Source organism: Argiope bruennichi, chromosome 3 (genome assembly GCF_947563725.1).
Source record: "Argiope bruennichi chromosome 3, qqArgBrue1.1, whole genome shotgun sequence".
NCBI lineage: Eukaryota > Metazoa > Arthropoda > Arachnida > Araneae > Araneidae > Argiope > Argiope bruennichi.
Genome location: NC_079153.1, coordinates 36452508 through 36669201, shown reverse-complemented (window position 1 = coordinate 36669201; position 216694 = coordinate 36452508). Strand labels below are relative to the sequence as shown.

Sequence of the window (216694 nt, the reverse complement as noted above, 5' to 3'; positions counted from 1 at the left end):
TATTTATTACATTTAAAATCAAATTAATAGAATCTAGAAAGGGCCATTTAATGCGTGTCTCTGTAGTAGCTGTTACCTTATCGAATTGTTTATTACATTTTAAATAAATTCCAAAAGTGCTACTTAACGCTTGTCTCTGTAGTAGCTGTCGCCTTATTGAATTATTTCGTGCATTTTAAATCAAATTAATAGAATTTGGAAAGTCCTACTTAATGTTTTTCTCTATGATATCGAATAATTTCGTATATACATTGTATGTACGAAATTTCGTAATCTTCGATGATTAAAAGAAATGGTAACAAATGCTTTTTAGGGTTGAACTAAAATTGACAGGATTGCCACATTTAACAAGAAATTGTCAAAAAGAAGGGAAAAAATTAACTTCTAAGCCAGGAATTTATTTTGAAGTTTGACCTTAAAAAATGATGACTGCGGGGAATTACAAAGACTATGAAATATCCATAATAGTCGAAATTTCTTCTAAACTGCTGCTTTTTAAATTCAATTTTCAAAACATTTCTCTCATTTCTGTAAATGGCATAAATGATGTTTCATCTTTTATATAAAATTAAATCTTGAACACAACGGACTGATGCGCATTAGAAGAGAAATTGTAGTCATTAATCAGAAAAAAAAATCTCTCTCTTTTTTTCTAAAGGTTACACAACTGTATTTTTTTAGAGTAATGAAACGAAATTATATATCATTGGAAAAACGATTTGACCAATAATGACTGTTTGTTTATATACATTCTATAAAAATATATAACCGAACAGCCAATGAAAAGGCAGAAGGACTTTTCTTTCAATTGAACTAATGAGTCTTAAGAGAAGTAATGTTCTGTAATCTTATTTCGGTTTGTTTTTGCTACTGTTGTCGTGTTTTGGAGCTAAAAAGAGAGTATTTTTCAATATGATATATGATTGCCATTAGGTTGTTTGGTACGCTTCCTGTTTTATGTATTTATTTATTCATTTGAAACCAAAGAAATGGCGCAAAGAGTTAACCGTTCTCTGAGAAGCCGATGTAAAATTCTACTGTTACGAAGAAATAAGAAGAAATATTGTTGGAAATATTGTTGGAAACCAAACAAAAGATTCTATAATGGGACAATGCATTGTGTGGATGGACCATTCGACGCAGAAACCACAGGTATTCTGTTTAAATGCTATTATTTCCCAAGAAAACAAACAAAAATCTCCAAAACGAAGGTCGGAAAGATTAAAAGCGACTAAAACCCATGTTTTCTGGAACAATAGAACAGTATTATTCACAATGATGGTATCAAAATATTCCTTAATGGTTATATTTTTCATCGCGTGTCCTTTTATACCATTTGATAACTTTAGGGTAGAAAGGCAGGGAGGTACGGATATTATGTCTGATAATATAGCCATTAAAATATTTCAAGAGAAATATTGAAGAATATTTGCATTTTGACTGCTTTAAACCGGTCTAAAACTCCCAATTAGTTTAATCTTTTGTAGTTGTATGTTAGCAATAGGTGATAGCAAAATTTGTATGATTGATGAGAATATAAATGTTCAAAAATACAGGAATCAATTGTAATATTTCCTAACATGGTGATGATAGAAGGAAATGTAAGTAATATGGAAATTCATGGATATATGTATGAGAAGAAAACTTTTGAGGTTATCATAATTCCTAATATTGAAATAACATAGGAAAGAATAGTTCTTACTCAAGTTGGGAATGAATAGTATCGATTAACCAGCAGGAGTGGCCTCTAATTGCGAAATATTAATCTTTTACGTGAGTGAATTTAGCATTTTTACTGAATCTATCGTGTCAACCTTGGCTAGTTATTTGGCGATTTAATCCCTAGCATGCGGTTAATAGTATCCAGGAATCGAATTTATGTTTTAGATGCGTCTTTTCCAATCGATTGAGATAAAAATTTGACACGGAATTACACTTGTAGTCACACAGTCACATGCCAAAATAAATATATTTAAATAATTCCATTTTTGAGTAATCGCGTTTGCATGTTTCTAAAAGTATAGAGGGGTGGCGAACCTTTATGGATGAATGCATCAGTTTTTCTAAAGAAATGTTTAATGAGGTACAGACGTGCCGTCAAATAATTTTGACTTGTGATTATTGGGAAAATAATAATACTAACAACTCAAAAGTCTTCATTTACTATGAAAAAATACATTTTGCACTATATAGTAGTAAAGGTTTTAGTTATACGTGTAATTCAAATTAAAGTAACATTAGTGTGACTTCTTTTGTTGCAGATTATATGATAAATAACTTATATTACTATTGCAAGATGTTACTTTTGGCAGAATGCATGCTGAATTGGAGTCATCTGCCAAACGGTTCTAAGGGAGTCTTTAGTGTTATTCATCTTGAAAATAATGACTCACAGGCATAGGTAGATGAAAATATAGTTAAAATAGCATGAGCATGTGTTTCCAAAATTTCGTTCTTGGCATTTTTAATTATATTGCTTGCTAATCTTTTTGTTTGAATCAAATCCACCTTTTTCCTTGTTTAAGTAAATTTTTAAATCCATATTAAACTAGACTTGAAATCAATCAGTTGTATTTCAATTTGCAACTAACTGAATTGGACTTTCAGTTTAACAAATGAAATCACATCAGGGTACATAATAAACTTGATCGTTTCCGATAATTCTTTGAACTGAGAAAATCAGGCTGAAAATTCCTTGATTGACGAATTAATTACGGAAATAAATTCTTCAATAACTTTTTCTTTGTCTGGTTTCTCATATACATCTAAATCTTTGATTTTTTTTTTTCAAATTTAGAAAGTGCTTCTAGTATTTAGTAATATCGTTCCTAAAACATGCAATCCAGCGTCAAAAGCGCGAATGCGTTCCATCACGACAATAATTGTTTTATTTGTGTCTTGAAGCTTTACGTTTAATTTATTGAAATGTTGGCATATGTCTGTAAAAAAAAAAAAAAAAAAAAAAAAAAAAAAAAAAAAAAAAAACCATCAATTTTGAGAGCCACATAACATCCAACAACTGTGGATACTGTTCAATGCCCCCCCCCCACACACACACACACATTTTGCAAAAACAGTCTGATTTCTTCCAAGCAGTCGACAAATCTTTGAAGTATGTTCCCGCTGCTCAACCATCGGACATTAGTAAGCCATTATCTATCGAGTTTGACTTCATCCAACAAAACCCTCAAATTTTCGCTTATTTAAAGCCTGCGACGATATGAGCTTGACTATTTTTGAGCTTAACTAACGCCATTACATTATCAAGAGATGTTAAACCACTCTTAGAACACAAGGCTTGTTGGTGAATAATGCAGTGGAGTTCAAGAATCGAATGTCCTACGTCTGTTTGAAATAAACTAATGAAACCATTTTTTTGACCACTATATTTGGAGCACCATCAGTTGCTGAAACAATTCTTTTCAAACCAATTTCTTTCTCAGCAAGCGAATTTTTTTACTGCTGTACAAATATCTGGGCCCTTTTTTAAATGGAATGGAAACACTCGCGTTTATTTGTAATACTTCATAGTGAACTTTGTTATTTTGAACTAAAATGCAAACCGTTTTGATCGGCAGCGTGCCCAAAATATTGTGTCCCGTGCCATCAATGGCACATTTGCCAATGGTTCGCCATTGGCAAAGACTGAGGTATAGACTGAGAAACGGTCAATTCCTTATTGGATTTGGCTCACAATTTGATAGGTGTACAGACTATAGATGTTAATTCTTCGTACCGAATTTTATCCATCTGGCTCTATTCATTTTGTAGTTTTCGTGTTAACTTACATTCGAACAGCCGGACAGGCAGGCTTCCTTTGAACAGATTATGCCAAATTGCATTTTCCTCCCTCAAAGTATTTTTGAGTTATCGTATTCAAAGTTAGACAGAGTAATAAAATACTAAAAATGTATTTTTCGAGCTGAGGGAGGTCTAAAACGTGGAGATTCGTCAAAATGTCGAGTTCGAATTTTTTGACGATTACTATACTTTCTTTATACTAAAATTACGAGAAAGTAAAAAAAAAAAAAAAAAAAAAAACCTAATAAGTCAGAAATATTTCAATAAAAAAACTCGGTTAAAAAGATTTCAATCCTGTTATTATAATAATTACCGAGTCAAGAAAAAGAAATTTTGTTTAATTCACATAAAAGTATTGCAATGTTGCAATTAAGATTAAAAGTTACCTCAGCCGGAAAATGAAGAAATAAAGTAGATAAATGTGTAAAGGCCTCATAACTTCTAGGGGCCTCAAGGCCTCAATATTATTTTGGCAGTGTTTTCAGGGTAGTTTTTACTTTTATTTGATTTGCAAAAGCCATATATTCGAACATATTCAAATCAAAATAAATTAGCATTTAAATTTCAGGACTCTATTCTCAGAATTTTTTCTGTGTTTTCAAATTTTCTTTTTTCAATTAGTTGATTGATTCACCAACTAACTTTTATTTGAGTTTATTTTATTGACAAACTTTTTATTTGAGTATTTAGGATTTTGTTAAAATTTTTTGTTTAAAATTACTTTTAAATTTAATTTTTTAATTTTTAAATGATGCATACTTCATTTAGTTTTTTTATTTGATCTACAGTTAAATATTGTGTTATTTCAATTTGCCATAATATGTCTTATTTAAGAATTGCTCATATGGATATTAATTTCAAATCAATAAAGTACCTGGTTCTAAAAATTTGGAAGAGAAGGGGGCGGGGACTTATATTCCCAAACGAAAGGGCTTGATTGAAATCTGTAGTGGACCCGTAGGCAATGTCAGTTTCGGAATGGGGCCTAACGTCCAAAACCAGCTATTTTTTTATTGCTTCAGTTCAATTTCATAATTAACTTATACCTAACTGAAAGAATAAGTTATTTTATTGTTGATTATCTTACCTTCAAAAAAGTTAATTTCAAAATATAAAGCATAATTTTTTAAAATTTAAAATTGTTTCTGGGTGTGATAAACAATTACAAAACGTTTTTTGATAATATATAAATGTACTATGCAAAATTGCTAATACGATCGTCTGATAATAATGCAGTCAACTAATTTTTTTTAAAAAAAATGGATCCTTCTAATTTGTAAGTGAACTTGAAAATATGAAGAGAAATTCCAAAAATAATTTGCAGGAATTTACATCTTGCTTAGTTTTTATTTGAATAAGTAGGCGGCCTTTGTAATTTAAATGAAAACATCAAAGTATCTTAAAAAACGCAAAAAGAAATTCTTAAGAAATATCAGGGTTCTGAAAGGCGTGGACCCCTTAGACAAATGCCTTCTTAGCCTATTTGATTATACAGCTTTTCTAAGGGCCTCTCAAACAGCTTAATCCGACTCTGGAAGTTACCCAATTTAGTATTAACTGCTATTAGATTATTTTTATATTTTAGTTTCTCTGCATATTTAATTTATCTGCCATAAATCAACTATCTATAAAAAAGTTGCTGCATCACATTTTTGGGGAAATTTCTTTCCCACTGATATGCAATTTTATTCTATTAAAAACACACCTTCTTATGAGCCATTAGATTCAGAAAATACAGGTATACTCTTTCCAAAAGATATTCATAACTTTGGACATAAGTGTATGTCATTTTCGCTCTAAAAATTTTCTTTAATCTCAGCTTCAGTTAGGTGAGAGATCATTTTTTACACATGAAATGCAAATCATTGTTTATAATTTTTATAATATTATTATCATAATGTTTTCACATTTACAGACTATTTGCAAATGCGCCATTCGTGACGTTACATGTGATGTGTATGATAACATGACGTAAAAATCGTTCGAAACAATAGCAAGGACAGAATTTGAAAACATTTTTAATTAATTTGCAAGCTTGGTAACTGTAATCATTAAAGAAGAGAATTTTTTTAATTAACTAAAAATTGAAAGGTTATTTAACATTTTCTCATCATAAGTTAGAGGAACAATATTGTCAAAAACTAATTATTACATCACTTTAAAATTCAATAATAATAATAATAAGCTTCTTAAAAATACCAATTTTTTGGGGGGAATTTTTTTATTTTTTTATTTTATAAATGTCTCAAAACTTATCATGCAAATAGCTAATGCAATAAAATATTTATCATACATTCGCTAAACCGCTCCTTAGTTTGTTTAATTGTGCAATCCGATTTCAAAACATAACTTTTAATTTAATAATTAATTTTTAATACTTATTTGCATGCTTCTGTTTCAAACTTAATTGCAGTATCTCGCCTTTTGCATTATTTTGATGTAATTTTATGAATTTGTAATCTAAATCTAGAGTCTCCGATAAAATAAAATAGCAATTTTTTGATTTATACCTTTTAATTCTGCTATATTTCGGATAAAGGTTCGATTCCTTTTAATTTATTTTGCTTGCGTAATGCTGTATCGCTTCGATATTTTATTTTCTAAATAATAATAATAGACAATTGTATTTAAGATAATTGTTTAAAAATTATTTTCGGTTTAATTTAGCAATTGATGTCACTTTTTGAATTTGTAAATTCGAATCAGATTTGGCGAAATAGTATTAAAAAAACTCAGACCATAAAATAAATAGTTCGTTGATGATACATTATAATGATGTTTTAAATTAAACGTTCTAATTTCTTTTCATTTATTTTGCTTACCAGCGCTATTTCGCCTCGACATTTTATTTCGTAAGTAACAATAACAGTTAATCACATTTTCACATTATTTTTTGGTAATGGTTCGTTTTTCATGCATCCAATTGATATTTTATAATTTCCATTTTAAAGGTATTTTTTGTTAAGAGATTCATTACTCACTTATTTCGAAATTCGGATGTTAAAATTTATTTCGTACTTTTTGTTTTCATCTCTCGTACAATCCTTTCATCTCTTATTAACATAATTATTTTTATTAGCTATTCTTATTTATGAATTGTAACTTGTGTGTTACAACATGTATAAAGTTAATATCATTCTTACTACTCTAGAGGGAAGACACCGTAATATATGACATGTAGTTATTTCTTGGGTAATAAATGCTCTCTAGAGGGTTTTTCAAAATTTTCATAAATTTTTTAATTAAAAATCAACTGATGTGTTAACGATTTTCGTCAATAACTTCGAAGCATATTATTGCAAAAGAAATCATTTTTACCTGATTTTAAAATACAGAATTTTTTTTAACAATATCAGTTTTACTTCCATAAGGGCTTTTTCTAATTTTAATAAAATTTTAAAGCATCAAAATATATTTGTCAGTAATTCTTTCATTACTATAGTTATTGCTTTTTAAACACGTGGGAGATGCAAAGATATTAAATAATATGTTTTGTACGTGTACGTTTTCGCTGCTACAAAATTAAGGGTATATTTTAAAAACAAAATAAAAATAAGCAAATGTAGTCTAAAACATTTTCATGTAAGGATATTTTGGATTAGAGGTTCGAATTCTCCTTTATTATTATTATTATTTATTCATTTATTAGTATTATAAACACAGTCGAAAAAATTGTCTTTTACTTTTCTTTCTAGCAATTTTCACTAGCATGGAAAAACTACAAATTAGTCATTCGTAATATTAGTAACTTTGCTGGAATTCGATGCATCTAAATAAAATTATTTCAATATGAATTTTATGCATATCACTAATTTTTTTTCTGTGGAATCAAATGCAGACTGAGAAAAAAAGCAGAATAACATAAAAACAGTTGGAAAAAAGTAAACGCAGTTGTGCATTCAAATAAACAAAAATTCGGAACTAGAAAAATAATTAGATTAATAAAAATAAATAAATAAAAAATAAAAATATTGTGAATCATAAAAAAAAAATACTTTGCTACTCTAAGAAAATAGCATGAAAAATAATTCGCTCATTTCTGTTAATTTGAAACCGTTGAGTAGATTTTTTTGAAATGATATTTTTTTTAAAAATTGAAAGAAAAATACAAGATATTGCCAAAATGGTGAAGCAAAGTTAAGTCGTATAAAGTATAAAAACAATTTAATTTAAATTTACGCGAGCAGCTGAGAAAAAAAGGAAATTAAAGATAAATAAATAATCTGAGTTTAAAAAAGATTTTGAAGATAAATCGCAAGCAAAAAAACGAGGTCTTAAAAAAATATATTTAAAAAAAGTAGTTTTCTTATTTTTTTTTCGGGGGGGGGGGTTGTGTGTGTATATGCGTGTTCCACTATACACGCTTTCTTTTTCTATGTTTGACTTTATTCTTATGTGTGCTGATATTTATTTTTTAATTAAAAAAAGAATATATATGGCATTTCAGAACTTTGCACATGTACACAGTTTCATCTTTTCGAAAATAATTTATGGTCTACAAAATCCTTTACTTCATGATGCATGCAATTATAACTATACATATATAATACATATTTAATATAAATTATTAAATTTTATTAACTTTTTTGTAAGTTACAGCATCATCTTAAAAACTTTTGAAAAAATAAAGAGAGGGAAAATATATATTTACTTCAACAGAATTTACGCTGTTTATAATTGAATTAGTGTTCCGCTATCAATTATCTTCTGAAGATTTAACAAAATCTCTAATATGAACAGTTAAAAATTGGAGCGCTTTGGAATTTGCAATTTCAAATAAATGAAAATTCTAGAATTTACTGTATAGGTAAAATTTCTATCTTTGAGTCAAAATTAATTTATAAAAACTATTGCATGTAATTAGATGCTTTTGAATTTCTGATGTTTTAAAGTTTTTTGAAGCACCTATAAAAAATTTTTTCCGAAAAAAAAATCCTTTTTTTACTTAATGGTATTATTCTTATTTGATAAAATTGATACCTACATTAAATAAACATTCAAATAAATACATTCAAATTGCGACTATTTGGGAGAAAGCATATAATAATATTGACTCTATGCATCTCTGTAAATTACATTAGAGGTCGCAGATTTTTCAAGTAGCTGATTAATATGTGCTTAACTAGAAACGCATTTTTTAAAAATTATATTTCGGTTAAATAAAAAAATGGAGATTTTTCCTCAATAACTTCGGAGCAAATTATCACACAAATAATTTTTATATCACTTCAAAATTTAAAAAAACAAAAACAGTTGAATTTATTTCCAAAGATACCAACTGTACTAACCATATACTCCATACAAATTTCTTCAGTTAATTTTAATAAAATTTCAAGGATTGTAATAATCACACCAGTATTGTAATAATCATAAAGAATGTTTTAACAACTCTAATGCAATTATACAAAAATAAAATAAGCATTAGATTTTTTTAAAATTAATAAATGCTTAAGCATATTTCGAAACATTCTATGCCTTTTTTTTTAATATGTTAATATTTTTACGTAAGCATTCTTTCTGTAAATTGTGTTATATAAAATTCATTATGCATAAAATGAAACGGCTGATACAATCAATCTAAACAAAGTCAAGAAACAACCCTAAAACATTATCATGTTGCGATAAATATTTCGAACTAGAGATTCGAATCTCTTATATTTTTCCTTTTCGAATTTCTTAAAAACTTCTTTGGCAGTCTTTTACAAATTTTTACGCCATTGAGAAAAGGTACTTTTTTTTATGACCTTTTATCAATCAATCAATCATTCTTCAAGATGCATTTTTCCTCTATTCCACGAAATAAAAAGTTGTTTGATATATTCTCAAAGTACTTCCGAATTTATTTTACGAACAAAATGTCTATTTATACAACGAGGTTTAAAAGAATATCCTTTTTGAATGGGAGCGGGAAATTTGGCGCCTTTCATAATATTTGGCGACACGATCGACTGCGGGAGCTGAACTATTGCGTAAGCCTGCCCAGCGAGTTGAAGTCTTTTGAAGAGTTAGGATCCGTAGGAGGAAGTCATCTGTCAGGTGTTGATCCCGGTCGTCCCCGCCAGAATGCTCTGCTGAAACTTGTGTTGGAGTAGTGCAGCTTTTATTTCAGTGTTGATCAAATCCACGTGGAAGACCGGTTCTTGTTCGAAAAGGCTCGGCATATGAATCGGTTAGCGAAAGCTGTTGAATAGAAAAGTGAAATTTTAGTTCTAGAGAAAACAATAGTTATGAGTAGACCTGGTGAGTTAAAATAATATTTATTACCTTTTATTTATTTTTAGTGAAGACATGAGTATTCTATTTATAAGTTTCAATTGATTTTTCGTGTTATTTTAGGCAATTCAGTTAAAAAAATATGTAAAATATCAGAAAATGAATGAAAATTTAGTATTATGGTTTGTAACATTTTCATTTTATTTTCTATGCTTATGTGATCGTCTTACTTTAATATGTGTTTCCTGAAAACTTGCGACTTTTAATTAAAGATTTATGATGATAAATTTACTTGAATGAATGGATCATTTTCTATTTTATCATTTCTTTTATTTTAAAATACATCTTAATAAAATAAATATGCAGATTGATTTAAATAATAAAACTAAACCAAGTTAATTTTCTAGATTTGAGAAAACCTAATATTAGTATAATATATAGCTAATATTAGCTGTATTTTCGCATTAATAACAGACCATTGTTTAACTGTGACAATAATTTTAAAATCATTTGAATAATTCGTATTGCAATTCTGGAAGGAAATAAACGTTTAAGAGCGAATTTTCTAGATATCAGGAAATCTAATATTAGTAAAATTGCCCTACTTTAACATTAATAACGGACCATTGTTTAAATGTAAGTGACAATGATTTTAAAATCAATTGAGTTATTCAGATTACAATACTGGAAGAGAGCCAAAAAATTGTGATTATGTTGTTCGAGTTGTCTGTTGAAGAGAAAAAAAAAATCGTTTGCAATAAAAATGTGTAATGTGATTCGCTGCATGATTTACTACGTTAGTATGCATTGGAAACAAATACTGACTGATATCTACTGTCAAATACTGACTTAATATAATCTTATAGAAACGCAAATAAAACACAGAAAAAATTAAATTTCTGTTAAATGGTACGTTTTTCTAAAATTGAAATGGATCATAATCGAAAAAAATTGTCAGTGGAAATTTAATTTTCAATGCTTTTTGTTCTTGAATAACATCAAACGATTTGATCAAAAACATTTTTTTTTCTAAAAATTTAAATAAAAGAATCATATTAGATTCCTACTAATAATACAGGAAATTTAGATTTAATAATTTAGATTTACTTTTAAAACAAATTACACACAAAAAGGTAATTATATTTTAAAAATATATTGCATCGATTACCATAAAGTGGGTTTGATATGATATTTAAGAAATTAACAATCGAATTGCACATTTTGAAGAACATCAACAAAATATTTCTTTTTATTTTATGGCAACATCCATTTATGAAACTCCTGATTTTTGTCATGAATTTAAATTAAATCAATATTTGAAAAGTAAATGGCCGCTGTGCATACAGTTTCCCTAAAGAATGCTGATACTATGTATATAAATATCTATTATATATCTTATAATAAATAATGATATTCTACGATTCTGAAATCTCCGTCAATAATTCGTTTGTTTTTATATCAAAAACTGTTGCTTTAATAACTGAGTAAACACAGGAAATAAAACGTTGTTTTTAACGTTTTTCCTCCAAGAAAGAGTTTGTTTACGAATATTGAGCATCTGATCAAACTCGACTTATGATTTTGCAGTTTGAAATACGATCTTTTAACTAGAGATTTGCTAGGCATATTGTTCTAAAGAAACCTAATAGATGGAATTGAAAAATAAAGATTCAAAATACAAATTATTTTAATTTAGTGGACGGAATTAGTCAAATATTTTGAATTTAAATGTAAATCCATTAAATTTTTTATTTGGTTCACATAATAATAATTTAGCGTGAAAATTAAAAATATTTTGTAATGAAGAATCCAAATTAGAAATAAATATCAAAAGAAAAAACTGAATTTTTTAATATTTATTAATTTGGATAAATTAGAAATAAAAATTTCATTTGTGTTTTAGAGCGCTTTCATTTGTGCATTAGAGCGCTCTAAATACAATGTATCTTTCTTTTAATAGTTTTCGATTGAGGAAATATTTACTTTTAAGTAATATTAATGCTATAAAAGAAATATGCTTATAAAAAGAAATATATGCTGGACAAAAATTTAACTCCCAACAATGCATTCAAACTTTTCTGAAAACGAAACTTTACAAAATGTGCACTTTAGGTTTGCAGGAAGATCTCCGTTTCTCAAAATAACCGCACTTAACACACAAAATAGATCTTCCCAAATTCTTCTGATCTGCACAGAAATGTAGGAAGCGTATGTATTTGCGCGCGAGTAAGCCTCGGTGCTCCTAAAAAGCGTTTCCTCTCTCACCCACTTCCGTTCCGGATGCACAAAGAAAGAACCATCTGCAAGTATCGATCAAAAAAATCGATATTATTCCCGCGTGACGTAGTATTTCGGTATAACCACGCTTACGTTTACTCCGGTTCTCGTACTACTGCCCCATTGTGCACACCCACGTGGTCGTCTACTGGAAAACCGGCGAGACGGCAATTAGATACCTAACTCATTATTCTTGCCAGACTTCTCCCCCCCCCTTTTTATTATTACTCATACCAGTTCTGGTGAAGAATATGTTTAGGCTTCGTGTTGGAGTAACGGAATTTGAGATAATTGTGTTTTAAAATCTGATATTTATATTTTTTGGGGAAATTTTAACTAGTTTGGTCTACTAGTTAGAAGAAGCTAGTTTTAGTGCATTTGAGGTCAGATGCAAATACCGATAAATTTGTCGTTTTTCCAGTTTTTATAAAGGTGCTCTGAAATGCTTGATGACTCGATGTACTATCGCCGTCCGTTTTTGTAAGGTTATATCATTTATTAAAAAAAATCATTCTAAATTACTGAAATTTTGTGATTTTTCTTTTGTTAGTGTTCTCAGTTTTAAGTGATGCTAGTAAAAAAATGTTGATGCTAAATATGATTTAAAGTATTTCTATTATTTAGAACTGAAACCAATACCATTTCTAATAATTAAAGTTAATAAATTCATTTATTATTTTTCTATCGTCCATTAATGAATAAAATATAAACCATTCATCAGGAAATAAACAATGGTTACTTTAGTCCCTTGAAATTTGTTCGAAATGAATACAGAGACATCAAAAATAATTCATATAGGTAAAATGTAAATTGCCTATTATTCGGGGAAAAAATTACATTTATAGTTATCAAAACAATGCTTACAGAACCGCAAGTCACTGAGTTTGAAATATACTTTCTTGAAAACTGAGCTAAAAATATTCTTGTTTGTGCTTGGTTTATTTCCCCCCCCCCCTTCGTCTAAAGGCACTAAAAACATACACAGAAATCCATTTAAAATAAATACGGATTATAATAATTATAAAATAAAATTCCTTAATTTTAAATCTTAGCTTAATTTTTTTTTTTGTATACCAGTATTTAAAATATTTTGTCGTGCATTTTGTGTCAGAATTATAAAAGTAAAGTATGTCCTAAAAGAAAATATATACAGTTTTCTAAGTAGATTTCTTTTGTTAAAGCCGAGCGTGCCTTTTTTTAATATGATGTATTTGGGATTTCGATTATTGTCAAAAAAAAAAAAAAAATCTAAACCAAGAAAAATATAGTGCACAAAAAATTTTTTCAGAGTATATTTATCAGTAATTTTTCTTTTACTTAAATTTAATATTTTTTTTATACGCATATCATTCGAACTTAAAAATTCGTAAATTGTCGACTCTGGTTTACGTGGAGATTTATCAAATCATATTTAATATCATGACTTTATATGCTTTAAATGCGTTTACATGATATTAATAAGTGTCATAAAACCAGTAAGTTGTAATTGGTTGCAATTCAAAATCGCTAGCAATGGATTTTGCGAATCTTTAAGTTTGTTGCATGATATTTCGCCTCTAAGTATCAAGAATTAAGGCGTGTTAATAATTAAACCCCAGGAATTTCCATGCACTGATATGGAAAAAGTAACATTTCTGCCACGCCTGTAAAATTACTCTCATATATATTGTGCTTCTTCCACGAACATTAATTACATTCATCGCCAGCAACCCTTGTTCTTGACATTAATCAAAAATGAATCGATACAGTGTCTTGTCTCTTTTTTACTCAAGATAGATGGCAAGTTCTCAGAACTGGGTGGAGTACAGGACAGTAGCTTGTGAAGATGAAAGTCTTTAATTAGTGTCGCCAAAAACTGAATATTCATGATGTTAGGATTGCTTTGCAATTATATTCTTGTGGGGAAATCGATGTAGAAGTTCTGCGTCTAATTTTCTTTTATTCTAAAGGAAAGAGAAGAAATACTAATTGCCTTTTTAACAAGGAACAAAATAATCAAAAGGAAAATAGATCTAACAAGGAACAAGATGGAATGAAAATTGTTTTGTCGACGAAATGGAGTGTTTGTAAGTACTTGGTCGAAGAAATGCAAATTTGTTGATAATTAGTATCATAATATATTGATTGAAATGGGATTTTTGGCAACTGAGGCCTTTATCTCTTAATGCCAAAAGAGTTCATTCAATAGATGTTAGAAAAAACTTCAGAGATTGGAGAAGAATCTGGAGTTACTGCTTATTAGAAACAGCGTTTTGAATAAACGTTTTGAATGACAAACAAGATTGAAGATCAATATTAAGTTTTGCACAAAGATTAGACCTATGAATTGCGCATTTCGAAGATATAATGTGTAAACTTTCTATTATAATTTTTTGTAAACATTACGTTTTATTCGCTTTGTGATTAGTAGATAGTGAATCGCCTGATCCATGGCATTTGAGGTTTGTTTTGTCAGTAATGTTGGAAATATTAAATGAAAAATATTATTGCGTCATTTTTTGTGATATTCGAGTTTTGATTTTTGTGAACCCGGCACAAGCTAAGAATCCGTTCAGGAGGATACGCCGGAAAACAAACCTCATTCCTTCCTTATTACGTCATAATAAGTAATTATATAGCATTTGACGATGAAATGGTGACAAAAAAAAGAAAAGCTTTAATTAACAGCAAATGCGTTTAAAATAATATTTGTTAATTCTACTTTTAGACACACCGTTTGTTAGTTAATGAATAGTTTTCCGTTTGTTTACATTTTTGGGTAACAAATTTTTCGTCTTTCGGTTAAGCAACTGTCTGAATACCTAAACAATGTACCCTTATGTCTTTGCGCTACATTGTTTTTTTAAAGAGTAATAGGGCGTCCAGCGAAGGTTCTTAGTTTGTGATTAGAAGGACTGAACGCTACATTTTGCATGTTAAGTTGTTTACAGGGCACAAAAAAAGCACAAATGTTCCTATACCATATTGCTACTGATTCAAAAAATGATGCAGATGGTTCATTTGTATTCAAAAGGTTGTAGTTTCCAATAAGACTACTTTCGACATGACCGTCAATGAGTTTTGACAAATTTATTTAATTAGATGATCAATATATTAGTATTAATTTTAAGAAAATATATTAGTAGTAGTATTAACAAAAATTTTATTTAATCTAAACTTTTTAATTTTGTTTTAATTCTTCATTCCTGCTGGGAAAAAAAGTTAAAATTATGACGAGATTTCTACTAAATTAACTAGTGTTATTTTTAAATTTTTTTTTTATTTGGAATTGATTTGGAATTGAGTTTTTTGCTCATGACATTTTAACAACAGTTTGTTTCCATTTACTGTTGTTGTCTGGGGAGAGGGAATCAATCCCTCTGAAAACCCCACTAATCTGAGGACATGCATGATTCAAGGACAGCATCAGGGTTGGCGAGCGAAAGAGAGCAGGGGGCGAAGCCCCCTACTAATAAAAAATTCCATCTAAAAATACCTATGTATAGCCTTATATTGCGTCTGTGTGCTTTCGAAATGGTTAAGCTTCGCGCATTTCCATCCAGATGTTAATTATAAAATTAAATAACGCAATAGTTATAGTTAGAAGATCTGGCATCATCAACTGTATTAATTTTTTCGTTTGGTATCTCCGAAATTCGAAGCAGCTTCTTTCAAATGAAAGTTCTTCTCTAAGTTTTTGTTTAGATTTAATCTCTGATTTTTATAATATCTAAGTATTGCATCTAATTTTTTTTTTATAAATGTTTCATTCCTTTAATGAAAGCATGACGATTTTAACTCGAGAAGAAATTTTTGTTATATTTAATTGAATATTTCTTATTATTGTAGCTGAAACTTTTTGTATATTTTTCATGTTACAATTTACTGAAATTAACCTTTTGCACTCGGAAAAGTAATTCGATGCATAATTATCATTATCACCTATTACAAATCACGTATTACATTATATCACCTATTACAACGACTTGCTTATTGCTTCGAAAAATAAAAATATATTTAATTGTTTTAAATGAATTTTTTTTGAAAAATTAATCTATATCTTCTTATCACTGTCTAAGTTTTTAAACAATCAAAATTATAAAATAAATAAAACGTCATAATGATGCACCGTCTTGAATGTGCCTGAGATGAGACATTCGAGTGTAAAGGGTTAAAATCGATTAATACATTCAAAAATGAGTTAAAAATCTAAATATATACAAGGATGCAATATTGTTTTTAAATATTCTAATAAAGTCGCTGTGCTGTTTTTTCACCAGTAACATTATGTTTTTGCATGCATCTAGAAAACTACCTGCTTTCTTAAGCTTCAAACTATAGCTTGCAGAGCATCTTAAATTCTTACAACTAAAATAATACTCCAAGCAATTTAGAATTCCATCGGCTTGTTTATTCTTTCAACATAACAGCGTATCTTACAAACATTGCCAGATTCCAGAAGGTTTACAATTGATCATCAGCTATTATACAAAAAAATTAACGAAATAATATTAACAAAATATGTTTATCAAAGAAAAAATCGTTTGCTTTTACTTTTTAATAATATTTTAACAAAATAAAAATAGTAGCAGTTATAAAATAACTGTAAAGGAATCGTCTGCTAAATGTCTATTAACAGATTTATATTATGATATTTACCGAACAATATTATATAGATATAATAGATATTATGCGTTTCCCTCTAAAGTTCGATTCAAATATGTTTGTACATGCATTTTTTAAAGAAAAACACATATATGGATTAAAATAAGATACTTAAAATAAAGCTAATAGCATATTATTTTCTATAAAGGATTTTACTCTAAATGCTTACAAAGACGTCTTAAATTCATTTATTAATTTTTTATTCATTGATTTAATTGCAGTTTTATCAATACAAAATTTTGATATTTGGGTTCTCGCTCGCATCAAAAACATTTCAGTCTTCACAGAATGAAAGTCAAGAATTAAGTTTCGAAATTCTAAAATAAAACTGAACGGACAATGGTGTTGATACTATTTAGTGCCTTGAATTTTAATACGACCAGATAACTGTCAAATATATCATGAAATTGAAAATGGTTCGGTAGAAGACATTGAGTATCAAAATTCCTCAACGGTTCAACGTTCCTGAAGAATTTTTCAATCTAGCGATGATTCCGATAGACTAATTGCGCTTCAATGCTAAGCTGGCCCTTTCTATTTTTTTCAGTTGACAGAAGACGAGCTAGAGCGTATAAACCAATAGAGCGAATAACGACAATTTGGGACAATGTCAGTTTATCGTACAATCATGAACTACTCTAAAAGAAAGTTCGAAATCTGCTTTTTTTCCTCCTAATATATCTGCTATGTAGGCATTAATGAAAAGAAAAGTATTATAATAAATAAAAGATTTTAATTTTAATTTTGCATTCTTTTTCAAAAAAAATTGTTCTTTATATATAGGCGTTCATGAAATGAAAGGAAAAATTTTTTATAATAAACAAGAGATACACATTTTGTTTTTCATTTTGCATTCATTTTCAAAAAAAAAAAAAAAAACTTTTTTATAAGAAAGCTGTTGCTATTGAATAATAAAAAATGCTGAAAAATATATATTCAAAAATGTCAGAATTGTAAATATTTATTTCGAAATTTAATCCTTTGTCTGAAATATATATTGATTTTTAATAAGAATATTTATTAAAATTAATAATTTAAATATTTATAAACAATTAGTTGAAGTCCTGGAATAAGTTCTAAAGACTGATTTACTATATTTTTTTGAATAAATGCAGAATGTTAAGCGAATATAATTTGAATGTGATTAAAATATTTTATAAAATAAAAATATCTTATAAGAAAAAAAATACATTTTTTGATGATTTTTAAATACTTCTAAACAATTTCTTAGTTGATTATATTTCTTGAATTTTATTCAATGACAAAGTAGAACGAAACCAATGAAAATCAAAAATATGCCCCTTTCTGCTACATAGAATTTTGATAAAATAATCCACTAATATATTTTTATAAAATAACTGACTAAATACTGAAGAATGTGAAATCGATTTTCTTAATCTTATGAAATGAATATTTTGCATTTATTTCGATTGTAAATATTTAGTTGTATTGTGATATAATGAAATCTTTAACAAAAAAGAAAAACCGTTTTTTTTATTAATGATGAGTTTACTTACAACACAAGATAAAAATAAAATCTGTTGCAATCAGTCTGCTGCAATCTGTTGTTTATTTAATGAAACTCTTATAATGAATTTTTGGTATCAGAATGTACGAAATTTATCGTTTGGATAAATGTACATATCAGTCTTTCTACCATATAAAAACGACGTGACCAAAAACAAAAGAATAATAATGCATCAAGCGAAAGGATGTTTATATAACGGTTATTAATTGCAATTGTTTTGATTTAAGATTATAAGTATCCGGCAGTTCTGAGATTTTTTTTATGAGCTGTTGATAGTTTATTCGGAAAGTTTTGTTCATACCTCAGGAATTAGGATCAGGCCCCAAAATAAACTTGGAAGATGCTCATTTTTCTTGGAAATTATTTCCTGAAAAGAATTGCCTTATTTTTCTCTTAAGTTATTTAAAAATGAAAGGTATAAATGTGTGTCACGAGTGAGTGCAATAGTCGGGAGATAATTTGTTGTGAAAACTGAGTCACTCACTCTAGAAATGTTTTCTCTACTTTTCCAAATTGCTTCTTTTTATTTGTTTGCCGTGGTATTTATAGGCGTAAAAAAAAAAAAAAAACATTATGAGAACTGTTCCATCGGATCGTTTATTACGTTAATCATTATTTCATTTAATTCTTAGGCAAGTCATAAAACAGTTTTCGTACCGTGATAATGACCAGTAAAGGTAAGATATGTAATTTTCTAGAATAAAGGACTCGAGTCAAATGATTTGGTTTCCTTTTCAGAGCATTTCTTTTGATAATCTGGCCCACATTTACATTTCGAAGTAATGAACAAAGAATATTTTAAGCAAACTTTTTTTTTATCTGGATCTGTGATAAGAGGAAGGAGCCGCGGCGGCCTGGTTATAAGGTATCGGCTTCGGAATCGGGAGTTTTTCTGGTTCGAAACCAGATTCCACCGAAGAACCGTTGTGTAAGCGGGTCTGGTGCACGTTAAATCCGGCGGGGCCAAATCCCCTCCCGCTGGTGTAGTGCAGAAGGAGAGGGAGTGTGGAGAGAGGGTGCCAGCTCAGGTGTCGTCCTCGTTATCTGACCACGTTTGAAAATTACGAGATCGGTCCTAAATCCCTAATGCTGATTTAAAACGGGACGTTAATATAACTAAACAAAACAAAACAAAACTATGGTCAGAGGATTGCTGATTCTAATCTTGTTTTGATACAAATTGACCATACAGGGTTATAAAAAAAATCATTCATTTTCTGAAAGCTATGTATTTAAAACTATTACTCGAACGAATATGAGTAATAAATGAAAATAACAAAAAAACTCGCCAAGTTTTCTGTGCAATCTACTAATGTTGTACGTGCATCCTCTGGGCATGTATGCCTCTGTATGTATGCATGTATGTATGTGTGTGTGTATATATATATATATATATATATATATATATATATATATATATATATATATAATATAATATAAAATTTAATGTTGGATTGAAGTTTTAGCGCGCATAATCGAATATAGATCAATATATAGAATTATGAGTTTTATGACCAACTTATCGTAATACAGCTTCAAAATTGTTGATAATTTATCTAATTAAGCATTGTAAATTTAGAAATATGGAGTGGAACTGACTTATAATATAATGTTTTGGGGATGAATGTAAGTGAATAATATCTTTACTGCTATGTCTTAGATATATAATTTTTGATGATCAATATAAATATTTTAATGATATATATTTATTTAATTGCTATTGATTTCGCAAGGATTGTAATTGAAAATACTGTGACAATTCTAACGTGTGTAAAATATTCATTGCAATTCTTTATTTTCTATATTCTTTTTCGTTGCATGTAATTAAGTTTTTGCCAAACTGAAGTAGAACAATAGCATTCTAATTTATCATGGTTCAAGCCGTTCCAGATTAGAATAAATTAGACCGGAAGCTTTACGAAGTGGTGATATGTTTGAGAGGTTACTGATACAACGTTACATTCGTACAATAAAAATAGCAGCTTCTGAGAATTTTGTAGCAGAAAATTGTACGTAGATAATATCTATCATAAATTCTTAATATTTTGATTTGTTGATATTTTTAAAAAATTTAAGCATCATATTACGGTACAAAATCGATTTTCGGGCAAAATTCAGATTTTTTTTTTATTGTTTTGGTTGCTTATTTTATTTGCCTTTCTGAATATATTTACTTTAGTTTCTATGTTGATTAAATCAATATATTGATTATTTTTATTAGAAATCGAAAACCTGAAGTGAGTATTTAAATAACCGAAAGTTGACATTTAAAGAAACAGAATCCTGTCAAAAATTCTTTCGTTTTATCTGATAAAATTTCATTATAAAAATACATATATATTTTGTTTCTTATGCATTTATCTGCAAACAAAAAAATTATTCCGATCATATATTTTTTGAAATATTATAATATAATTATTATATGATTTATATTTAAATATTTTAAATAATATAATTATTATATTATTTATATTTAAATATTTTAAATAATATAATTATTATATTATTTATATTTAAATATTATAAATATAATTTTTATATTATTTATATTTAAATATTATAAGTCGTTTTTTTCCGAGCGCCGATCAATCATAAAAAATAAAGACAAAAGAGTAGAGAACAAAATGATTTTATTAGCAGGAGTTATGTACAAACAAGCTTACTTTTCGACCTATCCGCCGTGAAAATTAAGGGATTAATCATGTTCATTAATCTAGAGGCCTGACCTCTAAGCCAGTTCAATTCAGGGAAGGGATAAAAAACCACTCGGCTCTGAAGTCGCGTTTTTGATAAACAGGACAAAGGAGCAAATCTCTCGGTAACAGGAGATTTTGTTCATCGAAGTTAAGTGGTTTGAAAGAAACAGAAACGTGTTGGGATTCGGGACAAAGAGTTAGAATTCTGTTTTAAATGTTGTTCCTTTTAAAATAAATTTAATTATAATAAAATAAAAAGAATACTAATCTGGAATGATTAGAAATCATAAAATATTTTAAATTTCATTAAAAAAATTTTTTTTTTAATATTTGCATCCTATTTTGAAGTTTGAGGAAGGAATGCCTACAATCTATGATTCAGTAAGAATGATATTTGAAATAATACCACTCTCTACAACTTCACAAGTCACAATCTGAAGACGTTCAATCCTTCACAAATTCATATGCATATATATGCATATAAATATATGCATATAAAGGTTAATGATATATGAATATATATGCATATAAAGGTTAAGCTTGTTGTCTTAACCTTTTCTAGGGCTGTGGGAAGTATGCTTCCCACCAAATTTATCAATCTTTGTATGAAATTATGTAGATTGGCATAAGTTTTGACAATTTTTTTTAGTATGTCAGAAACTTAGATGCTTCAGTTCTTTATCTCAGACAAAATGATGTGTCTTGATTTGTTACTTATTAATTAACCAAACTAATTAATTAAATTAAATGTATCTAATAAGCTAAATGAATCCCTTTTCTTATTCTAATTTCAAGCCTAAAAATATTTAAACATATGACTACAAAAAAAATGGCCCTTTAAAGGGTTAAATGGCATAGATGTAACTTCAAACACAAAATTATGACTCCCATTTAACACTTTCGCTTTTCATAAGATGCGAAGAATTGTGAAATTAACATAGTGGGTGAATTAGAAATATTCAGTAGGCTTTTATTTTAATTTAGAATTCTAGCAACTACAACTTTAAAACATTAAGTGCGGCACTTTCGTTAAATTAAACATTTTAAAACATGTCACATTATGAATGCACGTAAATAAGCATCCTTTAGAATATGCTTTCGATGCTTTTTAAGAATTTGCAGACAATAAAGTACATTCGTTAATAGAAATGCATGTACATGTGTTTACGCCGAAAAACTTGAATGTCTCTAGATATTACTGTGCTTGATTAAGTTCAAACGATATGCATATGAAGTACACTCGGTGTATGTTTAGCTGTTTGTATGCTTTTAGACCCAACAGCTGAATAAGCAGTTTCCTGAATTGCATTATCGTTATGATTTTTCGACCAATACTTTTAATGTCTAATTCTTGGAATCATATTATTTTCGCATTCATATTTCATTAGTTCTGAGTGCACTAAAAAATAGATATTTGTATGCTTTTTAAAATCTTTTATGTTGCGGACATTTTAAAAATATGATGGTATATTGTAATGAATAGTTGTTTTCTTTTCATTTTTAGAATAAATAAATGTGTATTGAAAAGGGGAGATGGTTGTAATTTAACGCATTCGTACCCTTTGCATTAGTGATCAGCGAAACACATCACTGACATTTTTAATGTATTAGGTATTATAAATTTATATTAAACAAATAATTTTATTGCAACAAAAGGGTAATTTTGATTGATTTCCCATAGAAACGCATGTTTTGGTTACTGGATTATTCTTTAATTGATTACTTCAGCCCAGTGTATAAAATAACAAAATCTGGCTCGATTCGTTTTCATTGGCTATTACTATATCTGTTTATTGATTGTTTTATAAAAATGTTTGATTACTGAATTCATTTTTCTATATATTAGTCCGATTTTCATCATTTTGTAAACAACAATTATTATATTAATAATTATATAATCATCTTAATAAATGAAATGAGCAAAGGTTCGCATAGTCATAATTTGTATTGGCCACTACTGTAGCATAGAAGAGTTTTGTTTAAAGAGCATATCAATTCAGTAATCACAGATGGAATGTTTTTCTTTGACTTGTTCATAATTACACGTTTTATATTTATATTTATTTTGTCATCAATGCTATGTCTTCTCATATAGTTTAGTATGTTATTCATAATAACTATTATACCGGGCGTTTTTCAGGATTAAAATAGTTTATACATGACCAACAAATCATGTAGTATTTTTTTAACGTAAAAACTACTTTTGTATAAAATATTTTAATATATAAAATCCTTTTATCATCTAAAATCTTTATCATCTTTTATCGTCTGCTTATAATTAAAATTAAAATTAGAATACGAGTCGAACTAAACTATTCTTAAAAACTGATAGTTAATCATAATTGTCCATAAGTTATTAGTATTTTTTATATCAGTATTTCGCCGGCGTCCTGGCATAGGGGGTAGAGCGTCTTCCCCGTGACCTGGGCGTCCTGGGTTCGAGTCCCGGTTCGGGCATGGTTGTTCTTCATCTGTTCTATCTGTGAGATGTGTGAATGTGTCCCCACTGTAAACAGGGGATATGCAAGCGAATGTGTTGCGTGAGTAGCCAAGACGTACTCTTGGCCCTAGTTGGCGCTACAAAAACAAGAGTCGCTCCCTTGTCTTAAAATCGCTGATTTTGTCAGCTAGCTTGTCTATGGCAAGTGCCATTACAAACAACAACAATATCAATATTTCAGATTTTATTGACGAATTCTGATAAAACGAAATGCTGTCTTTGTTTGAGGGACTCACTTAAATTTAGTTTCAAGCATGATTAAATCGCTTCTTTAAAATCACGTAAAAAGTATTACCAAAAGATATATTGGAATAAATGTGAAGATATAGTAGTAGAGTAATTCGAAATTTCTACTTAATTTGTCTTTTTTTATACTTCAATTTCTACTTAATTGAGTATGTCTTTCATTTTATTGAATAATTAAATATTAAATTAAAAAATGACAGTATTCTTCCTTTCGTCTTATACAATAAGCGTGCAAAATTTAGCTAAATTCGGTAGTATTGTTTAGAAGGAAATGAACACACACATATATATATATATATATATCTTTATTTATATTATATCTTTATTACAATTGCAATCTTTATTTATATTAAAATCGGCGTTGTAAACCAGAGAACATTAATCCATAATTTTCGCTAAGCAGGACTTAGCATCGTATTTAATCTTGGAAAACTATTCATCAATTGCTGCTATCTAATATACGATAGCTAACACTTCTTCGAACCATTCTGATAATGAAGGAAAATGTCTTTTTTTTCCCTTCATTTTAATATTCTATTTAAATCAGATCTGAGAAAGTTGTGGGTTTGTCAACTCTTATTGCCAAGGACTTTTATATATATATATATATATATATATATATATAAAATGCATATACTAGTGCCGGTAACTAGTCAATAAGCCAAGCTGAATGTATTAATACTTTCATGTTCTTACGATGCATGCAATTTCTTCTCTGTCGCTGGAATTTTTTTGCAAAATTTTTTATTAAATTGCAAATGAAAAAAAACCATTACAGTGTAATAAACCTAATTGCTTTTTATGATACAAAACTTGTAAATAAATATAATTTATTGAATATATTAAAAATATTAAATAATTCTTGTTTAATTATGATGTATTATTAAACTTCTCTTAAAAATAGTTCCATTTTAACAAAATTATCAATCATTTAATGCTTTATTTTAAGTAACAAAACAGCCTACTAAATGCAATGCAATTTTGCAGTATTTACGTATGAAATTTGTGTGTGGGGAGGGGGAGGGTCGCCTTTGATGCGGAAAGCATCCATGATATCTTCTTTTACGAAGTCGAAGAATTTAATGCTTTAAATTTCCAGGAAATCTCTGAATTGAATCGTGATGACGATAAGTCGATATTGTAAGATTTTCAAAATTCTGTACGGTGTCTGTGCATGTTTTCACATGTTTTTAAAAATTTTATACGAGATGCAGTGTGACACTCTGAAAGCAACTGACGTGTGAATAATTCTTAACATACTTTCACTGGCAAGTAACGAAAGGCTTACCAGTAGATGATGTCACCGGCAACTAACGATCGCTTTGCCAATAGCAACTGTTTGGTACAATGAGGTGTGAAAATATTAAGAACACCTTGAGATAGAATGTTCATTGGTGTAAAGCAGCAAATAATTATCAGAAAATATTAAACAAGAATTCTTTTTAAATGATTTTGGGTTTGAATTAAATGTTTTGTTGGAATAGATCCGAGTTTTATTTAAAAACCAAAATGTATTCATTAATTGTTTTGCAAAAAAAAAAAAAAAAAACCCTTAAAATACTGACAAATGAATGGGATAACGTAATTGTCTGACAGCAATTTTCGGCGCTTAATTTTAAGTTTAATATGAATCACTGTAATTAACTGGGACGTAACATTTATTAAAAGAAATTGAGTATATCTATTATAACCTTAATTGTTTGGGATAAAATTGTTTCAGTAACTGAAAAATTTAATGATTTTATTTGAAAATAATGTACCGAAAATATGTGATTTTTTTAAAAAAAAATTTTAATGTATATGAACGAACCAGATTAGTGACTCGACAGTTTTATTTCGCGTCCATTCACTCGTAAATAGAGTGGGGGGGGGGACTTCACAAGTAAGCATTTTGTTTAACTTTCTTCTGTACCTGTTCACCTTGAAATTTCTTTTTCACAGACAAAAGACATCGAGATCTGTCCCCCCCCCGACATCGCTCGAATGAGTTCAGTGCTCTTATCATTGGTTATAATTCACAAGTTTTGAAACGCTTTCTCGTACGAACTAAGCATTTTAATAAGTTTCTGATAATAAAATTAATAATAATTTAGAGGAAGAATTAAAAAATTTGCTGAGTGTTTCTGCGATTTTTTTCCGTTCATTTGTTTATTTAATTTTAGAAATTTCTAATTTCTTTCTTATTTCAACCACCCTCAATCAAACCTTTACAATATTTAAAGGTCCCGTGATTGAAAATTTGATAATTTGCATTGTTCTGTTTTAAATATTTTTCATTTTGTACCATAGTGCATTAACATTTCGTAGGTTAACAAGCAATACTTTAATTTTTTTCAAAAGAGAGGGAAAAAAAAAAACACCCAAATTTTTAAAAATATATAACCCAATTACATACCTTTCTGATTTTGTTTCATATCTAGTCTGAACATAATTTTGCATATTTTTAATAGATGGGGAAAATCCATTCTCCACTGTACATTTGTGCTAATTTTTGCAACTATTGGTAAAAACATTTGGCCTATAGAGCACCTAGAAACACAAATATTCATTCTGCATTGATAATAAGATGAATGTGAAATGTCTTGACGCTCTACAAATCAGACTATTCGACCTGCAGCTACCAAATTGGTGTATATATATATATCTTGGAGGGTGGGAAAATGCACTTCGGAGCGATCTTTGTGAAATTTTGAGTATGCCAGAATTCATTTAATCACTTTTTAAATTTTAATTTTTTTTCGCTATATCTTTCGAAAATATTATTTTGTAAAAATTTTTACACCGTTTCAAAGTTTTGTCTTTTTTTTATACCAATTTAATAATTGTGAGAATTTTTTTTTCTCCAATTTAAAAAAAAATATTTTCTTGCCTAGTTTCCAACAAAATATTACTATCCTGAAATTCATTCCGTTTGCATTGTTTCATCAAATATTTAACCGCCTGATTTTTTTTCCATTGATTGAGAGCTAAAGAAGTATGTTGTTTAATAATTATACAAGACGTAATTTTCTATACGAGTAGAAAAAAGTGAAATTACAATTCCAAGAAAGTTAAACGATATGTTATAAATCGGACAATTAAGTTTTTAATGCCAGTATAATTAATAATAAAGAAAGAGATATGCTTATTTTTTATTGCAATAAATTTTACGATGATGTATTTTATTTACGATAATTTATTTTTAAACAATATCTCCCTTATTTGTTTCAAATTTAACAGCTCTATTATCCCATTCAAAAAATCTTATTAATGTTTCATATATATAATGTAATAAATACTAAATATCACAAATATTAAATTCAAGCAATTAACAAAAATATATTTTGGTATTTGTTGTGTTATCTTTCATCTATATGTAATTTCTTAGCAAATGTTCTGATTTATTTACATTTCTTCCTTGTTCTCTTAGCCCATATCTGCATGTCTTTGCATTTTTTTTTTTTTTTTTTTTGGTCACTGAGCTTGACCTTGAAGACTAAAGAAAATAAAGTATAAATTCCAGGAGAAACGCCTTGCCCAACCTCCTTGTCACAAATGTTCTTTCTGACATCACTTTCCAACCCAGATCTAATTTACAGAACCCATTAATTATCGCCCTCAATGAATATCGTTTTAATTTCCTGATAATCTGTGTTATTTAGGACTCACTCGAAGACGGCTTTAATTGTGACAAATTGTAACGGGATGTTTGTGAAGGAGGATTGCTTAAGTGGTTGATGGCGTGGATCTTGGCCAACTTTTGCTTTTCCCCAGACTCCTTTGTTGTTGTTTTTGTTGTTCTTGGTTCATACATCTTTCCCAAATGTCGGTTTCTGGCAACGGTCTCGTGGCATTCAGCGGTCACGAGAGTGCACACTATTTATATATTCCTGATGACGCAAGAGACTTCCCTTAGGAAATTTGTGCAATTTTATACGGTGGCCAGCTTAATGAATAATTTAACACATGCGTCTGGCCATGTAGACTCAAGAAATGTTGCGTTGAAAGGTCGAGGAAAGGTCATAATGTAATTAAAAAGTGGATATAATTTATTTGTTTTTCATAAGAATTATAAGGTTTTAATATCCGGAGATACTGTTTTTCGGTTCTAGAAGATTCTTGTATTTAATAATATAAGTTCGAGAGATTTTTATATCATTCTCATGATGAATCTGCTTTATCGTCGAGATTTTCTTCAGTCACATAATCTTGTACAATTTATGTGAACATTATATTCATTTCAAAAAAATTCAAATAATAGCCACAAATTGAAAAATATTTTTTAAAAAAATCAATGATTTTTTTTTTCTTTAACATGCTTATGTATGCCACTCTATGCTTAGAATATCATTTTTTTACCAATTCCTGAGCAAAAAGGCATTAAAATACGATGAATGTTTTGTAATACCTACATGTATATATTTTGATAGTTTTCAATCTGTCAGAATCGATTTATGATAATCATAAAAAAAGACATTACGGTGATAATGATTTCTTTACTGACATTAAACCAAAGAAATTATCATCAAAATATCTTCACATTGCTTGTAAAGAAACGGGTTGATAGTTCCATTGGTTTATTTCCGAAAGTACCGCAGCTTAAGACTGCTAGACCAGGAAGCGAGGGGTCCATTTAGCGGTCAAATCAAATTAAAAACTTATTTATTGTAGAACTAGGGAAAATAAGGTTTTGTAAAAAATATAAATACTCTCTATGAATTATAAAATATTAGAATAATATTTACACTTTATAAAATATGATTGATCTCATTCTTATATTTCATTACAGTCACTCGGTTGTTAGAATATTTATTTAACACTTGGACCTTTAGTTGAATAACAATACTTACTAACATAAATACCAAGCAGTTGTAAGTCATAATAAATAAATAAACACTAATTAATTTCTACAATGTTAGTAAAATAATGATTTATTTTAAAATCTTTTTCAAAATGTAAAAAATGTGTTGAAATGCAAAGATAAGCTAACCACTTTATTAAATGAGGGCCCTCATAATCTGCTTAGGGACACAATTCTTAAATCCAGTAATAGATAATTCCAATGACAGAAATAATCAATAATAATACAAACTTAGATGTAGTTAAGGAACTTAAGGGAGTGTAAATTATGTTTTACTAAAAGTTTTCTCAGCTGATTTCGTTTCATTTATTAACTATATGAATGTAAATACATTTGCTTTCATGAAAAACTTTTTATAGATGCTGTTAATGATATCGCTTTTGCGATCTTCATGGGAATATAATTGTTTAAAATTCAAAATTTTCAGTCTAATTGTAGATAAAAAAAATGTTCATTTTAAATAGAGGATAAAAAGATGTCAAAATTTAAATGTTGACATAAATCAGTTTTCAAAATTTTGAAGACGAAAAGATCATTGAATATGATGCAATATTTTAAACATAAAACAATAATATAAATATCAGTTTATATAAAACTAATAGGAAATGGAATACAATATCAGAAAACAATAAATTTAAGCAAAAAAAAATTGTTTGTGTTAAAAAAAATAAATGCTTTTGGTTGGAAAAACATAAGTTTTCTCAAAACAATTGTTTTAAAAATTTTACTCGATTATTCTACTTTTGTAGGAAAAGAAATTGAACGACGAAGAAATTTCAAACCATTAAAAATCTTAATTCAATCAAATATTTCTAACATTCTTTATATCTTTTAGCATTATGATAATCAATATTAGAAATATTCAAATCATACCATGTAATGAATAAATGAAAAAAAAAATCTATTTGAATTTCGAAATGGTGCTTCAAGGTTACTTGTGGAATGTTTTGTCTAATACTTTATAATTTTATATTTCTGCATCCTATAGTAGCAGAATGATGTATCATAATCTCCTGAGACTTCCCGCCAATTTTTTTTTCTTACGAGTTCCTAATTTACATAAATTTACAAACTTAAAGATGACTTTTATAATCAAGCCGTTTATTTTCAAATATTTGTGATATTTCTGTCTTTTCGAAGGACTCCAGAACTTGACTTCTGAAGACACTACTGGTTTTATTTTCCTTTTGTTCTGATCTCAAAAGTTTTCGACTTCAAAATGGCATCACGGCTTCAACTTTGTTATTTTACTGGTTTGTGAATTGTTTATGGTCCTACTTCGTATGTACTAGAATATATTTTGAACGCCAAGTAGTTTGTGTTTAGGAATCGCCAATTCTTACCAGTTTTGAATACATATACTTCTCAGTACTTTATCAGCGAATGGGTAATTTTGTAATAAGAATCTCTTCTGAAAAATAACCAATTAACTTCGGAAAAGTCCTGATTTGGAAAAGTCTTTTGAAATATGTGTTACCTTAATGTACTGAATAAAGTTATTAATAAAACAAGATAATTAATCGTTAGTAAGATTACTGAACTTATAACAACCTCCAGGATTTTTTTTTTCACCCTCCTACGCGAAAGATGCTTAGAGAATGTATTGTAATTGTCGAAAAATTCGACCTTCAGTTTTTGATAGATTTTTTTATTGTTGATAGGCAGTGACTGATTTTTCACTATTCAGCAGTTCTGGTCGCTGGTCTGAAGGGAAGGGGGAGGGGGATTAGCAGGTGATTGAAAGAATATTTTAGTTTGTTACCAAATGAATCAATTAGTAAAACATACAAAATTTACAAATTATGAGATAAAAAATAATAGTAACATTGTCAATGAGTCAAGTTCCTATATGCATAATTTAATTTACTTTATTATTATTCATTACCTATAATTATATAAAAAAATATCGATTTATATACAATATTTATAAACAATGAGTTCCTTGCACGAACCTCGGTGATCTGGTTATGAAATCTTGGCTTTGGGGCTTGAAGGTTCCAGGTTTGAGACCCGATTCCAGCGAACAGCCGCCGTGTAAGAGGGTATAGTGTGCATTAAATTCGTCAGGGAAACAATTCTACCGCTGATATGGTACAGATGTTATGAGAGGGATGCCAACTCTGATTTCATCTTTGACGTCTGATTGTATTTCAAAATTAAGAGATCTGTCCCAGATAGGCTTTGTGTTGCTTTAAAAATGGAACGTTAATATAACTAACCTAACCTAACCTAACCTAACCTAACTTAAACTGAGTATCTTGTTACATAACATTGCGAGCAAATATGACTATAAAACATTGCGATAAAATAGAAAATGAAACCAGTGTAAATATTTAACATGTTGATTTAGTTAAAAATATGCTGAAATATGAAATTAAATCGGTCTTATTAAAAGAGAAACCGAATAATGTACATTGCCTAGGTCCACAAAATGTCTAAATTCGAACATTTATATTCTTAATAGCGCTATTATATCATGGGACTAGTCTCCATTATAATGGACTAATATATATATATATATATATATATATATATATATATATATATATATATATAACAAATTTTAAGACTATTAAAATAGCCCGGCTTTAATGTTTGGCAGTTTGGCGGAGTCATGGATATGAAGTTATTTATGTAAGTATATGAATCATGGATATGAAGTATGTTTTATGTAAATGATTTAGATGAAATTAAATAGAGCCAATATCTCCGGCGAAACAGCTGATGGCGAAAGACGACTATTAACAAAGATATGTTTTATTGGTTTAAGATATAAAATAACGATTGAAAATTTAATGAAAATATCAGAAATTGATTTTTGTTTACGAAAAATATTGGAAATGCTTCGTGAAATGCGTCTTACAAAACAGAACGCAATTTTCTTTTACGCAAGACTTGAAAATGAAAGCTTAATCGATCAAATGATTGTTTATTTCCAATATGGTTGAGCTAAGCACACATGAACTGATGGCGCTTTGCCAGTTTAAAAGCCTCTAACGGTTTATTTAACAATTTTTAAAGGCCTTGATATTTTTTTTTTAATCTAAGTAAATTCTGAATCTGTGAACACGTATTTAGATTTACTATCCTTTCAAGTATTTAGAGAGGCTGATTTTGATTATATATCTTAAACTATCTTATTTCTTTAAAGCCAATCCTTTAAAGTGATAAATGATTCACATCATGGAAAAAAATGATTAGTAATGAATTAGAATTTTCTTTCTAATTTTGTATTAAAATACAGAGTGATACTTCAAGGAAAGTTTTTTTTTATTTTAATCTTAATTCAGTTTTGCATCTGATTCTGGGCCGCCGCCAGTAATTCTAGAGTAGTAGAAAGCCAGGTAAGCTGTAATTATGGTTTTTGATATTCTTACGTGGACAGGATTTTGGAAAATCTAAGAACTGGTTAGAGCTGGAATTTAGGCTATTCATTTGGCGTCTTGCAGCTTGTAGTTGATGGTTACGTTATAGTTTCAAAGGATAAGATAGAATTATTTTCTGTGCTATTCCAAATAAGCGTTTTACCAAAGTTTTAAGATGTGTTTATTACTGGTCATACTTATTGCATAATATGAATTAAAAAAAATCGTTAAAAATGCTTTATAAAGCAAATCGTTAGACCTATAGCTAATAAATTCGGCACATTTTTTTCTTTTTGTAATGTATGTGCTCCCTACGAAGTTTTACTACTTTTTCCAGCAGTTTACCTCCATTTTTAATTAACAAAAATTAATAATTTCACCTTAATATTTCCAGAAGATCGTATACAAAATCTATTTTTACCTCACTTAAAAAATTTTTTTTTTTTTTTCAATGGTACTATTTCTCCAAAATTTGTATCTGAATACATTTATAAAAATTAAAATACAACGGCTGATGCAAAAGATTTTTAGTATTCATTTGAATGAAATTGATTGAAATGCTCAATACTCGGTTTAGCCGGGAAGTAACTTTAAGTCGCCAAAAAAAAAAAAAAATCAAATTCCATTTTGAAAATGATTTTTAAAACTTTCTTGCGTAATTTTAATTCTAATTTAATGAAAGTATTTGATATTTGATCCAATTTTATGAATTTGTTAAGTTGATTTTGGAACGACATCAAAAGAATATTACAAAAACGCATTACTTATTTTATCGTCTGATAAAATAAATAATGCTTATTATTTTCTCGTAAACGAAGTATAGAGAAAGTATAGTAATCGTCAAGGACTTCGAACGAGACATTTTGACGAATTTCCTAGTTTCTAGATCTCCTTGATTTCGAAAAACACATTTTTGGAAAAATGTCTGTCTGCCTGTGACAAAGATAGCTCAGAAACGCTTTCAACTAAATGGATGAAATTTGGTTCACGGTCTTTTCACCTAATTTCCAGATTTCTATCAAGTTTTGAGCAAAGTCTTTTCATAGGAAGTCTGTCTATCCGAATATAAGTTAATATGATAATTATAAAACTGAGAGAGCTAGATAGATTAGATTTGGTGCACAGATTTAACATCTATTGTATAGACACCTGTCAAATTTTGAACCAAATCTAATTAAAGGTTCACTATCTATTGGTTTATACATTCAGAAACATGTAAACGCGATAATTCAAAAACCCACTGACTTAAATATGTCAAATTTGGCATGCGATTTTTGACTTCAAGTGCAGTTTTGTTTGAATCGGTCTAAATATTTTAAACCATGAATTCTATTTTTGGTTACTATTAACACATGCGAGAGATTAATTGCCAAAACACTCACCGAGAATGACGCAATAGATTCAGTAAAAATACTAAATTCACACCAAAAAATATTTCGTAACTTCTGTACCCAAATGCCATGTAAGACGTATTTCTCTAGCATAACAAGTTTATTAGATAATATGGCAGAAGGTTTTCGCGAGACCTCTCCCGCTAGTTTGATACAGTGATTTAAGTAGACATTCTTTCTGTAGATATCTTAATGTAAAATTGTTAAGAGCAGAAAATTACAGCTTGATTCAGTCAAGACAGACGAACCAAACCTGAAACATTATTATGCTTTGATATTTTGAATTAGAAGTTCAATTTTTAACTGTCTTTCTTATATGCATGTGTTCGTTACAAATTTTGCGGTCAATTTTGAACTAACTTCTCTATGAGTTAAAAGACTCGAAACAGTCAACATTGTTCAGAACTGGATGACACTGAAATATTAACTCACTTTCTTGCCTGTTCGATATAAATTTTGTCATCGAGAAATTAGTTTAATATTGATTGCAAAATTTCACACGCGCAAGATTAAAAGGCAGAAAATAATTATTTAATAATAAATTTTCATATGCCACTTTATTAAAAAAAAACACAATTAATTCACAATCATTAATTCTCACGATAATCTGTGTGCAATTAGGAATCTGTATGCCATTATAAATCTGGATGTGGCTACAATTATTTTATATTGTAGTTATATTTTCTTATATCGAATTTGTCTTTTCCAGGCAGATTTTTAAAAAAAAATCAAAATACCGTATGTCAAAAACTGCACACATTAAAGCGTACGAAATCCTGATATTACAGCTGGAACAACAAACACAATTTTAGTTTTTATAACATATAATAATAGCGTAACATATGTCAATCATTTTAGAACAGATATCGATTTGACATACGACATTTTGATACAATTGTGACGATATATATGACGAAAATCTTAATATGGTTAATAGTTTTCAAGTCGTCGGTATGTAAATGTTATCAGATCATATACATCGTTAATGAGACTTCTTAATGGTCGTCACTTTTATCTTTGTTTTAAAAAATTTAATGAAATGAATCTTTTATTTCTCAGTTCCTAATCCATTGACCCTTTTTTTTTTCATTGAATGACGTATTTTCCTTAACCTTAATATAAGATTAATTCAGTCTCTTAAATTCGAGATGTGGCGGCAGCCAAAGTTGCGATCTGATAAGTCGATAATACTATCTATCGTCTAAGTATTAAAGGAAGCTTTATTTTTTCTGAAAAAGTGAATGATAAAGCCCGATATAAATTTTAAGTGAAGCTTACGATAGATTGATTAGTCAGAAACTCTTTGGTCTGTGACATCAGTGATACTTCTCCTCATTACATTACGCTAAAATTAGTCATAGTGCATAGTACAATTTTCTTCTGATAAAATGTTTTTATAATGTGATTGCATAATTACTTCGGCCATTCATTGATAAATACATTCAAAGTCAACGGATAAATTCTTACACTTTTCATCTAATCAATTTTTTAAAGGAATGTTAAAGACCTAATACCACTACTGTCGAAAAAATTTAAAATTTTTTTAACATACTTAAGGACGACTGATAAAGAGTTCTGAAACAGCAAATTTTCTCTAACTTTTCAAATGATAAATAAATTTTGAATGAAATCTATAAATAAAAAACGCTAACGTACGTGGCACAGAAATCGTTCTTATTACTTATTACAGAATGGCAGCATTAAAATGTAAACATATGATAAATGACAGTTTCAGCAGATTGCTTTTTGATTGATTGATTGAGGGGGTTAAGGGATTTTTAGCAACAAAGGCTGTCATCCCAGCGTTCAACAATATGTCCAGTTAATAAATGTCAAAAAATTTCAAGTATTGAAGGAAAATATGGAGAGACCGTTTATCTGCAAATTCTTTGCTCGTGAGTTTAAAATTACAGGTTGAAAGAGAGTTGAGGCCCAACTTCGACCAGAGGCAACGACTGATGCTTGAATATTTTCGACAGTGCAGTAAGATATGATCCAAATTATTCAAAGAGTGGCATGTTTCGCAATTTGGTTAATTCGACAGGTTAAAACGATGTAGAAGGCCAGGAGTGATTAGTGTTTTGGTAAAAATTCTAGCGCAAATGATGTCTTCTCTTCTATTTCTTGTCCATTTAGCAATATTTTTTTATGTCTGGAATTTTTCCAAGAATTTCATTATATTTGCTCTGCCTATAGCTGTCTGTTGTTATTCTTTTTGAGATTTGTTTGATGCGTGAGGTGATGTCTTTCGATGCGATCCATTTAATGCATGGGCTGATTTCTGTTACTGATTTTGCGATCAAGTCCGCTTTTTCATTCCATAATATTGTCGAATGCCCTGGGATTCATAGAAAAGTAATATGTTGATTAATCTGAGATTTTTCCACAATTTTATGAATTATGGATGGCTATTTATATGAAATTTTTTTAAGTGCTATAAGAACTATCTGTAAAGACTATCTGCTTTATTTGGCGTTTTTACATCTGCACTTAATACAGCTATTCGGTAATTAAAATTATTATATTGCAAATACTGCTCGCCGTGTCAAACACTTCATTCAGTCAGAAGATGCAAAGGAAATTAAGAAATAAAACTTTCATCAAAATGTTGAATAATCGGAAGTGAACTTAGGTGTAACCCTCACTATGAATACTCGCTATGACTTGCCTATTGGAAACAGATGACTTCCAAAACTATTCATTTCCCAAAAATTGTTTTCATACATGTTCTTAATTATTTTAAATATGTATTTTTTTTTTTTTTGCTGAATAAAAATTTTTTTTTCCAGAGTTAAATTTTATATTGTTGGAATAAGGAATTATTTTTCATTTCAAAAAATAAAGATCATTTAAGAAAATAAGTATGGAAGGGTTTAAAAATTCGTATATTTTAATCTTTAATATTATTTAAAAAATATATATTTCCGTTTCCAGCTGGCATTTACAAATATCTTGAAATTTTAACTCCTACCTCTCGATTATGAAAGTTAGAGACTTGTAGAAGAAACATTGATTAAAAATTTCATAGATGTATGTTTCCGATTCGTATTTCATATTCTATCGTATAACCTGGTGTAATGTAATACTTCATTTAAGAAAAGAATAAAATCTGTAGACGAATGAGCATTCGAAACAAAGAATTTAAAATTAGATGGCACCATGCAGCAACAGATTGCCATTGCAACCGATGCCAACTTGTTTGTATTATTTTTATTGGATTTAAGAATAAAATTTCAATTGTTGTTTGTATTACTCATTCATCTGTTGTTAGGTACCATATAAATTATCTTGTCCTGTAGTTGGCATCAAAACTTACCTTTTCGCAGTAGACTCGTTCTTTAGCTCTCATAGCAGCTCCAGCAAACTTTTGAAACAATTGTTTCACAAGCACATGTTAAACTGTATTGCATTTAGCTCATTCATCAGTGTTCGTTTTGCAATGATTTATGCAAAAGTGGATTTTTATGATGAATTAAAACTTTGTTAGATTTCGTAAATGAATGTGATTGATTATTAACATTGTGGATTCATGTTTTTTCTAGTTAATATTGTGAAGATTTTCATAAAATTATGATTACTTTTTTTTAATTCTGTCTTTTTGTTAATGTTTCATTGTAATTTTCAGGGATAGTATGCATATTTTGATAGCCTTCTCAAGCACCGATCAGAGATACAGAAAATTAGTATAAGTCAATAAATTTCCTTTGCAAATTTTACTGATATAAGAACAAAAAATGTTCATGTTTATAAGTGAATGCAAGAAAAATATTTATTCACTGACAATTTTCTGCTATGAAAGTCGTGTATAAAAAAAAATTGTTCTCGCATTTTATAATCATCCTTTACAGAAGATAGACAATTTTCACACATTTGGCTACCTTTTCTGGTATTTACTTTCTTTTACACGTAGTATAGAGAAAGTATAGTAATCGTCAAAAAATTCGAACTCGAGATTTTGACGAATCTCCACATTTTAGACCACCCTGAGTTCGAAAAACAGTTTTAGAAAATATCCGTCTGTGTGTTTGTGACAAAGAAAAATCAAAAACGCTTTGAGCTAGATGTATGAAATGTGGATACGGTTTTCATGCCAAATTTTAGATTTCTAACATATTTTGGGAAAATCCGCTCAGAGGAAGTATGTTTACACGAATGCTCGAATATAATTTAACACGATAACTACAAAACATAGAAAGCAAGATAGATAAAATTCAATAAACAAAATTAACATCTAAATTAACATGTCGGTCTGTACGTTCAGAAACATGTAAACGTGATAACTCAAAGCCACAATAATTTAAATACATCAAATTTGCTATCGAATTTTGTGACTACAAATGTAGTATTGTATCAAATTTTTGTTACAATCAGTTGGGAAAAACACGTCTAAAACGCAAATTTGATTTTCGAATACTTTTAATTACATACCATGGATTAATCGCCAAATAACTCGCCAAAGATAACACGGTAGATTCCGTAAAAATGCTAAATTCATTTCATAACTATTACACGCCAATTTTATGCAAGGCATGTTCTCTGGGATAACACCTTTATTAGAGTATATGCGAGAAAGGTTTTGAGGAGACCACTGTTGCTGCTTTAACTGAAAATCAGAATTTCTCGGCTTTTCCGTTAATATTTGTTCAGCTCAACTATTTAACCCATTTGTATTATTGGTGCATATACGCGAGGAATTCACTGTTCAATGGTATAGTAGTGAAAGCTTATAAGCCAGTTAACAGCTACGCTACCCGGGCAATTGCTTTTGTATCTTGGTCATGTTACTGGGCTGCGAACCACAAGGTCCCAGGTTCTATCCTCACTCATACCAATACGCTACATTGGTGACCTCGGACGATGAAACTTCAACCTTCGTACAGCTGTTGTGGCACCATCTACCCGCCACCAAAGTCGCCAAACTCACTTGACGCAGCAACAGCATCATCAACTACTCACTCACCCACACACGCTCGCCATAACGCTTGGCGCTACTCAAATGGGTACAGACGCATTAGAATCAACAGCTAATACATCACCACTCAACAGCCATATCGTTCGTCTCACCTCCGACTCACTGGTGGTGAAAGCTTATAACCCAGTTAACAGCTACGCTACCCGGGCAATTGCTTTTGTATCTTGGTCATGTTACTGGGCTGCGAACCACTAGGTCCCAGGTTCTATCCTCGCGCATCACAATTTGCTACAGTATTTACTGCTGCTTGAATGTCATTATTGCCAACAAAATGCATAATTTGAGCAACAAAACGCATAAACACCGAACACATGTAGGCATTATACTATAATCAATATAAATTACGTACGTAAATTATATATTTATAAATTGTGAACAAAGAATTCGTTATTTCACTGTGATATTTTTGAAAATTAAGTATACATTGCGAGATACTTTATTTCGTACAATAAAGCAAATATTTGTTGACAAGAATTAATTTTCTATTTCTTCCACATGATGCGAATGGGTACAAAGTTTTGCGTGTGTTTGTGGCGAACATTTTAAAATTTTTAACTGTAAATTTTCATTTATAGATTCCTGTTCTAAAAAATAGTTTTAAAGCTTAAAAAAAATGAAAAGTATTCTAAAGAATTCTACCATAGCTAGCATCTTTTGAAAACTGATGCTGGTTGTGAAAATTTCCAATTAAATTGAGGAAAGTGTGAGGAAAAATAAAACGTTTATTTCCTTCCTTGTGATATTGTAGTACTAATCGATCATTAGTGAATGATGCAATTTTTTATTTATATTTCCTTATTTTGAATCAGAATTTTTGATATATTATAATGAAAACAGAGGAATAACACCATATAAAACTGGATTTATATTTTGTGTATCAGAACTGTTTATTGTTCATAAAAAACGTAATTCGTGCCCTACTAATAAACACAATAATAAGTTGCAAATTATAAATTAATAATCAACTCTCATTGCTTATGTAATGATGGAGTAAAAATGGATGATTGCTGCAATAGGGAAAAATCAATACCTCGGTGATTAAGTAATTGCTTCGACTTTTCATTGTATACATTTCAAACAAGTATTCACAATATACCTGTTCATTTTTAATTCATGCCTAGGTTTTATGTCTGATATGTAATGTCATACACAGGGTGTATTACATTATATATCAGATCCACTCAGATATCAGTTTCTTATTGTGACCCAATAGCTAATTTCTCAACTTTTAGAGATAGACAAGTAGTTCCAGTTGGAAAAATGACGGAAAAAATTTATATGGTTTCAGTCAATAAATGCATTTCTGGAGAGTTACGAATTCTAACTTTTTATGCGGTTTCTTGGCCCTATTGTATAATTGTCGATATTCCAAACCATACAATAAAAAAAAATCCATTATTTTATAATTAAAATTGATCGAATTATACCAATTTAACTTAAATTTTTTATACAATTCTTATTTAAGTTTTTAAAACACACCATTGCAAAATCTCAATTTGTAAACGATTCCTTAAGAACTCTCTCGATGCTCCAAATTTATCTGTAAAATTCAGTGTAAATAGCGAATTTCTGTTTTAAAAGTCAGTTTTAATCGAAGGACAATGCATTTTTTTTTAAATATTACAGTGTCAAGAATATTTAACATAATATGACTGATAGAACTGGTAGACGTATATAAAGTTAGAATTTCTAGTTTTTTCAGCCTTTTAGTTTATTGACCTTTAGTTTATTGACTTTTCAGCCTTTTAGTTTGACCACATAAAATAATAAAATATAGAAAAGTAAAGCATTTTCCTACTAGAACTAGATGCTTATTTCTAATGGTTTAAAAATTAACTACTGGAGGCATTTATTAACTTGGGCCACATCAGATGATAATATAAAATGTAGAAAAAAAATTACAGCATTTTCCTACTAGAACTAAATGCCTATTTCTAATGGTTTAAAAATTAACTACTGGAGACATTAATAGTAGTCACTCTGTATAATAACTCTATATATATGAGAAAGATTATACGTCCAAGAATGAATTTAATTTTTTTTCCCACCTTCATACCTAAACGTTCGTTTTGATTGATACAAAAATTAATGCAACTATATTCTGCGAGTGTTTTTCTTCCAATAATTGGAATGCAATTTGGAGAAATGTTATAAGCAAAAGAAGTACGTTCTGATTTACAATAAGTACAAATTTAATATGCATTCTCTTTTTAAATTATAGAATTTTCAACCAGAGTATTATCGAGCACAGCGATCTTCAGATTTTATACTAAAAGCATAGAACCGCTGTGTTCTGGTGGTGAGGTTTGGGTTTCGAGACTGGGGAGTTTCAATTATATTGAAGAGCTACTGTGTGAACCAGAATGATGTACATTAAATCCATTGAAGTCAAATGATTGGAGGAATGGGAATTGTGGTTGGAGCATTGGAATGGAAATGAAATTTAGAGAGGGGGTGATGGTTCAGGTATCACACTCTTTATCTGATCACGGTTCAAAATTACGAGTTTCATCTCAAAATAGCTATCACGTTGCTTCCAAACGAGGCGTAAAAATACCTAAATATAGTTAGAGCTGCTCTATGTTAAAAAAATTTTTTTTATGAATGTCAACATCCCATTTTATTGGGAACAATCGATATCCTTTTAACCATTTTATACTTTCAGTAAAAAAAATTAATGCTACGTTAAATTCTTATAGAGTCCAAGTTCCCGAATATTTTAATAATATCGAAATATATATCCCGAATAATATCGAAAATACTTTAATTTTTTTCTATATTTTATTGGACTACTAGATATATGTCATATACTGGTAATATTTATGGATAATAATTTTTATATATGTCATCATGTGGTGATATTTATGGATAATAATTTTTATATATGTCATCATGTGGTGATATTTATGGATAATAATTTTTATATATGTCATCATGTGGTGATATTTATGGATAATAATTTTTATATATGTCATCATGTGGTGATATTTATGGATAATAATTTTTATATATGTCATCATGTGGTGATATTTATGGATAATAATTTTTTAGACTTCAAATATTTTTGAAATGAAGTTGCTGAGAAATAATGTGTTCCTTCAATGTAAAATATTTGCGGCTATTAGGTGAGCTTCAAAACATTCTTCCATTTAAAATTATGTGATGGAGATATAAAAAACAATAACATCTCCAGTCCCGTTTGGCATACTTCCGCGATCTATTTTTAGTACTCTCCTTTCAGTAGCTAGCATAATGCTAGACATCAATATTTTTCCCAGGTTGAAAGTTTCTGTTATTTTAGAAAATGCTTTTACGTTTGTAGTTTGTAACAGTCGTCACTTTTCTCTTTTAGCGCATTTATCTCGCGTTTTAAAATACGCAAACGTTAATAACATTTTTTTTAAAGCGAATAACTTTCACTTCTGAAAATATGTTTATTTTATTGTAAAAACAATCGTATGCAGTAGTTTCTTTTGAAACACTTTGACGCAGAAGATGGCGTTGAAAGTTTCAATGAAGCTGCATTGAAGTTATCTATAATTGATAGAATAATTGCGTAAAATCTTTTAAGATGTCTAAAATAGCGTAGTGCCTGAGATTAGACTGTGTAAACTTTTTCTCCAACCCCTGTGCCCCCTAAGATAAAAAAAAAAAAAAAAAAAATCTCTGAATGGCAATTAAATGACATTAACGGTTACGGTTATAGGTACAGAAACTCGGAATTTTCAAATGGCAAGGCCACTTTTTTCATCGCAAAATACTAATCGCATACGAAACCCCAAAAGAGTTTTGGAAGGGTACGTGTATCACAAAAAATGAGCAAGTTATGAGTGCACAAAGAACATGTCTATGAACGCCCTGTGGGCCTAGTGGTAAAATCATGACTTCGGAACAAGAAGGTTTCAAATTTGAGACCCCACATCACCGAGAAGACTCTCTTACTGTTGTCTGGTGCTCGTTAAATTCATTAGAGCCAAACGTCCTCTCGCTGATTGTGGTGAAGAAGTTAGGAGAGGAGGAATGCCAGTTCAGGTATCGTCCTCGTCATCTGACCGCAGTTTAGAATGTCAAGATCTGTCCTCAAAATACCTTTAGTGCTGCTTTAAAACGGTATGTTAATATAACTAAACTGAATTATGAATGTCCCTCACTCTAAAAGTACATGAGAAAAGTAGCATATGACAGAGGTAGCATACCAATCACAGAAAGCCGTTCACCAGATATTCAGCTTAGAACACCGATAAGAAGTGGGGTGAGAATATTGATGCACTGGGCAGACATTAATACTTTATTGGACTCTAAACGTTACTATGTGATGGGACATTGCAGAAAGAATTGTTCCCAGCTCGTACTTCTTTCAGGAAGCGACACAAACTTGGTTTGCAACATGCTCTACGACAGCTTCTCACTATCCAGTTACTGCATAATTTCTTAATGCCATTTTTTGAGGGGGCGAAAAGTTCACTGAGCTAGGTTTTTTTTTTTTTTACGTGTGTGACCTACACGTTTTTTGAGATACGCGTACTATTCCAAAGCTCTTTAGGTATTTGCAAATGCTGAGCAGATAATAGCAGAAATTATGCGACAAGATAAAAAGAGAGAATTTTCATTCTAAAATTCCGAGTTTCTGTACTCATAACGGTAACCATTAAAGTTCTTTGTTGTCGTTCACGCATACTCAGAATTCCGAGTTCATATCTCTGAATAACTAACTATATCTGGAATCTCATCTCTTTCGGTTGAATATACTGACCTCTAGAGGTCCATGTATTGGCTAAGTATTTTTATGACCATCTGTATTTCAAAAAATTCTCTTATGCTAATACGCTGTATTAAGCTTTGTTTGCATATTTAATCGTTCCTTAGAATTTGTCAACGAATCAGAGTATACTGGTTATCGTTGTTTTAAATTTTATTATTTTATTTGAAAATCTCAAAAGATAGAATTAAAAGCATATGATCATTTACTTATATTGAATTCGGGATTTTTTTTAATTGTAATAAATTTTTTTCCTGCCATTAAAACTTATGTTATTGATTTCAACTCAGCGTTTTAGTTTTTCGCATAAAAGGTATGCAAAGTAGACAGCATTGTATTTATCAAAAAATTTAATTACCTGATTCTGATGAAATCAATTTTCACATTGACATTCGAAACCCTCCTCCTGCCCCCCCCCCCAAAAAAAAGAACATTTCGGAAATTACATCTTTCAGTCTGTTCATTGTATATGAATATAATAACATTAAAACAAGACGAGCTAATTAATAAGATTTTATAATGTGGTCTTTACATTTTTGTTGTGGATTTGTATCAGATATTGAACATATCTATCAAAATGTAGACTGCACCATAACTGCCTATACAAATGAAACTTGGTGTATTGTTTTTACATCAGAATTGAAATCTGTATCAAATCTTTTAACGGAAGTACTATTTCAAAGTGGATATATAATTATTTTCATTATACTACAAAGCTAAACTCAAAACGTGTCATATTGTAGAACTCAAGAATGTGAATTGACGATTACTTTTATTGCAAAATGCGTCTTACAAAATATGATTCCATTGTAAAAAAAACAAATTTAAAAATATCGTGTTTCGATAATAGTTTTCTCAAAGCTCATAAGGTTTAAAAATATATATATCTTTCGGTTACAAATCGCGTAGGATTAGTCACATATTTTTATGCTCTATGTCTTTTTAGATGGCATTATATTTTTTATAGCGGGTCTTAGAAACGTTGTGATGTTGTAAAAGCAGGGACATTGTTTTGAACTTATGTAATGTGTTAAATAACTTTAGATCTTTTTGATAGATGCTATAATAGACTCGACTGATTTTTTCCAACCATTATCTAACATATTTTTCTGAACTCCCCCTCTCCTCCTTTTACTTTCAGTTTTTACCTTCGCATTTATTTACTTTTTCTAGACGTATAAAAATGTATTTAAGACATGATCTGGTCAAAACAACTGTCAATAGAGCTAAATACAAAATTATTTCGAAATGAAATATTGATTCCGGTAAGATTTTAAAGAATCTGTTGTTAAAGATGTAATTATCAGATTATATCTATGGATACATATTTACTTTTATAATTATAAGATTATATCATGCCTCGCTCTAGGAGCACCTCTCGCAATGAGTGAATCGCATAAAGAGCAAAACAAAATGCAAAAAAGTGACTCGCATAACGAGAAAAACAAAATGTAAAAAAGTGAATCGCATAAAGAGCAAAACAAAATGCAAAAAAGTGAATCGCATAAAGAGCAAAACAAAATGCAAAAAAGTGAATCGCATAAAGAGCAAAACAAAATGCAAAAAAGTGAATCGCATAACGAGCAAAACAAAATGCAAAAAAGTGACTCGCATAACGAGAAAAACAAAATGTAAAAAAAGTGACTCGCATAACGAGAAAAACAAAATGTAAAAAAAGTGACTCGCATAACGAGAAAAACAAAATGTAAAAAAAGTGACTCGCATAACGAGAAAAACAAAATGTAAAAAAAGTGAATCCCTTAACGAGCGATGTTTTGGAGAACGAGTGACAGAAGACACATTTGTTGTATTGACCTGTATTAGTCTGTGTTGAGCGCTTGTTTGAAGAGAACCCTTATATCTGCATGAAAAAAGTTTTGGTCGGATAGCGTTGTCGAACGCGTTTACGATAGGTTGAGAAAGTGCTTGTGAAACCTTAATGGACAGTATTGCAATTCTGGTTAAAATTATAGAGCAAAAGGGGAGATAGCAAAGACATCGATTAGTTGTTGAAAAAATTATAATCAGAATTATCGTAGTACTTATGAAGCTCTATTCTTTGTCCTGAAAGCTATGGAAAAAATTTGATCAGGAAAAGAAAAAAATAATAAACTCAAGAATGGAACAACCTTTCAAAGAAATAAGGGAGATGCAGAAAGCATGGGAAAGAAACTATTACATGTTGAGAAACATCACCCGAATAAGGCAATAGCTATGCGCACAATTTCATTTAACGATAATGCTGCGTCTAATATTCGCCAAATTTTGAAGCGCAGCCAACGACAAATGTAACTTTCTTATAAATAAAAATTACTCTTTTTTTTGTGTTTAAAAAAAAAGGGAAAAAAAGCATACATTATAAATAATAAATTACATTAACGTAAATATGTTTCAGTGTATCTTTTTTTTTTTTCGTAATAGACCTATTTATATGGGTTCTTATTGAAAAAAAAATTGATTCGCTTAGCAAGTGTTTCGCATTAGAGCAAGATTAGAGAACGAATTATGCTCGTTAATTAAGGTTCCCTGTGTATCTTCCTGTTGTTTTTTTTCCCCCCTACCTTTTTTTTCTTTTGCGAATCGTTACTTTATTATATACTTAGACAATAAAACATTTTTTTTAAAAATAAAAGTTGGCATCCCCTAAATGATAGGAATACGAAAAGAGGAAGCAAACTCTTCAAGGTCACGGCTAGTTCATAAAAAGAACCTCCTCATCCCACCTAACTTTCGAATGTTGTGACTCATTAAATAGTGTCTTGAAATTTGGACGTCTTCCATTTTGAATGTTTTAATCGATAGGGTCAAATCAACGATTTTGGTCACGCAACTAAGAATTAATTATAATTTAGAATCATGATAATTAAGACATCTGGAAAATGTTTAGTTTAGGAAGTAGAGGTTCTTAGAAGCCAAAAACTCAATCAATAAATTTGATAGAGTTCTTCCATCAAAATCTACTCGTCGTCGTCAATTTTGGTTACAAAAGGACATCAAATTTTATTTATATAAATCGTTGCATAATTTAATTATCTCGTTCGCATGCATACGAATAAATCGGCTGGCATATGACCATGTCTTTGAAGCATTTAAACCAAAATTTGTATACATCTGCATTATTGATTAAATTATTCAAAATTTCATCCAGCTAACTCTGTTTTTTTTTTTTTTTAATTATTGTGTTTCTTTGCGCACAAGCAGATTTTCCTTCAATGGATTTCGACTGAAATATAATAAAAATTTACAAATTTGGTATTAGTCATACATCAAATTTCATTCCCTTTAGTGCAGAACATTTTTGAGTTACAGAGTTCACAGACAGAGTGAAATTTGCATTTTAGACTGAAGTAAGTCAAGATTATTCAAAATCTCTGGATCTAATTTTTTAACGGTTGCAAAATTTTCGCTGCATAATTTCGTATACGAGAATGTAAAAACATTAGCATGTAGGAGAAAATATGCATATTTTCACCTTTTCACTTCACAAAGATGATTATACAGTACAATGCGCAATTTTTTACTGCTATACCGGGTATTCACAATTAAAGGTATTTCGACATTTCAGAATTCTTTGAGGGCCGGGATAGCCTGGTTGGTTGGGCGTTGGATTCGCGTCCCTTGGGTTGCGAATTCAAACCCCTCCGGCCGAAGACTCTCCGTGTGTGCGGTGGCTGGCGCATGTATAAATATGTCGTGGTCACAAAATCATGTAATACCACCAAATAAGTCCGGTAATACCAAAGTAATACCACCGGGGGTACTGGATCAGGAGTGACCGTTCTCTGATTCAGGTCTGAATGAAGTGAATGAAGTCCGCCCTGTAAAAAAGGGTTGTGACGTGTGTGTAGCTAAGTCGAACTCTTGGCCCTAGATGGCGCTACTGAAAAGCAAGAGACGCACCCTTGGCTTAAAATCACTGACTTCTAAAGTCTGTGGGCTTTATGACAAGTGCCATTAGAAACAAAAACAAAATTCCTTAAAAATAAATTCAGAAAATTGCTCTTTAGCTGGTAAAGTGAAAAAAAAAATCGAGCATTATTTATGGCTTATACATATGCATTTTACTAATACATGTACATATATACATCTTCTTTCAGATTTACACTGAAGTGCTGTCACAAAAAAATTAAACGAATGAGATTGACTTTCCACCAAAAAAAAAATTCTTATTATTTAACACTTGCATCTCGAAATTTTCTCCAAGCTTTATTTCATAGTTAATATTGAAAGTCCATAGTAAGACCTTAGCAACTGCTATTCAGCTGAGAATGTTATGAAGTTGACATCTTTTAGAGCGAAAATAGGGATCTCCGTCGTGTCATTCCATCTTACTCATCGATTGATTCAAGCAGGCCGACTTTTGGCACGTGTTTGACAGTGGATCTTGGCATTGGACCAAAACTGAATTTGCCATGATTGCCAGTCCCTAAAAAGTGAAGAAAGAAATTTCTGTTAAATCGTTTTGTGCTCATTTATAGTTCAATGACTTCATAATTGCCGTCCCTTTCGTGTAAAGTGTCTTTACTATTTTATTAACTTTTTTTAGGGCAGCTTTAATTTTTTCAGTAAAAAGTTAATTCGTAAAATATCAAATGAATATTGTCGTATTTTTACTACTATTATTAATAAATTACTTTCATTGTTATAATAATATTTAATGCAAGAGCCAAAATTTTGAAGAGGAAAGATTTGCATAAAGAAATTTTTTTAAAAAAATGTTCCAGATTTATTGTAAAATAATTTAAATTAACATGATTAAGGTATCCGACTAGGTTAAAAACCGGAATTTGGATAAAAATTCGCATTTTCGTTTATTATTATTATTTTGCATAAAGAAATAGGTACGTTTCTGTTTCCAATGATATATTTATTTTATCTTTGTTAGTTAGAAGCCAAGTCACAGCAAACTATTGATATGTAAAGCATGCTTATTTATAAGCATTTAAAAGCTTTAAATGCATTTTTGGAAGAACGAGTTTTTTCATAATTCTACTGTACAATTAGCGTCGTATCTCAAAACATAATCAAGATATCTTAATGAAATTTATAATTAATGCTCGTTATGTTATGCAGAATCTAATGAAGTATGAACTTGATGTTCAATACTTTAGAAGTGGTTTTATGATTCTTTAATGTAAATATTGTTGAAAAAGTTCCAAAATTTCATAGATGGATAGTAAATTCATATATTACACTACACACAAAAATTTTATTTTTGAATATATTTCATAAATAGTGGTTCATTACACTCTAACATGTAACATATGTAACGTTGCAAAAAAAAAAAAAAAAAAAAATGGAAAATTGTAACAATTTTTTTTTTCTGGAAATCTTAGTTTTTGAAAATAAATGCTGAAATTTACATCAAAATAGAGCTTTCCTTCAAACGTTGTGTACATATTTAAATAGTTTCACTTTCGTTCATCATTTTATCCTTATATTAATAGAGGCCGCGGTGGCCTGGTGGTAAGGTCTCGGCTTGTGAGCCATAGGGTTTCAGGTTCGAGACACAATTCCACCGAAGAACCGTCGTGTAAGGGGGTCTGTTGCACGTTAAATCCGTCATGCCAAACGTCCTCCCGCTGGTGTGGTGTGGCGTGGAGAAGGGGGTGCCAGCTCAGGTGTCGTCCTCGTCATCTGACCGCGGTTCAAAATTACGAGGTCCGTCCCAAAATAGCCCTAGTGTTGCTTTACAACAGGACGTTAATATAACTAAACTAAACTAAACCTTATATTAATAAAAAAAAAACATCAAATAAACGTTAAAAGAAATTTTTGAAAAATTCTCTCCAAACTTACTTGGATACCTTAACATTTAAATAAACGCATATACGCAATAATTTGTAATACTTATGAATACTTATAACTTCAAATTGAAATATGAATAGTTTTCGGTTATCCTTTGTTAATATCATACAGAAATATTATGGCTACAGATGGATGTTCTCGGATAATGAATAATCATCTTTTAACAAAAAATAAGAATTAAATATGGAAGGAATGTGATTACCAATGTCTGGTGAATAAATGATAACTTCATCCTTTAGTTACGTGTGCGTTTTCTCAGTTCAGCGTCGATATTGCTTGGTATCTATTTCTATTAAACAATGGGCTGCTCGTATTTTTGCCAATCAAAGCAAGTTTTATATCCTTACAAAACAAGCAGCAGGTGCCAGATGACAGACTTCTTTTAGCAAAAAAAAAAAAAAAAAAAATGATTGGTAGCGTCCTAATGATTTGAAGTTCAATATCAAAACATCATATTGTTGCTGTTGTTTTATTTTTTTAAATATTTTTTTTTAATTACAAGTTGTCATTTTTTTTTCACTTGCCCTTCAACTTCTCTAACCCTATATTAAGTATTGAAGGGCGATGTAGCACGCTCTGAACATGTGATCTTGCTATTATGAAACAGGAGACCTTAACACTAAAATCATTGATTAATGCCTCCTTCTATCAAGTTCATTTCTGTTCAAGGATGCTATAAACTATGACCCACGGGAAATGGTCAAACCCACACACATTCTTGAAAACACAACCAGGTTTTTGAACTGCCTCTGTAGGTGTGCTTATGCGGTTCTGAATGTATAGAAATTGACCTTCGAGAAGAGTGTTTTAATTTTCACCCATGGATCAAGTTTACAAGCGGACTTATATAAGCATTCGATATTGTAAAGAAACGAATACGTAATTTAAGGGTATAGGGGAAAAGTATAAATGTAGATGTTCTACAATAAATTGATTAATCGGTTATTATTCATGCTAACTGCGGCTATAATTAATAACTGATTAATATCGTGTGTGTGTGTGTGTGTGTGTGTGTGTGTGTGTGTGTGTGTGTGTGTGTGTGGTGATATCTAACATCCAAATAATTTTCTAAATTTAAACCATCGCATCGAATTTAAAACACTATTTTCATATACAAAGTGAAAAAAATAAAACATTAATTTACTCTATTTAAAAAAAAAATTTTTTTTAAGAAAAAATAAGCCGATTAGTAGTTGTTTTTCAGATAGCAGCCTTGAAAATAAGATGAAAATTCAAATAATTAATAACTGATTTAAATCATGTATTTTCGATGCTTGAAAGTATAGAAGAAAGTTTTTTTTTATATTAATTATTAAAAATGCAGAACGACTTTTATTGCAATCGTATCTGATTCAAACTTTTCAACAAGAGATGAAACATATTAATCGAATTAGTGCGTTACATAATCCATGTCATATAAACTAAAGCAAATTAATTAGATAAGTTGGATGCTAATGAGGCTCGAAAATCTGATTGATTAGTCCTTAGTATGTCAACACATGTCAGTAGTAATCCCTCCCCACTATTTTTGAAGTTCTGTTATCATTTCTCTTTTAAATAGGAATCGTGAAAATTAAAGGGGGAAATAAGGGTTAAGAGTAAAATATATATACTGAATCATCAAAATCTGATAAAAAATTTCAGAATGATATCATAGCTTTGTTCAGAATTTTTTTTATTAATTTCTAAAACGTATATAATTTTAAATATTTTGAAATTACTTCAATAAAATTCAGAGACGCCAATAGGTGTTCCTCATTTTATCTGTAATATAAAAACTTAATTCAAACTCTGGAGATTCGATTACTAGAATATATAATATATATATATATATATATATATATATATATATATATATATAATATAAAATGAAGTTTGCTGTCTCAAATTTCAAGTTACGTGAGAATATTGTTTAAGTCACGTGATATCATTCGACAGAGAAACATCATGTTCTCGCATGTCAATAAGAATTTTGCAATCTTCAACATTTAGAAGAGCAATGGTTTTTGACCATCTCAAAATCAATCGAGTCCTAAAATTTTTTCTCGAGGCCGGAATTTTTTCGAAAAACCAGTTTACACGTAAAGCAATCACGTGACTATCAGATTACGCATGTGTCGATATTTAGAAAACAATGGCTTTTTTTTCCATCTCAAAATCGTTCGAGTTCCAAAATTTTTTTTGCCGCCTAAAAATATATATATAACTTTTTATACTCCCCTCGCTGTATCACTTGCTTCTTCGGGAAATAAATTCTTGCGGCACTATCCATATTGGGCAGACAGGAGAATCGGGTACAAGACGATAAATCGCCAATCGGTACCTCAAAATCGATAAATCGCCAGTTTTCTGCCCGTGCATTTTGGGTTTCAAAAACATCATGTTCTCACATAATAAAAAGTACATAGGCTTGCGCATCTGGAAGGGATGAAGATTTGATTAAATTTCTTTAGGAATTTAATTTAACACTATTATTCTAAAGCATTAAAAGAAAATTGTAAAAACTATTGTATAAAACTATATTTTATTAAACCAAACTTATTCTGGTTTATGGCAAATAACACCAATTAAAAACTGGAAAAACTGATTTATTTAATTTTAATCAAATTGGTTACATACGATGAAATACTTATAATATAATGTACGTGAGAGTTTCCCCCTTAAAGATTTTTCCGATTATTTTTATTTCTGTAAAAACATGAATTTGAAAATATCCTTATTTGTTGTCGTGTTGTGACTTATGGCATTTTACAAGCCCGCTAACAGTTATCTGTCAGCGAATCATTATTTGTTTTTAAAATAAGATGCAATATTAAAGTTAATAAAATTGGCAACGTAATGCTTAGTTTAGTCTAAGAAATTTAGATGCAACTGATTCTTTACTTATGTTTGCTGATGTAAACATAGCAGAGCCAGCTATGTAAATAGTGCATTGATTAAGTAACATGAAAATTCAATATTTGCTTTCTGTTGCTTCGGTTTTGAAAAAAAGTGTTTGTGAAAATTGAAAATACTATAGCTTGTAACAGTTTTCAAAGCCGTTTCTATTTTCTATTTTACTTTTAAAAGAGGATACTATTTTAAATATAAGGACGTCTGGTATGTTTAAACTTATATGTATATTTATACTTAATAAGCAATAGATATCCGTATATGCAAGTTTGTTGACGCATATGGGGAAAAAAGAAATCAATCGGCAAGTTTGTTAACTTGCATAAAAGGGGAAAAAAATCAATCGGCAAGTTTGTTGACTTGTATATATGGGTAAAAAATCAATCGGCAAGTTTGTTGACTTGCATAAAAGGGGGAAAAAAATATCAATCGGCAAGTTTGTTGACTTGCATAAAAGGGAAAAAAAAAAAAAAATATCAATCGGCAAGTTTATTGACTTGTATATATGGGGGGGGGGGAATCAATCGGCAAGTTTGACGACTTGCACTAACAATAATAATAATCAGTGTATGTATTAGAATACGCGCATATTTTTTCTTTTTAAATAAGAGGTTGAAGTTCTTTTAAACAATATTTTAGAATTAAGAGCTACTGATAATCGAGAATTTACTGTACTTAAAATGTAACAAGGATCGCGTATCATAACAATTCTTGAAGACTGCATGGTGCCAATGCCATATACGGAAGAATAAAAATATATTTAATATGAACACTCTACAGACTCTCATTTTGCACATAAATAAAAGCATTTATTAAAAATAACTTAATATATTTTTAATGTAAAAAATTATATTTGTATAAAATATTGTAATAGAAAATCTAGTCATTATCTTAACAACTCTTATAATTTCTCAATAAATTGAAACTCGTAGCAAACGAATTTTAAAAATTGCAAAAACCGATTTATCGTCTAATTTAACTACGATTTTTAAAGAATTAATTAAATTAAATTTGCGGGTTGTAATTCGAAAGCACATAAAATTATTTAAAATATATTTAACATTTTGTCGGTAAAGAATAGCAGAACTAAAGAATATCACTTTTGTGTATTAAAACGTAGTTTTTTTAATCATAACTAAAAAAATTATTTACTTTTTTATTATTACAAAACCGTTTCTAAAACCTTTCTCATTCTTAAAAGCAATTTGTTATCAAAATTTTAAAGAAAATCTGTGTAACAGTTTAAATTAAATCAGCATATTGTTTCATTATGTTTATAAAAATATTATTTCTTCAACATATATTCTCTCCAATTTTTTATAAGATAAAAAATAAAAATTAGAATTTTTATTTCTGCTAATTTAGAAATTTATATCAATTGTCTTAAAAATTATTTTTCTATTCTGTAATTATCGAATGCATGGTGAGCTGACAGAGCTGAGATACTGATTAGCTCTATGGGTGAGCTGAAGAAGCAGATAATTGTTGCATTTTGTGTTTATATTATTTTTTTCTTACTTTAAAATTCTGATTCATATATGCATTTGAAGGTTAGAAAAGATTATATGCCAATGAAAAAGGTATAATTAATGATAATAAGGTTAATTTTAAATAGATCGTTGTGACATATTTAGACAGGTTTTTAACCTCACCTTTCAGGGTATCAGTTAGCAAATTAAAAAAAAAAAGATTAATAGAAATTGAAGATGAGGATGATTATGTAACAACAGGTGGTTGGTTTAAGTTTCTCCTTACCATAGCACAAGCTGGACTGATAAAAAATATTATGTTCGACTGTTACATGGGCCCGGCAGCTGCTTCGTCCAAATAAGGTCACGTAATCCATCCGGGTCATTCATAAACTACAATGAATCATCGTCAGTGTTGAATAATTTGGAAGTTATTTTGACAGTTAGAAACAGATGCATTTCATGATAAATGATGCATTTCTTATTTAGAGAACAATCCAAGACGAAGAAAACATGAAGAAAAGCTACAAATTGAGCAAAATTTCTCTGAATTGCTGTAATCAGTGTTTCTTTAGCCACGGAAATGCTGTTTACAAATTATTTATTTCTTGTAATGATGCGTGTGTTGCCAACTCAGTAAAAATTTCATGAAAAAAGAGATATTATTGTACTGATTTGGGATTTGACATGCCTGGAATTTTTGTTTTTGTTTCATAGTAAAATTTTAGAGAAGCATTCCATATTTTTAACATTAATGGAAGAAAGCTAGGAGTTTCATAATGAAAATATTTTAAGAACATTTAATCTGATATCTTTTTATCATCGGTGAATGAAGACAGTTACAAAAAGACCAGAAATACTGTGGTGTAAAAGACATTCGAAATAGAATTATATTATTTTATCTAGAATTATTCTATCATAATTTAATATGTGTGTGTGAATGTACGTGTTATGCCACGCAAAATTCATAATTAACTGTTACTCCTGAGTATGCTAATTATTTCTCGCAAACGATTTTGATTTGTACAATGAAAACTCATTTTTATTGTTATGGGTACTAATCTGAGTGTGCTGATTAGAGATTTGCCAGATAGGTGAATGTATTGTTACAAGCTTAAGCATTGTTGTGATGCTATAGGCTGTTTATCGTTCTTGCTTTTAATCGCATTTATTATCTTATTTTGAGCTGATTTTTAACGATGCATATCCTAACTTTATAACTTTAAATTAGCAACATGTTTTTGAAGATTTTCTCATCAATTAAAAGTTACCACGGCTGTTTTAGCATCTGCATTAATGATTAATGAACATGAATTGGGAAATTTTCTTGTCAACTAGGATAAATTTAATATTTTTAATGTAAAACACATATTTAATGTGATAATTGTATCATTATTTGCTACATAATAATATCTTAAAACTCTTAATATGATTCTTTTTAGAGCAATAGAATCGAACACTAAAACTATTCAAACTCGGACGTTTTGACTCTAAATTTGAAATTGGTTTTTATTATTTTAAATGTATGTCTCTGACTTAGGTATGTAAATTGTTACAAGTACTATATTTGGTATTTCAAAATTTTATAAATAAGCGAAAATGTTAATTTTTGAATATATATCTTTGTTTGTGCTCTTTCTTCTTTTCAGGAAGATAAGCGTGCGTGTGCGTTCAATTTTTTAACTAAAATTATTCGAAGGAAAACAATCAAGGTTTATTAAATAAAAGTTTAAGGGAATGAATTCAAAATTTTCTGACTCAATTCTGTTTCAAAACTTCTAATTTCCTTTCTAAATAAAACGAATCAGAATAAGAAAAATTGTTAAAACATTTTTCTTTCTCTCTCTGAGGAGGTTAAAACAAAAGCCGTTTGTAAATCAGACGATAATTTTCTACGCAGATCTGCCAGCCGTAAAATATGAAAATATCTTTATCTTTTATTGTTTTTCTAGGCGTTTTGGGTCGTTTTCGATCCGGTTCAGCGGTTAACGACGAAGAAGAGGTAAACTTGAAGAGTCCAGTGGAAGATGGAGGCAAAATTCAGAAAGTTCTGGCCGAACAGGAAGATGGCAACAAGCTCAAGAGGGAAGTCGGCCTTTTCAGTGCCGTCCTGCTCATTGTTGGCTGCATGATAGGTACACTCTTTTAAACTTCCTTTAAAATCAAAGAATTGAAAAAAGCAACCTTTTTGCAGAGGTAGTAACATCTTTCGTGGTAAATTCATTTTAAAATAACATACGTATGTTCGTAGAGCTTATTTTTGAAAACATTCTATAATTATCATATTTTTATAACATTCTATAATTATCATATTTTTATGACTTTTGTTTGTCTAATATTCTACAAGAATATTTATTTTAAATCCATGTTCTTTCAGAATAAATATTTTTCTCAAAAAAAACTATTTTAACAAAGAAGCTTTAGGAGTTAAAGATTATTTCAATATATTATGCTCTAATGCTAAAAAAAATTCTGGTTTTAATATTATTGCTGGACCTCACACAAAAAGAGAATATTTTTAAATCATTTTGTCAAAATTCTTTTACGTAAAGGAATTTTTCATTTGTATTAGTGGCTGATTTCTAAATAGTTAAATTTTTAAATAAACCAATAATTATCGTGGTGGGCCGTTGGACTGAAGGAATGGGGTTGGGTGTAAATAGATCAATTGAAAAATGTTTATAGCTGTCAAATAACTTTTTAATAAATATTAGTTTTGGGATTATTAAATATTAGGATTGCACTTATTTCACGTATTATTAAAATCATTAATTGAAGTATAAGTAATTTTTATTATATATTACAATATTAATTATTCATTAAATAATTATTTTATATTTAACTAAACAAGGTTTGTAAAAGCTCATTTTTTTTAAAGTTTCAAATAGCGTATAACCTTGTTTCTTGATAATCTTTCATAATAATTAAATGCTTATATTTGTAAACAAGAAAATCATTAACTAATAATTATAGTGAAGTTTTCAAAAATTATATTACTTCAGTAATTTTTTACACAATTTATATATATGAAAAAGTAAATATAAGCATTTCACAAAATTAGTAAAATAAATTATTATCATTTTGACTAAGTTAAAAATGCATCGCAAAATATCTAATTCCGCCATTGACCAGTATTTTATGAATTGGTATTGCAAGCATTGTTAAAAAGCTTTATTAAAAGCCCTGATTTCTTTTTTTATTTTAGGTTCTGGCATTTTTATATCACCCAAAGGTGTTCTTCGGTTTTCCGGTTCAGTGGCAGCTAGTTTATTAGTATGGACGTTATGCGGCGTTGTTGCCTTAATGGGTAAGTGATAAAACAGTTAATGTTCATGTTTGCAGATTATTATTTTTTTTTTTATGTTGAGGATAACGTCTACTAACGATTGAAATATGAAACGTACATACTTGTGACTGAGATTGCTATTTTTACTACACAGATTTTAAAGCAGAATATATTCATGTTAGGTTTTATATTTCCCCCTTCAAACAGTGTAATTTATCTGATCAATTTATTTGTTTTTTGGTGGACATTTGTAACAATGGTTTTAAAGTTGTTTTTATGCCGATTGAACTATATGATCCTCTTTGAATTAAATTATTCGATAGTAAAACGCTATGATAATTTTTCTCCTGGCACATTTTATATTAACTGTCCATTGTTTCGATAGGGTACGCGAATTCAAAGGTCCCAATCCCCTGATCATTTACAGAATGTTGAAAAAAGTGGATTTGCAACATAGAACTTGGATATTATAAGTAAATAAAAGGATCGATTAATAAATACATCAATAGATTGTACACCAAAAAAATTAAGGGAAAAACTAATTAATAATTGAATACAATAGAATTTATAGCTTACTAATTACTATCAGCAATTTCAATTCACGACGGAAGAGCTCAAAATGAGAAAAGGAGTGATGGATGCTAAAGTTCATTCATTTAGTTCTATCCGTGGACTACCTAAGGATGAATGGTCTCTGTCCTGGGGAGTTTCCATTTTTTTCACGTGCTTCGTGTCTTGTTTAATATTTAATAATGTTAACTGAGATACCATCGATGGCCAGATACAGATTAAAGGCTTTTTAGGGGGTAAAAACCTCATTCGTTTTCAATTAAATTATATCTAATACATCAACTAATACAAAATATGATAATACTTTATCTAATATATTATTGAATCCAAAAATATTAGGTTTATAGAAATTAGTTGACCGTCCTGCTTCGCAACGTTATGAACATGTGTTATGTTTTTAATTATATATATTTCATCCTTAACCATTACTGCATTTTATCCCATGTAATGGTGCACATGCCACTTAAGAATGCCCGCTTTCTCCTATGCTAACGATATCAGCAAATATTTTCCTTTTCTCTTCACACCCTCATGTGAGTGCCAAGCACAGACCACCGGCATGTCATCATAAGTATCTTTATTGAAGAAGCGATATCCGTAGTTGGAATCGTAATCTATGAGTATTAGCAATCAGTCTCTGCCTAAGTACTAGAACCGATACACGGTACACCGTTTCATTCTGATGTAACCACACAAGGCAACTCCGCCCCGCCTAATTAAAGGTATGCGGATTAAATTTGAATGACCGCAACAGTATTGGCGGTAACTAAGGTTGAATCCTAAGGGCCATCACCGGCCACGGTACAACCCTTCGCGTGGGAAGCACGCCCCGTCATCGGTAGAATGTAGCCGACCCCGACCTTTTCTGTACCCACTCAGGTGGCGAGAACCAACCACCATGCCGGAAGTTTCTCATTCATGTAAAAAGGAACGGTCCTGGTATATCGGGTGCAGTCAAACCTATACATTTTATAGCAAAATCTGATATCAATACCAACCTTAATGTGCACAAGGCGAGCTAACACCCAGCTTACTATATCGAAAGGACCGTACACTTCACGTTTCAAGCTAGTACCAATTATGCATCAGCTGTTATGAAATGGTTGCTATGATATAATAACGGACTTCTGCATTACAAACTATTATTACTAGTCAATACTTCTTTTTTCAAACTGAATTATGCTAATAAAATTTATTATATTTCTTTTCAGGTGCCTTATGTTACGCAGAGCTTGGCACAGCAATTCCCGTATCTGGTGCCGAATATTCCTATTTTCTTCGTATTTATGGTCCGAAAGGACGATTCGGGCCCATTCCAGCCTTTTTATACTTGTGGATGTGTTCACTCATCATCAAAACATCAGCCGTGGCCATCATGTTACTGACATTTGCTGAATATATCGTCGAACCCATGTTCCCGGCTTGCGCAGCTCCTGGTGCAATCAAGAAACTGGTTGCTCTCATCGGCATTTGTAAGTATAATGAACTTTGTGAGACCTTGGATATTGACCACGTGGTGATATCAAGTGGTTGTGGAAGTTTGAAAGAAATATTGTTAAAATGTGCATATTCAATGACGGGATTTCAAATTAGGTAGCTTTGAGCTAAGACGGGGGGAGGGAGGGGGGCATAAACCGATCGATTATTATGGATTCCGCATTACTAAATGAATTAATTTATGAAAAATCCAATTTTTAAGAATTATTAAATATTTGGATAATATTTAATCGTGAAAAAGGATTCGATTCCTGTCTGCTTCATTATTTTCACTTTGTTATTACAATATTTCTGAACAGCGAGCTTTAATTAACGTTGGGTACAGCATTTGAATAACATTGGGTACCAGCGTAGATATCATGCAGTCATGAGCATAATATATAATAACATATACATTTTGACGAAGTCATTAAAATAAAAATAAATACAAAAATTATATATATAAGTTTTGATACCTCACCTCGCTGTTTCGCGTTCATTCCAATTTTCTACTCTGTTTCTTCGGTCGATAACTTCTTACGACCCTACCCTTTATTGGCCAGACAGGAGAATCGGGTACATGGCAGACATTCACGCCAAATTGTAATTTTTTGTTAGCGATAAGTCGCCAAATGCGACAATCTTCTTTATCATTTCCTAATTATCATAAAAGCGGAAAATTGATGTCTCGAAAGTGATATATTGATAATTTTCTGTCTGTGCATTTTGAGACTTCTGTTCGCACATTTCTAGCTTTATGCTTTCATAAAGCGATAGTTCAAAAACTCTTTGCACGAAGTTGGTGAAATTTAGTATAAATCTTTATACCAAATTTTTAAATTTTTGTCTGATTTGAACGAAATCTATCCAGAGAAAAATTTTCTGTCCGAGTACAAGTGACCACATTAACAACAATACATTAAGAGCTAGATAGATAGAATTTGATGCACAGGTTTAGCATTTAAATTGTAGATTCCTCTCAAATTTTGAATCAAACCGGTCTAAGAGGTTGACCGTCTGTCGGTCTGTAGAATCACATACATGTAAATATAACTCAAAAATAAATAAAATAAATGACTAAATGCCTGAAATAAATGATATTTAGTATGTAATCTTATGACCACAATTGTAATTCTGTAACAAATTTTGGTCTCTGCTAGGGGGCTGGTTTCGGAACCCAATTGTTTCAAGTTCGAGACCCGATTCCACCGAAGAACCGTCATGTAAGCGAGTCTGGGGCAGGTTAAATCCGTCTTGGCCAAATGCCCTCCCGCTGGTATTGCCCTCGTCATCTGACCGAGGTTCAAAATTACGAGGTCCGTCCCAAAATAGCCATAGTTTTGCTTTAAAACGGGACGTTAATATAACTAAACAAAACTAAACTTGGTTCACTAGGTTGAAGAAAAGACATCTAAAATTCATATCCAGTTATACGGTTCTTATGAAATAATCGCATGCTATTGATTAATCGCCACGCCCATACTCTAATAGGCTTTTTTGCATTTATTGTTCACCTACGGCATGTGGTAAGAGAGAGATATTCATAAGCTCTGTAATGTCCTGATCTAGACTGATCAAATAACGAAGCAGAATTTCCAGACAGTTCTTTATTTTACAACCCTATATATGCAAAGAACAACTTGTTCTAATATTGGTTAAATAAATAGTTATTTACATCTGTTATAGAAGCTACAACAGTCAAATTCGAAGGTTTTTCTTGGAACTCAGTTCTCCATCCTGTCAACACGACAACTCCAGTGGTAGTTTCTCAGTCCGAACTCTTGGGCGTAGTCCAACCATCCTCTGCAATTCGTTTCTTTTCTCCTCTAAAAAAAAATCTCCGCGCATTATTTCGGCGACAATCTCCGCCTCTTAATTTACATTGGTCATTTGAGCTCTCCCTCGGCAAATTGGGGTTCAGCCATATGCTCTCTCAGCGGCACCAGTGGGTCGTGGGAAGATCTTTTCACAGAGAAGCATCTAGGATCCGGATGTTTGGACACCCCTTTCTTTTTGAAGGTACTATCAATACCTCTGGGACGAGGAATTCCATATGTGGTCTTTCATGTAGTCGTTAATGAACAGATGCGAGACCACCCAGGTGAAAAGATCAACCATCTGGCTATCTCGAGGGGTTTAGTAAGTAACAGCGACGACACTGCTGGCTGTAAATGTCTTATCAGTACTGAGAAACGGGGAATGTTACAGCACCGATATACATAATATAATACCGGTATACATTATACTGGTACATATATATCGCTGTATTGATACAAGAGTACCGATTTTCTTGACTGTATAATGAAACACACGATTCTGATGGGTGATACTCCGATAATAAAAATTTGAGAACGGTCTTGTATCAAATTCACAATTTTATGTGGGTAAAGAGGATAAGAAATTTATTTGGTAATATGAGAAAACATTTCTGGATTACCAGCCCCGTTGGTTCAATGTTATGATTATGATACAATATTCCTTTTTACAGCTGTTAAACAACGGCATCCTCTTTTTTTGTTGAATTAATTTTGACATATCTTTGAAATGTTTCTTAAAAGCGCTTTTTTATTGATTACAACAACTTAATTCGCGACAGACATCGGGAAAAAAAAAACTTTTTATGTGAGCCGATAAATTATTATCCAGATTAAACGATATGATTATATCGGAAACGAAATACTTTTGAAATGACTGATTTATTTATTTATCAAAACGTTTTACGGCGCTATTTATCGGTCTGAGATGGGAGTTGAGATTTACTGGGCAGACGTCATGATGATAAGTCCTCATCACGGTGTATAAGCTCCGGATGAGGAAATACACATGAATTCACCAATTATCTGTCCGGTGACAGACACGTAATGTTATAGTCGTTTTCGTAAACAATTTCTGGTGAAATTTATTTAAAAAACTTGATCTTGGATAAGATAAATGGGAAGTACGATTGCGATAATAACGACTTACGTTGAGCAGAAATGTTTTATATAGTAAACTAAATCAGATATTTATAGCGTGTGTGGTCATATTTTTAAGGAATGGATGATGATAGTACAGATCTTAACCGATATTCTGATAGGGGAGTAACTTATTGCGAAATGCATCATTATGAAGGATGATTCATTTATACTAAATTCGGACAAAACTCTGGTTGTAACTATGTTTAAATTACTAATATTAATCGTTTATTATACTATAGATTTCAAAAACGATTTGATTTATCCTATGTTTTTGTTCATAATTAAAAAGAATTCCTCTTGGCATGCTGAAAGACAAAAGTAGATTCTTTTACATCTAAATCATTATCTGGCAACATAAATTGTTGATATTATAAATAGTCAAAATTACTTCTTGAAAATCACTTTTCAGCTCCTAACTTAAAAAAATATTGCAGATATCGAAAAGCTTCAAACAAAAGTTGCTCGTCTTAATGATGCGCTAATTTGGCTAACTGGATTTATTTTTCTTCTTCAATATTAAAAGTTTAGCAAAATGAATTTCAACACCCCACACACCATTTCCACTCCCTTTTAGCTAGATGGGCCATTTACGAACTCGCCCGAGATTTTGAAATGTAAAAGTCTCGAACGAGCCAATTAAAAACCAAACAAAATTACCCTAGTTATGCAGTTCACAAGATAACATGGGCAAACCGTTATATACATACATACACTATATAACTTCTGAATGAAGGGTGGTTTTGGTTCCTAGGGATCATGATCGATAAAGAACTGCTGCATTTTTCTCGAAATTTTGTCATGAGAAACATTTTAATAAGAAAATATATTCTTCCTATAGAAATTTACGTTAAAAATTCGAACGTATATTACTATTTAGGAGTAATGCGTTTTTTCGTATCTCTCGATATCTAAATTTTTATTTCTCAGTTTCCTATATAGAATTAAAAAATGTAGCCTGTTTGAAACTATGACCTAACATATGGTTGAATATTTCAATATAATTTTTTTATAATAATGATTTCCTGGTGAACTTACTCTTTAAAAATAAAAGAAATTTTTAAAGAACTTTAAAAGATTGTAATTTTCGACGATTATAGCTCGGTAAAATAAATAAAGCAGTTAAACCAATAGTGCCATATCCTTATCCGATGTTTTAATTCCATCATCTTTGACAGGCATAGTGACTTCTTGAATTTATGAAACTTTACATCAGGACATTGTCTATACTGAAGATTTTTTTAATGTTATATTTCACATTGTCTATTAAAACATTTCACTTTGACTTTCTATTTACGCACTATTCTTCTTATGTATTGGAAATAGGTATCATAGGATTGGAAAAAAATAACCGATTCCATCATGAAATACCTTATAATTTTTTTTATAAATGTATAAAAATACTCTCTTGAATTATACCTTCTTTTTTTATGGCATCTTGAAAAGACTATTGAAAAAATATATAATATATCCTGCCACAATCTAGTTTGACAGAAGATATGGATATTTTTTTAAATAATAGAATTATACAGCGATGCTTGGCAAACTGACGATTCGTTTGATTATTATTATATTATGTTTATTATCATGCTTGTCTGTAGACATTAGTTAAACTGTAAATTAGTATTTCATTATATTTCGTGAAGATCTGCAATTGCAATTGTCCAGGCTTGTGAATCAAGACTTCTTGAACAGTTTTCAATTGACACCGAAGTTAGGGCTTTAAAAATATTCTGACTCTATTCACTATCTTTGAACAGAAAATTGTTTCATGCTTTTCCCTAACCTTAAGCGCATATTTAAATCGGAAAACAAAACAGAAAACTACTATATAAGAATAAATAGAAGGATAATTACTGCATTCATTTGGAAAGTTTTAGTGATACTGTTATGTTTGGGACAGGTTCATGGTTTGAATGGATTTTAATTAAGGCAACAGAAACAGAAATTTGTTTACAAATATTAAAATTAATCAAAGACAATATAATCTTCAGTAAACTACAATTGCAACGCATACATCTGATTCATAATGGAGGAAACAAACTCAAGACGAATGCTACGCGGCAAATGGGTTTAGATTCTCAGTCAGGTCCAGCCGTTTCGTCATGATGGGGAAAAAAAAAAAAAAAAAAAAAAAAAATTTAACCAAGCTTACTCAATGGAAGTAACAATAGCATCTTTTCCATCGGCTACTTCAACAAGCCTTTTATATATTCTCAGAGCACTCCCGAATTTTTTTAAAGAAAGTAGATCTTTCAAAACGTAAAATTGTCAATTTCTGAACTAAAAAGAAACCAAGAAACCAAAATACTTTCAATTTACAGAATTTGTAACAGAATAGAATATTATTATATAAGAATAAATAGAAAATTATTGCATTCATTTACGAAATTTCAGCGATATATTTCAAGTTAAATTAAATTTTTGAGTTTTTTTTATTACTAACATTTTTAATCCAACGGTATTGTTCGCTATCAGTATTTTCATAACCTTAAACTCAAAAATGATAAATGTGTAAATTCTCCAAAAATCTCGGTATCATATTATATTTCAAAATGCAAATTTTAGGATACTTGGATCTCTATATGTTTAAATTCTGTTTTTGACTACAGTAAATGACATTCAAAGAACATAAAAAATATCTATTGTGGAAATAGTTTAGTAGAGTTATTATAAATTTTAACTTTTTGCACACTTTTAATAACTATATATACAAGGTAACCGAGAAATGATCAGATAACAAAATTATATTAAAAAAAAATCAAAGTTATATAGTATAGAAACAAAATGTTTTTAATTACTTACACTAGAAATGCTAAAGTTAATAAACCTTAGTGTGAAAAGTTTTGTATTGCGCTTATTATAACCAAACGATACTCATTTTTACGCTATACATTTGCTACAGTTGAAGGGTTATAAATTGAACAGCAGCTGCGTTACGATGTTTTAATCTCTTCAAACTACTCCATAACATTTGATGCACACAATCTTCCATTAATTTTACATTAAAAAAAACCCTAAGGAAGTTAATTTTGAAAATGGAATGATACGACTGCGAAATGAAATTTTCTCATTAAATCCTCATCAAGCCATGAATAGCGCCATCTATCGAATTCTTAGAAAAACAACTCTGTGAAATATATCTACGAGACATTTTTATAACATGTCGCATCGAAGAAACTCCATTATTCTGATTATTCTTCTATATAATATTATAATACATCCAAGATTTCTCAGAATGTTCTGTATAGGATGAGATTTTAAGGTTATTTCAAATGAAATATTCTTTTAGCTTGTTGAAATAAAAATGTCGTCTGCACCATTCTGTCAGAGCTTCTTTAGCAACGAAACTGACAAGTGCTGATTACTTTTTCGCCATATCTGATCCTCTTTGAAAGGGTCGGCATACTTGAAAGGAAAAAAATAGTATGGAATGTTTGTTTTTTTTGCTTCTTCAAGCGCCATTTCGTCACACTTTTTTTCCAGTTATGTCAAGAGGATTAATTGGTGCTTAAGGCATCGCTAACAGAAGCTACTGTTCACACCATGAGACACCGTTTTTATAAACAATTTCCTCTTCAAACTCAATAATATTTGGGTCTTGAAAGGATTATGGTTCACTTAAAAACAGACTTTTCTCAACTTTTTCTAAGCGACGAAAATCGAAGAATTGAAAGATCTTTTTGTATGTTCATATATGAGTTGAAATAAAATTTTCAAAGTCGAAATAAATAAAATAGTTTTTATAAATATTTTTTATTTCTGTTTAGTTATCTAAAAATCATAAGTAAATTTCATTTTATTATTATTATTATTATTATTAAAAAGTCAAATAGCTCGAAAGTTGTGTGTCAATATTGAAAAAAAAATTCTTATTTTGATGATGTGTATATTTATTTTTATCGAAGATACTATAAAATTCTAATATGATTAAAATTGTCATTTTATTCTTTATTTTCAATGACAAAATTTTCTTAAGGATCTAATTTGATAGTTAATATAAGTATGCTGAAATCTTAAGGAAAACCACTGACAATATATTAAAAATAGAATGAACGAAACGATGAAATAAATTTACTATATAAATTGCTTCAAAATAGCACCACAATAGTTCTCCCCAATTACATTTGAAATGTCGAGAAAAATAGGAAAGAATTTTATGAGTAGTTTTCATGAACTAAAAATTATTAAAAATTAAAACTTAGCCCTTTAAAATTCCGTTTTTCTCTAGTCACGGTATATTAAATATTTTTAAGATTGAAATTGGTTTAAGAAAATTGATTCTTTTAGTTTATTAGATAAATTTAATTTAATTTGATTAATTAATTTAGTTAATTAATAAAAATAATAAGTCAAACTATTTCATTTTGTGTGAGATAAGGAACTGTAGCCTCTAAATTTCTGTCTTAATTGAAAAATTTGTCAGAATGTTATGCTAATCTACTGAACTTCATACAAAGAGTGATGACTTCCATACTTCCCATGGCCTTAGAAAGGGTTAATATCACTGTCCAATTTTAAGTAAATGAAAATGTGGGAGATAACAAATAATTACGTACTATTTGCAAAATGGACAATTGTTTAATTTTCATAATATTATTTATATATCGTCAGCTAATTTTAGATTATTTAATAGGTTCGAACATTATAATTGTTATTAGTCAAATATAAAACAGATAATCTTCAAAAATAAAATTCTTTGATATTATGAAAATGCGATTGAAAGTATTCATATACAATTAAAATATTTAAGAATGTATTCTAAAAAAAAAAAAAAAGAATGATTATTTTTAACAGTTCATGTTTTTAAAAATTATGCCATAATTATCTCATTATTGAGGTATAATCGAAATTCTTGTTTTTAAAACCCCTTCTAATTAATTATCTATGTATAGAATTTTTAAGATAATTCCGTGAAAAGTTTGTAAACCGACCAATCGAGCTTCAAGAGGAGCATGGGAAATATTGAAAATTTCATCCTGAGAATTCATATAGCATTTAGACTAAAGAAATTTTTTCGTAAAGATTCTTGAAAAATTTAATAAAATGTATGTCATTTTTGTAATTGGAAGAATATTTTAACTATATCTGTGCTGCGTATATATATTTGCGTTTTTGTTTTAATCAGCCGCCTCTGGCGACAGCTGTTCGCCCACGATATTAATAGCGCCAATCTATAATTAGATCGTCCCAATCTTTTTATCACATCAAGTGAAAGAACTGTTTCAATTTATACTTGCACAATAAATGCAGCTTTCATGCGATGTTCCAAAATTAGTTGGTAAATATGAGTGACAAAATGGGTGAATAATTGAAGATAGGAGGAGCTGTTTCAAAGTTTAATTTTGCGAGATTTCTCGAAAATGGAGACCTCGATGGAACCGACAACCCTTGATGGGATATCTTAGTCAGCCATCTAACTCTCCGACCCGCCACGAAGGTACACGGATTTAAACCATAAAAACTGAATGACCGGACTGCCGCAACAGCAATATTGGCGGGAACTGTGGTATAGTCCTAAGGGCCGTCACCTGCCACAGTACAACCCTCCCCGAAGGAAGTACGTCCCGTCATCGATCGGAGGAGTCGGATCCCCCACCTATTAGTGTACCCTCCAGGGTGGCGAGATCCAGTCACTATGCCGGAAGCATCTCATCCTCATTTCGAGGTGCCCCCGGGGATTGATGAGATATCTAAGGATCATAAACTTTCATGTGAAATAAAAGTTGGCGAAATCGGACCAATGTGGATTTGGGTGGGGGGCTGATTCTTTCCTTTTGCAAATTATTTTATTAGTATATAAATAGTAGTAATAGTATTATTTAGTAGTATTAATATATAATTAGTATTTATTAGTATTAATATATAATTAGTATTTATTAGTATTAATATATAATTAGTATTATTTATTAGTAATAGTATTAGTATGTAAGTATTATTTATTATTAGTAGTATTAGTATATTTTATTAGTATTATTTTGCCGTTTATTTATTTAGTATATAAATGCTAATATAAAAATCAATGTTTCAAAAAATTTTCACATTATTTTAATTGCAGCTAATAATTGGTTTTATAAAAATATGCCTTTTATTATATACGAAATTTGAATTCAGCTCGATTCTCTACTTACCAATCCCATCTTAAAATCCACTAATTATCATAAGAAGCAATTGCTAGAAGAATAACAACGATGCATTCAAATTCAAAATATTTTTTAAGGTCATTACCTTGAATGATCATTGAAAAAAAAAACTGTAATGGAAAAACTCATAATCAAGACAAATGATAGAATTACATACCTTTTTTAATAAATGATCTCTCGAGATGAAATTCAAGGGGGGGGGGGGTGAAGAAATAATTGAATAAATGGTCTTTACGAAATGAAAGATTATCAAGGTTATCAATGTCTGCCCTTGAAAAATAGATACTTTTTACTTCTAATTTATTCCTTAAATATATTCAGGCAAATGCCTTATGTAATACGTATGTATCTTATGTAATGAATTATATATTGAGTATTTTTCAAAAAAAAATATTTATTATCTACGAGGCCTACTTTTTTTCAAGGTCTAATCGATTATAAAAAGGAAAGACAGTAAGAGGGAAAAAAATGAATTTATTACCGAAAGTTATGTAAAAACAGGATTACTTTTCGACATAACCGCCCTGATCCTGCCATTTTAATTACAACAGACAAGGTTTTCTTTTCTCTTTCCAAAAAACGCTGCCGCCAGCGATGTAAGATAAGCCTTAACGCTCCTTTGAAGCTTTCAAATAGTTAGGATTTTATTATTTTGGAATCCTAACCAGTTTTTAATTCAAGGAAGCAAATGAAAATCATTCGTCTCTAAGCCGCGGTCTAAATGATTTAAATCCAAACATGCAATTCGGCTGCAACAGAAGTTCTTGTTCAAACCAACGAGAATTGTTTCCCCAAAACTTTCTCGGATACAGTCTAATAAAGATATTCCAGAGAATACTTAGCATGGAATTGGCGTACAATAGTCACGAAATATTGGCCTTTGGGATGAATTTAGCATTTTTACTGAGTCTATCGTGTCATTTATGGCGAGTTTTTTGAGATTAAATCCCAGCGTATAGTATCCGAAAATCGGCTTTGTGTTTAAGACGCGTTTTTTTCAACCGATGGAAACAAAAATTTGGCACAAAACTACACTTGTGATCACAAAATGCCATGCCAAATCCGATGTATTTAAGTCCTTCTGTTTTTCAGTTAATCGCGTGTATGTGTTTCTGAAAATCTAGAGCTATAGACGGTCAACGCTTTGTCGGATTTATCTAACTTTCATACCCTTCTACGCTGTAGACATTAATTCTGTATATTCGTTTGCAGTTATGGGTTAACTTATATTCGAACTGCCAAACAGACTTCCTCCGGAGTTTGTTCAAATTTTGGTTAGAAATCTACCAAATTTCATTCATCTAGCTGAAAGCTGTATTGAGTTATCTTTATCTAAAGTAAAAATGGATTGTATGGTTTGAATGAAATTGAGATTGCTGGAATCCCAAGCAACGAGCTGGCTGACCAGCATGCCAAAACTGCAACTTTGGAAGATGAATATTTCGATATTCTTTTTTCATATTTTTTCCTTAAAAGAAATAAAAAAAGAAACTTGGAAATCTAATTAGGAGCTTTAGTGGAGCAACAAGCCTCATCTTACATCATTGGTGGCAATACTCCCCGAAGAAGGTATCAAAAATCTGATCACCGATATGATAGACAGACAGACAAATGCCTGATATTCTCTCTGATTATGTTGAAATGTAATCATGTTTGTATAGAACTTTTAGTAATCCATTCATTTTATTTCCTGTATAGTTTATCATAACTTGAAAGAGAAAATAAAGAGAAATGCCCCCTCGTATTTTATAATTACAAAAAAAAAAAAAAAAATCTTGGTCTACAAGTATTGATTTTTTACGCTGTTGTAATTCGTCTTGCCACAAAATATTAATCAAAATTTTCATCGCTATGATCTTTCCTATATTTGTATAAATATTGAAATTATTTTAAATAATCCATTTTTAACGTTTTTACTGAAACTTAAAAAAACGAATGTGACTCTGGATTAACTTTATAGTTCAAAAATAAAATCAGTTGTTACTTTGTCACATTTTTCCTTTTTTTATTATTATTATTATTAAGCAATTGCACCATAAAAAGCTGTATCTATTCATTCGGCAGTTCACAATCTTAACGAATCAGGTAAATGACTTTCTTTGACACGGCTAAAAGTAGTTTTGTAATAAAAGTTGAAAATCCATAATCTGTTAGAAATACAGACATGTGAAAAAAAAAAATTACATTTTACTGCTTCTCAAATATTTCATATAAGTATGCAGTTTTTTTTAAAAAAGAAGCAACAATTTTTACGATTGTTTTAAAGTTTTATATGACATTTTTTATATAAAATATACTTTTACATACATTCTTTCACAATGGCGGATTCAGATATTTAAGCTATTCTAAACAATGCACATGAGATGTCCTTCTTTTAATAAGATAGTCGATTTAGTTTCACATTGGAGTACACTTTTAATACGTTACTGATTTATTTTATTCTTTTTTATTTTATTAATTTTATGAATATGCATTTTTTTTATTTATCTGTTATGACCCCAAAATGCCCGGCATCCACATTTATACACAACATTATTGAAGTAAGTTTTCGGTTTTATGTATATATTGCAATACCATATTCTTCCATATGAGTGAAGGCGCAGACACGAGCGTTAATTTTCTATTTTAGGTATTAATCGAGGAGCAAGCTTTCTATTTAAATCTGAGCTAAATTTAAATCTTTATAACGATATGATGTTTTGTTGATTTCTGTAAGGGCTGTCTTTGGATACTTTTCGGCTGTGTTTTGCTACCTGTATTTCGTGATTTCTTGCGGAATAAAGCATCGTTAATTGTTATCGAGTTAATTGAAGGACACCCTTATGCCCTGAACTACATCTTCCTTCCGTAACAATTTTTTATAAGTTTGGTACTAAGGTCTTCATGTACTGTCACTGCAGCCCATTATTTTATCATATTGCATAAGTTTCACTTTTTGCACGAATTATGGGAAATAAAGAACTATGACATCTTTTTGTTTTAATTCCTTATATTTTGTATTTTCTTCCATTTCCGGTATTACTTCTCATTATTCTTGGGGTATTTGTATCACAGCTATTACGAGAGTGTATTGAAAACTTACACTGCCATTTAAAATACATACATGTATCATTTTAATATTTTCAAAATTAACTTAACAGTTAATCTTCAATGAAATTCTGATTTCATGCTAGGGACGCCATGTGGTAGTGAATTTGTGTAATAATGGAATGGAAAAGTAAAAAAATGATGAAACAAAAACTAAGCTATTTTGTATATTGATAAATTCCTTTCAAATACTTCTTATTCACAAATTGCTTACATTTGTTTGCAGGTTTCATTACTTTCATCAACTGTTACAGCGTTAAAATGGCCACCATGATGAATAACGTCTTCACTGTTGCCAAACTACTTGCCATAGCTATTGTGGTTTCAGTCGGAGTGTACATGCTTTCTCAGGGTAAGTCTTTTCTTCGCTTAGAACTCGCCTAACCATAGCAATCACAAGGGATATATATTTAAAATGAAAATGTACGCTGTTAATATTATATTTTCATTTCTTTAGGACATTATCAGCACCTGACCACAGGTTTCGAAGGTACAACGACGTCTTTCTCCGAACTGGCTAACGCGTTTTATTTTGGCCTGTGGGCATATGATGGTTGGTACGTATATGTTTATCATATCACCGTCACAACAGTTAGCGAATGTTTACGATATCTCAAAATGATTTTCCTTTTTTAGGAATAACTTGAATTTTGTGACTGAAGAACTTATCAACCCACACGTGTAAGTTTCTTATCTGTTTTAAAACTCGATGCACTATTATGATTTTTGTGGTGTAAAATATTTACTTTTTATTAATTTTTCTACAGATTGCTTAACGAGACACAAATTGAAGAATTTAAGCGATTAGTTTAATAGCGAACATGCCTGATTAATGTTGTCCTTCATTCTTAAAGCTATGAATTTAGAAGTAAATTCAACAATATTACTTATAGTGATATCACTCAAAATTAATGTTTGGCATACGTTTGATAATTTTTAGCAGACGATTGATAATTTTTAGCATACGATTGATAATTTTTAGCATACGATTGATCATGTTTGGCATTCTATCGATCATGTTTGGCATTCTATCGATCATGTTTGGCATTCTATCGATCATGTTTGGCATTCTATCGATCATGTTTGGCATTCTATCGATCATGTTTGGCATTCTATCGATCATGTTTGGCATTCTATCGATCATGTTTGGCATTCTATCGATCATGTTTGGCATTCTATCGATCATGTTTGGCATTCTATCGATGATGTTTGGCATATGATCGAATGGAATCGAAACGTAGAGCAGTTAACGGACAGAAATTCTTATCCTGATTTCGAAAAAATTATTATCCTTAAATACGCCTTTCTTAAGTAAACTGTAAATTATTTAATTAAATTTGCAATACAACCGATTAGCTTAATAAATTTTAATGTACCCCCCCCCGTAACTCGAATAATATTAGAGCGCTACTCTCGTTCTCTCTACTCTACTGATTGCCTAACATTTGTTTTGCCACCCTAGACACAGCATCTGCTGTCCAATGTTTGATTATAATGAAAAATATCCTTGCAGCTTGGCAAATATCCTTAACAACGTCTAACATTCTGTTCAGCAGAAAAATCTGATTTTATTTCATGCAATCGCCAAAAGCATTGCGTCAACCACCCCTATAAAATCCATTTCGTTAGAAATTAATTTTCATGCTCTCTTGTATATATGGACGGCTATTACATTTGTTCAATAATAATGCAACTATGACCAAACATTTGCATTATTTGCTTCAATGGTTATTTCATTCTAACAGTTTGTAATCAGGATAAAATTTTGTATACAATGTGTATACACAGTCTAAAAGGTCTGTGCCATTGCGGAATTACTTTGTTGGTTTGAATGCACGTATAAGCAATTATATTTCTAAAAAAAATTCAATATTCTAGATAAGAAAAAATAATTTGGGATTACAGCTATTTCTCAAATATGCATTCCTTCATCGACTAATTTCATTTGTACAATATAAATAAATTATTGTATGAATTCTCATTATTTTGAATTATTTTTTTGAATTCCGCTTTGTTATTTTTAAGGTCTTTAAATTCTTCAATCTCTCTCTCTCGGGAAAAAAAATCTGCAATAGAATTTTTTTTTTTTTTGTTAGTCGAAAATGTTTATCTTTTTCATTCTGTCATCTGTATGATATTTATTTTTAATATTTTGCGTCACTACATATAATCTTATTAAACTAAAATAATTTTGTATTTAATTAAACTACATTTAAAATTTTAAACTAAAATAAGATAATCAAATTTAACAAATATTTCAGAGGCAAAATAAAAGTTTTTACAGTTCGCTATTTTATTTTTCATAAAAAAATAAAATTGCATCATAGTATTGCATTTTTTTTTACTTCAATCCGAAAATACAAAAATAATTTACTTTTGCGGCATAAATAAAAAAAAAAAGTATCAAATTCATTTAATTTAATAATATATGCTAATAAAATTTCATAAAGTGGGAAATGTCACTAAAGAATTAATATATATTGCATTTAAAATTTAGTATTTAACTTAGTGAAGAGATCTAAAAGTAAACTTTCTGAATCAAATGTTTTAATTATTCCAGTTGCAACCTTTTTGCTTTAGAAGCTACATTCCCTAATTCAGCGGAAACTTTTTCTTTATGGAAATGAAGCAAATTGACCTCATTTTATATGCTTCAGTTACTAGCTTAATTATTCTTTCAATATATTTATTGAAAAAAAGATATCTTCTAATAAATTATTAATGAAACCAGTCTATTATTTTAATGAATATCGCTTATTCTAATTAAAATCAATTAAGGTCATATTTGAAGGTTATTACTCACTGTATCTTTTTTAATTAATTGTTTGACTGCTTGACCTTTCGATAAAGAATTCGGACGGAATTATTTATTAGAGTTGTTTAGGTATTCTGAATATAATTTTTTATTTATTTATTTTTAATAATTTGGTTTAAGAAACCTTAAAACACTTGATTTTGCCATTGACCTCTGAATGTAGCAACCTTACCTGACAGTGTTTTGATTGATTAAAGTTGAATTGCGCTTTTAATTAAATTAAATAATAATTTGAGTATTTTGTATTTTAGATAAAAAACGATAACTGTCATAAAAGTAAATGTCATTAAAAACCACAAATGATGAAAAACACGCACACATTTTTTTTTTTTTTTTGTAATAATATTTTCTGAATACATTTGGACATTTCATTTCAGATATGAACTATTCAATCGATGTAATAACTAATTCACAAAAATGAAATTAATTTTTTTCTCGTTATATTTTTAACTACATGTAACTTTCATATTTTAATATGTGCCAACGATAAAATTCCGATGTATTACTCATTATCAGTTCGATGGGATGTGTTTGCGTGCGCAAACTAAGATTTTGCTTTAATTGCACGAGTTGATAATTTGTAATTAAAAGGAAAGAATATGTCCAAGACAAGGATAAAATGAAGTTGATTTTTAAAACGTTATATGTAAATATCAAATTTATTCTTTTTGTAAAGGCTAAAAATATAATTCGTTGTTTCATTGAAGGTAACACCGTTAATTTATGTTCCCATAGAAATCTGCCCAGATCTATTCTGATTGGGATTCCATTAGTGACTCTTTGCTACGTACTGACCAACATTTCTTATTTGACCGTGCTGTCCCCTGCCGAATTGCTGGCTTCAGATGCCGTTGCTGTCGTAAGTATGGAACTATCATTTTTGTTGAAATGTAATAGCAGTTTTGATAATAACTAAATCGCAAATTGTGGTATCCATTCTCTCGAATACTCGTATTTATTATGAGCAGTAAATAAAAATGTAGTATTAACCCTTTAAAGGACCATTTTTTTCTAGTCATATTATATTTTTAGGTTTGAAATTAGAATAAGAAAAGGGATTCATTTAGCTTATTAGATAAATTTAATTTGATTAATTAATAATTAAGTAACAAATCAAGACACATCATTTTGTGTAAGATAAAGAACTGAAGTATCTTAGATTTTGTTTTACTAAAAAAATTTGTCAGAACTTATGCCAACATACATAATTTCATACAAAGATTGATAAATTTGGTGGGAAACCCTAGAAAGGGTTAAAGTAATGTAAGAGTAGAAAAAAAATCCACGTCGATATTTTGATTAATTTTCAAGTTTCAGACACTTCACCGAAAACATACATTTTTACAATTATGCTGTTTGTTTAGCTGCGATCACATTAACTCCAACAACGTATTCAGCTAGAGAAATGAAATTTGGCGTGTAGACTTAATACTAAATTTATAGATTTATATTAAAATTTGTACGAAATCCATGATGTCCGTATGTATGTGAATTCTATTACTCTAAATGCAAAGAGCTATTTGGATGAAATTTGGTATGCAGATTTGTAGATGTATATTAAATCTTTTTTCAGATCTGTCAAAGGGGAAACTGTTTGGTGGCCTATCTATTCACGTGTATGTGAATGCTATGACTTAGATTTTTAAAAAAATTAAAAAATAGAATTTGATTTTTAGCTGAAATTGTAGATTTTTGTCAGATTTGGATCCAATCGGTAGAAAAGACATCCAAGATATAAAATAAGTTTTCTTCATTTTGTTTTGAAGTACAAACCAAACCACACCATACTGCGTCACTGCACGCGAAATGCGGAGGGGGGGGGGATCATTCGCGTGTTTATTGGCTGTGGTGACCGTCGAAAGTTGTTTTCATCATTGCACTACAAGAAATTTTTTGTATGCTTAAGAGATACAAAAAAGGACAAGAAGAAGAATAGAAATGAAGTTGTGGATAATCTAAGTATATAAGAAAATACAGGGAGAACCTTTCTGCTGGTTTCATTTGATCCATTACTCGCTTTTTGCCAATTGAATACTATATCAACTCTTTAATGTTTCTCTAAGATATCATTTCGATTTAAAGCAGGCTTTAGTAGTTTAATTATTCTATGCCCTGTGTAAAATTTCTATGTATCTAAAAAATAACCTCTAAAAAACAATCTGAAGTAAAAAGAAAAGTGCAGGATATAATCTGTAGAATGTGTTTAAGTGAAAGCTTGCAATGAAGTATGGAGTTCATCCTTTAAAAGTGTTCTATTACTTGCCACTGTATTCTATATCAAAAACTGATAGAAATCGTATATGATATTAAAAAATTACCACTTACATTTTTTCAAACATTTTTAATCATTCTAGATTTTTTTAAATATAATGTTAAACGCTTTGTCTGTAGATTAGATGTTACAGAAAGTGTTACCCACATAACATTGTGATTTAGCAATTTCAAATAAAAATTGTAATGGAAAATTAAAATCGATATGAATTAAACTCAAATCTTCAGATTGTTTAATCATCATTTGTATTTCTAATATTGAAAAAAAAATTTAAGTTTATGTAATAGACTGAATGATACCAACGGGGAGCTATTTTGATTTCAACGAGCAATCAACGATCTTGATTTTGATATTGGAAACAGAACGAAAAATACTGGCTGCTAGAGTTGCTTTGTTCCAAATAATGTATTGATGTCACTCTTTCTTAAGGTCACAATTCGAATATGCCTATTTTTAGGAAATAGATAGCATTTTTCATTCAATCTCTCCATATGTTTACTAATCTATATCATGCGAGCACCCAGCAAATAATTTTTAGCGCATGAAGTTAAAAATGAATTGGTATGAGTTCATTAATTCATTTTTCTCTATCCTTTAATAATTTATTTTTGTACTATATAGACGGATGGAAGTTTCAAAATGCGAAATAAGGTTTTTAATTTTTCTTGACATTGGTGCTGCAGCATTCTAATTATATATTTATTCTGGTATGCTTCTTTGTTTTTTTTTCTTCTAAATTAAGAACATCTAATAACATGGGTTATGCATTTCTGAATTTCAATCCAAAATTGAAGATTAATGAAGGCTAAGTTTTCTTTATATTTTTATCTTCACGCTTTTTCAGTGTAATCCTAAATATAACTTTTAGTTCTGTCATATTAAAACAGTTTTTATTAATAAAATCTCACGTTCACAATACGACCATTTATTTCTGCATTTAGTTTTCATAATACTCTTAATATTAACATCACGAACAGAAATACAGATGGAGATAAAGTTGTCAGATCATATAAACAAATTTTGGAATAACTCTAAAAGAAAAATTAAAAAGCAGACAATTTATAATTTTCATTAAAAACACATTTAATTGTCTTCATATATAATCAACCGTAAAAATAAACTCAGTTTTTTTTTCTTGCCAAAATTGAATTTCCAAAAATAACTTATAAGCCTTCTTTCTTCTATTCTTAGAATGATAATTCTTATTTGTACAAAGTGTGAGGATACGAAGTCTGAATTCATGTCTCACCTTGGAAAACTATTCAGTTAAAAAGAGAAAGAGTTAAAAAAAAAATGTGCTTGGAGCCATCTGTTTATCTTTCTTCCTGTAAAAAAATCCTCTGTGTTTTGTCTAAAGTTGTAAGAGAAAGATCTTCACAAAGTTTTTTTATCGATCAAAAGTTGTTGTTTTTTTTTTTTTTTTTCTTAGTCGTGTAAAGAATTTGTCATGACCTTACAAACTTAAATCAGGAGAAAAACAAGGATGTGGTTAATACAGAGAGGATTTTTTTTTTTTTTTTTTTTTTTTTGCGAGATTTTTACTTCCTCCAAGATTTCGTTTGAAAATTTATTTCGCATTTTAAGTATGATAACTAAAAACACGAAAATTCCAAGTAAGAAATAATGTATAGCATAAATTCATTTAGTATTTTTTTGTGGATTTTCATAAAATACTTTAAATTAAAATATTTATTTATTTATTTTTTTTTTTTTTTTTTTTTTTTTTTGAAGACATTTTGTAGGAGCATCTGTTACCACAACTCTTTCTGACACTAAAATTGTTCAGAGCGATCCTATTTAAGATAAAGACTTTTCGGTTTAGAAAGTTCATTTTGGATATGAATTGAACAACACGTACCTTCTGTTTATTGCAAAATTATGTATATTTTCTGTGAACAGCGAGGAAAGTGCATTAATGGAAATTGGATATCCATGTTCTTTAATCGATCTGTCTAGGAAATAGAATTTCAATCTCCGAAATAAAATGCACTTTTTAAGAATTTCTATTTCGAAATCAGTAGTATGTGATTACGTTAAAAGGTCGATTTTTTTCCGAAATTGTGAATTTTTTTTAAATTTAATTTTTTTAATGTTTGAACAGGTTCCTTTTTTTAATAAAATCGTTAGAATTTTGTTTCTAATACCATTTTTGGGGAAGTAGCAATGATTTTTATATCTACATTTATACTTTTATGCTATTATAATATATCTTTTATTTTCTCAAATTCTAATTTTTGATAGAATTTTCTGAAGAAAAACCTCATAAATTAAAATTGAATGCCTATATTTTGTTCAAATTTGTATAATAATTTCTTAATATGTTCTACAGTTCCTGAACGACAGAATAAGTAATCTATTCATTTAGAAATATTTTGTTGTTGCTTTAATGTTTCACAATGTGAAAAAAACAGCCCATGAACATTTCTTGTTATTTATTAGTCGAAGACCAATATTTAAAGAATAGATTAAAAAAACAGCCTATTTTTTTAATTCTGTAACTAGATAATATATTTCTTAAGTTATCGTCAAAATTCTAAGTAAATCATTCGAAAAACCACCAAATTAGAAGATTTTCGATGTATCTCTTTTTAGTTAAAAAAAAAAAAAAAAAGGACCCTTTTTTACAATTTTTTTTTTAAAAATTTACCTTTTTCATGCAAGTATTCAAAAATACTTATTAAAAAAATTCACTCTGGACGTAGTCACATATTAAATCACAGTACCATGAGTATACTGCTTGATACTTTTCATTGTAAATAAAAGGTTGCACTGTAAAATTCTATATGAAAAAAACAACATAATATGCTTTAAATACAGAATAATAAAATATTAATTTTTAAACATATTAAAGCAAATTACGATATTATAACGCCTTATAAGCTAAGTTGTGCTTTTTTTTTTTTCATTTATTGAACTTTTTGTGTGCTTTTTTTACGAACAAAAAGAATAAATGTAAATATTTTTTATAAACTAGGTTTTCATTTTTCCTATTTCCATTCTGTATTACTACGATTTTTATGCTACATTTCTCTTATCTTCTAAGTAAAGAAGCCAAAAAAAAAAAAATACAAGGCACAAAATGGATCATTGAATCAAAGAAAGCATAAGCATGAGACAAGAATCTCAAATCACGATATTATCGGGGGGAAAAAAATCTTAAGTGTATTTTTTTTTTGTTGTTGTTGTTGTTGTTAAGTGGACTTCGAACTTTCTGGAAACAAACAACTTATTCTTCTGAATTTTTGTTTAATAAATAATGCTATTAAGAGTCCTTTCAAACAACTATTTAAAAGAGTGCTTCGTGAAGTAATAGCTTTTATAAAACAGTTTTTCTTCCGCTCTGTAAGAGTTTTTTTTTAAAGACTATATTGATGTTACATTATTAAAATAATGCTTCCTTTGTATTTTTTCCACTAAAGCTTGTGTATAAACCAGGGAAATTTTTTACCTGCTTATAGCGATCTGGTATTTTATCATCCTTTTGAAAGTCGGCCTCACTTGAGCTGAAAAATTTAAAGTAAATAATTTACTAAATGATGCACATTAATCTTTATGTATTAAAAATAACGCAGAGAAAGTCATACATAAAATAAAGTTTTGAAATAACTGTTTTTGCCAAAATATTTTAAAAAACTTTAATCTTTATAAAAGCCATTGTACTCTTATTCTTTAAGATAAAAAAAAAAGAAATACTATCAACTTTTCAAAGTTCAAGCGTTAATTAAATATTCAATTCGTGAAAAATTAATTGAAATTATGTTGTTTTTGTGCAATAACTTCTGAGCAAATTATTTTACTAGAAATATTTTAATATCGTTAAATTCAAAATTTTACCTTTTTAGTGGTTTCTTTAATAATTTTCTTTTAAATTTAACGCAGACGATTTTGAGATAAAATCTGATTTACTTTTACATTACTTTTTTTGAAATTTATTTGTTCATTGGTTTAAAGCAGTTATTTAACAGTATCTAAAAGATCAGAATGAATTGATATATTCTTCATTAATAAGCGATTATAAGTGATTATAATCGCTTATTAATGTGATGGCAGTTAACCAAGTGGTATGATGTAATAAGATGATTTTGTGTATAATGTAATTTATACAAGATTAGTTTTTACTTAAAAATATTCTGCCTAAGAACATTTAAATTCCGAGCAACGCCGGAATCAAATAGATTGAAAATAAAGTATTTTGACACACACATATACGCCCAAAACTTATTATTTTGTATGAAAAACGCCAGCATTTTGCAAGTGCAGAAATCTTCTGTTAATTAAATCGTATTTTTATGGGGAAATTTTCTACTGTAAAAAAAAACATACCATTAGACATGTTAGTTAATGTGCCCTCCTTTTTTTTTTTTTTTTTTGCTCATCGAATTATCCTGCGAGTAGTTGGGAGTTTATTGTAATAATATTCTAATGCACTATCATTATATGTAATTACTATTGACTCTATAACCGAAGTCATTAATTTGTTGTATTGTATGCTAAATCGTGTCCCATATAAAGTGGATTAACTTTTTCGGAATAAATAAAGTAATGTCGAAGGATAGTAAAAAATATGGATCAATCAAAACTCCATTTTAGAAATTAATCATATTTATAAGTAGCTATTGATCATATTCTCTTGCTTTCAGTGCTTCCGCAAAGTAATGTGGACATGATGGATTAAAATGATTGCTTCATTCTTCTAAAATGATTTATTAATTTATTTTACGAATTGGGCGGAAAATTATTATTTTACACGAAGATTCGATAATGAAGTAAAAAGTGTTGGAGAAGACCTCATTTTAGTCATTTGAAACATTCCAAGAATTAGTTTGCCATATTCTTCTACTGAAAAAATTCGAGAAAAAATTTAACTTTCAAAGATTTTCCCCCTTTGAAGAAAGCTCAGTTCTATTTATTCTAAATTATCATCTCGTGACATTTACTTAAAAATTAGGAGTCCTCCGTCTCAAAAAGAATCATTTCTTGCAGAAATAATAAATAATGGAGTTAATGTATATTTGCGTAATACACATTACTTACACCGCACCAATTTAATTGTGGAATCCATTACATAGCTTGTAAACTGTAAAGTACCACAGTGCAGCATAATATAATGTGCTGCTAAATGGCAAGTGAAATTTACATTTATTATATGACTGCAATATCATGTAATTAGATTTATGTTAACAAGGTCGTTTTCCGATTGGTTATTCCGATCTACAAAACTACAACTGATATTTCCGATTCAACAAAATCTTTTTTAGAATTTCGCAATTTATTAATTTTTATTTTCATTTTTTTTATTCGATACTGAAGAAATTTTCGAAAACCGCCTTGCTGAAAATTTCTGCAAAACTCATTATTTCCGATTTTTATATTTGTTTTTATGTAATAAAATAAATATATCTTCAGAAAAAACGTGTCATCCAATTAAAGATTTAGTCTCTGGTCAATTGAACTGGCTGCAGTGGCGTTTATCAGAGAGAAAAAAGTTATTTCCATTATCTTAGCAAGATCTGGAAAGATAACTCAACTCAATTAAGTCAGTGGAACTCTTATTTTCCAGCTCGCCGCGCAAACGTTTCAAACACTCTCAGAAGAGCTATATTTCCGGTTTTCCTTTAATAACTTGTTGGGGGTTGTTCTAAATTTAACACTCCTGGTTCTACGAAACTAATGTCGTGTATGGCGATTACAGACACATATCCAGCAATTACTTGAAAGAAAATGATAGTGGTTATTTCAGTATCATTTCTATCTGGCAGCCGATAACTTGTTTCTCATGTGCGATACCGTATTTTGAAGAATAGGAACGCCCACTGCTTATAGCATTTGTCAAATTATACCTTGCTTTGTGTGTATAAAAAGGAAAACTCGATTATTAAGAAGCGCAAAAGGTTTCCTTGTAGAGTGTAGACGCCGAAGTGTTGTCTTTTATTAGACGGAAAAAGAAACTACAGGAAATAACTGAACGAGTTGGAAGATTATACCTAATAGTCTGTGCTACTGTTATTTTTCAGGTAAAAGAAAAGCACTGAATAAAGGGTTCGGTCCTCCCCCGAACTTTTTCTCACATTCTCTAATAAAAGCATTACCCCCCCCCACACACACACATACACACATACAAAAAAAATATGGCTGTGGTAAAACAGAGAACGTCATGTCATTGGCGTTCTATTGTTTTACGATATATTAAACCTTGGCGTGATTTTAGCGTTATACTAAATCTATCTTGTGAACCTTGACGTGTTTTTTAACGGTTAATCTCTGGCATGAGATTAATGATATCCGAGAATCAAATTTAGGTTTTAGACACTTTTTCCATCCGATTAAAACCAAAATCTGCACAGAATTAAAATTGTAGTCTCAAAATCACTTACCAAATTTCAGTAAATCATTGCGTTTTTTGTTAGTTATAGCGTTTACAGGCTTCTGAAAGTGCAGATCAGCAGACTGTCAGTCCCTTGTTGGATTTGTCTGAAAATTTAATAGATAACATCTATAGTGTGCTATAGATGTTGAATCTGTGTACCGAATTTTATACATCTTACTCTTCTCTTAATTTTGTAATTATCTTTTTAACTTATATTCGAATAGCCGGACAGACGGACTTCCTCTGAAAGATTTCTATTAAATTTTGCTCCAAATTTGATAGAAAATGTACAGATTTTGTGTAACTACCGCATACCAAAATTCATTCGTCTAGCTAAAAGCGTTTTTAAGTTGTTTTGTTCATAGACTGGCAGATAATTTTTAAAAATGCGTTTTCCGAACTCAGTGAGGTTTTAAAACGTGGAGATTCGTCAAAATCTCGAGTTCGAATTTTGTTTGACGACGTCTGCTCTTTCTCTGTATTATGTATATGAGAAAGTCAAAATTGACACAATCAGTTGACATGAATACAAATTTTTGAATTTGTATTCAAATTAATTTGCCTATTTTGTCGAATTTCTAGAAATGTAACACAAATACTCTCTTACAAAGATAATGTTACGAATTATGTAAATTGAAAATATTTTGTTTTATATACGTAATACAATCACCAAAACTGAATATGCATTTTGAACAACTTTCTTCCCGCCAACTGGATGTAAAATTTGGCGAATATTCACAATTTAGGCTACTAGATCTCGTGAAAAATTTTACTTAAATCATTGCTTTTATGGGTTATTATAAGTTACTTCTTTTATCTTACTAACTTAATGGAAAATATATTCTTTTTTTTTATTTTATATATATGAGAGGCAGTCACATTTGTACATAATATTATGTAAGCAATATTTCGGTGTTAATAAATTCTGTAATTACGAATTTAATATAATAAAGCAAATAGCATTTAGAGCAATTTTACTTGACAATATGCTCAGCCAATAATAAATTCAAAATGTTGCTATTTTTTTTTTCGTATAATTTGATAAATATTATATCATTTTTGTATTCAAAATTATTCTTTTGCGAACCCGGTCTTTGAATATTATCCAACTTTCGTGCGTAATCATAAATAATTTCGATTATTAGAACATATTTTAGTTATTTAAAACCAACCGCGGTGACAAATTGAATCCTTCCTTCGATTCAGGATAGTCATCGGAAGGATGCGATTTGCCACTGTGGGTCACTTCTCAGTCAGGATATGAAATGTATCTATAACCATTTTTATTCAATTTTTAATAAAAAGGTTATTTTGATATCAATTTCCTATTTTACAAATTATAGCATTCATATTGTTGACGAATTTATGTGGCAACTAAGATCTGGCATCTTTTTAAGTCGATGTGCCGGCTTCTCCTCTTTCTAAGTTTAGCGACGCTTGGCAACTGCTAGATCGGAAATCTGCTTTTGTTTTTGCAAGGCGTTTTATAGATTATCTCAATGAAATAAAAAAAAAAAAAAAAAGTCTAATATTACTCATCTGAAGCAGAGAAGCAGGAGGTCTTTTTACACTTCACGCTCAATTTGCTTATTGGCTAAAAGTTAAAAATTTACTATGTACTTACTGATTAAAGTTCTAAAAGAATTTCACTAGAAATTTTCAACAAGATACTTTCAAAAAATTGATAAAAGGGACAACATCGGCATAAACTTACAATCCGACGTTCCCAAAAAATGTCGAGGGACCTCCCCATTTCCATCATGCCCAAATCTTCACCGTAGCTTTACAAAACCAACCAACTTGACTTTAAACCAGTTTTGCATTAAAAAAAACAAAAAAAAAAAAAAAAAAACATTTATTTGAAACTTTGTTCTAAATTATTATTTTTTTTCCCTGAAATATACGTTATCAGTGTACTATTCTATGAAATAGCTTCAATTAACTAAGCACAACCACTTACTAAGTAATCTCAATACCTATATCACTTGTTCATTCCATTCTCAGGTGATATGGAATGCCATGCTAATTCTATATCACCTGTTCATTAAGAACCTTCAGTTCAAGAACTCCATTACATATCCTTCAAGTTGGCAAGAAAAAAGTTAAAAAATGACTTTGAATTAACGGAGAAATTCTAATTTACTGAACTTAATCAACTTAAGAGAACGAAATGTATTCGGAAAAGTTTTTATCTTTTCATAATAACGAATGGTTTATTTATCATCAAGAATCAGTAATAACTAGTTTCATATTTTCCAACCGATTAATATAGCCTTATGTTACAGGGATTTGCAAACTATGTTCTCGGACCCGCTGCTTTCATTATACCTATTTTAGTAGCTGCCTCGGCCTACGGAGCATCTAATGGAACATGCTTGATTGCTTCAAGGTATTTTTTTTCATATATTTATATAAAAAACAACTCATTGTTTCAGTGTAATCTGTAAAAATTTATAATATTAGCATTTAATGAGAAACTGCAAATTTTACGGGAAGCCAATAAGCCGATTCCGAACTGTAGCACAGTGAGTTGCTACTCCACAGCATATAGCCTCCAAAATATTTTCACATTTCATCCCTACGGTTTCATTATTCTATGATGTTTTCTATTCTATACTATAAATTCTATATCTTTTCAATTGGTAATTTTTTTAACTGTCCTAAAAAGACTTATATATGTGCAAAAGTTCCGAACAAAAAAAAAAGATCCATCTATTTGAATTACTATCTCAAATTGATTAATTAGTTTAATTTTGGGGCCACAGACTTGATGCGACGTTTGCTAATAATTTTCAAAAAATAAATGGCGTTTGAAATTATAATGAGAATATGAACGCAAGGAGCTGAGTCGGCCTTCATTACAAAATATTGGTATCTGCCCCTTCCCCACCCCCATCTATCATTTTTTCTCCTTATATCATTCTTGAAAGCCTGCACCTGGGCCCTAGGATTTTACCCTCCCCCTTCTTTTGCGTCCCTGTTTTATTAATCAAACATTTTTCATAATTATATTTTATCGTTTATTTGAATCATATTTTTATGGGATGAGGAGGTTTTATTTCACATTCATTTTATTTAACAATTTATCACTTATACAGATTTAACCCATATGAAACTCATGAATTAAAAATATTTCTCCCTCAACAAGGAGCAAATTATGTAAATATTACTGAACTAAATCCAAAATAGTTATTCATTGGCTTTGTTGCTTAAAACATATTAATAAGAATGAAAATTTTGAAAAAAAAGTGGATGAAATTATTAATTTCAAATTAATTGTGCGAGTGACGATTATTGCTCTTTTCTTATTGTATCTTGTTGCTCACGAATTTATTGACTGCGTTGGCCTGGTAGTAAGATCTTGGCTTCGGAACCGGAGGTTTTCAGGTTCGAGACCCGATTTCACCGAAGAATCGTCATGTGTTGTTGTCGTTTCTTATGGCACTTAGACAAGCCCGCTTGTACGAAGACAGCGATTTAAGCCGATAGGGAGTGCGTCTCTTGTTTAAGTAGCGTCAACTAGGGCCAAGAGTACGACTTTGCCACTCACGCATCACTCATTCGCTTGCACAACCCCTTTTTACAGGAAGGCACATTCACACAATTCACAGATAGAACAGAGGAAGAACAACCATGCCCGAACCGAGATTCGAACCCATGACGCCCAGATCATGGGGAAGACGCGCTACCCCTTTGCCAGGATGCTGGCAGAACCGTCATGTAAGCAGGTCTGGTGTGCGTTAAATACATTGGGAACAAACTTCCTCAATTTGGTGTGGTGTGGAAGTTTGGAAAAGGTGGTGCCAGCTCAGGTATCATTCTCATCATCTGACTCGGTTCAAAATTACGAGATCCTAAAATTACCCTAGTGTTACTTCAAAATAGAACTTAGATATAATTGAACTGTAATTAAAATTTTGATGTTTGAAAATAACGTTCGATTTTTCCGTGGGGCAGGCTTCCATTCGTCGCTGCTCGTCAAGGTCATTCAGCAGAACTGATGTCCTACGTCCAAGTAAACCGTTTGACACCCGCTCCAGCTTTGCTCTTCAACGTAAGTATGAAAAAAAACTGCTAATGCATAGTAATTGCTTTAAATTTCATACGTATGTAATGGTTTGTTCAATTCAGAGAATGAAAGTTATTTTTAAATTTGAAACTATATCTATGAAATATTTTAGAATTATGTTTAGCAATTGTATAAACCGCATTAACATTTGATCTATAAAGTGAAAGATTTTTTACGTTTATAATAAGCATATTTATTTCCTCATATACGTAGTAAAGAGAAAATTTGACGAATCTCCTCATTTTAGATCTCCCTGAGTTCGAAAAACGCATTTTTGGAAAGTATCCATCTATCTATCTGTCTGTGACAAAGATAACTCGAAAACACTTTCATCTAGATGACTGAAATTTGGTATATGTTTTTACACCGAATTTGCAGATTTCTACCAAATTTTGTGTAAAATATGTTCGGAGGAAGTCCATCTGTCAGGTAGTTCGAATATAAGCTAGCAGAATAATTGCAAAAAAAAAAGAGCTAGATAGATGAAATTCGGTACACAGGTTTAACATCTACAGTGTAGACACCTTGCAAATTTTCAGCGAAATCCAATAACTGACTGTCTGTCTCTACTTTTAGAAATATGTAAATGCGATAATTCAAAAAACGCAATCAATAATTTAAATATGTGCAATCTGGCATAAGATTTTGTAAATACAATTTATGTCAAATTTTTGTTTCGATCAGTTGAGAAAAACGTGTCTAAAACAAAAATTTGATTTCGGGGTACTATTAACGCATGCCAGAGATTAATCGCCAAATAACTCGCCTAGGATAACATGATAGATTCAGTAAAATGCATAATACATTTTTGTGGAGGCGAAACCTTCGCCGTAGGAAGCCCTAAACGTTTCAAAATAGACTTTTAAACCTGTGGAAGTGATCTCCCCAAAACCTTCTCGCATACTCTTTATTAAAGATTTTATCCCAGAGACCGCCTTGAATATCATTTTTGTACAATAGTTACTAAATATCAACCTTTGGCGTGAATTCATAATTTTTACTGAATTTATAGTGTCATCCTTGGCGGATTATTTGGAGATTAATCAATGGCATGCAATTAATAGTATCCAAAAATCAAATTTGCGTTCTAGGTGCGTTTTTTCCAAACGACTGAAAGAAAAATTTTATCACAAACAGCATAACAAATTTGTTATATTTGTCTTTGCGTTTTTTAGCTATCGTATATGAAAGTGCAGACATACAGACGGTCAACACCTTGTTGAATTTAGCTCAAAATTGGATAGGTGTATTCACTAAATGTTAAATCTGTGAACTGAATTTTATCTATTAAGCTCTTTTCGTTTTGTAATTACCGTGTTAACTTATATTCGAACAGACAGACTTCCTCCGAGAGAATTGTGCTGTGAATTTGATAGAAATCTGAAAATGAGATGTAAATGCATTATACTAAATTTCACCCATCTAGCTAATAGTGTTTTTGAATTATCTTTGTCACAGACAGACGGACATTTTCCAAAAATGTATTTTCTGGGCTCGGGAAGGTTAAAACGTAGAGATGCGTGAAAGTCTTCAGTTCTAATTTTTTGACAATTACTATGCGAGAAAATAAAAAAAAAGTGTTGCTTATTTTTCTTTGCAACACTCAAAATTTATCATCATGATAGGGCCAAACCATAAATAAGTATTTTTTTTTTTATTTTTAGAGATAATTATTATTTTGAAATTTGTTGAATGACATGACTATGTGTTGATTTACTTCGTGATTTTCTCATGATAAAAATAGCTGAAATTGTTTATTTTTAACATTATCATCATTTCCTTAGATTGATATGGGAAAAAGTATTTTTTTACTTTGATTGCGGAACTTCAACAGTTATTTATCTAAGCATTAGCTAGTTATTAAAACTGGAATGATAAAACTATGCTAAGAATTCTGGAAATAGTCAAATTGCTAAAGAAGTTTTATAAAAAAAAAATTAACTAGGAAAATATTTTTTTCTTTAATTAAAAAAAAATTGCTTAGACTAAACAATTTATGTTCTGATGACTCAAAAGGAAAGAAAGGAACTGCTTTTCTAGCTTAAACTGTTATGAAGAAAATAATGAAGGTTTCATTTCAGAAAGTTTGTTTAATACTAGTTCATTCAAACAGTAGTACCATAAAACGCTATTTTTCCCATCAAGTAATGGTCTTAAAATTTGTATAGAAAACATATTTGATAGTGTAGGATTGATTATCCAAGGTCAAATCAGTTGAACTCAGCAATGCAAATCCAAACAATAGATGTAATAATAACAAAAAGCTTTTTCTCAGATGTAGCAAAGGAAAACAATAACCACCGAATGATTTTCGATGAGAATATTTCCTACTTATTACGTTGCTGGTATCCGAAATTTCTCCTGACTGTTTGGAAGTGAAACAGGAAATAATATTTGTGAAATTATCCTAGGAGAATAATAAATCATGATTGTGCCATAAAGTTATTTAAATAATAATAGCACGGATTACATTTAATCCTTAGTATTTAGATTTACATATGAAATAGCTATATATAATTTTTAAAAAAATATTTAGAATTGTAAGCATTTTTTAGAGAGCTTCTTAAGTGTGGATTATGATGTCTGTAGAATTTTTAATATAGATTACTAAAAGGACTGTATGCATTACTTTTTCTATAAAGTTTCGACGAGTGCTGGTTCGTGTTTTAAATGATGAAACTAATTTGTAATCAACAGTATTTAATTAACAGTTCAATACTATTCATGATTGAACGCCAACTACGAAACGAGACGAACAAGAATCATGAAGAACAAATATCAGAATCAAACAGAAGAATGGTTGCCACAATTGGCGCTTTATCATCTGACATGGCGATATTAACAATATTTTTGCTTGATATTTAACAATGCCAAAAGAATATTGGCTTATATAAATTGGCATTGGAATATATATATATATATATATATATATATATATATATATATATATATATATATATATATATATATATATATATATATATATATATATATATAAATGACTGACTAAATTCAGTACGCATATTTACCGTCGATACTGTTGATATTTGTCACATTTTGAGCTATATCTAATTAGGAGATTGATTATCTGTTTAAAAAAACATGTAAAGCGGAATTCGAGAACGCGATGGCTTGAATATATTAATTTTGGTATGTGATTTTGTGACTACAAGTGCAGCTCAGTGACAAATTTTTGTGTCAATCGGTAGGGGAAAACGCGCCTAAAACAAATTTAATTTTATGATACTATAAATCAGCGATAAATCGCCAAAACAATCGCCAAGGATCACTCGAGAGATACAGTAAAAATGCTAATGTAAATACCATGCAAAGCCTTCTCTGGAGTAAACCCTTCATTGGAGAGTATCCGAGAAAGTTAGGAGATACCATGTCCACTTATTCCTTTAAAATATACAAAGAAACCAAATTTCAAAAAAAATATATATATTTTCTTAAAAGGCTATTTCTTTTTAATTTGATTTTAAAAAATGGAAAGTATAAATGGCCGCAATACATTTTTAGCCAGAAAGAATATATAATATAATATTTTTCGCTAAGAATTTATCTGAGTTTGTCTGTAACTGTCTCTCTAATAAAAACATATTGTTTTTAAAAATGTAAAGAGTATCGCGAAGTAGATGACGTCCGGGTCACCAATGTGGAGGATTGGCAATGCCGTGAGGATAGAACCTGGGACTTTGTGGTTCGCAGTCCAGTAACATGGCCATGATACAAAAGCAATTGTCCGGGTAGCGTAGTTGTTAACTGGCTTATAAGCTTTCACCACAAACTCATTTAAAAAAGTTCAAATATAAATTATCATCCATAAAATATGTCTCTTTAAGAAAATATTATGCATTTGCGTTATAAACTGTTCATTGTAGTAGAAATTTGGAAGCATGAATACTCAAGCAAAAAAACATATTGAAATGCATCAAATATTTACGTATGCGTGCATGCAATTTTAATTAGTATTGATGTACTTTGCTGATTTATTAACTTTTTAATTTTTTTTCAGGGATTTATTGTTTTTATGATGATATGCGCTGGAAATATTGGTGGATTGATTGACTTTTTCAGTTTTGTTGCCTGGATGTTTTACGGTGGAACTATGATAACTGTGATCGTCATGAGATTTACAGAAAAAGATCTTCCAAGGCCTTACAAAGTAAGAATGAATAGCAACTTTTAATTATTAATACATTTGAAAGCGGTAATATGGTTATACGTACAAAAATATTTAATTTTATGGATATTTGATTTATTAAAAATTGTATATAATTTAAAAACTTGTCGCTGTAGTACTCAAATTAAGCATTATTCTGCAAGTTTCATAATTTATTAATAAAAAAAACCGATCGAATGAGTTAAAATCTTCTTTGAAATAAAATCTCGAAATTCATTTGTCGGATAAAATGTGAGTCCACAAAACAAAAGATTTTTATGATTTTAATATCCTTCGAAATAAGCTTCAAATTCCAAATATATATGAGATATAGATGAAACAAAACTGACATCCAAAGATCTCGTATTCATGTTCAAAATTCCGCAATTAAATGAAAAAAATATAGAAATTAAGCTTTCTTTATTAATTGTAGCAATAAGCCTTTCGCATTTAAAGAAAGATAACTAATCGATTTCCATCACACTTCCGTATAATTATAATTCATATAAATAGTTACTATTATAAATATTTTTCTTGTCAAAAATTAAAGCATTGTAAAAGCTAAATTGCAAAAATAAATAAATAAAATGAAAGAAATGACAAATTATAAAATAAAATCTTGATATTAATATTTCTCAACCCCTATTGGCGTCAATGATATTGCAGTGATTTTAAGATAATTTCATTATACCGGCATTCCGAAACTCAATTGCTTTTTTTTAAAAAGTGACTAATTTTCATTGTAAGCCAAAAACTAAATTTTAGTACTAATATGGGCACAATCACTCAAATCGTATTAAAACTGACTAAAATGTTTATCAATAATAAAATTAAATCGGCACAGTATATCAACTTATTTCTAGTGTCAGTCAATCGATATATGAATCAGACGATTAATCGATACATAAATTACAAGAAATCTGTGTCAAATGTGTTAGAAAATAAAATTTAAAACAATATTACCCCCCCTCCTTCGCATTCAATGACTCATCGCATTATTTAATTTTTAATCTGAAATTTATTGAAAGTATTAAGTAATTTAGAATGCAAAAATGATTTAAAAACATTACAATCTCATGCGAGTTTGTTTTATTATAGAAATTACAGTACTAATAAATGTCCCAAATAGGGCGTGTCATAGGACTAATTAAATATAATAATAGAATCATACTAAGACAGTTTACTACAAAATGCATCTGAAGTTCAATAAAATAAAAGCTAAATTTGATTTAATTAATTAATGAAAAAATACTTGACTTCCTTTTATGCGCAAAAGAAGCTTTAAATTGACGGTTGAGACAGTCCCCCTCCCCCATTTTTCTCTCTCTTTAAACTAAATATTTAAAAGTTCCAAACCTTGCTTTGAGAGGCTAAATTCTTACATAAAATCATTGAGTTCTCTTTTAGAAAATTATTGTTATATTTGCAAACGTATTTCATATACATAACCACTATTAAATTCAAATTTTTTTATATCTTCATCTGATGAAAGAGTATCCGGCTATGGTGTGAAAATTAGTATAGAAATATTCTCACTTTGTGGTACAAGTAGTCTTGCTGTTTCTAAATCTGGATATTTCTATGATTAAAACCTATTACTTTCTCCAAACAAAAATAATAGCCATCATGAGGATTTACAAGCTGCTGTCTCCACACTATTGACGTAATAAATTGCAAAAGCTTCCGTTTTACCATTTTTTTACTTTCTCGTATATGTAGTATAGAGAGAGTATCGTAATCATCTAAAAATTCGAATTTTAGATTTTGACAAATCACCGCGTTTCAGACCTTCCTAAGTTCGAAAAACACATTTTTGCAAAATGTTCGTCTGTTAGCGACAAAGTTAACTCGAAAACGCTTTCAGCTGGACGGATAAAATTTGGCATATGGTCTTTGCACTAAACTTTCAGATTTCTATCAAATTTTTAGTAAAATATATTTAGAGGAAGTTCATATTTCCGACTGTTCGAATATAAGTTAACACGATAATTACAAAACAAAGACATAAAATTCAGTACACATGTTGTTGGCACTTGTCATAGACAAGCCCACTGACTTTAGAAGTCAGTGATTTTAAGCCAAGGGCGCGTCTCTTGTTTTTTCAGTAGCGCCATCTAAGGCCAAGAGTACGACTTAGCTAAACACACATTACAACCCTTTTTTATAGGGCGGACTTCATTCATGCATTTCATTCACTCATCCACTGATCGTAATTTAGACATGAATCAGAGAACGATCAGCCCTGATCCAGTATCCCCCGGTGGTATTACTCTCGATATGAAGGACTTTGTGATCACGACAGATTTATACGTGCTCCAGCCACCGCACACACGGAGAGTCTTCGGACGGCGGGGTTCCAACGCGTAATCCAAGGGACGCGAATCCAACCTATGGTATTACATCTGAATCAGAGAACGATCACCCCTGATCCAGTACCCCCAGTGGTATTACTCTCGACATGGAGAATCAGTACACATATTTAACTGAACATCTATAGTGTAGACACCTGTCAAATTTTGAGTCAAATCTAATTACGGGTTGACTGTCTGTCGATTTGTACTTTCAGAAGCAAGTACACGCGATTAATCAAACACACAATGACTTAAATATATCAAATTTGGCTTGGATACAATTTTGTTTTAATCGGTTGATAAATACGTGTTTAAAACACAAATTCGATTTTTGGATACTATTAACGCATGCCAGAGATGAATCGCCAAATAACTCGCCAAGAATAGATTCAGTAGAAATGCTAAATTCAAGTCAAAAGTTAATATTTCTTAACTGAGGTATGCTAATGCCATGTAAGGCGTTCTCTTTCATGACAAGTTTATTAAAGAGTATGCGAGAAAGTTTCGGAGAAACCAATCCCGCTGGTTTATGCTGCCAGAAAAACTTTACACAGCTTTTACAGACACCAGTGAAATATTAAGAATTTCAATCATTTCGAAAATGTTGATAAAGCTTTAAAAAAAAATTCTTTGTCAAAGAGTAAAGTTTGTGGTGGTAACATCATAAGCCAGATAACAACTTCCGGAGAAGAGAGTACTCTTTTGTCTAGTGGTTATGTTACTCGGCTATGAACCCTAACGTTGCGAGTTCGAACCTCAACCCGCACAAGTTTGACAAAAGTAACACCCGTTTTGAAATCGGAAATTTCAAAATACCCTAAAACCATAATTACTTTCCAGGGCAGTTTTATTATATTACGCTGCTCATCGGGGAAAAAAATTGATTTATATTTTGCAGTACTTATAGACGATATTGTATTAATAAAAAGAGTTTACTTATTTCTTCCCTTTTTCCCAGGTGCCTCTTATTATACCTATAGTTATGTCTGTTATCTCTGCCTATTTGGTACTGGCTCCCATCATCGAAAATCCTCAACTTGAATATTTCTACGCTCTTCTTTTCTTGCTGTCGGGACTGCTCTTTTACATTCCTTTTGTACACTTCGATATCAGGCTACGAATTATGAGTAAGTACAAATGAAGAATTTTATTAACATAAATAACATTTTAAAATTATTTGAATAAGTGTTTTTGTTTCATTTTGAATTCAATTCAAAAGTGCTCATGTATCTTAACTTTGTTTTAAATTATAGACATTTTCCATTATACAAACATTTATCCCATTATATCAACATTTATCTTTAAAAAAAATAGTTGCATTTATTTAATTATTAACTGCTTTTTCAACCTGCTAATTCATCAGGAATATTGGTTGTGCTTAGTTTCAAATAAATCTCTTATGCTTTATTTGATGTTCAAAATTCCAAATAAATTTTTTTTAAACATCAAAGTACCTTAATTATATAGCCTTGCACTTGTTCTGTTTATTGTATATATGAGCTAACATAATAAAGACCCATGGACGGCTGTGTCGATTTTCGATTTATCGAAATATATCATTTTGAAAAAAAAAAAAAAAAAAAAAAAATTCTCAAAATGATATTTTTGAGAAATCGATTTTTCGATGCCAGTTTTCGAAAAATATCGATTTATCGATATCATGTTCATGAATAATAGTTCACGATGAATCGCGATGTAATAAATCGATATTCACAATTAGAGTTTTCGTTTTGGTTATTGGTTAGTGTTTATCTTTGTTGCTTTTCATTCTTTTTCACCTTCATACATTATTTTTGTTAATATTTCTATAAATACTGTCGTGTTCTAATATATAAAAAAAATACTTGTTTTAAGCATGTCATTTTGGAATAAACTGCTTTCTGTTCCCTAACTGAATGATACCATTATGGAAAAATAATTGTGGTTATCAGAAAGTTGTAGCCTGACCTTTGTTTAATCGCTCAATATGCATTTTCAGAAATAAAAAGCGGAAAAGTATTAATTCAAATTAAATCCGCAATTTTATTCGCAGCTCGCATTCTCTCACACTCAATCGTATTCGCATAAAAAAGTGCCGTTATACCTCCGCTTTCGCCTGGTGACCCACGATAAATCTCGATACAATAAATCGATATTCACAACTAATTTACGTATTCGATTTCGTTTTGGTTACTGGTAGGGCTGGTGGATGACCGAACTTCATCATCGCGATATAACGTCCAACACATATCGATACATATTAGATACTTACCGAATTTTGGGTAATTCCGAGATTTCGATAGTGATAGACTTTGGATGAGTATTGAGAATCAGTCCTGGCAATATTTTTTTTAATGTCAAGGCATTGTTTAGCATATCAGTCGAAAATATGAGTTGTTCTTTTTTTCTTTTTAATCCACCTGCTTTTCTGTTGTAGGTACTTTTATATTTCTAAAAGTGTTTCTTGTTTTATATCTTTAAAAATGCTCTTTTCCAATTTCATTATATATTTTTTGTTACATTATTTTTTATTTAAGATAAAGATTATTTTTAATGGATAAATTTTATTATTCCACTTTATGTGATTGTAATTATATGTTGCGCTTTTTTTCAAATTTTTATGCAGTTTTATTCTTTTTTTTATTTTTGAAATACACAGCATTTTGAATTGATTTAAAAAATTCCTGCATTTTATTGAATTAAGAAATTTTTTTGAATTTATTTTCCTGTTTTTAATGTAAAGATATTTTATTGATAATTTTTCAAGCTTTTAACTGTTTTTTTTATATTATACTTTTTTTATTTCCCCCCCTTAATTTTAATTTTTCTAATTTAATTTCAAATTTTAGAATATGCTAAAATGTTGAAAGAGTACTTAGAAATAAAAGATAATTAGCTAGAATTTTAATATTCAGAAACACAGCATTGTACTTGACTGCTGATTGTTTTTTCACTGAGTTTATATTAATGGTGATGTATAATGATATATTTTTCTTTTATTCATCGTGATCAGGATATCTTCTAAAACTTTTAATGTATTACATCACTTGTTCGTAAATAAATTTACTCTCCATAGGATTTGTTATTAATGTTTCGCTCATTTCGGAATTACTATTTTTCATCTCTTTTTGAGTTTTGAAATAGTAAATTGAATGGTTAATTTTAGTTATATAACATATTCTAGTACATATTGAAATGAATTCTGCCAATAATATTATTAAAATAAGAATAAAAATTTATGTAATTCATATACAAAATTAATTTATGAAGATGTCAGATTTTGAATTCATGATATTTTAAAATTACTTAATTTTACTTGTTAAAAGAATTATGTCTTTTTCCTTTTATATATATATATAATATATGAAAAATGAAAGAAACTGCAGGGTTTTTTTTAAGTCAGCAGTAAAATTTGTAATATGCAAACTTACTTTGGCATTGACACACTTTATTAAAAGGGTTTTAACACAATTATTTTCTATTTATTTTTATTCAAAAGAAAACAAATATGTTTATTATATAAATTGAAACATCCTTTTATTTGGAGTTGTTCTGATCAGTCACTATGTTAAGAGATACTATTTATAACTTATCATCATTATAAATAGATAATAGCACGATACATCGAAAAATATCGCTATGTGTTGGACGATATATCGCAATGATGAAGTTCGGTTTTCGCCCAGCCCTACCCATAACATCAAAACACTGTTAAAAAATTTTTAAATTTCCTGTCTTTTAACTTTTTGGTATTGTAACTTTTTTTTTATTTGACTTGTAAACTACATAGATATTAAACAGAATTCTGTTTTCTTAATTTTCAAGAATGGAAGAAATTTTCGAGATTAAATATTTGATCAAAAAAACCTATGAAAATGGTTAGCATTTCAGTGCAGCAATCTATTTTAAAAAGTAAAAAGGAGGAAAAAAAAAAAAAAAAATCAAGAATTGCCAAAATTTAGAGGGAAATTTGCATGAGTATTAAATAGGTATCATTAAGAATATTTTTTTTTTTAATTTTAAGTTGGTTTAAAAATAATTTTTGTGCAACAATTTTTCAATAATACTGTGGATCAACACCAAAATTTTGCTAAATTTTTAATTAATTAAAATCGCTTTAAAATAAATCTTTGCCAAATTTAAGTCAAACATTCTCTTTCATTAGTAGGAATGAAGTAGGCATTTCTGCTTTATATCATTTATTCAATTATCCTAAATAACATGGACTTAAAGTTTTAATTTTATATGCATAAGATAGAAATATTTATAAAGAAATGCAAAATGTATTTGTAAAAGTATTTAATTTGAAAAGCAAAATAATAACGAATTGAAAGCTATTTTCTCATAAAATACCATAAATATAGGATATTAATTCAAAAATCAATTATATTTAATCCTATTAAGATTAATATTGTTTTTCTTTTTCTTTTAGAAAAATTTACTCATTTGATGCAGTTGTTGCTGAACTGTGCTCCATCTGAAAGTGTGCCTGGCTAAAAAAATATAATCAAGCTTTTAGGACAATTTCTTTTATGGAATGGAAGTGCTACATGACTGCTTTTCATACAGATATAATTTTTGGATTTATATTTTGAGGACCAGAGTTCTTCATTCCTCATTGAGAATTTTATAATCACCCAGTATATTTTTATGTCAATTGTTATGAAGACTTTTGATTTCCCAGCTCACTGAAACAACCTTCACATGAAGGGATAATTTAAAACATAGAGAACTATATTTTATTTACATGAATTAATTTATAAAATAGCTTGAATACATTGCAATCAATTTCTAATCTGATGAAATTTTTTAAAATTTATTTAAATCAATTGTAAGGGATCTGTAAAAGGGAATTAAAAAATTTATACTATTGCATGATAGCAGGTATATTTTTGTGCCAAAATGTAAGCTTTGTTTTATTACAATTATTAAAATTTCATGTGGTGTTTACTTATCCATTGTACTACAATGTGTAATGCTTAAAGCATTTCTTAATGTATATGAGAAGAAAAAAAAAATGCATTGAGGATGTGCTAATTTCTCTTTAGATTGTAATGATTTGGACTTGTTAAAGAGGATTATACATAAATTGTTTTGCTATCTGTAAAAAGAAATATTGTTTCACGCGTTTTTATCCAGATTTGTGGTTAAAATATTTTTTGTTATGCTGTAATAAACAACTTTATTATAATTGTATTAGATATTTGGTTGATCTCTTTTTATTCTCACATAAAACATTTAGAGCTAAACGATAGTAAAATCTATTTCAAGTATAATTTGTGCAGTTAAAATTTTAGTGCAACATTTTATATCTGCAGTGTTTTTTTTTAAAACTTTATTAATGTATATGAAATATGCAATAAAGAAATTTTTGTATCTTTCTAGAAATAAGCAATTATCATATAGAGTAATAATTGAATGCTTTTAAATTTCTTTTTTATTTTTAAGAAAAATCTCACAAATAGTGTCATTTTTACAGGACTGAATATTACAGAACTGAATATTTCCTCATTTCAAAACTAGTTATTGGAAATCTCAAATTATTTTGAATTTTACAGGAATGCTTTACATGAAGACTTAATCTTAGAACCTATATATTTTTTATAATCTTCCTTTGGGCTACTAACTGTTCAAAATTCCAAACCAAAACCCTGAATAGAAAGTCATATGTCCCCTGATCATAACTGCCAAATTATAAGTTAAGCAATACAAATTTGCAATTAACTCAAAATGTTATTTATATACGATGGTACAATTAAATAATTTGCTTTGGTGCAAATATTTTATGTAATTAAGTGAATTGAGGCATGTGAAAAATATCATAATTCTATGCATCTTCAAGTTTAATATGAAGATATGTAAAAAGAGAAAGGAAACAATCGTGAAATAAGCTACTGTTTATAAAATTCTTTTATTAACTATTAAACAACAAAATATTTTTATAAACTTAAAAATTGGACATTCTTCCTTCCCATCGATAAAATATTGAAATCTTAATAGCAACTGAACAATTAAAGCACCTTTTCATAATATTAATTGATTCATATATATATTATTCCACGCCTTCTTAATAAGTATGTACACTTAACAAAATTCCAATTCAAAAGAAATTGGAAAAAACAGTTTGTGAAATATTAAATTAAAATACAAAACTATCGCTGATAAGTGACTAGGTTATAGACCTCAGACCTCATTATAATGACCATAGTATAAATAAGGCTGTAAAAATAACTAATAGAATTGGAAGGAAACCACATTTCCCAAAGATGTGCAGATATAAAATTTGGTCAAACAGATGAAAATAATGACAGTCATTTCACATATAATACAGTATAAATTCATATCTTGACTAGAAAGAGAAAAGTATGTTAGATCATCATTTCTTACATGAATCTCAGTGATATATTAAAGAATAATTATAGCACTTATTAAATCTATTTTGTAAATATACCATTATATCATTTTTGTATAACAATACTGCAAAACCTTTTACTTCTGTCAAATATAAAAGCATACCTTAAAACTCTTCTCTGAGGCACTGTTTCCTAAGCAATTCAATTTACTCGGTCAATAAAAACAAGACAACATCAAATGAGACAAAATATTTACATAGAGTACAAGAGACAAAACAGTTAAAATGAAAAGCATTTAACTATACAATGTTTTCTTCTCGATGTCTTATTAAGGCTTAGGGTGATTAGAGGTGATTTTTAAACTAGTTAACCTAACTTAAAATTCTTTAAAATTTTGGAGAATTGAATACAGAATATTTAATCTACTATTTCTGAAGATAAAATTAACTAAACATGTAGCACTGTCTTCTGAAAAGACTAGGATCTTCTATATTTGCCAGATCAAGAGGTAAATTCTAATATAAAAAATTCCTGTAGCTCATAACTGCAAGAATTGTACTATTTCACATTTATTTCGTTCATTATATCAAACAATAAAAGGAAATGAATGTACAACAAATAATAAGAAAAATTATGATTGTCATTAACAATCAACAATTAATCACAGTGAGTTGTAATTCATAAATAATTTTTAAAGGGCAAGAGCTATAATTTCTTTTTAAATGTTTTAAGTTTATCTGAGAAGTCGGATATTTTCGCCATTTATGGAGAATTACTCTTGAGCAGGTTCTCCCTTACTACATATAGTATAAATCAAATATTTAGTGAAGATAAATTACATACATTCAATAAAAAAAGTTATATATATATATTGAGATCTTGGAACAATTTTTCCAGTCCTCTGCATTTATTTAAAATGAAAAAATTTTTACTTGTTAACACAGTTATCAGTTCTATTCATAAATCTTTTAAAATAAAGACAAAGAAATTTTTCAAATAAAGTGAATAGATTTTAAAAAATATGAATATCTGACTATTGCTTGTGCAAATCTCAATCAATTTAAGTCATTTTAAATAAAACCAAATTAGGTAGATTTTTAAATAACTATCATTCTGAACCATAAATAGATAATACATTAACATTATTAGGTACTTGTGTTAACCACATTAGTTAGTTAAACCAAAGGATCACTAATGGTATCTGTTAATACACAAGTACCCAATATTATTATTACTAATACTGACAAACTGACAGAAGTATTACATATTATTTCATGTTCAAAGTATGTTTAGTAAATCCATATCACATGAATCAGGCTGGCCATTAAAAAATTGTGTTAAAAAATACACATACTTAAAACTTCCTACATGTCAGTTTTAAACAGAATAATTTTCTGTACTACATTACGCAACACCATTATACATATTCAAAAAATTACCAGTCATTATTACATATCATAAAAAATACTTAAATAAAGCAAAAATGGTGATATTTAAATTCAAAAAGCAAAATAGTTTTGTTGATAACCTAACTGCAAATATTCTGGTAACCAAACATTACAAAAAAAAAAGAAAAGAAAAAAGAAACTTGCATGCTTTTCTTTGTCCAATAATCAACTATTATTTATTGAGAAGTGCATTTATTCAAGAGTGTAATTACATTTTTAAGTACTATAAAAACGATTAGGATAGTTATCTAATATAAGTATTGCACAAATATCAAACAAAAATGTTTAAAATAAGCAACAACTGTGCAAATGTTTTAAACATCTATATTTATGTGATCACTAAAACTACTTGTGTTATTGATGTACAAAAATCACAAGTTAAACACACAGTATTGTAACACCCTGAAAAATAAGGCCAAATATTATATGGATTAAAGCTTTCTGTGAAAACTTTAACTACAAACATACTTCTTTCAAATCTATTATAAAACAACTACTCTGCTCTCAATAACAATCTATGAATTGATTTTATATTAATATCATAATTTTAAAATTTTATTTCTTTTTCTAATGAAAAATAATTATTGCCATATTAATAATTTACAGTTGCTGAAATTACTTATTTGATTTAAAAAATTACAATCAATATTTGAATATAATCAGAAAACATCAAAAACAAAATTCGATTATTCTTAATTTTTTTTATACAGATTATTTATTAAGCTCAACACTTCGTATTGCATAGCTGTCAAAAATGCACTTGGTTATAAGAAAAAGTTTAATAACACATTTTAAAAATATTTTTTTTTTTTTTTTACAAAATTTCATAAATTTTGAAATACTTTTAGACTTTCTATTATTTAAAATAAAAATAATTATTATTGTATGAAAATTGTAATTATTTGTAAAATTTTACTTTTAATATCTGATTAACATACAGCTAGAATTACTTTTTACATGCTCCAATGATTATATGCTTTCAATAAAAATGTATTTGAAAGCTCTCATTTTTTAAATTATTACATCTAAATTAATATCAATAAAGAAAAAAAAATTAACGATATTGTGCGATAATGCATTTACACTAAAATGTATAGAGAAAAATTCACTTGTGACTATTCACTATGCATTGAATATTATATGAAATATCAATATGCAATATATTTAATACACAAAAGTGCATTAAATAGTTCTCATAAATTTAATTAGTAAGTGTATGTATTCATATATGTCAAAGCAATTGTAAATATGTTTATATATTCTATATAACTGAACAGCTTTCTTTATGTATATCTAGTTATAACACAAAATGCATGAAAAAAATTTCTAAAAAATATGGAGTTCAAATTATTTCAGACCAGCTGAATAATTTGAATTAATGTGAAAGACAAAATTGGAATGATACAGACACTGAATATATCCAGCATACATTTTCTATAATACATTTCAGGAACATTCATTTCCTATAGAACCACTGTACATTCGATCAATGTTTTCTCTCAGTAATAATACATGCTCTGTAAAATAAAATCAAAAGATACATATTAAGTTAAGCAGAAAATTTGAAAATTTGTTATATACAATCTTCAAAAAATTTTATTTTCATATATGATCTGGAAAAAATTTACCTTTGGATAAGCTTGCAATGATACATTGTTTACGGAGAAATTCCATAGCAAATTCTTTGCTAAGTCCAAATGCATACATATTATATGTAAAAGTTCTGAAAAAAATATGAAACGACCTTATAAAGCAACATGTATAAAACAAGCATATAAATATCTATTGCAATACTTCCAATTGCAATAAATAAATTTGGATAGCACAATTTTATTTGTAACACAAAATTTAGATAAGAACTTAATTTAAATATTAATATTTTATATCAAAATGCCTTTCAGAAAAATGTGCCTTTATAGTAACAACAAATTTGAAACAGAAAAAATATAAAATCTTACAAAGAAAAGAGCTTATTTTTGTAATCAAAATCAAAATTTTTATAAACATTCACTTGTATCTAATCTGAATTAAATCACTGCTTAGGAACCATTTGTCATATTATAAAAAATGATCATTAAATAAATATAATTCTCAGAAATTTACGGCAAAAAAATGTATTTTATGTCTAAAACAACATATAAGACAATACAGTAAACACACATACACCTAAATTCCTATACCTTTTAATTACATGTATAAAAAGAAAACATTAATTCTAACAACTAAGCAATGACGAAAGATTTAAAGATAAGAATTAAAAACATTATATTAAAGAATAAAAGTACCTACCCTAACTGACCAAAGAAAATATTTTCTTGGAATTTCTTTTCATCTCTAAGATCCTCAGCACTATATTGTCCAAGTTTATCTCTACAAAAAAAAAAAAAAAAAAAAAAAAAAGATATATTTTAAATAACTGTTTATGATAATGATTGCATACATATAAAATCATCTGCTTCATAGAAATTTACATTTGAAGTAAAATAATATAGGTTTAGCTTAGAAATATACACACTTCAATAAAAAAAAAGTTGTATTTCTTCTTTATTGTAACACATGTAGAACAAATAATTTACATTTCTTTTTAACTGTCTGTTGATTGTGAGTACAATTAAAGTGCTCCTGTCATTTAAAATTGAGAGAATATTTCATGGAGAGAGAGAGAGAGTAAAGAAACAGAATTTTAAAAGAAAGAAAAGAAATCCATTTTTTTAAAACCAAGTTTTAAAAGAAAGATTAAGAGATTAAAAGATGCAGTAATTCTTTAAGTTATTTAGTTTCCAATTGTCAGAAGAGTCTGAACAATTCTTCAAATGCTTTATCTAAAAAATTATTGAAATTAGGAAATAATAATTTATTAATAAAATTATATAGGTTTAAAAATCATTCAAAATAAAAAGCATGAATCATTCTAATACTTTAATCATAAAAATAGCTATTACATGACACATTTTATATATACTGAATGTAAAAAAAAAAAAATGTATTTGGTGCAGAGCAAAAATAGAAAAAAGAAATCTTCAAGACTAGATGAATGTTTGTATGATTTGAATGTTCATTATATAAAAAACAAATCATTTTTACAGAGCAAATAAATATGTTTTTAATTAATATGGTTAGTAAAATTTTCAGTCAATTTTCTGTAATTTAATATGCATTAAAATTAGTGTCATAAAATTTTAATTAGCTTAGAAGCTACTAATAATAAATATATTACAAAAATAAAAAGATGAAGATAGGAATACAATTTTTTAGAATAAAAATTTGTTTTATAATATCTTAGTATTTTAGATTCAAAATTACATCATATCAGTTGAATGTGCAATGAACACTGAATGATTCATTACTAATCAAAATAACTTACTGTAACTTTAACTTGTTATTCAAAGGTAGATTAAGTTCCAAAATATAAATTGAGAGAAATAATTACCTGGTTGGAATCTCTCTATTAGCTCTTTCACACTGGACTGCATCAAAAAAAGCAGCATTCCAAAATCGAATAGATCTCCATATAGGCTGGTCCTTCAAGTAACTAAATAAATATTCTCTACAAGAAGGACGTCCATCCCGACTTATTCCTGGGGGAAAAAATCATATCTAAGTATTTAATAAAAATATCTTTCGGGTCATATATTATCTTCTTTTATTTATAAACTTAACAGACATTTAAAAAAATGGAATCTATTTTTGTTCAATAATTTATGGCAGTTCAATAATTTGTTTAATAATTTATTGTAATGTATTAAAAATTACACAAAATCAACTTACTTTCATGGTAAAACGTAAAGCACATATTCATAATAGATTTAGCTGGCGAAAAATCATCAGCTTCGGCACACTCGAACAATACAATAGCAAAGTATTGTACTAGACTATAAAAAGTGGATTCTTTCACTAACTTGTTATGGACTCTCTAGGGGGGGAAAAACACGCATTAAAATTTACAATAATTGATAGTAAACTTACAGGTAAAATTTACAAAAGAATTAAATTATATACAAAAAAAACCTCTAAAAAGAAAACTAACCTGCCCATTGACACAACGTCCAAACCACAACCGTCCAATTTCATATCGGCACAGCTCTCCAAATTTCGCTTTTTCTTCAAATGTAATGGAGACACTGAAACAATATAAAATAGATAAATGATACTATAATCTTGCAAAATATGCGCCAAAATTTGGAACTGCATCATCAAATGACGGTATTTTAAATGGCAAAAACAAATACTCATTAAAATAAGAATTTAGATAAATTTCAATTTAAAAAAAACGATTATTCATCAAAATTTACATTTAAATATTGCAAAGAAATTGCAATAGAACAAAATACAGAACAGGAATTCCGAACCTGCGGGTAGCGACAAAAACTTGGATTTGTATGTATCTTTCGACAATATGCAAAAATTTGATGTGGGTAAAAATATTCATTAAGCCACATGGTAGCAACAAGAGACAAAAAAGCGCAATTCGCAAACAGGCGATTCGCGTCAGCTCAAACCGTGCTTATCGAATATTTTTCCTCTCCTTTTCGGTAAGAATAACGCAGTTTGCGTACACATTCATTTCGAAGTGGTTTGTTATCTTTTGCGTAAACATTTAAAATATTTTGTTGTAAGAGGGTTTTTTTTTTTTTTTTTTAAACAAAAGTTCCTTTTGGGCCTATGTAAGCTCTTTCGGACGAAATGCATGTTGTTCAACTAAAAAAAAATTAATCCACAGAGGATGAAATAGACAGCCATACATTTAATTTTTCAGAAATGGGTAGCAGTGTCTATAAATTTAAGGTATCAGCCCTTGATCTAGTAGATTAATTCGCCAGCATTTTAATAACAATAAAATTCATTTGTTAATACCTTTCATTAAATATCTATTGCAAAATCAGGAATATATTATTATTAATTATCTTAATTTATAGAATAAATTACTATATTCAGTAAACCTTAACTCCTAATTAACATTACATTAGTAATAATCTTTAATCTGACAGATGTAAGCAATGCAATAACATTTGTTTGAAAAAAATATGCGACTAATGTTGCGCTAATAACAATCTATAACCAACAAGCAGTATCAGAAAAGTAATTACCTATCAAAAAATATCTTTTTCACAAAGCGTTTCATAAATTCCATTGCCTCCATCGTAATATCATCTGGCTGACTATCATTGCTGGGACTAGATGCCCAAGAATGCAGAGAACTTCCCGAAGCCGATCTTCCGAAACCAAATCCTCGCCCATCTGGTATAGATTCAGCATCAGAGGAGTCCAAAGAGGTACTTTGACCACATGGATCGGATTCACTGCCAATGCCAAGAGACTCAGTGTGACGGAAGACATAGAAGGGATCATTTTTCGATGACCTGTAGTCGGTACCACTAGCAGACAAGCTGCTACAGTTACCTAAGCTTTGACCACTATCGACTGTATCAAGCGACTCCTGAGAATGGGAATGATCTTTCCAGGACTTCGTCTTGACTTCGAAAGGGGCAATTTCTGGCTGGCCATAGACAGATCGATCTTTATGTCTGGTGCCTCGCCTTTTTGAATAGCGATGTCGAGCAATTTGCTCAGTCTTTGTCACAGGCAAGCTTATTCGACGGATATCAACTTGAGAACTGCTGTTGGACAGCTCGTTGATGGTGGAGTTTTTGCATGAAGTCTCATCACTTTTGGACGACGAATCCGAGTCCAAAGCATCTAAACTTAAGCTCAAAGCTGCTTCTAATCTGGAAGATAAATCCGTCAACAGACCTTGATTGGAATGAATGACAGAGCTGAAAAAGCCTTGTCCTTTTTCATTCGTCCATTGTTTATCTTCACTTCCAGAGCTAAATAGGTGCTTCTTGCTAAATGGTTTATGACTGCTGAAAACAGATGATAGGAATGATTGTGATTTTTTGCTGGATTCGTGTTTGGGAGAACTGTCTGGATGATTTTCAGCTGATAGCTGTGATTGTTTATTCTCAGAGAAAGACATGTTAACCTGTAAGAATACATATAATTATTTTGAATATATACCAAAATAAACAACATCAAATTTAAAAATTTTAAATACTTTTTACCCACGAAATCACTTTTAAGATTTACTATTTATTATACACAAAAGTGCAGGCTTAGATGTAAGAATTATTAAGCAGTAGAAAAATAATCAAATTAATGATATTGTTATAAAATCTAATTAAACTCTTAAATGTTAAATTAACTGCATTTTTGTCCTTCATTATCAACGACTTGCTTATTCATTATCCAAAGCAACTTTATGCAGAAAATAAATCAAGTCTAAATTAATTCATATGATAATTTTGCAAACAATGTTATTATAGAAAAGTATCTGTTTCGCAGTAAAATCATCATTTGCATATAAAGAGAGAGTCATAGCAATTTAAATATTCGTTTATAAAGCAAATGTCATTCATTTGCTCAACAAACAGCGCTTTACAGAATTTATAACTAAATGTGTAATGAATTAATGACAATGAATCACTAAATAAAATATATATAATTAAAAAAACAATGAAAAATGAAATTTTTAAAGAACCAACTTCCAACAACTAGCTGCCAACTTCCAAAAAAAAAAAAAAAAAAAAAAAAAAAAAAAAACCTCGTAGGATCATATATATTTTTTTTATTAATACAAATAAATATCTGAATAATTACTACGTTATAGCAATCTAAATATACGTTCCTAAATTATTTATTTGCTCTACAAATAGAGCTTTATAGCATTCGCGCAAAATTGGTTACTGTGAGTTAAATTTCAATGATGCGAAAGCGTTCCAATTTGCCCAGTGCACAAAGAGTAATAATCGATTGAAATTACGATTACATTGGAATTTCCAAAGCTCAACCAGATATAACCACGCACAAAGGACCCACTTAATATCAAAGGAGAGTAAGTCAATATTAAACGTACATATAAATTTGTCCTATATATATTATAACCGAACATGACATTTTCGCAATTAGAGAAAATTAGCAGTTTTTTAAAATGCGATTTTTTAAGCTAGTAATTTTTGCACTGACAATGTTAAATGACTTCAAATATGTTGTTTGAAAATTTGAACGAAATATTTCATCAAAGAGTACTTTTTTTAAATCTAGCTAATAACAAAAAAAAAAAAAAAGCAAAAATCTCCTGCCCTATTACATTATGTTTAGATACTAGCGTTCCCATTGTTAAAAAAAAAAAATCTTTTTTGGATAGTTTTCATCTGATTTTTTTAATATTGTTTATTCACCAAATAAAGTGTGACTTTATCTTTTTAAAAAGTGTATTTTCATGTAAATTTTAGCATTTAATATGTCTTTTATAATCTTCTATAATTCTTAATAATCTTCTATAGAAAAAATTGTTAATTTTTCATTTTTCTTTGTAACATTACATGTGTGACATATCTTAGAATGTAACTATTATCTAAGAATTTTATTCAAAAATAAAATTTTGCGTGTAATTTATGAAATTATTTATGAAATTTCGGAATTCTTTTTCAACAGTATTTGTATTTAACAATCATAAATACGCTTCCAGAGCATTGAAAGTCAAATCCATTGTTCATTACATTTGGCATAACATAATAAGCACTAACTATACATTTCAATAAGGTATCTTGATTATTTTTAGAGATAGATGATACTCGTACAGTAGAATTATGAAAAAAAAAAAAAAAAAATGTCCCTCAGAAAATGCATAAAAAGGTTTTTAAATGCTTATACAAAAGCATCACTTACGTGTCAATAGTTTATCATAACTGGGCTTCTAAATTGGTATAGAGAGAAAATAAAGATATCATTAGAAACAGTAACGTACCTAATTTTTGAGACAGCAAAAAATGAAAATGTGAATTTTTATTAAAATTCATGTTTTTAACCTAGTCGGATACCTTAATCGAACGTTTGTAGCTAAATAACACAGATGATGGGTATTAAAATTCATGCATCTTTATGTTCCTTATAGAGCAGCTAAATCGCGAAGTTTATAATCAGATTCTTTAGGTTCGAATTTTCCCTTCTAATTCTTCGATCGGAATCTTACAGATTTTTCTGATTTGTAAAATAAATTGGATTCCTTTTAATGAAAAATACCACTGAAATTTCTTGCTATCTTAATCGAACGTTTTTAGCTAAATAACACAGATGATGGGTATTAAAATTCATGCATCTTTATGTTCCTTATAGAGCAGCTAAATCGCGAAGTTTATAATCAGATTCTTTAGGTTCGAATTTTCCCTTCTAATTCTTCGATCGGAATCTTACAGATTTTTCTGATTTGTAAAATAAATTGGATTCCTTTTAATGAAAAATACCACTGAAATTTCTTGCTATCTTAATCGAACGTTTTTAGCTAAATAACACAGATGATGGGTATTAAAATTAATGCATCTTTATGTTCCTTATAGAGCAGCTAAATCGCGAAGTTTATAATCAGATTCTTTAGGTTCGAATTTTCCCTTCTAATTCTTCGATCGGAATCTTACAGATTTTTCTGATTTGTAATATAAAGTGGATTCCTTTTAATGGAAAATACCACTAAAATTTCTTACTACATCGAGCAATTCACCAATTACTGAATGAAAAAAAAAATGTTTATCTCTTCTAGTTAAGTTAATATCTTTCTAAGTATTATTAATATTTAAGGGTTTTTTTTCTTTGTATAATGTAGCAAAATTTTTTAGCATGATGTTCATACACATTTTTATCTGTGATTGTATTCTGAAAGCAATTCATCATTATCTATTTTGAAATATTTACGACTGGAGAGAATAGATAAGTTTAAAACAGGAGATAAGTTTCAAAAAGATCAAGGGATAAAAAAGAAGTATTAATGGATAAAACATTAAAAAAAAAGAAAAGAAAAAAGGTTGTTACAAACAGCAGTTCCTATATTCACTTATGACAGGAAAGGACAAGTTGTACATTGAGAAAACTACCTACGCTAAACAAACAGCTCTTAACTGTAAAACCAACACACTTGAAACCTTCGAAACTATTACAACTATTTATTCTATTAACTGTTACCATTCCATAAAAAAGTGGGAGAAATACATATTTATGCAAAGATGGTAAAAACTGTAAGTTAAATAGGATAAATGGAGCAAATCCCTGACCTAACAGCTGAACGCACAAAGCTTACTCGAAATCCTTGAAGCGATTTGGCGTCAAACAAAATTTAAGCAGAACATGTCGAAAATGTGGAGCAAAAAAGAAATTTCCATTTTGATCTTGTTACTTTCTAAAATATAAAGTGACAAAGAAAGCAGGAACTAATTATAGGGCTATAGGAGAATTTTGATCTAAAAAAGAAAAATCTTTAAAAGAATGTAGATATTTAGGAAATTACAAGAAATGAAAGAGAATTTTATAAATCCAAAGAAAATTGATTCTGAGAAAGTTAATTAAATCGACATTAAACATTAATGAAAAATGCAGAAGACATGATCAACACCGAAATTAAATTTCTTATGTTAGATAAGAATAAAGAAGTAATTAGAACAATAATATTTTATTGAACATAGGATCTATTTATTCCTTATTAAGATTTTTAAAAAAAATCTAAATAAGGAATAAATAGTAAAGAAAATAAAGAATAATTAAATTTCCTCTCGGCAAGCTGGATGGCAAAAGTAGATTCCTTTACATCTAAGTTACTATCTGGCAGCATAAATTATTGATGTTAGAAGCAGCCAAAACTAGGGCGTGTAAATCACGTTTCAGCCATTAACTTCTAAGACATTGCAGTTATTGAAAAATCTTAAATACAAAAGTTGTTCATCTTAATGAAACGCTAATTTGACTAATTAGATTTATTTTTCTATCTTCAATATTAAGAAAGTTATGACGAAATGAAAATATCAAAAAGCCCTACCATTTCCAGCCCTTTTGAGTTAGACGGGACCTTTGCAAACTCGTCCGAGATTTTTACATTTCTAACAAAATATTCAAAGCCAATTAAAATCCAAACGAAATTACTCCATTTATCCTGTTCACATGATAACATGGGCAAAGCGTATTATATTTATGTATGTATGCATACATAAACTATAATCAAATTGTGAACAAAACCTGATCGCAAATCATGTATCACAAATTACACTCTTTTTAAATTACTATAAAAGATTAAAAGAGCTATAATTAAAATAAAAGTATATATATGCATAAGAATTATTTCAGGTAATTTTAGTATTTCACAAATCAAAATAACAACATAATATTTGCGAAAATAAATAATAATCCCTAGTAATAATAAAGATAAATGTTCATGTAGACTCTCTACAAGACAGACTGCCTGACCTAGAATTATCTAATTTAGAACGGATATGCAGTGGAAGGAGAAAACGTGCATCTCCGAAATTATTATTTAAAAATTTTAATACAAATTGTTTATTTTTACATTACGCACATTTAAAATAATATTTAAATACACATTTAAAAATTAAACGTGTATTTTTTAAAATTTTAATTAAAAATTAAGCACAATTTTCATTAACATGAAATATTATAGTACAAAATTGATATTCACATTTTTTTTTTTTTGTATTTTTAAAAATTAACCTGTAAAGATATCTTAAGCATATTTTACAATAATGTACTTTATTGTTGTAATGAAATTCAAACCAGCTTCATTTTTACTATAAAAGTTCATCTAGATTTCTCTACTATTGTTGATGTCGAGGATAAAAAGATTAATCTATTTTTAAACATCGCTGCTCTTTTCTGTAATATAAATGGATGTATAAGAATATAATAACGCTCTTCTATGTTAAAAACAATTTTTGAAAAATCAGATAATCTTTTTTTTTTTTTTTTTTGAATAATCTTTTGAAATATTACGTAAATGATGAAATATATTCTCAAAGCTTATACAAAATTGGACGAATTGTTGAACGAATCTACTTTCTATCCTTAAATTTTTAGTATGTTTCATTTCAGAAAAATAGTTACTGAATTGGAATTATTTACAAACTAAAAAATATTTTTCGAAGAAAACCATTAATACTAGTTACATAGAATATCTAACTGAAATTTTAAGCAATCATTAATTCCGGCGAGCCAACTGGTCACCGAAAAACGGTTAGTATTATAAAGAAGAATGTGTGTGTCTAAGTCTGTTGGAGCTCTTCAGGGACCAACTTCAGACTGTTTGACCTAGATATTTCCCACAGATATAACTTAAAAGATAAAAATTAGGGTTTATACAAAAATCGACTTTTTGAAAAACCGGTTTTCGAATTCAATATTTCCAAAAAACGGTTTTAGCCGGCTTTCGAATTTTTATCAAAAAAAAAAAAAAAAATAGAATAGAGAAAAATATTTTTATTTAATTTATATAAAATATCAAAAAAAAATCAATGTCAAAGTCAAAATACAAAAAAAAATTAAGAATTATATATACATATTACTTATACAAAATAACGAAAACTCAAAACAAAAATTTCAAATAATATTTATATTATTTTCAATAATTTTAATTTCTTCTAAGAAAATAAGATTTTAAAAAACATAAAATATCCACTGAACGGTGGCTAAGTCTTGTTCTTATTTTGAACACAATATTGCCTGGGTTTTATATTTTTCATGGCATCAAATAACAAATCTAAGTTTTTTATTCTTTTATTCGTTGACTCAAATAATGAAAATTCAGCTTTCAGAGTCTTTGCATTTTTAAGTTTTTATTCGGGGTCTTCAAGAAACTTTTGAATTGATTTTTCCATGTCTTCTTTTAAAAAAGAATTATTCTGATGAGTAGTTTCTTCGATTTGCTCTTCATCAGAATTGGTTCCCACATAAGAGTTCGGAAATATTCTAGACAGTATCTTTCCAGATAACTCAATAATTTCGGTTTTTGAAGCTAAAAAAAGTACACTAAATTTCTTTATTGAACTAGAAATGTGCAAATACAGCAAAAGAGTTGCTAATTCTAATTCCTTCTTGAATTCGTTCGTCTAAAGCATATAATAATTTCAAACTTATTTCAGTGTTTAAAATTTTTAGTTCATTTAACAGAAATTTAGATATACCTTTTCTTGTTAATAAATTGATATCTTGTCGCCTAAGCCTTCAGCTGCTAGTCGAAACGGTCCCAACCGATAAAATTTCAAAATATTTGTTTTTTTTGAAGAAGAGGAATATCCAGGTGTTCAGGAAAACCGGTTTTCAAATGTGACAAATTTACTTTAAAAAAAAACGTTTTTTTTTTTTTTTTTTTTTTTTAACCGGGTTTGAAAAATCGTCAAATCCTAATAAAAATCTGCACTTGAAAGATTTTTTTTTTTTACATCCTAATTAATAAAAAATAAAAAGTTTGGCTTATTTCTGAAATAATTTCAGAAAATTTTATTACAATTAATTTCCACAACTTTTTAAAATTAAAAAATTTGCCTTTTTAATGATAATTTCATTGCAGAACAAATTTTTCTTGAATATTGATCTTTTTATTTAAAAAAAAAAATTTGTGTCATTTTTAACAATAGCTATTGTAGCGAAATTCAAACTGTTTTTATTCTTCCATCAAATATTTTCATTTCTTTCATTGCTGAAAAAAAAAAAAAAATTTTAATATTTGTATAATTTACAAGAGAAATAAAAAAGCGAAATTACAGTACTGTGAAAATTAGAAAATGCCGAAAGTTACGTTTACGTTTAGCATTATTATGTGATAGTATTAAACTTCATTAGGGCGGCTCATAATAAAGTTTAAATAATATACAGAACAAGTACAAGGAAAGCCATTGATATAATCCGCTTTAATGTCTCTCAGAATTTGATGTTTAAAAATACTTTGATATAGAATTTATGAACATAAAATCATGCTCATGAGATTTGATTGAAATTAGAGGCGCAACCGACACAATAATCCCGAAGAATTAAATGGCCACCAAAGGCCTCGAATATATAAATTAAAAGGGCAAATAGATTTTCTGTTATTTCAATTATTGAAGAGTATTATCCAAGAAATCTTTGAAAAACAGAAAGAATTTCCACACACACACACAAGCACGCACGCACGCACACACAAGCACGCACGCACGCACGCACGCACGCACACACACACACACACACACACACACAAAGAAGAAAAAAGGAAAGAAATTTGGACGTCTATTTCGAAACATTATAACACGATAATGTTTTAAGCTTAATTACTCGAACAATATCGTTTTAATCTTGCTTGACTACATTCGTTGTTAACTCTTTGAGCAATGATTGTTCATTACATACTTTAGACAAAAAAAAAAAAAAAAAAAAGACAACCTAAAAATATTATGTTAGAAAGCATTATTTATTTTATACTCTACTTTTGTAAAATACTATTTGCCATTATTTCTAAATCAAGTTCGAAAACTCATAAAATTATATCAAAATAATACAAAATGAGAAATACTTCGATTAAATTTCAATGAAATGCGTATGTAGGCTTTGAGAAGTAAATATGTTTGAAATTCAAATTTATTTATTTGTAGAATCAAAACGTAAACTATTAAAGCCGTATCACAATCTCAACTCCGACAGAATAAATTAAAAATGCATGGCAAAAATTTATTCCATCAGCTGCCGTACGATAAAATGTATTAAAGATTTAAAAAAATTTACATTAAAATAGAATTATGGCATAAAAATAGTTTTTATGCGATTATATGCTCTATAAATATTGTTAAAAAATATGTTAAAATCTCAATCAATTTTCAAATAATTAAAAATCAAATGCTTTTTAAAAAACCTTTTCTTAGAGAAAACCTAATATTAAAGAAGTAACTATAAGCCAGAATCGGTTGTTTTAGGTTCAACGTCCTGTATTGCAAGATTTTTGAACCTTGCAACACGAAATTTAAAGAAAATAAGCTAGGTTAAAAACAATATGCCGAAATGTTTGTTAAAAATAAATGGGAAGGAAATGGCGTCTTTTCACTTTTATAACAAATGTATAAATTGGTAATTTAGAATCCATTTTAAATAAGAGGCTTTCTTCCAGTTTAGGTTTATGGTTGGTACACATCATGCCCTCGAACACCAAGAAATTTAAAATTTAGGGAAACGTAAATTTCATAAAGATAATGGAGATCGTATAATGCGAGAAAAGTGCGGTTATCCTTTTATAAAGAAAAGCAGATTATAAAATTTGTCAATTTGAAATCAGAGACGTAGCAAAAATAATTGTCATCCTGGGCATAATATGATTTTCTAGTCAGTAATCGTCATCACAAGTTTGGCATATGCAAATGACATCCAAGCCATGGTTCTATTTTTACAATACTGTTTTAAGTAATAACTTCATGGCTCCGTCTAAGACTGACGCTAGAGGTATTTACAACTTCTTTATCTCTCAGGTGATATGCCACTATTTATTTTTTAAACAAGGGAATGATTTTCCAAAACTTTTCCGCTTTCTCTAATAAAAATGTTATCCCAGTGAACGCCTTGCATGGTATTGTCGTACAGAAGATACGAAATATTGAACTTTGACGTGAATTTGGCATTTTTCCTGAACCTATTGTTTGTTCCATCCTTGGAGAGTGTTTTGCCGATTAATCTCTGACATGCGGTCAAAAGTATCTGAAGAACGAATTTGGATTTCAGACGCGTTCTTTCCAACCGACTGAAACAAAAATTTGGCCTAAAACTAAACGTATTCGGCATAAAAATACTACAAAATCACGTATCAAATTTGATATATTTAAGTCATCGTGTTTTTGATTTATCGCGTTACCTTTATTTTATTAAAAATGCATGTCATTTTTTTTCAAATTTAAAAACAATATAACATTATTAATAAGTCGTGTTATCAGCCACAGAAATCATTATAAAAAAACCCAATGTTGAGGAATATGTCAAATTCCAAAAATAAATTGCACAGAATCCACGAGAAGGAAGGAAGGGCTCTAGACCTGATTATTTCCATATCCGGATTCTATGACATAATAAACTTTCCCTCAATCTTAAGCAAGTTTGGTTATTATTAATTATATAACTTAAGAATGGTAGCATATACAATCGTCAACCTGACTATGGTTTAGCGTTGCAGTTAAATTTTCTATGACTTAATTTTATTCAAAAATAGTCGTTTCAGACGAACAACCGGTTCGCAGGAAATACTGATTATATTTTACTTCTAAGTCATTTAGAAATAACTTCATGTCAATGATTCTATAAAATTGTCTGATTTTTATTGTGTACTTTATGAATAAACTTTTATGCATTAAAACATATTCCGTACCTTATGAATAAACTTTTATTCATTAAGTTAATTGCGCACTTTTTGAAGTTTATGAACTTTCCTAATGGATACCAGCCTCATGACATCATAGCTCAATTGAAAATGTAAATGTCTGGTTCATTTATTTTCTTTCTATTTATTATTTGTATGGTAAACTGCACATATATTAGAGAGAATTGTTCTCCAGTTTTCAACAATGGGAGAATATCACGTGATTAAATATTCAATAAAACAGTGAAAACAGTTCGAGTTTCAGGGCAGCAATGTAATGAATTGTTAGAAATTAGACAAAATAATTTCTAAAAAAATTGCTAAAATTCAGAAAAAATTCATACGACTATTTAATAAGTATTATTAAAAAGGAAATAAAAATGACAAGAAATTCCGTTTTCCGCAATAATGTTTTCGCGTTAATAAGTTATCGCGAAAAACCGCCAAAACTCTGCTTACTTTTTAATTAATTAAAATGTTAATAAAAATTTCAAAAAAATCGCTCTCAGCATCATTTCTACTCTCCAAAGCATACATGTGTCAAATTTGATAGCTGTAGGTGAAACGGTCTGGCCTGTAGAGCGCCAACACACACATACAGTAGGCAAAATGATTATTTGTACACCACTTTTTTTTAAAGTTTTAGAAGCATATAAGCAGCTATTTTATTCATTACGACGTGTGAGCGTGAGTTTGTTGTTTATTTCCAAGTAAACGAAAAAAATATTTTGAAATAATTGAAAATAGAATTTAAATCTAACAAACTTGGAAAATATCTTGCAAAAAGTATATTTGTACACCTATATCTCCGGTAAGTATTACTATCGTTTCATGTAATTTTTCACATTATAGTTAATTTTTTGGATTGTTTGTATTTTTTAAACATTGAAGTTTATATTTTTTAACAGTGAAGGTCACTCACAGAGAAAAGTTGAGAAATGGCCACGAAATAAAAAGAAGTCTCTTTAGACACGAGAACTCATATTGTTAACCTTTATAAAAGTGGAAAATATTATCGCGAAATTCAAAAGATGGTTAAGTTACCCTTTACAACTATTGGTTACATCGTAAGAAAATATAAAAATACTGGACGCGTTGAATTTTAACGCAGGCCAGGCGGCCCGAGCAAATTAACTTCAAGAAATAAACGAAGTATTGTTAAAGCAGCTATTAGAAAACCACAAATTTCTGCTCAGAAAATTGCAGATGACCTTCTCGCATCTTGAGCGGTCACTCTAATGTTAGGAGTGACCACTCAAACAATAAGAAATGTGTTACATAGTACTGGTTTAAAGGCAGAATTCCGAGAAAAAAATCAATGATCTCTGAAGTAAATAGAAAGAAGCGTCTAGAATTTGCTATGAAATACAAAGACAAATCGATGGACTTCTGGAAAAAGGTTATTTTTTCAGATGAGAGTAAGTTTGAAATTTTTTCACCCCCTAGTATCCGAAAAATCTGGCGAAAAAATAAAACAGCCCTTGATAGTAAAAATGTACTTCAGACCCTGAAACATGGTGGTGGAAATGTGATGGTTTGGGGCTGTGTAGCTCATGGCGATGTTGGAAAATTACACTTTATTGACACAAAAATGGCAGCTTTAGGTTACATTGATGTGTTGCGGCATAACTTATTAGACAGTACTAGAAAATTGGGTATCGGTGACACTTTCTTATTCCAACAAGATAACGATCCAAAACATACTGCGATAGTTACTAAAACATGGCAGCTTTATAATGCGCCAAGACGCCTTGAAACTCCACCACAATCTCCGGATATAAATCCAATTGAAAATTTGTGGATGCTATTGGATGCTCAAGTCCGAAAAAAATATTACAAGTAAAAATAGTTTGAAGGAAGCACTCATGGCAGCTTGGGAAGAAATAGATCAAGAAACCGCCAAAAAGTTAATAGAATCAATGCCAAGACATCTTGAAGCAATTGTAAAAGCCAATGGAATGCATACAAAGTATTAAATTTCTATAAAATAATTATAATTATGTTTAAAATTTGTCACTAAGTAAGTGTACAAATACTCTTTTTGTATAGTTTTTATAAAGTTTTATTCATTAATCAACTAAAGTTTATGTGATTGTTTTTTTGTTGATATTTTATTATTATTTTACCTCACTAGAATATATTTCTGCAATTTTAACTTAGTTACCTTATTTTATTTTGCTATAATATTCTAAAATCGAAGTGTACAAATAAACATTTTGTCAACTGTACATCTTTATTATCAGCAGAAATAAGTGTAAGCATTTTTATAAATTGCCAATATGAAAGTTGCGTTTTTCATTATAACATTATTATTTGTTGTTGTTTCTAATGGAACTTGCCATGGACAAGCTTGCTGACGAAGTCAGCGATTTTAAGTCAAGGGAGCGTCTCTTGTTTTTTAGTAGCGCCAACTAGGGCCAAGAGTACGTCTTAGCTACTCACGCATTACATTATAACGCTTACACAAATCCTTTTTACAGAGGGGGGGGGCACATTCACACATCTCACAGATAGAACAGATGAAGAACAACCATGCCCGAACCCAGGACGACCAGATCACGGGGAAGACGCGCTACCCCTATGCCAGGACGCCGGCACATTATTATTTAACTTCATGAATTGAAAAAATTAAACTGACTTCATAGAAAGACTGAACTACAAAGTACGACTGCATACTATGCTAATACAAACGATCATTTTAATAACTATCTTCTCTGGCACGGATGTGATATAGACCTAAAATTTTAATGACAAATCTTAATTTCTCCCAACTAGTAGGATTTTTTAGTTATGGTGTGTTCTAAACGTAAATAGCTAAGCCATGGACATACTTCTTGCGATACTTTCAAAATTCGTCGGCAATCTGCAATACAAAGGCCACATATCAAATGTGATGCATTTAACTTGCCGCGCTTATGAGTTAACATACTCATAGACCAACAAATAGACGTACTTCCAGAAAACGCTCCCTCCCCCTGACTTCTTCCTAGCTGTGAAAAATGAAAGTTTCTCCAAAATTTTGGAATCAATTTTTTTAAATGGGACCGAATAGAGTCTTTTGTCTTTGGATACAAGAAAGTGGAAAAGTTACAAGTCACAAAGTTAGGAATATAATGCTTGCCATCACCCCAGTAAGTGCGAAAAATTTTAATGTCATAAAAATTTAATTGCTTTTATGACATCCAACACTTACATCATCCAAGAAATCCATCAAATTAGCATGAAAAAATAATAATAGTTTACAACAAAAAATGCTTTTTCATAAAAAGAATAAACTTACGAAAAGGAATAAACTATTCATCAAATCGAAATTCCACTTGATGTCAATTTTATTTATGATGGTAAACTTTTATCACGAATCAACACTAAGCAGAAATCATATAAGAATTAAAGATTGTATATTCACCTAAGTTTAATTAATGTCCTATTTTGCGGCTATTTATGGGAAAACTCCCTAATTCGGTTGGCAAGAGGTTTCTTTCGTTTATTGTTACAAGAGCCAGATTTGGCCATACTTCATAATTTGAAACCACAGTCAGATGATACCTGAATGAACATTTCTACACTCAAAACTTCCACACCGCACAAACGAAGGGTACAAATATACGGAAAGCGAAGCATTATCAGAAATGATGCTCTTTAAAAAATATACACAGTTAGCGTTTTAAATAAATTGCAGTAATTTTTGCGCTCAAAAATATCTAGTAATTCGTTATTTTTCAAACATACATAAGAAACCTACATTTTATACATTATTAAAAAAAATTGAAAATCAAGAAACACTATTCTGAATCAGTTAATTTTATTATTAAACCGGACACAAGTATAAGAGTTGAAAAGACTTAAATGAATATTTATTATTTAATGAATACTTATTATAACAAATGTCATTTTGTCTACATAGGCAACGTTTGCATTTCTAAACCACAGAAATTATAAAAGTTTGTTTGATTTACGACATGGCGTATATATAATAAATACACTATAAAAGATTACAAAGAAGCCTCATAGTTAAAATATCATTGCCTAGGTAGACTATAAAAAAAAGAGACATTTTAAGCGAATCCACAAAAGGTAATACTTTTAAGACAAAAGACAATAAACATTTTAAGCAGCTTTTAAAATTGTTGAATAAATATCTCTTGAGATATTTATGCGTTTAGTCATGCATCTGGGATGAATTGTTGAACATAAAGAACATGTGAGAGTGTCTTCATGGAAGTTTCCCAATGCATTTGAAAAGCATTAACCACGATTGAGAAATCGCCATTAACCAGGTGTAGATGCATATCGGCGATGATGAAAGCACCTGCCCTTTGGCCTTGAGAGAAAACATATGGTCAGATTAGAGAGGAAGCCTCCATGCTTATTCAGTGACGGCATTTGTTCTATTTTTAATGAAACAAATAGTGGCGACTAGTAGATAACTTTTTTGTTCTTTTTTTAATTAGCACTAATATAGCTGCAGTAACGGGACTGACGTAAAACAAAGCACATAAATGAAATGGCATAATTCCGATATTATAATAAGTAAGATTATTGCAAATTTAAGTCTATTAATGCAAATTTCTTCAAATTTAATATTTTCAAAGTTTTTTTCAAGTAATAGTGTATCACTTTAAATCATAGAAAACAATATTTAAATTATAAAATTAAAAATTTATCATAAAAAAAGGAGAAAATAATACTTATATTGCGTATCTTGAGGTGCAAATTTATAGATTTCTTACTTCATAGATTCATGTGCATGCAGATTAGAATTTAATTAACTGAACTTTAACTGTTGTTTGACTTGCTTATTGTCTGTCATAATTAAATATAACATTAAGAATCGAATTAAATTCCCTGAATGATTCTTCATTGGAATTTTGACAAAATAAATTCGAAGTTTTCACCTTACTGCGTCTGTCTATTGCGTCTTTAAACAAATGTGGAATAATTTATTCACATTCTACAATCATTATTTAAATTTGCATCGGCTAATTTAAATAATTGCAAAGTCATGATATCCTTTCCACACTTCACGCAAAAAATCTCTGCTTTCAAAAGATAAAAGTCACCTTTAATGCCGAAAATGATGTGCATATAAACTAAGATTTGTTCCCTTCACATTGCATAAATGAAGTACTTAACTCATCAAAGTCTACGAATGAATCTGGCTGTAACGTATCTATATGAAAATGGCAACTTATAAATGATACTTTACTGAATTTACTTTTAACAAATTTTATTTTCTAATTCATTATTTTTAAACTAATGCATATAATTAACAAAATAATTAGCATAACTAATAATTAAAATTAAAAAATAACTACCGTATGAAGCTATATATTTTTACTTTGTAATTTTTCAATAAACAACATACAACGCACATTTGCGGAAAGAAGTAAATGGTTGGAAAATTATCGCCATTTCAGTAGCTTAAATTTCACACTAAAAAATCTATGCTTTTTTTTTTATCATTCTTTCTTAAAAATTTATTAAAATTACTTTTAACATGATAAAATTTATAAGTTAGTATACTAACTGTACATTATGATGCTAAAAATTGTGCAAAAAGATCTGCAAGATAGATCGTTGAATTTAACAGCTACCAAATTTGGCACGTAGTAATTTTTGTGTAATAAGTGTTCACTAAAAAAAGATTTTTCAAAATTTCAATTAGATTTTTGATAAAAAATTAATCAAATTTTAACAATTTCTATGATTTCTATAATTTAACAATTTCTATAACTTCAAATACAGAAAAGGAAAAAACACCATTCAAATACAAAAAAAAAAAAAAAAAAAAAAAAATTTTTTTTTCTTTTAATTATTTCAAAATTATTAAGAATGTTCAAAATTATTTCAAATTTTTTGTTCAATACTCTTTAATATACTAATGCTCTTCATTGTTTTAGGACCTGCGTTTTTGCACAAACGTGTTCTAAAGATATTAAATAAATTTTTTTGCAAGCTTGTTATCGTATAGATGACATTAAGCATAAATTTTTAACAATAATAATAAAAAATATAGAATTGCCAATCCCAAAATATTATCACATACGATGTTTTTGGATTAGAAATCTCTTTATCTTTGTACAATGAAATGAACAACAATTACCTGAGTTATCAAATATTTACAGTGTACTTTTAGTTGGAGAAAAAGTTTAAATCGACGTGAGTGATTTAGTATGACAGAAGAGATCAGATAACACAAGATATTCTATAGCAAAAATAATTTATGTTTTGCAAAAAAGTGGTATAAGTTCCTGCTTTGAGATAACATTGCAGATAACGATTAATGCTATCCAGTTATTTTTTCAGGGGCAAGGATTTTGAGAATTTCCCTCAACTTCTTAAGAAACACCTTTAAGGGGATTTATTGTTTAATAAAATGAAATAAAAATTATTAATTCCATTTTATATACGAGTTCCCTGTTCCCAAGTTCAGCTGCAAAATTTTCACAAGAACAGCTTTCAAATACAAATTCGCTAAAAATAACTTGTTAAAATGATAAAATGTAATGCACCTTTACATTTAAATGAAGCTCATTTATAGTTCGATAGGACAATTAAACATGAGTATTTCTTCCTCGTCTACCTCTTCGATTTTCCTCATACCAGTCTGCACCACCTGAGTTTTTACAAATACCCTTTTGTTACAAAAATCGGCCCTTAGGTCTACAGTGAAAGAAATCGGGAAAGTTGAATAATGGAAAACCATGCCTTACATTAAGCAATGCTCTTTTAAAAAAATGAAATAAATAATAAAAGCCAATCAAGGTACACATAACGAACAGAATTTGTCGATACTAAAACAAAGTAATCGTTAAATAGAAAGCAGTTATTAACTGATAGTTACTATTAAGCACAAAGAATTAGAGAGCTTGCTTTGTGATAAACACTCCAAAGAAAAAAATTGACTTCTCGTGTCAGCGCTTCGCCTGCTATAGCCTCACAACAGATATGGAATCTTCTATAAGAACCTCAACATCTCAGCTACTAAGGCATCGCCATAATTCTTGTATTTTCCAAACCGTTTACTTAGATCTCAAAAATTGCGATCATTGACCTATCATCATTTTGTAAGTCTCCCTTTTTATCGATGATATTAACATCGCAGAAAAGAGACATGACAGAATTCGTGACAATATCCTGGAAATATGTGTGGAAAGTGACGCAGCAAACCCTCCAAAAAGATAGCAAATCCACAAGAACCATTTCCTTCTCTCTATCCAACTTCTGCTTGTTGTGAATCTCTCTCTCTCTAAATATATATATATCGAAACTAACAATAACTCGCTCCAAATTTTAATACAGATATAAAATATTGGTCAAAGGACTGATTCATATTTTATTTATCTGAATCGTCGCGTTTTTCAGTCATCACGTTAGCATAAATAAAAATATAAAGATAATAAATGATGTTAACTTTGGTCCAAAATATAATTCGTATTTACATTTCTGATGACAAAATTATGTACTAAATTTCAACCATCTAAATCTTTGCGCTTTTGATTATTAAGTTTACAAGTACACGGACGGACTTCCCTTTAACAGATTTCGTTCCAAAATTAACTTTCACTTCGAGGAAATAAGGAGAATTTCGTTCAAAATTAACTTTCATTTAACAGATTTCGTCCAAAATTTTAAAGATATCATCAACAAATTTGGTGTTAAGCCCACGCATCAACTTTTATCCTTCCAACTCAATACATATTTCAGTTACTGTGTTCACAAGAAGGCAGAACATAGATGTATCTTTCGTACTCAGTTAACCCTTTCTAAGGCCATGGGAAGTATGCTTCCCATCAAATTTATCGATCTTTGTATGAAATTATGTAGGTTGGCATAAGTTCTGACAATTTTTTTTAGAAAGACAGAAACTTAGATGCTTCAGTTCTTTATCTTACACAAAATGATGTGTTTTGATTTGTTACTTAACTATTAATTAACCAAATGAATTAATTCATCAAATTAAATTTATCTCATAAGCTAATTGAATCCCTTTTCTTATTCTAATTTCAAGCCTAAAAATATTTTAACATAATATGACTAGAAAAAAATAGCCCTTTAAAGGGTTAAGTCTAAAATATGAAGATTCATCAAAATCTCGAACTGAATTTTTGACATTACAGTACTTTACCTTTGCATACGAGAAAAATAAAGACAGTCATAATACAGGATAGTGAATGCGGTAACGTTTCATTTCCTTAAAAGGGTTATTAAGGGATATGACTAGAATAGCAGTTTTTATATTTTCATTACATTTAATTATAATTTTCCAAAATTCGAAAATGAAAGACCTTTTTAATATTTCGCTTTAATGCAAGCGGAAGAATACTTCATTCATTCATTCAAAAATGATTTATTTATAGATTTTACTTTCAACTATTTTCATAAACGGAAATTTCCATCAAAAACCGGAACATTGAATGTGCAATTTTCGGCATATTAGCAAAAAATATGTTAAAAAAAGAAAAAAAAAATGCTTTTAATATATATATATATTTAAAAAAATAAAGCAGTTTTATCTATAAAGCAATATTTTAATAATAAAACATTCTATTCTTTTTTTTAAAAAAAAGCTCAAATGTACGTTTTCATCTTTTTTTAATAAGAATTATTAATTTTTCCAGAAAATTAAACTTGAAATTTTTTCCCCAGCTTTGAAATCTGTTAGAATTTTTTTTATGGTGTATCTTAGATGTAAATTCCTAACTATCATCACCATGTACCTCTTATAATCCTATAATTTGTAAATTTACACAATTATTCTACTGCCAAATTGTATAATAGAATGTATCGTTCATAAACGTCAATCTCTTGCTACACTCTTATTAACAGCTCTTTTCATTGTAATATTTTATTAATTTTACATTAATAAAATGTTACAATGAATTTCATTCCTTAGATCTCTATCAATAACAATGATGAATGTGTGTGCTTGCCGTTCTACAAAACATATAGGAGTGGGTTTTTTTTTTTTTTTTTTTTTTTTTTGAAAATTTTATTAGAGCTTTAACTAACCAAAAATTAAACAATATTTTAGCATTTTTCCGCGATATCAAAAAATATATTACATTTATTACCGCAAAATTTATTACACTAAGCGATTCTTTTACACCATTTACAATTCAAAAAATTATCTTTTTAATGATATTAATTTATCAATCCCACACATTTTTCCTGAATTTTGGATTTTTTAAAAAAAATTTGCATAATTTTTAACAATAGATTTTACTGCTGAATTGAAGTTCAAACCTTTTCATTGTTCCATTTTCTTCCATTTGTTGAAAACTAAGAACAAGGATTGCTGTTTAATATCTGTGCAGTTAACTTGAAAAAAGTGAAGATACAATAACATGAAAATTAGAAAATAGACTATAGACTTGAATTGAACCTTTACGACTAGACCTTTTTAAAAGATATCTTATTTATTAAGTCATTTTCTTATTTATTAGTTATTTTTATATTAAGTTACTTTTCTAATTAATTTTTTTATGTCAAGAAATTTGACTTTATTATGAAGATTCATATTCACAATGAGCAGATACAAAGTTAATAAAATAATATAGCTTTCATGTCTGTCAAAAATATTTTCTCGGAGTAGTCATTAACATAAAAAATCAAGTAAAGCATTAGAGATTTTATTGGAAATAACACAAACAATATTCCTGCCGAATGAACTGATCGCCAAAGACGGCTAGTAATTTATACAAACAAGAAAATGATGTTAATAACACATACTGGAATCAGTAGCAAATTTTGTCATTTAGCATCACTATGTAATACAAATTAAGAAGCGCCTCGTCATCTCAAAAATATCAACACATCTTATTTAATCAACGTGTTAATGATATTTATTTCAATTTTTTACTTAAGTAATTCTGAAATTGTAAATATTCCGATTTATTTATTTATCGTGATTATACGGATCTACGTTTGTACACAATTTTATTTAAGCAAATGCTCGCTGTTCATGAATACTGAGAGAACTAAATGATCATGAAGCAAACAGGAACCTGACAAATTTTTCATGGCAAAATATTAACATTACCCTAATGTTTTTAAACACGAAAAAGTTATATTTTTATACTAATTTATTTATCTGACAAATAGAGCCCACCCTTTTCTTTCTTTTTTTTTTTCTTTTTTTTTTTTTCCCTTCCATCCCGTACTTTTTGTAAATTTATCATCTATTTCTGAGATTTTTCATCAAAAATTTTTCCATGTAAATTTTACTAAACCATGTAGCTGCGTTTTTTTTTTTTTTTTCCTAGTTAGGTGCGAATGTGTAGGGCCTTTCAGTTTATGTACTCCGTTAACCGCCACTTCCAATCGGCATCTTTCCAATCGACTTGAATGCCCCTCTCCCCTACCCGTCAGAACTCCGAAGTCATTTTTAAAATCAATAAGGCTAACTTGCAGCAATTCATTGGATTTAAGGGAATGTTTCTTCAATCGAAACATATCAATATAGCAGCCATCAAAAATTATCTTAATGTTCTCGTCGTTTAAAACAAAAGAACGAAACAAAACTTTTAATAAAAACTTTGATCACAAAACTTGATTTTTTTTTAATTTCTAGAAATACATAAATATTAATTTATCTGGGGGGGGTTAATTCTACAAAAAATATGCAGGGCTTTGAAGATTTACAATTGAAGTAAAGTTTTCAGGTTTTTTCAAAGAACAGGTTTTATTTTTATTTCATGTTATTTATTTATCTTTACATCTTGGATATTCTGGATAAATCGAAAGCAATCTGAATCTTATTTCAATTTTAAAACGGAAGTCATTAAAATTGGCATACCTGAAGGCTGCAAGATAAGCTTGAAAACACTTGAAAATTCGCATATAAAATTTTTCCACATTAAATCGATTATCGGTACGAGCGGTAATTTACATTCATGAAAGAAAGCAATTTCTTTACAATATTTTGAATAAACTGATATCTTTAATACTGAGAGATATTCTGAACTATTCTTCATATTAATATTAGTTTTGAAAATTAATAAAATACCTGATTTAATGAATTTTGAAAATAACCTCTGCAAATAAAAGTAGATGAAATAATCACAAACAGAGATGCAAGTGTAGAGCAGAAAATATTAGTTTTAATGCTATCCGTGTTTAATCACTTTTTATATACAATTAGTGGCATAACGAAATCAAGCTGCGAGCAGGCCTAATATTATTAACCCCCATAATTACAGTCAGTAGTTTAATCATTGTAAATGGTGCTAGTATAATTCCCCCTCCCCTTATCATATTTGGCTTCAAAAAGTAACAAAAACACATTAACGTTTTGTCCCCATGACATCTTTAAAGATTGGGGTCCAGTTTTAATGTAATCCTTAGAAAGGGAATTTCTAGTGCGCGTTTTTCCCTATCCGATAAGGAAATCAATTTAGTCAGTCTATATATATAGCCGAGTGAGTGTGGAATTGATGAATGATTGATTTAAAAGGAACGAAAATGGATCTACAATTATTACCTTTATGCCTTTACTGTTGAATTCCGTGCCGTTCTATGTTTGTAAAATTTCAAGAGAATAAAGTAAATAGAACAGATTGTTAAAATTACAAAGGAGTTGTTATTTATGGAACTTGCTATAGATAAGCCCGCTGACGAAGTCAGCGATTTTAAGCAGAGTTTGTGCAGTAGCTTCTGAGGGTAAAGGCCCCTGAGCACCCGAGGGCCGCAGTGTGACTTAGCTCATATGAAGATGACACTCGCTTGCACCACATCTTACAGGGAGGGGGGGGGGGTTCTTCCACACCACTCAAGCTGTATTCCAACGACCTGCCTGTCTGCAGACTCACAGGTCGTTAGAACACGGTTTCACAGATAGCAACACACAGGGTAAAGAACAACCATGCCCGAACCAGAACTCGAACCCGGGATGCCCAGATTACGGGGAAGACGCGATATCCCCTAGGCCAGGACGCCGGCATCACAATGGAGTGAATTATATATGACACAGGATGCCTATTTAAGCCTTATCCATTCCTACACCAGAATATTGAACATATTTCCATAAAGGGAATATTTCCCTTCTTACATTTCACACAAAATCATTGCTTGAATACATATATTATAATTTTTGAGAATGACATACATACACCACCGTTCCATTTGATATCGTGAAATGGATTTTCCTTTTTTCTTTTTTATGGAAGACCAGTGTATTTAGATAGCTTAGGGGGTTTTTTTTAATAGGACAATTTCTGTCAGTCAAAAATAAGTTTGCGTTCAGTTTATTTTAAGAAGTTTTTATCATTTAAAAATAATTAATTATCATTTTAAATAAAATACTATAATTTAATTTATGATAATGAGACACAAGATTTGTGGAATCTGAAACTAATATAAAATGGCATAATTTGCCAGCATGAAGCTCCTGGAATTAAGATGTAAGCTTTCAGAAAATTACTTATCACTATAATTAACCATTAAACTATTTTACATGGCTATAATTTATTTTGTACTATTTAATATAAACATTGTAAACTCATTTTTCCCCCTTCCATTTCTGCCACCTAATGATTCTATTATCTATATATCCCGTTGCAAGCAATTTAGGAAGTGAATTCCCTTCTAATAGGAGGTCTGTTCTGTAGTAGCAAGCTTGAGAAAGAAGTGGTATAGAATTCAAATAAAATAAATATAATATTAAATACCTTAAGTACTTAGTACTTTTTTTTAGTAAGTTCAGTGTTTTTTACAATAGTAAAACACTTTAAAGCAGGAGTCAAACATTTCAAGCATTGAATTAAAAATTGTTAGTAAAATCACATAGAACAGAATTTATATAGACAAGCAAAATATATATAAGTTAAAATGCTACAGCTTTTTAAGAGAAATTGAACTATGAAATTATAATTTAATTAATTTTTTTTATAATTCAAACATTAATTTCTTTAACATGGTGAGATTATGCAGATTTAAACACCATAAATTAAAATTATTTTTATTATTTATGTTTCAAGATAACAGCAAAAAATCAGAACATGATATAATTAAATAATCATAAATAAAAAAAACTGAATAAAAATAAAATATACAATAATCCACAAATTACAATTCTAATTTTAAAAATTCCTAATGTCAATTGTACTTGTAATGATAAAATTAATACTTAAAAATTATTTTCTCAATAATTCAAAAAAAAAAATCAGAAAGGAAAGCAACTATTCTAAAACATAAAATTTTCATAAAGGACAAAATTAAAAAAAAAAAAAAAAACTAATAAATCTAAATATTTAAAATGAAATTTTTATGAAATAATTAAGTTGCATTTTCATTTCAGTTTATTTTCCTATGAGCTTATGCAAATAATCTGTCTCTCAATTTTAAAGATTTACAGGGCATTTAAAAAATTACAAACTATTTTAAAATGTTAAACAGTGTTTTAAAACTGATATGCTTTAAAAATAGTTTAAGTTTTTGACATGACAACAATGCACATTTTTTATCTCCGTTTTTTTTTTATTCTAATTAACAATGATTTTTTTTCATAGGCAATTAAAAAACATTAAAAAATTTCACTGACAAACAGTAAATGTTTACTAACCAGCTTTGCATCACACAAAACGCTTATCCTGTAACCACATCTACAGCTTACAATCAACAGAACTAACTTTTCCTGTAGAAATATTTAGGCAGAAAGGTTACAAAAGCACAAGCAGATGAGTAAACACACACCTCTAAGACAGCTTTAAACATCATAAATCCCCGTCATCTGTCTGATCACCTGATGTATTCTAACGTATCTAGAATCTTGTAAAGTATTTCAGTACATAGCCTTGAGAAGCTTGAAACATATCTAGAATCTTGTATTGTCTTTTATCGGCATCTCATAAAAAATGTTTTTTGGAGATATTTGTATAATTTTTATGTAATTTAACATAATCTGGATAACAAATTAAGAGACAAAAATGTAAGGAGTATGATGAAATTTGTTTTCTCAAAAATTTAACCATATACCTACGCATATGCACATAGATTATGAAATATCAAAGTACATTTTGGTTCAGTTTTTTAATATTCTTATCTTATTTCTCATATAGATACCCTAAATGTTATAAGATACAGATTAAAACACATATCAGAATTGCTTTAAAATAATTAAAATCAGAGTTTAGCAAAACAAATTTGACTTAAAATGAGGGACAAGGGAAGGAGGCAGATGAAGTATCTAAGATTAAATAATTCCTTTTTTAAAGACCTGAAGAATTTTTCAAATGGTTAAGATTTCTTGATGATAAGAAAGTACCCAGAAATAAAATATTTATTTTAACATATAACATTACAGTAAAAAATATGTATGCAGAGGAATAAGATTAATAATATGATGAAGCCTAATTGAATCAGCAATCACATGGGAAAAATTATCAAAGCATATTAATTATCCCAAACTAACTGTCAGTTAAACACATAAAGACATATTTAAAAAAATAAACTTAATACATGCAAGCATGACAATAGCTACAAAGCTTAAAAGTGAAGAAATGTTTAAAAGAAAATTATTCTAATTTCAATTATTGCAATCCAATAGAATCTTTTTTGACATGACATAACTTAAATATCATTTGTCCCCTTTCTGTTATGAACTTAGATTTTTGGTTATGAGATATAAAATATAGTTATAATGTTATGAAACTAATGACTTCAGTTTGCCATGCAATATCAAATGTTATTAAAAATGATAGATGCTTCTCTACATGAAATTTTAGAAAATAATCTATTGAGAGACAAAAATACAATTTATGTGTATATGATTTTTTGTAATACATTATTTTAGTTTTAATGTTTGTCTTCTTGAGTGGTGTTTCATAAAAATATTTCAAATCAACTGTGCATTGCCTATAGCAATAGCAAATTCACAAATTTGCAGTCAAACAATTTATCGAAAGGATTGTTAGGGATAATTTGAAATTAAATACCCTCATATCTTAAGTATGTTTAAAATAGTAACATATTATTTGATACTGTACAAAGGATTAATTTCTTTTTATTATTGTATTTTTCAATAAAAAGCATTCATTCATCCCATAAAGTAGAAATATCTTCAGGATGAGATAAACAAATATATTTTTGTTAATTTGTATTATAAGTAAGGTCGAATTAAAAAAAAATCTTCATTCTTAATTAATTCTTTCACATGTTCATAAATTCAATAAAAATTTAAAATGTTAGCTTATAAAATTAATACAGCAAGAAAAAATTAATATGTTATTATTAATGATAAATATTCCTATTATTACAAATACTGATACATATTGCAATTATTGATGCGAGATCGCTGCAACTCTTGATACAATTGATTATAAAAAATAAAAAAAAAACTAGAGCAATTTTGAAAAGAAATGGGTCAAAATATAAATAAAATAATTGAAAACAATTATCAGCACCATCTTTAACATCAGAAAGTTATTTCTTACAAATATTAATACATTCCTCTATCATAATATTAAAATCTAAAATATGTTGAAAAAACAGTATTTTGAAATTATGCAAATTTTACAAGAAAAATTTTTTATGTCTATAATACAAGTACTCTCTTTTATTTTTAATTGTTTATAAAGAATTTTTTTGAATTGAACATAATTTTCTAATAATATAAAATGAACATTTCATGATCATTTTATATTAATAACTTAAAGATTAAATAATAAAAATTAAAAAGGCATTTTAAGAAGGAAATTAAAGAAGCAGAAATAAAAATAATAGCAGTTAATATGATAGTTTTTCCGATATTTCTGAAAAAAAAAGTATCACAAATGAAAGACATTTTGATGTCATTGCAAATACCATTGGAATGTAATATAATATTATGTTTAAAAAATTCGTTTTCAGATTACACCAACATATTATTTAAAATGAAAAGAAAAATATAAAAAAAGATAACATTTTTTAGAAGAAAAGCAAGACTACTCTTCAACTTATTCAAATAAATGATGGAAAAATATCTATGATATCCAACATTTGTTAAACTATCTAAAATTTAAATGATGAGAATGGAAGGTGAGAAATATAAACCCATTTCCAAGCATTCTAAATTAAATTATCTACAGCTTCTTAAATTCTCTTTGTATTATATATGAAATTTATGTCATGAGTAAAATGAATTTTACCTTCTTTCTATATTCATCTGAAATAATAAAAATGATACTTGTGGGAAAAAATATATATTTTAAGAATAATTAAATTTATAAATAATATTGAATTGCACCATTTTATTTCATTTTATAAAACAAAATAATAAAAAACACAATGATATTTGACTTACCTGTTCACATTTATTCGGATTTCTTTAAGAATAAAGTAATTTTTAAAGGAAACAGAAAAGAAAATCACTCATCAATTAATGTATAATCGAGGTGATTTGTTATTGTAATATATTCCTATAGTATCGCAGGAGTCTTTCAGAAAACTAGCAGTTGCTAAGCTAAATACGTGAATTTTAAAAAATTCCATTCTTAAACACAACGGCATTCCTGATCACATAATCCAAATATTACTTGGTACAGTAGCACCCAAATTCTAGATGCCGGTTTTCACCGAAGCACTCTGCCCTTGGTGCTCTACATACTAACGTCAAAGTGAAAAGACTACTAGTTAGAATAAGACATCGCCTTTTTGGCGATATTTTCAAAATAATGTACATTTAATAAGCTTAATCGTTACTTGTCTTGATATGGCAAACCTATCTCACTTCGCCAAGGCGCCTAAACGACTTGTCAAAATAAATGTCATCTACTTTTTTCTTGCGATCGCGTGCATGCTGCTCATGTTGAAAACATACCATTGATAGGAAAAAATCGAAAAGGAATAAATTATAACACAATAGATCTTTTTTTTTTCCCTCCAAGCTATTAAAGAACATGGCAGGGACTTCATTACGATCGATCTGTTTAAAGGCCTGCATTTTTTCTCTCTAACTTTTTTCAGCTTTGTAATTTTTTTTTCTTCTTTAAGAAATATTATGAAACATTTAATTTAGGTAAGAACCAAAATGGGAATGAATAATTTTTTTGAATAAAATTATGCAATTAATTAGAATAAACTTGTTTTTAAAAATTATGGGAAAATAAAAGAAAAATGGCAATTTTGATGGCAAAGTCCCATCAAACTTTTCCAAATAAAATGATTTTGAATATTCTTTGTTCTCTGTAAGAGTCAGCTGGAAAAAAGGGAGGGGGGATATCTAGCAAAAACAATAGAACGCCTCGATATAAAACATATTTTAAGGTCAAATTTTGATACCTAAAGAAAGTCTTCACATGATATATTAATATAAATAAAATTAAGAAATTTAATTAACCTAGGTGTTTTTTTTAATGGATTATTTCAAAATGAAAAGGCAAAAACAAAACAAACATCGTTTAGAGTTAGGTCTTTTTATTTTGTTTTATTATTGGCGTTTTACAGGACAAACTGTTTGACCTATATTTACCAAATATAGCTCATACACTTTGGACCATGGAAACTCGCATTTCAGAGCAATATTTTTTAAACCTATTTTTAGAATTTTTATTAATTAAAAAGTAAGTGAGATTTTTGTTATTTAACCACAATAACTTATAAATGTTATCCCATAGAGCTGATTTTTGTATCATTTTAAAATTTAAAAATTGTCTTTCAAATGACATGAATTTAATAATGACAGGGCAGATTTTTATTTTTATTTCATTTTTTTCAACTCTTACTATTAGCTCACTCACTCTCTCTATATATATATCTTGTTCAAATTTTCAATCGTTAATAAAATACTTCTATTCATCCACTCAAGTTCAACTACATTTTTTTAAACTGTTAGTGGATGACACTTGATGTTTATACACTTTTTTTAAAATATTAATTAATTAATTAAATCTGTCCAGTAATTTCTATTTGGTCGCCAAATCCGTCGCCATGTTACCAAATGGGCGCCAAGTTTGTCACTAATTTTGTAATTATTTAATAAAAAATGCCTAAAATAAAAAATAAAAAAAATTGTTGACCTAAGTTGGAATTGACTTTAAAAATTTTGTTTTATATATTACTTCTTTATTTATTTATTTTGCTTCGCAATTTTAACAATTTTTTGAAAATATTTTTTTTGCTTGATTCTCAACAATAGATTTCATTTCATTGCATGAAATTCAGTCCATTCTCCTTATTTTCCCGAATATTTAACCCCATGATTTTCCTTCATTGTTTGAAGCTAAAAAAGAAAGTTTCTGCTAATTATCATATCAAATTATACGTGGAAGCGGAAGGTGAAATGACAACCGAAAGTGAACCGCAAAAGACAACATGCAAATTGCAAATGATTACCCAAATTCAACAATTTTTAATATCGCAATGATGTCATGGGACTGGACTCTGTTATTGAAACTTTTTTTTTATATCAACGTCACTTTATGTGTAAGAGATTAAATTGAAATTATACACAACTATTGGATGAGTGCAAATGTTCTACCCGTTTTTATTACCCATAAAGAAGATCAAATTTACGCAAAATGAACAGTACCTATTATTGTGCATAGTCCCCAGTGCTATCTATGACCTCTTGCCATCTTTCTGGTAGGAGATGATTCCCAGGGCGATAAAATTCCGTCGGTTTCGTCTTGGATGGCAGTTTTCACAGCATCAAGATCATCAAAGATTTCCTGACGGAAGGAATCGTTGTAGGACTGAAGGAATTAAAGGGCAACGCACGAAATAGGTGATAGTCAGTCGGTGCCAAGTCAAGAGAATTGGGAGGATGGAATAAAACCTCCCAACCAAAGCACAGTAATTTTTGGCGAGTGATGACAGCAGCATGTGGCATGGCGTTATCATGATGAAGGATAACACCACGACGATTGGTGAGATCTGACCGCTTTGCTACCAAATTTGAATGCAACCTGTCTAACTGTAAAGAATAGGAGGCAGCATTGATGGTTTGGTTCAGTGCCAGGTCCTCCTAGTGAATTATTCCCTGCACAACCCACCACACATTCAATAACATCTTCTTGGGAGGAAATTCAGCTTTCGAAATCAATGCAAGCGGGTCAGAAGAACGACACACAGTACTACGACGCTTTAAGTTACAGTACATAACCCATTTCTCATCTCCTGTCACAATTCGTCTCAAGAATATGGCGTTTTTGTACCGGGAAAGCAAGGAAACACAGGTGGCGATTCGGACATCTTGTTGATTAGCTGTCAGGTTATGTGAAACCCAAAGATCTAACTTTCTTGTAAAACCCAACTTAACCAACCGTCTCTCGGCTGTTCTCCAGTGTACGTTGAAGGTCTCCGCTAATTCTTGCACGGTTAGGCTCGGGTTGTTCCTTATGGCTATGTCAATATCGTCTTCAACTTGTGATGGCCGGCCACTCCTAGCCTGATCTTGGCAGCTTCTGTCTCCTTCTCTAAATTTACGAAACCATCGACGACATGTGCTTTCGTCTATTGTATCCTCTCCATAAACTTGACAAAGATTGTGATGTGCTGCGGCTGCCGTACTCTTTTTATCGAACTCGTATAACAAGCAATGTCTTATATGCTCTTTCTCGCATTCCATGTTACATCTTCTGATTTTTTTTATTTTTTTTTCAGATGATTAACTTTGTGAGATACGATGCATTTATATGTGAGGCATCCACGCTTTTTATTGGCCGACGATTTGTGTCTTTACAATGTCATGTGTAGCGCCAATTCCAATGCAAATTTGAATATCCAAAAACAGGTAGAACTTTCGCACTCACCCAATATTATTGCCGGCGAACCATTTGATTGCCAAAGACAGCTAGTGGGAAATAAGAAACCGAAACTTTGAGTATCACGAATGATAGAACTGGAAGAAGTAGAGTTGCAATTAGAAGATCGATTGCATTTTTAAAGGCATTATGATGTCATGGGACTCAACACCATTAAGAAGTTGATTTACACAACAAATAAATCAAGCAGAAGACTTTCAAAATAATACGGCTCTGAAATCTCTCACAATGTGACACTTAAAAATATTTTAATTAAGAGAATCATAGACATCAAAAATATGGATAAGAGATCTAATCGGAATTAAACGAATTCAATATACCCAGCGAAGCACGAATCTAATACCCCATTCAATACAATCTGAAATGGTTAATATGCAATATAAGACCAACCAGTTTAACTTTGTAAGTTTCTATACAAATTATTTCGAAATAAATAAATAATGAGTTCGTTAATACTTTGAAAATCGAAGTGGAAAAAAAATCGCACTACCAAAATTCGTTAAAGGAGGTAAAATTTCACAGCTGGGGGAAAAAAAAATGTATGTGTGTGTGTGTGCTGGGGTGTTGTTATATATGATGATAATATAAGATTCGAAACCGGTGAAATGTTCCCAACGCCTCTTCATAGGAAGCCATAAAGGTAAAAAAGATAAAAACAAATCCTTTTTCAGTGTTTTATCATCACATGTTTTTAAATTGATAAAAATGTATATGAAAGCGATAAACATTTATCGAATATTTTTTTTAAAGAAGTGTTTCTTCTTTATTTTTTAAACAGAGCTTTTTAAACTTATTTTTGTATTTGCAGACTCTCTACAAGATGGAAAAAAAATCTTTAAAGAAGTGTTTCTTCTTTATTTTTTAAACAGAGCTTTTAAAACTTATTTTTGTATTTGCAGACTCTCTACAAGATGAAAAAAAATCTTTTCAGATATGAAAAATTATCATTAAACTTGTAATTAATGGCAGATTTTCAGTTAGGCAGGCTAGATAACTGTCTAGTGCCGCAGGCAAGTCGTTTAAAAACTTTATTTTTCTAGCTGCCAAATAAATAAATTTGTAGAAATGCAAATTCCTATAACTATAAAAAATCAGGAATTTATTTTTATAAAATAAATTTCTTATCTGATTCATTAAGCTCGCTTAACTATGATAATGTTTATAAATTGTGCATTTGTATAAATTTGTAATTCATTTTTTATAAATATGAATGTCATATGATATTGAAATTAATAATTAAATAAAGACATTCGTTTTTACCAAATTAAAATAATAAAAAGATAAAGAAATTAAAAAATTAAACAAAAATAAATCATTAAGATCGTTGATTAAGCTCAAGATGTGTTGAAATGTGTATTTAAATTAACTATTTTATTAAAAATGGACTTCATGATATACTGCTTGCTTATAACCGGCATAAATAAATTAAAATAATTATGGACATACTTTTAATAAAACCTTTTAAATATAATTTTGTTTTACAGATTGATTTTGAAAGAACTGAAGACGTTATGAGCGATTTTGTTATCCCAGCACTTTTTTACGCAACCCAGTAAGATCACGATTTATAGTTTAAGGGGTTTAAAAAATAAAAATGAAAAAATTTATTTTAAAAAATGGGAACGAAGCGATTTATTCGATTTTAACTTTAGAAATTCTCAATATATATATATATAAGTAAAAATAGTGTATTACTTTTTTTATTTTTTTGATTTCATGATAGAAGTAATGCAACTTAAAAATTTATTTGAATATTATATATATATATACCATTTAAAATATATATATTGTATATAAAAAACAATTATTGATTAAATCATTACAACATTTTATTAAACTTTAATACATCAATCAAACCAGATTTGAGCACATTTTAAACTTTCGCAGTTGACGATGCTAATAAGCAAAATATTTTTAAAGTCGATAATATTTAGTGATTTTTTTTTCGGTAATAATCTTTTCTATTTTTTTTTTCAGCGTCCGCTGTATTGTACAATATGTATTTTTTTTTAAAATTCTAATTGCTTATTATTTATATATATGCTTTCTAATTTCTCCCAATTTAAAATAGTACAATTATTTACAAATCATTTCTTTTAACAGCATGTTTCATTTTTATCAACATTATGCATATTCTTTAATAGTTCTAAAAATATCATTTTACCTTTTAAAATCATTTCTAATTAGGGAGAAAAAGTCAGTCATTTTGAAAATTTCACAACAACGCTCAATTTGACACTAATGTCTTTAAATTTCCTAAACAAGCTGTGGAAAGCACATCTTTCTAATATTAGTTTTAAATTTCTTATATCATATGTATTAATTTAATCTTATTTCACCTGACTATGATAAATAATAAATTGCATTTTAGAGTGATTCACATTCGAAGTACTTTTTCATATACGAAATATACAAAAAGAAATTATTGAATACCAGAATTTAAAAAAACTTTACGTTTCAAAAAAAAAAAAAAAAAATCTTGGAATTATACCCGTCTGTCTGTAAATTAAATAATTCAAAAACTCGTTGACAAGATGGATGAAATTTAATATATGACTTCTATACTAAATCTGTAGATTTCTAATACATTTTGAACGATATCCATTTAGAGTAAAACTTCTGTCCGGCTGTTCGACAAGTTAACACAATAACAACAAAACGAAAAAAGCAAGACGGAATAAAATTTAACACGCTGATTTACTGTTTAAAGTGTAAATCCGTATCAAGTATCGAAGCAGATCTAGCTGACGATAAAGTTGACAATTTATCAGTACGATTTTAGCATCAAAAATGAATGTCCATGTTATATCTTGAATCATATCTGTCAGAAAGTTAACCTATGTCAGTCTATATTTTCACATACATGTAAAACCCACTGACTCAAAAACGTAATAATTTAAATAAATTAAATTTGATGTGTGACCTTGTGGTTACTATTTTAATTCAGTGACAAATTTTTATTTCAATTGGTCGGGAAAAAAAGACGTTCAAAATGCTTATTTGACATTTTTGGTAGTTGTATATTAGCCCTATCGTAGCGATGAATCGGACACTAATAATAGCTTATAGATTTCAAAGATAGCATGGTAATAGGCTCTTTGGTAAAAAATGTACGCCAAATTAATTGGGATTATAATTAATTAATCAATTAATTGGGATTAATATCGCACCAAAACCGGATGCCTTTGTTATATGATGAGACACACAACTTCCGTAAGGTAAAAAATTTAAAAGTTGTACCTTTATTAATTTTTTTTAAAAAGCAAGCTTTGGCCATTTTAAATAATTATATTGATAATCCATGTAAAATTTATACTCTATAGAAAGCTGGACTACTCAATAGATTTTTTTTCAAAATTTCGTCACAAATATTATGAAGTGTACTGAAGGTTTTAGCGAAAATTTAGTAAAAATTATATTTATTAATTAAAACGTATATTTTCATGCACATTAAAGATCATTTTGTTATGAGTGCCACCATTTCTATAGAATGAAATTCTGTAGATGTTTTATTTTGTTTATTTGTCTCAAATTCACCAGAAAAAATCATTTGGAATAATCGGTAATTCTTAAGAAATTTAAAAATGTTCTATGCAGCAAATATTTTAATTTTAATTTAAAAAAATAAAATTACCAAAGATTTTTGTATTAAAATATCATAGAAAAGAGTATTTTTAAATTAAAAAATTCCATTTATTTTTTTTAAAAAATAGACATGATAAACATTTTTTCCACTCAACGCCAAGTATATCAGATAATATGAAAAATAAATTAATAAAATTAACACGATATAAAATACTCATGATCAAGTATTTTTACTTTATGTAAGCATCCAATAACTTTTATTTTACATTCTTTCATGGCTCGACGCGTGATTCAGATATTCTGCTGTACGCAGCTGCGATTTAAAATCTTGTTTACAGTGAAAATCGATTTCCAGAAAGAGAAGAAAGAAGAAGAAGAAATTCAGAACATATCATTCACAATCAAACTTTTCGAAGCAAATGTAAAATACCCAACTCATTGCGCACTTAAACAGCAGATGGAAAAATTGGAGGAAATATTTGTCTATCTTTTTTCTTTCTTTAAACAGATCGATTACTTCAATAAAATATGAATAAATTTATGCCTAAAACAATATTTGTTGAAAGAAAACTTTTTTGGTACTGAATGAAAGGAAAATATGCTCCTACAACTATATTTAGTGATGGAGTAACGTTATAAAAAACATAGGGAAAAATCGATATTCTGTCTTCTAGTCATTTTGACTAGACAAAGGGTTATTTTTATTTTAGACTGGCTACCATCGGCAATCAGCTGGTTCACTCAGAATATTTGTTTCATAATGTTTAATTTAAATATAGTCTCCTATGGGCAATTTGATGCTCATGATTATCTTAACAAATGAGGAGTTCGCCTAATGAAATCAAATCATATATCATTAAGTGAATTAAGCCCATTAAGTGAATGGATAATCAATTTTCAAATTACTCGTTGTCTTTTGCTGTAATGTAAATTCACTTTCTGATTTCTCATTTAAACTGCTCGTATAAATTACCAGAATCTGTTTTCTTTAGTTTTCATCAATGGAATGAAATCATTAAATATTTGATAAAATAATGATAACTGTTTGATTTCCATTACAACAATGAAATCTATTGTAAAAAATTATGCAGGAAAATATGTTTTTAATTATAAAAATTTAGGAAAATAAATTGGTTGGCAATTAAATTGATATCATTAAAAGATTTTTTTTTTACATTTTAAAATGTACATATTTGTGCTAAGACATTTTCAGAAGTTATGGCCGAAAAAAGGCAAATTTTAACTTAATTTCTAATCAATAATAATTTAAATTAAAATTTAAAAAAATTATTAAGAGGAGCATTTTTTTTATTTCTTAAAATTTATCTATATTAAATTTGGTAGCTGTAAGTTTAATGGCCTCTCTTGTAAAGTGCCGTTGTATATATACACTAGCATTTCTATTCTTTAAGTATAGATTGCTGTTAAACCAAGTCTATATACAATATTAGAAACAGAAACTTCTTAGTAATTTTTTTCAATAACAAGAGAAACACTCTAATTTTTTTTTTTTTTTTTTTTTTTTTTTAATATTGTGTAGCATAAATATATCATATGCAAACTTTCAATCCTCTGATCACTCAGTGATTTTTTAAAGTTGAATTTAAGATTTTTCTTTCCTCAAAACTTATTGACATACCATTTTGAAGAATAAAGATTTCAAAAAAGTACTGATTAGTTCTGCATTCCATTTGTGTGAAGCCTTTTGGATCTTCGAATACGCATTAAGTCGAAAATTAAAAGCAAATATCTTATTTACATAAAAATGGCAAAATAGAAATGAAAAAAAATTGGATTGTTCTCCCGGCTTTCACACATACATAAAAGTGCCACCTACAATGCATGGTTAAACTGTTTTTATCTGTTATTAATTATTGCAATTAAATGCTGTAATTGACATCAATAAAAATCAAATCCCCTAAGAATACCTAACATTAATTTTTGTTAAAGACGATTTGACACTTCTATTTTCATTTTTTAATTCTTAAAACTTTGGACCTGTTAGCCGAATACATCAAAGCCATTTTAAAATTTTGAAATTATCTAGTTGTAGTATAGTAATAGCATTAGTATAGTAATCTAGTATAGCATCTAGTATAATAATAGCATTAACTTTGTCTGATTTTTTCAAACTTAAAAAAATTATTTTTAATCGAAACCTTGTTAAATAGTACATGAATGAATTTGTCAATATTGTTCTTAAACATGAATGAAACATAATATTAATTATTTGGCATTAAAGATTCTTTCATAGCATGGTCCTGTTCTTGTACGTGTGTGTGCATATGTGCATGCGTGTGCTTGTGGTTATTACGAAGAAAAAAATACAGAATTGTATTTAGATTAAATATAAATTTGTCTCAAAACTGAAGAATTTGCTACAAAATTATGATGCAAGGTTCAAATTTCTTATATTTCGTTGCGTTATTTAATTATCTTGTCCAAATATAGCGAATTGAATTTGTCTTAATTATAATTAGTCCTATTTCAAATCCTTATGAAATTATTTAGGGATGGATAATTTAATTTTGAATCGCGGTCAGATGATGAGAAGGATATTTGAGCCGGCAACTCTCGCTTCAAACTTCCACACAACAACAGCGAAAGCACATTTGGCTTTGACGAATTTAGTGTGCAAAAAAATCAGCTTACACAACAGTTCTTCGGTGAAATCGGGTTTCGAATCTGGAGCCCTACGATCCCAAAGCTGCGATTTAATAATCTCAGCTTTGCTGTTAGCTGAGAGACAGACAAGATTTTGAATACGATTTGTCTGTTTGTTTTTCCAGATACGAAGATATAGGACGTCAGCAAGATGTCAGTATCGTTTTTTCTCGATGATAATTTGTCAACAACTTTGGATACAAAAAAAAAGAAAAAATATTTATACCAGTCGAACACAGTGGCGTAGATAGTGGGAAACGTTCCAAGAATTTTTTTCTCTTCCGAAAATTCCACTAGTTTAGCTCGTAAATGGCGAGAACCGTTTTATTTTTTTCCCAAAGCGTTTCATGTATTTTACTTTTTCACTAAATGAAATAGTTTTAAAAAAATATGATGAGAAGTCGGACATTATTCACGTTGGAGGAATGAAATTGAAAATCGAATTCGGTTTGCAACGAAATGAAAATGCAAGTGAATACACTGTTTTTCATGGAACTATTCCATTTATACGTACAAAATCAATGTATTTAATTAAAACACAACAGATAGTAAGAATAAATGCACTTGGAGAGGGTAGAATGGTTATGAAATCATTCCTGAATTCATTTTCATATGTTAGTTAGTTAGTTGTATTAACGTCCTGTTTTTTAAGCAACACTAGGGCTATTTTGAGACGGACCTCGTAATTTTAAACCAAGGTCAGATGACGAGGACGACACCTGAGCTGGCACCCCCCTCTCCAAATCACGCAACACCAGCGGGAGGACGTTTGGCCTTGACGGATTTAACGTGCAACAGACCCCCTTAAGCGGCGGTTCAACGACCTGCCACCTCACGGATTTGGTCATAAATATGACATCCCACCCACTGGGGGACCACACTCCCCCGTCGCCCGTGGTACGCCTGTAGTACGTCTGTAGCTTCTCGCAAAATGTCGGTAAATGGATAAACATCAAAGAGCCGGAAAATTTGTTTGGGCTATGGGGGGGGGGAAGAAACTGAGGGTTTTGAGCGGTCGAAAAGGGAACGCGTGCCGTCTGAAGATTTCTCCGGTCGTGGGTCCGCTGCCACAGGCGGGGGTGGCACCACGAAGGAAGGGTGACAGTTTTATGACCACATCTGTGAAGATCCTACGGCTGTGGGACCGCGACTTTAACGGTTCTTCGGTGGAATCGTGTCTCGAACCTGAAACCCTACGGCTCAAGAGCGGAGACCTTACCACCAGGGCACCGCGGTCCTCATTTTCATTGGATAACCAATACTAATTCAATTATAATCAAATGTCAAGATCTTCATGGGTTTTTCATCTATAGATTGAATTTAGACCATCTGCCTTGCAATAAAGGAAATAAGGCTGTTAATAGGCAAATTTTTACATCATTAGCCATTTTTGGTGATTAGCTTATTTGCCCAGAATATTGGTTTTCCTGACTGTTAAACTAATAATAAGGGAGCATTTATTCAAAAGTTACCTTCCAATTGAGTAGATTGAAAAATATGAAATTAATAAATTTCATCTGCCACAAATTATTAGATTTCGAAGTTAAAATCAAAAGAAAGCGATTTCTTTATCTCAATTTTACTATTGGCGAAAGAAGGCATGTGAATGATTTAAGAGAATGAAGAATTAATTAACAAAAGATGAATTTCATCATAACAATAAAAGCATTTTTACAGATTGTGACAGAAGGTTTCTTTTTTTTTTTAAATTCTGAGATAGAATAAAAATCATCTTTATGATGTAATATTGTCTAAAAATACAGTTGAAAAGAATCAAACATTTGCTTAATTTCATTTATTTTATATTTTAATTAGTTTTTAGACTTTGAAGAAGTGACCGAAACTTTCCTATCTTCTGTCTCCATAATATTCAAAACGACAAAAAAAAAAAAAAAAAAAATCACTAAAATTATTTAGAGAAAAAACAGTGATCCACCAACAGAAAAAAAAATACAATTCCAAATTTTTAAAAAAATGGAAGGAAAATATTAGCAATAACCTCCAACTGACGTGAGAATATTATGAATGAGCATAAATATAAAATTATAAAATCTGATTATTAACCTTTGCTACAAACCAGAATAAGCACATTCTAGCCACTCGTATTCAACCGGAGGCAGAAGGTTAAATTGAATTATCAGAATGTCGCAACAACATATTGTTGTTGAGTCCTCACGCTTTATCACCGGTCACGGGGCAAACCCTCCCATAGGAGGCAGGTGATGATTCAACCCTGGACCGTCATTGTACTCACCATAATGTTGAGAATCAACCATCATACCGGAAGCTTCTCATATACATTTTTTGAGGTGCCCTTTGATGAAATTATAATGCAGTATAAAATATGAAGTTTACAATCAAATAACTTTTATTCTTATTTAACATTATTCGCACACCAATAAATCAGTCAATTTAAACATTAAAAAAAACTATCTTGGTTGCAAGGCGTCAAAACAAATTTTGGAATTTTGCATCCGTTAATGACATAGAGAAAAAGAGAGGGATGTTTTTAACTTTTCCTAACGTTACAGACAGCGGTAGACGATTATATATATTGAGACATTTTTACACATCTTTCTAAATTTGACATTCCTTTCATTACAATATCAAAAGCACCCACATTAAGTCCGTATAAAACTCGAACCATGGATGGAAATTAAAAAGCTTTTTAAAAAGGCCAATTCAAGGGCGCACACAATATTTTATTCCACCTTCATATGCAGTTCGAAAACCTAGTTACTTTAAAGTATACGTATGGATTTGGTCATATTCTATAGGCTCGTCTGTTTGTATAATATATATATATATGTGAGGAAAGGCAACGACCAGCATTAATATGAGAAATATATTTATTAATATTAAAGAGAAAGGACAAAATATTACTAACAAAGAACACAAAAAGATACATGAGCGTGAGCTGCAAGTCTTGTAGTCTCATTGCCCAACTTTCGTCTGCCAATAATGACGGGAAAGCATCATGTGATTAATGACGCAAGATGGCCAACATGGCGTCATACAGGAGATGCGATCTGTTAACAATTCCCACACATACATATATATATATATATATATACTTTTTAGATAATAAGTTGATGAAAAGGACAATTTTGACCATTTATTACCATTTCTATCACAATTTATAACCACTTTAAAAAATATAAATATTATTCCGAATAATTTTTATTATTATTGCAATACCTTCAAACAAAAGCTTAGTAGTAAAGTCAAAAATACTTTTTTTAGTTATCTTCTAATTACAGTCGGCTTCCTTCTTTAAATGGTTTACTTTTTTATTGCTTTTCTCGTTGAAGTATTACAAAATATTGTGATTGGCGAAAAATTCGATCCCGACATTTCAATGAATTTTAGTATCTTTAACAACCTTGAAGAAGAAAAAAAATTATTTTTGCGTTTATCTAAATGTTTATGTGTATAAAAACGCGAAGAGATAAACAGATGAAATTTGGTTTATCAGTGGAGAGGCTATATACAATGCCACTTCAAGGATATTTTCTCATGTGCCATCCATGCGAAATATTTCCATTCTGGAACAATCATATAAAATTCGACTAAGAATGCTACAAATTCCGCAGCATTGCTTTCGCATATCACTACTGACTTACAGGTCACCTGAAAATGCTGCGATGAGTGTTTAAGACGAAATTTCCCACCTGCCGTCCTCGGAAAATGGCCGCAAAATTTGAATAGATGAACAGCTGCGGGTGGAAATGGGAAAGCGTGTTCGAAAAAAAAAAGAAAGCCATTTCTCGACACGTGCGGGACAATATCGTACCACCGGGAGGAAGTCAGTCCCATTTATAATAGCGGATGAACGGAAGTAAATGAGAGCAGTTACTTTTCTTTTTTTGTTGATAAGGCCCAAACGATTTCGAATGGTCTGCAACGATAAAAATTAAGTTGGCGATAATTTCTTTCTATACAGCAGAAGAAAGTTCAACATGCGTTGAAGGTTATGCATGCGCGTTTTTTAACAAAGGATAAATTTTGATTTAAAAAAAAATTATAATAGACTTTCCGTAATCTAGAAAATATTATTTAAGATAACAACCGGATTAGTCGAGGTGTATTATAAAAAACGCCTTTTAAAAGTAAATATCTATGTTTATTATACAATATATTACAAAATATGCAAAATAATATTGAATATATGTATATTATATATGATACTTATTACAAAATGTAATTCAAAATCTGAGTAGCAGTTTCAATGATGTATTTAGACTTGATGAATCCATAAGCTATTTGAGATAAGGTGCGCTAGTATATTTAGCATAGATGATTTACTCGAACAATTTTTGAAGACCCTGAACTATAAATGGTGCAGCTTATGCCTAAATCCGCCACTAAGTTATTATCCGATTAGTCTAAATGTAATATAGAAGCACCTTTTATGAGCAATTATCTATGCTTATTACACAAAATAGTACAAAATTTGCGAAATTATATGGAGTATATACAATATATGATAAATATTACAAAATATAATTCAAAATCTGAGCAACAGTTTCAGTGCCGTATTAGACTTCATGAGGCCCTAAACTATTTGAGATAAGTCGCGTTGTATATTTAGTATAGATGACGCTTTCTCGAACAATTGTTGAAGGCCCTAAGCAGAAAATTATTTAACTTATACATAAATCCGGCACTGAGCAGTCTATTGTTTATATGGCGTCAAGGTCTGAGTAGCAGTTTCAGTGATATATTTAGACTTGATGAGTCCATAAGCTATTTGAGATAAGGTGCGCTAGTATATTTAGCATAGATGACTTACTCGAACAATTTTTGAAGACCCTGAACTATAAATGGTGCAGCTTATGCCTAAATCCGCCACTAAGTTATTATCCGATTAGTCTAAATGTAATATAGAAGCACCTTTTATGAGCAATTATCTATGCTTATTACACAAAATAGTACAAAATTTGCGAAATTATATGGAGTATATACAATATATGATAAATATTACAAAATATAATTCAAAATCTGAGCAACAGTTTCAGTGCCAGATTAGACTTCATGAGGCCCTAAACTATTTGAGATAAAGCGCGTTGTATATTTAGTATAGATGACGCTTTCTCGAACAATTGTTGAAGGCCCTAAGCAGAAAATTATTTAACTTATACATAAATCCGGCACTGAGCAGTCTATTGTTTATATGGCGTCAAGGTCTGAGTAGCAGTTTCAGTGATATATTTAGACTTGATGAGTCCATAAGCTATTTGAGATAAGGTGCGCTAGTATATTTAGCATAGATGACTTACTCGAACAATTTTTGAAGACCCTGAACTATAAATGGTGCAGCTTATGCCTAAATCCGCCACTAAGTTATTATCCGATTAGTCTAAATGTAATATAGAAGCACCTTTTATGAGCAATTATCTATGCTTATTACACAAAATAGTACAAAATTTGCGAAATTATATGGAGTATATACAATATATGATAAATATTACAAAATATAATTCAAAATCTGAGCAACAGTTTCAGTGCCGTATTAGACTTCATGAGGCCCTAAACTATTTGAGATAAGTCGCGTTGTATATTTACTATAAATGACGCTTGCTCGAACAATTTTTGAAGGCCCTAAGCTGTAAATTATTTAACTTATACATAAATCCGGCACTGAGCAGTCTATTGTTTATATGGCGTCAAGGTCTGAGTAGCAGTTTCAGTGATATATTTAGACTTGATGAGTCCATAAGCTATTTGAGATAAGGTGCGCTAGTATATTTAGCATAGATGACTTACTCGAACAATTTTTGAAGACCCTGAACTATAAATGGTGCAGCTTATGCCTAAATCCGCCACTAAGTTATTATCCGATTAGTCTAAATGTAATATAGAAGCACCTTTTATGAGCAATTATCTATGCTTATTACACAAAATAGTACAAAATTTGCGAAATTATATGGAGTATATACAATATATGATAAATATTACAAAATATAATTCAAAATCTGAGCAACAGTTTCAGTGCCGTATTAGACTTCATGAGGCCCTAAACTATTTGAGATAAGTCGCGTTGTATATTTACTATAAATGACGCTTGCTCGAACAATTTTTGAAGGCCCTAAGCTGTAAATTATTTAACTTATACATAAATCTGGCACTGAGCAGTCTATTGTTTAAATGGCGCCAAAGTCTTTGATATCTGCAAACAGTGACTGGCATTTCCTTTAACGCTCATCATTCACTTTTCTGAAAACACCGGACTACAAGTGTCGGACAAAGGCAATACCAAATTAATAAAGGTCTACTGAAATGATACTTTGTTTAGCAAGAGGAAAATCGTTTGCTTAGAAACATAAAGAGGGAGAAGACTTATTGTAAAGTATATCTTTTTTTTATCATGACTTTGTATATCAAAAACTTTCCACTTTGCCACCGATGTGAACCCCCGGGGGGCACCTCGAAATGAGGAAGAGATGCTTCCGGCATGGTGGTTGGATCTCTCCACCCTGGAGGGGTACACTAATAGATGGGGAATTTGACTCCACCCATCGATGACGGGAGATACTTCCTTCGGAGAGGGTTGTACCGTGGCCGGTGACGGCCCTTAGGACTCAACCACAGTTCCTGCCAATGTTGCTGTTGCGGCGGTTCGGTCATTCAGTTTTATGGTTTAAATCCGTGTGCCTTTGTGGCGGGTCGGAGAGTTAGATGGCTGACTTACCACCGATGTGGTTTAATCTCTATATGTCAAATAGATGGTGTATGTGCCAAATAACTTTAAGCCAATCATCAAAATTAATATTTCCTTGTATCTATTATCTTTTATATTCTAGGATTAGTATCTATATATAAGTTGGGGTCCCATTTTCGACAGCTGTCAAAATTCTAAAGCACTTAACCCATTTGGGTGGGCACACTATGCTCTTACAAAACTGAGGGTACCTTGTGATTTAAATTTTGCCGCAAATAACAAATTCCGTATGCATTTTTAGATTATCTGTAACAAAAAGAAGAATCATTCGATATTCCAAAAATCATCAGCTATAAACAGGAATCAAATCTTCAAAGTTGGACAAATAAGGCTCGCAGTGTAACCTCAACACAGACCTCTGTAATCTCAAAATACTGGAATTAGTATACCATTTATACAAGTCTTATGTTCAATTCGTGATAGCAGTTCTGAAACAGAACACACAGACGCAAACAAACAATTATAATAATAACAAAAAATCTCAGAATACGAAATCAGAGAGATAAGAAAACATTGATATGCTTTTCAAAAGTATTATAATCATTGCACTTTGATTCTAAAAATGGTCTTTTTATTCACTGAAAATTAACAAATGCTCCGTGGCAAGTTAAATATTTCTCTTTTGTGATGGAATCTTTATATCTTTCTTACCTTATATTATGTATTCCATCGACCTTTCGACGGAACTGAGATTAGAATCGTGTTGTTCCGCTCATGGAACTAATTTTAATAAGCCAAGGAAGTAGATCTTCCGCTGGTGTCTGCTTGGAGGTTACCCGATACCAACAACGAAAACAATACTCAATAATTAAAGAAAAAAGAAAAAAAGTAACAGAAATTGATTAAAAAAGGTTGGAAAAAATGTACAAACATTTGTAAATCACAATATCATGTCTATGATTTCTTCCAATAATAAAACAGAAAGTGTGTGTATGTGTTACAGCTCTACAGATCAAACTGTTCGACATTTGAAGGATAAAAATATGCCTGAGCAGTTTTTTTTTTTAAAAAAATTGTAGTTTTAATTAATTAAAAATTAAGCGAAATTTCGACGTTTTCCGCGATAACTTCTTAAACTATTATAATACAAACATGATATTTACATTATTTTAAAAATTTTCTTTCTAAGCATAAAAATATTTTTCTGTATAATTTTTCTACTCCTAATAAATTTTTAAAAATATTTTAACTGGATTTTGTATTGTAACAATTTATTTCTTTATTGAAGTGAAATTCGAATTGTTTTCGTTGTTACTATCAATATTTTATTTCGGAATTTTTTTTTCAGTTGTCATTAAGATATGAAAATTCCATTTATTTTTCCTTATTGATTAGGCTTCAGTATAGCGCATATTTTTAATATTTTTTTAAAATCTTTGTTGCATTAACATTTAAATTTTATTACAAAATCCAAAATTTATATGTGGGCCCATTAATAAACATTGCCACTTTTTGCCGTGTTAGATCTGTAAACATAGACATTCAATTACGGAGATGCATAGGGTAATGAGCAGAAAGGTACAAGACTTTTAAAATAGCTTGAGTTATGTATCTATCAAAGTTTTAATAAAAATATTTTACAGAAGAATTCATGAAGTAAAAACTACACAAAACATTTGATCAAAATTTTTAGCAATAATTAATCCCAAAGATACAAATGATCTAGTTTTAAATGGCTAGTTAAAAAATAATAGTCATTATAGATCATAAATTGAGTGATATTAATTAGTTATCCTAATTTTTATTTATATTATGTATTTCAATAAATTTTCTGAGGAAAACACAAAAGGATAATTTAATAGAAAAGAATGACGTAGACTAGGATAAGGTAATAAGTGATAAAGGATAAAGTAAAAAGTGATAGTATAAAATAAAATACTATTTCAAATAATTAAGCAATTTAATTAAGTAAGTAAAATTTACTTCGACTATCGCTTCCATTTTCGATGACTTGTTATATTTTGAGTCAATAAATCGGAATTTTTTAAAAGTATAAAGTAATTGAAAAATATTTTAAATAATTTTTCAATTATAGCTATATTAAAAGTTTGAAATAGTTTAACTTGATTTTTTTTTTATTTTTATAGTAATTAAAATTTAATACTTTTATTCTTTATTTAACATTTTAAATACATTGTAATAATTGAAATAATCTTTAAATATCTGAATAATTGAATAATATTTGAAGTATTAAAATTATCAAGAACGCGCTTTTTAATTTTATTATTATTTTAACGCATCTAATTAACTTTTCCTGCATTCAAAAAACAGCGAAAAAAATTGTGTGATTCATATTTTAATTTTAAATGGTTGGTAAACATTAACGTCTCTAAAGGTTAAGATCGTTGTAACAATTAAAATTTTATTTTTACTTTTATTTTTTATTTTTATTTAACTTACTTCATATTTTTTTTATTACTTTTACTTTTTATTCAACCTTTTAAATGGATTATATTAATTGAAAAATCCTGAAATATTTTAATAATTGATGAATATTTAAAATATTATATGTACCAAGGATGCGTTAAAAATAATAAAACTGAATTAATTTTATTGTTATTTTAACGCACATTCGTAACTTTCTCTGTATCCAAATAAAAACGAAAAAAATTGTGTGATTCATATTTGAAGTTTAAACGGTTGATAAAACACTCGAACATCTCTAAAGGCTGGGATCTTTGTTTTATAAATAATTTAAAATTCTCAAGAGCATTTCAATATTTTAAGAATTTATCTTCATGTTTATTTAGTTGATTTTGTGAAGTGTAAGTCATTTTTAAAATCAAGAGGTACTTCTTTTAAGAGTCATCTTATCAAAATATCCTTGGAGCTATGAGTATTTTTTTAGAGAAGAAATGATAACAATGCAATTAAATAATTTCAATAATATACATTTTCTTTGATTCCACAAATTTATTTTTACATTAAAAAAATGCTGGGGACTTTTTAAGATTTGACACTTTTAGGACTTGACTTCAGCAAAAGTTAACCTGCAGAAGAATATTACATGTTATCAATGTACTCAGATAAAAATATTTTTTTTTATATAGAGATGGAATAAATGCATTATGATTATCTTATGCAGTACACAGTCTTCATTCAATTTCATAATTCTTAATGATTTCTTGAAATTTCATTAAAAATACATTAATCGCAGCTCAGTATACATTGTAAAGTATTAAATCAAAATGATGAAATTAATATTATATTCAAATATATTAATATTTTGTTATTAAAATTTGCCAATTTTCCCTAATATTTTAAAATGGGCAAATGATGAAAATGAAGAAGTCAAATGATCCGTGAAGATTATCAGTAAGATGGAAGGGAAGTCATATCACTGACTCCCCGACCCACCCGAAGGCACGCGGATAACGAAAAGTGAATGACCGGACCACCGCAACAGCTATACTGGCGGGAACTGTGGTTGAGTCCTAAGTGCCATCACCGGCCACAGTACAACCTTACCCTAAGGAAGTATGTCCCGTCATTGATGGGAGGAACCAGATTCTCCACCTTTTTGTGTACCCTCCAGGGTGGCGAGATCCAACCACCATACAGGAAGCATCTCATCCTTATTTCGAGATACCCCCGGGGGTTTAAAATAGAAGGGAAAAAAACGCCGATAAATTAAAAGCTATTCTTTCGATAATGTTAATCTTAACATACAGAGTGAAAAAAAAAAAAGAAAATAATTGCTTTCTAATGTTTATCCAGTTGACATTTAACTCTTGTTTAAAAATTATTTTTAAAAAAATCTTAGTGAATGAATGCTTTTGCTGGTAGTAGATTAAACAAAAAGGCATTTTCGAAATTTAAAGAAAAGTATTTTTATTAATATTTTTGAAATTTACTTTTTTTTCTCAGTTTAATTTGGTTACTTAAATGAATATATTTCATTCTTTTTTTATTTTTTACTTTCTCGTATACGAAGTACAGAGAAAGCATTGTAATTGTCAAAAAAAAAAAAAAAAAAATGAAATATAGATTTTGAGGAATTTTCTTGTTTCAAACCTCCCTAGGTTCGAAAAACACATTTTCGGCATCATGTCTGTCTGCGAACACGATAACTCAAAAACTCTTAGAGCTAGATGGCTGAAATCTATATTTGGAATTTTGCAGATTTCCATCACAGTTTGATCGAAATTCATTTAGAGGAAGTCTATCTGCCTGGCTGTCTAAGTATAAGTGAACTTGATAATTATAAAGTGCAAAGAGCTAAGTTGATAAAATTTGGTTCACAGATTTAGCATATAAAATATAGGTGCTTATTAAATTTTGAGCTAAATCCGTCACATTGCTGTCCATTTGTCGGCATGTATTTGCGGGCGCATGAAAACGCAATAACTCATAAAAGCAATGACCTAAATAATTGAAATGCAATATGAACTGCTGCCCTGTGTTGAATTTTGGTTCCAATTGGCCTACAAACACGTATCCCAAATGCATATTCTCAAGATAGATCCAATAAAACTGTTAGATTCAAGACAAAGATTATGATTTCATAACTATTGTTCACTAATCCCGTGCAATGCATTCGTGGTCTTATCCAAAGTCCACAATTAAGATTCAGATCAGATCTTTATTGAATAGTATGAGAGAAAGTTCCGGGTAGAACACTCTCTTCGGTTTCAAATATCTTTTTATAATGACTTTTCCCTTCAACATTTTTTATGCTCAGATTTTTCTTTCTACTAAACTAACTGCAAAAACTAAAAAAAATTCCAATTTCATGCGCATTAAAGAACTGGGATTTTAAATATTTGAGAGTAAAATATAAATAAATAAATAATAAAAGAATCTATTTCCAAAAACACATTTTTATGAGCTAAATGTCATATGTGAAGTGACAAACAGCTTGAGAGAACGGTACCTGTCATTCAAGATATCAAATATCAGTGAAATGTACAACGAACTTCTTTTTAATTCATTCCATAATAAAGTGTAAAGATATATTGATGGCAGCAAAAGATCGTTTAAGGTCAATATTATGAATATGTTTCGAGCATAAGAAATGAACAGTTTTATAAAGTTTAATTATTTTTAAGACGTCTTCAAAAATCTTAAAATTAAAAAAGTCTGTAAGGAAATCTTCAAAAGTCTGTAAAACTCTCTTTATGCAGACAAAGATGAATGCTTATACATCTTTTATACAAGCATGTAACAGTTGCATTACTCTTACCTTCCCTTTTGGATACTAGATGGCGATGCCTGTTTAGGCCATCCCATATGTCATCCCATAGTGCATTGCGATTGTAATTAGAATGAGATGTGACGCTGAACTGTAAAGTCGCGCGCGTGAATGTTTTGTGTTTGTGCTTGTTTTAAGTGTGTGAATGTGATTATTAAAAGAAATGTTTCCAACAACATTCGTCCTGTTGCTTCCTGCACAGATCATAATAATCTACATACCACCACATTGGCACCCAACGTAAAAGAATTTCTGATGAAACGGAAGTGAAGTCGTTCCGACGATCACAAGAAAATTTTCCCGCCACCACATTGGCGGCCAACGGAAAAGAAATTCTGATGAAATGAAAGTAAAGTCGTCCTGACACAAGTTATAATTTTTCTCATCCCGATAACGTGTCGTCCTGACACAAAATAATTTTTCCCATCCCGGGAACAGTTCATCATTGTGTTCCAGTGAAATGATGAAACGAAAATGAAGTCGTCCCGACGATCGCAAGAAAATTTTTCCGCGCGCAGCAAATTATAAAACGTGTCGTCCCGACACAAGTTTTTCTCATCCCGAGAACGTGTCATCCTGACACATGTGATTATTCTCATCCCGAGAACTGTCTATCATTGTGTTCCAGACATCAGTCCTAAAAGATGAACCAGCGTCTGCCATCTTCGCTTCCTTGATGTCCTAAGGAGTATTCCAGTATTCAGTTTTAAATCCTAACTCGTACGGGACGTCGACCCCTGTACCGAGTATAATTTATTATTTGCGCATCTCCACCAAAAATCTGCATTTAAATCCAGTGAAGAAAGTGTGTTTCTGTTTTTCAAATTTACAGCACGGAAAAGTGCATCAGTTTTGTTTTGGTGGTTCCTGTCCGTATCTGTTCTCAGATAAGTATCATAATACTTGTACATTTTTTTTTGTTGTTGTTGTTTAAATTCAATAGCATCCAGCATTTGTTTCGTTGAAATATATTCTAACAACATTCTTTCATGTTTGAATACACCAAAGTGCTTCGTCTTCTGTGAAATGTTTTCATACTATTTAATAATTTCTAAGTTACTTCTGTTTTTATAGCCTATTCATCGTTGCTAGTTTGCATATTGAAATATCTGTATCGTTTTGTTATTTGATCTCAATCATTGAAAGTGCGTAATAATATATCTTTTAAATATTAAGATATTCTATATAGTGAATTTCAAGTAGTTGTTGTATTTCTGTATTTTAATTAAGCACGAAGTAATTTATCGTACTTGATACATTTCTTGGTCCGTAAATTTGCGAACCGAAACCAAAGCTGTTCTCGTTTACTGATACCATTGTATGTGCCCTTGAGTGACGCGCCGAGTCTCATTAAGTATTCATAAGCTCAGTCGCTCTCAAAGTGATTAATCTAAACAAGTATTGAATATGTTTTCTTTTTTCAGTTGCTTGGTGTTTTGGTATGAAAAACTGTTCTGATAGATTTATTATTTTTTTTTCAGAGTAATGATTCAGCATTTAATCGTATAAAATGTGCAATTTTATTTCTGATTCTCAGAATGTTATTTTTATGGTTAAGAATGCTTCTTAATTTAAATTTTACTTGGCATTATTCTGAAAATCTTATTTTCTTTTTTGTTTTAATGATAATGTTTACGTTTTTTTTTATTCTTTTGAAATTTGAGTATAGGATTTAGATATGATGATTATGATATGAGTATATGATTTGATATATTGTTATTTTGAGAAATTCCATAATATATCTCAAACATAATTTTGCTTTACAAATGTTAATTGTGAATTTTTTATACATATTTTTGCATATTGAAAAGTGAATTAGAAATTGTGTATCAGTAAAATGTTAATATTGATTATTTCTTTTTTTTTAACGTAATTGCAAATTTTATTGTTAGTATTTTGAATTTAAAGTGAACTTTTGAGGAACATTGACTTTTATTTGAACGTTTTTTTCAACTGACTGTGCTTAGAGGAAAAATAACTTTTTATTTGGTTTGCGTAAAGATAAACGTTCAATATGGCATTTATGTCTAAAGGCAGGAAACAAGATTTAATAAAACTTGCCACAGAACTTGGTGAGGAGGTGGAAGGTGATCTTAAAGTGATTGAATTACGCGAATTAATATTGAAAACGTCGATTTACAAAGAAGATTTAGACTTTGTGAAAGATACCCTAGAAAACATTATAACTGAAAGATTAGAACGTGAGGAACGAGAATGTGTCGCTGATGAAAAAGAAAGAATAGAACGGGACAGAGCTTACGAGTTGGAGAAACTCCGTCTGCAAGTGGAATCTCAGAAATTGGAGCAGACTCCTGGTCTTGAACTTTTGCCTGCAGACCAACAAGCTACATTTAACTTGAAAAAGTTGCTCCCTGACTTTGACCCGCAGGATGGAGACATGACCCTATTCTTAAATCTATTCGAACGTCAAATGAAAATTCTAAAAATAGGTAAACAGAACTGGGTTGCTCATCTTCTAGGGCTACTACCTAATAGTGTGGCACAGCTCATCGCAAGAGAACCAGAACAGGAAGCACATAACTTTGATTATATTAGATCCATGTTACTTCAACGGTTTAAATTAAGCGCTGAGAGGATGCGACAACTCTTTGTAACTCACAAGAAAAAACCTGAAAGCACATGGAAAGACTTCCATTTTGAACTGCGTAGCTATTTTGAAGCATGGCTTGCAGAATTGAACATAACGAAAATTGAAGAATTGAAAGATCTAATGATCTTGGATCAAATGAAGAAACGAGTTCTTCCCGAAGTCAAGAACCATTTTATTGATGTATGGAGTGAATGGGTTACCCCAAATGATCTAGTGGAGAAACTGGACAGTTATGACAACTTACGCTCTGTAAACCTAAAGCTTGCCTCAAAACCACATGAAACAAAAGCTATTTACCCAAAAAGAAATCAATATAAATCAACCCGATTTGAACAGAGAGATGATAGACAGGGTCTGCCGTGGATTCCCAGTCAAAGTAGGCGGAATCCCGGGGTCCCCAGTCAAAGTAGGCGGGATCCCAGCTACAAAGACAGACCCCCTCTGTCATGCTATGGTTGTGGAGAGCCAGGAGTTGTAAAGGCAAAATGTGCGAAATGTAATCCTATGGTTCAAGGAGGCCGCACTCAACCTCCAACCCTTAATCACATGAACTTTTATAGTATCTTAATGGAAAGTCAGCCATCAAGCATTATTGAAATTACGATTTGTGGTTCCCAAGCAGCAGTGTGTGCCGACACTGGAGCTACACATTCGGTTGCCGGAGAAAAACTTTACCATTTCCTCAAGAATAAAGGACTAAGATTCGAAAATAGTACTGTTGACATGGCCCTAGCCGACGGGCATGTACAAAAAACAGATATACTCACAACGACGGTAGATATTGGTGTGGCAGGAAAAGTTATCCCCACGAAACTTATAGTCTTGAAGAATTCCAAGGGAAACCGAACTCTTCTGGGTACAGATTTTCTGAGAGCCGCAGGTATCGTCCTGGATCTTCAGAAAGGACTTTGGTATTTCTCAGAGACTCCTCACCAATCGTTTAACTTTATTGAACCTCCGGCTGATATTAAGTCTCTCCTGGCTGTGCCTGTTGCATCCCATCCCTGTCAACTTCGAGAAAAGGAGGGTACCCATCTCTCGGGAGAACAACGGACGAAATTCAATTCCCTGCTCAAAAGGTACGAGAAATGTTTCCAACCAGGGGGAGAACCAACTCCTTTCATCGAGCATCGAATCAACACTGGTGATCATCTCCCAGTCGCAGTACCACCGTATAGGATGTCTCCAACTAAAAAAGAAACATTGAAACAAGAAATTGACCGACTCCTTGCTGAAGGAATTATTGAAGAGTGCGAGTCACCATATGCCTCTCCAGTGGTCCTAATTCCAAAAGCCAATGGTACCATGAGACTTTGTATAGACTACAGAAAACTGAATTCCATCACTATTCCAGACTCTTATCCATTGCCACGAATGGACGATCTTCTACATGAGGCAAAGCCAACCCCTTTCATGTCAGCAATTGATCTGAAAGCCGGTTATCACCAAGTAAAGGTCCATCCAGATGATCAAGACAAAACAGCGTTTGTTTGCCCGTTTGGAACATACCGCTTCAAAAGGATGCCATTTGGACTCAGAAATGCACCGGCAACATTTCAAAGATTAATAGACCGCTTCCGCAATGGTCTGGAAGATATCTTTACTCTTGCTTACCTAGATGACATTATCATTTTGTCAGAGACATTTGAAAAACACCTCTCAGATTTGCAGTGTGTCTTTGAAAGACTGATCCTCTTCAAACTTCAAGCCAACCGCGAGAAATGCTGCTTTGCATCCCGCAAAGTGAAATATTTGGGTTTTTGGATAACTCAGAAAGGAATAGAAGTTGATCCTGAAAAAATTGCCTCTATCCAGAGCATCCCACCTCCGCAGAATGTTAAACAGGTCCAATCATTTCTACAGACATGTTCCTGGTTCAGAAGATACATACAAAATTTTGCCGAGATTTCACGACCCCTCAGTGACCTCACAAAAAAGAAATCTCCTTGGAATTGGGGATTTCCCCAGCAGACCGCATTCGAAACCCTTAAAAAGTGCCTTACAACACCCCCAGTGTTGAAGCAAGCTAATGGCACCAAGCCATACATTATCCGGACTGACGCAAGCCACTATGCACTTGGAGCTGTTTTACTTCAAGGTACCGGTTCAGAAGAACATCCAATCGAATATGCAAGTCGATTGCTCACTCAAGCAGAACGCAATTATTCAACAACAGAACGGGAAGCACTGGCTGTTGTTTGGGCTTTAAAGAAATTTCGTGGGTATTTAGAAGGTTCTGAAATCACTGTGGCATCCGACCACCAACCTTTACGATGGCTCTTAACTTTAAAGTCTCCGACGGGTCGACTTGCTCGATGGGCTTTAGAAATTCAAGCTTTCAACCTGAAAGTTTTGTATGTTGCTGGAAAAGCCAATGTAGTTGCAGACATGCTCAGTAGACCTGTATGTGATGAGAAAGAAACTCCTTATGAAGTGTGTAACATAGCCATTGCTGACCTGCCTGTCAGAAGTGCTAAAGATATGCGTGAAGCTCAACTTGCTGATGAAAATCTGAAAAAGATTATTGACAGTTTCGAATCTACTCAGAAAACAGAAGATTATGCCAACTGGACAGAACGTGGGTTCTTAATGAATCAAGGTGTCCTTTACAAATATTTGCCAGATGCTGATTCCGAAGAGGCACAACTGGTAATTCCTTCTTCAGAACGTGATTCTATAATGGAAAAACACCATGATGATCCGATGGCCGGTCATTATGGAGAAGAAGGTACTTTTCAAAGAATTGCTAAGCGTTACTATTGGACTGGTATGAGAAAATACATAAATGATTATGTAAAAAATTGTCCAGAATGCAACAGATATAAAGCAAACAACCAGAAGCCAGCTGGTTTACTGCGAACCCCAGTCTATTCTCAAAGATTTGAGATAATCTCGATCGATCTTTTTGGTCCATTACCAAAGACTGAAAATGGTAAGCAATGGATATTTATTATTGAGGATTGTGCAACCCGATTGGGTGAACTATTTCCACTATCTCAAGCAACTGCTAGTGAGTGCGCCATTACACTCATTGAGGAGATATTCCTGAGATATGGAATTCCCAGACGAATCATTAGCGACAATGGGTCTCAATTCGTCAGTGCCGTTCTTCAACAGGTGTGTTGCACCCTCAACATTAGCCAAAATCTCATTCCTGTTTATTTTCCTCAATCAAATCCTGTAGAGCGAAAGAATAGAGATTTAAAGCCTCGACTGGCCATATTGGTTGGAGATGATCACGGAAACTGGCATTCGAAGTTACCAATGATTCGTTTCGCCATGAACACCGCAGTTTGTGATACCACTGGCCATACACCTGCATTCCTCCAATTCGGAAGAGAATTAAGGACTGTTGATGATGTTGTACGAGATTTCAAAGCAGTTGTCGAGAATGACAATTTTGTACCCGAGATAACGCCTTATCTTAAAAGGTTTGCTAACATCATGAACGAATTAAGGGAACGAATAGAAATGAAACAAGACAGAAGGAAGATATATTACGACAAAAACAGAAAGCAAGTATTTTATTCTCCGGGTGATAAGGTTTGGGTAACATCCCATCCCATTAGTAACAAATTTAAACGTAAAACGTCGAAATTTGCACCACGTCGAGATGGTCCATACATCATATTAACGCAGCGTTCTCCAACTACCTATGAAATTGCTAGCCCAAGTGATCCATCCACCTCCTTAGGAACATATCATACCTCAGCTCTACTTTCGTACAGTCGAAACATGGAAGCGGGTACACCACTGCATCCGATTCGCAAAAGAGGCCGACCACCAAAACTTAATTCCCTTTCCTCAGGAACCAATAGACTTCCAGACTATTCAAATTCTGTCTCCTTGCCGAGACGTCGTCGGAGCCAGAGGGGGAGGATGTAACAGTTGCATTACTCTTACCTTCCCTTTTGGATACTAGATGGCGATGCCTGTTTAGGCCATCCCATATGTCATCCCATAGTGCATTGCGATTGTAATTAGAATGAGATGTGACGCTGAACTGTAAAGTCGCGCGCGTGAATGTTTTGTGTTTGTGCTTGTTTTAAGTGTGTGAATGTGATTATTAAAAGAAATGTTTCCAACAACATTCGTCCTGTTGCTTCCTGCACAGATCATAATAATCTACATACCACCACAAGCATACATTTTTTTTCTTTCGATTTTCATGAAATTTAGTACAAGTACTCTTCAAAATAAAAACAAAAAAAAAATCTCTGCCAATTTTTTGCAGCCCAAAAGATAATTAAAAATTAAGAAAGTTTTTGATGTTTCCCAGCTCTATTTTTTGAAAATATTATTCCCCAACAAAAGCTTTTCTTTGTTGTTTTTTTAAAGATAGCAACTTAATTTCTGTAAAAAAATTTCTCTAATTTTAATAATTTTTAAAAAAATTTTTTAGTTTGATAACCAATTTGTAATAATGTTTTTATTATTATGCATAAATTCAAACTCATTTCATTATCGCACCAATTGCCATTCAATAGCACGCTATGCTATGTTAAAGTTAAGATAAAATATTGCTTTTTTATATTCACTATTTAAGTAAGATTTTAAGTTCGCGTTTATTTCGTTTATGCAAAGTTTAACGGAATCGGAATAGACTGTTTCCATTAAACTTATATTTTCAATCCCTTTAAATAATAAACTGAAATTTTATTATTCCATATTAACAATTTGGAAAAACATATTCTGGGTGGACAAATTGGTCTCCAAAGGTGGCTGAATATGCAAAATTTCGCCTGTTAATAACCTCATCATCAATAAGGATATAGATAATGCATATAGAATAAATTTTATCTATATATGTAAAATTCATTATGTTGAAATTTGAAGCTGATTGAGCTTGTATTGGTTATTTGATTTCTTCACAATTTTGCCCTCTCCTATAGTCTGTGTATTTTCTGTAGGCGGTTGAAGGTCGCATTTTCTACCGTATTACTGGTGTCCGATAACCAATAATGAGGTAGAAAAAGTACAGAAAATACATAGACATATAGTACACATATATTAGCAGTAGAAAATATTACACATATAATGTATTATTTTTTTTATGTTCTACGTTTTTATGTTATATTATGCTTTAATTAAATGCATTTATTTTGTACAAATGAATGGAATGATTTCATGGAAAATGACATATCCACCGGAATAATTATAATTTTATAAAAACATTGATCTTTCTCCATATGTATAGCAAGTACATCTAGGAATTAAGCCTATTCAAATTCGCTATAATTTTTCCGGATACCGTTTTCAGTAAGATGCGTGGCATGAATTCTGTTTAAAGTATCAAACATCGTTTCCTTTTACAATTAAAAAGAAATTTATTATTCGAATATTTGCCTCGAATTTTTTTATCAACAAAGGAAGAAGGAGAAAATTTATGATGTCATGCCGGAAAAACAATAACATAATTCCAAACAATTGTCGCTGCACTTTCGGTAAAACGGTATGTTGACGATGAAATTATTTTCATATCTTTTGAAAAAAGTTAATAAAATTGCAAAAATACTTAATTAAATTCGTAATTTATGTCTTTACAGACTACTTACTCGCATAATTATCTAGTTCTATGCACCCTTCTACAGTTATTTCATAGAATATTTTCTTATTTTGAATTATAATTACACTTAGTAAGTTATACATATGATAAATTATTTTCAAGAGAAACTTAATGGATTTCTTTTTAAATTAAAAGCAATGGATACTTATTTTTATCATTTAAAATATGATATTGTTAATCTTTCCAACTAAAACTCATGATATTCAAAAACAGTTACAAAAAAAAAAAAAAAAAAAAATTAAGCTCCTATTTTGAAATATTGTTGCACTGTACTGTTTTAGACTTGATTCATATTTTATATACACCATTTATTGACACTATATTTTGTCCTTAAAATTTATTCGTAATATATAGCAACGATAATGTGCACATAAAAAAAATGTATTTAATAACGTTGCAAAGCGCGCGTACATAAATCTTGTAAGTAAAATGATGAAAAACATTGTTTTAAAATATAAACATTTTCAAAAATATATTAAATTTAGAGAAAAAAAACTATAAGGAAATAAAAACTGATATTACTGGAAAACTTATTATTATTACTACTATTATTATTTTTGAATTTAAAGTAATGTAAAAATAACTTGTACAATAATACGCCCTGAAGTTAGAGAAGAAAAACTTTAACATTTTGATTAATTTTAGTAGATTTTTAATGAAGATTTTACAAACATCTTTATTAGAAAGCGAACTATTTCTAACTGCATAAACATGAAAATTGTTTAGATGAATTATAATAACTACTTACACTATATATCTGAAGAGAATATTCATTTTTTTCTTTTTATTGAATTTGGAAAAAGATATTCAGTTAATGAACAAGAACTGTCGTCTAATCTCCAATATTAAGGCCACAATCTACAGTGACTTCAAAACAAAACAGATCGCTTATTAATAGGATTTAATCATGAAAATGAAGCAACAATGCCTGTAATTCAGTAACAAAAACTCGGGTTCTTTAATTGAGGATCAAAGTATGTCTATTTCATGAAACATCCTGGGGCCTATGGAATTATTACAAATTAAAGATAACCATATCGCGTTATGGACTTTGAAATACAAGATTAGGCACCATTTTTCATATGACACTAATTATTAAGAATGTCAAATATACTGAAATTTTTAGAAACAAACAGCTCCTAGTTTTGAAATCATACTTTTTTTACCCAGCATCCACTGCAATTCATGTAATTTTGCTGCCATATGATAAACGGAATTATACATGTAATCTGGCTGCTAATGGTCTTAAGCTCAGCTATGATGTCACACACTTTCTTCTCCTGTAATGCGCTCACTGGGTTTCAAACTTAAATCAACTCGATACACTCCATATGTATCACATATTAATTAATTGACTCTACAATGTTCATACATATTTTTCAAATTGGAAATATAACAGAAGTCAAAAGGAGATTTTTTTTTTTTACATTTTGATGATGATCAGTAAACAAATTAATTAAATAGACGACTTTCATTCTTTGGTTTGAAGACTGGGCACTCGCCCAGAATTCATATTATGCTGTTATCTTTTATACTTTTTGGCCTCGACTGTGAATGAAATTAGCGAACATTTATTGCAAAATGGAATAATTGGCGAAAGGTGGTACTCAAACATCCATTAAAACTCAGTTAATTTGGTACTTCAACTTTTTGTAAAGTTGAATTAAGATGTTAAAATAATTAAGGTGAACGAAGTTAAAGATAATTGATAAAACCAGATTACATTGGCCGTCAAAAACAACAATAACAAAAACTCTTAGTTTAAACCGAAAAAATCTTAGTTTAATTATGATGAAATACTTAACTAATTATTTGAATAAAAATTTTAATTTTGAAAAATAAGATGAAATAATGTTATTTTATGGCTTTTATATTTATTCATTGTAACCATATATTGTCATATTTAATTGTTTTTGTAATAATAAATGCCTGTGTACATCATATATATATATATATATATATATATACACACTACAATTTTGACTTTTAGAGGGAGGCGGAATTTTATAAAATAATGAATTAGGCCCAGCATAAACACCGAGAAAAAAATAAGTATGGTTAATTGAATGATAAAATAAATAAATTTATATAAAAAGTGTATGAGATATTAAAATGACTCTAGGATTATTAGAAGAAAGAAAATTAATCGATTTCATGAATGATAGAATTCGATTCCGAAAATACGGCAATCCGCATTTTCTTGAAAATGAATCTTGTTTTAAGTTACAGAAACTACGTAATATAAGTAACAGATAGAAGCTTGGGGATTTAAAACGCGTCGTCATATGACAGTAACCTCACAAATGTATATTCAGCTTTATGAAATGTTTTCATTAAATATTTACAAATTATGGTTTCTAATTTATAAATTTATAAGCATTTAATCTGATATAATGAAATCGAGAACTGCGTATATTAAATAATAATAAGCTCATATTATTATATGTATATGTATTTTTAAAAATTCAGTTTGTACAAATCAAACTAAGCTCAATTGAAAAAAATTTAGCAAATGAAAGAAAAAGCTAGAATTTTATAACGACATATACAAAATGGAGAAATGTAACTGTTCATAGTTCAAAAAAAAGAAAGAGAGATTAAAACATCTGCTTTTCGAACAAAAACGATAACGCATATTTCTAAGCATTAGACATGGGAAGTTAACAGCAAACGATCCGAAAACAAACAGCTTTGGAAAGAATTTCACTAAGGATTAAATACCACTCACCAAAAGATTCCATCTAACCGGTAAATCTGTTCCTTATCGTTTGGCAGAAAATGAAATACCATATTCTGATGTGAATACTTTTAGCTGGCTTTATCTTCTTCAATGATTTCCAGTCATGTGAGCAAAGAATATCACGAGACAAACCGAAAGAATTTGAGAAAAATGAAAACTGTGGGAAAAAGTAACAGTTACAATCAATTGTTATTGTATTTTTCCCTTCAATACTTAATGCTGAAGACGCACGACATTAAAAAGGGAATTTTACGATTGTGTTTATTTATAAATGAAAATTGGTGATAATCGTGAAATTAAATGTTGATGAACATGTTCATGCTCATACACTCGTGAGTAAATAAACAGAAAAAAAATTTATCTTTGGGTATTCTCAAAAATAAGATAACGTCACGTGTAAAAGTGTTTTTTCTCTTATTGATAACAATGTTAAGTTCAAGGGAATGAAGACATTATTTTGATACAAGATAAAGGTAATGACCTATTTTCATTTTTTTACACTTTTTATTTCTATAATTTGTGTTCGTATTATTATATATATATATATATATATATATATATTAAAAAAATTGTATTTGTGTGTTAAATATACAGGTTATCCACCAAAAGAAAGATTTTATTTTCTTAAATATTGCACCTAGGCATATACTTATAGATAAAAAATTTTATTAAAACAGTAGGCAATTGTATAAAAATATTTTGGGTTTTTTTTCTAAAGGCAGACAATAGTAAAAAGTTAAAAAAATAAAAGTTTTTTAAAGTTTTTTTTAGTGTAAAAGTGTCAATTAGTAAAACGTTTCTCTTATAATCGTCTACACATATGTCGATTACATGATTGTTATAACTTTCTGCTAATGATTTCTGAAAAATGCGGTATATTATAATGTGGACATTCAATGACCATTTTTAGATCTGCTGATTTTTTGCTTTTTTGCAGGCAAATTTTTTTAGTGATTAAATTTTATGGGAATGCCATTGGCATCTCTTACGTTTATGTTTTATAACTGAAGACTGAAGGACCACAGTACTATTTGTTGTGAAATGGGACCCAACTGCCATCAAACAAGCTGAAATTTGACTCCATCACCACGAGAGCCATTGTTTAAACAAATAATGTACCTACAACTTTCACCTAAACAACGGACTTACCTATATAATTTTTACACGATGATGGAGTTCTATATATTCACATACGTTTCGAAGCTTTCTTTTCCTGCATTCTAATAAACCTATTTTTAATGCAAAACTTCATCAACTCCTCTACTCTACTGAGGTTATTGATGTGGCCAAAGCCGTTTTAGACAGATCTAATCCTATTGCACTACTCTACAAGATAACAACAACAATGCAAAACTTTAAATTAAGCCATTTGAAAAAAGAGAAACGAATAAAATTAAAAAAAAAAAAAATGGGTTCTGTTTGAATGGCTGATAAGCATCGAACCATCTCGAGAAACGAATGAATGAAAGACTTCTTAATCGGAGGGAAATTAAGTTATGTTAGCAATTGCAGGATGAATCAAATCAAAATCAAATCTGTCAAAACTGAACAGAATGTCATTCATTTGATGAAACATGCCAACTTTTTTTTTATTAAATAGTAGAGTCATCAATATGCATCACAGAGTTAACTTTTGAACCTTCAGGATAAAAATTTTTGATTCAATTCTGTTGTCACAGCATTTAAAATAATATTTCATAATTTATTTCCTAGTCGTTGTAGAAAATAAAATCAATACTGTTGAATTCTTTCAAAGATATTAAATGCCCCTCAGCTAGAGTATATTTTTTAAATCCCGATTTGCTTATAAGCTACCATTCCCACCCCCTTAAGATAAAAATTTTCTACTTTATATCTGCAATTCTTTATAAAAACAATTGTATAACAATTATACAACAATTTATAAAAACAATTTTGTATAACAAGTAAAAAAAAAAAAAAAAAAATCTGCACTACAATATTATCTCGATACAAAAATCTACCATGTATAGGTTCATAAAAAAAACCCGACTGATATTTCCCGTGGGAATTTAGCGACAATGAACATGGTAAGAATTTTTTCCAGTGTGTGTGTGTGTGTGTATATATATATATATATATATATATATATATATATATATATATAGAGAGAGAGAGAGAGAGAGAGAGAGAGAGAGAACAGAATAGATAGATATAGTGTTACGAATCTAGTATATTCAAAATATATTGGTTTCTTGGCAAGGGTTTTGGCGATTTTTGGCAAGACTTCGAAATGCGAAATTTCTACACTCTTTTGAAGAATTTGCGCCTCTTCCGAAAGAAAGATTTTTGAAACCCTTGCTGTAACAATAGAAAGAAGAATTTCTAAGGCAACTGCAAAATATCAAAGACAATGGCCTTTTCTAGCTCCATAATTACCGGTGATAAGCCCTACCGAGGCTAAGCGCTCCTTCAATCAAATTCACTACGCCGAAAAAGGCTTGCTGTTATGCTTTCACTGAGTAAATGACTTAACTGACACGTGATCATCGGCGTTTTTGACTAATTAATTTGGCCGAGAATCCGAACCGATAAATCTTTTCAATTTATCCCATTCTCTGTGAGTGAGTTAACGTGTTGCTGCTGTAGTCCTTTGAAGACTGGGTTCTGTTTAGTTTATTAACCGTAAATAAATTTCTGTTGCTGTCTTCTAATTCCATGCTCATTCAATCCGTGAACTGTAAAACAAAAAGTAATATTGAAGTTTTTAACTAGAGCATAAATTGATTTGCGTGTCAATTCATATAGTATTAACCTTTCAAGTGTCATTGTTTCTACAAAAAACTGTTTTACAAAAGTGGCCAGGCTGTAAAGTCTTAGTTTCGTGTTGAAGGGGTATGGATTCTAGATTCCTTACGGCCGGACTATTTCGAGCCATGGAAGAACACTGGAAAATTTCCATGGATTTTTTTAATTTATTTTATTTTTGATGGACACAGACTACACAAATGATCAAGATTCACAGAATAAAACAATAAAATAAATATTTACGCAAAGACATTAACCATCATCTTGATAGGATGCAACCACTACCAAACATACTCTATCGTTTTTCTGATTTCGACTAGAAATCAGAAAATTGCTATTGCTCAATTACAGCAGCCTCATTTTTATTTTAGCCACAAGGCTTAGCTGTTATATCAACAAATACACATAGAGTGCCATTAGTGCACGTTAAATCTGCCATTGTGGTTAACAACCTCAAACTGGTATGACATGACAACTTGGAGAGTAGAGTATTGATGCAGCTATTATCTTCGATTCTATTAAAACTAATTATAATGCCCATTTTCAAATAATCCTCAATTAGCTTTAAAATGGTATGTTACTTTAAGTAAATTCAACTTGCTTCCACTAATCAAAAACTGCATAGTGATTTTTATTGAAATTATTTGGATTCCTTTGAAACGGGTCGCCTTCGATAATTAGATGGCTCCCCAAAAGTATAATATTTAATTTTAATTAAATCGATCGTTTAGATATAACTTCATAACAGTGATTCCCACACATTGTCAGATATTAAAGCAATGCTATTTTAATCATTTTGTTTATTCTGTACATGGAATTTTCAAATGGAGCTCGTTCCTATGACATCAAAGCATTATTAAAAACGTAAAGGTGGGGCTCTTTTAACTTTCGCGGTATTAGTATCGGTTAATTTTTTCTTCATCTTATGAGTTACATAAAAAATATAAATATCCTTTATCAAAAATGGAATATATCCTTTATCAACAATTCTTTGTCAGCATTACTATTAAATTTTTATCATTAAACTAAGAATTTTTAAAATTTTAAAACGGTGCAAAATTCATTTTTGTTTAATAGATTTGCAGAAGAAAATTCTAATTAATTTTTTTTTAAAAAATCACACTCACTTCCACCCACCAAAGCATATTTATGATAGAATTTGGTGGATGTAGTTCCAACAGTTTGGCCTTCAGAGTGCCAACACATACACATTCAGTTTTATTATTAATAGTATTCTTATTAATTTCATTATAAAGAATGTGGATAGGAAAAGAATAAATTTTTATTTTTTCAACTGTTGCAGAACTTTATTACAGGACTTAAACTCAGAACTGAAAATCTCTCTTTCCTTTTCCTGTAACTTTAGAAAATTGCTATCATTTCAATTTTTCTTTTATAATAAAACTTACTGGCGAATTTAATAATATTTTCAAAGTTTATCATACTGAAGGTAAAAAGTAATGATATTAATGAAAGTTAAATAATTGCTATTCTTGCATTCAGTAGGATAAAATTTGTTTTAAGGAAATTATAAGTCAAAAAAATTAAAATAAACAAGTTAGTTTTAAAGAAAATTTTGATATAATTTTTCAGATGGTTATTAATATACAGAATAACAGTATACTATTTAAATGTCAACTAAACATGATTATTTTAGTGAAAAAAAAATTTTTTTAGAAAAGGTAGTTAATCTTTTGAGGGTTTCTTTATTTGAAAAAAGTACCATTTTTCAAAAATTGTAAATTGAATTACCATCCTTTAACATAAAATATTTTACGTCTGGAGAATTTTTCCTGCTTTTAGTTCTCTCAGTATGGGGGGGGGGGTCGATACTTGTTCATTATAGCTTAAATATTATTCCTCGTTTGTGACTCTTGTTGTTTGTTATTTCTCATTTATACCTGGGGAGTATAAAACTGGTTACATTGCACATTTTTGCCAAATGTTTAGAACATTTGTGTATTCATTGTTGTAATTTAACAATTTTTCTCACAATCATCACTCAAATATGGCACTTTTACAGTATTTTGATGGCTGTCATCCTTTTTGAAAGTTTCAGAATACAACTTGCCCTCTTTCTCAGCATTTTAGGAAGAAAGAAATAGGTATTTGTTGTTCGTATATTTGCTTGTAATTATTTAGTTCCATTAAAAGAAATCAGACAGAAAAGCTTGGCATCTGTCACTAAATTTAATGAAAAGTTTCACTGATCATTAGAATAGTAAATCATTCCACAAACAAAAGTTAGAAATATTTTAAATTGAATATATTCAATAATCCAAGTACAATACAAACAATAGAATTTGTCTTGGGGAATAAGGAGTAGATTTTTCAAAAGCAAAAATGCACATTAAACTGAAAGAAGTGCTGTGGCAATTTGAAAAAAAAAATTCAGTGCATTTTGAAGGAAAAGATAAGAATGAAGAGCTAATAATGGCTTTACATGAAATAGGATGTTACAAAAAACAGGAATATCTTTAATTCATCAGTTCTTTTCAAAATAAGGTCTAACATTTTTAAAAATAACATCTGAAATAATAATATATCTTTCAAGAATTTTTTTTTTGAAATGATTTTATGAAAAATGTATATTACTTTCATTATACATTTTAAAATACCAGTTAATGGCGATTTATATAAATTCCATTAAAAACAATTTATTCAAATAAGAGCATTCAAACAAAACTGAAAGCAAATGATCCACAAATCCTCCTAAAGGTCACTAAATCGCAAATCTTAGAGGGATATTCTTATTTTATTTTCATCCATTGCAATAATTGATAAAGCAATTGTACTTTTGATGATTGAATTTGTTTTAAATATATTCACTAATATTAAAGATCTTTTCTACAGCAAATTCTTAAATCAAAAATCATTTTCTTACACTGTAAATAAAAAAGAATTTAATCCACAAAAGACATGCATTTAAAATTATTTTTAAGACATTTTAATTTAGTTTTCAATGGTGCTTTTTCTTGCGTACAGCCGACTACCCCGCCACCACTAAATGAAGCAGTAACGACAAGATTTGTTGTGGCCGACTTTGGTGCTGTAATATTTTTCAAAATATAAAAATATCTATTAAAATATTTTTTATGGTAAAGAAAGTGGAACAGGTGCTATTCTCCCAAAGGGTTAAAGATATATTTGGGATTTTACTAGAGAAGGAATTTTACACAAGAAGACATAGTCATAATCTAAAGGATTAATAATTCATGTTCATGATTTATAAAGACAGTATTTGGCATATTTTGAAAACAGTTATGATTAAAAAATAGTTATTTTTTCAGAAATAATGGTAGAGATATATTCATTATCACTAATTTATCAGTAAGTTGTCTTTTCCCCCCTTCCTTTTTTTTATAAATATATCTAGACTTCTGTCATAACAGGAATAATGAGTCAATAAAAATCTTTGTATTTTCAGTGCTTTATTCAGAGTTAATGAGCAGGTGCATGTTCATTTTTTAATTATTGTTATAGCTCAAAAATGCCATATTTGAAATTGTAATGTCTGTAGCTTTAAATATTTGTCTAAAATACTATAAATTTAAATCTGTTTTCTACAAAAAGATTGTTGTAATTGCTTTATTATCACTCGTTTTGTTGCCATAGAAACTTATGCTAAGGGAAGGGATCAATTTCAAACTATCCCATTCCCACTCACTTCAACTAAACTGAGTACAAAACTAATATATGAAGAGAGCTGCTAATAAAAAGAAAAATTATTTTGTAAGCAGAAGACAGTATTTATTGGCACCTTGCAAACAAAGAAGCTAAATCGATTAGATGTTATAATTCAAACGGAAGATACAGCAATGAATGTCACAGTCATGACTAGACTTAGCAGACTGAAAGTTTTGTCACAAAAACTAAATTATACAAATGGTACTTCTAAAATACTGTGTTAAGACACATGAATTGTAAAATGAGCAACTCAAGCAAATGATGTGAATATTCTAGTATAAGAAGAATAAAAAAAATGACAATGAATTTAAAATTAGTTTTGAATATATAATGCAACAGAATCAAAAAGGTACAAAAAATTGACAATACACTTAAAAATAATGAAGTTAAAGGAACGAAGAGACTAAGAAAAACAATTTTAGCATAATACATTAAAATCCTAAAATAACAATACTGTCATTAAAATGAATCGCAACACAAAAGAAGGTCAATAAAAACACAATTATCAAACAAATATAGACTTTATTTTGATAAACATATAAAAACAATTGTACTTGCAAAAATTGAAAGACACAATACATTTACCCCCACCCATTCATCACAGGCAAAATTTGCATGACAAGAAAAATTGCAAACTTGAATAAAATGCTTACAGAAATTTCATTACTCACAGAACAGCTTTAAAACATTCTATTCATTTTTCTTTATAAAATGTTCCTTTAAAATATCTATATCTAGAGAAATATATCCATACTGCAATGAGGAATACACCTATCATATACAAGTTAATGACAGTACTTTCTTTTGGCATGTAGCATTTTGAGACCAAAAAGGTATCAGGAGCAAATGCAGCCTAAAAAAAAATTAATTAAAAAAATAGCACATATAATTCACTTTTTAAAATGAAAAGAAACAGAAATATGAAATCTCAACTTTATTATAAACAAACTGGGAATTATAAATCACTATTGCATTAATTTCTCTCACTCTAAAATGGTATACAGAAAAGATAAACGCAACAGTCTTTCAAAATAATTTAGAACAGTCTACAATTTTTTTTTTGAAAAGCTATAATTAAACGATTATTTGGAGTGAAAATATTTTAATTTAAAAATAAAATTGCAGATAATAAAAGGACAATTGCATTATATTTTCAAATTTAGTATTATTTTTTTACTTTAATATATATATATAATGGAACTATACATTTTATTATGTATTTCAAATTTTGCTTGCAAACAATTTAAGTGCAAGGAAGGCTTTGTGGAAATTAAACAGTTAATTCATTTTCAAGAAAACACATGAAAATATTTTTATCCTCTGCAAGAGTATCGGCTAATAAGAAGAAACAAAAAAAAAAAAAAAAAAAAAAAATTTAAATTCAATATAGTTATTTACTACATTTTTATGAAATTCTACATAGCATATAAAAATTCTTAGTTTTCCTAGTTTATGATGTATTTGAAAGAATCTGATGGAAAGATATGCTATTGTTAGTGATTGCAAATTTTTCAAAATGATTGCATTTTGGGCCCAGGACCAAAGTTTAAGAAACTTTCTATTATGGAAAGGCTCTGAAAGGTATCAAATGTTTTGTTATTAAAAATTACAATAATCAAATTTTTTTTACACAGGTTTAAATTCTGATAGTGGGATTATATATAAAACTGTTTAGAAGTTAATTAAAGTATTTACTTGAATATGCTAGAAGTTTTTAAACCAAAATGTCACTTAAAATTTATTTTTTCATATTTATATTCAACAGTAATTTGAGTGAAACTGACATTTTTTTAAATAATTTTTGAATAAAAAAACACTTAGTCATATTGTGTTTAATTTAATCAATTGAATAAAATTCAGAGCAATGACATTCATGCATTGATTTTGGAGAAAACTGGCAAAAATCTTCAAAATCAAGGTCAACTTTGAAAACAGAGGTAACAATTCTTCACATTTGATGAGAATATTTTGATTTTCAATGGATTTTAGAAGCAATAAGAGATATCAATTTAAATATATGAAAATCATAATATTCAGAAATATTTAAAGACTTTTTGGAATAACAATAAATAAAATGCGAAATGCTAACCTTCATTACACAAATATTATCTATTTTATTTATTGATACACTTCATATGGTCATAAACAAGATTGGATTTGAAATTCGTTGATATCGCAGTTAAGTAATGTTTTTTATTATCTCTTAACTGCATTATGGTGTTCATCTCACATTAAAAAAAATATTTAAAATGTGTGGATATGCAAATTTTTCTTAATAATAAAACATAGTTTTGATATTATAAGAAAATGTAATTCTAAAACCAAACTTACTAGAATAAAGCTGGGATCATTTTTATTTCTCCAGCTGAATGAAGGAATTGTCCATTCTGGAATACGCTCTCTATGAATAGTGAAACAACCATGATGAGTGTGACCACTGAAAACAGCTCTAGGCTCTAGATAATCAAGTACCTGAAAAACACAGAATAAATGCATTACTATTGTTTCATTTATATATATATATATATAAGCATTATTTTGTTTGAAGCAGAATGCAGTTTCGAAGACAGAAAGATTCGTTGAAGTTTTAAAGTTCGCTTTATTTTCTCTCTTGGGAGGCAGGCAGGCATATTACGTACAAGCAGCATGGACAAGCACGTCTGCTCACAGCAACAGATTAGTCAAGATGTGATGTAAAAGGAGGGAGAAACAAATTATCCCTGTCTTGTATACTGTGATGTTTTAATAGGGATTTCCATGGCATGTCAATCAAAAAGCAAGGGAAATACAGGGATCTTTTAGAAAGAATTTGTAAAGTCAGTGGTATTTTGTCACTTCACGCAGAGTATGTGAAAGTGTCAGCGTTTAGCCGAATCAGCAATTTTATAAAGCTTCCCTTGAATTAATTAAGCAGAGAAAGGGGAATTGGATCAGGTAATAAGAGAATGAAATTACTATGGGCTAAATTAAGATAAAGCTTTGGAAATTAATTTGGATTAAATAAAGTGGTGTGTCCGGGCCCTTTGACCCACAACCATACCTTACAGTGGTGTTCAAGTAAGAGGTTAATACTTAAAAGTATATTGAAAGTGACACCTAAGTTTCCCCTACCTTTACATGATACAAACATTAATATAGAAATCCCATTCATCATTTTATATTAGAAACATAAAAAGAATTATATATTTGAAAATAGTATATAAGCTTAAATAATCATCAATAATAACAACAAAATATTAACAATTAAATGATATGGTGCACACATGTATTCTGGCTATTATTCTGTAGTTCACTTAATTTGGTGAAAATAATTTGACAGACTTGTTTATATTATTCTTAAATTCTAGAAAGTCTGACACAACAAAATTATTAAATTAGAATTAAATTATTAAATATGATGAAAAATATTATGATTTCACCCAAATGAAATATCAGAATAGTAATGATTTTAAATAAAGTATTTTAGCTGTAAATAAAAACACAAGATTCAAAACTTCAGGTAAAAAACTTGGATATGAAAATATTACTTGCAGAATTGAAATATTTCATATTAAACACTTCTGACTAAAGTGAATCCAAATGTTCATTTGTTACCATGAATTATTTAACAGTTATTGTCAGAAAATAAAAATTCCATTTAATATATGTTGTTGCATCTTGTATTTAGAAATTCATCAATTTTCATGATAATACGGTTGTATTATTGCACATAAAGAGTAACAAATCAAAGCAGTTAAATTACATTATAACAAGATTCCTCATATCAATAAGGCAAGATTTCGGTATTGGTGATGTACACTGATGTCCACAAATTAAACATAATGCAAGTTCAGGAAACGAAAGAGTCAGAAGCAAAACAAATGTGACTTATTTGTAAAGTCTATTTATTAAACAAAAGGTAAAGAGCAAAAAAGATGCTATATGTTTGATATCATTAATAAAAATTGTGATTTTTTGCTCTCTGGAGCAAATTATAAAAAACTATTTACAAAAACCAATATTACATGGTTGGTATGATGGTTAATACATAGTATGTCTCCCAGACAATGTAATACAGTTCGTGCAACGCCTAGGCATGCTATCAAATTATCGATCAGATCTTGGGTAATATTACACCACTCATCAAGCAATGCTCTCCGAAGCTCCGGTAGACATGTAGGAAGTGGTTAACCGGCTGCAACTTGTCGGCCAAGCATGCCCCATACATGCTCTACTGTATTCAAGTTTGGTGAGAATGCTGGCTAGTCCATACGGGTGATATCCTCCGATCGAAGGCATTCATTTACAATGTTTGCGCGGTGAGGACGGGTGTTATTATCTGTTAAGAAAAAGATAATTTAATCGTAATTATTATTACCTTTTTCGGTTAGTTTTCCTAGCCAAAGTTCGAAATGTACGCGAAAATGCCTACATAAACAAAAGCATAGTTTGCTTCCGTTCTTTCTTGAGAAATTGTTTCTTTTAATCTTTAAACATATTCGTCTCGTAAATAATAAATTATCATAATCTCGTGCTAATTTAATATTGTCTAAGATTAAACTATTTAGATGCAATCATCTGACTAATTAGCATAAGATTTCGGTATTTCTGATTCGAGTCGTAACTACTGTGCAATATGCAAATGTAAATATGTATGTACATGTAAATCAATCACGTGATCGCCATGAGATCATATAAAAGCGGATGCCAGCTTTTGTAAGGATATATCCGAATCCATTCTCCCGCTCTCTGGCTTGCTTTTCGCTCTAGCGACGTTTGTTTGCTACGAGTTTCAGAAATGTCTGAGAATAGACAATATAATACTTTTTGTGCTTTTAAAATTTTGTTAAAGTAACTTCTTGATTTTATATTTTCTGTTGAACCTTAATGAATAAATCCCGTTGATGTTTTTAAAAGGATGTTGATCTCCAATCAATGAACTTTTGAATCCTTTGCATCGTAAGTAGTATTAGTATGCGATTAGATGAACTTTTAGACCACTGCGTGAAATTAGAGTTTCTTCATAATTAGATGCAGCCAATGCTACTCGTCATTTCATAAGAAGAAATTTTAACATTATCCATAAACACGAATTCTGTGCCCATGGCGCCACGAAACAAACATATATGTTGTTCCAGAATGACGTCCCGATAGATTTGGCCTATCAGAACCCAGAATAATTCCTCCCCAAACGAGCAATCCTGCACCACCGTAACGGTGTTGTTCAATGATGTTCTCTCGGTGGTAATGGGTACCTGGCGCTGTCCATATGAAAGTCCGTCGAGAATCAGACTGCAAGTTAAACCTGGACTCGTCGGAAAACATTTCACAAGCCCACTTTTGCGGTGTCCACAATGCATGTTCTCTACTCTAGGCTAATCGCACGCGACAGTGAGTTGCAATAAGTGGAACACACCTGCAGGGCCGCCGCGTGGGGGTGGCAAAATTGTTCACCGCACAAGGGCGCCTGGGCCAGGGGGGCGCCAAAATTTATAGTACTTACAGTTTTTTAACTTAATGTTACTTAAAATAAAGTTGTTAATTATACGCTTGCAATTTTGCATGTTTTATAATTTCTAAGCAATAAAATGAGATTTTATTTTATATTTTAATATTATTTTACTTTTGTTTTCCTTTCTACGGGTTGTTTTCTTTTGTGTAAAACAAAATTTGATTGCCGATACAAACAATAAAAAACACGTTCCGTGTGGAGTTCGCGCTATCACACGGAACGTGTTAAAAATCTAAGAATTTTTAACATGTAACAACAGAAATTGGCAATGTTTTGTATCGGCATATATTTATTCTTTACGTGCTGTGAAGCTGTTGCGGCTCAACGTCGTTGTTTAGTTTGCTTTTTTTTTTATGATGGTGGCGGCGCCACCGTGCGTTGTGTGCTCTTGAATTAACAGGGAATACCTTTATTTTTAATCATATGCGTAGTCGCTGCTCTTAAAGTGTGTACATTCTGTGAACTGCTTCGGATGCAAAGTACTGTTATTAATTGTTTTCAAATCGTTTTTTGTTTATAACTGCTCTAAAAAATAAGATTATTATTTAGAGGTAAATGAACAATCTAAATATATTATTAGTATTATTTTCATAGCAGTAAAAATTCATAAAAGGAAACAATCCATAAAGAAAAACTTTTGTCTTTGAAATTAACAAAATAATTCAAGAAGCAACTTTTTATTTATCTCTATAAAACCCAGATAAATATTACCCTTAATTGGGCAGAATTTGATTTATCTATCTCTGATATACAATTACAATTTCCAAATAATCGAAAAAAAATTCTAAAAAACTTACTAATAATTATAGCTTTTTATCATTAAAAGTTTATAATGTACCTGAGATGTTTTGAATATTTCAATTGCTTATAACTAATGCTTTTTAGTAATTTGTATGAATATTGGTTTAATTTGCTTAAATATTTTGAATCAGCAGAAAGAAGAAAAAATTTAACATTAAATTCCCAGAATAAATTTTTCGCAAAAAAAAAAAAAAAAAAAAAAAAAAAAAAGTTTTTAAAATTTTAGTTAAATTAGTTTCGTTATCTGAATCTTTATTTAGTAGCAAAGCTTTTGACTTTCAAATAGTATATTGAAAGAAAATCATATGATGCAGCACATATAATTTGCAGCAGTGCAACAGAACCCCATAAAGGGGCGCCAAATTTCCATTTGAACAAGAGCGCCTAATACCCATGCGGTGGCCCTGCACACCTGACAGGCCAACGAGCATATAGACCAATATTCCCTAAGTGTCTGTACACGGCCTGCCTTGAAACTGTCGTACCAGTGGCTGAAGAGAGCTGACAAGACAGGTCTGATGCTGTGCTCATCTGTTTCTTTTGGCAGTAACTGCCAAATACCGGTCCTCATTCGACGTTGTAACTCGGGAGCGACCTGTGCTGTAACGTCTAGTCACATTACCATCATCTTGGAATCGTTGCCAAAGCCTGGAAATGGCACTCTGAGAGATTCCAAGTTCCTCGGATACTTCCAACTGGGTATGCCTACATTTCAGATGGCCGATAATTCTACCAAGTAAAAAATCATCCAAATGCGTCCTTTGTGTCATAACTATGCAGTTATTGCACTGAAAGGCTTATAAAGCGCTTGCGAACAATTTTATTTCCTTGTATTCCTTATACATCACTCTCTTACACTCTTATAACGTACTATCAATGTCATCTTGTGGCTTCCTGCGATTCGCATATGATTTTTGAAGATGTGAGTAAACATTTTACGGGTGATATATGTATTTTAAAGTTCAATTTCTGCATGACTCTGAATTATCCTTAATTTATGGACATGAGTGTAATTAATGAATTTAGTATGTTCTCAAAAAATCTTGAATAAGGTCTCATCCCACTTGAGATGATATAATTTTCTATAACACTAAAAAACTAATACTACTTAACTAAGATTGCAATTATACATCATCAAACACAAAAATTGTCTTGAAATATATACAAATTCCTGGACAGGATTATTAAATAATTATAAATGTTACTTTGCTAGTAGAGCCTCTAGCTAAGCAGTCCCAAAATTCTCTAAAAGGCTCATTAATTATCTGCTTTGGTGCAGCATCTGGCTCACTGCAGTGAGAATCAGAAGGACGGTACAGTGGAAAATGCTACAAAAAAATATTTTGATACATCTTTAAGATATTTTAAAATAAAATAAAATACACTAAAAACAATAATAATATATCTTTTCATTTACTGATTAACATAAATCGTTCAATTACTGCAATAAGAACTATTTAAAAGTTTATGATTTTAATAAGCAAACTATGCAAACAGAAATTTCTTCTCAAATCCCTTAAGAGGAAATGATAAGTCGATTCATCTAGTTTTCTATGTTAATATAACGGCTATAGCATGAAAGTTGTTAGAAAACTGGATTTTTAAACAAATAATGAAAATAAACAATAAAACCAGTTTAGTATTCTTAAGCAATTTATTGCAAAGCATTTTTGTTCGTAAAACAATAGAGAATTAAAGAATTTACATCGTTGAATCCAACAATATAATGAATGTTTGATCCAGAATTACAATAATTTATAATTAATGATAGAAAAAAAGTAAACTCATAAATTAAATTTTATTATAAAAATACTGAAATAATTATTATTGATTTAATGATCATACCTGAAGGAATATTGGCGGACTATAAGGTGGCAAAGATTTGTACTTTTTACAATTGTTGCTTGTACCCCCATTCTGAAATTAAATTCAACGTACATATTGATATCAAATCAAAATATTTTATTAATTGAAAATAAAATAAAGAATAATATCAAATACTTAAATTATCAAATGGAATTTAACAAATAAACACAGGTAATCATTAAAATAAGATATTACTAGCAAGCCTTACATTTTCTATATTTAAGCATTGGGCTTGGAATAAAAAAAATTGACGAACTTGCAACAAATAACTGTTTAAAATCATAAAAAAATAAATAAATAAAGGTTTACTTAAACTTATAAACTACACAAAAAATTAGTTAATTAATTTAAAATTAAATGCAATGCAGGTCTTTACTTCACAAAAAAGTAAAATAAAGTAATAATATAAAATCATTTCTGATCTGAAAAAAATTTGCATAATTGACAATAATTACATTAATTGATTAGCAAAATAAAAATTTGAAAACAAAGCAATCTAGACAAGATTATAAATAATCTTTAAGTACTTTAAAAAAAAAAAAAAAAAGGCTAACTTTTTAATCGAAATTATTATTGACATAAGATAAAAATCACTAGATATTGTATTAGATGAAAGTTCTCATCATCAATAACATCAGTGGGGGTAATATTTAGAGTTATTATTAATCAGATTAATTTCAAATTATCATTGACGTAAGATAAAAATCACTAGATATTGTATTAGATGAAAATTCTCATCATCAATAACAACAGTGGGGGTAATATTCAGAATTCAAATTATTTTGAGAAAATATTTGTAAAAACAGTCGACTCAAGGACTCAAGTGGAGTGAGTACACAACCAATATAAGGGCAAATGAAAAGAATTAGAAAACAGACTTAAAAAAAAAAAAAAAACTATTGACAAGAAAGAATAAACCCTCATGGAAACTGCAACAAGAACTAAAAAGAATGGCAGAAAATTTTTATCAATATGTTTTCATATTATGATTCCTTACGAAACAAAATTCGACTTTATATAATTACAGAGAAAGTGATACCAGCAATAATAGAAACAACTTTTTTAGAATTAGCAGCTTTTTGTAAGTATGATTCTGAATTTTGTAAAGTGTAAAATTTCAATCATTTATATATAGCCAGAAATGCAAGACAAATTTATAGCAACTTTGGGAGATAAAGTTTCACTAACATATTATCAAACAAGTAAAAAAGGCCAAATATTATTCTATTATATTTGATAGCAATCAGAATGTTTCTTACAAAGACCAAATAAACCAGGTATTAAAATATGTAATGACTGAAAATCAGGAAGTGTGAATCTTTAATAGATTTCATTGAAACAAAAAATAAAACCACTGAAGGGCTTTCAAACATGATTTTGAGCAAGCCTGAAGCAGATGGTCTCAATATAATGAACTATAGAATGAAACACATATTAATGCTGCTGTTATGGCTAGGTATTTGCGAGTTCATGTAAAAAAAAAGTGCTTTAGTATCTTGTTCAAAGCATTCATTAAATCTGGTTTGCTTACATGCTGATTCATATATATATCATAATAATACTATTATATCATATCATAATAATACTATTTAGTTGGAATTTGATTCGTGTTCCTAATTTTATATAATAATACTTAATATTGTTAATGCATATCATAAATACTATGAATACATCAATAAATAGCATATATGTAAAAATCTTGTAATAAATGTGTTTATTAAGAAACATTCAGGCATGACCATTTTATTTGTACATTCATAATATACAAGTAAAAGAAAATCATTCCTCCTGAAAAGTTCTTTAGGATTTTGGTAAAATTTGGAATAATTTTGATTTAAAAAAAACCTAAATAAACAGGGTAGTAAATTCAGCCTATGTCTAAGTAAGGACAGCCGAGATTCACAGTATGCTGTTGTATAAAATGCCCCCCACCCCCTAAAAAATTATAGGATCATTTTAAAAATAAAAAAAAGACAAATTATGGAACCATTGTGAAAATAATACAGGAAACACTTTTGACCATATAGTAATTATATATGTATTTACCTTAGCACAGCGTAACATTTCAGATATATCTTTCAACTTCTCCTCAGCAGGCTTACATAAAAAGCAATTGTCACCATGTAAGGCCATACTGTTGACTAGAACAAATATATTATTATTTATTGTAAGCAATTCAACAGAAGATGTGTTGAAGGATCTCTCAAAACGTTCTTTCAGCTGTGGAGATATTCTAAAGAAGGAAAAATAAAATGATATATTTAAATTGCAACAGAAGTTATACAACCGAACACAAAACATTTTTTATTTTAAAAAAAATCAGAAGCTAAACAAATATTTTCAGAAACAAACATTACATAAAAAACAAGTATGTTTTATAAATTTTATCAATGTTTTTTAGGGTATCCTACATATTTTAATAATATAATTAATATTAATAATAATATTAAAATATAAAGTCACTCATGTCCTTAAGAAACATTTAAAGTGAAATATACAAGCTGTTCCATAAATGGATCGACAAACTCAGAGAATTGTTAGTAAACATCAAGAACAAAAATTGCAATGGAAAGTTGAAAAAATGAAAATCGTGGAGAAAAAAAATCAAATTTTGTATGAAAATATTATTTGTAAAATCATTTTTCAAAAGGTAATGACAACATGCAGATAAAATTAAATAGCAAGCTATACATTGTGCACATTATTAATTTTCCTTTGAATATTTTTATTTAGCCAATTCATATTGTTTAGCTCCATGTGTAAAAAATAATTCATCTCCATAGAATTACAAATGGAAATGTAGAGGTTTTTCTAATAATATATATATATATATATATATATATATATATATATATATATATATATATAAATTCTTACCCATAATGGAAACCAATATCATGATTGCCAATTACAACATGAAGTTTTGTATTTTCTGGAACACTGAAAACACTATGAAAGCGTTTAACATAGTTGTTAAACTGTGCTTCATTACAATGATGTCCTTCATCAAAAATATCACCTAAATAGAAAGTTTTAAATTGAGATAGACACTTGACAATGTGAAGTAAAATATCATTGTTGCATGCATATAAATATTAGCAAATTCTTAATAAAGCAAACACTTATAAAATGCTATTTCTAGGCAAAATAGTTTTTTTTTTGTGCTATAAAATGTTGCTTTAATAAACAATTAATTTTCAGAAAAATTAGTTTTCAGTTACATGAGAGAGGAATTCAATAAAAGATACAGCCTATCAGTATACCAGTTGCTGCAAATAAAAGCTATAAATATTCCAAATGAAACCCTGTTTAAAAAAATTGGGAAGAGTTTATAACTTTGTGATTTAAGAAAATAATATTCAATTCCAACAAAACTTAAAATACAAAATAAATAAAACTACTCAATAATTGGGCCCTTGTATTTGATTATCATAAACAAAAATAGTAGAATTCAAAAGAGGACTGAATTTTATAACTGACTTCAATCTTTCCAGAAAAGTGTAAATGAAATATGTTTCAGTAATTCAAAATATGTAGTTAGTTAAATTTCTTTTCATCCCCTCAGGGTTTATTTTTAAATTATAATAATATACAATGCAAGAAATGATTGACAAAGAGAAATACAGTTACATATAATGATGAATAATTTTTTCAAACTCATTAAAAGGGCATTTTTGAGAAAGATATATATAGTCATGATTTATGATATACATACATAAATCCTTCAGATATGAAATTAATATATTCATATAAAATTAAAATAATTACAAAGATATGTAAGTGACAAAAAATATAATGATGAAATGTCTTGGAATTTTATATGATATTTAAGTATGGAAAAAGAGATGATCAATTATTGTACGCATTTTAAATTTGTCCAAATTAATAGTTTTAAGAAACAGAAAATAAAAAAATATAAAAATTATTATATTTTATATATTTATTCTATTAAAATATTAGAAGTAAACAATGTCAAACATATTAGTCTTATAAGTATTAATACTTGAACAGTACATATAAATATGTTTCATTGGTTATATACTTTTAAAATATTGGCATAAGGGTGAAAGCACAAAGTATTAATTGCACAAATTAAATAAGTCAAATCAGACGACACTTAAATACAGCAATTCCTAGTAAAAAAATGAAAATTTGCTCTTCCTTCCACAAAAGAAAAGAATATATATTTAGAATTAAATATATATATATATATAATAATGATAACATCATTTCCTAAAGTAGGATAGTTTTAAATGGAGAATAAGGCATAACACAAAAGATAAAATTATTAATTTTGCATTAGATAACAAAATCTTTCAAAATGCAGAAGAAAATACCAATATTTTAATAAAAAGTATTAATATTTGTAGATGCAGTGTGAGATGTGCAGTTGCCAGCTAGAGTTTTGTAAATTAATTTGATTTTGATTACTTATTTGTGAACAAACATTCTTTATATAACTATCAGTATGACTATGTATTTTGTAACAGCTTTGCAGCAAAATAGTATTTTTAAAGTTTCAGTAACAAAACAGGATTAGAGCAACAAAAAACTTACTATTTATATAAATTGTTAAAAATAGCTTCATGATTAATAAGAAATACAAATAATCCTTAAAAACAGCACTTTTATGCAGAAATAACTCATTTCATGTAAAATAATACCTAATATAAAAACAACTTGTGGATTGTGAAGAGTCATTGCTGTCTGGAATGTTCTGTACATTTGCCATTCTCTGAAAGAAAATATTAAAAGAAAATTATCAACATTTCAAAATTAATTTATACATGTAACATTTACATCAGAAAGACTATTATTAAGTTTGGTGAAAAATATTATTATAATACAAAAAAAAAAAAAAAAAAAAAAAAAAAAAAATCAAAGATTTATATTTTGATATTTTATATTATTTAATTTTTAAGTGCTTATACAATCATCAACAAGTAGTGCTTGCTTAAAAGCTAGATATTCTATAGCAATGCTATTGTAAATTTAAACATAATGATTAAGCAAACCAATTCAAACATAATTTTCTCCCGTATAAATGACTTTAAAAATATACTGGCTTCCAAAAGGTACAATCTGTTTTTTGGAGTTCATCTTTAAATGATTGCTAATAAAGGGAATAAATATAATTTATATAAAATATATTGAGTAACATTAATTTAATTAAAAATTAAAATAGATCTATCATTTATTTTTTAAAAGAAATTTCCCTTTTTATACAAATCAGAAAAATTATAAATATTTTGACTGCATGATTTCTAAACAATTTCTATAAAAGTTACTTGTCTTCAATTTTATGTACTAAAATATTGTTGATAATGTCTCAGAAAAGTCAATGTATTCTAATCAATTACAATGACAAGCCATTAGGTGGATACAAATAGGTTTGATAAAATTTAATGCTATTAGAAGGCTTAATGTGCATTGCAATGTGGTTTAGAGCTTCTGGGATCAATTTCATTTAAAAATTTAGACTCAGGGAGACCTGTGTCTAAGTTGGAGATGTATTGAAGATTCCTTTTTATTATTTCCAATCTGATGGAGTATGACAACAAAAAGGAACAGTTTCAGATCATTTTGCTTTCAACAAGAATAACACTATAAGCTATTATGATATGAAAGTATCTTCACAAGCAAAGTCTGTATATCCTTGATTGTTTCCACAAACAGAAAGCGAGGATAGTGTGCTTAGATCTGAAAATAATGACAATCTGTACTCTTCAGATTTACTTTTAAGAGTGTTTAAGCTGTGTGCTAATGAGAAGGAATGCAGCAACATTTCCATCAATCTAACATTGTTAAAACACAGAATTATAGAAGGGGTGATTAAGGCTGGAATCATTTGGATGATTCCACTGACCTCCATGTATTCCATGGCAGAATTCTCAATGTTACGATATATGTATGAGATCTTCAATCCATATGTCGAACTATACAACGATGCTATAGATGAGAAATTCATTCTGCAGATGAAAATGCTTGATTTTACCAAACTAAATTTTTCATAGAATATCTTAAGGATCAAGGTTTGAAGTAAATAGATTGGCAATTTAATTTTGGGATTTTAATCCTATACAATTTCTCAGAAGCTACTTTAGAAGACAAATGGCTGCTTATATAGCCTTCCAAGATTGTTAAATGAGTTTGAACAAACATTACTTTATGAATGATCTTTATTCCCTAATTCAAGCTTAGAAAATCCATGTGATCAATGCATAAAGGTAAGAAAAGATACATTCCTCATGAATATCTTTAATTTAATCATTTTAATTTTCAAAAGATATTCTTCATTCAGTATTTTCTACAACAGTAAACTTCTGTAAAAAAAAGAAAAAAAAGATACAATTGTGTAACTGTAAATTATGTTTGATGATGAAATTAGTTAAAATTCAGCATATAATTGTTTAATATACAATTTTCTAACTTTTGAAAATTACCAGAGACGTATCTGCAGAAAATGGTGCTAAGGGTAAATATCAAAATCATGCAAAAACAAATGATTTAGAAACTTGATGAAACAATGAAACATTATTGAAATTTAATTCATATTTGAATTAAATTGCAATAATGAAAATTACTGCAGCAAATCATATGTAAAAATTTGTTAAAATTACAGAAAAGGTACATACTAAATTTATATCTTTGTAAGATAATTTTTAAAATTTTAAGATGTGGTAAGTATTATTTTTGTGCAATTATATCATGAGAAATTATTAATCTATTTAAAGATTAAAAAAATTTGAAATACAAATTCCAAATTTTTAAACTATATTTTTAATAGTCTTAAAAAGTTTGTATTATATATCTATATAATTTAATAATTCTAAGCCAAATGGTCTAGCTTGTAAAGAATGCTCCAATATGCAGAGAGACAACAGATACAACATTTTCTTTTAATATATAAGAAGATACATCAGCAGAATGTGCATTATATATGGATGTTTTTTTTTTTTTTTAATAAATCTAAAAGGCATTAGAATTGTATCACAAAAATGTCAAAAAAATTATAATATTGTTTTGAAAGTTTTGAATAAATTTTTGATGAACTTGCTCATAAAATTTGACATGTTATAAATTAAATCATTTAAAACATGCTTAAATAAAAAACATGGTTGTGTGTGTGAAAGTTTTAAACAATAGGAAAATATTTGATTGTACTAATTTTGTACAAAAAAAAAATCTGGATGATATGCATACAATAAATTTAATCAAGTAAAAAGAAAACTGACATAAGGACATTAATGCAAAAATTATATAAATTATTTTGTGACATTATTAGAAATTTTAAATATCTTAAGACTAACTTTCATTACATTTTACTAAATATGTTTTTGTTTTTTCTTCTCTCCATACTCTCTGAAAGTAGAAATAAAAATGTTATTTCTACTTTTCTTATAAACATGAATATGGAGGCTGTAATATTTGCTAAACATGCTGTAAAAAACCTTGTGGATTTCTTATGATGGCCGAATGTAATCCCCCACCCCCAACCGTGAGGTTAAAATTTTTGAAAATTACCTTAGTTTTTCAGAGATGGATTTTTGTTTTCAGAAACTTTGTTGAATTTGTTCTGAAATTGTGAAAAGGAGTGTATTCTTTAAGCTCTCCATCACTAAGCTAGAATCACTTTAATTTTTAAGAATCTGAAAAACAAAATTGAAACAAACCAACAACCAGTTCTCTATGAGAGTGCTCAACTACAAAATGCTCTCTATAAAGCTTTCTCATACATTATCCAATAAAAGTCCTTCTCCTAGCATAAAATTGTGTACTTTGGGTACAACTAAATATGCTTTGCACGGCAAAAAATAGTAATAAAATATAGAATTCTGTATTAAATTTGGCATTTTTATTGAATCTATTGTGTGACTATGCATTCTTGATGTCTTTTTTTCTGACCAATTAGAACTGAAATTTGACATGGAACTACAGTACATGTTCTGTCTGTACCACCCTAGATATACTGAATTTCATTGATTTTAATCATTATGAATCATTGTATTTATATGCATGCAAAAGCATTAAAAATCCATCAACCCTTTAAGAGATTTAGTTCAAAATTTAATAAGAATCTATATTTTACATGCTAAATCTATGTACCAACTTTGCATTTTGCTATTATTGAGTTCACTTGTACTTGAACAAGCAAACAGACTTTCTGTGAATGATTTCATTCAATTTTCGATACAAATTTAAAAATTTGGTCATAAGTCCATATACCAAATTTCTTCCATTTAGCTCAACATGTTTTTGAGTTATCAAGATTAACAGACAAAAGTCAAAAATGTGCTTTTCAGAGAATTATGGTGATTTATAAAAATCTTGATTTTGAATTTTTTTTATGATTACAACACTTTTTCAATATGCAAATATTTAATAAATCAATATGTGTCTTAGTAAAGAAATACACTTTGTAGTTACACTGGTTATTGAAAGTTTTCCAAATTTTCCCCAGAATGAAAATCAAATATGGAACTTTTTGAAACTAATTATGTTTCAACATTATGCAAGTCAACAATTTGTAAACATTTTTTGTAAAAGTTTATAAATAAAATTTCTAATAAACTAACAATTATTCAATTTTATTTGATACTGTAAACTGAAGTATGATATAATGAACAGTTTTATATCAAAATATATACCTCTATATTGTATCATAGATTTTTACAGATAGTTAATAATTTTTTTAAGTCAATCACAATATTACTTTTCAAAACTTTTATAATTAATATTATACCTTCAAAAATATTTTTAATTAAAAGATAATATCTATTATAAAAAGAAAAATTACAATAAAAAATTTAAAAAACTGGGCAAAAACAAGAATAGAAAATTATTTTCATTACAAAATATTATTTAAATTTGTTATGCAAAGCTATAACAAACTTCAGTAAATTTTAGGCAAAATATTTTTTAATCATTTTAAGCATACTGATCTGTTTACCTCCTTAATTTGTCGAACCAGTGTCCAAATCGTGGACCTAATAAATGGACATCAGCTAAAAGCATTGCCTTCACTGTTGAATGCTTTGTATTTGTCTGAATCTGAGGCCATGTACATTGTAGTAGTACAATATAATATATAAGAACCTGTGCAAATTCAAAATTTGAAGAAATTAGAATACTAAAATTTTACAAAAGAATTTCATTTTAAAATAAGCATAGATTTATAATAGTAAATTTGATGACTCAAATATCATACCTCACAGAAAAAGAATAAAAAACCCAGAAGAAGGGATGTTTTCCCTAAATGCCACCAATTAATACAACGCATAAAACGCATCCCTTTCAACCTTATCATTCCATTCAAAAGCTATATGAACATGAAAACCAAATATTAGAAAAACTATGAAATCTATACACACAAATGATTATATAAAAAAGCATTTTTTAAACAATCAAAACATTTTAATTCTTAAGCCAAAGCAGAAGAAAATAAAGAGCACTCAAATTTTTACAGTCAACATATCATAAAATTAATTACTTCTTTTTTAAAAAAGAAAAAGAATTTTAAAAGAAATTTATAGTAACATTTTCAAAATAGAATTTTTTATATTTAATAATAGCCATTAAAAAATTTAAAATCATACAATCAAAATCCAACAAATTATCATCACATAAAAAAATAGAGGGCTCTAAATAAATTTCTGTGATAACTGGTGGAAAAAAAGAATAAAATATAACTAAATTCTAATAAATTATTACATAGACATTTACTTTACAACTATAAAAATCCTATAATAACAGATAAAGCCGGTTAATTTGTAAATTTCATTCTTAGATTTGAAAACTTTTAAATTCATTACAATCACAAGAAGAAATCAATATAATAAATCGATAGGATAAATCAAGGCTTGAAAATTAAATCACTTTTGTTTAGTTCTTCCATCAAGAATTTTAGATAGTACATACGTTGAAATATCTTTTATAGGAAAGTTTTTAAATAAAAGGAAAGGAATAAAAAAATTTCAAAAATATGTTCGATTACGAGGGATTTATTAAAACATAATAGAAATAATACGAAAAAAACAAATTTTATGAATTATGATAGAAATCTGGATGTTTCGGAATGATTCCGCACATTGTTGAATTTTGATTTGTAAGCAATACAGAAAATACTTAATTTTATAATCTTAGTAGATGCATCAATAACAGAAACGTTGAAGATATAAATACGAACTATGTTAAAAAAATGTACATCAAACGAATTAAAACTGCTAACTATTAATAAATGGTATCTTCATTTTCCCATCATGTTGAAAGTGTCGGCAACTAAATCTGCAATATAAACAGAAATGTGAAGGTAACGTTGCATTAAAACTTCATACCAAGATAAACAAATGAGAAATCGAAAGTGATATTGCCAGATACCTTTGCCTAATGTTCACAATTTCATGAAATTTAACGGTAGTAGTAACGACAATAACAAACGTTAATTAATCATTGCCTTTGAATAAATATTTGATTGAATTCATGATTAATATGACATTACTTTTACGAATTTATTTTTCAATCATCAAGTGCATTGCAAGTTCAACAATGAGATCTCTAAGAATTAGTCATAAATATTTTTTAATTCATTCATCAATTCATAGAAATACTGGCAGGATGCTGTTATATAATCAAACAAAATTATTGACCTAAGTTATGGTCAATTGTCTGATTTGTATTCATTTATTGGTATTCGATGTCAAGCTAATTTTAGCCAATTATACTCAGATGATATATTTACAATGCCGAATGTTTTAATTAAAAATTTTATGTAGTTTGCTCATGTCGGCATCTTGAACAAAGTAGTATTAAACTTCTAATTTCATCAACACCAACTATTTTAAAAGCTGTTACACCGTTTTGTTCCTTGTTTAATCCTTTATTTTCATGTCATCCAGCCTAAAAATATGAATTTTAATTTGAAAAGCGAGTGTCTAATCTTCAACCAATACAAAAATTTCTTTGATGAAACTGTGGCGGTTCGGAATGCGGGAGAATAGAACCTGGGACCTTGTGGTTCACAGTCCAGTAACATGACCATGATACAAAAGCAATTGCCCGTGCAGCGTAGTTGTTAACTGGTTTATAAGCTTTCACCAGTTGAGTGGTGATGTATTAGCTGTTAATTCTAATGCGCCTGTACCCATCTGAGAAGCGCCAAGCGTTATGGCGAGCGTGTGTGGGTGAGTGGTTGCTGCGTCAAGTGAGCCTGACGACTTTGGTTGCGGGTAGATGGCTCCACAACAGCTGTACGAAGATTGAAGTTTCATCCTCCGAGATCACCAATGTGGTGAATTGGTATGATTGAGGATAGAACCTGAGACCTTGTGGTTCGCAGGCCAGTAACATGACCATGATACAAAAGCAATTGCCCATGCAGTGTAGTTGTTAACTGGCTTATAAGCTATTCACCACAAAACTGAGCATCCTTTGCTCAAAATGTACGAACGGAAGATAAAATCATTTAGCATTTAAGTTGTATGTGTACTACAGAATATTTTTTAATAAGAATCTACTCATTATCAAAAAATAAAACATTTCTTCATACTTTCATTAATAACAATGATTTAAAAAAAAGTTCAAAAGATAGTATTAGTAGGAGCTATGAAAAAGATTTGAGTTTCACTTCATCATTTAAATATATTGTTGCAAAATACACTTAAATCTTTTTTAAATTAAATAATCTTTAAAATTACGTAAAAATTGCGGGAGGGGATCATTATATGACGGAAAATTAGTACCATTTAAAAGATAATTTTTTGAATTTTAAGATGATTTAAAATCATTTTTATATTGTGATATTTCAGAAGTTATCGCAAAAAAAAAATTTAAATTATAACTTTAAAATAATTTTAAATGTATAAGTTATATTTTAAATGTAAATAAGATTCTAATAATAATTCAAAAAATTTCAACGTGTACAGTCCTATCCTCCAAAGTATATATGTGATAAATTTGATACACTAGGTCAAACGATTTGGCTTGTGGAGCCTCAACACACACACGCACATATATATACACAGAGAGAGAGACATACACATACATACATATGTACATAGAGAAAGAAAAACATACTCACACGCATATACATAGAGAGAGAGAGAGAGGAATATATATACACACCCATATACAGAGAGAGAGATACATACACGGACAGACACAGAGATACAAGCACACACGCGCACGCATCTATTTTTATTATTTATAAAGATTTGGTTTTCATTATGAATATGAATAGAATGCTTTTCAATTTATCAAAAAAAATTTTTTTTTCATTTTCATTAGCCATTGGTACAATCAATGGGGATAAAAGGTATGGAGATTCTACTTCAGCGCGCCATTTTTACCCCACTTTGATCGAAAACAATTCTACAATAATTTAGATTATTATGAGGTAACGATTCTCTATCTAATCAGAAGCAGGAATTGTAACAGTTAGTTAATTGTAACTTTTAATTAACTTTTGTGATCTCTTAGAATTAAAGAGTTGGAATGAACAGTGACAATGAAATGCGTTATTCTTCAAATATGAATATGAGAACTGAAATCATTTAATAATTGTGACTTTTTTTTTTTTTTTTTTTTTTTTTGGAAATAGAGGTAAATAGCTTTTATTGCAACGTCTATAAACTCGTAGTTTCAAATTTTGATACTCTAAGTCTAAACTGGCTTCAATTGATCGTTAAATTTCCTCAAAATGAGAGAAAAACAATAAATAAAATATCATAGCATCGTTCCAATTAATTGTAAGGAAAATTTGCAAAATAGACCCCCAAGATTCAAAGTAGAACTGTCATGTTATAGATGCTTGCAATAATCGTTTGTGAATCGTTTTAAATCGTTTTTGAATTTCTGATGAGAATATGCAGTCTCATTTTATTATTTAAGAAATCATGTTTTATACTGTATTCAAATTAATGGCGAGCGGGGAAGGAGGTGGGGGTAAAGGAGGCATAAGTATCCTGAGTGCACTCTTAGGATGCTCCACGGTAACAAAATATTATCACGTTTATAAAAAATTTTTGTTGAAAAACTTTAATTATAATTTTTTTTCCTATTGAGCGATTATTTATATTTTCGAAAAATCTTTAAAAAGATAACATAAATCTGTGCATATTCATATGATAATGCTGTATCTTTTTAACAGAATAAAAGAACGATCACGATGAAATATTCAAAAATATTCATTTTGTGTGCCAATTATAATATTCTCATTTAGTAGTGATAAACCTGAGTCGAGATAAAATGGTAAAGTTATCTAAATAATCCCTCTAAAATTCAAATCTCACAATCGGGAACACTAGCAAGGGGAAAAGAGCAAATACTTTGAACAACAATATTAAAAAAACAGTGACGGTACTATAAAATAATCAAACATAAATATTTAAAAAACTAATTAAAGAAGCCATTTAAAATGTGGTAACACGTTGAATATCTTTTCCTCGAACAGATTAATTTACATAGTTTTATTAAAATAAGCTTGTGCATTATAAATGGAAAAAGAGATCTAAGACTTCCATTATCTAAAATTTTATATTTATTTCAAGTTTTGCATCCTTTTTATCAGGACATTTTTCGTCGAAGGACAAAGAATTAAAAGTCTAAGAAGCGTTAAAGTTAACTCTCCCCAGTTAATCCAGGATGCCTTATAAATTTATTTGTATTGCAAAAGTTTTGAAAGGAAAATTAACTTTACTTTTATAATAAATTAAACATTGATATAAAATAGTTAATTTAGAATATTCTGAAACACGCTATTAATTATTGCAAATTTAAATATTGTTATTTTTTAGAAATTATTAAAGATACAATTAATAGAATAAAAATACTATCTTTGCTTAATCAAGTAGCATGAGGCTTTATTTACACTTGCCAAAATATAAAATTATAAAATATGCATGAAAATCACTAAATTTGCATATTTATAAATAAAAAGAAATGATAGCAGTCTTCAATTACCAGCTGTTCACACTCCATACTTATAAAACTTATTTAGTAATTTTGTTATATGTGATCACCAAATGAAAATACTATTTTTAAATTACATTTGAACAAGGAACATAGAGCATTCTGGTAGGCTAGTTATGCATTCAAAATAAAGAAATTAATTCAAGTGTTGAAGCCAGAGGCTGTGTCAATATTTTATTTTGCGATATTTTTAGAAAAGGGAGGGGGAGGGAGAGGGAGAGAGGCGAACCTATTTTATGGAAATTGCTATAGTAAAGGAAATGCTTGTTTCATATTTTTACGAACCTATAATATTGCTACCCGGCACGAATAGAGTCATCGTAAGAAAGACCGTTGTACGATCGGTCCTGTACGTACTGAGATCAATGAACTTAGAGCTTGGCGACAGACTTGGCGAGCATTTGGCGGCTTGGCGATAAATTTGGCGAGTTTGGCGACTAAATGGATAGTACCGGAAAGTTCGAGAACTTTCCAGATCCATCCACTAACAACCGAGATGCAGCCAGGTACGCCCTGATTGGTCAGAAGTTTCTAGCCCCGCCTCCCGGAACTATAAAAGACGGGCGCTCAGAAGCTACGAAGTTGTTGTTGTGTGGATCGTCCGAGTTGTCGTGTATATCGTCAGAAGAAGTCGTGTGTATCGGAAGAAGTTGTGTGGATCGTCAAAAGTTGTGTGTGAGTGAGAGGAGTCGGAGTCGCCGACAAATAAGAGAAATTAGAGGATGAGACAGCAAGAAAGCTGCTGAACTAATGAACTATAGCAATTAAATGCGCTGAGTAATTACAATTAAATGGCGGTATTTGTTGTAGAAGAAAAAAAATTTGTAACAATATGTATATATAATTTATGACTTTAAAAATTATCTTTGTCCAATTTGTTTTAGAAGGGTGTATGGAGATGTGCCCTTTTCGAGAAAAGTATGCTTCACCAAATGATGCCGCATCCAGAAAAATATAAGAAAAAGAAAAGACAGAAAAGAGTGTATACTTCTGAATATTCTTTATTTGCAGTGAATACTGGTGTATTCACTGTAAATAAACTCGTTTGATCTATTAGCTAATACCATACAAAAGAATATGCCCTTTAAAGAAGAAGGCTGTAAAAGTGGCGAAAAAAAAGCGAAGACTGACAGTCTTGGTGTTTTCAAACAGCGTTGGAACTGATCAACTGAAGCCATTAATCATTTGAAAATACTCGAAATCGAGGTATTTTAAAAATTCCAAAAGTTTACCAGTTGACTGCAAGCCATATAAATAGACTTGGATGACGGAGGAAATCTGCAATAACTAACTGCTTACTCTTAGTAAAGAGAAGAAGAAGAAAAAGAAAAGTGTTGCTTTCATAGTTGACAACTGAAACCACACAACATTCAAACAAGCTTGAAAAATGTAAAAGCATTTTATTTTCCACCAAATTGCACTTGGATAAGGCTGCTGTTAGATTTAAGATCATTCATCAAGTGCTTCAGGGGATAATCTCCAAAATCCATACGTAATTTATTAGTCTATAAAAAAATGATTTTGTCTTATGAAATTGGAATTTTGTAACTGCATTCAAGATCCAAGACTTTTGAAAAAAAGGGACGAAAATACAAAATTGTCTTTACTGAAAGAAAGAAAAAAAAATTAAAAAAGGCATAACGTGTCGACAATTTATAGTTGATTTTAATGCTTGTTAAATTTCATCAAACTTATCTTTCCTATTCAATGTTCATGATTCTGTGAACTTAGGCAATGATGCATAAGTGTTCAACGACACAAGTGATGAAGATGTTCCAGCAGAATTAAATTCGGGTGATCAGAATGTCATGAAAGAGGCTGCTGACTGCTCTCAAAACAAAATTTAAATTTCTCTTGAGGATACTCCTAAATAATAATTCTGATGCCTTTTATTGCAATAGTATCAAATGTTTTTTAATTTTATTTTCATTTTAATTCGTAATGGGGGCTGAAATGCATATGCATGCAAATGTCATTTATATCAAAAAATAAGTAAATAAAATCAAAGCAATATTTTTTAAATAATTTTTTTCTGTTACGTTCTTATAAAATAAAATTATGTTTCATGTCTTTTTATGCATATTTTTATAACATTATCAATGAAATTTTCATTTTAAAATTCTTATAAAAAGTTTAAATAATTTTAAAACATATAATTTTACGTATTCAAACTGCTTACAACGACAACCTGCCTATAACAATAGTTTATCTATGTTCTTACGGCATCGTTTTAGACAGTATACAGGGTACCCTCCTCCTAAAGTGGTGAAAGTACTTATTTCATTAAATATTGAAATTAGAAAAATATTTCGAATTGCAAAGTTTTATCAAATAAGTAACATAAATGTATGAAAATATTTTGGCTTCTGTAGAAAGACATCGCAAAAATTGAAATTTATATAGATCATTTTTCCAAACATCAGACTGATTTCCGTTATCTTGTTCAAGCACAATATATTTAACTCGAAATACCATTAAAAGAATAGAATCATAATGCGTTATTAACTTTCATTAAATTTTGAAAAATGATCAAATAATGCAGTAGTTGAAGCGCATAAAAAAATTTGTTCAAACTGAATGTCTTTGATACCTATATAAATTTGTATTCTTCTAGTTATTTGTAATGCAATCTAATTACTTGTGACATCAAGACAGATTCTTGCAATCTTCTGCAAAAATCTGCTGCGTCTACAGGAGACATGATAAACACAAAAAGAATAAAAATTAATTGATATTAAGTTAGGTGATTTAGAAGGAAATTCTACAGGTCATTGTAAGCCAATCCATCAAGGAATGAAGCTTTCAACTGACGTATAATGAAGAATAACACACCACATCTGCAGAATTATTGTCAAAGAATAAAGAGTTCCGACATAATGCTACTCAAAGCTAATTGAATATATCGGTTACCACTCGGTAGTCTTGTACAAAATAGGTCAAACCAAGGAGTTTCTAAAAATGCTGTATGCACATTTATAGATAAGTGTTATCGATTCTGAGGAAGAAATTTATAGGAAGAATTTTTGAAAAGTGATTTTTGATCGTTTGAAAAGTGATCGTCTTGACGATTGATTCAAATGTCGTTCTTCTGTCCAAATTACATTTTTGAGGAACGAAAGATTTGTTTTCATCTGGAGCCAGGGCCGGCCATCCGGGGAGTGCGGTGTATTCTATGTACCGGGGCCCAGCGATTGAGCGGCCCCGTTGTAATCATGTAATCAAGAATTAATATAGTGTTCTGAACATTAATAACGTTGACACATACTGAAAGTATATGTTTGTCTCCATGTGGCTGGCTGAGCTTCGACGTACGCTGTTATTGGGCAACGATCGCAGGGATACCTATAAAAAGGGGGATGAGGAGAGTTCATTTATGAATAAGGAGATCCCTTTCAGACATGTTAGGATAGAGCGGAGCGACTTCTGGGCCCATACGGCTGCCAGAAGTAGTGGATGAGGCTGCGTTCAAATGGACGTAAATAATCAACTATATATTTTTTCTACATCTAATGTAATGCATTTTATGTGTACATCTGTGCATATAAGTTTATATTAAGTTGTTGAAACAAAAAGTTAAACGTTGATAAATTAAACTATCAACTCCTAGCAATGCACACTGCATTACTTCTTCACCGGCCACGACCGGAATAAGAAGAATGAAGGCAGAAGTTTAAATGGAGCAGTCGAAGGATTTGGAAATATACGAAGTTTACAGTATATATTATAGTCTAGTGCAAGTGTGCAAATATTATTAATATAAGGTAAGTGGATTTATAATCACTTATCTCACTTACTAAGTAATAGCGTATAGCATAGCAAATATTAGTTTGATAATTCATTTTTTAAACTACTTAATACTGTTCGATATAACCATGTCCATGCCATTAAAATATCGTTCTGGATGTTAAAAAAGAAAATAATCAGAAAAGCAAAAAGAAGAAAAGCTAAACTTCACTAGAAATCACAAGTAGATCACTTTTCTTCGCTTCGAAACAATCCCGGAAAAGAAATTGCTTCAAGAAATTATAATTCAAACTTCAACTGGAGAAGAAATTTCTACTCCAACTACACAGTCTTGAAATGAAAATGTTGAAACGATGAAATTTGTTGAAGAAACGTGTGTTTATACAAATAAGACCAAATCAGAAAATAATGGTGGAAATCACAATAAAAAATACGATCAAGAGAGTATAAATAATCCTGGTTTATGACCAAATATTGTAACTGATAAATTTAGAATGTTTTATGTTAAAGCAGACCTGTACAACGCAAGAGATTTTTAGCTAAAAATGCTGAAGGTAGGTCATTTACCACTACCTACTACTTTAAAAAAAATGCTAAATGGTGAAATCCAACTTCGCAAATGGTTAATTTATTCAAAAACGCAAGACTCCGTGTTTTGTTTTTGTTGTATATTGTTTTCCAAAAGAAGAGATGACCAAACTACACGATTTATAGGTGGCTATAATAACTGGAGAAATCTGTCAACTGTAATCCAAGATCATGAGCGTTCTAGTAGTCATTTTAATTCGTTTATTGCTTGGGAAGAATTACCAAAACGACTAAATTTACTTTCAACTATTGGTAAAACAAATTAAGTTAAATGATTCTATTTTGCAAATCTTCCACTTCGAGGAAATCGCGGAATAAAAGGATAGCCTAGTACTGGAAATATTTTATGTTTGATCGAATTATTAAGTAAATATGACCTTGTGTTTATTGATCATATAAAGAAAATAATAAATTCGTGAAAATAATAATTGTGCATCATTTAGCACATAGTTCAAAAGAACAAATTATCCCTGCATTAGGAAATGAAGTCCTTATCAAAATTAAACATGATATAAAAGCAGCCAAGTACTATAGTATTCAAAGGGATTGTACTCCTGATATTTTCCATAAGGAAAAAACTGTTATCATTATTAGGTATGTAAAATTTGAAGAAAAAGATAACTATAAACGAGTCATTTATAGGGTTTATTGAAGTAACTGATGTGATTGGAGAAGGACTAACAAAGATTCTATTGAAAAGATTTACTGAGCTTGATTTAGATATTATGAATTGTAGAGGGCAAGCATATGACAAATGTAGTTAACATGAAAGGGGAATATAAAGGAGTGCAATCTAGAATACTTTCGATAAATTCGCATGCAATTTATGTTTCTTGCCTGTCACAGTCCTTTAATTTATTAATTTGTCATGCCGCTTCCAGCAGTATATATAGTAAAAAAAAACTTTTTGGGATATTACAACGTTTATATTGCTTATTTTCTGCAATGGGAAAAAGGTGGGAGATTTTGCAAAGCACTTAAACATTACTCTTAAACCATTATGTGATACTCATCGGAAAGCCAAAATAGATTAGGTGAAAGCAGTGTATACACAGCTTGAAGGAACTTGTAATTCCCTAGAAGAATTTATTGATGTTTAAATGATGTAAGTAACGATAATACGGCAGTATCCGAAGCTAAAAGTTTATTAGGTGTAAGAAATGTCATTTATTTTATGTTTAAAGATATTGTTTGCAATATTTTCATCAATCAATATCAATAAATTATTTCAAACAGAAACAAATGTTTTTGACTCAGGTTTCAATTTATTCAATAAAATTATAACTGAAATCCAAAATTTAAGAACAAACTTTAAGACAATTTTCGACGAAGCAAAAGTGCTAGTACATAATTTGAATATTTTTTTGAAAAGCGAATTCAAAAGAGAAAAAGATTATGTTCCGAAGTTATAAAAAAAAAAAAAAAAAACGGTAGAGGGATTTAGATGTTATTTTTTTTAACACTGTTATTGTTCAAATAGAAGATGGGTTTAAAAGTATACCAAATAGTATTTCTGATTTCAAATTAATCGCTGATATACCAACTTTAGAAAAATATCTATTAGAGAAATGTTCCAAAAACTTTGTAAAGTTTTATAACACAGATGTTGGTAGATGAAAACTTAATCCAAGAAATTTGTTTGCTACGGGATTTGATTTTGAATGAAAGAAATGTAAATAACGCACAAGACATACTGCAATGTATACTAAATAATAATTATAATGAGTTATTTCAAAATGTATTGTGTTAAAACTTTTCTCACGTTGCCAGTTACTACAGCAAGCTCTGAGCTCTCTTTCAGCAAATTAAAATTAATAAAGAATTATCTTCGGTCAAGCATGTGTTCAGAACGCTTAAATGCACTTGCTGTATTTAAGCATTGAAAAAAAAAATTGTAATTTTTCTGAAGTAATTAATGCATTAGCAAAAAAAAAAAAAAAAAAAACCAGCATTAAATAAATATGTATTAATAATTTATGTTCAGATTTGTATTTTTTTTTTTTTTTTTTTTTTTTTTGCTTTACAAAAAATTAAGACCCCAAATGTCTTCTTGCAGCCATGCCCCTTTGAAGAGAGGCTCTGACTAAGGCCTTTAATCTACTTTGTCATAACGGGCTATAAATATATGTTGACGAATTATGTTATGAATTTGTACATTTTTGTCACTATAATTTTTCAAATTCAAGTCGGTATAAGATTCTTCCATCAGATTTATGATTGTCAACGCTACTGAATTTCTATATGTGTGAGTTCTACAACAATTCTTTGTCAAATACACATTTTAAATTCTTTTTTTATTTTTTAGGATAAAAAATATATAATTTTTACGTATATCTAAAAAACATTGCAGTTGTTGCTACCATAAATACACGTTCTACATGTTCTGAATTTGATGCTTGTAATGAAATTTTGGGGCATTAAAATGTAAAAGCAAAAATTAGTGTGTGGTTTTGTCAAATTAAATAAAAAGTTCATTATTTGTTTCATACTTGAGTAGCCTCTTAGCCGATACAGTTCCAAAGAACTGCACCGATGCCCAGGGAACACCACGTGGAGGTGGGCTACTTTTGTTCCCCGCCCACACACCCTCCATCGTTGCATCCAAAGACAGTTCTGATCTGAAAACTGCATCGGGCAGCCGACGACAGTTTTGATGTTAAACTGCGTCCTTCTGCGACCGGTATCTCACTGGAATATCCAAGGCCAAGCAGAACTAGCAAAGGATACTACAACTGGCACTCCTACAGGCGCCATCCGTGCAGGCAAATCCAGAGCAGAACACAGCTTGTAGACCGTATAGGATTCTACAACAGGGATATCAGACTTCTGGATTGCAGATGGAGCCAGTTTCGCTGGAAGTTCCAAGGCCTGGCAAATCCTAAATACCGTGTAGGAGCGAACCACTGGGACGGATTCTACTCTAGTCGCAGGTGGATCAGATGGTGTATCAACATCTTGATCCAAATCGGGATCGAAAAACAGATTTCCGATTGAGAGTAAGTGAGGGAACATGTAATATTTCAACAGTTACCAGATCGTCCATAGGACGATCCATCCAACGATGGCAGTAGCCTTATTGAAATGTTCACAAAATGCACCAAGCATAGCTCAGCAAAAAATGTTATACAACGATCAGTTTCAAAAAGAGAAATGATTCTTAACAGAGCAGCAGAAGGTGGATTCATTGTTTCATCTGTTATATTGTTTGTATTTTGTCCGTTTGTTCAACATTGAACAATAATATTTCTGCTAACAACAATAATAAGAGGGATTGTTGAAACCTTTTGCATTCAGTAACAACTGAAATTATTACTAAGTTAACAATGGAATAACAAGGATTATTACTTAGTTAACAATGGAATGAATCTAATAACCAAGCATAGAATACTAGTGGGGGGGGGGGCAAATATTTCATTAAATTATGTGGGTTTTAATTTATATATATTTTTTCGAATATTAACTAGATTTTTCATGAGAGATTTAAAACAAATACTACCGATCGAGATTGAAATTGCTTAAAATTTGTAAAAAAATGTGTTGTGTAAAAGTTGAGAACAAATTTCCTTTTTATTTAATACGTTAAGAAATAAGTTTCTGCCCTGTTCTGTATTTGTGGTGAATTGCCATCTCATATTAGTGTAGTAATTAGTTAAACAAATGAAGTGGAAAGTAAAAGAAAAACAGAAGAAATGCGCAAAATTATGCTGAAAGATAAAATTCAGACGAAACTAATGCAGAAAAAATATATCAATTCAAGAAGTACCAATTTTCGAAATCCCTTACATCAGCGTTTAGTGCTTCGTAAAATAATGAAAAAAACCGAATATGCATTTTGGACGCTCATTTGTCAACCAAATGAAACAAAATTCCATACCAAGCTATTTTAATGATAAGATCAATTATCAGATTAAGTCGCTGTAACTACGTTTACACGCTTGTGAACGAGCAGATCGACAGACTGTCAATCCAAATTTGAAATACTTTAGATATTAAATCGCCGGCTTCCTGGACTAGGGGTAGCACACCTTAAAAAATAAGTTTCTCAGATAATGGGAGATCGAAAACGTGCTGATTCGTCAAAATATTGAGTTCGAATTTTTTTCAAAGATTATAAGTGCAAACTGTAAAACTATACTTAATCTATTATGTATAAACTACATTTTTTAACTATTATAAGTTCTGGCTAGGCACACCGTCAACCCATTCTTATTTGATTGACTGTTGACGAGTTTTCAGAAAGTTGGCACGATTTTGTCATGTTTTGCAAGTAACTGCACATTAATCTTAAGTCTTACCGAAACTTTAATTACTGTGTCTTACTATAAAAAGTATCCAGAAACTGAATTGAAGCTTCAAGTGGCACAAATAATGCTCAAAACCTGGAAAGTGATATGCAGTCATTCATTTTGTTAAAATTTAATAATATGAAGTGTATTAAATATAATTAGTATTTTGTAGCCTTTTTCATTTTCTGTTAAACTTAACTTTAATTAAGAATCTATTTTATACATGAAAAAGCTTATTGCTTTGAAAAATGATGATATATATAATTTATATACCTTCTTCCTATATTTCTTCTTTAAGCTTTATACATGATTTCAGTCTTATACCTTAGAAACTACAAAGACGTCAGAAAAATTGAAATCTATTCTAAGTGAGAGATTAAGAGCTATTGAAGGTGTTTGCATAGCTGTCGCCAGGCTTTGTCACAAGACACAAAATATGAATTAGAGAAATGTTCCAAAGACTTAGTAAAGTTTTATAACGCAGATGTAGATGAAAACCTAATCCAAGAAATTTGTTTGTTACGGGATTTGATTCTGAATGAAAGAGATGTAAATAACTCACAAGACATATTGCAATGCATTCTAAATAATAATTACAATGAGTTATTTCTAAATGTATTAACTGTGTTAAAACTTTTCTTTACGTTGCTAGCTACTACAGCAAGTGCCGGGCGCTTTTTCAGCAAATTAAAATTAATAAAAAATTATCTTTGGTCAGGCATGTGTTCAGAACGCTTAAATGCACTTGCTGTATTAAGCATCGAAAAAGAAATTGCAAAAAATTGTAATTTTTCTGAAGTAATTAATGTATTAACAAAAAAAATCACGCATTAAATAAATATGCATTAATAATATATGTTCAGATTTGTAATTTTTTTTTTTTTTTTTTTTTTTGCTTTACAAAAAAATTAGGGCCTCAAATGACTTCTTGCACCCAGGTTCCTTTGAAGAGAAGGTCGGCTGTGTCTGGAGCCTAACTATAATTCTACAGAGGCTAGTTAAGATTTGATTGTAGCTATCCATTGGAGTTTACGCATGCTATATAGATACCTCTTTTTACTTTAAAGTACTCCCTGTCTTTCGTTTTTGAAATGACGAGATCAAAACAGGTCATGCAGTAGCATGAGGCTAACTTGAAAAATAAATAAGCCAAAATATCAGTTTCTATATCGTTTATATAACCCTCTCTACCTCCGGAGAAGTAAGAATATTATAATTCGCAATCGTTAAACCGTTCTATAAATACGTTTTTAGAAGGATGCTGGAAATTCGAAAAGTGACTTTTTTGTTCTGTTCTGAAACAAGGTCAACTTTACGATAACCTTGAATATAAATCAGCAACATTTCAAAATGTTCCTCCTGACTGAAATATTTCATTTTTTGGGAAAGTTTGATATCACACACACAATAGCAAGCAAAGAATTTCTCTTCTTTTACGATGCTCCATTACTTTTCTGAAATATTTTAAATGTTTAGTTTTACAAATTTCGCTATGATAAATATTCATTTTGAAATTTGAATTTTGAACATAATAAATGCTTTCATCTATCTTTGTGATAAGATCCAATATTTTTTTTTTAAAAAAAAAAAGCATATCTCTGAAACTTTGTGCATAAATGAATCCAAGAGAAACATTTTACTAATGATACTTTTACATTTTTAGGGCCGTATAAATATGTAATATAAAAAATTATTAATATCCAGAGAAGCCAAAGCGTTTTCATAAAATTGTTTCCTTATTGGAAATTGGAATTACACACATACTTAAGAAAATAAACTCTGTTTTGTTTTTAAGACACCCTGCACGTAGATAAAAGAAATCAGGATATTTCTTACCAATGTTGCAATGAAATAATGTGGATTATTTTATCAATAAATTAATCGGATTCATTTCTCATTTGTTCAAAAAGATTTCATCCAAATTTTGAAAGAAATTTACAAATTTCTCCTTCTAGCTCATACCCTTTTAAAGCTATCATGTTCAATTATTGAATAGCTGCCGTATGTAATGCCAAAAATGCCTTTTTTGGACTCGGAGTGATATAAAACTTGAAGATTTTACAAAATCACGATTTTTTTTTGTTCTTTACTCCATATACTGGAAAATAAAAAAAAGCAAGCAAATGGCTTTGAAAACAACAAAAATAATAATAATATAATTTTTATACAATCGCCAACCTCTCACTGGATTTTCAACGTGTTGCAATATTTTCCTCATATTCTACAGTTTTACTAATTAAAATCATCCCATTATTTTTAATTCTTAATCTAGATAAAAATGAGGATAATTCATCGATCGAGTTTTTGACAGAAACCTATTTTTAAAAAGTAAAATGTTATAATTTCTGTTTATCTACTTAATTTTCAAAGGCGGGGAGAAAATTTGCTTACAGTCGATTTTTGAAGTTTGAACGATTAACTATAGATGGCAGCACAATACTGGCAATTGAAAGATGCGTTGGAAAGCAAAGAACCTTAAATGACACTTTAGAGATCACACAACAAAATTGCTTGATTACATGATACATACATTGATTTTTCAATATATTTTGTCTGTTAGCTTCTTGTTCAATTAATCATATTACACTTTAAATTTTCTAAACAGATTTCTTTTTCGTATTTCTTTTCTTCCTTTTAGACAATGTAAGCTGCAGATGCAATTTTCATGATATTGGAAAAATGGTTTTAGTAACGAAATTAAATTAAAATATGAAATCGAATAATAATTTTAATGCCAAATATTATGCATCCGTTTCTTTCCAAAAAAGGTTTAATCAAGATTAAATCTGATTAAACTGTTTGATTACAGAGCACAAAGCATCTAATTAAATAAATCTATATGTTAGCAGTGGCATCAAAAAGTGTGTGCCGATCGGGACAAAATATACTTTTTCACCCCAGTCGTCAGCAACGATTTATAGTCGGGTAAATGACATAAGAACATAATTTTGCTCTTCATCATATATAACTTTTAAAGGTGTCATAAATGCACTAATGTTTTATTTCCATGGGGTTTTCTAACAGCGGAGGGGTATCTATTACCCCCCCCCCCCTCGTTTACTATGCCTTTGCTTGTAGCGAACACCCTATAAGATGACAAAAAAAATGAATATATATATATATATATATATATTGAAGAGAAAATAAGAAAATAAACTTCCTTCAAAAACGAAGTTTGATTTTTTTTTTTTAAAGCCTAAATTTAAAGTCGCATACTAATTCCTAAAAACGTTTTCAATTTGGAACAGGGCTGCAATTTAACTGCCATTTTTCGAAGAAAAAGCTACTTTTTTGCATAACTCAAATTTGAATTTTTGGAATTAAATAAATTATGAAAATAATTGAAATATTTGGTGTTCTGTTTAAGTAAATCTATTTTGCATGAACAAAATGACTTTTTTTTAGATGAAACGGATGTCGAATAAAATACTATTTTTTTTTATTTTATGAAAAGTCTTTAATGAATATTATAATCATAATTAGGATTTTCAAAGATATAAAGTATGAATCAACTGTTGAAGCATATAGGCGGATTTGTTATATATTTAACTTAATAGGGAACAAATGCAGATACTTTTTCAAGATGAAAATTTTGCTATTTGTGTGCCATACATTTGGAAAAAACTGATGACACGAATATACTCTCTAAAGAGTAATAAGTTTTAAGCTATTTCCGAAAAAAGGCTCCTTTTAAATTATTCATTTGAATTGTTAAAATGAAATAAAAATCTTTTTCAAGCGAAATCAGTAGCAGTGAATTCCTAGGAACTTGCTCATATTTACAAAGAAAAGTGTTATCCTTTTCAGCATAAAAAGTGTGGACCATAAGTAAGATCGTAAAAATCATAAATGCTCAGATTTTTATTTTCAGAGATTCACTCATAACCATTTTGTGCTTCATAATACAGCAAAAAAGAACAAAAAAAAAAAAAAAAAAACAAAAAAAACAAACATATAAATTAAAATTTGAAAAAGAAATTTGGCACACAACTACAGTTTTATTAACAAGTTATATACTAAACTAAATACTAAATTTAATTGGTCTAAGGCGGTGTGTTTTGGAATATCGCGCTTGCATGCATGCGAATATACAGACCGATAGTCGGTCATTTCGTTGATGGATTTGATTTAAAATTTCAGATCTGCAATTTCGATGCTAAAACGTCCTACGCAGTCATCTACCTCTTTACGTTTTGCAATTTTCGTGCTAACTTGCTTTCAAATATACAAAAATTCGATGTCGTTTGGAATTTGTTAGAAGTTTTCAAATTTAATATAAATACGATGCACCATTTTCCTCCTTCTAACTCAAATCAGTTTTTGAATATTGTGTTTACAAAAAAGGCGAACTTAATTCCGAAAATGCGTTTTTAGGATTTAGAGTGGTCTGAAATATGAAAATTCATCAAAATTTCGAGGTTGTATTTTTTTGACAGTTACCATATTTTAATTTATATACCTTACATACGTGAAAGTAATAATAAACATCTTAATCATCTGGATTTTTTAATTATTATCTCATTTTATTTCATTATATTATCTTTTTTTATCATATTTTATTGTAATCAAAAAAAAATAAATGAACTCGAAATTTGAGGTATCTCTACGCTGTAGACCTTCCTAACATAAATCCGATAAACACATTTTTTGCAATGATATTTGTTTATGAATACGATAACTCAAAAATGCCTTGCGTTAGACAGGATGAAATTTGGTTTACACTCTCTATTTCAAATTTGTGAATTTCTATAAAAATTTTCGGAATCTATTCAGAGGAAGTATGCTTGTCTGGCAATTTTGATAAAAATTAATACGATAACTACAAAATGAAAAGAGCAAGATAGATACAATTTAGTGCATAGATTTGTCATCTAAATCATTGATAGAATCAATATAGAATTAAATCTGTCCAGGGGTTAACCATCTGTCAATCAGTAATTTCTCAAGCATGTAAACGCGATATCTCAAAAACGCATTGATTTAAAAGGCATCGAATTTGGTCTGTAAGTCTGCGAGTACAAATGTAATTTTGTATCTTATTTTGGTTTTGATTAGCGGGAAGAAATATTGAAAAATCAGCAAAGATCGCATTATAATAGATTCTTTAACTTTGGTTGCCATTGGCATACAAGCAAAATATTGTTACGAATCTGTGATGCTGCTTCCCAACATAGTTGGTTCCATAAAAGGTCCTAGAGCTTGGCGACCATTTAGCGACTTGGCGACGAATTTGGCGACTTTTTCGCCAAAATAAATTATACCCGAAACATCGAGAATTTTCCCGATCCGTCCATTAGGAACCGAGATACGCATCGAACGTTCCTGATTGGTTGAGAGGCTTCTAGTCCTGCCTCCTGAGACCTATAAAAGGAGACAGTTGCCAGAGTAATCGTAGTCGGAAGCGACAGAGAAGAGTCGTTGGACTCGACAGTAAAGAACTGGTCTTCCAGCGACGGAGCAGCGACTGAGTCAAGCTAGTGCTGAACTAAGCTGTGTGCTACTGTCTGCAGTAGAGTCTTGTTGTATGCTGCTCGTCCCGGCTGAAGATAATCGTCTTCTATTCTGTATATAGTTGTCGTCTTTGTGCTGTCCTGTGTGTCTTCGTGTAAATAAACGTCGTTGTTTTATTTTCTACTGCCACCTGCTGATTGAGCGTTCTCCACACCATATCACTTCCACTATCCAAACGAACCCGGAAATTTCGTAACAATATTTATTAGTAGAGAGTATACAAGAAAGTTTTGAGGAGACATCTGCCGCTTGTTTATATATTATAAATACAGATGCAAACTACTGGATGCATGAAATTTCTTTGATATTTAGCCAGATAATATCAATGACAAAATATATGTTTTCATTAGTTGCAGTTACTAGTTCTTCCTTTCATAAAGCTTGAATTTCCTTCGCATGGGAGTCTTTATAAGTTCAAGACGCTAGAACATATCATTTCTGAAATACGGAACTGAGAAACATGATTTTTCCTATTCGACAGTTTTCATTTGTACTGAGGATACAATAGAGAATTATATATGCATAAATTAATGAAATCCATGCATTTTAATTTATTTTTTCTTCTTTTACTAAATTTTTTCTGATAAAACGTGGTTTCATTATTCTCTGAAAAAGAAACGGATAGCTGGGAATAAGTGTGCAATATGTGTTGCGAAGAATTATCAGAAAAAAAAAATGTGAAGAGATACCTTATTATAAGTTATTTACTCATATCTTGTAACGACTTTATCAGAATGTTTTATCTTGTGGACATGCAATTAGCAATCTTCTTCTCCAATTAAAGTGACTCGAAAATTAAAGAGGAATATGATAACTGTGTTCCATTTTGATAATTATTCATAAAAACTATACCGATAAACAGCCACTAATTATATTTGAGGAGAAAAATGAATGTTTCGAAATTATGTGAAGAAATACGAAGAGGTCATACAAAGCATTCCATTGTAAAGGAGAATTGTAAGATGATTTAGATAACAGAAACAGAAATTACTTTCCTCTTGAGATATCCTTTTATACATTATTCGAAATACACTAAGAAAAAGTGCTGTAATCTTCAAAAACAGTCGCAATCGAGAGTGATGAATCCCCCATTTCAGACCTTCCTTAATCGGAAAACTATATTTTATAATTATGTTTGTTTCCGAACATAATAACTCAAAAATGCTTTCAGTTTGACGCTTGAAATCTGGCATATAGTTTTGTCACCCTGTTTTGTAAATTTCTGTCAAATTTTGAGCGAAATTCATTCACAGGACGTCTGTCTGTCTGGTTGCTTAAATACAAGTGAATTTGATAACTATAAAATGCAAATATTTAGATGATTAAAATGCCCTTATTTTTATCATCCAAAGTGTATATTCGTATCGAATTTTGGATCAAATTTATCAAGGGGCTGACAGTTTGTCCGTCTGTATTTTCGACCATATGTAAATGCAATGATTTCCTAAACAATCTTAAGACAGTAATTATAGGTCTATATCAAAATGTGGTATTGATCAATTGAAAAAAAGTTTTCCCAAAATACGTATTTGGGTTTCTGGTGTTTGCGCATTAACAGCACACCAGCGATTGATCGCCAAAAGAAAATCACCAAAGATCGCTCATAACTATTGTTTGCTGATGACATGCGGTTAATAAACGAAATACCAATCTTGTTTACTTTATTGTGAAGCTTTCTATCATATGTGAGATTTCCTGAAAATAAAAATCTGAACCCTTTTGGTGTTCATAGTTTTGCCTAAGGCTTGTAATTTTATGGGAGTGAGGGGATAAAACTTGTATTAGAGAGTTTGTGGTTCATCCATGTTTCAAATTTCGTGGTATTGCAGTTTTATTTTTTTATTCTTCTTATAAAATACACAGTTTAAACAGAATTCTTCTTCCTTAGTTTACAACTATGGAAGAAAATCACGTGCTAAAATGTTTGATGAAACAATGAAAATGATTTGAATTTCAACGGAACAATGCAATGTATTGTTAAAAATTCAGCAAAAAAAAAAAAAAAAAAAAAAAATTAAACAATTAGGAAAAATTTGCATGTTGCTCTATCAATAAAAAAGAATTTTTTTTTTTTTTTAAACTTTGTATAAATATTGTTTTTATAATCACATTTTTTTTTAAGTTTAAGCTTCTCTTATGTGTAAATTAACAAATAAAAGAATTAAAGAATTTTTAATCCAAAAATTTTTAAAAACAAAATAGCGTAAAATTTTTGGTACAATAATATTTTTGGAGTTTTTTGCGGACAGACGTCAATTTAATTTTCAATTAATTAACATTTTAAACCAATCTCTTCGAAGTAAACATTCTCGACCTCCAAAACATATATGTACCAAATTTTCTAGCTGTAGGTCAAATAGTCTAGCCTGTAGAGTGCCAACACACACACACACACACACACACACACACACACACACACACACACACACACACACACACACACACACACACACACACACACACGCACGCACACACTTTCATCTGTATTATTAGCAGAGACTAAAAGATATACAAGGAAATAAATGCTATTTGTTTCATCTAAATAATGATGGATGACATCAATTACTTAATTATAACGAACTACATTAAACTACTCTATTAGTTATGTAAGTTTTGAAAAATAAGACGCAAGCTTCATTACAATATACAAGCGACATGATAACTGTTCTTCATTTCCACCCTTCAGAAAACAGTTGTAGGATAAAAATAAGAAGCGACGCCAGGAGTAAAATTGGCACTTTATATTTGATTTCCATTTCTGGAGAAGATATCACCACTAATCCGATCTGTGACTTGACAAGTGGTTCGTTGCTTTTTTGTTCTGTCGGTTTGTTATATTAGATTCGTTCCTTCCAGTTTTGCACTCGATTTGCGCGTTCGCTGGAGGCCTTGTTATTGGCTCCGTCCCGGGGACAATGGATAAGTTGTCACTTTAGGAGTGACAGCCCGCGTCAGTTTGAAATTTAGTTTTGCTTTTATTACACAGGTGGAAATACGTTGATGAGGGGCTGTGCATTGGATGAAGCGATTGGAGTGTCCGCTTCAGAAACATTGTTTCAGCTCCAGTTTTAAATATTATTTTCCTGTGTAGTGCTTAGTGAATGAATAAGAAGCAATTATAAACTAATTTAAAAAAAATACTGATTTGTTAATAGAGGTTTTGTTAACTAAATTTGGTTCTCAGATCAACCAGTTGAATTAACTTGGTATAAACTGCAGAAGGAATCAAATTCATTTATAACCTACAAATCAGTTTGCTTACTCCTACGTTCCTGTGAGAAAGCAGTGATTAGGATTATACATATTATGTAAAAGTTTTAATGGTTTAATGATCAACATAAACAATGACCACCTGGGTGGATGAAAATGGATTTGAAAATCTTAGTGACAATCCAATTTACCAAGAACTTTGGAAATCTGATTGTTGAGAAACTATTAACCACTGGACGATATTTAATCAACAATGACTATGGATATTATTTTGCTCATCTCACGTGCTTTTCCTTTTTAAGTTAAATTCTTTTCTTTTTACTATTTTTTTTATCTACTTTTTGGTTCTTCTGTTTGGATTCCGAAGGATCGTATTTTGAATGAACAGGCTGCTGATCCTCGATTTTGCCTTTTGATGGCCTATGGCCTTTTTTTTAAAAAAAACCTGATAGTCTGTTTCGTAGAGTCCCAGCTTTTCTTATTTGGCTTCGACTGGGGCAGGAATCACCTACAAATAGAAAGCTCTCGGTCTTCTTTGTGAAGCTAATCAGGCAAATTCCATATCCAATCACACCCAAATTGAAATCATAGAAAAGTATACTTACTGCATGAATGCTGCCTTAGTTTTATGAGTTGAATCAACATCAATACCGAACTTTGTATTAACCGTTTGATAATAGGATCGTGAACCGAAATCAGCTAGTCTGTGTACCAAAAGTTTTATGCTGTGAATGTTGGGTAAAATTGAAAGTGGTCCAGGGCCACCGATTATGACAAACTAATGCGTAAAGCAACATTCTGATATTAAATTACTGCAAATTCTTGTTGTATTAAATTATTAACTATTTTTAGATTGAATAGCCATTACTATACTTCGATATTACTATATGCAATCTCAGATTTTTAATTTTTTTGTCCAATATTGGAAACAGTTTAAAACAATTAATGAGTATATATTGATTATCTAAAGATTAAAGATTATTCGAAGCTAATTTTAAGTACATGTTATTCCGAGAAAGTTGTTAAAGCATTGCGTATAGAGAAATAACTCTAAAAGCAAAAGTATTTTTCCTGTTTTTTTACCTGAAATAAATAAAAGTTCATAAAAAAAGCTTTTTTTTTAGATTTATGAGTTAATTTCATTTTTGTTATTAGATAGTATATTTGGAAAATTTAGCAAACTATTTTTTACAACAAAAGAGAGATGAGCTATTTCTTGAGGAGCAGAGGGATTTTTCATTAATATAAGACAATTGTGATGCGATCTAAAATAAAGATAATAAAATCTTTCAAAATGAGATTTTTTAATTAAATATTCGAACAAATTAGCAAAAATGTAATACTAATGGATTTAAAATAATCTATATGCTAGAAGTTCTTAGATTTATTTAGAATTTTTGGAAGGTGTTAATTCTCATTTTTTCAGTAACTAATTGAAATCTGTTGCTGTAAATAGTAATACGTTTTGGAAATGATATTCTGCGTATTTAACTAAGTTTACAGCTTATAATTCCTAATTAAAGTGATGTTGTTTAGAAATTTATAAGAATTTTTAATCGACTAATTCGTCAATTACATGTGTTAATTGTTATGTATAGCAACAAGAGAATGAAGGAATATATATATATTTCTATGTTTCATTTGTAAATAATTCTGCTGGTATGAAAAAATGGTGAACTTAATCAATGCCTCAATCCATCTATATTTGGAAAAAGAAAATAATTTTTAGAAGTCATTTGACTGGGACAGTACAAGAGGTAAGATTAGAAGGCCAGTCGAAAGCATTGGTTTTCTAATTTAGAAGATTGGATTTCTATAAAGATTGATCTATTTTTATGTTTGAAGAAATGAAAAATAAGGAAGAGTTTCAATTTTTAGAAGTCATTTGACTGGAACAGTACAAGAAGCAAAATTAGAAGGCCAGTCGAAAGCATTGGTCTTCTAATTGAGAAGATTGGATTTCTATAATGATTGATCTATTTTTATGTTTGAAGAAATGAAAAATAAGGAAGAGTTTCAATTTTTAGAAGTCATTTGCCTGGGACAAGTACAAGAGGTAAAATTAGAAGGCCAGTCGAAAGCATTGGTCTTCTAATTGAGAAGATTTTATTTCTATAAAGGTTGATGCTGGAAGAAATGGAAATGAAGAAAGAGCTATGAACCACAATATCAGTTTTTGAGTTCGTATTAATCGGATATGTTTTTTGCGCTTCGAAGAAATTATATTTTCCCGAATTATTAAATTTTTTCAAACACTTCTTCATCTTTAATCCTGTTCATACAATTTACATTCATAAAAAAAAATGTGCAACAACAAAAAAAAAAGTAGCAGGGATTATTATTTTATTTATTTAGATTGTTTTATATTTTATACTTACTTGGATACGCCTGTACTGCTTTATTTGATCGAAGACACCATAAAAGTCAAAATTAGAAGGCCATTTAAAAAAGGTGTAACTTTTGGAGAGACATTGTTTCTCCAATGACTTTGTACAAGCGTACTGTGCATTAGTATTAGTTAGTATGCGTCGGAAATTAAGTCCCATTTTCTTTTGTGTATCATCCCCCGAATTTGTACCCATTTCATGTTAGAAGAGCTTGTCGGTATCCTCTTATCGAAAAACTCCCTGCAACAGAGACATAAACTTATTTCTTTTAAATAAGCACACTCTCAAAGAGAATTTCTTTTTTATTTGATAAACCGTCAAATATTAGATTCGAAACCCTTACTGCGTTTTATATTTTATTCTTCACAAGCTTCGTGATGTCAGCTGAGAAAGTGTCAAACGCAGCAAAGTTTATTAGATTGTAACAACTCCCGTTTCTGGGAGTTTTCTTTTTGTATTTTCTTTTATTTATTACGCATTTATGTGAGATAATTTTTATTAAATAATTGCTTTTAATAAAACAGGAAAGGGAGCATTTGTACGCTAATTTAAGATAATTTGCATGTTTTTTAATATATTTAATTAAAGAAAATTTGAAGGCTCTTTAATTAATGAAAATTATTTTTATCGGAATCTGCAGAAAGAAATAATTATGAGGAGTTTTAAGCTTTGAGATTTTTTATTAAAAACATGAATATAAAATATCCAAAATATCGCTAGTCGTTAAAATTGGTTTACTGTAATCAAGATATTTTAGTAAGTGAAAATACTTTTCTTCATGGAAAAGTTTGATTTTTTTTTTTATTTGGCATTAAAGAAATCCATGGCCTGAATTCGATTGTAGATCAAACAATAAAATAATTCCAATAAAACTTGATCTAATTTATGAAATTTTAAATATATTTATATAAATTTTTTAACATATTTATTTTAATTGCTGCACATAGTGAAGTTTATGTTAATATGTAATGTTTCAATAATTGTATAAATGTAGGAAAATAAATATAAAATACTGATTTTTTTCATGAATTTTTAATTTAACCTCAGATAACAGTTCTAACCAAATTAAATGCAACGTTTCAAAAATCGTATAAATGTAGGAAAATAAATATAACGTACTGATTTTTTTCATGGATTTTTAATTTAATCTCAGTTAGCAGTTTTAACCGAATTCTTTTGAGCTGAGTAAATGACGTTTTCCTTCTCTTTCTTTGGAATGACTTTTTTTTTCCAATATGGTAATATCTGATTTTTGTTTATCGAATCCATGTTCATAATGATGGCATAAAGAAATTAAAATCATATCTATAAACAATTTTGTGGCAGAAATAAATCAATTCATGCTCACATGATCTTCATCGCTTCAATCTAATTTTTGATGACATCCATATTTACGTTGGTGTAACATTAATTAGATAACCCCATTATATCCCGTAATCTTCAGGCTTTCATTTTAGAATATGCAGTTTTCGATTTGAACCAGTCCAATCAGCCGCTCCGATTTAACGTTGCCGTTCACAATGGCCCAGGAAGAGCAACAATTTTAGTCTACTCGGTAATTTAAGCACACTTCTCTCTCCTAATGGAATGTATAAATGTTTTGATAATTAATAATAAACATACTTCTAGCACATTTCTAGTAAGTAAATAATAGTTAATATTCACAATCATAAGGATAAATCAATTGTAATAAGGTTTTAAATAATTAAAGATTAGGCATCGGAGATTGTCTCCCGCTGAGATCAGGTGCTCCGTCAAAAAGCTCCATCACTTTGGCTCGGTTTTCCTGCCGTTCACCACACTGAAATAAGTGGGCGTGTTCAAACGTATGCATTTTTTCATGCACCAATGGACTCATTGCTTCAGAAACTTCTAAAAAATTAAAAAGCTTTTTTTATTATTATTATTGAGAAATCGTAATTACTTCTCCTATAAATCATATACCATTTTAATTTATAGATGCTAATATAAAATACTAGTACATATTGCTAATATTTGTTTTTAAAAACTATATTTTATTCTTGTATGACTCTGGTGTCACATGAATTAGACGACTTCATTGTGTCTCGCAATCGTTAAGTATTTGTTTTAGAATATGTACTTTTCGATTTGCAAGTCAGCTGCTATCGATTATGCATTATAGTTCACAATGGCTTAGAAACAGCCTCAGTTTTAGTCGACACGGTAATGCAAGTGGCCTTCAATATCTTAAAGGAAATGAAGTTTTTTTTTCACTCATTATAGCGCCAATAGGCTCATTGCTTCAAAGACTTCTACAAAGTGTAGACGTTTTTTGGATTATTGAGAAATTTTTCTTACCTCTTCTATAGATTATATACCCTTTCAATGAATATAATTTTAAAATAAAATACTAATACATATTGCTAATATCAATATGAAAAAATTATATTTTTATTATGTTATTAAGTAGCATAAATTATTTGAACAATATGTTAAAAGCATTTTTGAGGTGGCAAATAATTCTATAGTTATTCCTAATTACCTGTAAAGCTTTACACCATCCTAACGCAATGTCTAATGCAATTTAAAAAATAAACATGCTTCACCTTATGACTGCACAATTTTATTATTTCAACATTATTTGCTTTCCATCCTTCTTTTTGTATAACAGATTGTCTATTAAATGCAAAATCACTGCTTAATAGTTCAGACCTACTGCTGTTGAGAGAACGGAAAACCAAATGTTGAAGTTCAGCAACAAAATCAGCTCTGCCTCCTGCTAGTAGCGAATCCTAAACGCCTTTGTATAACCTTAGCCAACATGTTTCCAATCTTGGTCGATTCGGTAAAACCGCACTCTATGATTTTTTTTTCCTTTAACATAATAATAAGGACATAATAATTCATAAGGATATGGCCAAGTATATTTTCCGCTTATGTTTTTTTTTTTTTTTTGAAGTGTAATAATGATTACAGGCGTTCGGGTTATATTATTATTTGTTTTCAATTATTTTCAATGTCTTGGTAAATATAAATTGCATCTGAATTATACAATAGTATTAGTTTGTCGTATCCTCATTATATTTGATTTCAAAAAGTAGTACAAACCGTGGCCCTACCAAGACATGCATAACCTTTTAACTTCCACCGCTCGTCCCCCCCCATAGCAAAGCCATTGATTAAAATAAATTGTGAAGTTCAGCAACAAAATCAGCTCTGCCTCCTGCTAGCACCGATTCCCTAAACGCCTTTGTATAATCTTAGCCAACATTTTTCAGTTTTGTTCAATTTGGCAAAGTCGCGTTGTATGAGTTTTGCCTTTAAATAAAGACATGATCAAGTATATTTTTCTTAATATGTCCTACAGAAAATAATATGTCCTTTGGGCCTTTTAATATGTCCTTTGGGCAGTAGTGTAATAATTATCAAAAACGTTCGGAGAATCATATTTTTTTCATTTGTCAGCAATGGCTTAGTAAATATAAATTGCATCTGGATCATTACATTAGTTTCTTGTATCGTCATTATATTTGATTTCAAAAAGTAGTACAAACCGTGGCATTTCTAATAACAAGCTGTACATGTATAACTTATAATCCCCCCCCCCCATTATAACATGAGCCATGGAAAGTGCTTTCCACTAAATTCATCAAACTTTATATAAAGTTGTGTATTTTGG

At 29.5% G+C, this 216694-nt stretch overlaps 4 protein-coding genes across 7 annotated transcripts; 1 reads left to right on the top strand and 3 right to left on the bottom strand.

The window, feature by feature from the left end:
* The first annotated feature begins 9786 nt into the window (after positions 1-9786).
* On the top strand, positions 9787-98131 carry LOC129964060 (b(0,+)-type amino acid transporter 1-like). Its single transcript, XM_056078733.1, has 13 exons — positions 9787-10041; positions 55354-55536; positions 56607-56708; positions 58469-58729; positions 71144-71269; positions 71375-71474; positions 71554-71598; positions 74468-74591; positions 84657-84760; positions 86329-86425; positions 90459-90608; positions 93915-94083; positions 97368-98131. The coding sequence occupies exons 1-13, from the start codon at positions 10029-10031 to the stop codon at positions 97430-97432; spliced, it is 1539 nt and encodes a 512-aa protein (XP_055934708.1). The 5' UTR covers positions 9787-10028; the 3' UTR covers positions 97433-98131.
* Positions 98132-101786: 3655 nt separating this feature from the next.
* On the bottom strand, positions 101787-164883 carry LOC129963118 (uncharacterized protein KIAA0513-like). 3 transcript variants are annotated; one of them, XM_056077201.1, is made up of 8 exons: positions 129497-129553; positions 105824-106719; positions 104764-104857; positions 104505-104649; positions 104167-104314; positions 103026-103106; positions 102365-102459; positions 101787-102253 (listed from the first exon to the last, which is right to left on the bottom strand). In XM_056077201.1, exons 2-8 carry the CDS (start codon positions 106711-106713, stop codon positions 102183-102185), a joined length of 1524 nt encoding a protein of 507 aa, XP_055933176.1. In that variant the 5' UTR covers positions 106714-106719; positions 129497-129553; the 3' UTR covers positions 101787-102182. The 3 variants fall into 3 exon arrangements, with proteins under 3 accessions (XP_055933176.1, XP_055933175.1, XP_055933174.1); XM_056077200.1 differs by lacking the exon at positions 129497-129553 and adding an exon at positions 164741-164883 and having other exon boundaries at positions 101788-102253; XM_056077199.1 differs by lacking the exon at positions 129497-129553 and adding an exon at positions 132215-132509 and having other exon boundaries at positions 101788-102253.
* On the bottom strand, positions 134876-135478 carry LOC129962807 (histone-lysine N-methyltransferase SETMAR-like). Its single transcript, XM_056076806.1, has one exon. The coding sequence runs from the start codon at positions 135476-135478 to the stop codon at positions 134876-134878; it is 603 nt and encodes a 200-aa protein (XP_055932781.1).
* Positions 164884-171707: 6824 nt separating the features above from the next.
* On the bottom strand, positions 171708-189726 carry LOC129963998 (metallophosphoesterase 1-like). Of its 2 annotated transcripts, none has more exons than XM_056078646.1 (10): positions 189592-189726; positions 188572-188682; positions 188314-188459; positions 184028-184098; positions 182241-182382; positions 181410-181596; positions 179343-179414; positions 178703-178825; positions 173537-173677; positions 171708-172058 (listed from the first exon to the last, which is right to left on the bottom strand). In XM_056078646.1, the coding sequence occupies exons 2-10, from the start codon at positions 188668-188670 to the stop codon at positions 171900-171902; spliced, it is 1140 nt and encodes a 379-aa protein (XP_055934621.1). In that variant the 5' UTR covers positions 188671-188682; positions 189592-189726; the 3' UTR covers positions 171708-171899. The 2 variants fall into 2 exon arrangements, with proteins under 2 accessions (XP_055934621.1, XP_055934620.1); XM_056078645.1 differs by having other exon boundaries at positions 189550-189703.
* Between the last annotated feature and the right edge of the window lie 26968 nt (positions 189727-216694).

What these genes read in the sequence shown, in the direction of transcription:
- LOC129964060 (XM_056078733.1), top strand. An exon ending in CATTGTTGGCTGCATGATAG is followed by an intron (nt 55,537 to 56,606) that starts GTACACTCTTTT and finishes TTTTTATTTTAG; the next exon opens with GTTCTGGCATTTTTATATCA. An exon ending in CGGCGTTGTTGCCTTAATGG is followed by an intron (nt 56,709 to 58,468) that starts GTAAGTGATAAA and finishes ATTTCTTTTCAG; the next exon opens with GTGCCTTATGTTACGCAGAG.
- LOC129963118 (XM_056077200.1), bottom strand. Translation starts at nt 106,713, where the DNA reads ATGTCTTTCTCTGAGAATAAACAATCACAGCTATCAGCTGAAAATCAT. An exon ending in CTTTACGTTTTACCATGAAA is followed by an intron (nt 104,315 to 104,504) that starts GTAAGTTGATTT and finishes TTTTTCCCCCAG; the next exon opens with GAATAAGTCGGGATGGACGT. An exon ending in AATAGAGAGATTCCAACCAG is followed by an intron (nt 103,107 to 104,166) that starts GTAATTATTTCT and finishes TTTTTTTTGTAG; the next exon opens with AGATAAACTTGGACAATATA.
- LOC129962807 (XM_056076806.1), bottom strand. Translation starts at nt 135,478, where the DNA reads ATGGAATGCGAGAAAGAGCATATAAGACATTGCTTGTTATACGAGTTC.
- LOC129963998 (XM_056078646.1), bottom strand. Translation starts at nt 188,670, where the DNA reads ATGATAAGGTTGAAAGGGATGCGTTTTATGCGTTGTATTAATTGGTGG. An exon ending in TGGTTCGACAAATTAAGGAG is followed by an intron (nt 184,099 to 188,313) that starts GTAAACAGATCA and finishes ATTTTCTTTCAG; the next exon opens with AGAATGGCAAATGTACAGAA. An exon ending in GATATTGGTTTCCATTATGG is followed by an intron (nt 181,597 to 182,240) that starts GTAAGAATTTAT and finishes TTCCTTCTTTAG; the next exon opens with AATATCTCCACAGCTGAAAG.